The sequence below is a fragment of the Fringilla coelebs genome (genome assembly GCF_963513975.1).
Source record: "Fringilla coelebs genome assembly, chromosome: 1".
Lineage (NCBI taxonomy): Eukaryota > Metazoa > Chordata > Aves > Passeriformes > Fringillidae > Fringilla > Fringilla coelebs.
In genome coordinates, this window is record NC_140028.1 from 5,714,784 (window position 1) to 6,003,141 (window position 288,358).

A 288,358-nucleotide genomic window follows, 5' to 3' on the forward strand; every position below is an offset into this window, starting at 1 on the left:
CAAAGACCTCATATTGAAGATAACCCTGAGCTTTTGTACATCTTTAAGCTAAATAGTTTTGAAAACTGTTGAGTTTACTCCTACAGAGAAGGACTGATGGCAACAGATACGTACATGAAACCGTGGTGTATTTTTAGCATTTGTCATTTTTGGGGCTCCAGAACTGAAAGCAGCGATGGGTGAAGTGGCAACGGGTTGTGTGTGTGATTTGTAGTGGTTTGTATCTGGGCTCTGTGTTGTGTATCTCCTAATGATGAATGCATGGGAGGGCCAGGTCAGGAATGGTTTCCACTCCAGTGCGCTGATTGTGTAGTTGGCAGTGGGCTCAATTAAAGTATAATAATCTGGTAATCTCTCTCCTGTTTCCATTCAGCTGCTTCACAGTGAATAGAGCCAGTGAACGAGTATAGCTTTTGAAAAGTAGGTGAACTCCTGCCTCTTTGTCTGAGCAGTTTATGTCTAGTCAAGTAAAATGACAGGCAGAAGAGGCCACTCTCCAAAACGTTGCTCTCATGCCTTGCATCATTACTGCCGTTGGTGCTGCTGTGAGATAACACTCGCTCTTTATTTCCCTTTCCAGGCTGCGGGTTGGATTTCCAGCAAGCTTCGCACCCCGGAGAAAAGAGGAGCTGATGTGAGAAAGGAGATATGGATACGTCCGTGGTGGGAAGGTGCCGCGTGCCCCAGCTCCTGGTTCTTCTGACGCTGGCGCTGAGCGGGGACAGAGCCGCGGCACAGCGAGCAGGTACGCGCCCCGCAGCTGCTGGGCTCCCCCGCGATGGGAGCCATCAGTTCTAGGAGGAAATTTTGAACTATCCAAGATATTTACTGCTGGAAATACACAAAACAGAGCTGAGGGATGGAGAAAGCTCAGGGGTCAAGGCTGTGACTTACCTGGGGTCTTTGGTTCTGCTGCAGGCTTAGAAAGTTCAGCTCAGCTGCCCGCAGCAAGAGGAGCAGCTCACCACAGTTTGCTCTGGATGTGCTCCATCTACCCCAAACTGGCTGGCAGTGATGGAGATCACTTCTTCCATCGCCCCCTGTGGGTGTCAGATGAGACCTGGTGAATTTTCTGCCTGGCTGGGACTTTCTTGTGAGCTAAACAGGGCCGGGGCATTGTTCATGCCCTCCCTTGATTCAGGGTATTTGGAGGATACACCGACGTGGTGCTTAGGGACATGGTTTAGTGATGGACTCGACAATGCTGGGCTAATGGTTGAACTTCATGGTCTTAAAGGCCATTTCCAACCTAAATGGCTCTAGGATTCTATGTTTCTCTCCTGTCTGGGTATTAGCATGGTTTCTGGCACAGCTTTTGGCCTGGGTTCATGAACCCTCTCCCCCAAATGCCACTGAGTGCAGTAGAGGATGGTGTACCCGAGGGACTGTTCTTACAGTCCTTGATAGGGACACGTTGGTTTTTGTGTGGCAATAAGAAGAGTTATCTGACATCAGTGATGGCACACCTCAAATGAGAAATGGTTGTAGGCCCACACAATTTTTTTATAAGAGTCCAAAGGAATTTGGAGATGGAGGTTTTCTGTCTCTTTTTCTAGGAAAGCTGCTATTCTGTGGGCTTGGGTAATTTATAAGGAAAGGCTTTTTTAGACCTTTTTCAGTTTAAGGAATAGCTGGTTTATAGCTTTCCTATGTGATCTCTCTATGTTTTTTTTGGGTGAAGTTTACCAGAAATAAATACTTAGTAACCAAACAAAGTGAAATCTCACTTTTTTTTCTGCTTCTGGACCTGTCACAGGCAGAATATAGTGAAGCCATTTATATGTTCATTCTGTGCTTACTTTAAATAATTTTGGGCTTATGGCTTGTTTGTGAACTATTTTTAAAGGAAATATTACAAAACAGTTGGTTCAGTGTCTGCGTAGATGAACACAACTTCTTGAATCATGCTCTCAGAGAACATTTCTGCAATTATAAAACTGAAATTTTGCTTTCTTTGAGTTATCTCCCATTTTTCCTTAACATGAATGGAATTGTTTCTGTCAGTAAAAAGTACTGGTATGGCATTCTTGGAAAACAATTGATTTTGTCCAGCAAAATTGAGTGCTGAAAATGTAGATTAATATTTACTAAACGCATTTCTGCAGCATTTCATCTCACTGCCACCAGGTCTGTAAGCAAAGAATCACCAATGCCAAAAAAAAAATGATCCTGAAAGACTATGTTTTTCCTCCCTGCAATACTGCCTTGAATAGGCATCACTTTTTAAACCTTAACTCCCCCTTGTTTTAAGGCTCATTGCCCTTGAACACAGACAGGATTCATTCTGTCTGTTCTGTTTGTTTTGAAATTGCTGTTGTCTCACCTGCTGAGAGTCATTAAAATAAGTAACAGGAAGGTCTTGTGGGTGTTGCTCTCTAGTTAGTCTCACCTAATTAACATTCTTTCAGCCAGAATAGATTAATATAATAATGAATTTAGGAAGGAGGCAAGGTGGGAAGTGTAAGCTTCTTTCTTACCTTTTACTCTTAATATTTTTACTTTTTACAGTCTCCAAAAATCAAGCAGAACCACAGCTGAGAGCCCAGCTGATATTCACAGCTGTAATGTAACTTGCATGCCATAACATAAAATGGTATAAACCATCATCTCCACTCTCAGACTGCCTTCAAGAGAGTTTTCCCAGACAGATTTTTCTTGCTCTGGAGTTAGAGACAAGCACTCCCTCACTCACAAAATGCCATCACAGAACACAGTCCCACATGCAGGTTTTGGCTGGGACACAGTTAATTCTCCTCACAGTAGCTGCTCTGGGGCTGTGCTTTGGATTTGTGCTGGAAACAGTGTGGATGACACAGGGATGTTTTTGTTACTCTGAGCAGAGCTCACACCGAGCCAAGGCCTTTTTTATTCATCTTCCCACCAGCCAAGAGGCTGGGGAGCACAAGAAACTGGGGGGGGACAAAGCTGGGACAGCTGTCCCCAACTGACCAAAGGGATATCCCAAACCATATCATGCTCAGAAATAAAACTCTGGGGGTAACAGAATTCTTCCATTCCAGGCAGGGTGACAACCCTGGGATGAGCAAAAGAGCTAGAGCTAATTTGTGTCAAAATCTGAGTGTGAGAGAAGATTTTGTGACCTTCCTGTACGTTCAAATGCTGGAATTCAGTAGGAAATGTGTAATTTTACCACTGGTCAAACATGCAGTTGTACTTTTTGAGACAAGGTGAGACAAGAACTTCTGGAGAAGCAAACTGACTTTGTGGAACAGCTTTCAGTCTTAAAACTCTATGGTCTATAATACTGGCTTAAATAAATACAAGCATATATATATATATATATTTATATATACACATTTTGTCCAGTTAGGGCATTATATTGATAACTCCTGGGCATCAGTGGCACTTTTTTGGATCTTTTACATGTATCCAGAAACAGCTACAAAGCATCTCCCGAGAGATCTACTTTTTTTTTGGCAAGTGTCTGACAAATATTCAACCAGTCTGGATTGATATAGGGCAAGCAAGTTGCAATTAAAATAGCATTTTGTTTTGGATTATACAGGCCTCACATTGCAAATATCATGGCTGGAGGCAAAGGGATGGTTGTGGGGGTAAGTGAACTTTTCCCCTACAAGGCAGCTGCACTTTGTTGTTGAGGAATGCATTCCAAAATTCAGTAAGTCATCCTTTAGTCAATAGGCAGTGGAAGAAAGCCTCAAATTGGAAATAATCTTGTTATAGACCTGCTACATCAACATATCATGCTGGGGAAAAGAACTTCTTCTAGCTAAGCATAAATGCATCATAACATTCATGCAAGAGGGGACGTGAAAGCTTCATTACTCAGGGTCAGGATTGGCATAGGCAAGGTCAGGACAGGGCTTTTGATCTGTCCAGGTCATTTCAGATCACTGCCTGAGCAAAGGCACTGCAATGAAGTCAGAGAAAAATATCTTCATGCAGGGGGTGTAGCTGAAGGATTGAGCAGAAATAGTCAGAAGAAGTGGAATGGAAAGGGTTTGCATTTCAAAGCCAAGTCTGTGCTGCTCTGTAGATGTTCTGAAACACCTGATGAGGTGAATCACAAGGGAGAAGGGCTGGGAATCTGCTCTTCCTCTGCAGGATAGGGAGAGGGTTAGCTGCCTCCTCCAAGTTGCTCCCTAGGGAGCTGTGTCAGCTGTGTCGAGGGAAGATTTGGTAAGTCTGGTCCTCTGCATTCATCTTCCCTTAACACTGTCTTCTGCCTCTCTTGCAGGTTGCAAGAGCGTCCACTACGACCTTGTCTTCCTCTTGGACGCCTCCTCCAGCGTTGGAAAAGAAGATTTTGAGAAAGTTCGTCAGTGGGTGTCCAATTTGGTGGAGACCTTTGAGATTGGCCCCGACAAGAGCCGAGTAGGGGTGGTGCGGTACAGCGATCGGCCGACCACCGAGTTCAACCTGGGCAAGTACAAAACCCGCGAGGAGATCAAAGAGGCTGCACGACAGATCCAGTACTATGGGGGCAACACCAACACTGGGGATGCTCTCAGGTACATCACCACCTACAGTTTTTCCAAAGAAGCTGGTGGGAGACTTAGCGATCGAACTGTTAAAAAGGTGGCTATCCTTTTGACTGATGGAAGGAGCCAGGATTTTGTCTTGGATCCAGCCACTGCAGCCCATCAGGCTGGGATTAGGATTTTTGCTGTGGGTGTTGGAGAAGCCTTAAAAGAGGAACTTGATGAGATTGCTTCAGAGCCCAAGTCTGCTCACGTGTTTCACGTCTCTGATTACAACGCCATCGATAAAATTCGGGGGAAGCTGAGGAGGCGTCTCTGTGAGAGTAAGTAGAGCTTTCCTTTCTGCAGAATTAGAACAGGTTCAGTTAGCATAGATATGAATATTAGATATCCTAATTTCATGTAGATATGAAAAGTTATGATTGTTTCCTTTCATGCTTATACTTTATTTTCACGTCTTCTACCCAGTTCCACTCTGTAAGAGATCACTGTTCAAGGCCAGGTTGGGTGCAGCTTTGAGCAGCCTGATCTAGTGGGGTATTGCTTATGGCAGGGATTTGGAATTAGGTGATCTTTAAGGTCCCTTCCAACCCAAAGTGTTCTCTGATGTTGTGATTCTATGATTTTACTACAGGAGATGTGATGGGTTTTCCTGGCAAGTCAGTATGAATTATAGGTCAGCTTCCACAGTAAACCATGAATTCCCTTTTGGCTCTGATATATTTGAATTACTTTATAATAACTTGGACTACTGAGTATGAATAGTGATGTCTTATTTACACCCAGATTTTGGTTTACTTTGTATAGGACCCTTTTCCCCCTTATTTTCTGGCACTGTACTGTGAAGAGAATGCTCTGGGTGCTGCTGGGGGTGATCCTTAAGGAAGCAAAGGGATGTTTGTGCTTTTCTGCCTTTCAGCATCTCAACTCTACTGACAACTGGTGTTCTCTAGTGCTCTGGCTGCCAACAGCATAAGCACTGGTGGTGTTTGAATGACTTTTAATGGAGAAAAGTGTGGGGGATTTGCACTGCATAAATGACCCTGATTTTCCAGCTCCTTGATGAAGAGGATGGGGATGGCATTGTGGCTGCTATCTCCCAGCACTTTAATAGGAGCAGCAATCACACAGCCTGTTCTTCCACCACTAATAAATCACTCTCTTGTTCTTAGTGACTACATGAAAGCTGCCTGGTTTTGTTGCTTTTGCAGTTGTGCTGTGATTACTGTGAACAGGCCTCACAGCTGATGTTGTGAAGATCTGTTATTGCTTTCTGCAACTTCCCTTTGTAAAAAAAAGCTCTGGACTTATGTACGGTCCTTAAAGAGTGACAAATGCAAATAGGCAGAGTCTAGTTGGCATTACCCAGCAATATCAAGATATTTCTGCTTTTTTAGCCTAAACATAAATGGGTAATGGAGGGTGTAATCCCAATACAAATGGAAGTCATGGGGAATAATAACTGTAAGCTATGCAGACTGAAGGAGCTTGGTTTCTTTCTGTGAAAATCTTATGTAATCATGCACACAACTGGGCTCTAGTAGAAAATGGCAAACCCTTCCAGTTGGCACACTTGACAAACTCAACTTCCTGTTGCGGCTGCTGAACACCAAAAATGTGATTTCCTTTGCAATTCTGTTACTTTCCTTTTCCAAAGCAAGTGTTTACTCTGTTTTGTACCTGGGAAATCCTTTGTTGCCTTCTCAAAAATTATACTTTTACCTGCATGTCAGAGTATAATACCTTCTGTGTGTGGCTTTCTGAGCCCATCCACACAGGCCAGCCTAACACTTTTCCTTCTATTGCAAAGGATCACTGGGAGCATCCTTGATCCTGGATGACAGTCACTCCCCAAGGTGTTTGCTTCTACCTGCACTGGTGAGCTCAGTGAGAAATGGGGCTGTGCTCAGTTCAGCACACATCCCTGCTGCTCCTTCCTCCTGGGGGGAGGACTCCTCACACTCTTCCTCTGCTCTGGAATCAGTTCTTTCCTCCACGTGTCCACAGGTCCTGCCAGGAGTTTTCTGCAGCATGGGCTGGGTCACAACCTCCTTCAGGCATCCCCCTGCTCCTGTGTGGGATCCTGCAGGGGCTGCAGGGGGATCTCTGCTCTGGCACCTGGAGCATCTCCTGAGCCTCCTTCTGGACTGGTGTCTGAAGGGCTACTCCTCTCTAATGGTCTCACTTCTCACCTCTGACTGCAATTTCTCCTGCATTGTAACTTTTCACCCTCAAAAACTCAATCCCAGAGTCTTCCCTGAATTTTTTTCTTCCTGTGTTTAAGACAGGGAAGGTACTCTTTAACAGAATCAGTGTTATCATGCTTATTTAATTTATTGATTTGCATGCAGAAAGCTTTCAAGAGGCATGATGTTTAGATCAGGTCTAAAAAACCATGAAAATATTGGTGGAACAGAGGATGAGATAATGAGAGCACCTCCAGCAGAAATATTCTGTTAGAGATCAGTTAACTTTTTGTTACCTCCATGTGTGAGGTAGAAATGTTTTGGGGGGTGAGAGAATGGAGATGGAGAACAGGACCGGGTGATTTCTTGTGCATGTACCACTTTTAAATTCCATGTTAATGCAGTAGGAGCAGGAAAGGAGTTCACTGTGATGCCTAGGTCTTCTACATGTTTAGAAGATCAAACTTTTAACAGCTGCTGCAACTACCTTCCAGTGGTTTTAATGACAGCTCTGCATAAGACACAAACATACAAACCATGGGGTGGGTGGAAAACGTGACCAGGGCTCGTGCCAAGCTGCCTTTTATTTTGTGCACATTCTGAGACAAAAGCATATATTGCCACAGCCAGGCTCTGGTTTTAATAGACATAATCCTGTGTAAGCTCCAGGGAGACACATGAATCAAAGGGTGGAAATGGGAGGAAGATTTTTTTGTACTGACCATTGATGAGTCCTCCAGCCCTGGTGCTGCTACTGAAATGTGAAGGGTTGTGAAGTGCTGTAAATGCTGGATTTCATGCCAGCAGCTGTTCAGAATTGCTTGTCTCAGGTCTCCCTGGACATCTGGCCTAGACTTTGTCATTCCATCTTGCTATATTTGCCTGAATTTATTGCTAAGAAGATGTCCTCTAGGGCATTAATAGCATTTTAGCTCTCTTTTGATCTTGTGGCAGTAAGCATAGCATAATCAAAAACCCCCATGTCTGCTCAGTAGGACATTGTGGCAGGGGGAGATATTTTTGCCACACATCTCCATTACATTCTGGACTATAGCTGGCTGGCAAGGATGGGTGATGGTTTCACAGGAAAGCAGGAGAAAAATTCCTCTGCTAAAAATTCCAGAGATGCTACATGTTTCCTAAATACAGTTCGTGCTTATATGTTGTAGGGATAACAACAGGCAGCTATGGAATATTTAAAAATATACTAGACCAAAGGACTGTGATCACATGAATCTCAGATACTTTGCAAACAGGAAGAGATGAGTCTGAATTGTTTCAATAATGGGTTGGTACCAATGGTTTGTCATTGATTTCTCTTGATTTAGTGAGGTCTGTGATAAGATATCAAAAGCAGTCACATGTCCAGATGATTCACAACATTTATATTTCTATTTTTACATGTCTTTGTTGACTTTGGGTAGTATATGAAGTGCATAAAATATGAGACATATGCTACCCCTATTCTGTTACTGATGATGAAGGACTTCCAGCCTTCAAAGCAACACCTTGAACATCCATCAAAAGAGTAGTCTGAAAGCTTCAGAAATGTCTTTTATTGAGGTTGTCTTTGCCCAGCTTCATGATATATTCACAGAAGAACAGCAAGCTGTTTCTTTTTGGCCTTTAGTGCTAAAAATACCTTAGGCACAGAGACCATGACAAAAGGTAGGCATCTGCCATATCTTGATTGACAGTTCCTAACAGACTTATCAGTACAGTCAAATCTCACAAAAGTACTGAAATATTGGAACATACCAACACCTAAGGATATAATCCACATTTTGCTGCTTAAGAAGATGCCCAGATTAAGTGAAGATATTAAGAATTTGACCATCACTTGAAAATCTAGTGGCTTTCAGATGGCTTTGGAAGTCTGGTAAAAGCTCAGCAAACCACTGCTCCTTTTTAAAAAGCTGCATCTGGGCAGTGACCCAGCTGATGTCACCTTTGATATGTCCTCCTGCTTCTTGATGCTGCACTCCCACAGCTGTCCTGGTGCCTTTCTCAAGCTCTGTAACATCTCCTTCTTCCAGCAATCACTCATGATACAGACCACAGGATCACTCATCCTTTCATCCCCACATTTGCTAGCTAATTGCAGTTTCCTGTGAAGGCATGAAAGGTCTGTGACAGAATTTCCAACTGATTTATCCTTTACTTGAAAATAAAGAAAAAAAAAGACTTTTCATGGATGTCAGGAGACAAAATGTTTGTTTAGTGGTGATCTTCTGCCATTTAGTTGAGGAACTGTCTGGTATCTTTTGGCTCCTGGAAGTGCACCACAGATATTCAGATATTCTTTTTTCTCTTACAGAACCTTTTATTTTCAAATCAAATGTCTGAAACTCTCAGATCTAATTTTCCACTTGGTCCAGTCATCACCAGCTTAGAGAGAAATGGTTCCAGAGCTGGTGTCTGGCAGGCAGCTTTGAACTCTGAGGATGAGCTGTGGCTGCTGGCTGTCCCTCACTTTCTCCACAGATCATGCAGAAGTGATTGTTCTCCCAGATCATAACTGCAGCTCTGTTCTGGCACTGGGTAATCTCCACATCATTTAAATGTTGCAAGTCCAAAGAAGAGCATCAAGGCTGGTCAAGGGTCTTTATCATGAGCCTTTCTCACCACCTTTGAGTGGTGCCTGAGGGAGCTGGAAGTGTTTAGCCTGGAGGAGAGCAGCTGAGTTGGAGTCTTCTTTTTCTCTACAGTTCCCTGGAAGGATGACACCTTAAGTTTCCAGCTTTTATATTTTTCAGATCCTGTACTGCATTAGTGTAGGACTGAACTGCATTTAGGGTGTTGGTAGCCTCTCTTCACATTTTGGTCAGACAAAATAAATGATCCCTCCAGGCCTGACAGCCAAGGACAGCCTCAGACTCCAAAAAGGATAAACAAAAGTGAATTGGGGGAAGCAAACTGGGGGAATATGACTTCATCACCTGAGGCTGTAACTGGATAATTAACTCCTCATATGCTAATAGACCAAATTTATATCTCTGAAAATCTCGTGACCATTGTCCCTCTTGGGTGTGGTCTCTGTGAGGCTTTTGAACTGCCCAAGGTCTATCTATTGAGGACCTTTAACAAATATATACTTTATTTTCTGAGGTGTATTGAGGTCCTTTAATAAATACCTACTTTATTTTCTAACACTGTCTAGCCTCTGTTCTAGGCAGCCATTCCAAGGCATCATGGCCAGGTGGGGATTTGTCTCTTCTCCCAGGTAACAAGCAAGAGGACAAAAGGAAACGACCTCAAGTTTCACCAGGGGAGGTTCAGATTGGATGTTAAGAAAAATTTTTTCACTGAAAGGATTGTCAAGCAGTGGAAGAGGCTCTCCAGGGAAGTGGTGGAGTCACCATCCCTGGAGGTATTTAAAAGATGTGTAGGTGTAACACTTGTGGACATGGTTTATTGATGGACCTGGCAGTGCTGGGTTCATGGTTGGGCTTAATGTTCTTAAGGGTTTTTTCCCACCTCAACAATTCCATGATTCTAAATAAATTCTTATTTTGCTTGGGGCTCTGAAATGAATAGGCTTGTTCTGTGAATTACAACAGTGCTGTTTATGACCAGCCCCACTTCTAAAAAAGAAAATCTTATTCTTCCCAACTTCCTTCTCCCATCTGCCAGCAGATGCATCTATGTGGCCCCACCATGAACTATAGCAGGAAGCCAATGAATATTTTTGTTTCCTTTCCCAGATTACTTTTTACTCTGATTTATTTCACCATGCTGACCCAGGGGAGGAATTGGCCCCAGGTGAGAGCAGCTAATAGGAGCAGAAGTCCTGGATTGTGTCCTTTGGTACAGTGATAGCTCATATCAGCTTGATGAACTTTAGTTAAGGACTTCAGAAAACAAAAAAATCCTTTGTGTGCTCCCAAAGCAGACCTGAGCCTGTGATCTGCTGCACTCTGGTTTATGCTGTGCATAAAGTGGATTTCTGGGTGGGTTTTACCCATTCAAACTCCACTTCTAGGCTTCAGCACAACTTGCTTGCCTTGAATAAACATCTTGCCTAACAAAAATATCGCACTGCAGATGGATCTCTTCAGGATCCTGTCCCATTTTCCTTAGAGAGGCTTTCCAGTACACACAACTGTTGCTGTTTTACTGCTGCCTCAGCTCCTGTTGGTTCAGGGAGGGATGGCAGAGCTCTCCTCCCCAGACAGGCTGTGTCTGGCTGGGAGCATCTTGCTGGGGGCTGTTGGTGGGAGGGATGAGCAAGCTGCCACCACCTTCACTTAGACACAGACTGTCTGTCAGTGCCTCCAGGCAGCACTTTGATATTTCTGTGCACTTGGGTAGCTTTTCTCCTCCAGAATGGATGTTAGCCCTGTTAGAGTTTCAGAGAGTGATTTATTGATTTATTTTCATTCCCTTGTATGTTGGAAAAAGCAATGTCTTAGACATTGCCTTCAGGTGATGAGGGTATTTCAGCATCTGTGGCCTGATTTCTTCGTTTTACTGAAGGAGAAAAGAGATGAATCCAAAAGTCATCCAAAATTCAGAGTTTTAGAAATAAGTCTGTGACAGAAAATGGTTTTATTTCTTTTCTTTGATGCAGTTTGTGAGAAAAGGAGTCTGTTCCATACCTGCAACTCCATACAGACCAGTTGGAAAATTATGGGACTCTGAAGATAGGAATATAATAAAATGAGATCAATTAAACCTTTTGCACTTGCCTTTCTTATCTCTAGCTTCTATCTTTAGCAGTTACAGACAAATAGCAGCATCATAAACCACAGGCAATCACTTTATGTAAAACAGTGAATCTCTGGACTGCCAACAACATCTTGTCTGAAATCACAAAGTCTGTCTGGATGATAACATCTCCCCTAAATTGTAATAGGTTTTCTTGCATTTCAGACAAAAAAGCTCTCTGAACAATGTTTGATGTACAGTAAAAGTAATTGTAAAGACAAAGACTCAGATTAAAGTAAGTCCCAGATTTAGAAAGAAATATTGAGGCAATCAGGAGAGGCATGGGTCTCAAAGCCCTATGAAAAAATAATGTGCTGCTTGGAGGAAAAAAAAGGGGGGAATGTGGTGACTATGGAAGCCATTTCTAAATAATGTAGAAGTGAAGGAGAAATACAGAAATAGGAACAGGCAAAAAGCTGGAACATATTCTTATATGCTGGAAGTATCTTGTTTTTCAAGCTTGTCTGCAGCCCACATTGATTTTGCAGGAGCTGTGGATGCTCAGCACTTTCAATATTCAGCTGTGGAGCCCAGCACTTCTCCAGCTGCAGTCAGAAGGAGACTTTCTGTCTGCTCCAGTGGAGCCCAAATGATGGGGTAAAAGAGACAGCTCATCCTTGGGGCAGCACTGTCTCTCTTGGGGAGTCCTCTCTGAGGCAGTGCTGAGGAATGCTCAGCAGAAAGAATAACCTGAAGATGGCCAGATGCTCAGCAGGAGACTTGGGCAAGGCACTCAAAAACCTCTGAGGTTTTAGGTTTAGTTACAGGCTTTTCTGTCCAAGAAAAACAAAGCAATGAGGAGAAAACCCTTGGCATGTGGCCTTCACAAATCTTAAATACTTTAAATTTCAGCAGATTTTACAGTCAGGCCTTTCTTCCTCCTTCATTTACAACCCCTAAACTGACCTCACACTGAAAGGACACCAGTTACTTAAAGGCTTAGTGTTCTAAGCTGGCTCTGTGGTTAATTTTATGCTTTATGTGACTATTCACATCAAAATCTAATGGCAACTCCCAGCACAACATATAAATGGAATAGACCATTGCCTGCTGTGGTTAGGTGCACCTGCAAATTAAAGATTTTCCCTGCTCTCCCTTGATTTGGGGATGTAGTTCTTTTTAGGATAGGGAAAGTCTGGGGAGGTGCTATGGAGATTTATTCCCAGTTCTTCTGATGAACCTGGTAGAATTTATGAAAAATTATAGAAAAGGGTGAATCAGAGCATGCAATGTAATAAAGTCATAGGATTTTATACTTCTAAAACCCAGTGGGTCTCCTGAAATTCCCAGACCCTTATAAAATGAATATTTCTGTAAACCCACTATAGCAGTGGTGAGCTTGGGCTCTCAGGGTTGGGTTTTTTTTTTTTTTCTTTTGCTTCTGGCTCCATAAATTCCAGCCTCAAAGTCTTGTGAGCAGAAACTGCAATGGGAGCTGCAGATCCTGTGATTCAGCCTGATGAGGGAGTCTGGAGGTGCCATGGCAGGAACTGGATTTCATTGGAGGATGAAATGTTTGTTGGAAATGGGCTGCCTGTGTCACCTGGGAAAAGGTTTGGCACAAAAACTCATCTTTCTCTTCAAATAGATTAACCAGAAAATTTGTGACCTTTCAAGGTGTTGAATCAAGTGCATCCCCTGATAATTGAAATGATTTTGGAAACAATTTCACAGGCAGAACAGAACTATAAGACAAACTATAACACAAAACTGTGTTCAAAGCTGGATAAGCTGTCACATTAACACCTGGAACAAAATGGGCAGGACCACCTATTTTTAAGATCTGGGATGAAACCATTACTTCCAGTTCTGTGTTCAGCTGGTCTGTCTCTAGAAGCCTGTGTTATTTATTTCTGTGAGCAAAGCAAGGCTGGGCATTTAAGTTTTAATGGCTCATTTTGAAGCTGTAGGTAGATCATAAAATCACAGAATGGCCTGGGTTGGAAGGCATCATCTCATTCCAATCCCCTTGTCATGGACAAGGACACCTCCCACTAGACCAGGTTGCTCAGCACTCCATCCAGCCTGGCCTTGAGCACTTCCAGGGATGGGGCATTGGCTGAACAGATCTGTGATCCCTGTAATCCTTGAAACCTTGCATGGTGTCTCTGCAACAGAGAGATTCATGTTATTACTAGAGTTCAAACTCAAGTGATGGAATGATTTCCTTTCTTATCCTTTGGCAATATGAAGTGGTGTGTCATTTTTCCTGTGGAAGTTTGTAAATGCCACTGAATTTCAACTTTTTTTTTCTTTTTTCTTTAAATAAACTAAGCCAACAAACAGAATTGAATTCTAACGTACCAGTCTGTTGAGAATATTTCTTGCTCAGTGGTAGAGCTGCAGTGTGGTTTAACTGGTGGGCTATTTTTGTTAGTAAATTGTAGGGTTAGTGATTCAATCCCATCAAGTTCCCTACAAGTTATACCCAAATACCAAACTCCTTTTCAAATCAGTAAGCTTGTTTATGATGCAAAACAAAAGCAGTGGGAGTGCTCTGACACCTTGGAGAACTGCTTTTTTGATAAAGTGCTAATTAAGTTCTTTAAAATGCAATTAAGAAATTGTTGCAAGCTCTGCTGTATTTGTGTACTTTAAAATGGTGAAGAATAGTTCTAAGTTCTGCATAAAATGGTTTTTGGCAGGCTGTATGCTTTGGGAACTGTGAGTACTGCTGCTAATCCTGGCCAGAAGTAGGGAAGGTACCTTTCAAGTGAGGCAGCTCTGTTGGATAAGGTGATTTTTGTCACTTGCTGTCCTTGTCTGTTGAACAGCAGGGTCATGGGGCATCAGATTCCCATACTCCATTAATTTCCTTATGGACTAGTCAGTTTGGCTATAACTTCATCTGTACTCTAGGAAACAAAGGAATTTATATATAAAATGCACATGTATGCATATATGTTTGGGTATGTGCATAAGACATATGTTTGTTTCTATATGTATAAACTCTGAAAAAGAAACCCGTGTCCTTTCAGCCTGAAGTATCAATCTTTTTTCACAGTGAGGTAGATGAAGCTATAACATGTTAAAGCTCTAGGGAGGATGAAATACAGGACTTTCTTACTTCAGACTACACAAAATCAACCCAATCCACCACCCCTGGGTGAGACTTCATTTAGCTACCCTACCATAGGAATCACTGTGCTTTGTTCCTCCAGGGTTTTACAGCAAGATGGAAAGCATATATTAGTTCTATCTACATATTAGTTCTAAATCTACTGTAAAAATCTCTCTGATTGGGCACTGAAGATGCAACAGCTCTGTCAGAGGCTGCAACACTAATAAGACACAGGTGGGATGGTGCAGCAGAATTTTATTCAGTAGTGCTAAAGCTTTGTGGCAAATTAATGGCTTAGATCAAAGGGTGTTCCTGAGCTGAAGACTGAGATTGGATCAGAACTGAAAACCATAAATAGAATTAAACAATTTTGCATCTTGATATTCAGGTATCTTTGGTAGGATTCATATCATCCTACTGCAGCAGCCTGAAAGTTCTTTGTCCATGCACTTTTGATAGTCAGTGGAAAGGAACAGACATCTCAAGAGAATGTTTCATCTCCTTGAGGATGACTGTTTGAGACAGGTGACATGATTCAACCTCTGAGTGCCTCTTTCTTTTCACTCACTTTTGAGAGAGCTTATATAACTTTCTCATTGGATTCTTCACTTTGACAGCCAACAGCAAAAGAGTTGAACCTTTCACTGCCATGTTCTGGGAATACAATAACATTTGTTTCCTGATGCCAGTCAATTCAGTCTGCTGGAATTTATATTACTGATGGATATTCAGGCCAGTGTTGCAAGCTGAGTTGGGCATGCTGCAATTCTCACCCAGCTCCCTGATCCTGCAGAGGTTGTGCAGTTGAAGGAGACAATGTCAGTTTAGAGAGCTGTTACCAAGTATTACCACATGTTTAGGGTCAAACACTGTACTGCCAAATGTATTTAATCCCTAAGGGTCTCCTCCTGTGAGAAGAATGGTTCCCTCTCCCTCATCAGTGGCTTCTGCCTAAATCTTGTGATAAATTGGTCCTTGATCTTAACTGTGCTGTGATATTACCTGCTGCAGTCTGTTGAGTCATTTATAGCAAGGAGATAATGCTTTAAAAAACAAAAAAATGGCTGCAATACAATTAAGAGTAACAGAGACAGCTTTTTAAATTGCTATTATTGAAAGATACCTTTGTTGCTAATGGCTTTGTTGTTGTTGTTGTTAATTGAAGAGTGAATCCACTCGTGCTTAATGATCTTTCCAGTTCTCACTGTAACAAAGTCAGACCCCAAACCAGACTGTACTTTACTGGAACAAAAATGGGAAGGATGCCAGCTCAGACCAGCTTGAATGTAAACCAAACCCATGTTGCTGGTGCATCCTGGTTGTCTTCCCATAGAGATAAGCTAAAAATTCACTTGGAGGACCTGGTGAACAAACCCAGTGGGAGAACTGCTGTGATAAATTCATCCTGCTATGAATGGCTTTGAAAAGCTGACTTTGAGCCAGTGGAGTTCTGAGTATGGGTTATGGTAATTAAACAATCTTTCTTATCTGATTATTATCTGGTAGAAAAAAACAGAAATGGCTTTAAACTGAAAAAGATTAAATCTGGATTAGATAGTAGGAAGAAATATTTTGAGGGTGGTGAGGCAGTGGAACAAGTTCCAAGGGACCAGGAACTGGTGTAGCAGAAGGCGTCCCTGCCCATGGCAGGTTTGAAGCTGAATGATCATTTAAGTTCCTTCCAAACCAAACCATTCTCTGACTCCATGATTTATTCCAACTTTCACTCTGAGTACCTTTTGCAGAAGTGCCCATATAATGGCACCTCTGCAGTAGAGTTTGGCTGGTTTTGGCTGGGATCTAGTTAATTTTTTTCACAGAGGCTGTTATGGAGATATGTTTTACATTTCTACTGAACACAGCACTGAAAATGTAGAGATGTTTTTAGTATTGTTGAGCAGGGCTTGTCTGATGGAGTAACAGCATGCCTTGTCTCAAATATTTTGACTTGTATATAAACATAACACATATAAAAAGGATCATGTTAGAGAAAGGATGTGCTCAGGACTAACAATCCCTCAGGGACTGAAATGATCCAGAGCAGTCTTTGAGTCAGAGATTCCTGAAAGTCTCCGTGCTCTCTGGTGCAGCACGCTGATCAGGGACTTTGGAAAGGTCACTTTTGGTGACCAAAGGTCATTGGGTGTCTAGACTGGGAAACTGGATGTCCTTTTTTTTTTTTTCAGTTCCTGACACCATATTTCCCTATATATTTTGGCAGTGTCCAGCCCCAAAAGTTTTGCAAGGGGGCAGATGTTGGCCATAATGTTCCTTCCCTAGTCGAGTTTATTGACAATCTTCAATCACCACTCCCACTGCAGAGAAATGACCCCACTTCTACACCTGTGCATCTATTGGAGCTCATGGCTCTACTGAAAAGGGCAAGAGAGTATCAAAATAGAAGGAAATCTTCATTACTCTTGCTTGTAATGAATAGGATAGGAGTCTTATTTGAATTGTGAGTGTGTAATACTCACGAAATAAAACAAAATGTATTGGAAAATTTACTGTGTTAGTTTATTCAGGGATGTATCTGCTAACTATTCCTCCCAGCTATCAGAGCTCTGTGCTGGAATAGTGAATCATGCATGTTGATTTTTAACAAAGTTGTTTAAGGACAAGTGTAACATTTACAGAGCTGCAAATCTTTCAAAATTCAACATAATTTACACTGGCTGTTCTGATTTCTATTAGCAAGCATAGAAGCAGATGCCTGCCTAATTTACCTGCCTGATAAACTGTTCTTTGTAGTGACCTTAATAATATCATGAAGAATTAATTTCCTGGGCTAATATTATATTTATAATTTATTTATCACCAGCTGAGTATTTACGTGCTCACAGCTTTACAAGCTGTAAGACACTGTGGCTTCACACAGTGTAAGATGGTACACAGGAATGTCTTTAATGTATGACTGGCTCAGAATCAAGGATTTTTATCATCTATAATTAGGAGTTTATCCCAGTGGGTGGGATGTTTTTTCATCGTAAATCCTTTTGCATACTATTATTTAGTTAAAAATACTGTCCTGTGTGCTTGCTGACAGCACAAGAAAGCAGAATAGGAACTCTAAATAAATGGAATTAGTGGATGGGTTGCTACACCCTCCCACCACATTCACCTCTGCAAACTATTTTTGAGTTGATTATAAGTAATTTGGCTTTGGAGGTCAATATTTTTATTTGCTTTAGGGGGCCTGTAATATCGAAAAGAGTCTCAGCTTTTTGCTTTGATTTCTGTGGGGACATTCATTGACCATAAAATGTTAGGTGCTACTGAAATGTTGAAAAATATCTCTCACTCTCACAGGGTCAAGAAAATTCTTCCTTGTTCAGATCCTAGAGAATGTTTTTTCTTTTCTTTTTTTTTTTTTTTTTTAAGCTTCTTTAGTTGGTCTTATAGCTAAAGCATTCATTTCTATTTTGGAGCATAGACTAGTTTCACTCCTCTGTATTTGTGCTCAGAAATATATTACTGCTCATCATTTTCCACAAACTAGTAGTGTGCAAGATAATAAATGTTTAATTAACCAAATATATGAGAAAGTATTAGACTGGTTTGTCACGACTTTGTACAGCTATTTGCATACACTCTGAGTTATTTCCAGTGGATCCAATGGTCTTCTTAAGCTTACACAGCAGGGCACAAAAAGACCCCAGAAATAAACCTTGGCTGAACAGATTTACACGTGGTGCAAATCCTCTCCTTGTGGGGTGCTCTGAAGATTTTCCATGAGAGGTTTGATGCACTCAAGCCTGCTGAAGATGCCCATTGGGTCACAGAGATCCAACCCTCAGTCCTGGAAGCATTCCTGTCCTCCCAGCAGGGAAGGCATGCGAGGCAACTGCAGAAACTCCCAGCAGAGGGTTCCTCACTGCTGGCTGTATGCAGAGGTTTTACCTGGGGGCAGGGGGGGTTTGGGGGTGTCCCTACACCTTTTTCCTGTGCTCAGCACAGCCCAGCTCTCAGGATGGACCTGGCCTGGCCCTGCAGGGTTCTGGATGGTGTTTCTGCTCATGTGTGTTCCACCGCTCCCCGACAGGCACCTCCAGCGTGGGGCCAGGCTGAGGCTGCGCTGCTGCAGCTCAGGAACGGTGCAGGAGCACTTGAGGCTGTAATTGTGCAAGGCTGACCCTTTCATCTGCTGTTCTTTCCTTTTTTCCTCTCAATAATTGTCTCCCCTTCACCACAAAATGCGCAGGAGAAGAACAGCTTGTCAGGAAAAGTGTTTTCTACCCGTAACTCTGCGGTGGGGTGAGAGGGAGAAATGCCAAGGGGAGGAAGTAAATTGATGTCAGCAAGTTCATAGGCACAGAGGTTGTTTTGTCTGTGCTTTCTCTTGCCCCAGCACCCCTCATTACAGAATAAGCTCCCAAGTAACCTGCTATCACCAGAACACAGGGGACTGAAGGCACCAAGGGCCCCCTCCCCTCCATCTGCTTTGTCCCAGGGGAGTGTGACTTTTCTGATGTGGGGGGTGGATGTGGGTTCAGACTGAGCAGGGGATGAAGTGCTGATCAAGTCACTAAGTGGAAGGGGCTGGCTGCTCTTCTTTTTGTGGATTTCTGGTGAAGAATGGTCACTGATGACAATGTCCATGGATTCCAGCATCCCCCACAATCTATCCTTTAAATAAGCCTCTTTTGGAGTACAGACATCCTTTATTTTCTTCTCTTTTGGACTCAGTTCTTTTTAAAGCATCCACCTTTTTTTTTTTTTTTTTTTGATGTATGTGTATGCACACACATCCATATATATCACTGGACATGAATGGAGTGATTTTCTCTCAGTTAACACAACTAAAATCTAGGGAATGGAAACCACAGGGGAGGATAAACATGCTATTCATGCTGGGTGGATCTGTGCTCCCACGGGGGGAGGTAAATGTCCTAATTTCAGAATAGCACAGACTGAGTTTTCATTAAATCAGTACATGTTTAATTATATAATTTTGAATGGGAAAGTGGACAGTAAAGACATATATCTGCAATGAATCTATACTCATATAGTAATTTCTGTAGTTTTTTTGGGGTTTTGGTAGTTTGGGGTTTTTTTTTTTTTTGACATGTTGGTGATTTTCCTTGGGTTGGTGGGACCCATGAAAGAGCAGCTGAAGCCATATAGAGAAAACATTGCCTGTGTGTTTTCCTGCTCTTGGGCTGAGCTTTTAATTTTACTTTCATCTGGAATTCCAGGCTGCATGCTGGATTTGATTCTCCCTACGCTTCTGGGATTGTAGGTGAGGAGGAGCTCTGCTAGGGTGATAGCGTGAAGAATTGTTTAATGTTGACTTTCACCAAGGAAAACAGTATAGTGCTTACTCCCCTGTGAGTCTGCCAAGCAGCATTTAACCTTCCCTGCTGCATTGACTCATTCTGCTATGGCAGCTCTTTTAATGAAGGTGAGAAATAATGTGATGAATTCCAGCTGTTGGATCCTCTCTGGGTTAAAATGGGTCAGCTCAGGTGTGGTTCTAGTAGGGTACACCATGGCAACATTAACTCAGAAGCAATTACATTTAAAAGTTTATTATACAAATATAGAATGATTGGAAGGGACATTAAAGATCATCTATTTCCAACTTCCTGCTGTGGACAAGGATACCTTTCACTGGATCAGGTTCTTGGAGCTCCATCTAGCCTGGCCTTGAACTCTGAGAGGGATGGGGCATCCAAAACCTCTCTGGTCAGTCCCAGGGCTTCACCACCTTTTGAGTAAAAAAATAATTTTTCTAATATCTAACCTAACCTACTGTCTTTCAGTTTGAAGCCATTCCCCCTTGTTCTGTCACTCAAGGTTCTTGTAAAAAGTCTTTGTCCATCTCTCAGTTGTTGGAAGGCTGCAGTCAGGTCACCCCAAAGCTTTCTCTTTACCTCCTGAAAAATCGAAATTCTCTCCACCTTTCTGCATAGGAGAGATGTTCCATCCTTCCAATCAATTTGGTGGCTTCCTCTGGACTTGCTCCCACTGGCTGATGTCCTATCTACATATATAAAGAGGTTAATGCAATTAATAGATTGGATGTACAGGTGCAGCTTTATTTTTGTCTGGGCAGGTGAGTGATGGAAGCTTGGCTTGCTCAGTATTTGTGCAAGATGTCAAGAGAACCATGACACTGAATCTTATCTTTAAATTACTCTTTTATTTGGACCTGTACATAACCCTGCACCGACTATGAAAATTTATGTCATAATAAATTCTGACAGTGGTAATGATCAAAATTCCCAAACCATGTGTGGAAGAAAATATGATGAGATACAACCATCAGTACTCATCTTGCCTTTGGAAAGTATGGAAACATGGAAATAGAGGGCACATCATCAGTGTTAAAATTTGTTGCACTGATTGTCTGAATCCCATCAGCAAGACAAAAGTGGAAACTAGAAGCTGCTTCTTAAGGGATGTGCAAGATTCATTTTTTTCTAACTGAGCATAGTTAATGCCTGAAAAAAGATCACCTATGGGGCTGGTAGAGTGTGCTCTGGCTTCTTTAAAATGCAGGCTGATGCCTTTTTAAGAGATGAGGTCTTGTTCATCTCGACCTCAAACTGCTGTCTTTAACAGCATTTTCTTCTGAGAAAGGAAAGATTATTTTCCAAAAGAGCAGATATTGCTGTGGAATATGAGATGTCTGATGTCGTGTGCAAGAGGCCTTGACGCTGGTTATAGTTTTCTGTAGATGAAAAATTTGTGAGTCTGGCAGACAGATGGAAAGCAAGCTTTGTTGAGAGATCACCAATATATTTTCCTTGTGCTCTCTCCCAGCAGAAAACCCACCAGAACCTCTCTGTTAGACTGAGCTTTCAGACCTTGGAGGAAGGATATTTTAATCTCTAAGTGTCTACATATACACGAATGTTTGCAGCATCTTGGTCCTGGCATGGGTGGAAGATGGGAAGAAAAATAAAATGGCAAATGTGGCCTTTGATTAGAAGGCAAACTGTGCTCTAATGGAGGTGATTAGAGACAAACTGTAAACTTTGTCTGGCCATAAGGCAATAGAGTGATTTTCCTATGTGGTGGCCTGGAAGGCTGCCAAGCTGTTTCTCAGTAACTAATCCCGAGTCAGTTATGGGCACAGAAAACAACACCACATATCCAACACTTTCCAGGGAAAGGGGTCAGACACTGATGGTGGTGATCACTGCAGGGAACAAGTTTTCAATTTCCCAGCAGGAACACCAGGTCTGTGTCACTCTCCCCAACCCCTCTGCTTCCCAGAGAGGCAGTGGGGGAGCAATTCAAGAGAAGCTGGCCTTGGATCATTATGGAGACAGTCAGTTCTTTGAGAAGCTAATGATGTGATGGCTTGTGAAGGGCTGGGAAGAAACAGATCCAAGATGGATCAAGTCTAACTATTAAAAGGGCTCAGGGTTTCTTTGTCTTACTTCTTGGCTCATGTGAGAATTCCTTCTTTCTGCACACTGTATAAAAACATGTCCTGCCCAAAGAATGCACCTGTGAGGGCCTTTTTAAGGTGGAGTCACTGTCTCATGGAAGGCATTCTGGCCACCACTATGAGTTTAAGGCAGCTTAAGGCAACATCTGTGGAGCTGAAACCATCAGTGTTACGAGTGACCACTGGTACATTCTCGTCTCCTTTGTGCTCCGCTGTTGTCATGGAATCACAAAGTTATTAAAGTGAGAAAAGACCCCCTGAGATCATTGAGTTCAACTCTTAACCTATCACTGCCACAGCCACCACCAGACCTTGTCCCTCTGTGCCACACCTACACATTTTTGTGTGCTTCCAGGGATGATGATTGCACCATTTCCCTTGGCAGCTTGTTCCAATGCTTGACCACCCCTTCAGTGAAGAATTTGTTCAGACTATCCAATCCCTGGTGCAACTTGAGCCCATTTCCTCTTGTCCTCTTTCCTTGTTACTTGGGAGAAGAGGTCCACCCCCACCTGGCTACAGCCTCCTTTCAGGGAGTTGTAGACAGTGATAAGATCTCCCTGAGCCTCCTTTTCTCCAGGCTGAACACCCCAGCTCCCTCAGCTGCTTTTTTATCAGACTTGTGCTCCAGACCCTTCCCCAGCTTCTTTGGACATGCTCCAGCAACTCTGTAATCAATACTTGAGTAACTCCACCAAATATCTGCTGGTTCTGGGTATGTCCATGTGAGCTCTGGGATGGAGGGAGCCCCTTTGAACACCCCAACTATCTCTGTGGATGCTTGTGCTGAGCAGCAGTGATGGAGGGCCCGACTCTTCATGTGCACACACAGTGCAGCCCGGAGAAATGCCACCCAGAGGGATGTCCTGTGTCAGCACAGGCCCTTGGAAGCCACACCACTGCCAGTAAAAGTCCTGGGCGCTGGCACTGTCCCTCCACAGCCCATGGGACACTCGGAGGGATGGGTTCACTCTGTGCTAATGAGCTCTTTCTGAACAATGACCTGACATGGTTCAGGGAATAGCAGAGTCCCAGGCCAGGAGCCTTTCCCTAATGGGCAGTGGGAATGTGGCATCCCAGTTTTGGGTGGATGGGAGTAGGGAGCATACTTTGGCTCTGCCTTCCTGCCCTCCTGGCCAAAGAATGAGTTTGGTTTGTATAGAGATGTGGAAGTGCTGAGCATTGTAAAGCAGACAGGATGTTTGAATGGGGAAGCATTGGTCCATACTACACTACTTTGGGGTGGGTGGGAGTTTCCTCAGCTGGTCATAAATGCTGTTGCCAGTTTTTGTGTAGTGGCACAGCTGTCAGGTTTGTAAGTAGTTCTTAGGCAAATCACATTCTTCATGGTGTTTTTTTTTCCTGAGTGAATTTGGGGTTTGGTACAGTGACCTATGAAATCTCATCTGAGATGTTGCTGGGATGAGAAGCTCTGTGAAATAAGTTCTGACCTCATAGCCAAAGCCAAGAATGTGATCACAGAGTCAGAGAATCACGGAATTCTTTGGGTTGGAGGGGAAATTATAAGATCATCTAGTTCTAACCCCCTGCTAGGGCCAGAGACACCTTTGAGTCAATCAGGTGGCTCGAAGCCCCATCCCACCTGGCCTTGAACACTTCCAGGGATGGGGCGGCCACAGGTTTTCTGGGCAGCCTGTACTAATGCCTCATCACCTTTATAATAAAAAGTTTCTTCCTAATCCTCATATCTAATCTAAATTTCAGTTTGAAGCCTTCTCCCCTTGGCCTGTCACTACCTGCTCATGTAAAGGGTTCCTCTTCAGATTTCTTGTATTATGTGAAGGTTTCTCTCTGCTTACCAAGACAAGGCTGTCCTTGACCTCTCCACATAGAGAACTTGAGACAGCCTCCTTTCCTGCTTTCTGCTTTTACTTCTGTGTGATTTATCTGGATTTATCTCTGTTCACCTGAATGGCTTCACATCCTCAGATTGAGTTTTGGGGGTTGGTTTGTCGCAGCTGTAGCAGGACACATTTGTTTGATAGCAGGCCTTGGTCATCAGGGATAGAGCTGGCTTTGAGGTGTCCTGTGCTGTGCTTTTAGCTTTGTTTCTTTGTGATCAGCAACAGCAGCAAATGGGCGCACACAAAACAAAACAGCCAGCTACATTCCTCACTCATTTACATTGATCTAAAACCAGATTGATTTCACTTTAATGAATGAGCAACTAAGCAAGAGAGTTGGCCTAACACCATACTTTGTACTAATTAGTATTTTTCTTACCAGTGCCTGCAGAAAAGCCAATCTGTTTTGTATTCTGAGCTGAAAAACACCCTCCATGGTAATTTTCATCGCCGGCATGTATGTCATGCCTCTGGGCTTCCGCAGCCCCTTAGAAAAACCTGTCGCAGAGCAGAATAATTTCACCAAGCTTCTGGTGCTCAGCAAGCGTGGGGCACGGAGGGCTGGACATGCTCTCTGCCGTGGGGACTTTCCTGGAATTTAGCTGGCCCCCATTTGCTCATGGCAGGGTTTTGTGGTAGCTGCTTTCCATGCAGAATAGCTCGGCTTTTGTGGCATCCCAGCGCAGAGCGGCAGCTGCGCTCCGCGGCGAGGGGAGCTCTGCCTTTGTTGGAGGGGGGGACACTTGCTCCCAGTTATTCAGAGCCTCAATTAAAGGAGGCAAACTGCGGTTATTAGTTGTGCTCACTGGGGCAGAGCACAATGAGGTCGGCTCAGTGTGCAAGGGAACCCCCTGGATGGCTCAGGCAGCCCAGGGCTCCCAAAGACCCAGGGGGAAATAGGGAGGGGAAAAGGACAAAGCTTGGGGTGCTGGTGCCAGGCAGGGACACTGGGGCTAGAAGTGTCAAAGGCAGCCCTGCTCCCTGGAGGGGATGGGGGCGATGCGTGGGAATGGCACCGGTGCCAGCAGATCCTGGCAGTGGGGCCTTTGTTCACCGGCGGGATTTGCTGGGCTGATGGATCCCATTTCCACTGCCCCAGAGGAGAAGGTGGCAAGGGGCCAACTGGTTCACACTGGGACTTGTGCAGTGTGTTTTGGAGTTATTAAAAGGTTTTTTTAAGAAATGGATTTACTTCCCCAGCTCTGTTTTTCTATCTTCTGCTTTCCCCTTTCATGTGTGTTCTGCATAATTTTTATAATGACCTTGCAGTCTTGCCACTTCAGGATTTTGGACTGGCAATTATACAGAATATTTATAATCTTATCAGAAATTGCTAATGAAAAGCTTTAATGTGTCTAGCTGTTTTCTTGCAGCAGAGTTCACTGCTCCCTCCTTCACACAGAAAGTCCCAGCCCAGCATGTGCCATGACACAGTTCTGCAAGCAAAAACTCTTTCTCCCCTGATCCTCACCTAGAAACAATTTCTTCTTCAGGTCACCCCCTACAATATCCACTCCCAGAGTCAGTACCTCAGCAAGCCATGTCAGATAAACTTCCACAAGCCTTCACCACGTTTACTTAAAGGCTCAAGGCTCTCTTTATGAGGGGAAGAATCCCACCTGCAAAAGGCAGCTGGGAACTTCCTCAGGATTCCAGTTCCTATGATAACATTAGCTCCTCTTCCAGTTCTCCCTCTGCATGGATAACATATAACTGCAAGACAAACCTTGTTGGATAGGCAACTCCCCCAGGAAGTAAAGCTGAAATGTCAGTTTTCCATCTTCCCTGAGGGGCAGAATCTGTGATCCAGGTGAAATAACAGCTCTGGTAGCTCAGGAGTTGCACAGATGTCTAACTCCTCTGGAGCACGCACCCACACTTTCTCCATTGCCTCTGGATCTTATGGGCACCTGGAAATGACCCTGCAGGGTTGATTTTCTCTATTTCTCCTTGATTAAAAACCAGAGCTGGTTGCTCTGTCCTTTACTGGGTGTTTGTGAGCCCTCCTGGCTGTTCTCTCTCTCTCTGCAGAGACACATTGGATATCCCAACCAAGCTCTGGCCCAGATTTTATTTTGCTTTGTGCCCAACACACTCCCTTATAAAGCCTGGGAAATAACTGTTAAAAAGCTCCAAGAATTACTTTTTGAGTCATCAACCATACAGGTTATAATCTACCTTTCTACCAATGCAGAAAGGGGGAGGATTACCTAAGAAAATAGGTTGGATATTAGGAAAACATTATCCACTGACTGTTTAAGAATTGGAACAGACTTCCCAGGGATGGATGTTGTGGAGTCACCATTCCTGTAAATTAAAAAAAAAAAATTGAGTGGACTCTGTGATATGGTTTAATGGACATGGTGGTTAAAATGTTGGAGTCAATGATCTTGGAGTTCTTTAACCATCTTAATGATTCTCTGATTCAGTTCTTCTATGGAACAGGGTTAAAAAAATATTAAAGGAGTAGAGTCTGGCTGGTTCTCAGTGCCTGTGTGTCTCTGGTGCAATGAGAGCATCTTCACTTCAGCACTGAACAAAGGTGAAACCCCCAAAGTGCTGTGCTGGAGAGAATCCTTGTGGATCCCCACACCAAGTGACTGTGAAATTCCACTTCCCATCTGTGCAGCCCCACCTGATGCAGAAATTCCCAGCATATCCTCTGCAAAAGCATCACTTAGAGAGGGGAAAAAAAACCTCCAAGAGGAAAGAAATGAATTGGTCTTTGGCCTAAATTTGAAAGGTGGGTTTCAGAGATCCATGGAAAAATTTAGGGATGTGTAAATAAAGAAAAATTTTAAAACCCCAAGCTTGTTGGACATGCTTTAAAATGTTTAGTGACCTTGCGAAAACACTTTGTGGGGATCAGTTTTACTACAGAAAGCTTGCTGAGCTGCTGCTGAGGCATTTGATACAATACAGTAACTCTCCTTTCCTGAGGCCACAAGGATTTTCTGAAACCCCTTTCCTTCTCAGGTGTGAGAGGAGCATGCAGAATGAGCACCATGCTGAATGTTGTCCTCCAGAAATCATCATAATCTCTTGAGCTAATACATTGTACTTCTGCCTGCAATTTCATTTTATTTCAGATTGAAATCTCAATTCCAAATCTCTCATTCCTAGCTGACAGCAGGTAAAATTATCCCACTCCCACACCACATACCCCTAGGTGCATGGGCTAGCAGATACCGTGTTTTGTAGGAAAAGAAACCTCTCAGAATTGATTTGGGATCTCTTAATTAAATGCCTGTCATAGGGAAAACACTAATTTATCAAGATCAAAACTTCTGGGCAAAACCAATTTAGATGAGTTTTTGATACTGGAGGATTGGGAAAAATCTTTGAAGCTATTAAAATGCTTTATTTTAAACTTGGGTTTTTTTGAAGTGGAGAACTTCTGGTTTTGGTTCAAAATATCAATTACCTAGTATGTTTTAAAAAATCAGTGCAAACCATGTTCCCCTTTGGAGAGTCAGTGTGCTCAGCTCTCTGGAGAGGGACAGTGGGGACAGGTACCACTGGGCAGGTGCTCTGGAAACACAGATCCTCTCATGCTGGGACGTCCCTTTTGTGGCTGTGCAGCTGAAAGTTTTACAGCATTAACTCATCCTGGCATGTCTGTGGGGAGGCTCGGGCTGTGCTGCTGGCAGACTGGCACAACAGCAGCACAATTTGATTCCAGGTACAGGAATAAGACAGCACAGGTGTATCACACAGTGTGGCAGCCCTGTATTAATGCAGAGGGCTTGAAAAATGGTTTTTTTCCTGGCACAGATAAGTTTTAGTGAGGATTGAAGATCTCAGTACTCAGAGGTGGCAGGGCTATAGATGCTGATTGATACCCATGTGCTTTCTCCCTCTTGACTCCTTTCTTTTTTGTGCTTTGGTTTGATTCTTTCCCTTTTCCCTTCTTGCACAATTGTCTTGTCTAAAATATCTTCTTAGACCTCCTTAAAAATGAGTGGTTGATATTTTTGAGCAGGGAAACCTGTTGGGGAAATCAGCCTTTGAACTATGTGCACCTGGCTTGAGTAACATAGCCCTGGTTGTGCCTGCTCTTATTTATTGCTCACAAATCCTTGCTTTCCAGGCTCCCCTTGCCACATCCTTTGTTTAGCACAGTGTGGAGGGGGCAGATGCCCTCAAAATCATTTCTGGTTAAGTTGCTTTTCTTTTGGCTACTTTTAGGCTTCCGAAGAGAGATTGCTGAAGTGCCCATGGAAGGAAGCACCCAGATCTTATGCAAACCTCCTTAGAAAGTTTGGGCCTTGTGGCATGTTTGGAACTGGCAGGTGAATCAAGCTGTTTGGATAAAATCAATACAGGACTGAAGTTATCTTTTAAAATTTAAGTCAGAAGTGAACCCAGTGCTTTCAACCTGGCTGGTTTTGAGTGTCTGAAAGCTGAAAAACCCAGGCTCCTAAAAGTCTCTAAATCTGTTAAGACCTTTGAAGATATCAATGGTCTGTTTAAACCCTTTGGAGGTAAAGAAGGGAACAGTGGGCTTGCTCCTGCCATCCTTCACTCATTTTGAGTAATTTCTTTTTCCTGATGGACTCTGTAGCATCCTGGAAGGCAGAGAGGAAGCTCTGAGACCCAGCAGCTTTTGGTGGCATCTGATCTTGGACAAGTCCTTTTTCCCACATGATCAATCATCCTCAAGCTGTTTCCATTGGTGTCCCCAAGGTTTAACCCCATGGAGATTATCAGATGGATGTCTTCCTCTTAAAGGATCTCTTCTGAAGAGCTGTACCACCACAGAAGTGTCCCACTGCTTTCTCTGGCTGCTCTTGGGGCTGGCACATGCCTGCCACCACCTTCTGCCTCTGTGTGGCCAGTTCCATGCCCTGCCCAGGAAAGGCCAAATTCAGCAGGATGTGGACAGCAACCAGACAAAATTCTGAGTTTGCTGAGGTGCATCCATAAAATAGCATCCTTCAGCCAGGGTGTGATTTTAACCTGGCTTCTTCTAAGAGGAAACTAAAGTCACTTACTTTTCTTAAACCCTCTCCATTTTGCAAAGGCAATGCTACAATTCTTTACAAAACAAAACAAAACTCTTAGCCAGAGTCATGTCTTGTATTTAAACAGAAATTTCTTTGCTTTCCTCTTATGATATATTTATACTGCTGCTGGTCAGAGTCCCAAAGCCACAGTTACAGTAGCCCCCAGAAATACCCACAAGGAAGAAGATACTGTTCAATTTGCAGTTGTATAATTACACCAGAAGAGTAATGGCAGTCAGAGACCTCTTAAACTCATCCTTGAGCTATATTTCTCTCTTGGAAGTTATTTGAGAACAGCTAGTGTATATTTATTGATCAGCTGAAAAGCCATGAGCTTTGAAACAAGTTACTTCTAATTAATTCACTTTTGGAACTACTGTGAAGGAACAGAATGCCTTACTTGGATTTCTCATTATTATTCTGGACAAGTAATTGCTTTTACAGAAATTTAACAAATAAAATAACATTTGTGGTCTGCTGAGGATTTGCTTTTTTTAAAAAAATAAATCAATTATAAACTGTGACTTGGCATCTCATCTTTCTGGCAGTGCTCAGATGAGGGGAGCCCATGCTCCTGTCTCCGTGTTGTGGCACATGGGAGGATAAAGGACAGACTGTCTTGTCCCTCCAGCCAGCAGTGGGAACTGATGGCTTCAGCAGATCTGTAGCTGCCCTGCTCCATTGGGCTCATCTGGGGAATGTGCCTTTGGTGAATGCCCAGTGCAAGTGAGATTGATGGGGTTTTATAGCAGAAATTCTGTATTGTTCCTATTCAGTGAGAACCAACCTACCGGAGCTTCACACCAGGTTTATTTTTAATCATCCCAGTCGTTTCAATTACAGGACTAACACAGAATTGCTATTTAAAAAAAACAAATAAAAAACCCCACCCATCATATGTTGATGGCATTTTACAACGTTTGAGTCCATCCTAAAATCAGTCATTGCTGTAAGAGATTTTGCATTTTTTGATACTGCTGCTACCAGCTCCCTGTTGTGAAATTTGCTGCTGGCAGAATTTTGCTTCCATAATACTTAGCACAGGAGAAAAAAAATAAGAGAGATCTGCTTGAGTTTGTGAAATGCTTCTCCTGTTTCTACAACCAGCATTTGCTTGTGTGGTACTGATCTTTATAAGTTTTTAAAGGAGTGTAAAGCACAGATGTTTTACCTTGGGTCTTCTTACACGCCATAGAAATCTCATTGTTCATTACACAGGTGAATATTGGAACTGATCCATGTCCAATGATGCAAAATCCAAGAATATAAAAACTTTATTTTCTAAACCTTAATGAGTTAGAAGGGGAGAGAGAATGATGTAATTTTTTATGCTTGGCAGTTCTGTGGCTGTGAGATGGTGGGCAGGTGAGACAATCTACCTGGAGTGCTTTCTGTTCCATCCACAGGCTGCTCATTTCCACCTGTACCCCTAGAGGGGCCCTTTGTGCTGATCTCTTCTTTTTGCACTCTCGACATCCTCACTTTGGTGGGTGGGGTGGCTTTGTCTCCCCACAGCCAGGTGAGCAGCACCTTTGTACCTCTGATCTTTGCTCTTCACCTGGGACACAAGGCCAAGCAGGAAACCCTTCTAGCCTTGCAGCACCCTGTCCTCTCCAGCCTCTGAGTACACATAAATTGTGCCAAAGAGCCCAGCAGCTGCATCAGGAGTGATGTGTTCCATCTGTGCCAACAGAGCAGCCACTGGGGCAGGGCTTGCTGCTGTGGCTGCTGGCTGCTGGAGGGTGTGCTCCAGTTCAACTCCACACTGTCAGCCTGTTAAATATTTTATGGGCCATTAGCATGAAGACATGCTCGTGGCACTTCATCTGCTAAGGCAATGCTTGGCCACTCAGGAGAATTGGTGGCTCACTCCAGCCAAGGACACTTAGCATGGTGAATCTTCACCTCTTTCCCAAAATGAGAGAAGGAGGTGGACTCCTGTCCCAGAGCAGCAATCAGCTCCTGGTCTGGATGGAGAGCAGCTGCTAATTGCTTTCCTCAAAACCTTGTGCTGTTTGCTGACAAGCTCCTTGGCACACAGTCTCTGTGTTTGTTTAGGGGCAGACACAAGCAAATTAGCTTGGAAGTGCCAAGGCCTGATGCTATTTTCATAGTTCCCAGAGTGCCACTTATTCCCTGTGGGAGCATGTGCAAATTAATTCTGTATGCTGCTCACTTAAATGGTGCTAATTGCATCAGTCCCCTTGACAATATACTTCTGCTGCCAGTCATACTACGAGTTTCTAGCATTTGTGTGGGTGCATCAGAGAGGGAGAGGTTCTCTGAGCACCCTGCAGTGCAGGTATCCTTTGGACAGATGAGTCCTCACCAAGATGCAGGAACTTCTCTAGAAAATTTTAAAGAGCATCTGAAACTGAGTTTATGGTTGGATTATGGGGTCAGCCTAGAGATGGGGCTGTAAAGGATTCCCTGTGCTGGTGGAGGTGTGTAGTTGTCACTTCTTGTGTGATGTTGGAGTGGGAGCACCTCTAGAAGCATTGTCTCTTTGGGATCAAGTTCCAGAGCACAGGAAAGAGAAAGGAAAAATAAGAAAGGCAATTGAGAGTAACAAAAGGAGAAGAGAGAGATGTTTGGATCCAGGGTGAGAAGATGGTATAAATGCACAGTGCAGCCTGCCACGTTGTGGGGAAAACAGTATTTTTCACATCTCTCCAATGTGAAACTCCAGTGTGAGGCAGGACAGGAACAAAACTGTAGCAGAATTTAACCTTTTTTTAAAATTTACATTTTCACCTTCAAAACTACTTCAAGTTTGCAAATGCCAGAACTCCCTGCCTTCCTGCTGTGCCTATTTAAACAGGACACAGTGCTGCTTTGCTGTGCATGCAGCCCCTTCCCACCTTCCCATTTGCACTGAATGCATTTAGGGACTGGTGGCCTGTGACCACAAAATCAATTAGCATTCTTGCTTTTGGCCTGTACCAGTGAACTCTTAGCAAAGGATGATATTTGTGGGCAGTATCTGAACTAGAAACTGTAAATGTGGCCAGAAGCATTCCAGGGCAGTGGAAGGCACTCCTCTGCCCCGGGGTCTGGCACCTTTCACCCCAGGCAAGCTGACACTCCACTGGAACATGTCTGGGGCCCAGATGGGTCCTTCCAACATTCCAGGGAGTGTTCCTGGTCAGCAGGCCTCTGGTTTTGGAGGCTGAGACCATTTGCTAGCAGAGATATGGGCTTGAACATGCCTTGGCCTCAGTGCCCAGGAATGCACCCAACCATGCTTGTTTTAATTGGATGGATGTAACTCTGGTGCCTTTGATACATGTCTAATTTGGGAACTGTGTGTTCCTAGATTTCCCCTAGAAACAATGGGAAGAAAGTGGCTTTTTCAGGGCTACATCAGGGCACCTAAATTGGGTTTCTGCTCTGAATTGCTCTTTGAAAGAGCCCTGCTTCTCCATCCTGTAGAAAGAGAGCCTTTCAAAGAAGAGTGTCCTCTTGCCTGGGACCTTAAATGAGTGCTGCAGGGGAGCTCTCTGGGTATAACACCCTGCAGTAATTTTGCTTACTCTCTGTGTGGAACACACCATCTGCTGAGCAGTGCCAGCACTGAATGGATGGTCACACAGAAATTCACTTTTTCTGGCTCTTGTGCTGGAAAAGGGGAGGGAGGCCTGTGGACACAGATCCCCAGAGTCCCACTGAAGTCACCTGGGACTTTCTCAGCACACAGGGGAGCCTGGGGAGCAGCTCAGCTGGGCACTGGTGCATTTTCAGAACAATGTTTTAGTGAAAATATATGACAGCTTTATGAGGAGTAGGAGGGGCTGTGGCTGTGCTTTCTCCACCTGAAAGCTGTGTTGTGGTGAGGGTTTGCTATTCCCTTTTCATTTCACCATCAGCATTTATGAGCTCTACAAGAGAGCTGGAGAGGGATTTTTGGCAAGGGTTTGTAGTGATAGAAAAAGGGTAATGGTTTTAAATTGGAGGAGGGCAGATTTATATTAGATATCATGAAGAAATTCTTTACTGTGAGGCTGGTGAGGTACTGGGACATGTTGGCCAGAGAAGCTGTGGATGCTGGATCCCTGGAAGTGTTCAAGGCCAGGCTGGATGGGGCCCTGTGAAACTTGGTGCAGTGAAAGGTGTCCTTGCCCATGGCAGAGGGGTTGGAAACAGAGGATGTAGTGACAGAGAGCCTTTGTGTGAGAGCAAATATGGAAACCTCATCCAGCATCACTGTAGGCATTATTTGAAGGAAAAAAGACAGAAGCAACCTTGGCTTCAGCAGCCACAAACAAGTGATTTTCCTGGCACTGATGGACTTCAAACCCCATGGTGTGAAGATTCAGTGTGATTTCAGAAATGCACAAGGCATTAAACTGCAAGGTGTAATCATATAATTGCTGTGATGCTCTGTTGTACCTACACCTTGCTACAAATTATAATGTTAGTACAGACACTATTGCAGTATCATTACACTGTCAGGGCTTCTTGCCACTGTAGCTGAAAAAAAATGCCACATTTTTCTTTATAAATTTGTTTCCATGGTGGGTGGCACTTTATGGATTGTGTTATTTTCAGGGAAAGAATATCTGACAACAAACATTTGCCAAAAAATATTCAGTTAATATGGGCACAGAGTGGAGGCATTCTTTCAAAAAGACGCATTTTTAAAAGAGTGAGGGGAAAAAAACCCCTTAAATTTGGAAGCTATAAAATGGTCTATGTGTGATGTTTTAGAAAAGAAAAGAACAAATAAAGGTGGTACTATATATAGGAGCCATCAACTGACTGCAGGGAATTAAATGTGCTGGAGGAACTGCTGCACAGAGAACCGCCTGCGTAATTAAAGAACAGAGCTAATGGGCTCTGGGAAAGCTCCTCTGAGAAACTACTTTCATGAAATATTCTTGACTTTAGGAAAAAATTTTCTCACTAGGCCCCTTCCCCTTTAACGTAAAGAAATCTTCAGTGGGAAAATTATTTCAATGCAGAAAAAAAGTGCATTACTATCTACATTGCATAAGAGTATGAAACCCACCCACTCCTTAACCCAAATTCCTCTTGCTTACCAGGTTGTCTGCCTGTAAAGTTTTCTGCCTGTAAAGTTTTGGGAGACAACTTTTAGGGAAGCCTGCATTTGCCCTGCAGTGCCTTATTCATGGGCAGGATTACAAGGGGATAAACTTCAATGTCAGGGCATGAGACATCTCAAATATTTGGATTGGGAGTATCACACCTTTGAGAGAAACTGGAGAATTTCTCTTGTGGGAATGGAATAATGATGGAGATTCAGTGTCTGAGTGTCTGCCAATGCACTGGGTGCTGCTGGAATCCTGAAATTCTCAGTCTGGAAAGGAAAAAAAATAAAAGAAACGTGATAATAAATAATGTTTGCTTTAACCTTCTTGTGTTTCCATTCTCACCTCTCTACTTTATTCTTGTGGAACTTGACAGCTACACATGTTCAGCATTCATTATACACCAGTCCCCAGAGGAGCCCTTGGCAGCTGAGGACTTGCTTATCCTTGAAAGAATTAAAATGAAAAGCAAGAAACTGTTTCAGCAGAGTCCTATGGACACAAGGATGGAAAGCTGGCAATGGGGATTTGTGTTTCCACTTTACAGAGAAGGTTTGTCTATAGAAATCCCTAAGGGACAGCAGAATCACACCATTCCTGGCCAGGAATTGCTATAACATACACAATACTGCCCCTTCCTTCCTTTCCTTCCTTCCCCACCTGCTTTTGTCTCCATTCCTTTCCCATTCTCTTTTGTTTTCCCTTTGTTTTCTATCCCATTTCCTTGAATTTCTTTTGAAATGGCTTGGAGGCAAACTCAAACAATCAGATGACTTTTCCAAACTTGCAGCCCAATTGTTACATTTTAATTGCAATAGGTTATTTAATGTTATTTTAGTGTTAGTGAATGTTCCTGAGCCAACACATTCTTCAGACATGTCTCTTTGCAGAACATGTACTCTGCAGCACATATTGTCTCTTGCTTTTAAAATATTTGAGAGCTTTGGGATTTATTTTTTTTTCATAGGGAAGGTTCTAAAAAAATGATGATTGAAAGCAAGGCCTAAGTCCCTCCTCATCAAACATATCTCAGTGTGATTTGCTTACAGAAAAGGGGGGGATCTGTAGTAAAATTACTCTCAGAAATGCTTCCTTCAGCAAGAAGCTCTTACAAACCAAGGACACAGGGGGTTCCTGGGCTGCCAGTGCCCATGGGCAGCTCCTGCCCAGCCTCTCACCCACCTGCACCCCCAGGTCCCTCTGGGCAGGGCTGCTCTCAGTCCCTTCCCTCCCCAGCCTGGATGGACACCAGGGGTTGCCCCGACCCAAGTGCAGCACTGTGGCATTCACATTCTCTGAAATAATCCCTTCCCCCAGGGTCTTATTCTTGGGAAGCTGAGAAGCTTCAGAGAAAAAGGAAAACAATTCTTATCTCATTTGCTTCTCCTGTGTTTTGCTCATGTGGAATGTGTTTGGGGATTGTTCACCCACAGGTGATTGTTCCATTGGGCTCTGGTGTGAGTTGTTTCTCTGGCCAACTGGGGCCAAGCTGTCGGGACTCTGAGAAGGAGTCACAAGTTTTCATTATGAGCTTTTTAGCATTAAGTATCCTTTCTGTACTCTTTAGAATAATTCAGTATAGTATTCTTTAATATAATAATATAGTATCATAAAGTAATAAATTAGCCTTCTGAGAGCATGGAGTCAGATTCATCATTCCTGCCTGCCACAAGGGTCCCTGCAAATACAATACAGCACCAGCACCTGCTCTGGTTAAACCTGATGAGATTTCCATGAGCCACTTCTGCAGCTTGTCCAGGTCCCTCTGGATGGTCCCATCCTTCAGGTGTGTCAACAGCATGGCTCAGCTTGGTGTCATCTGCAAATTTACATTCACAGAGCTTACTAGTCCCTCTAATTATGGGCCCTTGAAATGTCGATAATGTAAGGCTATTAGAAGTTGAAGAATGGTCCATATGTATAGGTATAGAGCAATTTTCCTGATCTCACTCACAAAAAAGTAATGTTTGATATTGAAGCCAGTGAATAAAGTATTGCAGAGAAGGAATTATTATGTATTCGTATTCAAGAATTATAATTTTATGAGAAAGAGGTCATTACTAACAAAAATAATTTTCTTCTGCAGAGTTACAGTTTGGTTGATATGGCAACTACCTTGATAAAATAAATTTGTTCTTTAATAAAGTACATTTTTTCTTAGGCATGGTTACTATGTATTGAATTGCATTTGCATTAAAAAGTACCACTCTACAATGGATTAAAAGCTGACTGATCTCATGTAGCAGGTGTCAGTGGAAAGTCATCATTCCTGGTGCAACTGTAAAAGAATATTTAGCACTTCTGGTGCTATTAAAAATTTCCATGAACCCCATGGATATAAATGCAAAATTTTTGCTGATAAAAATTTTGGATAAAGCAAATGATTGACAGAATATTATATAAGGTTGCAGACAAGAAGTTTTAAACAATACCTATTTAAAGGCAACTGTGAGCAGAGGAAGTAACAGGGAGCAGAGGCTGAAAGCTCAGGTCAGTCAGCTGTGCTTTCTCTTCTGTAAATCTGTAAAGATTTTCAAATTAGCAGACCCTTATCTGCAGTGCAGATTTTTTACTGTCTCTGCCATTTTCAGTGGGTGCTCATTGCTGCAAATCCTCTGAGCATCACAAGTGTTTACTCAGAGTTTTGCCTGGCAGTAGTAGAAAAAATGGGCATAAATGCTCTTTGACTCTAAAATGTTCACCTGTGTCAGGGGTTTCATAGAAAGGCTCCAACAGAGGGAGGGCAGCTTTGTCTTGCCTTCACAACAATGCAGCCCTGGGTGTGGCAATGAGACCTGCTGGCTCCTTGGGGCTGATGGATGTGCTGTCAGTCCAGCACTCTGCTCCTTTGGACATACAGAGATGTGCTGCTAACTGGGATGGGAAAGTACCAACCTAGTTCGAGCCTCTGGGAATCATTTTGTGGCTGGAAAGACACTGGAGAGTGAGCATTGCAATAAACTTCTTTCCCTTGCCAACTATTTTTGCTCATTCCTTAGATGCAGGCAGGAGGGGAGGAGTTAAAAGGAGCACAGGACGTTTGTAAAATACCGGCAAAAGTGAGGCTACAGTTCTTTAAGAGCTAATAAAAGGTTTTTCCTGTCACTATCTGCCCATGTGAAAGGTCCCTTCCACACTTTTTGAAAGCCCCTTTTAATCAGTGGAAGGTGCTGTAAGGTCTTCCTGGAACTTTCCCTTCTTCAGGCTGAACAACCCAAGCTCTCTCAGCCTGTTTTCATAGGAGAGGTGCTCCAGGCCTCAGATCATCTTTATGGCCCTCTAATAAGTCCAGTGTTATACACATAATTATATATATTTGTTATTGTTATTGTTACTGTTACTATTGTTATGGTTGTTTTGTTATTGTTATAATATTGAATATATACAGACCTGATATCTCCACCAGCTCTTCTCATTAAAATGATCCCTTGAGCTACCTGTCCCCCTTGTTTACAAGTGTACAATAGCCTGTTGATCTGGGAAAAGAAAGCATATATAAAAGTTATTTCAAAGATTTGGAAGGAAAGGTGTGGATAGGTAGACAGTTCTCTGTAGAAAAGCATTTATCTGCAATTGTGTTGACACTAATTGGGAGCATGAGAAATGGCTGACAAAGACTGGGTATTTTCATGACTTTTTAAAACCTGTGTGTAGGGGTGAATGCTCTGTAAATATTTAGTCATTTAACTCCAAATTCTGCTTTAACAAAGGGAGGTTTTCCAGAAAAAGTTTGAAAAGCAGGGCAGTTTGGGCAAAAAAAGTTTGGGCAGCACCCTAATGTCAGCTGGCCTTTCAGAACTTCCCTTCCTGCTAAGCTGAGAGTGGAAGCACATTCTGTATTTTCTTAAGTTTTTTTGTGACTTTCATGCAGATTTACAGACTGGAGAAAGACACAAACCCTGAGTGTTGTCCCAGCTGATGGAAAGGCTCAGTTCATCTATTCCACCCTCCTGTCTGGTCAGGCAGAAAAAAGTGGCTCAGAACCAGACATAGGGTACTGGGTTTCTTGTCCATCATGAAATCAGGCTACAGGGGAGAGGAAGGGCATTTAGGATGTGCAGACGGGATAGAATTATTGCTGAGGCCCCACATGCAAGTTCTGAACAAGACCCAGAAGATGAGATCAGCCTTGCTTAGTTCTGCAGCTTCCACAATGATGTGTTTCCTTGGGATAACTTTGTCCTGGTTCTTTTGCCTTTCAGATGTCCTGTGTCCAAATGTCCACGTGGAAGGAGACCGGTTCAAACACACCAATGGGGGCACTGATGAGATCCCAGGTAAACAGACCCTCATCCTGCTGTCCCTCTGGGAACTGAAACAGCACAACTGCACATGTGATGCTCTGATTCATTGCACCTTTCCTAGACGGAATTTTCTTATTCCAACACATGTTCAGTGGTGAAAAAGTGTATTAGAAACTGTGAGGCTCCAAATGAGTTATCTGTTGACAGACAACACCACAGTAATCACAAACTTTCTTTTGATATGGCATCAAATTAAAAAGCCAGTGGAGCTTAGTGGAGTGCAATAAGTCTTGGAGATCACTTTTTTTCTCACCACTGCACATTTAGTGAGTTTTAATGTCCATTTATTTGATCTGTGATTGTTGTGGAAATCCAAGCACAGTGGTAATTACCACTGGAGAAAGGTTTATGTGTGCATTTATATAAATAAAAGATTTTCTGAAGCACTGGTGAGAGATCAAGGGGAAATGCAGCCTGGTGATAGCTCTGTTTTTTTGTGAGCTCTGATATATCTTTTCAGCCAGCTGAAGGACTTAATGTCAGATATTTGCATGGGCTGTGCCTCTTTTCTAGCCTCCCAAGACTGCTTGAGCTGCTGGCAGAGAAAAGGTGCCCATCAAGATTGCATTGGGAATAATTGTGACTGACCCAAAGACATAAGTCACTGCAGTGGGAGGCTGAAGGTTCTTCTGCAGCTTGATTATGAGTAGAAATGCTCAGTGTTTGACAGCTTTGCTACTCATTCAGAATTTTTTCCTTGGAGGATTTTCACTGCCTGCACAAAATACCAGCTCCAACTGTGCTGTCTGTGGGCAGCTTATTTTGGCTGCATTCTGATTAGATCTGAGCCTGTGATAATGTTGGATGGTAACATTTTTTGTGACCATTAGACCCAAGCAAACACCTATTTTGAACTGCTGTCTGTTGCTGGGTCTTGCATTAACCTGTCCTGAGAATCCTTCTGTCTCTGGGCTGGCAAAATTTGGAGCAACTCAGCCCTCCTGATTCTGATTGAACCTATCTGCAGTGGAAGCTGCTGCTCAGAATGAGTAGGAGAATTGTGTTCCTTCTCAGATGATCAGCTTCTATGTGATTCTTTCCAGGAGAATGGAGCTACAAGTGGATTTCTATTTCCAGTTCATGTTTATCTGAATTTTGATTCAAGTGTTAACTAGTAGACTCTATGCTTTTATTTGACTTCTAAAACATATCTTTTTTGAGCAATGTATAGGACAGGAATCCCACTTCAGGTCTGGCTCCAAAGTTTTGGGTAGAATGAGGTGTACATGCCTATATGTATTAATATTTACATATGTGTATGTGTGTGTATATATATATATATATATATATATATAATATATATAGACTCTTAGGCTCTTCTGTAATATTTTGGAGGTATTTTTTCCTATTATCTTCGAGTCCCTCTACCCTCCTAGGAAAGAAGTAAATATTCAGAATGCTGAGATGCTTTTTTATGTTCAGAACATAAAAGATGGCTTTGCTGTCTTAGATCTGTATGTTAGTTCAGGTTGGAAGGATCCTATGGAAATCATCTAGTTCAAACTCTCATTGAAAATGGGCTTTCCTTCAAAATTTGGCCCATTTTAAAATTATATCAGATGTCTGAGGACCTTGTAGAATTGAGTTTTCAGTTTCTCTAAAGATGGACACTTCACAGATCCTCTGGGCACTCTTCCAGTTTGGTCAGTATCACAGAGATTTTTCTTTTCCCCACTGTGTTAGGGAGTTCCATAGCAGAAATTAATTTTTTTGCAACATCTGGTCAGGCTGATTATTCGGGGCTGTCATTTATTTGACCTAAGGGATATCTGTTCACTGTAAATGTTTACTGTTGCATTCAGTGTCTTAACAACATATTAGTTACAGCATTTAATTAAAAGTGACAACTTCAGTCCCTCACCACCAATACAGAGGATTGTAGAAGGCTCCTGAGTGCTCCAATAAGGCTCCTGAGTTTCAGAGCTATATCTTGCACAGATTTGTTTATAGATGGACACAAAGTGCAGTCTCATGGAATAAAAGTTGCAGTAAATCTCATTTTGGGGACAGAGAAAAAAGATTTAGCATCGTAAATTTAACACCTTTTTCTCTCTCAGAGAGGGACAAGACCTCAGAACCGAGGGTCAGAGTGCCAAAAATCTTTCTGGGGATTTAAAAATTTTTTTTCTTTTATTTTTATTGGGTGAAATGCAGCAGCAGAAGGCGCAGACAATTGTTTCACACAAGGCATCACCAGTTCCAGCCCATTCTTGCCTACCCTACCTGCATACAAGTTATATCATGACCTGCTACATTTAGTTCTGTGTTTGCATTTAAGTGGATGAATTGAGTCACTCTGTATCAGCAGAAGTAAAAATAGAAGTTAAACACAAAATGAGCTATAAAAGGAGGAACTCTGTGAGATAAAGGGAAACAATGGTGTGGCTGAGGTGGAAAATTCATGGGATTTCATTAAACCAGAGGCTGAGAATAGGAGTGAGGGTAGTGAGGGTGGCTCCATGCAGAATCAAATAACTGCATCAAAAAACCCCATTGTGATCTGGAGAAGAGCCATAGCTCTAACCTGGTATTTTCCTTTTAAAAGACAGATGATGATTTCAGTTTTTTTAAACAAACTGAGCTAAGTAAGTCTCATCTGTCTGTTTTTGTTGAGTACTGCATTGAAAAGCACTGCTAAAGTGAAAAAATATAGGTAAATAAATGTAAAGTGAGCCAGAAACTACCTGGCAGGGAGACAATCATGAAGTTTCTAGGGAAGGGAATAATGAGTTAGAGTGTGTGCAGTGATGAAAGCCTTCAGGGTCCAGTTTTGGGTCTAATCTCCCCTGTGAGTTTCCACTCTATGGCTTGGGATCAATGGCTCCAAAACCCAGGGATTTTTTCCAACTAACTTGGTCAGTTTAAAGGCCTGATTTGGTAGGTGTGGCTCAGTATCAGGACTATAAACTATACACTCCTCCTGTGTGAACTGATGATGCCTTGGTCAGCAGCTGTTTGTACATCAGTCCTGCAGAGCTGGGGAAATACAAAGGTTGTTACTGGACAGGTAGGGAAGGGAAGAATTCCTGAGACTGGACAGGGCTTTTGGTTACTGCTCATCTAGAAAAGTTTGCTCAGACCTCCTTAGTTCAGGAAAGATGGGTTCAGCCTTGAGGAGCTCTTAGTGTGTTCAGGAGCCAGAGAGAGGCAATTAAAATCCTGGGTTTGGTTAATCTTGCAGTGTGCAGGTGGAAAGGGGAGATAATATTGCTCTCTGCTAATAAATCAGAACAGCAGGAGGGAGATAGGGGAGCCACTCAAGCTGAAGGACAAAGGCAGCAATAGGAAATGACTCTCAGCTGTTTAAGACATACATTCAAGACATTAGAAGAAGGCTGAAGCTGTCAGAGATATGAAGCACAGGGACAAGAGGTGAAGTAGTACTGATGGAGACAAGCAATCAGTGATGGATAGTCCTGAGTCCTCTCAGAGCAGAGGTTTGTACTCTCTGACCCTCTGGTCTCAAAGCATTTAAATAAGAAATCTCCAGCTGTGGCATCCAGGAGGGGCTGTCACAGGGAAATGGGGTTGCATGAGCAAGAATATACAGGCAGCTTCACTCTACTGCTGAGAAAATTTTGTCAGTGAAGTGAAGCAGAATCTGTTTAACAGTACATAACATGTGAATTCAGAATATAGCACTGAATATGTTGCTGAATGCATTAGAGATCAACAGGGAATTTTGAAGGAAAGGAAGGAATTTACTTAGAATATCACTTTATCATCCAGGAAGTCTGATATTTTAAACAAATGCTTAATAATGGTTTAAACAAAGTCCTTAGAGCATTCTTGTGGGCACTGTTTTGAATAGGTTTTTTTAAAGAGAAATAACGACAAAAGAAGATTTAACTTATCTACCCTAAAATGCTCAATAACACCTCCCTCCCCCTCCTCATTCTATTTAATACTCATTATTATGCTGAATTGTCATTTTCATTCCATCACCATTTAAGAAAGGGTTATGACCAAGCAGGAAAACACAATGATAATATTTTGCATCCTGCAGATGTGACCTCTGTGTACTTTTAGGAGCCATACTATTGCATCAAAGCTACATCTGAATGTTATTTACCATGAATTATACTTGAGGTTTTAAGACTTCACATTTGAATTATTTGTATTTTAGACTAGACCTGCGGGATATGGGATTTGGTTGCAGAAATCTGGATGATCCCTAGAATTAAGAATGAGCTGAGCTCTAGTCCTGAACATTACTAGAGGAGATAACACTCCTCAACAGATACTGGCTGCTGCTTTCAGGGGGCTCTGACATGGAAGTAAAGAAAGGCCTGAAGTGATTTCCTCAGAGGGCTAAGAAAAATAAACCCTGGGGAAGGACAATTCCAACCAACACATGGCATCAAACATCCCACACTGGAAGGTGTTAATGGGGCAAGGGAGGAACAGGAAAGCCCTGACTTTAACTCCTAAGGAGCCACACAGGCTGTGTGTGTGAACAGCAGCAGAAACTGCACTATGGGCTCTACCACAGACTGCCCTCAGCCTCCAACTCTTCCCTGTCTCCAAAACCTCCATGTGAAAATGACCAAAATTCCAACACATCTATGACCTGTGTGTTTCTCTGTGATTCTCTAAAGGGTGTTTGGGCATTCTACAAGGAAGGCACTGCTTGTAAAACCGGTCCCCTACAATTACAGGCTGCAGTGGCTGTGTTTAGCTGTCAGTGTGTCTCCAGCTCCTGGGGTTTGCAGCACAGGGTTCACATTCCAGAGATGCCAGTGACTCTCTAGCTAATTACAATATCCCTGGCACTATTTATATTTGGCCACTAAAGCACGTGGTAATATGAGAAAACTGGAGTGTCCAGGCTGCTGCACCTGCAGAACGAGCGCATTTGACCAATGTCCTTCGGGGGAAAAAGTGTATTTGTGGTGCCTGTGTGACAGGATTGTGCCCTCCCTTCACACTTGGCAGTCTCCTTGGGAAGCCCCCAAGGTGTCAGTGAATAGCCCATGAAGAGCTGCAGAGATTTGTGAGGGATCACTGCCTTGGGACAGAGGATGCAGAGACACAGCGGTCACCAGCAGAGACTGCCTGTGTGCAGTGCTGGCGGAGCAGGTTGGTGCAGACACCACCACCCTCCTCTCCATCCTCAGGGTTGTGCTTCCAGTCCAGGCAGGAGTGGAAGCAGCTGTGACATTTGTGGGAAATGGGGCAGAAGGATGAAACTTTGCTGTGCTGTGGCACAGGCACTCTGCTCTTGTGTTTTTCAGTGGCCCATCACTAGGCAGTGCTATTGGGACTGGGCTCAGGGCTTCCTATTTCCTTCTCTCCCCACACTTTCTCTAGGAAGTCCCTCAGAAAATGTGAAACTGTTCTGAGCTGAATTTGAAACTGAGTTCCTGACATGCAGACATCTGGCAATAGCGACTGTAAGTGATGAGAAGCAAACAGGGAAAGGGACAGCTGTAACTGACCTGTCCCAGGAGTTATGTCAGTCTCCTGTGAGCTGGAGAAGATGCCTGGACTTGTGCTGTGAGGTGGATTTGTCCTCTGGGCTGGTAGATGAGTTACCTGCAGTGCAGGTGACCTTACTGAGGTCCTGCTGGCTCATTTTTTAGGAGTCTCTGTACAAGTCTTACGAAGAGCAGCAGAGGGAACTGGGGGTGTTTAGCCTGGAGAAAAGGAGGCTCAGGAGGGACCTTATTGCTCTCCACAACTCCCTGAGAGGAGGATGTAGTGAGCTGGGGCTCAGTCTCTCATGCCAGGTAACAAGAGACCAGAGGAAATGGCCTCAGGTTGTGCCAGGGGAAGTTTTGTTTGGATATTAGGGAAATATCTTCACTGATAGGATGATCAAGAACTGGAACAGGCTGATCAGGGAACTGGTGGAATCATCACCCCTGGAAGGATTTTAAAGGCAGGTAGATGTGGCACTTGGGGACATGGCTTAGTGATGAACCTGGCAGTGTTAGGTTAATGGCTGGACTCAATCTTAGAGAACTTTTCAACCTTAATAATTCTGTGATTCTACCATTCTGCTGTGCCATAGTTAATCTTAACACTATAGCCTAGATCAGTGCACTTGAAAGGTCTTTGAAGTTTTTCAGAGGTTGACAAATGGTTCACTTGTGTTCAAAGGCATTTTAATATCCAGTAACTCTTAAAAAGCACAGCAGGTCAAGCAGGCCAATAATTACCAATAAATCCTTTGTGGTTTCTAAGCATGGCCACTGCAGGCCTGTGGGCTGGCTGTAAACTCTGCATGCCCAGTGTCCAGACCCACCAGTGACCCAGCATGGGCACCTTGGTTTCTCTAGGATTTGTGGTCAGCCAAGGAATTTCCCTTCCAAAGGAAACTGAAGAATTGGTGAGTGAAAATGCACAGTCACCCCAAGAGGGAGTAGGGAGTCACCAAATTGTGCACTGGGATTAGGAGCATGGAAATACTGCAGCCTCCTGTAAAGCATGCACAACCAGGGTGACACCAACAGAGCTGGGATGAGTTCTTTGAATTAACAAACACCATGTTTAAAATTATTCTTTTTTCTTAATGTGGTCAGAGATGTAGCTGTTACACAAGGCCATGGATCTCAATGGATTCCTGACACAGTGAATGACCTGACAACATCAGGGCTGTGCTGGAGCAGGTAGCCTGGCTGAGCTTCTCAAAAATGTCAGGAAATATGGAGATGGAAAGCTGAATTTACTTTAAAATGTGCTTCTGCAGTAAGTAAACTGGGAACAGCAGAGCAGTCCCTGTGAAAGTCTTTCTCTGGTCTGAGAAAGGCTTTCTCTGAATTTGTCACTGCTGGTCTGAGTCCCAGCAGTGACAAATTCTGACACCTGCATTCACAAAGAAGGTTTAGCAAGAGTTAATCATGCACATGGAAGTGATTCTTTGACTGGTAGTATTTGCTTTCTCCCAAGAGTTCAACAATCCAAGTAGTTTTCTTATTCCAGTGCATTTGAGATTGATGAAAAGGAAGTAAATTCAATTTTGACTGTCCATAGCCCAAGAAGCAACTAATCCTTTGGCTATAAAAAGAATAATAGGTTGTCTAACTGTGACATACTTTAAGATATTTTTCAGTCCAAATATTTTATATTAATTCTCCTTCAGGAACATCCCATGGATTTTTCATCAGTGCAAGCTTTCTGGTTATTGTGGGCACATGAGGGGAAGAAGGCATATATAGAATCTGAACAAAATACTTCTAATTCTTGGAGTTGAATTAGTCTGTCTGATGAGAATTCTCTCTGATGACAGCAGTGGACAGGTTTTGGAGTACTAGTAAGTCTAATCTGTTTTGAACTGGTCACCTGGCATAAGCAACCTTGACAGTCTCCTAAGGAGTAGTCCCTACCTACTTTCATGTTACTCCTTGTTCATCACACCTAAAATTAATGGAAATATTTTTATTTTCATGAACAGCTTATTGGTTGAGTTTTCTTACAGCCCAGGCAGCATTACAAGGAGAATCTAGCAGGTCTTTGTAAGATGATTTTCCTTAAATGTATTTTCTTACCTTAAAAGTAATACTAAAAACAAAAAGTAATTGCTTGTACTGAGGTCGTCCCTTCCCCACTGCTATCCCAAGGGATGACTTTCCAGATGTGCCATTTTATGGTTTTCTGGAGGAACACAGAGCACCTTGACACCTGAGAAACTCAACAGAGGCTTTCAAAATAGAGGAACTAATTAAAACCAGAACCTAATACAAACAGTCTCAGGTAATTCTGCTGGTACAAGCCTATCTGGCACACAAAGGACATCAAAGGAGTAATGAACTCCTGTTTAATCTTGTAAATCACTGGAGCAGGAAGGAGCTGAAAGAGGGGCTGTGGCACCAAGCCGAGTGTCCATTACTGAGAAAATGGAGATGACTTCAACACAAGAAAAGCCTTCAGTAATGAGCCAAAGAGTTCAGTGTCAAAACCAGCTTTCAGTGTTGCTCAATATGCCAGCTTGAAAACTGAAGAGGCAGAAGGGTAAGAGAGAAGCAGGGGACAGAGGCAGATAAACAGAACAACGTGCCACATAAAGTGTTGTGTTATTAACATGGGATCAGGTGTTAAAAGGTGCTGCCTCAGAGGCAGCTGCTGTATACATGAATTTATTTCCTGTTTTTACAGCAGGCTGGGGGTTAGATTACAACAGCCTTTACACAAGGTGGCGTGGCCTAGGATTGTGTATTCACTTACTTGCTTCTTTTTTTCAATTCTCTCTTCTATCTTTGGCATAATTTTCTTACTGGTTTATATTTGTTTTATCTTTCCTGAAGTGTTAACTTTTCTTTCTTGTGTTAAGATACCAAATACTGTATTTTTCCCCCTCTGTTTTGGCTGAAACTTTAGACTGATGTTTTTGAAAGAGTGGCCCCATATTTCAGTTCAGTGACTGCCTGTTCACCTGCCTCAGTGCCTCTGGAAGATTGCTGCTTTTTGAAGTATAACTCCATTGTACACCTCAAGTAAGGTCTCTGCTCCTCATAATCCCAAATGTGGGGACTGGTGCTTGAGCTGAGATCAAACTCCTTTTTGTGGTCTGCATGGGACTCTTGTGGCTTGTTCCTTTCCTGGGGCCAAGGAAAAGCAGAAATTGTGTTTTCCAGTGCTGGGAAGGAGAGTAAGAAAACCAGGAACAGTAAACCAACGGCCTGAGTGATGGCAGCAGGTACCAGGGGTAAATCTGATATATAAATTTTATAAAACTGAGAACATCTAAAATGTGCTCTAAGCCTTATTGAGGCTTGCTGGAAGATACCTCTTTCATGCTGGCTTAAGACCTGTTCCATCTGCTTTAGCAAAACCTCATCATTAGCTTAAGCTCTTAGCTGCTCTCCCTTCTGGAATATGGGGATCTGGTGAGAAGAAAGTTGGGTCAGCATGAAGTGCTGCTTGAATCCCAGCTGGAACATCAGTGGAAAAAAAGACAGCAAGAATCTCTTTAAAGCACTCTTGAGACCCTTAATCTAAAGAGTCTGGAAAGTTCTATAGTTCCAAAATTCCCTTGCAAGCTTCTTGTCAAATTTAGCTAACAAATTTTTTAAGTGACCCGTTCAACCCATTTAGTCATCACTGCAGTGCTTCATGCAGGGCTTGTGGGCAGCCAATAAATCTCTGATTTGGTCCTCCAGAGGTGCTGTCCTTAATGTTTTGGGGGTAAGTCAGGGAACCACTGCTGACTGATGATGATGAATCAAACCTCTGGGAGAGCTGAATGTGGTGTGAATTACCCATGCAAAAATTAACTGCTTCTTTTCCCATTTTTTCTGGAGAGGTAGAATACAGTGAAATAAACAGGGCAAGAAACAGAACTCTTATCCTTTGTAAGTCTTTGGAAGTAATTTCTTCTGACAGCCAGAGATAGTTGGAAAAAAAATTTTACAAACATATGTAATAGCAGAGGTCTGAACAGTGTGAGCTTCAAGACTCATGCACCTGCTCTTGTGCAGTGCCTTTGACACTGTGCTGCATGACAGGCTTGTCTCTAAACTGGAGAGATATGGACTGGACAGATGGAATTGGATGGACTGGAATGCAAACTGGCCAATGGCTTAATGTCCAAGTGGAAACTAGTGGTGAGTGGTGTTCCTTGGGTTGGTATTGGGGCTGACACTGTTTGCTGTTTTTTTAGTGACATGGACAATGGGATTGAGGCACCCTCAGCTTTGTTTGCTGAGCACACCAAGCTGTGATTGCAATCACACCATGGAAGGAAGGGATGGCATCCAGAGGGACCAGGAGAGGCTGGAGAGGGGGGGCTGAACCTCATGAAGTTCAGCAAGCCAAGTACAAGGTCCTACATGTGAATCAGAGCAATCTCAAGACCAAATCCAGGCAGAGAATGTATTGATTGCAGCCCTTGAGGAGAAGGACTTGGGGGGGCTGGTGGATGAGAAGCTCAACGTGTCTCAGCCATGAGCACTTGCAGCCCAAAAAGCCTGAAGTGTCCTGGGCTGCATCCAAAGCCCTGTGGGCAGCAGGCTGAGGGAGGGGGTTCTGCTCCTCGATTCTATCCTTGTGAGACCCCACCTGGAGTGCTGCATCCAGCTCTGGGGTACCCAGCATAAGAAGGATGTGGAACTGTTGGAGAAAGTCCAGAGGAGGCCACAGAGATGCTCAGAGGGCTAGAACACCTCTGCTGTGAAGACAGGATGAGAGATCTGGGGATGCTCAGCCAGGAGAAGGGACAGGGACAGGGAGACCTTCTTGCAACCTTCAGTACTTAAAAGAGGGCTGAGAGGAAAGCTGGGGAGAGACATTTTAAAAATGCGTGTGGCAATCAGACAGGGGTAAATGGCTTCAAGCAGGAAGAAAGTAGGCTTGTATTAGATGTGGTCAAAGATCCTTTGAGATGGACACTTCAATGAGATCTTAAAATGTGGTACTCGCTCAGCTCTTGACAGGAGGAAGAAATGTCAGGAACAGCAAAAATACTGTAGCAGATAATGGCTACAATAACAATAACAGCAACAATAACATTCTGAATAAAGTAAACGGTCTCTCCTTTGGGATTTGGAAACTGCTACTCCAGTCCTGAATTGAACCACATCTTGGCTGTCCAGAAATAGCTGCTTTCAGCATAAAGCACTGTGGAAGACAAGGATGCCAAATGTTTAGATACAGGAGAAAAAAAAAAAAAATTACCTCATCTACACTCTACTGTGACATAACTGATTGCTAGACCTATCTCATTAAATACACCATATAACCTTATTTTTTATGGCATGACAGCATATTTTTCCTCTTTTTTTAGAGAATATATTAGCACAGAAATTAATTAAGATAACAAAAATGAGAGCTCCTTACTGTGGCAATAACCTTGCAGACCATACTGGAGCAGTTAAAAGGGACACTGAGGGCATACAGGCTCTTCCCTGTGGGCACAGGAAATCTATGAAAACTTCAGGAGTGCAGAGATGTCAGACAAGTTCATGTATTTGCTGAAAGCCTCCCAGGTGTTACTGTTTTTCATAGGAATTCGCACACTGAAGAAAGTTCAGTGCCATTGACCACCCTCCAGTAAAAGCAGCACGAGCTATTTTATCACAGGCTGTACAGACTGCTGTTTCCAGAAGCCTCAGTGAAGCAGCAGGTGATGACAACTCCCCTGATCAGGGCCATTGGTGACACTTCTTCAATGCATTGACAAGGTTGATAATTCAGCTGGGAGTGTGAGCAAGAGCAGAAGATGGAGCATTTCCTGCAAAAGCTGCTTGGTTTGACATTAGTGCTCGTGGCTGGCAATCCACTGGAGTAAATACACTGCAGACACCACACTCGAGGCTGTGATGTCCAGTGCCTTTCCTGATCCCTTTCTCACTTTCCATGTTCCTCTCCAGGCTGTTGTCTCATGAAAAACTTTCACAATTAGAAGTAGCCCAGTTGTTCCCCCTGAGAGTGTTATTTTGGGATCCTTGGAGACACAAAGCAAGAGACTTTTTTTCAGAAAGCTGCTTTGGGTGAAACAAGAAGTCATTGACTCTGTCCTGCTTTGAGAAGCTTTTCCAAATGTGCTCCCTGCTGTGTTTTCTGGCTATTAAAACTTACATTTTTTGCTCTCTTTTTCTGTTTTTTGTGGGTTTTTTGCCCTGAAGACAGGAGAGTCAGGAAAATCTCAACCTGCACAACAGCTTCTACCATGCTGCCAATATCAGATCCCTAATGGAGCCAGGCAGAAATACAGCTCATATTCAGAGCAACCAACCATGGCCCCTTTAGTCAGGTCTTCAGATAAAAATCTTGAAAAAATGTTGTAGGATCACAGAATCCTACAGAGCTGTTGGATCACCCTCTGGCCATGCTTTGAGGTGCTGGGTGCACTGTGCACATTTGTCCTGTAAAAGAGAACCTGGCTGCATGTTGCAGTTAGATGATGTATAAATTGTCCAGTGCGAAGTTTTGCCCTCTTCTCCCTGCAGCAGAAAGATCTGGGTGTGTTTTCTGATTCTGGAAAACAGGCTGCTTCCTGTAAGGGGGTTATAACTCTCAGGCAGTGAGACATTCGGCTGATTTGATCAGCAGAGCAGTGCATAAGAAATTACTTTTCAAGCCAAGTATGCTGTTACAAATCTGAGCTTCTCTTTCAGCTCACTATTTTAATTTTAATATGGACTAGGGTCTGCTGGCTTTCAGGAGATGTAATCATGTTAGAGGGTTTCAGGGGCCACATATTGTTTTAGAAGCTCTAATGAAGTAAGAGGCTTAAGATCAAAGAGCATTTTATTAAATGCCATGTTTATGGCATTACTGATTAAGCAGTTTATGAGCCCTTTGGGAAACCACACCTGCCCTGCTGTACAAAAAGACACCTTTTAAATCAAAGCAGCTGAGAACAGGAAAATCCTATCTTTCACCCTGTGCTCAGGCATGGTGCAAGAGGTAACTGCATCCTAGCCCTTGCTAATTTAGGCAGGTCTGTTCTTTCCCATTCACTCGAAGAGAAGACTGGGAAGTTACATGTGGCATTTCATTTTCCATATGCTACTGACAATGTGGTGCCTCCTTGGTGGTAGGAAAACCAAAGAACAGACTATTTCTGCTGTAACTCCAGCACAGAAGTGCTGTGTGACACATTTAACTCTTTGGGGAAAGATCTCACTGAGCACTTTTTACTGCACTGTTAGTGAACAAACACTGCAGGGTGAAATGTCCTGGTCAGGTGTTGCAGAAATGACCACAGCACTGCTTATTTTTTACATTAATATTGTAATTCGAGGCTAAAAAATCAAAATTAAAACTTCCATGCTGTCTCCCTCACAATCCCAGTTCCTTTCCTAAAGTCAAGGGAAGATAATCCATGCAAAGGGCTTCCAGGCACACAAAGTAAGCAAAATAACAGTAATAATTGTAGTAATATAGTACTAACAGTAGTAATACTACTAGTAGTTGTAATAGTGATGATAATAATAATATATTTGCTTTCCTTCAGCTGAAACAATCTTAGAGGTTCCCTTAATTCAAAAATTCATTTGAAGGTTTTCCAAGCTGTGTGTGTTTCTTTGTGTGTTCCACTTGGGTAATCTGCCTTGAGTACTTTCTCAGCTCAAATAATAATATTTTAGGTTTGTTTCTTTCTTTGTTCTTCAGAAGAGATTTTGAAAATCATAGCTGGGTAATCAAGCTGAATCTAAAAATCTGAAACCTTTATGCAATTCTGATGGCAAATAAAGCAATGTGAATGTGAGTCATGTGGGATTTGTTAATGTTTTTGTCCTCTTTACCTCTGCTTTACTCCCTGCACAAAATGGATATAATTCCCTGTAAGCAGGGAAGCATCTCAGACAACTTCAGTAAAAATTCCTGTCTGTTTGAGCTCCCTTTCTGCTGAAAGGAAGGAGGCACTCCAGGTGGGGGTTCAGCCTGTCTTCAAGATGAGTTGTCTTAATTACTCCTAAATTTCTCTGCTGACTCACAAGGAAACTGAGGAAACCTGCATCCATCATGTCTCCTTTTTAGACAGCTAAAATTAGGTGAGATACATCTCATTCTTGGCAGAGTTATTAATTTTTTAGTGTATGGCCTGATGACAAATTTTCTGTAATTCTACTGAAATTCTTCAGCAACCAAAGTGTCCCTCACCTTTAAGGGCTTTGGTTGTAAATAGAGTATCCAAGAGTGGAGGTTATCTCACCAGCTGGGCAATATTTAGATTTGGCACAGAATAAATTAATAGTGTGATTAAAGTAAAAAAACCTTTGCTTTTGAGTGTGGCCTCTGACACACCTAAGGACTTAACTTTTCCTCGGATCTGCATTTAATTTTCCAAAGAGCTATCCTTATTCATCAATTAATTAAAAATAGAGAAAGCATTTTTGATTTTCCAATCATAGTCTGAATAAAAGGTAAAAATCCTATTATGATTTACTTTCATGCTTTATCCAATCCTAAATGTAAATGGGATTTTGCTGTAAGTGCATGACTTATTTTCATTACACCAAATTCTGTTTGCAAAGTAGTTTTGATAGCCATGGGGTTTTTTTTATGGTTTTATTCAGCCTTTTAAAAGTGCATCTTGATAGGAAATTCAGGAAGAAAAAGAAGAAGAGATTGAATCTGATGCTTGCTTCCACTGGACAAACACACCAGTGCCCACAGCTTCAGAGCTGCTCATGATGTGAATGCTCATTTGAGTTGTTAGAGATAAGAAGAGCAGCTTTGGGTCTGAGCTAATGATGGGAAAACTTGGCAGGAGCTTCTTGTCGCTGTATCTTGTGCTTTTTTAGCATGGGAGCTTTACAAGACTTGTGAAATGAGCAGGATTTCACAGCTTGGGGCCCCTGGTGAGTGGACATTAGGATGTCACCTGGGCAGCATTTCAGCCTTCTCCATCCACAGCTCCTCTCCTGTGAATAGTCAACAATTTCCTTGCCCAGTCAGAGCAGTCTCTCCCTGCCAGCAGCACCCAATTTCTCCCCTCAGCTCCTGTGGCAGTGTGGGTGAGGGACATGTACTGTGGGGGAATGAGTGTTGTCTCGGTTTAGAAAGACAGGTGCCTGTTAAAGGAGACAGGAGCCTCCCCTGAAATGGAGAATGCAAACCCTCCTCACCCCTCCAAATTGGTATGAATAAGGGGCTCTTAGGCAAAAATATGGGAGCAGGAAATAACAGTTCTTTAATAGGGAAGGGAAAAAATTATAAAAGAAAAAAAATAAAATAAAACAATGCAATACACCAGAACAACACTGTCAGAGTCAGAACACGACCTGACACCCTGTGGGTCAGGGTGTTGGTAGCAGTCCAGTTGGAAAAGGGGCTGCAGTCCTCCTGGAGTGTCAGGCGTGGTTCTGTTGGAGCAGGGGGGTCCTGTAGGAAAGGGGTGTCTTCTTCCTCCACAGATCCATGGAAGTAGAAGCAGCTGCTGTTCCTCTGGGGAGTCCAGTGGAGCAAAGGCTGTGCTGGTGTCAGAACCTTGCAGGTTATATCTGCATGGCACTGCTGGGCTCCTCCCTCTGGGCGGAGCATCTCACAATGGGATGCTATAGTTCTTATCAGTCATGTGGTGACATTCAATAGTCCCTTATCAGCAGATGTCCCCCTGTTGATTATGATCACTCAGGAAGAGAGATAAGGAGCAATGCCTGCTTGACACCAGACAACTGCCATACAGATGGCAATAGAATTCATCTTGCCTTGCAATCTGGAACAAGTGTATGGACAAGTCATGGTGTTGTTTGTGACAGCCAGGAGGGAGCTCTCCTGTTCTGGTGGGGTCTGTTTACCCTGATTTACAGCTGCAGTCGTGGCTGATTGCAGTGTGTCAGAGGGGTGTATCACTGGAGCTGCTGCAGAGGTGATTATCAGGTGCACCATGAGGCTCTGCAGCACTTTAACTGCTTTATTTGCCCTCCCAAATGCCCAGTAATAGCTGAAAATAGAGTGGACAAAAAGGAAAAGATGTTGACAGCCAGGAAAGTTACTGTAGTACTAAAGGGCTCAACTTGGCACCAGACAGCCATTTCTGTCTTTGCAAACAATTAAGATTATATTTCCTCAGAAGAAGCAATTTCTTCAGAAAAAAGGTCCAGAAAATGATGGAAGCTTTCCATTTTATTTGCTTTTTGCTATTTTGATTTGCCTAGATACTGGCCCACACAGGTTTTTGCACCTATTTATTCATATAAGTGTGAAGAATAATATCATTAAGTTGGTGCCTTTTCCTCTTGAAGCTGTTTTCAAGCTCTGCAGTGCCTTTCAGTCTGAAAGGTTGAGGAGGACGACTAAGAAACCCAAGAATCTTCAGTCTTAATTTCATCACATAAAAATGTTTATCTATCCTAGAAAAGTTTCAAGAGCTAACTAACTGAAAAAAGTTGAAAGAACTGCCATAGTTTAAAAGCAATTTATCCAAATAAGCTACACTAATGTCACCAGGTTTGTGTGGTGGAATTACAAAACCAGGAGTTAATGTGTGTAATTGTGCATGTGTGAGGGGGAGATAATGTTGGAATAGCCTGAATAAAATTAAAACATATATTCTCTGCTCAGTTGCTCACAACCTGCCTTTTCAGCACCTTTGCCTCTAACTCCACGGTGTGTTTGGGTCTGGGAGTGGATGACACTTTGGATTTGCACCCTGTGGAGCCAGTTTGGAGCTAAAAGCAGGATGTTTGCATCCACACAGATCTGCACCTCCAGGAACTGGATGCATTTGTGGCACCATTGTACCCCCACTGTCCCTCTCAGGATTTAGCACCTGGGACTTCATGTCACAAAACTGTGTTCCTTGTGCCTGGGACCATGATGCTGGAGCTGCATAAACTCACTTGTGAGTTAAGCTTTAAGCTTAAGATTGAGCTAAATCTTTAGCTTAAGATTGAGATAAAAATACATTGTTAGAACGAAGTCAGAAACTTTATGCAACTGTCTCCCACCAAGATTAATAGCTCATGATAATGATAAATTGATTGGACTAAGTTGTATTAAAATTTTATGAAAAACATATGTGGTTAAGTTTCCTGGACAAGGAGTTTTCAGTAAAGGCCTGGACCATTGGAGTAGATACACAGTGGAGGTCCATGAAAATAATGAGAGGGCTGGAACACCTCTGCTGTGAAGAAATTTGGACAAAGTTGGGGATGTTCAGCCTGGAGAAGCAAAGGCTCCAGGGCGACTTTCTCATGGCCTTTCAATATATGAAAGGGTCTTTCAAGAAAGAAAAAGACTTTTTATCAAGGTCCATAGAGAGGGGACAAGGGGCAACAGCTTAAAACTAAAAGAGCATAGATTTGAACTGGAGATAAAGAATTAAATTTTACAGGGGAGGTGGGGAGACACAAGGGCAGGTTGCCCAGAGAAGCTGTGGATGCCTCATTCCTGGAAGTTTTCAAGACCAGGCTGGATGGAGCCGTAAGAAACCTGATTAGGGGAAGGTGTCCCTGCCTGTTGGTGATATCTGACCTGGCCAGCAGTGGAGCAGCTAGGGATGGGTCAGAACAACACCCTGGGGGATCCGCGGGGCGCGCGGGGAAACGCTCCAGTCTCAGGAGCACCACGGGGTGCGGCCGCGTGGATCAGCAACAGGGCAGAGACAGTGCCACTGAAGGGCCAGAACTGAAGATATTTATTAGATACATAAAGGGGGCAAAACCAAAAGATTTCAGAACATTCTGAAACATTCTGCTTCAGAAGACCCCGCAGCAATGGGGTTGACACAGATATGTATGTGTGTGTGTATATATATACATATATATAAAAATAATCTCTCAGAGAAGGTTCTGGAAACCTTCTGGCCAATCATAGGCTGTTGATCTGCATGGCCACTCCCAGTCAGTCCCAGAATCCTTTGTTCTTCATGATGTTATTCTTTGTGACTTCTCCCAAGACTTGGTGTTGGTATTGGGACATCGAAGCACCAACTGTCTGCTGTGTGGTCAGCTCTCAGCCCATCCTCTCCAGGACAAGCTCCCACACCTGCCCATGGCAGAGGGGTTGGAACAAGATGATCTTTGAGGGTCCCTTCCCACCCAAAACATTCCGTGTTTTCCCTTATTCTGTGAAGAAATGTTTTGGTCTGCACCTCTGCATTTTTCTGCATGGGAGTTAATGAACTATGCAGCATCTTCAGGATGCTGTGGCAATGCAAAAATTAGCTACTGATTTCTGGAAAACTCTGTTCAAGCTTGTGACAGATTGAATTTAAGCCTGGTTTTTAGTTTTTGGGCTGAGAGGATTAGATCATATCAGAATTTTGTTTGGCTTTTCCCAACAAGAACAAGGCTCATTTCTGAAGTGCTGTTTGTAGGCTAAGAGATCCATGTAAGCACAATTGGAGGCATGTCCCACTAGCTGATTAATGTCTTTTATTTCTATTTCTTTAACACATAGGATTGATTAATGTCTTTTATTTCTATTTCTGTAACACATAGGATTTGACCTGATGGATTCATTCAGTGTGAAGCAGATTTTTGGAATGAAAGAAGATGGGATTCAGAGCGCTTATGTACGGCTTGGAAGCTTTCCTGTTGTTCAGAAGACTGAGTGAGTACTCTGGGGTTTCACTTTATTTCCATCTGAAACTCTGCCTTACATTATTTGGCTCCTCTAGGTTGACTTTGTAGTGGTTATCTGGTACCTTAAGGTATATTTCTGCTTTGATCAGTTGTTTCAGTTCAGCTGGCACAGAATAAGCCCAGTGTGGTCAGGAGTCTCAGCAGTAACTACAGGCTCCATCCTGGCAGAATATGAGTTGTGTTTGGTGTAGCTCAGTCGTTCTGAGAAGCAGATTCCAGACATTCACAAAAGAACTTAGGGCTACATAAATAGCTTCTAAAAGGAATATTGAATATCTCACTCCCATTGAGGTAGAAATTTGCTAAGAGATGCTGTGACCAGTTAGCAAATATGGATTCTGGCCTTGTAGAAGAATGAGCAGTTTTTAATCCTGTGTCAATGTGGAGTCAGTCCTCAGAGTCTTTTAGGACCTAAGGCTGCCTGTTGTGTCACAGTTTATTCCCAAATGTTTCTTTGGGTTGTCACTCGAGCCCTGCTAGCATTAGCCTTGAAAAGAGTGAGCGCATAATTTCACTGTGTAACTATGAGCCATAGATTAAATTGTCATCATTAACATTTTTGCAGTAAATTTCTCAGTGCTGGTTTGAACTTCAGCTTTAAAAAAAACAATAATACTTCTTTTCTTTCTTATGGATGAGGGATGTTATTTTTTATTCTGTTTTTAGCTCTTTTTCTCAGCTCACTGCATTTTTGAGATTGTCCTGTGAATTACATTTGCTTGATTTCACAGGTTTTTTTTTCATCCTCCAACCAACAGGATTGATGCACTCTTTTTCCCTCCCCCCTCTTTCTCCATGTTAATACAATTAAAATAAAAAAAGATATACTGAGAGGAAAACTGTTTTCTCTAGAGTCCATAAATGATATCAAGTCTAAGGGTAAATAGAATCATGATCAGTGATCTGATTCAACACAACCAGCTAAAGACATCTGAGGTTTGGCATATGTATAACTGGTCTGAGTGTGGATGGAAATAAACCACAAACCTATTTCACTTGGATGGTAAGAAATCTATTTCATCTGTCTCACTGTGATCTCTGGGTTCTGGGTGATACTATGAAAAATTGAGCAATTCTTGGAGTATAAGAGGAACTGTCAAGTATGAGCTGATAATCTTCATATCACACAGCTCAGTCTCCACTGCTGCTGTGTCCAGCCTTTTTTTCCATAATTCAGTCGGTAGAAATGGAGTGGATGACAGTTTGAAGATGTGTGAAGCAAGTGTGATGGTGAGAAATCCAAGAACTGCAGTGTAAACAGGTAAAATCAAGAAGCAGCCAACAGCTGAAGGGATCATTCTCTGTAGGAACCTCTGGGAAATCAAAGCTTGGTAAAGGGTCACGGTAGGCTGAAAGGCAGTGGCTACTTGGCATCAAAAACCAGCATGGAAGAAGGACATGCTTTTAAGGATGAATCTAATTAACCACTGGAGAAAGCACAGATTACAGAGAGTTGTCCATTTGAATTCCTTTTTCAAAGTAAGGGTTGAAGAATTTTTTTGTTGTTGCTGTTTCTGTTGTTATTTTCTCAGAAAGACTGAGGGAGTGAAGCCAGACCAACCAGCCATGACAGCTTTCCATCTGCTCAGATTACACCCATTGATTTGTTGTTGCTGTTGCCCTTAAAATAAGTAGAATATTTTATGACCCAGGACAATTAGAAGTAAAACATCCCAAATTTGTAGATTGAAATGAATAAAATTCCTTTTGAATGATTCTGAAACATGGAATTCGAGGAGGATTTTCACATTTTCAGCCTTTTGTATTGTAACTTTCACACTCCTGTGGTTTGGGAATGAACCCAAATGGATATAAGGCCATGGAAGGTGTTTGCATATTTGGTTCATTTTAGCATTTGTATGCCAGGAGTCTGAGATGCTGCATATAGGGTCATTGCTCACAGAAAATGAAATCTTGTAAAGCTGCTCAAAACCGATAACTGGAATAATAAACCAAACAGAAACATCTGTCGTGGCTCACAGATAACCTCCAGCAATGTTTAGCAACTGATAGCAACAACTCATAATTAGATACAAAATCATTGACTGAGTAATATATGTAATTCACTTTATTATCTGCTTAAAGGATTTGTATTCTTTTATACAAGCAATAGTACTTTTACAAAGTGCCAGATTAGCTGTGTGGGAAATGTGCCTACTCATCTTCTGAGCTGTGACCTACAACTATGAACTTTCTTCCTCTTTGTGGTGAGGCATCATCTGTGAGCAAACAAACTCAGCAGCCAGAGCTTGCCTTCAGTCAAGGACCTGATCACGGAGGGACTCACAGGGCTCTGCAGCTGTCTGAGGACTGGCCCCAGAAACTGGCTGGTGGTTTTTCCCACTTCTCATCTAACTGAGGCTGTCCTACTGCTTGTTCATGGCTTCTCAGTAGATCTGCTGGCCAAAACTGTGCTGCAGACTTCTGTTTTTGGATGCTCAGGTTTGTTCCTCATTACTGGTGTCTTGCCTAATGCCAAGATTTTGGCTCATCCTTTTGTTCTGTATCTCCTAGTTGCGACTCCAGGGCCTTCCTGCTGGCCACGTCCATCCTCAGGTCTCTCTTGCCTAGTCTGGTTCTGCCTGACTTGACCATGATCTTGGCTACCACCTCACAGAATTACCTGGTGCTTGGCCAAGCCTCTGGTCATGATCTATTTGCTCTTTATATTGGCACAGTGTTGTAGCAATACAGAGTCTTGGGTTGTGTAGGGCATGATACCTTGGTGTGGTTTTCTGTGTCTCCTGATGTCAGCTTTGACTTCAGTCACCTGCCTTAGGTTTTTCCATGAGCTCCTGCCCTGGTCTGATCATTTGTCCCCTTCCAAGAGAAGGAGTTGTACAAAAAGCCACCAAAAACTCCCACACTGAACATGGAAACTGTTGAAAGCTTCCTTTTTTCTTACCTTTCCCAGGCAAATATTGCATATTAAGAAGAGCAGAGGAAAAACCTTGTTCAGCTTAGAGAAGGGAAGACTCAGTGAGGGATGATCTTACCCATAAATATCTGATGGGGAGGGAGCAAAGAAGACAGAGCCAGAATCTTCTTAGTCATATTCATTGACAGGACAAGAAGGAATGGGAACAAGTTCAATCAATGAAATCTAAACACAAGAAAAACTTTCTTTAGATGAGATAATCTTAAGAGGTCCCTCAGTGTCTCCTATTTCTAACAAGGTAAAGGAGATAAAGCATGGTGGAGGTGGAATGACTGAAGGCTTTTTTGGTCTTGTAGAGAGTAAAGGACTCTAGGGAGAGCTGAGAAACACAGAAAATACTGCAGCAAGCAGAGGAGAACAAGTTGTTCACATGGCTTCTTATGGAAAAAAGTTGTTTTGGGAAAATGAAACAACACCAAGTGAGATTTAGGACAGATTTGTATTTTTTTTACAGCATGTAGGACAGAGAAAGAGAGTAAGAAATTACCTAGAGAGGATGTATCTATTCCATCACTGAGGTTTCTAAGTAGAAGTCAAAAAGATGTCTGCCAAGGATGTATGAGACACAAACTTATATAACTTTTCCTTTTCCTTTTCCTTTTCCTTTTCCTTTTCCTTTTCCTTTTCCTTTTCCTTTTCCTTTTCCTTTTCCTTTTCCTTTTCCTTTTCCTTTTCCTTTTCCTTTTCCTTTTCCTTTTCCTTTTCCTTTTCCTTTTCCTTTTCCTTTTCCTTTTCCTTGTGTTTTTTTTTCCTTCTGTCATTCTAAGAGCCTCTGGTGATGTGAAGCATGTTTACATGAACTGGCTTCCTCCAACTTGCAGATCTTATGGGTTACATTTCATATTAACAGGCTAAGCTATTGTAAAATTGGTCGAGTTGCTCAAGTACATTAAATACACTCTTCCTCACCAATTAAAATGTTGTTGCATTCAGTGTCTGAAATGAGAACTGATAATATAATTTTTTCCATCGTGTTATTATAGATGTAGGATCTCATGCTTATTGTCACAGATGAAAGCTCTTATTGTAAATTAAAGCATGTGAGAAGGGTGCCATGTATTGAAAACCAGCAATGGTTAAAAGAATTTTCTGCCTTCTTACTATTTTTTTTTCTTGTAAAAGTTGTGATTCACCTGACCTTGTAGTTGAGTTAATTGACTCTTGGACTAACCTGCAGCACTGGGGGATTCTTTTGTCTTGGAGTTTTATAAGTGCCTTTTATGCAATCTATCCTGTTGTCAGAATTATAGACCAAGGAGCTGGCAGAATGCTCCCTGTAGGTACCAGGCATCCAGCAAAGTTCCACAATATCGATCATCAGTTCAATTCAGCCTTGTGTGAAAGAAGAACATAAAACATTTCTGGGGACAGCAGCTCCTGCTCTTGGATCCCCAAGTAAAACTGAACTTCTAGATGCAGATAATTTTTAAGTGAGGAAATAAGTTAAAACTGCTAACAAAGTTTTTGTTATTTATGTAGCAATGCAGTTCTGTGAAAGATACAGGGACCAATGGCTTCAGAAACAGCTTTTATCACATCTTCAAAGCAATGAGAGTGTCTTCAGATTTGCTTTTGGCATGAAACCTTTCTCTGCTGGGAACTTGCAGCTGGTTCCTCGGCAGCTTTAAAAATCAGTTGAGGATGGCAGGTAATGGGTCATTATGGCTTTCTGTCAGTTTAAATCTGCCTGATGGGCTGTTTGTCAGCCTTGTGTGATGAGGTGTGGCCAGACTCACTGGGATGTTTAGGTACCTAACTCCCAGTTATTTCTCTGGGTATTAAACATCTGAAAACCCTTTTTGAAATCAAGCTTGCATAATGATATTCCTGTTCCCAGCTCAGAGCTGTCAAGAACCATAAACTCCTTAAGTCTGGGAAAGCCCTATAAGATCACTGAGTCCAATTGTTATGCTACACTTCCATGTTCACCACTAAACCATGTGCCACATCCACACTTTTCTGTGAACATTTCCAGGGATGGAAAATCCACCACTTCCCTAAGTAGATTGTTCCAATGCTTGACCACCTTTACAGTAAAGAATTTTTTCCTAACATCTAGTTTAAGGCAACCCTCCTTCCAGATCCTTCTTCTGTTCACTTCCAGGTCCTCCTTTGGCCCTTCTTGTAGATTTGCTAACTTCCAAGCAACTGAGACCTCCCTGGTTAAAAAATCTAGTACCAAGAAGTGAGACAGCCTTTTCTGCTCTCCTAAAGGAAGGATTTCTTAAGGGAGCTAGTGGGACCCTGGTTCAGTTTTCTTTTGTGTTGGAAGAATTCAGAGAGTCTCTGTCTCCCCAGAGAGAAAATCAACTTATAATGGTGCATTCCTGCAGGGGCACTTTATACAGCAAAAGCTACATTTGTGGATGAAACAAGAGTGCTCTGAATTTATAACTTGGCTGAAAAGATGGGAGATTCAAAGCACAGATTAAAATATGATCGAATATTTTGGCATTAGGAAAGACTGGATCTCAACATTTGCTGCAACTGCAAAACAGTATTCTGGACATTTAGAGGACTTTTTGCTTTTAATGCAATTAAAGGCTTCTAGTTTTATGTGCCTTGGACTGTGCCAGTTTTTGCATAGTGATGGATTATGTTAACTATTCATTAGGATCACGTTCCATAGTTTGTTCTTCATTAATTGCTACCATTATGTTTTGTTTTGTATCAAGTGCTTATGCCTGACTGCTCAGATGTCCTGAAGCAAAGACATGATATTTATGAAGGGTTTATTTGGGAATGATCATAGGAGCAGGTTGGCATGGGCATGAAGGACAATGCTAACTGTGACTCTTCAGGTGGGAAAAGAGATGGCTTAGAGGCATTACAAGCAAAATTTGAAAAATCATAGATGGCATAAAAGAGAGAAAAAGAATAGGTTCATTGTGTTTTCCCTGATAAGAACTGAGTTAGGTCCTAAACAAAGAGGAGGAGGCTCATTATGCAATGAGCAGCAGTGGGTGATTCCTAGTCAAAGGCATGTTGTGAATAAGTTTACCTGAGTTCAAGGGAAGGGTGCAGAAGTCTATATGAGATAAATCTATAAAAAGCTATTGATATAGAAATTGCATTTGTCTCTGAATTAGACACCTGGATTCCAAAGATCCAGAGGTATGAGAAAGATGTTTTTTGTGTTCATTCTTCTTCTTAGGCATCCAGTAATGGCTAGTAACAAAAAAAATAGTGATACTGGAAGTGATACTGGATTAGTTATCCCTTGTGTCCCACCCTGCATCCCCATGTTATGACAGGTTTTATGATGGAGTAGAGAAAAAGAGTGTTGGATTTTTGGTTATTTGATGTGTTTGCTTACGTGCAGGGGTTGTGGTGTCACACTGAGTAAATCTCTGCCTGATATGAGATTTGAGAAACTTCTGTTATCTGGGGCTGCCAGCTAAGCAACTAAGACACGAGCTGTAGTGCCTGTTTTGGGGCAGACATTTTAATATTTGTTGCTATAATTTGGTACATTTTGAGGGTCTTGCATGTTTCTGGCCATTCTGTGAAGTCACAGGTCTCCAGTGCATCTGTAACAGAACAGAATTATTTACAGGTTTCATGAACAGAAGCATGAAGTGAAAAACAACCTTTTTAACATGATGGATACTCAACTGCAGATTTCCATTATATTTTAGCCAATTTGAAAGCTTCACTATTGGAATGATGAAAGGGCCCCATAGAGACAGAACCTGGAGGGCACAAGCTCATGTTCATCTCTCTTCAGACTTCCAAATAAAGCAGATTTTTTAGGAACTGTAATGATACTTTTTGAAAGCATTGCTGGGACACAGAAAGAGTTTTAGAAGTTCTGCTCTTCACTGCTAAGCCTGATACATTGTCCTCTTTCCCCTCCCCGTGCCAGGGATGTATTTCCACAAGGCCTGCCTGATGAATATGCCTTTGTAACTACCTTCAAATTCCGGAAGGCTTCCAGGAAGGAAGACTGGTATATCTGGCAGATTATTGACAAGTATGGCATACCACAGGTAAGAGGTTCTTTTACAGCCAGCAGGAACAGCCTTTTTTTTTTGTTTGTTTGTTTTTTGCCATGAGCCAGTTTTCTCGCCTTAATCCCCACTCCTTTTTCTTGTGATCTAGTAAAAATCCCATTACTTTTTCAGTGGATTTTGCTGCAAATATTTTACCTTTAATTCAAACCCCAAATAAATGTTTGCATATACCTTGGTTGTTATTAGGATGCAGATAAATGTGTTGGAAAGAGGGACCAAAAAATACCATCCTTGCTCTTGAAACTACTGTTGGGTTCTCAGTTGTTTTGTTCAGATAGTTCTGCTTAGGGAAAATATTTTGCCTTTTTGGAAAAAGGTTGTCATAGGAATGTACTACAGAGCAGTGAGTTATGTCAGGTTTTGCACAGCCTTCCAGGTGACTTGTAAATGCATTATGGGTTCCTGTTCTGGGTGTGGGTGTGACATCTGTTATAGTTCCAAAACTCTGAGTCCTGGCTGCTGCACAATTTGATCTAATAACTTTCTTTCAAGTACTCTCAGTTCCTCAGAAAAAAAAATACAAGCATGTACTAAAGGGCTGTCTGTCCCTACACAACAAGTTTTTAGCAGCTTGGTAGAGTTTAGGTTTTTGAGGGTGCTTGAGGAGGGAGTGATTTGGATGGGCTGTACATTCTTCTGCTCAGTATCAAATATAGTGGTGATGGCATTACCCAGGACTCTAAAGTGGGCTGTCAGCATGGGCTCACATAGCTGTGTAATTCAGTATTGCTGTTTAGTACTGGTGTTTAATAGGATTTTGGGAACTATCAGTGAAGAATAGGTGCAGTTTGAAGAATTAGATAACTGGGCTTGAGACCATGGTAACTTTCACTTTATATGAAAGTTATTATCAGCTGCAGCTTCCTTAAATGAAATGTGATTTACTGTGCCACATTCATTCCTAGTTGCTGCAGAGTGAGAATGTGTCTATGACTTCATATTTCTTGCAGGAAGTTAAAAAGTTGAACTGCTTAGGTGTGAAGAGAGAAAAACACTCAATATTTCCAGAAACAATTTCAAAAGTGCCTTAAATGATGGTGCCAGAAGTGTCTTAGAGCCCCATGAGCCTCGTTTCATATGGAGTTGGTTGTGGTTTGGCCACTCCCTTGCAGACCAGCACAGCTCACAGATGCAGAAACTCCTGAGCCAACATGGATCCAAACTGGCATTCCCAGCCAGCACAACACTCAGTTGCATGGAGAAGTTGGGTCAGATGTGGAGTCAGCCTACCCTGGGCTGCTCACATCACTCACAGCTCAGTGCCAAGGTGGCCCTGTAGCTCATGGACACACCATTCCTGGCTCTGCCTGCTCCATTCCCTGCTGCTTGCTGCTAACTGCCTGACTTTGGTAAAAGAAGATACCAATTTGTAAATTAACTCAAAGTTGCATGTCTTCAAAACCTTATTTTTATCTGCTCTGTAGCTTGCAGGTACGAGAGAGATGTTTTTTCGGTTCATTCTCATCCTTAGGTATCCAGTAATGGCTAGTAACAAAAAAAAATAGTGATACTGGATTAGTTATCCCTTCTGTCCCACCCTGCGTCCCCATGTTATGACAGGTTTTATGATGGAGTAGAGAAAAAGAGTGTTGGATTTTTGGTTACTTCATGTAAAACTACACCCCAGAGGATGGGGTGGAGTTTTCTGTTCAAAACACCTGAAGTAAAGTGTTGGCATTGCTACAGCTCAGCAGACTGGTTTCATATGAGGTATTTTTCCATGTCCCATGGGACAACTGAGGATATGTGATAGGAGTAAAGAGCCTGCTGGGAAGCAGTGGAGGAGAACATGGGGTAGAAGGATCCAAACCGGGTTCAGCTTTGGGGAGATGCCTTTGGGGAGGTGCCCAGGACCTGCACCATGACCCAGCCATGGCAGCAAGGCAGCCTGTGCTGAAACCATGCCAAGGGTTGTACTCACAGGAGGAGGCTTTAGCTGGTTGTGTGAAACAGGAGTCTCTTTGAAATGGGTCTCATAAGCTCTTGGAGATCTATTTCACACCCAAGACAGCTCAGCTACCTTAGAAGGCACAAAATCAGCAGGATGGCTTTTGTGGCAGTGTTGGAAACAAAAAATATTTTAATAAAAGGCAAAATAAAAAACTCTTTACAGAGAAAAAACAATTTAGGCGCAAGAGGCCCTCCTGCCCCTGGTGAAATACCTCACAAAAGCAATTAGTTTCTTTGTTCTCTTCATTTTCTAGTAAATTGCCCAGGTGGGACTTTCTGGCTCTTGTCCAATTAGGAATCCTTAAGTTTGAGGTGAAGTCCCTTAGGCCTTATGGGATGCCTTTTCACTTAATCAAGGAGAGAAACTCCTAAGCTTATTTCCTTTTTAAGGGGACAAAGGATAGTTTTGTCATTTTGTCAACAGAGGGCACATTCCTATAGTCATGGGTCTGCCCCGAAGCCATCTTATTTACCAGCACAAGTGTAGGCTCCCTTTCCATGCCTCCTACAAAATTCCATCCGCTGCTCTTCGCTTTCCATCCGCAGCCTGTGCCATCCCTGGCTTTGGGCTGTGGGTGAGGATGCAAAGCAGTCAGGAGGAAGGAGAAGGCTTCGTTGCTCAGCAGACCCTCCCTGTTTGCTTGCAGGTGTCCATCAGGCTGGATGGGGAGAACAAGGCTGTGGAGTACAACGCCGTGGGGCTGACCAGGGACGCCGTCCGCGTGGTGTTCCGAAACGCGCGCGTCAGCGACCTGTTCGACCGCAGCTGGCACAAAATCGCCCTCAGCATCCAGGCCAAGGCTGTCTCGCTGTACATAGACTGCAAGCTGGTGCAGGTGCTGCCCATTGAAGACAGGGAAAACATTGACATTCAAGGGAAGACTGTGATCGGCAAACGCTTGTATGACAGTGTCCCCATTGACGTGAGTACTGCGCCTGCTGGTTAGAGCTGGGTAAAGGTTCAGCTTTGGGTTTGCAGCCGGTGAATGAGGGGGGTGATGTTGTAATTGACCCTTTTCCTGAGGCAGCATTGCTGAAATGTTACATAGCCAAGACAGACTGGCACCTTATGATGTGCAGGACTTGCTGTATTTTTATGTGAGACTGTATCTCCACAATAGGGATTACAAATGAGAAATTTATTTCATATTTCTGTGTAGTCGCAGGATGTGCTACAGTTAGAAGCAAAGACAAAATTGTACACAAATATCATCAAACTGGGTGCTGACCTACACAGAAAAGTCTTCATCTGATCTTGGCATTATGAATGTTTCCACAGGTTATAAAAAGAGATGGAGGAAAAAAGAAAACTCGTTAACTCAAAAGAGTTGTGATATATTCTCCATTCCTCAGCTATTAAATGACCCTTAGTACAAATGAACCAAAGTCAAGACACACAGGCTGATTGTCCAGCAGCAGTGTTACCCTAGTATACTTTATGTGTGATAGTTTGGTGTTTCAGACTTGTATAATCTTTCTTGGCTGTGCAAAACGGATGAGATGTGCATATCAAATGTGTTCATAACATTTCTCACGCAGGAATAAATGGTCAGAAGATTCAAGGCACAGCAGGAGGAAAACAGACCTTGTGTCTAGATGAAATTCTAGGAAGGATAGATGTGGCCAGGATATGTCTTAGACAGAAGTTTGGCCAGAACATGAGGATTAGCATGAAAACCTGGACCAGAATTTGAATAGGCATTTTCAAGGTCTTTTTATCTCAGCTCTTGTAGCATGCTGAGGTATTGGTCTATTATTGATAGGGAGAGATAGAGATTGACTACAGGATCCATAGAACCACTCTGAAGTTTGCACCATCTGGTTTTTGTTTGTGTTTGCCTGCCCTGTTTGTGCCCAAGCAAAAGGGCACAGGGTCTTTAATAATTCACTGTGTCTGAGAGTGCTGCCTCCCTTTGTCTCCCAGTTTGATCTTCAGAGGATGGTGATTTACTGTGACTCCCGGCACGCCGAGCTGGAGACCTGCTGCGACATTCCCTCTGGACCAGTAAGCTCCTTTTTGTCATTTATTCATTTTCACATGAACACTTCACTGAAATCTATTACATAAACCAGGGAGTATGTGGCAGCGTGGGATTATAATTTTTGTTTAATAAGGGTGATTGAAACCTCACTGTGTAATTGGCAGGGTAGCAGCTCCAGAGGAGGGCCACTGCAGAGGGTTGAGTATGAGGAATTTGAAGTTTCCAAGTTCCTCTTTCCTTGTCAAACTGTCAGGGGAAACAAAACCCCGAAGTGATGATAGAACAACAGAAATGCAGCATGAAATATTCAACATGTTTCCCACTGGTTTTACTTGGAAACATCTAAAAACAGTGCCAGTTGCAGCTTATTTTCCTGTGCCCAACTCTCACTAGAAACTTCCACCCTCCTTTCACTCGTCTCCCCTCAGTCCTGGTTAAAGAGGTTCATTGTTCATTTTGCCACATTTTCCCCTATTGCTTGGATGAATGGCTTTTGTGGGATTTCATTCCTCATGAGGACACATTTGGCTGGGTGTTACACAGTGGTGCCTACGGGATTTGTCTAAAGTGGGAATCTTTCCAGCATGAAAGGCTTTGTCCTGACCTTGGGTGTCTGGGTGCAGTGCCAGGTCACGGTCCTGACGGAAGCACCTCCCCTGGAAGTGAGGCCCACTGTTGGCAGTGAGCAAGTTGGACATCTCAAGATTTTCAACTGCTCCTGTCCTCCTGGACAAAAGGTGAGTGCTGAGATGAGTGTGGTTCATTTGGGATGTCTATAGAGGTAAAGGAAGTTTCCCCTGGTGTTTTCTCTTTGCCTAATTCAGTGATTCTGGTCATGCTGGTAGTCCTGGTTACAGCACTGAAACAAAGTGATTATTCTTACCTAGCTCAGTTATGTGTATCCTTCTTCAAATAAAATAAAATAAAATAAAATAGATTATGAAGGTAAATCGGCCACATTGAAAAGAATCTCATGGCCTTTAAAAGCAATGTGCTTGCTTTCTCTGGCTCTGACCAGGACCTCTGAGAAACCAGCTTCATTGTCATTTGCTCCTGAGGGCATGTCAGCTTTATTATATTCTCTGCTTTAACCTGAAAACATTTTTGTTGTCCTCTTGTCCTCCTAGGATCAGGCCCCTTGCTTGAATACAAAATGAGAAGATAAGTTTGATTAATCATGTCTTTTTTGTCTTAGGGGGAGAGGGGTCCACTTGGCTTTGAAGGTCCCAAAGGTCAAAAGGTCAGTAATACATGCTAGTTCATTTGGTTAATAAAAACAGCAACAGTAAAATAATTTCAGAGTAAATTGAGGATTTGAAGATTGCAAGAAATGAGAGTCAGTTTAGTATATGATTAAGTTCAGACAGTTTTGGATGAGCCTGGAAACTGCAGAAGTTTTTTGTGATCTTTTATCTTTAATTTATGCTTGCATTTAGGCTTCTCTTTTGCTGCTTTACAATATTCTTAGAGTAAATGTGTTGACAAAATCCTTTCCTCCTTCTAAACAGGCATTTTTGCAAGTTACTGTTATTCACTAGGTCATGCACAGCTTCCATGGCAGGTCACCTGGAAACAGAGGTGCTGCTGCCATGCTGTGCCTTTCTCAGCAGTAATACACGTGCATAGTTTAGGTAGCAGCCTTCCAGTCACACTTCAGAAAGTTTTCTTGAGACTAGGATCAGTCTCAATCTTTTATCCTTAGCAAGACTGTCTGAGTCATGATGTTAAATATAGGCCACTTCCCTCAGTACTCTTCTCCCAAGATAAAAGGGTAGGAGAGTTGTTGTGATGTCTGCTTCAAGTTTCACAGTGCAGCCTTTGTACTACCCTGCCTGTTCTGCAAGCCTCTCTGATATACACGTGTGTGCATTCAGCACAAACACATTTTCTTTCTGTGCCTGGTTACAGAGAGAGCTGTGAGGCAATAGACTCAAAAGAAGGACTTGTACAGGAAGAAAACAGAGAGTCACAACATGGCTGGAGATGTGAAAGTTGGTGGTGTTGGTGGTTCCCAGTTTTACTGTCTGTGAAAAGATGTTTGGGGGAAAAGTTATATTCAAAACTATTTCCATCTGAATCACTTCTGCAAACTGAGTCTCTGAATTTATACCTGTTTGGTGAATAACTGAGTTGCATCCCACCAAAAGTCACTCAGCTATTGTGAAAGCTGTGGGAGGGGAAGGGAATAATCTCTGGGTTTTGGAGGGTCAAACATCTTCAGAGATGTGCTGTCTTTTGGCAAAGCTTGGTCTGCTGTCTGCAGAGAGAAGTTCTGGAGATAAGAATAGCCTTTCTTAATAAGAATAAACCTTTTGAAGGCTGGGATGAAATAACATGGGCTCATTACTGCTCAAATGTGCCTGTGCAGACAAAGGTTCCTTATGCCTCCATGTGTGTGTATATATATATATATAGGAGCTTTCTATTTTAATCCATGACAGCTTAAATAGTGATGGGCTATTTTAAGGAACAGCAAAGCCATGACTGTTGTGAGGAGGCTGCAGAAAAGACAATGGTGATAATGACAAAAGGGCCCTGCAGCAAGATCCCATTGTCTTCCCCTGCTTTGCCAAGGTCTGTGTGCTGCTGAGGGTGTCTCAGTGTGCCACATGGGTCAGTTCTGGGGTGCAGGACACAGTGGTGGAATACAGAGAAGTGTGTCTACAAGCACAGCATCAGAGATTTCTGGAACAGACCCCAAAAGGACTGCCCCACTCCTGCAGATGTGTGACTTTTCCCTGGCTGTAGTGGTTTGAGACTTGTACACAGACAAGGCAGGACTGTGTCACTGTCTCAAGGACCTGGGGATGATGCCATTTCAATATAGAATCTGACGACAATTTAGTATAAATGTGATGATTTGAGACAAATTATTTATCTTCTCTATCTGCTCAATAAGGCAAGTTGTAGGTTTTTCTCCCAGCTTGCAAAGATGTTATGATTCAATGACAAACACCACTCTTGACAGCAGTTCTTACATTGCTATTTCCAAGGACCAGCTTGTCACAGTCCTTGCTCCATGTTCAAGAATGAATTTTAGCTCTCCTCCTCTCTCCCTGCAACATTACTGAGCTACCTGGGCTAAAATCCTGCTCTTGGCAAGGAATTCAGTGCTTATTTGCAGCTTGCCAACATTACCACCTGGTATTTATTAGAGAAAGATGAGGATAATGTGATCTGATCTTCTCTAAGCTTTCAAAGGCAGGGAGAAACAGGAGAGCTTGCAGTTATCAAAAAAGTGGAAAAAATTTCTGGGAGATAAACACCTCTCCCTCAATGACCTACACTGCCAAAGTGAGGGTAATGCATGGAGACACAGCTGATGTGTTTTGGAATGAGATGCAGTAAAGAATTGTATTGGGAAACAGCTAGGCAGGAAATAGCTGTGGCAGAACTGGCTAATATGTCTGAGGCTGGGTCCTCTTGGTAAATTTTAGGTGCTAATGACAACCCAGTCTGATTTATTTTCCTTCCCCAGTCCCTCTGCAGGCTGTGTTGTTTGCAGGCAGCCAGGATGGCTGGTTGGGGCACTGGGCTGATGATCAACAGGCTGCTTCTCTTTTCCAGCACTGCTATTGATCCAAGTGTAGACAAAATCCTTGCTCTGTGAAATGTGTTTTTGTTCACAAAGAAATTACAAGTCTTACCTGCCATTGGGAAATTTGTGAAGTCCAGTGTATGAGACAAGTTCTAGCAGGATGTATATTTTCCTCCAAATTTGAAAGGCTTTGTACTTTCAGTGACTTAAAAGAGATGGCCACATAAAAAATTTTGTGAATTTTACCACAGCTTTCTTAATTGACCATGACATAATTTCTGTATATATGCTACTTGCTCTGTGAGTTTTCTTTCTTTCAGCAAAAAACAAAGCAGAAAGGTTAAAGAAAGAAACTTTCATATTTCCTGTGCTTTCAAAAGCATTTCTTCACCTAGGGAAAATAAAAAATGATCCTGGCAAATGTTTTCAGTTACTGGTGCTGCTAAGCACTTTTTTTTTTTTTTTTGAGGGGGCATAGATCAGGATAAATTTGATAGAGACACAAAATTAAATCCTGCTGTGGTCCATGTGGGGAGATTTGGGGAGAGCAGGGGTTATCAGACTTATTGATGCTGTGGTACTGGAGGGTCCTGCTCCAGGTCTGAGACTTTTTCAGCTTGATTTTATATCTGCACTGAAGTCAGAGCGCACAAATAGGTGAGCACATTGCATTTGTAAGTGAGAGATGGGGTGCTCAGCACAGCACGTTTCTGGTTTGTACATTTTGGGTGAGAATCAGGGAGGAGCTGGGCAGAGGTGTGTGGGCAGAGCCCTCTGCTCCCCAGCAGCTCCCAGTGCTGGAGGAATTGAAGGAACTGGTGGCAGCACAGCACATAGCCATAAACCAGTCCAAGCAGTGACTATATCCTCCACTGGTCTCCTTCCTCTAGTTTTGAGAGTGCAGAGCAGTGTGTGAAAATGATTTACAAGTATTTTTTTCTGCACTTTCTGGGTTTGGCACCACTTTAAGTTCTGTATCTGATAAATATTTATGAAATTTTGGATCTTCTTTGATCCTTTGTCCCCTTTACTCCTGTCCTTTTTAGAAGAAAAATTAAGAAAAAGTTTTGCTTGGTTTTTGATTGACCATTTTCCCCTTTTCCTCTCTATGTATGTCCTTCTCCAGTTATAACTTTTCCAACCATCATAAGTTGTATCTTTCCAATTGTCTCTTTTCTATGTTACTTTCCCTTTCTCCCATTGGAACAAGTAGAAATAATGACTGTGTGTGCTACACACTTGTGGGAGGGAAGGGAAAGGTTAGCTGATTCTGAAAATTTATTGTGACTGAAAACAAGGGGTTTGGATTTCACAAAAAAAAGCTCTAAAATCTTACCAATATTTTCAGATTAGTTTTTGCACATTTTTGGCATGTACCCTCTATGTCTTCTGCAAAGCACCTTTGCAAATATTTCCTCTCTTAATAAAAAATAAGGGCTTTTGAAGTACTTCACAGGAGAAAACTCTCTGCCTTGCCAGTGCACTCTAAAGGCTTCTACCAGTATTTTCATATGAAAAATAAAAGGGAAAATCAATCTGAAAACTTGGATGTTTTCAAGACATGCAATTAGGTACACCCAGTCCTTAGGGAAGGAGCTGAAATCTTGGCTGTAGAGACTGGTAGGACCAAAAGTGTCCATTATTTCAGTCAAACCCTTTTTGCATCACTTTCCTTCTATGTCTAAAAAATGAAAGAATTAACTATGTGATATTAACACATTTTCTATTTCAAGGGAGAAAGAGGCATCCCAGGGCTTCCTGGACTCCGAGGAGAAAAAGGAGAGTCAGTAAGTAAGAGATACCCAATGACTTTGCTAAAGGAGATGAAAATGTAAGTTGTTGTTTTCCTCCTTCACGGTGAGAAGCTGCTCACAGCGTTGTGTGCCATGGTCAAAGCTGTTCCCTCTGCTGGACCTGAATCCCAGGAGGAAGCTGATCTTCCTGGCACTCACTGACCTCTCCTGGAGAGGGGCAAATTGTGGTTTCACCCCTGGGTACAGCTGATAACTGACTTAATATTGACCTTCTAATTAAATATGTAACTTGGATGCACTAGATTACCACAGCTGTACATCTGCTAGGGGACAATATGAGGCAACTGAACACAAAGAAGATGCAAATCTCTCTTGACTTTTTACATTCAGATGACCAAGACACACCAGCTATAATTAATGCAAATGCCAGGCTGAGATTTTAGGCAAAAAAATCTTTAACCCTATGTAAAATTCATTCCAATAAGTGCTGTTGGCAACTTTGCTTTTGGAAATGTAACATCATGCTCTTCCATGAATAAAAAATAAGATGTTTTTCTGGCTGCAGTAGGAGAATTTGGGAAAAGTTTTCAGTTTAATTTGTCACTGAATTATTATCAAGGAATTATGCCCAAAGAAAATTGCTTTCCCCATAGTAGTTTTGAAGTGACTTGTATGTCTATATATAAAGAGAGATAGATCTTGGATGCATAACAAGGAAAACATGAAATATGTATTTGTAGTGTTGTTTTATACCCTTGTTCTCAAATTTACATTTTCCTCTCTTTTTTTTTCATTTCTAGGGCAAAGCCTATGGCATAGGAGAAAAAGGAGAAAAGGTAAGCTCTAATCCTTCACTGGTCCAACAAATGAGTTGCTTGCTGTTGACTGCTGTAGTTCAGAGGTTGCTTTTGGAGTGCCTAGGATACAAAAGATGTTACACAGTTGGATCTTTTTAGGGAACCTTTATGCCTCCTTCTGCAGACAAGCGTTCATTGCTTTCTCCCCTTCGTGTTCTTTGAGTTTCTTTGTGCACTGAGCATGGAAAATTTGATCAAATTGAAATCATAATCTTTGCTTTGAGTAAGCAGCAGTGAGTTTGTGGAGAATAATACACAAAAGAAATTGGCCAGAAGGATGAAAAACAGAAAGAAAGCATAATTTTGAGTTTATTGAATTTTTCAGAAGGATTAAATTTGGCTTATGAGAAGTCTGTCATAGTCTTTCTTCCAATTGGATCTTTTCATTAATAAACTGAATGAAAAAAGATGAATATTTTTTTACTTCAAACATTAGGCAGGACAGAGTAATAAGACTTGGAAGTTAAAACTGAGGATACGGAATAACCACTGAAAATTTCCGTATTATCTGTCTTGGAAAACTCTTTCATTGGTGATCAACAGTAGGAAACAAGTAGCAAGACTGGATTGATTTGCATTTTAAAACGATGGTGATTTCAAGGCAATTTTGGCTACAAAAACTTTCCATTCTGCCCAAAAAAAAAAAAAAGTCTTGATGCCTAGACATCAGAAGAGAATTAGCTCTTTGTGTCTGTAGCTCTGTCACACCTGGTAGAGGGTGTTTTCCTTATGATCAAAATGAAATTTCAAGTTGCAGGGAGCAATGGAAAAAGATTGGCAGGATAGGAGACTAACGTATTAAGGAAGAAGTCAAGGTTCATATTGAAAATAAGATTAAGAATCTGTTGAGATGTTTTTCAGGGAATCTGTGGCTACTCAATTGCTCAGAGAATTTCAAACAATATTGGATTGTGATTGGAAAGGAAGAATGCTGCACTAGAGAGAACATGGCATTTATGCCCATTGCAGCTTCTCATTTGCTCTTTCTATGGTTATGATATATTGATTGTATATAGTGGTAATTCATCATGTGAAATTACAATCGAAATGCCAGTTGCTCATGGCAGGAAATTTTATTGAGCCAGGCTAGAAACATGGGGGCCATAAAAACCACATCTCTGCATTCATTTTCCTGCAGTCCTCCCACTGACAGACACTATTTAGCCTTTGAGACTCAGGAGTCAGCCTTTGGAAACCAGCTCGTGTTTGTCAGGTGGTGAGAGCCAGCAGTGTGGTGGGAAACATAATGTTTATAGTATTAGTTGTGCTGTAGTTGAAGCAAGTTCTTGCTTTCATATGTTTTGAACTCTGCAAGAAAATGTCAGAAAATATAATTCCATCTGTATTATTTTCATGCATAGACAAATAGGTTTTCAGCTCTGAAGGGGGAAAAATAGAGAGATGTCACAGTATGAGCAGAACTTCTTCAGCTGGAGTAGCCAAACAGCACTGAGTGCCCAAAGAAATGTGTAGGCTTGGAGGATGCTGAGTTTATGGTCAGTTTGTTGTGTTTATCTGGTACCTCTGCCAGCTGAGGCAGCTTGTTCTCATCTATGCAGGGAGGGTTTATGGGACCCAGGGTGTTTGTGCCCCATGTGCACCCAATGGCACAGTGTCAGTGCTGTTCCTGATGCAGGGCAAAGATTTATCAGCTGTATGTTGCTGCTTGATTAAAAAGAGAGCCTCAGGATATAGAATCATAAAATCATAAACTATCTCAGGTTGGAAGGAATCCATATGGATCCTCTAATTCAACTCACTGCTCCTTCCAGGATTACTTAAACTAAACTGTGTAAGTGAGAGCACAATCCAGATACTTCTTGAGCTCTGACAGGCTTGGTGCCGTGACCACGTCCCTGCACAGTCTGTTCCAGTGCCCAAGAAATAGCCAGAACCACAGGGAGCAGGGCTGCAAGGGCCTGTGATGCCATATACCATCAAAGTAGAATAACCTATGAAATTAAAACCTTCCCAGAGAGGAGAACACCTGGAAGAAGAGGAGGATTCAAGTGTTTCCTTTGTTTGCCTGCTGCTCCACAATGGCTGCACGAGCAGTAATTCTTGTTTCTTTCTCACTTTGGCTGTTGCAGGTTTGTTTCCTTGATTTATATGGGTATGATCCAGTGCTGGAAAGCTGGATCAGAGATGCTGGACTTTACTATCTGCTGCAGTCTGTGTGGTTGTTGCCATGCATGTGCTGTGGGATCTTTTAAAAGAACGAGGCTCACCTCCTAAATGTTGGCGGAACAAAGTGGTCTCACCTTTGAAAAGACAGAGATGACAAGATTAAAATCACTCTCTTATTATAGTCTTGCTCTCCAGCTGTGCCAGTGCCAAACACCTGCCAGACCATGCTGTTGCCAAGTACTGTTTGTATGGCATTTATGTGAGGTCTGAGGCATTTGTCAGAGGGAAAATGCAGTGCTTTTCCAGAAGGACAGGAGAGGTACTGGCCTTGCTTCCCCGGGTCATCACCTTGGTTATATCACCAAGTTAAAGCCAAAAGGATGCTTGTATTAGCATATATAACATGTCAAACACATCATTAGTGGCAAACCCCAAGATAATAGCAGCTGTGGCTAAAAACCTAATTCATGTTGACATGAGGGCTTCTGTAACTTTTAAACCCAGGAAACTCACTGTGATGGTTCAAGCAGCAGCCTGGCATGTTCTGCCAGGCCTAAATAGATCAGAATGATGGAGGATGCTTTTTTTTTTTTTTTTTTTGTACAGAAACATGCACATGCAGCCAAGTTATTATGTACAGATCTAGAAAAAAGAAAATACCATAATGCATCTACAGGTGCCCTTGTAAATCACTCTCAAGTGGACTTCCTGGAGAGGTGGTATTCACCTATTGCCTGCTCTGTATTGGATCTTAAATTTCCATTGTTGGCTGTCATCTTTCAGCCCTTGGAGTTGTTAATCCCTTTCACATTAGATGTAGTCTGTCATATTTCTGCTCATAAATCTATGTCTATTTACTGTGCATTCATTCACTTTTGTAAATGCTTCTGTTGTTGAACTGATGATTATAAGTGGCTCAATATTCAATTCTGTAACCTCATCACCATGAAAGGGAATGCTTTAGCTTTATTCTGGAGGTTATTGAAGTGGCTATCTGCTAAACCAGATGGCCTGATTCTGTAAGGGTTATAACTCACATCTCAAATCCCTATTGATTCAAGAGGAGCAGGGGCAGGAGAGAGCGAGGGCATCAGGAGCAGCTGGAGAGCATTTCTGAGGACCACTCAAGCAAAAGGGGGTTTCAGTAACTCGATCAAAGTCAGAGAATTCATGTCTGACAAGGGAAGTTCTGTAGAGCATGAGGTCTGCATTCCTGGGGCACAGCCATCCACATCATGAGCCAGCCCTCCTAATGTCTCAGTGCAAAATTTAACTGGGAGGCTCTCAAAAACTTCTGCCTTTGTCTTGCAAAGGACTGAGCATTATGCAGTGGTGTTGAGACACCCTTCCAGCATCCCAAAGGCCAAGAGCAGTGAAGAGGTTCTGCAGGCAGGAAGGTGCTTAGAAATGTGATGACTTTAGTGGAAGTAAAACACAACTCTGTCAAACTTTGAGTGGTATGGAGATATTAGTGGGAAATTATTTTTCACTCTTTCTTGTGTTGTAAAACTGAAGGGAAGGCAAACTAAGCAACCTTTCTAGCAAGTTTAAAATGAACAAAATGAAGTTGCTTTTCATGCAGCAGGTATTGAAACACCTCTTTGCAGACTGTTCTGGAGGTTAAAATTTTGTGTTTGAAACAGTGCATATGAGTTAATTAGAGAGAGACATCTGTAAACCTCTAGTGAGTACAAAGACATTCTCTGCTTCAGGATGTCAGTGGATTTCTGCAAAATGTAATTGGTGACAGGACAGGTTTGAGAAGTCTCCCATGAGGAGAACTGAGGCAGATGGGCCACTGCACCTTTGTTTTGACTGCTGATAGTTATTCTTAGACTTTTGTACAACTCTTCAATATTCCTAACACCTTCATTGCCCAGAAAGGGACAGAAATTTCTGTAGCTTGTTCAGGGCTTAGACCAACACTATTCACACCTGTTGAAGAAGCCTGGGAAGCATGAAAAAGGTGTCATCAAACAAATGGATCAAGTGATCACTGCCATGGTTTTTCCACAGGAAACCAATTCATCAGAGGAAAAACTCTAACTACGAGCACCCATCTTTTGCAGAGGTGGTGGATGAAGGTTTCCTTATGTTTTGCACTTGGACTTCCCTCACTAATGACTTTCCAAGAGTATCCAGGCTTTCCTTTTGTGCTTTATCTGTTTTCCTTCATGCTAATAATCACACAGGCAGCAATGAATACAAGAAATAACTTTAGCAGATAAAGTCTATATTCTCCTAGCAATTTTTTTTTCATGTTAATGACTCTGATAAAAACGCAGAAGGACTATTATAGTATTTCTAAGGAGAATAAAATCTCCAAAGTGGCTTGGCTTATTAGAGATGCAGTGACTGCAAGGCCAATCATAGAAAAGAAAAGCAGGCAGATAGTTCAGGCTCTGGGCTAGACTGTGGGACATCCAGTCTTGGATCTTGGCTCTAATGACCTTGAGCAGAGCAGCTAGTCTTTGTTCCCCCAAAATTAAGCTGAAGAGTTTCTTTCCCTCCAGGTCTGTATCTCTTTCCCACTAAATCCTTCTAACAGAGGCTTTGCTTCCCCTTCCCTTCTCTTCCAAAGTGGAGTTATTGCCATTTTTAGGGCTTTTGGAAAAGCTGTGGAAATCTGCTCTGTTAGATACAGCCCTGTGCTCCGTCTGCCTGGAGGCAGCTGAATGTACCAAAGGCCTGACCTGAAAGCCCTGTTGCTTTTTTACCCCTATGCTGTGCTGTCAGCAGGACTTACCAGATTAGCACGAGCACTGTGCCTTTAGATCAGGGCTGGCCAGCATCCAGCAACCTGGGACACAAGAAAATGAGTGCAGTTCTGCCTGCAAAAAATGCTGCAGGCTGGTTCAATGGAGAAAGAGAGCTTTCATCTGTGTATTTTTAAGGGATGCATTTTGGAACCAGAAGGATGGTGTGTGTGATTTACTGGCAGGTAAAGCTCACACTGGCAGGTAAGGCTCAGGCTGGCAATGATAATTCAGATCCAAGGGCCAGAGGTGAAAACTTGAAAACAGCTTCAGTACAAAGAAGGGGAAGCAACCAGCTTTTACTTCTAATAGCAGGAGATGTTGTCTGAGCTCTTAAATGATGTAGGGGCTAAGCTTACATGAACCAAGAAATAGTCTTTATTCCTGCAACTTCCAAATAAAGCTGATTATCACTTCAAGAGATCTGTGTCCTTTTCATTGCTGAAATGGTGAACCCAGTGCAGGGAAGATGCTCCAGTGAGGTTACAGACCTTGCTTGGGCTGCTGTGGTGTTCAGGTAGTGTCACCAAGTCCCCAAACTCACAAATGCCACCCAGTTTACTCAGGACTGGAGAGCTGAAGGGTTTCTCCAGAGAGGCTAAGGCAGAAGCACACTGCAGGAACCTTGGTGCATCAGGATCCATGCTGGCTCCTTCAGTGAGCACTTCTTGACAGTAACAAAATGGGAAAACCTCTCCAAGTTTAGAGGTAATATTGAGATGAAATTTGAAGACAAAAAAAAACCCCAATGCCCTGTCACTGATGTTTCCTGGAGACAGTGGCTATGGAAACGTTGCCTTCTCAGGGTTGAGTTCTCATGTTCTTACTGCTCAGGTCTTTTATTTTATTGCAGAATAAAAGGTAATGTGAGTAAAACTGACCTGTTAAAGGCAAAGTGAAAGCACAATCTGCAGGGATTTTTTTATACATATGTTTTGGGTTTGGTTTTGGTTTGTTTTTTTTGGTGCTGGAACTGGTCTTTGGCTCAGGAACTATTCTTAGCTAGAGTGCTGGTTAAGAGCACTTAACCTCTCAGTCCAGCACTTAAACATCTGTATAATAATACCTCATCTACTTCATAAGGCTGTCATGCAGTTCACTGGAGTTTTTCATATTTGTGATTTCTTCTCAGAATCCTCATATTAAAAGATGAGTTCTAGTAAAGTTACTATCTGCCATACTCAGTATGTTCTGAATCCTCTTGTGTATGTGGCCAATTCTGGTCTGCATGCTGAGTATTTTTGTGTCCCCTTAACTGTAGTTAAAGCACATTCTGCAGAGCTAAATAACCATGGTTTGATGGAGTTCTTTTTCTTAACCATAATTAGAGGGTTTTAGATAAATTCTGTGGGTTTCTGTGACCCAGAATAACAGCTGCAGATTGCAATAAACAACTCAAAGTCAGCTCACATACTTATTGTGACTGTGACAGCTTAATTCTCAGCAGTGTAAGAGTGCTAGTAACTTGGTTCCCTTTTTTTTCCTTTACATAAACTTAGAAAACATGTATTTCTTTTCAGCATTGCCCCCTGGCTGGCTGGTACATTGCTGGTATGCAATGACATCTACTGGCAGCCAGAAGTTTGCAAAGTCTCCAGCACTTGTTTCTTTAGAGGATTTCTCTGCCAAGATCCACTGGCAGTGAGAAAGGAAGCATGTGAGAGAGATTTGCCAGCTCCACGTTTCTTCTGAAAATAAACTCTGAGAGTCTTGATTCTGTAATTGATAAATCTTATTGGAATGGAGGATGCTCCTGAGAGTGATATTATAGTGGATAGGTATGGGTTACCTGCCTGTTAGGTGGGAATAAAACAGCTTTCCCAGCAGTCCAGAGCACACCCTCTGAAGTAGGGTGTTAGAGCTTGTAGCCTAAAAAATCACAGAGAGCTAAAGCCTCACACAAAGCAAGTTGCTACCACTGGTCCATCAAAGGCATCCTGAGCATTCCCTGCCCTTCTCCCTGCTGGTTAATCTCTCTACTTAAGCAAATGGGTTTTCCCCTTTCCACTGATCAAAGCTCTTGCTGGGCTGCTCTTGGTTTTGTGATGGCTGAGAAGGTGCAGGTGCCTTGGTCATGGGTTCCCTGAAGGGACAGGTAAGGGCAGCTGAGGCAGGGCAGCACTGGATTTTATGCTGTTCTTCACTTGCCCAAGTGCAACTCTGGACACCTTTAATTCCCTGTTCTGGGCCTCTCTCTCTTTTTCTTAAGCACTACCTTGAGATTTTGTCTCCCAAAGCCCACAAGCCCTTCTCTCCCTGCCATTGGCAGGAAGATGGTGTTTTGGGTCTCAGACCCTGCTGAGTAATAAATGTACTCATAGTACTAAGTGCTGAATGAGGAAAACGTGAGGATTTTTCATGATAAAAGTTTGTTTTGCTGCTGAAGCAGTGTGTGGACCCTTAGTGGTTATTATTTCAAGGATATCTGATACATTTGGTGTTGGGAGTAGGTTTGAGTCTCTGGAGACTAGGTTTTTTTCTGTCCTTGTCAGTGGCTCTGAAGAATATCTAGACCAGAGCTTTTTCCCTTCCTGTATCTCAGTGTCCAAGTTAAATGGGAAGAAGGATCATGACCTTTGTCGTAACCTCTGAGATGAAAAAAGACCTAGGGAGCAGCCCTACTTCATAAAGAAAAAGCGAAAAATAAAAAAAAAGTAGTTTGGGTTGGAAGGGACTTTAAAGATCATCTAGTTCCAACCTCTGTGTCTGGCTAGATCAAAGAGATTTACAGCTTTGGCAAAGACTTGACTGAGCAGCCTCAGGTGTGTTTGGCAGTGAACAGCAGTGCATCACTGCAAGTTATAAGTAGGTGGTGATAAGACTTTAGGCAAAGGTTCTCTTCAGTTTGGGTGTGACATTTAAGGAGAGGTGTGGAGAAATATTGCTCTAAAAGAGCAGTGAGAAGAATGATCAGTGATTTGGCAAATTTAATAAGCAGGGAGAGATTTAAAGGGAGGGACTCTGCAAGGAGGAGAGGAATCATGGACTAGATGCAGTTAATCCTGAGGAAAAGCTTTGTACATATTTCAGGGAGGTACCAGAAGATAGACTAAGGGGTGAATGTGGAATATCAGTAGCAGAAGATGGATAAGAGCAGATCAACACCAGAGTTTGGAGTGCTGTGATGCATTACTCCTCTGCCCTAACGAGCTCTTCTTGGAGCTACTGAAATTGTTAAGGGATATGTGGAGATCTGAAGCATCAGAAACTTCCCAGAAGCAGAGCAAATGGATTTTATAGATTATTCTTGCAAGAAAAAGTATAAACCAGTATGTGTCAAATCATCCAAAAGACTAGAACCATTTTCTGTGTACTTTTTATAGATGAAAGAACTTTAATTTGTCAATGCCATGATACATGACTGGAATATTTTTCTGTTTCAATGAACACTTCCCTCTGGTACTTGGCAAGCTGTTTGTCTGGTCTTGAGTAATGTCAGGTGCTGGTAAGGAGCATCAGCTTGTGCTTCAAGGCAAAGAAGTTTCTGGAGCAGAGTTATGTTTTTCATATTTTCAGGTTTCTAGGAAATGTGTTTTCAATTGAAGACCCTCTTGCCCCAACCATGCAAACAAGTAAAAATAAACTTTTGGGCTCTCTTAGTCCTACTTCTGCTAACTCAATTTATTGTAGTCCAGTATATTTGTCAGGTTATTCCTCTGTGCAGTGGGATTATAATATTGATTGTTTCCAATTATATTTTACCTCCTATTCATTATGTTTAATCATAAATAGCTCTGCAAACTCTTGACTGTTTCTTAATTTGAACATTTCAGCAATTGTTGAACTGGAGTATTTCAAACAGAGATACTCCCTCTTGTACTCCCCTGTGCTCTCTGCTGCAGAGTTGCTTCCTTTAGTTACATTCTCCACTTGGCTCAGCCTGGGTTGGAGATGAAGCAGAAGTTCAGGAGCTGTCAGAGGTGTCTGACCACCCCAGTCTCTCAACAATCACCTACTTAGGGAGTGAAGCAGCGTCATGGTGGGAAATCAAATAATATGAAGCTGATAGACAGGATTCCAGGCACCGGTGTAAACTTTGATGTCTTTAGGATGTTTCTGTGTCATTCTGAACTCTACACTGACCCTGATGACTGTAGAGCTGTGCCACATGAGTGAGCTGTGATGCATCTTTTCTCTTGCAGTACCAAGCTTATAGGTGACCCTGTGTCAAAGTAGCTACAAGCCAGCTACAACCCAGTAGCTACAACTCCAAAATTTGGAGTATCAGGTTTCTTGAGAGAAAGATATCTGTTGGAATCTCTGAAAAATGGGGCATCTGCTCTCTCCAGAAGAACTGTGATCATAAAATGGAGAGTCAGAAGGACCCTTCTGGTCTCATGGCAGGGCATTTATGACACTCATGATAAGATGCAAGGGGTTACAGAGCCTTTGAAAATGAATATCTCCTGGGAAAGTACCATTTGGGAACAACTGAATTCTATGTAATGGATTAAATAAGATCTCTTATACATTTGAAATATAAAATCCACAGATAGTTATCATTTAAACAGTTGTTTGCACTGGGCTGGATTTCCTGATAGTCCTGCAGAACCTATGACTTCTACTGACCCCTGTGTGTCATGTCACATTAACGTTCTGTTTATTATATCAGAATATAATATGAAGACCCAGAAGAGATTTCCTTCATTTCTTTCTTCTTCTTTACTTCAGCAAAGTCCAAGTTGAGATGAATGTCTTATTTTATGTGGAAGCAGAAGATTAGGCCACTTTGGTGTCAAATTTGCCAAGATATTAACAGGGCTTTAGGATTATTAAGTGAATAGAATCCTGCATCTGGGGACTGAAGAATGGCAGTCATTTGTGCTGCCTGTCTGGTCAGCAGCTTTTGAAAATGGAGCTAGGTGACATATATCCACTGCAGCTCTGCCTCTCAGCTGATCTGCAGATCATCCCTGGCTTTTAATGAAGCCCTGATCTTTGCCTTGCCTCTCTAAGAAAAAACCCTCAAAACCATCCCCCCCCCCCCCCCCCTAAATTTACAGTATATTTCAATAAAACAATTATTATGTCATTGGTTTGCTCCCTTGGAATGAAGAAACCCTGAAGAGAAAGATATTGCATTCTTCCAGACCGTGGGGTCTCTTGGAAGTGTTCTGAGACATTTGAACCTGAAGAGCCCACTCAACATCTCTTCTATCCTCCCATTTCATGTGACTCATCAAACACTGCTAACAGTTCAGTGTGTAACCATGGATCAGCAGTAGGACAGCTACTCATCATCTCCTCATTTATTCTTCATGAACATCAAGCTGCCAAGGTAGATACAGGCCAAAGAGCCAGGAGAAATAATACATGTATGGTTAAGGCACTGACCTGGCTCACAGGAAATCTGGAGTCAGTTTCTGTCTTTGCCCCAGACTCTGGGACCTTTTGTCTGTCCTCTGCTTTGTTGACAGCAATATTACAGTTGCTGTAACCCCCTTCTCATTTCACAGGAATGCTATGAAGTTAATTAACAAAGGAGAGAAGTGTTGAAGTTGGTGAAGTGCTACCACTCCACAGTTCAATTTTACTTCTGTTTCCACTTCATCTTACCCAGTTGTTTTGTTTCTCTTCAAGTCTTGATATTTTTCCTCCTACTTTGGCTCTAGACCCCCCCCCTCCCCCCAGTTTTTGCAGCTGCCAACATGCTGAGTGTGTGATTCCTGGGGTTCTGCTTGGCAGATTTTTTGCAGGTCTCCCAATAACACCTCCATTGACATTGTGTGACAGGGTTAGAGATTTTAATTTCATACCAGGATTAGAAAAGTGTCACTTTTCTAATGAAAAAGTAAGATGTAGACCAGTTTGGAAAATAAATAAAATGTATGGAATTGACCTTAGAATGATCTGTCTTCTGTTGTCTGGTCTGTATGCTGAAGGAAGAGACTGGTGATTTATTTGAATTTGACAGGCAAATGAGAATCTAACCATGTGTTTTGGACTGACTTTTCCCCATTTTATTTTTTTGTTTAGCTTGCTCTATTTTCATTAACATAGGCCACAACCCAGAGTTGCAAATAAAATATGTGATTATAGGCCACAGCTGTTCTCAAGTTAGAAGAAATATTTGTAAACTTGGCAGCTGCTTGAGGAGCTGCAAATAGAGGAAAGAAAACCATTTAAATTTGAGTAGATTGCTTAAAAACATCACTGAGGAATTTTTCCTTTATGTGCTTCTGATGTCTCTCTAGGATCAGGTAATAGTGAATTGTTCTACCTCTACATCTCTCCTTGTACCTGCAGATTCCTTCCTTCTCTGTTTTAGGTCTCTTCAGAAAAAAATTATTATGAGGTTGGATATGGCAAAATCTGTGAACTAGTTTTGCCCATTCTGATGAAATAAATCATCTATCAATTAAGATTTTTTTTTTTCTGTAATTTCATCATTATCTCCACTCAGACATAGCAGGATCAAAATGGGATCTTGTACCCAAAACCATGAGTTTTTGGCTGGGGTGGAGTTAATTTTCTTCATGGTGGCTGGTATGGGGCTGTGTTTTGGATTTGTTCTGATAATACAGAGATGCTTTTGTTATTGCTGAGCAGGGCCCACACAGAGCCAAGGCCTTTTCTGCTTTTTGTATGGCCACGTTGGGGAGGAAACTGGGGGTGCAGGGGAGCTTGGGAAGAGACACAGCCAGAACAGGTGACCCAAACTGACCAAAGGGACATTCCAGACCATGTGACATCATGCTCAGTGTGCAAAGTGAGGGGAGGAAGGAGAAAGGGGGACATTTGCAGTGATGGTGTTTGTCTTCCCAAGTAACCATTACCTGTGATGGGGTCCTGCTCTCCTGGAGATGGCAGAACTTCTGCCATGACAACTCCCATGCCTGCCCATGGGAAGCAGGGAATTTTCCCCTTGATTTGGTTGTGTGCTTGGCTTTTGCTTTCCCCTATTAAGCTGTCTTTATCTCTTCCCATGGGTTTTCCAGCTTTTACCCTTCTGATTCTCTCCCCAGTCCCTCTGGTGGGGGAGTGAGTGAGCAGCTGTGTGGGGCTTGGCTGCTGGCTGGGATTAAACCATGGCAAACGTGGATGTAATTTGGTCACTGACCATAAACATAGGCTATTCCATAAACTGTGGGGTAGCGGGGCTCACTGTAACCCAAGTGAGGTGAATTTTTGCATGACCCACAACAAATTAAGGTACATGTGCATATGGTGAGTATGGAGGGATCACTAACCTGGTAAATCCACAGCATGCTGGTGTACCAGGAAGACATCCTTCTTCAAACACAGCAATGGAATAATTCAGTTGATGCACACAAACTAAGGAACCTCTCTGAGTGTGTCTGTCCTTACCCAGATCACCTTTTTTTTTTTTTTGGCTGAAGCTGAGAGGAGTATTTTTATTCTTTATCACCCCAATATTCTGTCTGCAGCAGCTGAGAGTTGCCTGTGCTTTGAAGTTCCTCATGATGTGGCATTTCCTTCAGTCCATTGAGTCTGGACAACCCATGTGCCCACGTGAGCCCTGCTCTGAGAGTCCCTGGAAGAACAGAGGCAGTGGTCACCCCTTGCTTTGTATCCATTGTGGGGCTCTGAATGCTTCCATTTAAAAGCAAATACAAAGAAATTCAAAATTCTATCCTTTTTACTGAGTTCTGGTTAAACTTTTCGTTTTCAGTATGGCTCAGAAAGCCTTCTTAATTTTCTTTCTTGCAGAATTGTTATCAATTCTTTGAGGAATGAAGGATGGAGTTTTCAGAGTGACTTTTCTAGTGCTGTATCCTCAGAGCTTGCAGTATTTAATTTTTTAAGAACTTCCTAAGCTAAGCTTGTTTGTTACTGCAAATGCCATATTTGTTACTGCAAAATACCTCACAGGTACCACTACCTGCATATTCAAATTTTTCTCCACAAAACTATTGACCAAAAAAGCAAAAGGCCACCCCATCTAAAACTACTCCAGAAAGTACAGGCTAAACCTAAGGCAAGATGCCTTAAAAGCTATAATCAGTTCCCCTCTTTATCAGTAGCCTCTTCTTTTGCTGGTGCTTCTCATTTCCCAAGTCCTTGTTACCTTCCTATTGTGGTCCTGGTGCTTCTCCACAGAAGGACAGCCTTTGAATTTCAGATATTCACAAAATAGATGGGTGACAATAGGATTGCAGGGCATAAACAGCTACGTGTGGTTTACATGTCACCACCTGATTCACAATGTGTTGAAGTTGGGAGTGCAGCCAGCCTGAGGGAATGCAGGATTATTTAAATCCCTCTCAGTGGCACAACCACGTTTAGGCTTTGTGCAAAGAATGTGATGGACTTTTGTTCCCCAGGGCTGAGTTCCCCAGAGCTGCCAGAGCCTACCTGTTGTCCCAGGGTGCTTCATCCCAGAGCATTTGCAGACAGTGTCTGCCTGGCAGTTATTCCACTGCCCTGTGCTCCCTGCCTCTGCTTTTTCTTTTCCATATTTACACAATGCTTGCAATTTTAAATGGTCAAGCCAGTGGAACAGGCTGCCTAGTGAAGTTAAGGAATCACCATCCCTGGAAGTGTTGAAAAAACATGCAGAAGTCGTTTAGTGGTGGACTTGACCATGCTGGGTAAATGGTTGGACTCGACCTGAGAGGGGTTTTCTGCCCTTAATGATTCTACTAGAAGTCAGCAGAAGGGGCAGAAGTAGGAGCTCTTCCCACTCTGTAGCATTTCCAGTGGTGGTTCCCCAGGGGATGTTAAACCTCTCTCTAGAGTCTGGGTTCTGTGCAATTTTCTCCTTGGAGAAAAACTGGAAAAGCTGGTGGATACTCTCCTGTCCTGCATGAATATTTCTGTGAGCACTGTGCTTCAAACTTATTGACTGCTCCCAGGATTAATTTGTTCAGCTTTGCCAAGCAGTTGCTATTTCATGGCAGGAAAAGAAAAAAAAAAGGCAAGAGAAGAAGCTAATTAACTGGACCTTATGCAAACTCCTTTTACTTTGCATAGAAAAGACACAAATTGCTCTCCTACCTGTGTGACACACTAGGCCATGGAACAACAGTTCCTTCAACTTCTATTGACCTCTTAGAGCAAATTACTTCTTCAAAAACCACGTTTTCTATTTGATGGGTTTTCTACCTCACTAGAGAGCCATTCCAACAGAGCAGAGATTATTTTTACCACCAGCTGCATTGCAAATTCTGGAGTGCTTCATGAAGGTTCAGTTAGCAAGAAATGTGATTGTAAAGACTTTGATTTGCATATATAGGATGGATACTTTTAAGATACTATCTTTTGTCTACCTTTAAGTGCTAAATACACCTATAAATAAATAAGGCTGCATTTTGACGCTGTCGATTGTCAAAATAGGGAACCTTGCCCTAGGAATAAATCCATCTAAGTCTGCTAGACTAGACTTATGGAATCAAAGATTGCATGTGGTAGAATTTGGCCTGAATTCATCTACATATTAAGTAGTCTTATGTGTATGCAGACAATTTGGAAATATATGCATCAACTTCTTAGTCAGTTTAATGCTCTTGCAAAAGGATTTTTCTGTGCTAGTGAGTTTTTACAAAAGCAGATGGGGGAAAAGCTCCCAGTCTTTTGTCCTAATGAGAGTAGCTAGAGGGAAAAAAAATTCCTGCATTTGAATTTTTCCAAAATTTTCCATGTCAATTTCCATGCCATTTATTTTAATTAAAAAAAAAAAAAATCCATGGCAAACTGCAGTAAGTTGGCCATGCCAGACTTCAAGTTCTTATGCCTTGGAATATGGCAACAGGAAGGTTTCTCAAGGAAGAAATGCTTCAAATACTTTTTTTTAACAAGGGTAAATCTCTAATCTTTTCTTAGAAAACTGCTGGTTCTGGATGGTAATTACAAAAAGGAAGGGAAGGAATGCACTGGATTAGAAAACTGAAAGTGAACCTGTTCAAATATGGCCAAGTTACAGGTGACTGGGCACAGCATTGTTACAGTGAAGGTGAAAAGCTGACTCAGTTCTCAAGAGATGACAACTGCACTGTCTAAAGTACACAGAGATACCACAGAATGGCATGGCATTTGATATGAGGTATTTCTTCCATTGGTGTTGTAGGGTGAAGAAGGCTTTCCTGGCTTTCCTGGACTGAAAGGGGACAAAGGAGAAAAAGTAAGTCAAAGTCTTTATTAATTATATTCTGAAAAGTTTAAGAGTTTATAAAGCTGCTGTGGAAGTCTAATGAAAATTGACCCTACTTTAAGTCTTTTGTTCTACCTCTGTATTATATTTTGTTTCATTTTGAGTAAGCAAGGTGCTCAGGAAAGGAGATTGTAATGTTGTACTGTTTTTCATCAAAGTGCAGCCTAACGTTTTTAAGTTTTAAAGTTTTATTGATGATGCTCAGCCATGTTTGACAAATGCGCAGAGAGCTCAAAGGCATGAGCTTTGACTAAAAGTCCAAAATACATAAATGCAATAGAACATAACTCAGTGCTAATACACACAGGAACACTACAGTCTCTTCAATATGAGACATGTAATGCCTTTACTTGCATTGAACATAAATAACTTTTGGACTGTGGTGACCTTTAGCTGCTTACTGTGTCATCATTTTTAAAAAAAACACAAAAATTAAATCCAGTACTGAGCTAATTCTGTTGACTAGTATTGACTTTAGACACATTTGTTGGAAATCCCTTAATCAAATCCTTGTTTTCTGGAGGAATTTTAGGAAATTAAACTTTTTTCCACCTCTTATAAAACAGCAAATGTTCCGGACCACAGGAAAGATGCCTCTCCAAGTAACATACAACAAACCAGCCTGTACAATCACAGCCTGCAGTGCCCATGTCTGTTTCTCACTTGAGCCTTTTTTTTATAACACACCTAAGACAAAACTGCTGCAGTGCCTAGAAATGAAAGCACTAAGCCAGTTCCTCATTGTGTTTTGACTTGTCTACTTGTCTGTTGTTTGTTCCACTCTCCATTTATTCTTTAAATTGCCAGCTGCTAGCAGAAAACTTGCTTTTTCTCCACATTTGCTGCTGTTCCTGTTATCTGGGGAGCTACCAATCTCAGCATATTTAGTTTCATTCATCCTGGTGCATAGGAAGATTTTTAAATGGTAAAATTTTGAATTTAAGTGGTATTTGGCTTTCTGTTTCTTTGTTTTCTACACCTTTGCATATTCACAGCTCTGGGACTCACTTTCCAGTGGCCAGAGTCATTCCTGAGGATGGCTTGAGTATATCAACGCTTCTTTTCTGTCTGCTTTTAGGCTTACTACTTATGCATATTATACCTTTGCCTAGAGGCTTCTGAGCTTTGGGATGAATGCTGTATAATCAAGGAGGAAAAAAAAATTAAAAATGCAATTTTTGAGACAATGGAATGGTGAAGAGAGAAGCTAAGAGAAGATTATATGATAATATTAAGATGACTCAGTTGTTATGTGTCTAATTAGCTCCAGAGCTTTTATATTAATTTATTCTGAAATGAGTTAAGTGGACTAGAGTGCCTAGTTCCTCATTAGCAGCTCATCAATCATCCCTAGTGTGTTAATGTCAGTAGCAGCTCCTCCAGGAGCTGTAAATAATAAATATTTGTGTTCAAATGTTTCTCCTCATTTCTTATTCTTCTCTGGATGTGCTGCTTGTGTCACTGCACTTACAGCAGATGTTAATGCTGTGCTGATGATACCTCTGTTATTGTTACAGGGTTCCCTGGGCTCACCTGGCCCCCCTGGGAGGGATGGAGCAAAAGGAGAAGCTGTAAGCCTTTTTGTTCCTCCCATGTAATCCTGCTTTTCAGCGCAAGGCAGGCAGTGGGCATCAATCTGCCTGCAGTGGAACACATCTGGGGGATTTGTGTGGCCGTTTTAGGAGCAGCAGAAACAAATGGCAGGAGGTTAATAGCCCCAAAACTCTCTCTCCCTCACATGTTTGCAGCCAAGGCAGGTGTCCTATGGATTAACCATGGCTGGAGGCTCCAGGGCAGTTCTGGTATCATTCGTTAAGGAGGGAGAGGGAGCAGCCTGGGGTTTGGGACCTGCTGGTAAAGAGCTGCAGCTGCAGAGCCTGGCCATGAGTTTTGTGGCTGGCAAGAAGTCCTTGGCTAGTAGACTCAGCAAAGGTGCAAGGGACCATGCTGCTTTCCACAGCAGCCACGGGCTGGAGAAATTGGAGTCTTGTTCATTGAAGAAAAGACCTCAAGTCCTTTTGTGCACTGATAAATACTAAGAGAAGAGGAGGAGGAGGAGGGCATGGTTAGTTCAAGGAAGGATACAGTGTACCAAATGCTTCCTGTGAGAGGACTACAGTTGAGACACAAAACCACAAATATGTTTTTCAGTATCTCATAGAAGTATGTTTTAGAGCCTTACATCCTTTCCCCTGCTTAACCACCATCCCTTAGAAATGTCTACTGTTGAACCGTCACCATGTCATTCACTGTCCCTTTGTGGCTGTCACTTGGTGGCAACTGAAGCACTTGGGAAAGGATTCTCTGGAAGGCAGGTATACACAAAAGGAGAGACACACAGCAAAAACTTTTTTTTTTCCTTACATTCCTTTTCTTCTTTGTTCTGTGATTGTCTGGCTTTGGAAAAACTGTGAAAATTTTTCAATATTGCTTCCAGAACTGATGCAACTTCATCACATCACACATGGCATAGGATTGGACAGTGTTGTACTTGCAGAATTCCTTATAAGATGTGTTTATACACTGAAAGGTGACAATTCAAGAACAAATGCATTATGCTGACTCCAAGGAATCCATCTTTGCACACTGTAATTAGTGCAAGCTGCTCACAACTTAGGGAACTCATGTTTTACTACTTGATTGTGTTTTGAGAGTAGATAAAGAGCTGCTCCACTTTTAATTTTCTTTCTGCTTTCATTTTTTGTGAGAAAAACACACTGTAATCTTTCAGATCTCTGTATAATGGCACTCAGGACTGTCACTATTTCTAACTGCATGCACTGACTAGTTTGAGCTATCCTAGCCTTTATATATAAAACATTTGTGTTTACCAGTGATATTTATACCAGTGATTTATTTGCAGGGTCAACCAGGACAGCCAGGAGCATTTGGACTGCCTGGGCCAGCAGGTCCAAAGGTAAGCCTTCCTTTCTTCTTTGCATGGGTAGGCATATTTTTTCACTGATTTTTTATGTTTACATGGCTTGAATTAGTCATTGTTGATGACATTTGATATTCATTAAGAAACTCAAAATGCTCATTTTCATCAGGGGTCTGCTAAGGTATCAACAATTATGCAAAGTGTGTAAGAAGAAGAATTAACTTTTGTTCAATCAAGAGTGTAGCTGGAGAAGGTGAAGAAAACATGTTTTGGGGCACATAAGCCTTGTGTCATATCTTCTGTAGCTTTTCCAACTCTAACTAAGATACTGATGAGAATTATTACCCCTACTCTATGACTTGACAAAAAGATCATGTAGGGATCCTATCCTGAACATTTCTGTTTACTTTGGGAGCTTCAGTTTTGCACTAGTAAACAGTGCCTGAATGATTTGATCCAGAACTTGAGACAATGCTTATATCACTGGGTTTGCTTCAAACAAGGTGCTTCTGAATGCAGATCTGGTGGGACTTAACTGAGCATCAGAAATGCAATTTTTGAAGCAGCAATTCTTTATCCTCTTCTCAAATCTCAGCTCTCCTTGCCTTGTTCCCAGATTACTGTTAGGGGGATAAATACCCCTCAGGTAGTTTCGGCCTTGTTGTTATAATACAAAAAGTAGATGGTGCCTTGTGACAAGTGTGTTTTTAGGGGTATCACACACAGTTCAGGTCATCCTGTGAAAGGTGCTGCAAGGACAACAACTTGATTGCCTGAATTAAGTTCACTCAGTTCTGTTCCTGTACAAGCCAAGACCTTTGAATGTCTCATCTTTCTGGCCATTTCTAGTCACCTAAATCTCGCACTGAGTTCACTGATGCATTATGCTCAGATAGGAGTTCAGTACCTCAGCACCTTTCCTGATGGAGCCTTGGCTGTCCCTTGGCTCTGTCTGAGAGGACTTAATGAAGCAGGTCATGTACAGGTCCTCTGTGCTCCTCAGCTATGCAGAACCCTGTCTCCAAAAGGTGTTTTTGCATAGAGGGAAATTTGCCCTCTCCCAAAGTCCCATCAGGAGAGAATCAGAACTCATGAGGAGTTTGTAGATTAGCAGAAATGCTTGGCAGCCATCCCAGGGTTCTCTGTGGAAACCACACTGGCTTCAGCTGGGGATAAATGACACATGCAAAGCAGGGCTGGGCTGAGCTGAGTGGAGGCACACTGAATATTTTGCCCGTAGTAGGATTTGGATCTTGGATGAAATGAACTGAATTTATCACTCACAAATGCTTTTTATTTGCATCTCTCATATAAAGTAAATAAATACATATTTTCTCTCTGTCCAGCATGTCTCATGTAGTAGAGTTACAAACCAGCAGGCTATATGATGCTCTTTGTGGTATGAACTCCCTCACATTTGCTTCGCAAAGCTTTTACAAACCAAGCTAAACTGAGGCACCTACATTTTCCTCAAAGTGGAATTGATCCTGCTCCATATTTCCCACCAGGTTCTTCAGGAACATGCAGTTCAGCCAATTAATGGCAATGCAGAATAGAAGGAGTTCAGATCTATGGGCTGGGCAGGAAAGGTGTGGTTCTGGCTGGACCTAAAGATATCAGACTGGACAGTGCCAGGTGCTCCCAGGGAAGACATGAGCTTGGCCAACCCCAGCCTCTCACAGGGCCTAAACATAAAATTAGTATGTGTTTTCACAGTGACTTTCATTTACCTCAATGAAGCATTGGCTGTGAGCAGTGTCCTTGAGCTGGATTCTGGCCTGAGCTATTTTAAGAAATAACCCTGAGTTGCTGACAGGGCTTTAACGTCTAAAACAGGAATCCACATTACTCCTCAGTGTAAAGCCTGAGCACCTCATCAATGTGGAACAAGGTGTATAAGGATGGGTGGAGCTGGCAATTAGAGAGGTCACATCTCCAATTACTGGTGTAATGATTATTTAGAGGTTTTTTGCCAGATCACTTATTTTTGGCATCAATATAGCAGCTCTGGGCTCTACCCCAGGCTCCGTGGAGAGCGATGCTGCAGTTTGTCTGGTTGGTTGCACTGCGATCCTTCCTCTCTCAATCCATCTTCATTAGCATTGAGCCAGGCAAGCCCAGTGTGTGCTCAGCAACGACACCAGTGCCCCAGGAAATTCAGCCCCTTGTTTATCTCCTTGGCTGAGGAGCCTTTTGCTTCAGTGGGAATTGCCAGCACTTTCCTTTAAGAAGTTGTCTTGTACTTTTTACTCGACCTTGTACTTTTTACTAGACCTCATTAATTGTGTGAAGCTTCCAGTAGCACAGATAAGAGTCTTCCACACTTCTGGTAATGGAATTTCATCCAAAGAGTAACAGAAGTGGTTGTTGAGCCCATTAGGGTCCATGTATAGCTTACAGGAATGAAATGGCCTTGGTGTCATCCCTGGTTTTACTGGTTTTTCTTCTCAGTGATGTCTCTGGGGGAGATTGTTCCTAGCTCAGTGTCTTCAGCATAAACCTGTAAGGTCTGGAGTGGGCTTTTTCATTAAACTTGGAGGGTAAACTTCTTTGTTCCCCAAGAAGGATGTGTGATCTTGCTGGCTACAAGCTGGATACAAAGAAGAGTTATCAGAGTCAGCCTTGTGCTGATGTGTTAGAGCTTCTGGTTACAGATGTCATGGTAATCTGAGATGGCAAGAAATATTCACTGGTCAGTGGGGAAAACTCCCACATAAATATGTGGGACCTCACAGGTTAATTTAAATGGAATAAGTGGGTCCAGAGAAAAAGGGCCGTATCACAGATTGTTCATTGTACAATGTTATAGCAGAGAAATAAAGCTTGGATTTTTGAGATCAGACCCTTTAGCCTGCAATATCCTGCAGCAAATATTCAACCTTTTCCTTCGTTTTTCTGCCCTGCATCTCTAATAAAAGGATAAAGAGGTTTTTTGTGGTTGTCATTGCTGTGGCACAGACATAGCTATAGCATTCCCATCTGAACTGACAGTTATCTGCACTTAATAGAAAAAGCAGAGGGAGAGGGGGGAAAAAAAAATCAATCCTTTGAAATAAAAAGTATTAGGTAAGAGTTTCATTTTGACAAATTTCCTTCTTGCTTGCTCGAGCTGTCGAAGGTCTCACGCTTCTCTGGTTTACCAGACATGATCTCAGCACAGGCCTTGAGTGGGTTCAGCACATCTCATCCAGACAAACCCAGTTTCTCTGTAACTTCTGCTGAGTGTTACAACCACGTTTTATGTAACCAGACTGAGTTAGACTTCTGCAATTTGGATGACTTGGAGCAGGACTCTGTTTCTCTTGGGGTTTTGCCTAGACTTTGGTAGCAGTATTTTTCTGCAGGCTGAAGGAGAGATTTAGGTGCATGCCTGCTATTAGAGGACTTGCAATGCTTCCTGACCTTGCAGAGGTCTGATCCCAGAGCTATCTTTGCTTGTGCTTGAACCCTATTCTTGTTAATGTATCCTGGGGAAAAAAAAAGCCTCACTTCTGCTACTAACTAACTGCAAACACATCTTGCATTTTTAATTTTATTATCTTTTTACCAAAAAACTTCTATTATACAAAATGTAGTAATTATTTTTAAATTATTTAACAATAATATCTCTATCTGTTTTGAAGCCTTATCCAATTCAGTCACCCAATTAGTGTTAGACAGGAGTTAAACAAATGAGAGTGGTGGGATGGGGAAGTGATGTAAGCAAGAAAATTATCAGTCAATAGGTGATATAAGATGCCAAACCAGTTCTCTAGGTCAACTTGCCAGGCCCAGGCTGTCTCCATGGGACAGTTCTGAGGGCTGAGCCTGTTCAGGTGGGGATCCAGATAATTTTCAGGCATTGTAAGACACATAAAGGCACACTGTGAGTACTCTCCATTACGACACACATTCTCCAGGGTGAGTCAGTGCAGAACCAGCTGAAAGACTGAAAAAATGCACCTGATCCTCTTGCATTTTTTCTTATCAGTAAAAATAAACATTGGAAAATTTACTTCCGATCTGTTTACTCTTTTGACTCTTCAAAACATACAACATTTTGAAGACTGTGGTCACTTTTGCTTTGTTCCATTAACACTATGTTAAGGACCCCAACAGGTGTTGAGTGCAACAGCTGACATTGCTAAACCTTCTGAAATAACCTGTAGAGAAATCTGTATGGGACAGTTTTTCTTCGTAGGTTAAGTCTGAAAGCAGAAGGATAAAACTTGCTGATTTCTGAGGGGACAGAGGAAAATATTGGAGTGTCAGTTTGGATAAATAGTTGGAAAGTAAGACATGACTCCTGTATTACCACCAAGAGAGTCAAGAAGCCTCAATGTGAGCCTGGAAGAGCAACTTTCATTTCTAACTAACTAATTTTATTCTTGGTCTTTTATGTGAAAGAATTTCTGGTGGCTTACTGTATCTCAATTCCTTGCCAGGGTTCCGAGGGAAAACAGGGTCCTCCAGGCATCAAAGGCTACGTAGGAGCACCGGTAAGTCATGGCTCTTGTTCAATTTCTAATGCTCTAGAACTTTCTCTACTTTTTCAGTGTGTTCTGCCCAGATATATTTTTTCATTATTAAGCAGTCTATAGTCTGTCTGACCACTTATCTGCACTATGTCCAAGTGGTGAAATTGTCTTGACTTCACTGAGTTTCTTCTGTCTTCTTCAATTGTGAACAGATCTGTAGTCAGTAGAGAGGTGTCAGCAGAAATGATTTGATTATGGCTGGTGATCTTGTGATGCTCCCACTGTAATGCAATTGCTTTGGTCTGTGATGATGCACCATTTATATGGTGCTTTAAAACTTCATCAGAACCCCAAGAAAAAATACCACCTCTCAGCAAGTTTGCAGTCATGTTTTCCAAGCTCTTTCTTGTGGCCCCAGCTTGGTAAACAGCCTTTAAGCTGGTGTTGGAAAGGCTGACTGGATTTTCTGAGATTTGCTTACCCAGATGGGGGTCATCTCCCACAGGCTGGGGGATGAAAGGATTGTGAGCTGCCAAGAAGTACTTGGGGTGCTGGGGGCTGAAAAGCTGGATGTGAGCTGTCAGTGTTCACTTAGAGCCCAAAAGCACCACAGGCAGCAGGTGAGGGAAATGATTCTGCTCCTCTGCTCTGCTTGGGTGAGACCCCACCAGCAGTGCTGCATCTATCACTGGGGTCCCAGCACAGGAAAGATTCATGGACCTCTGAGAGCAGGTCCTGAACAGGGCCATGGAAGTGGTAGGAAGGCTGTAGCACCTCTCCTGTGAGATAAGGCTGAGAGTTTAGGTTGCTCAGTCTGGAGAAGGCTCTGAGGAGACGGTATTGTGGTCTTTCAATATTTAAAAGATGGCAAATTTTTAATAAGACCTGTTGTGATAGGACAAGGGACAATGGTTTTAATGTAAAAGGGGTGAGATTTAGATTGGATATAAGGCAGCAAGTTTTTACTACAAGGATGGTGAGACTCTGGAACAGGTTTTCTGGTGAGATGGTGGATGCTCCATTCTTGGAAACATTGAAGGCCAACTTGGACTGGACTCTAAACAACCTGCTCTAGTATAAAATAGCCCTGCTCATTTAGATGATTATGTAAATCAACCTGAGGGCCAAATATACCCAGACATGGAGCTCTCATTAGCTTGGAGGTAAGACTCCACTATAGTGTAAAGTAAACTGAAGTTTAAATTATTACAGCAAGAAGCACTATAAATTTTGACAGATCTAGAGAGGTCACTACTGTCTGAGCATATTTGTGTCTCTATGGCTATTAGTTGACTGCTCAGTTTCTACAATAAAGATAAAAGACAAGGTATTTGCTGAGCTAAAGAAAGGCGAAATCCTTTTGTGCCCATTGAGTCAATTGTCTGTGCTAGTGCCACATCAAACTGAGCACCAGCAATGTTTCTGGTGTAGCTGGGAGGAGATGAATTATGCAGTCCTGAGGAACACTGGCATTGCATTCACAGCACAAAAATGTGCTTGGCCCCCAGGACAGAGTGCATCTAACCTTTGCCAGTTCTCAAAGCTACCTGCTGTCTGTCTGGCTACCACATCCAAACCCACCAGGAACAGGAGTTCTCGCTTGTTTATGTGATAGGTTTTCTCATCAGTATTGTCCTTTACCAAAGTTCTCATTGTTTACAAGAAACTTGAAAAATGTAGAGCATTGGTTGTTTTCCAGACCATCTGCAGCTGTGGTGTGTTCCCTGTCCCTCCAGTCTGCTGTTGGCAGGAGGGTCATGTGTCTGCAGGCAATATAATATTACAGATGTTCTTGGGCTCACAAGCAGTCCCTGCTCTGTGAGTCTGCTTAGATCATGCCTGCAGCCAACTTTGAGGACTGGCAACACAGAAAATGTCTTTGAGATTCACTTGAATTGATTGTGCAGATGTGCACACTGATTTGGTGACTAATTAGAGGAGATAACTGTGCCTCTACTTGGACTTAGCTTTATAATTGTTTTTTTGTTGTTGTTGTTGTTTTTTTTTAGGGTCTACAAGGAGAAAGAGGAGAAAAGGGAACACGAGGAGACAAGGTATTCCTGCTGCATGCTAGGAAAAACCAGGCTTTTCCTTTGCCCATTAGTTGAGGTGGACTACCAGGCCAGCAGCTCTGGAGAGGGATGAGTTTCCTCGCTGCACTGCTCTTCAAAGTGCTCCCCACCTCCCATGGGTGTTTGGGAGGGTTTTTGGGATCTGTGCTGTCTACAAAGCACACGTTTAGGGACTTATTGTGTGTGTGTGGCTAGAGATGGAGGAGCGTGAGGAGGAGAGGAGTGGAGGTTGCCAGTGTGGAGATCTAAACAGGTCTTCACATTGTGTGCACAACCTGAGAACTGAGAATGGTCACTGACTGCCACTGACTATGTCTGCATCTAGAATTTTCCCATCTCATTCCAGTTTTTCACATCATCAACTTCCTATGTTTCTTTTTTCTCCCATCCCCATAAACTCAATAGTAGTAAGTACCAAGTAATTTGTACTATGTCAAAGGCTTCAACCAAATGGAATTGCTTCCCAGTTTCATGTTCTCTCCTGACTGTGAAGAGCTGTTTCACAGGTCACTCTGGGATTTGAACCATTTTTGTGGCTCAAGGAAAAGACCAAATGCTTATTATACCTGAAATGGGCATTTAAAAGGAGAGCTCGGCAGGCACAAAGCCTTAGTCACTTCTGTTTGCTCACTGCATTCAGAGAGACCTCAGATGTGCACCCACTTCTGCTGTAGACCTGCCTGGCAGTGCTCAGGACCCCTCAGAAATGTTCTGTCTTGCTTATGACTTGAGCCAGTCCTGACACAGGTTTATCTCAGGGAGGGTATGGCAGCTTTGCCTCTGTTTGTGTAAAGGAGGGAGTCATCATCTTGCTGGCATAGCTCTGTTCCCATTTTTCAGTCTCTACCTTCTTCTGGAGAGGAAACCCAGCAATTAACACCAAATTTTGCCTACTGGGAAAAGTTATCAGTAGACCCTTATTGAAGATATTGCATTTCTCTTTACGAACAACCTTCTGCTGTTTATGTTAAAGTAGCCATGATCATATTTTGTATTACCTATCCTCATTATTGCAGCTAGAGCACATGGCTGGACTGTACTTTATCTTTGTCATGCTTCTCCTTCAGCCCTTTGCAGAACTGCATAGGTGTCCTGTGTCTAGCCAGTGCCTCTGCTGCTTTTCCAGAGGCTACATTGTCTAATCTGCTGGAATTATTTGGCTCCTGGAAGAAAATCCATCTTTCTGACATCACTGTGATGGGAGAGGAAGCTGGAACTGTGTGTGGGAAGGCAACTGACTAAGCAAAGGAAGATCAGAGTGGGGAAGAAATGAATTCCATTTTGTTTCATTAGAAAGATCTGCCCAATTAGACGTGCCCCCCATACTTTTTTTTTTTTTTCCCTGAAGCAGCCAAATCTCTGCTACAACAATTGTGCTTCAATTTTTTCCCAGGTTTTAATGATGGTCTCAGTGCACCCACTGCCAGTGCATTAACTTTTACCAGTCAGCACTACTGTGAAAACAGTGGGCGTAAACTCAGTGGGCCAAATATTTTCTTGTCTGCTCTTCAGTCTGTAACCTCAATACTGACACCTACGCAACCTGGGTTTCTTTGTGCCTGAAAAGTGGTTATAATATCAGATGGGAGCACTAGTTCATGCACTGAGTATTGTTTGATCAAGTCTTCCCCTTACTACCAAAAAAGCCCTAAGTATGCCATCCATCTTGCTGCATTATTCACATATCCTGGGACCTCGCATGTAAATGTTGAGATTTTATAGTGAGGTTCCCAAATCCAGCAGCACAAGTTACACCTGCACTTTAGGAAAAGCACTGCCCCATATGAGGGATATCCCATGCCCTTTTGCATCCAAGAGCCCATTGCAGACCCCAGGACAGACTCCAGACAGATAATTGATGCACTGCCCTGCTAACATGAGCCATATCTGTAAGTGATACTTGGCTTTCTAATTTAGGCATGCCCAGCAGTTCAGCATGACAAAGGGCATAGCTTTTGCTGCATAATCCTCTGTCCATCCTGCAAAACCCTGTCTGTTTTATTGAGAAGGGATTGTGTAAGTAGGCAGCAGGACTGGTCTGCTGCTGCCAGATCCCTCTGCAGTGGGCTTTTTTCTCCTTCAGCCTTTCCAGGGCCCTACAGACTCCTGGGTAATCATTTTTCCAACAAATCATTAAATTTTCTACATGGTAGAGGTCAGAGAGCAGCACTGAAGTTTTGGCAGAATTGTCATTTCCCCTAGTTGCTTGTGAATCTTCACCATTTTGTTCTAGTGGTTAAAAGAAGAAAAAACAGTAGAACACAAGTGAAAGAAATGAAATCTTAAAGTGAAAATTTGAGAATGAAACTTTAATGTGTTTGCTCTCTCTGTTGGAAGAAAAATACCTTTTACTGAGTAGCCTTATTTAAAGAATGGAAAAATAATAAAAAATATTTATAATGACAGATTTTTCTGAAGAAACAGCAGAAAACACAATTGTTTGGAGTGTTTTCAAATAGCTTTTTTTGTATTTGCTTGTATAAATAATACATTTGTCTTTTCCAGCCCCCATTGGTAGCAGTAAGAACATCGACACTTTTTTGTTTTGGCAGCTAAAGCAGCGTGTGTGAAGTGCTCATTGCTGCAGTGTATTGATGTTAAAAATTCTCCTGGGAACACACTGCACATTTTGTCAGCAATACACCAAGCTGTTGCTTGCTGAAAGTCTTAAATTCAGGATATTTGTAGTTCAGGCAGTGCAAAGGAAAGCATTAATGTGGAAACTATACCGCCAAAGCAAGTGGATCTGGGTGTCTGACACTGGTTTTCAGCTGCTTTCTGGAGGATATGGGTCTCTCTGATTTCATTCCTTGAATACATAATTTGAAATAACATTTATGTTGGAAGATTGATTGACTTTCTAAGGAGGAAAAATAAATAGTGATTAGCAAATCCATTTCTGACTTGGCAAATCAATGCAGTTTACCAAATAAGTGAATTAAATCCAATGCTGTAAGTGTGGGTTTGCAGGTAATAACAGTGATCTAACAGAGTTTAAGATACATAAAACCACTAAAAAAACAGCATAAAACTGTAAGTTTTCTGTCACTGCTTGTACTTGCATAATGTTTTTACATGCACATTCATGTTCACATTGGTGTGTGTGTTTGATAGTTTAGATTCAGCTGTGTGTGAAGGATCCAAACAAAATCTGTATTTCATTTTTCAAAGGCTTAAGGATTTTAGAGAGTACAAGTCCCTGTCTCTAGGAATTTTAAAACTAAAGAGATTGAATGGTCAAAGGCCTCAATCAGTAAGAGAAAAGTGAAGTTCACCAGAAGTATGTAATTAATCCAGTTATCTCTATGAAAAACCTTGATTATAAAATATGAAATACACTGAACTTGAATATGGAAGAACAGTAGAGATCAGGGTCAGAATTAAAAATTATCCTGTAAACACAATCTCCCAAAGCAGAAGATGACATTGAGAAGGGGCAGCTGCAGGATGTCTCATACACAAAGGACAACAAATTGCAGTTATGGATTGGGAACAATGGATCAAGGAGCTATCTTGTGGAAGGGGGTTTGGTGGAAAGTAAACATTATCCTGAGATTTAAACAGAAAAATAGCCTATAAAGCATGAAAATATATTCCCACTAAAAGTTAGCCTCAGGTGTATTGAGTTTCATGCACCTAGCTACGATGAAGAAGTGCAAAAATTGGACACTGCACAAAGGGGAGCAATAAAAATGATCAGAGAACTGACAAACATGCCCATGAAGAAAAGTTGAAAGTATTATGGTAGTTTAGTCTAGAGAAGGTTGAAAGGGGAGTTTTGTAAATCTTCAAATACAAAACAGGTCATTGTAAATATGAAGGAAACACCTCCTCTGTAGTGGGTTAGGGAAAGATTTACTGGTCTGGAACTACAGCAAAAAAAAAAATCAGGTTTAGGTTCAGGTTTAGGGAAAAACCCAAGTCTTCAAGAAATAAGACTTTGTGGGCTGTCCAACTCTAGAGACATATAGGAACAAATTAATTGTTCCTCCAGGTTACAGAAAGGAAAGGTGAAAAATGAAAGATTTTTCTTTACTGGGTAAAACCGACCTATTGCTGGATTGCTTCATTAGTTTTGTAAGAGCTGTTCTGGGCTGACATTCTCCTGGAGCACATAGTCCAGTTTACACAAACCCACCTCAGCAGGCAGGGGAAGGATGCCAACATAGAAAGCTAGCACACACATACTTCTGGTTGCAGCAACTTTTCATGGTACAGATGTAGGAATTTCAGCTATTTTCTCTATAGGACTAGCTGGAATTTCTGTCCTTACTCATTACTCTTGGAGCAGGCAGTATGGGCATCACCTTCAGGGCAGTGACCTAAACAGCAAAGATTTAAGTTATAGTGGTCCTTTCTCTTCTTCTTCCAGGGAGACAGAGGCCTGGATGGATTCCCTGGAAAGCCAGGTGTGGAGGGGAAACAGGTATGTGGCAAATACTCAAAAAGTGTGTGTGAAAGTTGACCCTAAAACTGAGACTTATCCTGAGTGGTTGCTGAATCATGGCAGTACCCAATCATGTCCCTATTCTGAGGATCTTTGGTACAGTTGTCTTTTTTTGTTTGTTTGCTTTTAGAATTAAACTAGAATGCAACTTACACTCACAGGAAATGCCAGTCCTTTAAACATGATAGTCTAAATGCTAGTCTTAATTTTCATTAGATACATAAGAAAGCACTCAGAAAAATTCAGTTGTTTAAGGAAGAGAACTGGATTTAATATATTGCATTTGTTTTCAATTAAAAAAAAAGGCTTGGAACTATTTACATTTTTAAAACAAAAAGAAAACAGAAAATGGCCTGGAAGATCAGTACATTTCTGCTGATTAGACACACACTGCTTTGTCTAAAAACACTATCTTTAGATTCCATAAGACTGTTTTCATTACCCAGAGAATGATACCTAATGAGAAGCATCCTTTTCTTCCAAGGACCTTCTGGTCTAAAAAGCAAAGGACAAAATAAGAAGCAGAGGACAGAAGTGATTTGCCAAAAGCCATGCAGCTAATCATTGCCACCCTTGAGCCTGATACCTCCAGGGTGCAGCATCTGCATCCTGCTCTGTTCCTCAGCTGCAGTTTACCTTGTACCAAGAAGTGTGTATCTAGTTAGTGTTTATCACCATCCTTGCAAAATGGAAATGTTTTCCGGTGTTACAGATGGATAAAGAACTGGTTTATACTTGCAGCAAATGTAGATGAAGTAGGAAATTGCAGAGGGATGTCAAAATGGATCCTTTTTGTTTAGTACTTCAAAGGAACAATTTCTCCAAGTGAAACCCTGTTACAGAAATTGGGTTTTCTGAAGCTTTTCTTCCTTTTTCATAGGAGACACTTAGAAGGGGGTAAATATTCATGCCTGAATTTTATATTAAATTTTGTGTTTGACACTGATATACTCACTGAACTGCAATTCTTCTGAATCAGCTGAAATTGGATTGGTGTTATTGTGGTTGCTGTGGCATCTCCATTGTTATTCTCTTTCCCCTCTGTGCAGCAGAGTCAAAGCAGCCTCATGTGTTCTATTAGTTCCTTCCCAGTGCAATAGGACATCACTGTTTGTGCTACCAATACCTCCAGCCTTATGTTTCTCCTGCACTTTGAAAACAAAGAATTTTCTCTCAATTTTACCTCATTATAGGGCCCTCCTGGCAGCCCTGGCCCTCCGGGCATTAGTGGGACCAAAGGAGACAAGGTAAGTTGGGATGGGATGCACAAAGTAGATTTAGAAACATTTGTTAATTCTCCCTTGGGCCCTCAGTGCTGTTGGACTAATATTTATCTCATTTGTATATAACAAAAGTTTATATATATTTAAACGTTTCACTTTTCTGACATGGCTTCAGTCTGAAATGGGTGTGAGCGAGTGTTAAAATGTATCTGTTTATGACTCCTCTGCTCTTAGTTTAATGCTGGTAGTGAGAATAGTAGGAAATAGAGTGTAGTGCAGGTCAGGAATCTTCCTCATCTAAGACATGTGGGTAGAAATGTCAATATGTTTGTGTAGAAGCTGTGTTTCTCAGACAGGAGATGTAGAATTGACTCAGAAAGTGACAACAAAATGCCTCTGAGCCTCCTACCTGCAAAATAATTATTCACTTCTCTCAGCAGCAATTTTGACCTTGTTATTTTTCAGAGTTGTTCAAATATTCAGGGCAGCCTTATGTTTTCCTCTGTTAGAGATGATGCTGTGGTTTTGGTATGTCCGACCCAGCTCTTCAGCAGGAATGGAAAGGCAAGGCCAGTTCTGGATTTCTTTATCTTTTTCTCCTCTGGATTAAGTCAGTGACACTTATCCAAGAATGCAGAGATTGGAAGCAATTCCCACTATTTTCTTCCTGCAGTAGTGATGAGTCCTGATCACTTCACTCATATTTTTGAACCAGCTGCAACTGGTGCTTCCAAAAGATGTTTGTCTCCTCTGTCTGGTATTTTCAGAGTGACTGGGGTGTATTCCTTCACTACTTCTCACATAACACAAGCTCTTTTTAGAACAGGCCTGTTTGGATGGGGCCCTGGGCAACCTGATCTAGTGGGTGGCATGTCTGCTTGAGGCACAGGGATAGAACCAGATATTTTGGATTGATGGGCTAAGGCAAATAGTATCAGGTTCAACAAAGCAAAGTTCTGGGTTGTAAATTTTGGCCACAACAAAGCCCTGCAGTGACCCAGGCTATGGTAGGGCTGCTGGAAAGCTGCCCACTGGGAAAGACTCTGGAGTGCTGGCTGATAGTGGCCAAACATGAGCTGGCAAATGCCTAGGTGGGCAAGAAGCCCAGTGGTCTCCTGGCCTTCTGTGTCAGCACTAGTGTGGCCAGCAGGACCAGGGCGGTGACTGTCCCTCTGTGCTGGGCACTGGGGAGGCCACACCTCAAGTGCTGCGTGCAGATGTGTGGCCCTGTTGAGACTGAGATTAGTGAGAGATGCCTCTGCCCAAATTAAGGTGCCAACAAGATCATCTACCAAAGTTAACAACTGGGATTTCATTTAACAATAAATGGGAAGAAGACAGAGAGAAAGGAATAGAGAAGAGAAGGGTGAGAAATGAAGTGGGAGCAGAGGGAGTTGGCGGAAAAATGAAGCAGAAAACAGTCGAAGACACTTGGTTCCAGTAGCATCACATCAGTCCTACCTCACCACGTGTTCGTCCTTACTCACAACGTCTGAGCTGGGGGTCTCTGTGGTTCTTGCTGGGGGTCTCTGTGGTTTTTGTGGAGGGGAGGGATCCAGGTCTTTCTTTCAGGGTCACACCTTTCTCCAGTCCTTGTTGTGGGTATCATCCAGGGAGGTTTTTTCCTATTTACCATGTGAAAGCAGAATGCCTTCCTTTGGCTGCAATGCTAATGCCCAGGCACGTTTCTCAGCTCTGATTGCAACCTTGGGAGCAGGGTAGGGATGTAAGGGATGTAAGGGATGTAAGGGATGTACCCCCCCCCTCCCCCCCCAATGCAGACCAGGCCTAAAATAAATTTCTGTTGGGTTCTAAAGACGGTGCCTCCCTCAGCAGGCTCTCCCTGACCATGCTGCCTTGCTAATTTCTTGTGGATGCCGGGCTGGGGCTGGCAGCAGGAGCTACCTTAGCAAATGGTTGCCTAAGGGTGAGCAGTCATCTTTGGGAATCCCCCTGGTGCTGGCCCCGGGCTCACTCCTCTGGCTGCCCCCTGAGGCAGCTGAAGGAGAAAAGGAGGCACAGAGCCCGCCGGGCCCTCTTGGCCATGGAGTGCCATGGCCGTGGGGCCGGGGGCTGCGGGACGGCTGCGCTGCCAGCGGGGCAAGCAGGAACGCTGCGGGCCAGGGGCTGGGCAGCCACCGGGCAAGCTCCTGCCGGCGGCTCATCCCTGCAGAGCTTTTCCTGGGGAGGGGCGGCCTGGGCACAGCCAGCCTCCATGCCTGCTTCGTCAGCCTCGTCCGAGGGATGGGCAGTCGCGACACAAAGCGCAAATATATTTGTGTCCCCGGGCAGTGCCATGGGGAAAGGCTCACTGTGCCCCTCGTCACAGGGATCGCTGTCCGGGCGAGAGGCTGCTGGTTCTGCTCCCTCTTCCTGCAGTGGGAGGGACAACTCGCTTTCTGGCTCACTGTCCCCCTTCTCCTGCAGTGTCTCTTTCCCGGAGCTCTCCTTCCTCCCACTTTGCCAGTACCTGGTCCAGCCAAGTGTCCCTGGACGGTGCATCCTTGTTGTTAAAGAGGGACCACAGCTCTTCAAACAGGTCGGGAGGCACGAGCTGTGCGGAGTTTTCGGTCTCTCCTGTACAGTCTATGGTCCAGCTGCAAAGGCTGTGCTGGACCAAGGGGCATTCTGCATACAGGGAGGGGAGAATGTCTTCCTCCAACTTCTCCAGCTCCTCTGCCTCAATATTCAGAAGATGGTTTGAAGCATCCTCAGGCCCCGTGTACAGCAGCTTGCCACATGCAAATTGCTCGGGCAGCTGATGAGTTTTCCTGTCCTCACAGGGGCTTCCAGATGAGGGAGAAGCTGAGAAGTCTGAGCATTCCTCAGGCTCTGGTGTGAGCAAAAGCCCACAGCACCCCTCCTCCCAGGGACTTTGGTTGAGGACAGAAGCTCCTGCCTCTCCCTCTTTCTCTTTCAAGAGGGCAAGGGATGTGCTCTGAGGATTGCTGTCGCTGTCTCCTGCAGCCTCTGTTTCTGGAGTTCTTCCTCCTCCCACTTCTCCTCTGGCTCTTTTGGAAAACTGTCCCAGGGCTGCAAGTTGTCAGAGACAGACTGCTGCTCTGCCAACTGAGCAGGAGACAGGAGCTCAGAACAGTTTCCCATCTCTTCTGTCACGTCTTTGGTCAAGCCAAGAGTGCTGGGCATCACCTGGGACTCTGCATTTGCCTCTTGGCAGACACTTGACTGCTCCTGGGTCCAGGGGGATGTGATCTACCTGTCTTCCCACAGGCACAGGGCAAAACCTCTGAATGGGTCTCCATAGGTTTGACCACCGTGCTCTTCCTGCACCTCAGTGAGCTCCTCCATCTTGGTGTGCTCCAGGTGTTTCCAGGCAGGCTGGGTCCCTGTGCGGAGCAGCGTGCCACCTGCATGTCACAGGGGTAGCAGGCGATGGCCCTGCCTTGCTGCTGATCCTCGCCAGAGCCTTTCAGCTGAGCTGTCGGGGGAAGGTGTTTTCCTGGCCCTGTCAGCAGCCATAGTGCCCCATGGAGAAGGTGGCACTAGGTCCTGGTGGCTGCTGCCTACGTGGCCTGCGGACCGTGCTCAGCCTCTGGGAGAAGACCCAGAGGCTGCTGGGGCTGCTGGCAGACGGAGCATTTTGATCTGTGCCGAGGCTGCTCTTGGCAGCTGAGGGCTGAGTTGGCACGGAGGTGTCACTGTCAACAGAGGACCATGGAGAGACGGCAAGTCTGACACAGACAATCTTTGTGGCTGTGTGACTGCCGCTCAGGGGTACTGAGGGCCCTCCTCCCAGACTGTCCTCCTGTGTGTAATATGCTGGGAGGCTCCCTGAGGTGACTGATCTCGGGAGCAATTTGTCCCCATGGAGGGGTGTGATGCTTGTCCAGGTGACCTGAAGAGCTGCCTGTGGCTGCCTGTGAGTCTCCTATGGGAAGCAGAAGGAGTTGTCTGATGGAGACAACTGTGCTCCCTGCATAGTCACAAGCTTGGCCCCGGCCCCAAGGGCAGCGCTGGCCACAGTAGCCAGGCCGGGCTGGGTTCCCAGCTGCGCTCGCTGTCTCTGGGCCATTCCCTCACCCAGGCCATCCTGGCACCAGCTCCTCCCCAAAGCAAGGCTTGGAGCCAGGCCTGGCTGCTGGTCTCTGCCCCCCCCAACCCTCCCCCTTCCTATGAATTTGAACAAGGCCAGATTTTGAGAAGGAAAAAGGCTCTCGTTTATTAAACTACTGAGAACGAGGAGTTTGAGATAAGTCCAAACTCCTATACTAACACCCAAAGATAATGTGCCCCAAACACACATAACCCTCCCCCAAAATACAGGCCCCCCAGAAGGAAAAGAGTCCTAAATTCCCTGAAACCCTCCTTTTATAACCCCTCTCAGGTCCAGGATTGGTGGGTTTTGGATCTGCGCGTTGATTGGTCATTTTCTGGTGTTCTCATTGGTCCTTATCGATATTCATTCTGGACCAATCATTTTCTCAAGGCGTCGAATGATTGGTCAAGTCCCTTGTCCAATCATCTCCTGCCCTGTTCGACTATCGCCCCCACCAAGCCCTGGGCCTTCCCAGGACCCGTGACAAACACCCATCAACTCACCCCAAAACAACAATTCCCAACCCAGCCCCAATTCAACACAAATTGAACCCCATTTATAACACCCTGGTCTCACTGCTGCCTTTCCCTCCACTCCCGTCCCTCACCTGTCACCGCTTGGACAGCAGTGGCTGCCCGTCACGGGACTGGCAGTGGGCGTTTGCCTCCTGTCTCTTGGACATCTTGGATGTGCTCTGACGAACACTGGCCAAGGGCACCCAGGAGAGCTGCTTCTTTCTGAGGAGCTGCTGCCTCCTCAGAGAGCTGCTGCCTCGTGAGAGAACTGCTATCTTCTCAGAGAGCTGCTCTCTTGAGGGTGACAACACGAGGGGTTTTGCCCTTCAAAAGCCTTCTGGGTCACGGCATGGACCCGTGTCACAATGGCCTGTGGGCACGACTGGTGGGCTCAGCCACCCCTTGTCTCAGAGGCCTGGAAGTTTCCATCGAGATGTTGCTTTATTAGGCCTTTGCCCCTCTACTTTGACTATGCTTGTTTGTCTCTCAGTGATTTGTAGCACTCCTTTGTCCCCCCCCTTGGGTTTGTCTTCTAAACATCCCCAAAAAAGCCCTCTGCCCTGCCAAACTGCTTTTCCCACCCAGCCCACCATGTGTTCCACCCCTTGGCCCCACCTCATGTAGAAAGATAATCAGGAAGGCAAAAGTTCCAATAGCACTTCATCTGGCCACTACTGTAAAAGACAATAAAAAGTGTTTGTCTACAAAGATCAACAAAAAAGGAGGGCCAATTAAGCTTTCTGGTCCTAGCCCTGACAGCTGACCAGTGGCTTCCCTGAGAACTGGCCCTGGCGACTGATGAGAGAGTCTCCTTGATCCAGTTGTTCGGAGAAGCAACTTTAATGTAACAACAAAGCAACAAACTAAACAGCGTGCATAGCACCAGAAATGAACCAGAAAAAGCCAGGGTTCACGGTCTGCAAGGATACTTAGATGTTTCAGAAATGGGAGGGGTTAAGGCGGGGTCTGAGCAAAGAATCCAACAGGAAAGAGTGATTTGGAAGATTACAATTAATGCACCAAAAATTATCCAATGACAACACAGGGAACTTAGGATTTTCTAGTAGTAATTTGAATAGCTGAACTGGAGGATCATGGGTGAGAGCTTGTGCTCACCCTAAATTGCAGAGAGATTTCCCATGGCCTCAAACTGAAGTTTTCTTCATTATTTAAACTACCCTCAACAGGCTAAGTAAAATCTCCATTCTTTATTTGATGCAGAGGGGAATATGGTCATGAAGAATGAGAAAAAGTTTTTCCAACCTAATGCCTTCTTTGCCTCAACCTTTAACAGCAGACTAGCTATGCTGAAGACAAGCAACCCCCTGAGCCGGCAGACAAGACACAGGGAGCAGACCAGACCACTTGTAATTCTACAGGAAGTCTTAAATTATCTCTACAGCCACTCAGACACTGACATGTCTATGGGGCTGGCTCTGAGTCCCCCAAGGGTGCTCAGGGAGCTGCAGATGAGGTCACTAAGCTGCTCTCCATCCTTTATTATCAATCCTGAGCAGTCGCCAGGGTCCCACTTGACTGGAGGTGCCAATGTGACATCCGTGCCCAAGAAGGTCCACAGGAGGATGTGGGGAGCTGCTGACCTGTCAGCCTGACCTCGGGCCCAGCATGGTTCTGGTGCAGGTCATTGTGAGGGGGATCATGCCACCCAGAGAGGACAACCAAGAGATCAGGACCAGTCAGTGTGGGTTTAGAAAAGGCAGGTCCTGCCTGAGCAGCATGATGTCCTTTGGGGAGCAAGTGACCTGCCTCAGGGCTGAGGGAAAAGCTGTGCATGGAGTCTCCCTGGACTCAAGCAAAGCCTTTGACTCCATCTCCCCCAGCAGAGTCCTGCAAAAACCATCAGGCCAGGACTTGGCCAGGGGCACTCTTTGCTGGGTTAAGAACTGTCAGGATGGCTGGGTCCAGAGAGTGGCTGTGAATAGAGCTGCATCGAGTTTCCTACAGTCACTAGTGGTGTCCCCTGAGCCCAGTCCTGTTCAGTGTCTGTCCTTCTGATGTGGACAAGGGCATTGAGGGTACCTTCAGTAGTAAATTTGTGACAACAGCAAGCTGGGTGGGAGTGTCAACATGCTGGAGGGTAGGAAGGCTTGGGGGGGGGGGGGGGGGGGGGAATGTGGACAAGCAGGATAGATGATGTGATGCTGAGTTTCCAGAAGAGCCAGGCCTGGGTCCTGCCTTCATGTCCCAAGAAGCCCCTGTGGTGCCCCAGGCTGTGGACAGAGTGGCTGGAAATCTGCCCAGTGGGAAAGACCCTGGGGATGCTGGCTGACAGCAGCTGGACTTGAGCCAGCAAGTGCAAAGATGGACAGGAAGCCCAGTGGTCTCCTGGCCTTCTGTGTCAGCACCAGTGTGGCCAGCAGGACCAGGGCAGTGACTGTCCCTCTGTGCTGGGCACTGGGGAGGCCACACCTCAAGTGCTGTGTACAGATGTGTGTCCTTATTGAGATGCAATTAGGGAAAGATCCTTATGTTCGAATTAAGGTGCCAGTGAGACCATCTACTGAAGTCAACAACAGGGATTTTATTTAATAAATAGGAGGAAGACAGAGAGAAAGGAATAGAGAAGAGGAGGGTGAGAAATGAAGTGGGGGCAGAGGGCATTGGGAGAAAGATGAACCAGAAGACAGTCCAAGATGCTTGGTTCCAGTGGCGTCACGTCAGTCCTACCTCACCATGTGCTTGCCTGCACTGGGGGTCTCTCTGGTTCTTGTGGAGGGGAGGGATCCACGTTGTTCTTTCAGAGTTCACACCTTTCTCCAGTCCTTGTTGTGGGTATCCAGGGAGGTGTTTTCCTATTTGCCATGTGAAAGGAGGATGGGAGTGGTTTCCTTTGCCAGCAAAGCTGAGGCCCACAGAGCATTTCTCAGCTCTGAATGCAGGCTTGCATTCGGATGGGGATACCCCCAGGCCCTAAAGACAGCTCCTGTGGGATTCTACAAAGCAGCACTTCCATCCTTCCTCAGCTGGCTCTCCTCGACCAGGCTGCCTTGCTGCTGGCTGGGGGCTGGCCTCAGGACCTATCTTTGGCAAGTGGTTGCCTAAGGGTGAGCAGTCATCTTTGGGAATCCCCCTGCTGCTGGCCCCGGGCTCACTCCTCTGGCTGCCCCCTGAGGCAGCTGAAGAAGAAAAGGCGGCGCAGAGCCCGCCGGGCCCTCTTGGCCATGGAGCGCCATGGCCGTGGGGCCGGGGGCTGCGGGACGGCTGCGCTGCCAGCGGGGCAAGCAGGAACGCTGGGGGCCAGGGGCTGGGCAGGCACCGGGCAAGCTCCTGCCGGCGGCTCATCCCCGCAGGGCTTTTCCTGGGGAGGGGCGGCCTGGGCACGGCCAGCCTCCATGCCTGCTTCGTCAGCCTCGTCGGAGGGATCGGCAGTCGCGACACAAAGCGCAAATATATTTGTGTCCCCGGGCAGTGCCATGGGGAAAGGCTCACTGTGCCCCTCGTCACAGGGATCGCTGTCCGGGCGAGAGGCTGCTGGTTCTGCTCCCTCTTCCTGCAGTGGGAGGGACAACTCGCTCTCTGGCTCACTGTCCCCCTCTCCTTCACTGTCTCTTTCACGGAGCTCTTCTTCCTCCCACTTTGCCAGTACCTGGTCCAGCCAAGTGTCCCTGGACGGTGCATCCTTGTTGTTAAAGAGAGACCACAGCTCTTCAAACAGGTCGGGAGGCACGAGCTGTGCGGAGTTTTCGGTCACTTCTGTACAGTCTATGGTCCAGCTGCAAAGGCTGTGCTGGACCAAGGGGCATTCTGCATACAGGGAGGGGAGAATGTCTTCCTCCAACTTCTCCAGCTCCTCTGCCTCGATATTCAGAAGATGGTTTGAAGCATCCTCAGGCCCCGTGCACAGCAGCTTGCCACATGCACATTGTTTGGGCAGCTGATGAGTTTTCCTGTCCTCACAGGGGCTTCCAGATGAGGGAGAAGCTGAGAAGTCTGAGCATTCCTCAGGCTCTGGTGTGAGCAAAAGCCCACAGCACCCCTCCTCCCAGGGACCTTTGTTGACTGCAGAATCTCCTGCCTCTCCCTCTTTCTCTTTCAAGAGGGCAAGGGATGTGCTCTGAGGATTGCTGTCGCTGTGTCCTGCAGCCTCTGTTTCTGGAGTTCTTCCTCCTCCCACTTCTCCTCTGGCTCTTTTGGAAAACTGTCCCAGGGCTGCAAGTTGTCAGAGACAGACTGCTGCTCTGCCAACTGGGCAGGAGACAGGAGCTCAGAACAGTTTCCCATCTCTTCTGTCACGTCTTTGGTCAAGCCAAGAGTGCTGGGCATCACCTGGGACTCTGCATTTGCCTCTTGGCAGACAGTTGACTGCTCCTGGGTCCAGGGGGATGTGATGTACCTGTCTTCCCACACGCACGGGGCAAAGCCTCTAAATGGGTCTCCATAGGTTTGACCACCGTGCTCTTCCTGCACCTCAGTGAGCTCCTCTGTCTCGGTGTGCTCCAGGTGTTTCCAGGCAGGCTGGGTCCCCGTGCAGAGCAGCGTGCCGCCCGCACATTGCAGGGGTGGCAGGCAATGGCCCTGCCTTGCTGCTGACCCTCGCCAGAGCCTTTCAGCTGAGCTGTCTGGGGAAGGTGTTTCCTGGGCCCTGTCAGCAGCCATAGTGCTCCATGGAGAAGGTGGCACTAGGTCCTGGTGGCTGCTGCCTACGTGGCCTGTGGACCGTGCTCTGCCTCTGGGAGAAGACCCAGAAGCTGCTGCTGCTGGCAGAGGGGGCAGGTTGACGCTTGTCAAGGCTGCTCTTGGCGTGTGCTCTTGGAATGGAGATGCGCCAGTCAATGGAGGGCCATGGAGAGATGGCAAGTCTGACATGGACAATCTTTGTGGCTGTGTGACTGTGCCACTGAGGGGCACTGAGTGCCCTCCCTCCAGGCTGTCCTCTTGTTTTGCATGTCCTGGGAGGCTCCCTGAGGTGACTGGTCTGGGGAGCAGTTTATCCCCATGGAGGGGTGTGATGCTTGTCCAGGTGACCTGCAGAGCTGCTTGTGGGTGCCTGTGAGTCACCTATGGGAAGCAGGAGGAGTTGTCTGATGGAGGTGGCTATGTAGGCACTCTGTTCCCCCACATGCTTTCATGGCCCTTGTCTCAAGGCAGGTGCTGACTACAGCAGCCAGGTCAGGCTGGGTTCCCAGCTGCGCTCGCTGTCTCTGGGCCATTCCCTCATCCCGGCCATCCTGGCACCGGCTCCTCCCCAGAGCAAGGCCTGCAGCCAGCCTGGCTGCTGGTCTCTGCCCCCAGCCCTCCCCCAGGTCCCACTGCCGCCTTTCCCTCCATTCCTGTCCCTCACCTGTTGCCACTTGGACAGTGGGCGTTTGCCTCCTGTCTCTTGGACATCTTGGCAGGGCTCTGATGAACACTGGCCAAGGGTACCCGGGAGAGCTGCTTCCTCCTGAGGAGCCCAAGTTTGCTGATGGAGTTGGCAGAAGATCTCGCTAAGCCACTCTCCATCCTTTTTTATTATGCATCCTGGCCACTCGTGAGGTCCCACATGGCTGGACGTGCCCGTGTGACATCCATGCCCAAGAAGGACTTGCAGGGAGGTTGAGGGGAACTCCAGTCCTGCCAGCCAAGGCAAGGTTCTGGAGCAGATCACTGTGCGGGGGATCACACAGCCCAGAGAGGACGACTGAGGGATCAGGCCCAGCCAGCATGGGTTTAGAAAAGGCAGGTCCTGCCTGAGCGTCGTGATGTCCTTTGAGGAGCAAGTGACCCACTTCAGTGCTGAGGGAAATGCTCTGCATGGAGTCTGCCTGGACTTGAGCAAAGCCTTTGACTCCACTCCCCCAGCAGAGTCCTACAAAAGCTGTCCAGGGCTTGGGCAGGGGCACTCTTAGCTGGGTTAAGAACTGTCAGGATGGCTGGGCCCAGAGAGTGACTGTGAACAGTGCCACATTTGGGTGGTTTTTGGTCACTTCTGGTGTCCCCTGGGCCCAGTCCTGTTCAGTGTCTCTCCTTATGTGGACAAGGGCATTGAGGGTACCTTCAGTAGTAAATTTGTGAAAACACCAAGCTGGGTGGGATTGTCAATGTACTGGAGGTTTGGAGGGCTGTGTTGAGGGGATGTTCACAGGCTGGGTGGATGGTGTGAGGGTAGCAGTTTCGAGATGAGCCAGGCCTGGGTCCTACCCTTGTAGGGCCCCTGCAGTGCCCCAGGTTAGGGCAGAGTGGCTAGAGATCTGCCCAGTGGGAAAGGCCCTGGAGGTGCTGCTGACAGAGGCTGACTCTGAGCCAGCAAGTGCCCGTGTGGGCAAGGAGGCCGGTGGCCTTCTGGCCTTCTGTGTCAGCACAAGTGTGGCCAGCAGGACCAGGGCAGTGACTGTCCCTCTGTGCTGGGCATTGGGTAGAAGTCTTCATTCAGTTCTGGGCATCTCATGGACAAAAAGGGTTTGAGGTGCCAAGACTGTTGCCAGAGAAGGGCAGTGCAGTTGAGGAAGGGTCTGAAGGGTAAATCCTATGAAGAGTTGGTGTGGGAGTTGGGTGTATTCTGGGGAAAAGAAGACTCAGGGGGGACTTAACTGCTCTTAACAACTCCCTGGCAAGTGGATGTAGCCAGGTTGGGATTGGTCTCTATTCCCACAAAACCAGTGACAGGACAAGAGAAAATTGCCTCAAGATATGCCAGGGAACATTCATGTTGGACAGCAGGAAGACTGAAAAGTTTGTCAGGAATTGCAAGGTTCTGCCCAGGCAAGTGGTGGAGTCAGCATCTCTGGAAGTGTTCCGTGAACACCTGGATGTGGCACTCAGTGCTCTGGTCTTGTTGCCATGGTAGTGTTCAGTCAAAGGTTAGGCTCAAAGTCTTTTCAACCTTGATGCTTCAGTGATTCTATCTTTAAGATCCCTTCCAACCCAAACCTTTCTATGATGCTCTGAATAAATAACAAAGAGTAATTAAACTTAAGAGAAAAAATATGAAAGACATACTGAGTCATTCAGAGACCTACATGAGTAATGAATAAATAGCATATTGAGGGAAGCTGTGTGATAAACCTAACACCAGTCTCTGCCCCTGAAGTAAAGGATAAACCTTCTATATGCACAGTCTAAAAACATAATAAATGGTCGACATTGCTGGAGAAAAATGAACTGGAAGAAATTAATAGCCTAGATGGCAATAAATCACGGGAAGAGGGTGTAGCATCCCAATGTCCCACAACCACTACGGCATGAATTGCTCTAGAAAATGACTTGGGGAAAACAGTACCATTTCTCACTTTTTTGCAGTTAATTTGGGTACTAAAAAATAAAAGTGTTTTGACCTCCTTAATATCTGTCTCTTGGGGGTCTGTTAGGGATCTAAGCATCAAACAGTTTGTTTGTGTGGTAAGTGTACAGAGCAAATACAAGATTTTTTTTAAGCACAAATCTAATGCTATTGTGCATCCAATGCATCTCTTATTTTAAGTCACTGAATGTCATTAAAATGTATGTAAAACATCACAGTAACACAGATCACAACCAGTTTCTGCATGTGTTCATCTGCAAAGCAGAGAAAACAGAGTTAATTGAGATTGGATGTCCAGATCTATTAATTATGAGATGGTATTGGAAATTAGAATGTACAACAACAGTTAGAAAATATGCTCAGGATGTTGCTTTTACTTTGCACTGTTGTGTATTGTGCCCTGTTGTGTTCTACGTATGTTTTTCATTTCTTTCATGTTTCCCTGCAGGGTGAACCAGGACTTCCAGGATTGCCTGGCACTTCAGTAAGAATTGTTTTTTAGCTTTCCCAGACTTTGTAGCATTATTGCATGAGATGTAGAAATGCAGGTTGGGAGGATCTCACTGAGAGATGTTCATAAATACTTTTTTTTTTAAGAAGTTTTTTAAAGCGAAGATTTTTGAAGAAGGCATGTGACAGGTTCCAATGAGGAGATGCTCTGGAGAGATCTGGGAGATTGTGAAGTGTGAAGACCAGGACTTGAGGCGATGAAAGCATTGCCTCAAGTGCATCAGAGAGAGCAATACAGTGACAAGACTGTGTGGTTTCTGACAGTTGTTGATTCCAAGTGGCCTTTGGTACATAGAGCCTGAACATATAAAAGCAAATGAACTTTCAGTATTGAGTAGCTGAGTGTCTTCGACATGGACTGAGTGTATGAATTGGTGCAGGAGAAGAAAAAGGCAGTTTCTGATGAGAAGGAATGATCTTTCCTTAGCTTGTATCTGGAAAAGTCCTGGTGGAATATTAAGACAACTAGGACTTGATGTGCTGAAATCAGCAAAGCACTCATGAAAAAATTAAACAGAAAAAAGAAGAGTGGGGTTTATCTTTATTGTGGCACTACATTAACATCCTTTGTGCATCCCTCTGCCTTCAGCAGAGCCTTTACTGATGCCAGAGACATCTCTGGGAAGGATGTAAGGTTGTCTAGAGACTAGTATTGTCTGTATGAAAAGGTTATCTCTGAGTGAATGGATAAAAATTTACCACTAAGTATGCAGAGGAGAGGTCTAGGACTGTGTTCAGTATGGGCTGGTAACAAAGCAGCTAGGGAATTTAACTTTCAAAAAAAAAAAAAAATAGGCTCCCTGGTAGTTGTGTGAAAATCAGTAGGCAATTCCCTTACTCAGAATGGGGTAGAAAGTAAAGGAATTAGAAAACTATGAAAAAAATCAAGGTATTTGGGTAAGAACATTTTGCTGTCCTGTTCAAATGTGATATTAATGATGGGACAGCAATTACCAAGAAATTTTGAAAGATATGTATAACATCTGAAAATGAATTTAACTGATCCCAAGCCAGTCTGCTTGTTATGTGATTTCTTCTGCACTCAGTAGATCTTTGCGATTTAGAATAAAACAAGGTCTGGTGAATTTACTAACTTATTTATATAATGAGATAATTAATTAAGTTCTTACTGTTTATACAGACACCCAAATCACTTTACAGGTGAGAGAAAACCTTCTGTTAGTCTGAGCTCTTTAAATAGAAAGCATCTCCCAGCCTGCAACAGGATTTGAGGAGCTGTAGGAGTTATCATTCAACTTGAAGGAACAGCAAGGGCAGAAAAATACCCTGTGGGGCCCATGATACCTCTGGCACCTTCTGCCTTGTATTTACTGTTTCCATCCTTTATGACTCTGCATTTCTATTGCAGGTGCATACTGAAGGCCTAAAAGGAGAGGAAGTAAGAGAGACTCAATATCTCTTCTTTCATTCCAAGCATGTTTTAATGTAATTCTGTTGCCTGTTAGGTTAGATTTTGCTGTAAAATAGTACTTTAAAGGGAAGGTGGATGGAAGCATTATCAAGACATCGAGAAATAAATTTTCCTATTTACAGTGGAGAAAATAATGAAGAAAGGAAAAAGGGCAATGTCATTCTCAGATGTGAATCTTACATCAATGAGAAATATGAATTGCAGAGTCAGCTATGCAATTATCTAAGGACAGGGATGTACTAACAGTAATGTTAACCTGTATTTGAGTTTTATGCCTAGTTTGTCTCTGAACCTGGGCACTCAAATGGGGGGACATACCCATTTTGTCAGTCTGTTAGTCCAATGTATAAAATATACATATATTTAAATTTTGATTTTTTGTTGGTGGATCTGTAATTTGCATTTAGCTGTTACTTGATACAATTGTATGCATCATGTAAATGATACCTTAAAGCCCTTCAGAGCTCTGTAGGCTTGGGGAAAATGCTGGTGGAAGCTACTTATGCAAGAACTATTCTTCTCCACCCCCAACACAGAGTGTTCTAGTGGAATATCCAGGATTTCCCAGCCTCTTCTGTAGAGTCACTACCTTTGGAAAACAGAGAACCAGATATGGATAAGTGCCTGTTGAGTGTGGGTAGATCAGTCTGTCTTCAGCCTAGTGAGTGTTGATAATTCGAGTAGCCAGAGATTAAGGAGAAAAACAGCTGGTCTCTGCACTGGTTCTTCAGGACTGGTGGGGAAAGTGGTGGCATATGTCCTGTAAAGACAGACAACATGTCTAATGTGCCCATGCACATTTTCATAAAGATACTTTAACACTTTTTTTAAAAAAATCCCCAAACATTCCTGTAGGGAAAGCCTGGGCCACGAGGACCACAAGGCCACCCTGGACTTCCTGGACCTCCAGTAAGTTGTTTCTCTCACTACTTGTGATTTCAGAAGCTGAAACTCAGGCTGGAGTGAGGCATATGAAAATCTTATACATTATTCAGGCTCTAAAATATTTAAATAGTGCCCAGAGCCTCCAGTTTTTTTCATTGCTGAGAGGAGGTGTCGTGCTGTGGATGGCTTGTTTGAACACAGGGAAATGACAACCAGGACATGGGCAGACTTTGCCTTAAGGCTGTTGTCATACAGAACCTGATCATTTTTCTATTTCTAATGTCCTGAAGAGCTGTATAGGCATTCAGCACATCTCAGAGAGGCACTGACTGATAATTTGTGAGCTGTCATGTCATGAAGGTCGGGAGTAGTTGTTGTCAAAGGGATTGGTGTTATGCCACAAGGTTGTGGCTGAAATACTTTCTGGAGGAAAACTAAGAATTGAGTGTGTGTGTTTATATTTCAATACAATTTTTACAACAGTTTGTACATGCAAACATTCTTACTTCTGACTTAAATTGTACCCTATTCTAGTTCTATTTTATGACCCAGCTCTGCAGGATGTCTCAGTTCAGACTGTCACTGCTGCCTCATTTGTAAACACTGTGTTTCCTCTCTTTTGAATTGCTTGTTGTGTTTCACTGTTGATTGGCTTTTGTAAAATTGATGGCATTGTGAAGGTGTGTTGCTTAGGTAAATCTACTTTGAATTATGTAATTTAAATATAGTTGTGTGCTCTGTATTTAATCAGGGCATTGTCACTTTTATCTTGTTTACTCGTTCTCTTCTGCTCACAGGACAACATAATCATCAGGTAAGAGTTGTCTAGGTAGCCATGCAGTAATGGTAGCACAAAAGAGCTAGGAAATCATGTGTAGTTCACTAGTTTTTCTTATTCTGTTAACTTTCTAAATCTTCTCAATTTTCAAGGGAGAGCCTGGTCTGGAAGGCAAGCCTGGAGTCCCTGGTTTGCCAGGTCAAAGGGTGAGTTGTTTCTTTTATTTATCTGAGTCTCAGGAGGCTTGGGACAGCTTTGTTCAATAAGGTTTGCTACTTTCACCCACCTTACATATACTTGGCTACTTATATAAGAATCCTGAGGCCCAGATCCTTTCCTTATTCATTGTCCAGGAACTTTCAGTACCTCTTGGAGTTGACAGGTTGAATGCAGTGTAGGTTCTTTCTTGCCATGTGCTCTCTTGTATTTATATCTGCTCCTTACTGCTAAGGGGCTGCTTCTGAGTGTGCAGAACCACTACTAATGCAGTCAGTTTAAAATCTCAGAGAAATTCTGTTGTCCTGGAAGTCAAATGAGTGGAAAGATTCTTGCAATAATTATTATTTTCTGTTCTGTTTGGTCTGTACTCAAAAAGAGGGTCCCCAAAAATGGTAGCTGGTGTACCATTCTTTCGGGAGCTTAGTTTTCCTATGTATGAAAAAATCTTGGATTTTTTTTGACATGGAATTATGTCTTCATATATTTAACTACTGCTAAAAGGTAAACTTCAGAGTGGGCCTGATATTATTATGCTCATACTCTGAACCTGCTTTTCCTTGCTTGAACCTGTTCCTATGAAGGACATTTCACTAGACAACACAGAATCAGAATATCCTGAGTTGAAAGGCACCGATCAGGATCATCGAGTCCAAATCCCAGCCCTGCACAGAGCATCCCCAAGAATCCCACCATGTTCCTGAGAGTATTGTTCAAATGCTTCTTGAACTCTGGCAGGCTTGGTGCTGTAATCACTGCCCTGGGGAGCCTGTTCTAGTGCTCAGCCACACTCTGCATGAAAAACCTTTTCCTGATATCCAGCCTAAATCTCCCCCAATTCAGCTTCATGCCGTTTCTGTCACTGGTCACCAGAGAGAAGAGATCCGTACCTGCCCCTCCTCTTCCCCTCACAAAGAAGCTATAACTGCAATGAGGTCTCTCCTCAGTCTCCTCCAGGCTGAACAGACCAGGTGTCCTCAGTCACTCCTCATAAGTCCATTCTCGTTGCCTTCCTCTGGACACTCTCTAATACCTTTATATGTTTCTTATATTGTGGCACCCAAAACTGCCCCTAGGACTCAAGGGGAGGCCACCTCAGTGCAGAGCAGAGTGGGACAATCCCTTCCCTGGCCCAGCTGGTGATGCTGTGCCTGATGCCCCCAGGACAGGGTTGACCCTCCTGGCTGCCAGAGCCCTGCTGAATCCAGCTTTCCACAGACAGGACCCCCAGGTCCTGTCCCACAGCTGCTTTCCAACCTCATTCCCCATCCAGGCTTGCCCCACCCCAGGTGCAGGATCTGGAGCTATGGATTCACACCAATGACCATACAATTGGTGATTGCCCAGTCTATTTGTCAAGGTCTTTCTTCAGGGCCTCTCTGCCCTCAAGGGAGTTGACAAATAAGAGTGGAAGTGAGATACCTGCTTAACACTTTGGAGGCAGTCACTTGGGTCTCAGTACTGCTGTTTAATGAGTCACTTTTAAAAGTAGTCACAGAGACTTGATGATAGCTCACTCCTTAAAGGAGATCATGGAGTTCGCCTGCAGTGCTTAGAGTCAGCACCAGGGCTGTTTTCAGCCTGAGTGAGAACCTATGAGCATAGGAGGGTGATGAGCAAACATTACAGGGAAAAATATATACCTTGCTAAGAGGTTTTCTACAGACTGCCCGTTGGATTGTGTGCTATTAAATTTAGCTGTAAGCATGAATTCTAGGAATTTTCTCCTTGGGAAGATAGTGCAAGCAGCCTTTAGTCAATGCCTAAGTGGAAAAGGGCATTTACTTGCTTTTTTATAATTTCCTAAACATTAGAAAATATCACTTTAGCAAATAACTCTGCAGTGCTTTGTCCCTAAATTGGTAAGTTAGGAATTATCCTGGTTTTAAAGCCTGCTGTGAAACATTGTTTCTTGAATAAGATTAATAGAGCTTATTAGCTGGGTAAAGGACAGTGATCCGTCAGGATTTGCAACAGGACAGAAAATGCTCCTGTTAATGATCATTTGATTATGGATGTCATTTGATCTGTTCTGTCTTTGAATTTTTCCCTAGACTCTGTTGTGTCTAGCTAGTCAGACTTCTCCTAAGGGTCTTTATTAGTCATCAAGCATCTTAGATGAACAGATATATTTTTTTAATTAAAGGCCATTATTCAATGACTGAATTCATGAGATGAATCAAAGTACTGGGTTTGTAGATCTACACAGATCCCATCTGGGGACAGGAGGTAACAATTCCAACCTGAACCAAGCAACTGGCTTGTGTTCTTTTTATTAGTCAAAAGTGCCTGGCAGCTGATGTCTGCATTTTGACAATGATAACCTCACATCAGGAGCACACTGTGTGAAGAAGAGTGCTCTGCTATTCTCCTGTGACCTGCAAGACCTTTGAGTGACAGACAATACTGTCCTGATTTTATTAAAACTGCCTGAAAAAGAAGAACTCTGAGAGTCTGCTTTCACTTTTAGGGTGGTTTTGTGGTTTTCTTCCGTCTTCCCGTCCTTCTTTTTCTTCTGTCAAATTGAAGAAAATTGAAGTGCTTTGGTTCTGCTCTTAAGTCTTTGATACCTGATCTACTGAAATATTTGTTGGAAATCAAACCAAATTTTTTTTCTTGATAGGTACAAAAGGCGCAGGCTTATGACACGCTCCTAGAAAACATGCGGATCTGTGGCCAGTACAGACTAAACATAGGGTTCCTCTTAAGTGTACTCAATAATTTGGATTTCAAGAATTTGCCTCTTTTTTTTAAATGCTACAATTTCATTCAAGTGATTGAAATTTCAGAAAGAGACCAAGAGAAAACATTTGTCCTGCAGCAGTCATGAGGTAGGAGCTGTTTAGACCATTTTGAGTGTGCTATGCTGGACTGCAGCTTAGTTTTATAAAATTACTTTGATAAAATCTGTCCAAGTTCAAGGTACAATCAGTGCAAAACAAAAACTAATACAGGAGTCTCATGGGGTAATAAGAATAAACTTATGAAAAGAAAATAAATGGAAAATATAATTATAATATAGTAACATTTAATGAATGCACTTCTCCATGTTTAAGACTCAATGTACACAAGTCAGGCAGATAAGTTACAACCACAACAACAACAAAACCAATAATAATAATAATAATAATGATAATCATAATAATAAAATAATAATATTAAAAGTTTAAACTGCGAACTCCTGGGTTCAGGGTGCACTCTCCACCCAGAGGAGCAGTGTTCAGATCACCTGTAAATGCAGGAAAGGTTTGTCCCTCTCAGCTGTCCTGGGAGATATAAAGTTAACAAATCTGTGGAGGGCTGCTGGGTTCTTCCTGCATTTGATGGTGGAAGAAATACAGGTATTTGACTTTCCATTCTTGACCCATCTCTCACCTGACTGGATTGTAGGATATGATTTTCCTGTTCATGCCAGTCACAACTTGAATTTGGAAGTCAAGAATATTTCAACTCTTACTTCTCTGTGCATGAACTGCCCTGGATTTGAACCATCTTAGTCTCCCAGGATGCAAGGGATGGAGAGAGCTGACTGGTAATTTCAGGGTGAAATGGATAAAGAACCAGGAGAGAGGAGAATAAGTTTGCCTAGCAAATTAAATAGGCATTTTGGAAGGAGCCAGTCTCAAGGTGCAGTCTCTCTCAATGTCCAGAAGTCCTTGTAACCCTTTACTTTGCCACAACTGCCCCAATAATCACTCATGATCTGGCCAATCTTGGTGGTATTTTCATCCTCAAGCTGCAGAGATGCTCTCACTTCAAAATTTACTGGTGTTATCTAATGCATATGGAGACTGCAAAAGGCTGGATCCTTCAGGGAGCTCAAACACTGGTTAACATTGCTGGATTTCCTCTGGTTTCTCTACTAATGCAGCAGTAAAGAGACCAGATGAAATGGGTAATCCTAGTATCCCATCCAGGTTACAGGGGAAACAAAATTGGCATTTATGCTAGCAGCTATATTCATTTACAACTAAAGATGTTTTCTGCGTACTTTGTACCAAATCCACCTGTGTTCCTGGGCCAAACCTCAGAGAAAAACATGCTAAGAAAACATATGTGTATTCTGGCTATTGGACAGCTAGATGGGAAACAGTCTTGGGCTGAGGTACCTTTCAGAATTTCCCCTCCAGCAGAGTGGAAATGACATTTTTCCTCGGTTTCCTGTCCTCTGTATAGTAGATACATTTCTGATGGATGGTTGTGTTCATATTTATTTGTGGGTGTTTGAAATGTTCAGATGACTTTGCCTGCCCTAGCAAACTTCAGCCATGCAGAAATCAGACTGCAAGCAAGTTAAAAAAAAAGGAAAAGAGATTGATGCCATAGACTAAATTCAGAGTGAAACTGTAATTGCCAGTGTGGTAAATATATGAATTTCCAATAAAACACACATTTTTAACTGTGCTTTTGTTCAAATTGCTGATAAAGGCAAAAAGGATATATTTTATATTGTCAAAAGATACACAACCTTACAGATTTGCCTGATTCTTACTGTAGGAAACAGAGCATAATTTCTGGGTTTCTCTGTCATATTATTAGGCAGTGTGACATTTCACTGAGTTTTGCTCTCATAGGTATAATTTCTCCCAGCAAGTATTTCTGTCCTTCACAGACAGACTATGATGTTTTGGAGCAAATCTGTTGTAGCTGGATTTCAGCTAACCTCCAAGTGGCCCACAAGTTCCCTTCAGAATAGGAAACCTCTCTCAGTCTCTCTGTCTGTACAATTATATGTTGCTTTAGAGATTTCTTAATGTTTTGAAAAGACCTGGAGCTTCTCAACATTATACCCAAGGAAAGAATAAACAGCTGCTCTTGCATCTCTTCTGGAGACGGAACAGTTGGTTGGTGGGACATAAAGGCATCAGTGACACTGTCTTGTTTTGATGGACACAATTAAGGATGCTTCCTATGTGCCTGGTGCCAAATCCACCTCTGTTCCTGGGACCAAGCTTCAGAGAAGGACACTGCACCATCTCTCTTATGAGGAGATAGAGAGCTGGGCCTGTTCAGCCTGCAGAAGTGATGACTGAGGGGGGACCTCATCCCTGTCTGTCAGTGTCTGCAGGGAGAGGTCAGAGCAGGGCCAGGCTCTGCTCAGGTGCCCAGCATGGGACAAGAGGAACAGGCAGGGACTGATGCACAGGAAGTTCCACCTGACTGTGAGGAAGAACTTTTTTACTGTGAAGTGACTGATCACTGGAGTCTCCCTCACTGGAGATATTCTAGAATTGTCTGGACACAATCCTGTGCCTGTGCTCTGGGATGGTCCTGCCTGAGCAGGGAGTTTGCAACAGATGACTTGCTGAGGTGCCTTCCAACCTGACCCATTCTGTAATTCCATGATTCTGTGATTCTCTGTTCTGGCCTCAGTGTTGTAACTCTGGAAGTAGCCACCTTGGCATGGAGCTCCCACATGGATAGGAAGCTGGAGGCGGCTCATCTCCTGTGTCTGGCCCCCCACACCACATCCTGTATGCTTTATTCATAAGCTGACATATATATTTAAATGAGTATTTTAACAGTGCCATTTGCATGGTCACTTGGGCAGTGGGCAAAAATATCATCTTTAACTGGAAAACATATGTTAAATTATGTGGTGACATGAGTCCTTCAAATTAAAAATGAGATCTTGTTGGCTTTGACAAGAAAAGAAATGATGGATGTTGGAAAAGTAAAAGGAACATTTATGAACAGTGGGTGTGCTGGAGTATATAATTCAATTTTTTATTGATATTGAGTCCTGCAAATGATTACAAATTCCTTCAGATACCTGAGGATCCTATAATCACTCCTTTAATATTCTTCTTAAATTCTTCTGTATATCACCGCTGATTTTCATTGTTTTAGGGTGGAGGGTTGCTGGGAATTTTTTAAAGAAAAGAATAATTAAAATTACTGATTCTGACACATTAGATAATAAATCTCAGTCACAGCTGAGAAAAATATGATGAAAACTTGCTTTGTTTTTGATGGTTTAGATTTTTCATTAATTTAAGTCAGCAAAAAACTGCTGTTAATAGATGCTGTTTCTGCACATCTTTCAATGGAGAAAAATAAAGGGAAGATTTTGTATCTGACCCTTCACATTATCAGGGACATTAAACTTTGTTAATTATATTTTTCTTCTGAAAAGAAAATCAGTGGATGAGAAGCAGAAATGAGGGAGGAAAAATTCTGTCTTTCAGATATTTACATGACTCCTCTTGTACTTTCCCACTATATTACTAGCAGCCTTAGAAATATTTATGACTGAGTGTCGGTTACATATGAGGGAAGAAGTGAGCATTTTTATAAAACATGTGACTTACCTAAAGTAACACAGCAAGTCACCTGAGTTAAGAAACAAATCCAACCTCTGCCCTAACTCCAGTGCTTACTCCATCCCTTCTTCCTCATTTTTCTCATGTGGGATGTTTTCCTTTTGAATTATTTGAGATCAAACCCATGGGGACACAGAGGTCCAGCATCCATACAGGTGATCTTGTCTTAGGCTTGTACTCCAGCTCTTGGCTTGTCCTTGCCTTGCACCAGTGGAGCTCTCTGGTTCCTTTGAAGGGATATTTTTTACTTGCAGAGGAGTCCACGAGCTCTGCCTTTTGGTGCTAATGCTACCTTTACTAGAAATGCCTCATGGATTCCTGTTTCCCAGCTTAGAGATTGTGGATCTTTTCTATACACCCATGCACCAGAGTTCTTAATTATTTTATTTCTTTATCACAAAGCAGTGCAAGGGACCAGAGATACACTGCTTTACCTCTCAGACCATGTTTACACTTGGCACTTGCCTTGGCTGCATCTCAGCACCATGACTTCCTTACCCCCCTGTAGGGGGAAGCCAGGTGGGATTGCAGAGTGTAGGAGATGCTACAATGTGTGTGAGAACAGCTCTGAACTTTACAGCTATTGTCACAATTTGGGAGATACAGGATTGTTAAAGACAACTGGGGCTTCATTTCCAAATGGTGTCTGTTGTCTTCATTTCTAGCCTTTGTGTTTTGTGTAGCCACGTTACATTGTTTTACCAATTTGGTGGTGAAAGACTTTGGAAAATCAATAGCAGTCTTTGGTCGGCTCTCTAATATGTGCTTCTCTGTTGATCATGCAGGGTAAAAAGGGAGAACCAGGCTTCCCAGGAATCAATGGTCTGATTGGACCTCAGGTAAGTGATGATTTCTTCATTTTCTTTAACATCCTTATAATATGTGTTAAAACCAGATTTGGTGGCAACAGAGGACATGGAACTACACAATGCAGCGTATGCGATCTTCCTCTTTATACTGTGTTTGAAGTTCATGTTTTTCCTTTTAAGATGCAAATAATTTATCTTGTTGAGATTGAGAGATGTCTCTCTGTCTGACAGCAATTTCATTTACCTTCCACAGTTCTTCAGCATCTTGGAACCAGGACAGCTGTGTTGTATGGGATTTCCCCATTGCTTGTGCTTAGAGCAGCATCATCCCAGAGGGAAACAATGATTTGTGTTTAGTGAGGAAGGGAGATGTCTTAACTTAATGACCCCTTAACTCCTTCTTTTTAAAGCTTTTGGCAAATTAGAGCTCCAGACTGCACCACAGCATCATAAGGGCTGCACAGAGTAGTTTATGTTAAGAATTGCCAGAGAGCATTCAGCTCCATCATGGATCAGCCTGTTTGGTCCTGTGTTATAGTAACACTGACACCTCTGACAGTTTCTTGCTAACTTTGGAGACAAATTCAGCAGACTTGAATCACTTTGTAGGATCACCCCTGCAATAAGAAAAATATCCAAGGGAATGTCCTAAAGCAGGAAAGGCACAACCTCACATTGAGCTGACCACTCAGAATAAAAATGAGCATTTCATTTGTTCCTTTCAATAGTAAATTAACAACTGGACTTTGGCTTTAGGATTGTGTTTCAATAATTGCTAAAGTTTGGGGAAGTATGATGAGCTTCCACTGCTAGAGCTGTTGGTGATGTACTGCAACTGCTGTAGCAGCGGGGATTTACATGGTGGTTGCTGCTACTGGTTCCCCAATAAGCATCTCCTATGGAAAAGCTGCTTGGATAAGCATTCAGGGAAAGCAGTCAAGTCCACTCACCACACTCACGGCTTAGCTCAGCAAAGAGAGACAGAAGTGCCTTTTATATGGCCAGTTCCTGTGAGGTTTTTTTCAGCACACTGAAGGGAAACCAGAGACAAAAGACAAGACCATGTGCTCTGCACAAGCTTTAAGTAGAGAAGAGCGTAGGGGCGGTACAAAGGACATTGGCTTTCAGGAAAATGGGGCTGGCTACCAAGGATACCACAACCAATGAGGGAAGAGGGAAGGGAGAAGCCAGGGGAAGTTGGGACGTGTAGGGAAAAGAGCTGGGATGGGTCAGTGTTAAACAAAAGTCCCTGAGGAAGTCCCTTCTGTCTGCCCAGGTGAGGTAAACGCTTTGGTAAGTCTCTCCAAGGCAGTGCTCTGGGGATTTCCCTAAGGGGGAAGGAATCACACTGCTAGACAGCAGATACTGATTGCTCATTTATTTGCTCTGGCAATTTATGTCCTTGTAAGCAGGAGGAATGATCTAGAAGTGTGACAGGAGTTTTGTAAAGAGCTGTTCACCTGTCTGTGGGGAATGTCAGAGAGGTAATCCAAGACCTTGAGGCCCCATGCAGGTGAAATCCCTTGTGCCCAACAGGGAACTGTGCCCTGCAAAACATCATTTGATACTGGTTTTCATGTTCTAAGACTTTTTTCTTTTGGTACATCATCTAATCTGCAAGTATTTCAGCAGCAGCCTGAAGAATGTAGACAAGATTTTAGAATCATAGAATAGTCTGAGTTTGAAGGAACTCAGAAGGATTGTCAAATCCAACTTGTGACCCTTGACAGGACACCTCAAGAATCCCTTCCTATGCCTAGAGCATACAGGAACGCTTCTTGAATTCTTGAATTGTTGAGTCCAACACCCTGCTTTTGTTGTGTTATTTTTTTTAGCTTGGGTTGTTGGGGATTTTTTAGTTTTGTTTTGTTTTTTCTTATTTTCCTTCATTTTGGAGGAAGACTTTTTTATCCATGTATTATTTTTAAGATACCTGACAGTATCCATCCAAACAATGTCGCACTTATTTAGCTCAAGTTCCCTGCAAATTAAACATATATATGCATAAGTTAGCAATTTTATAAATGTATCTGTGAAAATTGCTGACATAGGATTAAGTAATTTTCCTTTTTGCACAAGCTAAATAATGTTAGCAAATTTTATGTTAATTAAAACTGCACAAAATGCTTGCCCCATCAAGGGATACTTAAATTGATTCTTCCTCCAAGCTAACTGCATGAAAGGTAAAATATTGTTCCTATTCCTGCAGTGGCACTCTGTTCTAGACATATTACTGCAGATTTCAATGTTTCTCTTTAATGAAAATGCTTACATTCACTTTGTGACAAAACTATTCAGCTTAACAGCACTTTTTGTGGCCTTAGATTTTTAAAACATTTTATCAGCATTTTCTTTTCTTTTCTTTTTTTTTTTTTTTTTCATAATTAGACTATGCCCCAAAAATGCTCAGGAAGAAAAGTGGTTTTCTTATACTGTAGTTACATGGATATTCATTCAAGTTATGTATGGAAGCCTGTGTCAGCTCTTCCTGTGCTGTTCCCATGGTGTTGAGGGACAACTGATTTGAGTTGGCTGCCCATAAACTAGATTAGAACACAAAAACAGTCTCCCTTTCCTCTGCAATTTTAAATTTATGTTTTCTGACCTGATTCCCCCCATTGATACCTGTATGGACAAGAGGAAGAGGTTGATACAGGAGCTTTAGAAGCCTCATTGTTACTGAAGGACACAGGAAAGATCTTCTGAAGTTATTATTGGGCTTTGCCAAGGAAAATCGTTGCTGTCATGTACAGTCCAACTGAGAAGCCTCAGATCAGGCAAATGTGCAAGGGAACTGACTTAGGGGCTGCTCTTGTGGGTCCCTTCCAGCTCAGGATATTCTGTGATTCTATGGTCCAGTGGTGAACTGCAGGTGAGATGAGTCAGTCTAAGTCTCAAGGACCATCTGAGAGATTATTTGTCAGACCCTGTAGCAGCACCTAGGAGGCAACTTTCCAGCTAGACTGGGGATGTTTTGTGGCAATAGGGTAGATTTGTTTCTCTTTGCGCACACCAACTCTAACCAAATTATAAAATAAAAATATTAAAAATATTTTTAAATACTTCTTTTCCTTCCAGATCAGTTGTGGTGGTGAACCTGTCCATCTGCTTATTTGTTTCATGTTGTCTGATCAGCACCTTTAAAAATGAGCATTTATTTTCCAGTCATCTTCACAAATGGTGCATCTTGCAACATCATTAAGCCATGGAATAGAAACTCTGGATATTTTTTCCCGTCTGGACTTGAGCAATTTTCTGGCAGCAAGGACACAGACACCTGAACTTAATAACGTGTTTGTGTTATTATTTATTTGTACTATTTTAGTGTCTAGGAACCTTAATCATAGGCCCAACTTTTATTGCAGTAGGATGTTCAAATGCAGACTGAAAAATGAGCATTTCTGTAAAGAACTTTAGGCTGAAATAATTGGCTCAGGCACTCTGAGCTGTATCACTGAGTTACCAGGGCTGCGGTTTTGCTCCAAATGCAAGCACTTTTTGGGTTGAGAATGGGTGTGCAGGTGCCTCCTCCTGTTGATGAAGATCCAGTTAATGTAATCAGTGGATCCTGAAGCTCTCTTAAAACAGGCACCTACAAATGGGCCACTGAGCCACTGTTGAGGCTCCCCAAGCTGAGTCGGTACTTGCTGGCCACCTGTGAGACACCAAAACACATCAAAAGTCTTGGAAATTTAAAGAAAAATGCCATAGCTCTGCCTTGCAGTACCTCTGGGCTGTTACTGAGGCTTGCCTTGTGCTACATAACCTGGTGGTGTAAGTCAGACCTGAGAGGGAGACCAGTACAAGCTGTACCTGATATGGTCCAGGCTGGCAGTGATTTAATTAGTATAGACTTGTTTGTAGGGTGTGAGCTCAAGCCCAGCTTTTCTTAAGTAATTCAGGAAATAAATGATCTCCTCTGAAACACACAGTATCCTTCATGTCCTTTTTATAATGCAAGTTAATACTGCAAAATGTAAGAAAAGGATGTGGGCCTCAGCTGCAAAGCTCAGATTGAATTCAAACTTTGCCAGTGCTGCTTGGAATTGGAAGATATTGCTCAGAGCAATCTTTAATAAGATCTATACCTTTAAAAAAATAAAGTAAAAAGTCTTCACCTGTGAAGATTGCTAATAGTGCTGAAACAAAAGACATTAAAGGAGGTTTTTTAGTTGTTTTTTCTCATTTGCTGCACTGACTCAGTAAACCAACTCCAAGCAAACACATGGGGAAATAAATCTTCCTCTGTGGACAAAAGAGATCATGTCCATTGCTTACAGTGATTAAATTAAACAAACACTGCCTTTCACTGGAAGCAGGAAATTCTCCTAGAAAGACTGCTATGTACAAAGTCAACTTTATTCCGTACTTTTAAAGAGCTGCAAAGACAGTTTGGAGAATTTTTTGTTGACAGAACTTTTATTTTAAATTTAATGTTGGTACTCCAGTTCCAATGCCACTTGATGAAGTGACTGGAGACTGGATCCATGTATGAATTATGGCACTGTCACTGATGCTGAGTATAGGACATATATTGTAGACAAATGCTCACATCTGTTGGCTCTTCAGGCTTTTGATTTCTAGTGCCATCAGCAGCAGCTTTTTTTATAAGTTCTCTTACCTTTCTATTGATTTGTAAGGCAGGTTTTAAGCAGAGAGAGAAACACAGTGCTCTAATGCAGCATTACAGAAAATATCTCAGTAATAAGTTCCATTTCAGATTGGATATAAGGAAAATTTTCTTCACGGAAATGGTGGTCAAACACTCGATCAGATTGCCCAGGGAAAAGTAGAATCACTGTCCCTGGAGGTATTTTAAAGAGGTGGCACTTAGAGATGTGGTTTGGCAGTGACTTTGGCAGCCCTGGGCTGATGGTTGGACTCAAGGGTCTTAAAGGTCTTTTCCAACCACAATGATTCTCTGATTGTATAAATCCAATTCACAGCAGAAGTGCCTGGGGTGAGAAATGAAGAGCAGATTTGAGGAGCTGATCCTGGAATCCACTCAGATGCCATGGAGGAGAAGTGGAGTTCTGGCATAGCAAAGGACATAGTGAGACATGTGGGCTGCTTCACAAAACTGTCTGCAACAGCTTCATTTTTGTTGGGAAGGGAATGTAAATAAAGGAAAGACAGCCCAAAGGCAACAGGAGGGTATGTGGGGTCTTTCCAACAGGTGAAATTGTGGGGAATGTCTTGAAGAGGAGACAAGAAGAGAGAGTGGAAGGGGAAAGGCTGTCAGTGCCTCAGTTACTCATTTTGCTCTCAGTTTGGCAGCAGACAGAATGCTCCTGTGTGTGCCTTCTTGTTTGTGAAGTGCTACACTGCATTAACAGCCCAGACCAGAAACTGTTTTAATATGAGTTAAGGGTTTATCTAAACCTTTGTCATTGTGTAAGAGAATCCAGACAACAGCATGGAATAATACACAGATAATATGTCTGCTTAGGCTTTGCCTTCAGGTGTCTGGCAAAGCCATCAGACTTCAGTTTTCATTGTGGAATGTCATTTGTTCACCTCCCTTTAAGGCTTAATCATCCCTTCTTTCATGGAAAAGAGATTTAGGCCCAGCTGCCTACTGTTGGAGTCACAGACAAAAGTTTCTGTTCCTTCTCAGAGCCTCCTTAGGGAGTCCACAACCTAAATCTTAAAATCCCTGCCTTTCCCAGCCCATCTGCCAGCAAGGTACACACTGGAAGAGGAGAGCACTGGAGAGTGGATTCTGTAGGACAGACACAGCTGTGTCTCCAGTATGAATAGTGTCAGATTTCCTTCCTGAGCACTGTCACTGCATTACATTGTCTAAGGAATGAGCTGGATGAAACACAAGCCTGAAAAAAATCCACCCTCTACAATGTTTTTAAAGATATCCTATCCCAAAACAGACATGCCTCTACACAATATTTAGATTTTAGATTTTAATGAACATTTGAAATATTTTTGTTTCAGAACAGCAGTTTGAAAATATTCTGGTCTAAACATTTTATTAACAAATTCCATGTTTTGAATTTGTTTGGTGAGTTTGTGTTGATCTGTTCTAAAATCAAGTTTTCATGTATCACTTCTTGCTTCAACACTTAAAAACCAAATGTCAGAGTGTTTACCAGCCGGAGAAAAAATACACCCTGTGATTATTTTCTTCTGGTTCAAGGTTTTAACAGGACAACACTGTGCTCTGGATTTGGGATAGGGACTCTCATCTGTATAATTCATCAAATAATCTTTGAAAAAGGTGGTTGTATAAATCAGGTGCTTTAATCTGGATTCACTTAAAAATGGAAGCAAAGAAAACAGATGGTGTGAGATTTTTGGGGTAAACATTACACACAGTCCTGCTGCTGTAGTTTTATCATGTTTGGTTTTTTAAAACATAAATAGATTCTGTCAGTTTGATGAATTCTAATATTGTAAAAAACATTACTTCCTCTGGGTTATACTCAGAAATCAGGAGAAGGGCTAAAATATGAGATGTTGATATACAAGTGAAACAGAAATTCTCTGCACAGTAGCAAAAGGGAGTGCTTTATAAAGGGTATTTATGATGCATTTCCGCCATTTTATTTCACTTTATCCCAGCACTTGCTGTAACCAGGCTGCAGAAAGCAGGAAACCCAGTAGGGCAGTTGATGACTGCTGTGTGCAGTCAGCTGCAGCAGGCTGCCAGCACCCTGTGCATCTCCAAGGGATAATGCTGGCCATTCCATAAAACTGTTCTTTCTGTGTCCACCTCAGAGAAGATTTTATCAGAAGGGCTTCCCATTAGTGGGTGTAGCATTTGTTGGTACAACACATGGTGAGGCTACCTGTAAACCAGTTTGGGTATGATATCCTAGGTAGTTATCTCTTGGAGGACAATGAAATTGAATTATTAGTGGCAATTTAGGAAAAGGATCAGATCAATTTCAGGACTTACAGTTGCATAAGGTTATCGTGATCCTGTATAGGGAAAGTTTTAGAGAGTAATTTGAAATTGTCTTGGATAGTGAGAATACCAAGACTTACTGGGAGCAAGAGCTGGGATGAGGAGGATTTGGCACTTCACATTTTAGGGATTATACTGGTTGCTGGTAGATGCTGGACTAAGACTTTGCTTTTAGATCAGATTGACCCTTGCCAATTCACTGTGTGGGGTAACACAGCATATTGGGGATTGCTTGGGCTGAGGCTGGGTCCTGACTGGGGTTTTTCACCTCCTGATAGAAATTCCCTGGTGTAGAGCTAGGAAGGATGTATTTCCTGGTGGGAAACAGTTCACTTACTAACACAGAGAGAATAAAATTAAATTATTAGGAAGGAGCTGATGGGATTGTCAAGGAAATTCTGCAAATTTACACTTAGTCCAGTCTGAATCAGTTTGTAGTTTTTCTGAAGTTTTACCTTTTTTCCCAGTGCTGCCCCCATTTCTCATGGAAGCCCCCTCTAGGAGCCCATACCTTCTGTCAGGCGTCCCAGCAGTGCCTTGTGGAGGTGGAGCAGGGCTAAGCAGAATTTCCGTGTCCTTGGTGTGTGTTTGCTCCATCCAGCTCTGCCTGCACAAAGTTGTGTCTGTGTGTAGTATGTTCTCTTGTGCTGAGCTTGTCTGGACTGTTGAGATATTCACACATCCCTTGAACGGTGAAGCCTTTTTAAGTGAAGGGCAGTCTTGACCAGGTGTCTCCTGCTGGGTGTAGAATCTTTAACTGCAGGATCCAACTGCAGGGCTCCCCAGGAATTAAATCATCAGCATCAGTCTGAAGGTGCATCTTTTTGGGGATGTTTTGCTTCGTTCACATTTGAGGCACTCTACAAGTGGGAGTGTTGATGACAGAACTCCATGTCTGTTCCGAGTTGCAATGAGGCAAGTGCAGCTACAGTTTCCTTTTCTGGTCTCTTTGCCCCATCTATTGGTGAGAGACTGTCTTAGCTCCTGGCTGAAGTTTGTGAATGCATTTTGTAAGATCACTTATCTGCCATCTCTGCCAAACCATGCCTCAAATAGATCCTTCTCCTCACTTTTTTACATAATTTTCTTCTCGTCATCTCCATTTTCCATTAAAAATAAGTGCTAATATTGATCTATGATTTGTAATACCTTAATATTGAACGATGACAGGGAAAATGCTGTCTGGCCAATTTCTGTCTTGTATCAGTTGCTCAGTTTCAAATCCTTACAGAGGTTTTCGGTGGGATGGTTTGTTGCTTTTTAAGTAGAATCACACCAGAACTCCCCTTATGCTGGAAACTGAAAAGTAGTAAGACTGTCATGTTAGAAAGACAGAAAGAAGCATCCAGGTAAAAGTTCAGCTCGGTCACATATCCATTTCTCACCGTTTGCTCAGGTCCTGATCCAAAAAATGCATGAACACATTTCATTCTGAGCATAGGAGAAATCCTGTCTTGTCTACAGGGGAAGCTGGCAGTAACAAACACCTTTGTATCTCAAGCAACATACTAAGATTTGTCAAGGCTGGAAACAAATCTCTCATAGGAAGCCAAATTTAACAATTTGCTTGATGCATAAAAATAGATCCCTCTTTAAACAAGGTGGCTATTGAGAGATGCACTTAAGATATTTCCAACTGAGTGTGTTCATCAAACTATGAGACTGTGAGAATCTTACTACCTACCAGGTTGATGTCAGGAAACAAAATGGTGGCAAATTTTAAGACATTTGAGTCATTGCAGCATTACTCTTGGACTCATATTTTTAACCCTACCCTTCCAAAAAAAGCAAGCTCAAACCACAAGCCTCTTAATTCATTAGTTGCTTTCAGCAATTTTTTTTTTCTTTTTTGCAGAGGTAAATTATTCACTTTGAAACAGCATGAATCAAGGTTAACTTTGGATGCTCCAGGGAATCCCACTGGTCAAGCTTTGTGTTGTGGGTTACCCCTGATGGCCTTCCACTCCTCCTTCTCTTGTACTGGAGTGGAGGATGGAGCTCTCCTTGTAGCAATGGCAGCCGTGGCTTAAGCAGAAGAAAATGTTCAACCTGTGTTCATGGTCCCTTGCTTTGGCATCTTGCACTTTTTGGGTAGAAGTTAAGCAAACAAAGCTCAGTGCTTTTGCCTGTTTCCTATAGGGCCCCCATTACACAGGGAGGACCTGAGGCTTTCAGCTACTACCAGCAAATTTGATAAATTTGTTTTGTTTTCTCTCTTGCAGGGACCTCCAGGGCCCCCAGGCACTGCTGGACCCCCGGGACCACCTGGGCCACCGGTAAGAAACCCTGGGGGGTTTTGTTTTATATCAAGGAGAAGAAAAAACAGCTGGAGAAAGTTTTAGGTCATGGATTTCAGAGGGAGCAGAGTTAAGGCCTCTGGCAATGTGGGTTTTCTCCTATATTTTCTCTACTGCAAAGCTACAGCTGGTCCTAGAGCACAGCTTCTCCCTGCTGAGCCTTGGAACCACATTGATGCTTCCTGGGGATAATTCAGGGTCTCCAGGGCTCCCCACAGCAGTGACCTGACTGCAGTGGAAGGGAAAAACATTCTTGAAGCGAAAGCAGCAATCTCCAGTGAGATTCCTGCAGAGAACAGAAATACTGATTTATTTTTTCTCCTGATTTCATTTCTCAGGGACTGCCAGGAGAGATTGGAGTTTCTGGTAAAACTGGACCGCCTGGACCAGCTGTAAGTGTTGAGGAACTGTTTTCACCTCAAAGTTCTTAATTACTTCAGATAATTTAATTCTGAAGTCTGCTTTATTTCTCACATCTTTTTTGCACACAAGGTTTTAACATGGGCTCCAATACTGTCACTTTTAATCCAGAAATTATTCTCAGATACCTTTTGTGAAAAATAATTTTACCAGGTGCAGCCCCACTATTCCTATGTAATTGGATCATGATATTTTCCCTTTCAAAATTCCTTTTGCATTTGGCACAATGTTGTTTCTTCAAAACTGGAATTTCCTGAATCTTGCCAAATTACTCATGATTAAAACCTCAGAATTAGCAGAGTGTAGCAATTTCTGTTGTTCTTAAGTCATAAAAACTGAATAATTAAATACTTAGTACAGAATTGCCACCTACAGTCTGCAGTATGTGTGGTTTGATTGACACTTGGAAAAGGGAAGACTTTTTTTTTTTTTGCCATTTTAAATGCATGACAAGAAGTAATTTTAATTCTTATCTTGCTGAACCACTCTGCTACTATGTGCTATAGAATTCAATTTTAGGTGTCTATCTACTGTATAAGAAATTACCAAGATTTAAAAGGAGAAACAGATGTAAAAAATAAAATATATATATAGCTACAGGTAATAGGGACTTATAGAGAATAAGCTAAGATGTAAGTAAGGTAAGCTAAGGTGTAAGTAAGGTAAATAAAAAATGTAAAGATCCTCAGTACATAAAAGGTCCATACTGGAGTTTCTCTGTAACAATGCTGACATCCAGTGGTCGTTCACTGAAACTGGGATACTGGAAGAAAAGACAGAGCAAATATATACAGTGTGAGGATTTTTGTGTCTTTTAAGACAAAATAGGAAAAAATAATCAAACCAAAATGCATCAGGGAGTTTTTCTTCTCTTAAACTTATGTGGGTGGCAGGAGAGGTGAGCTGAGCATATTTATGCTGAGTTTGCTGGTAACAATTTAAGGAATTGGCACTTATAGCTTATGTTTTCCTCTGGTTTAGGGGCTGCCTGGCAAAGATGGACTCAGTGGGCTTCCTGGGCTTCCAGGGCAAAAGGCAAGTGACACCACAGGCACTGGGATTAAGCTCCTTTCCTGGGTAGATCATTGGGGTGAGCAAGCAAAGGAGGCAGGGAAAACACAGCTGGGCATTGCAAACAGTCAGTCAGTGAATCCAGTGACTCTGGCAAGCCAAGGCATAAACCCAAGGCACAAAGAAGAAGAACAAAGAAATGTAGTAGGCTCCAAAGGTGTTCCTTTCTTTCCTCCCTGAAGGGCTGGAAAGAAGAGATGCCATCCTCCTGAGCCTTCTCTAGGTCTGTGGGGCAGAAAGTTGGTTCTTTATTATTTCCTACTTCTTATGCCCCATTTGAAATCTTTTCCAAATTATGGCTTGGGGAGTTGTCTCCTCCATTCTCTATGCGTTGGGAAAAGGGAGATAGTACATGTAGTGACAGGAGACACTTGACTTCTCATCCCCCTGCAAATAAGGGACAAAGAAATGTACCATGTTTTGACTACAAAGGCCAAACCAGGTTTTGGGGATGATGATTATATTAAAGATTATTATATTAAAGAAAACAATTCTTTACCATCTATTGACTTGGATTGCATTGACAGAAGTTTTCTTGCTTCTGATACTTGATCTCAGGTCTAGCAGAGTCCCCAGCTCCCATTTATTGATGAATAAAGGGGAGGAATTTGCAGTCCATAATGTATTTCTGATGTTAAGCAAAGTTTGGATTTTATCCACACATCTGTGTAGCCCTTACTGCACTTTCCAGCTGTGTAGCCACATTTCAACCACTGCAGCCTCTGCTGTCCATGCTGATGCCACCCACATTGGAAGATCATTTTAAAGTATTTACACAATGGATCCAATGACCAAGGCTCCAGTCCCAAAATTTTATGTTTTTTTAAAACATTTTCTAACCACATGCAATTTGAAGAAACTGAGTGGAGGTGTTTTTTCCCAGATAATTCACTATGGACATCTTTAATGTAACAGTGATTGTGTTTTTCCAGAAATTCTCCAGTAGGGTGCTGCAGATGTGATTGCAAATGGCCCTAGAATGGAAAAACATTTCAGGAAGCATATTCTCATATGGCTCCATTTACACCCTCCAGGTGATTCTGAGGAACTGAGTTAAAATATTCCTCACCATTTATTCTGGCTTCCTGCTGGGCTGGTTTTCCCCGAGCTGGCAGCACGGGCCAGATTGCTCAGTCCTTGGGGGCCAGACTGTCCGAGTACCCAAGCTGCTCTTAGCTGCAGGCAACTTTAGCAAGCTTAAGGGATATCAGCTCTTTAGTGATTTATCAGCTCTTTTGTGATTTCAGCTCTTTGCTTGCTAAGGCTCCTTGCAGGCTGGAAGGCAGATGCCAGGGAGGAGAAGAGTCATCCTGGCGTTCCACAGCAATGGTTTTATCAGGGGGCCTGTGAAGGGTTCCAGGACGGCTCTTCTCACCAGAATGGGCTAAAGCAGCCCATGATATAGGGCTAGAGGGGATCAGAAATTGTCCAATAGCAGGGGTTAAGGAGAAGTGACCTATGGGGTCACAGAGAGATAAACTGGGGTCCGAAAGGCAGAAGAGAGGGGATTCTGGCCTTTTTACCATGACTTGGTACTTCCTCTCTCTAGGCCTCTCCTCCACAGAGCTTTAGCAGGCCCTGTGCCTGCTACAACCATTGACTGCCAAACTGCTGCACAAACACCAGAGGAGTTTGTGTATTGACCTCTTGTGTTCCCTGCAGGGAGAACGAGGGGAAAAGGGTGAGGAAGGCTTTCCTGGAAAAGCTGGCCCTAAGGTAAGGGATTGTACTTCGTAGTCTGCTGAGTATCCACTGAGTCAACCAAGGTGTGATTTTGGAAGTTCTTATATTGAAGTCAGGAGAAGAAGATGCCTCTGAAGTTGGAGACATGAAGGGATGAGCAGATGGGCTTCACTGACTTTCATGGTGTTCCAAAATATCAACCCTTGTTTGATGCTCCTCTCTCAAGCCTAGGTGTGCAGGCAGATCTAACCTGGACCTTGCATTGGCTCCCTGCAGGCTGTTCCCAAGCCATCAAAAAGGCAATTTCAAAAGGGATGTAGGCAGTACAACATGGACCAGTAGGGACCACATTTTCCTAATGAGGAAGTGTTCTTACCAAAGGGTCAAGTCTTTACAATGTTACAGATTTGCTTTTGTTTTTCCAGGGTGAACCAGGGAGCCGTGGCCAGCCTGGTGAGCAGGTGAGCAGAAAAACAGTCTTACCAGCAAACCTGACCTGTCAAAACAAGAGCAAGTGGCTGCATGAGATAACAAATCCATTTGCCAATGACAAGATCTGTGCATATCACTTGCATCTGTGGTTGAAGGTGCAACAGTTGTATGGGTGAGACTTGTGGTTGATTTTAGAGGTCTTTTCCAACCTTAATATTTCTATGATTGATGGAATAAGGCTACAAGTACAAGGCACAAATTGAGGCTTATTGGGATAAGGCACTCATTAAGTTAATAACAGTTACTCCACCCTGTGAGTCTGGACTGTACTACTGCAATTCCAAAAGACCTTACAATCTGCCTGATAGGTATCACTCAGTTCCCAGAAAGTATCCTTATCTGGTGTGCCAGGCAAGGGGAAATCACCACAGCATGAGCAAATAATTCCTCAGGAAAGTTTTCATCAGGCTCCAAGGGAGGAGTGGTTTCTGTGCCCTTCCTTGATGTCATTTCACTGTAGCTACCAGGCTTAAAGATTCCAGGCAGGCTTGGTCCAAGTGCAGCAAGGGGCCAGACCCCAACCAGAGCACTGTCTCTTGGTCTGAATCATCTCCCCACACAGGGCTGTTTTGAATGTTAAGACCACTTTCCAAGGCACTTGTTCCTCTCTCCACAATGTGGTGTTCTCCACATATTTCATAAATGTTCTCTTTCCTGTTGTAAGTTGAACAGTGCTGTCCCTGGAGAACTTCACTTTATTTATCCTCTGAATTTTGACAGTATGTTGCTAATAGCAGATATATGAATGCTGTTTCTTCATCAGTTGTACACCACCCTCCAGATACCATTCTACGCTAAATTTATGTGGTTACAGATCAGAATATCATGTTGACCTGTGCCAGATATTTTAGTAAAGTCAAGATACATCAGAAAACTTTCTTCTTTTCTGCTTAGTTTTCATGTCTAAAGAGGGAACTGGATGGATTTGATACAATTAGTTTTTAACAAATCCACATTGGTTGCTTTGTATTATCTTTCTGTCCTTGAACTCATACAAACTCAATGATATTTTGCTTTAGGACCTTTTCGGAAGCCAAATTTACACCGTGTTTTTATTTTCCCTCTAAATTCTCCTCTGTCTCCTTCAATGTTAGATGCTCTGATTACTCTCTGAATCTCTGGAATTGCTGGGATCTCATTGTCATTTCCATTCCTGGAAGTGTCCAAGGCCAGATTGGAGCAATCTGGTTGAAGGTGTCCTTGCCCATGGCATGGGACTGGAACTAGAAGATCTTTAGGTTCCCTTCCAACTCAAACCGTTCTATGATTCCAGGATCCCCCAGTGGCTCTGAGAAAGCACCATTCCATCTGCCACCAAATGCCACTTTCAAATTCTCTCAGCATCGCCTGGATGTTCATAGTCATCCTCAGTTACTACAGTATCTTGCTCCTCACCTGATTTTGTCAACAGACCATTGTACCTCTACCATAATAATCTCTTGTTCTCCCTATACTTAAGATAATCTCTTTAGAGCAAGGCTTGCCTTTTCTTAGTTCAGTATTTGTTTAAGACTTAGTGAATTTGGGTCTTGTCCATGACTGATCTACTTTGTGATATTGCACTATAAATTCAGATAGAAAACAATTATAAATAGGAAACCACATGGTTATTTTCAGATTACAAACTGGGTCAACTGGGAGCTAAATTTGAGAGTACTTGATATATTTAGGAGAAACCACATGGCACAGAGATCATAGTTACTCCAATAACAAGTATTATAAAGCAGAAACTCAAAGGTAATGTTCAAACAGAAGTAAATCCAAACGTGCAATAGATAATTCTAGATCTGTTCTTCAGGTGACATCTGTACTGTTCAGGTGAATACACTGCAGTTTTTGCATTTCCAGACTATACCAGATCATTATGATGAAAATAAAAGTCAGATTGTATTTCTTTTTCTGCTTCCATTTGCTTGCTTGGTCCTGCGACAGAGCAGCATGAAGGAAATACATCCTAAATTTTGTGGCATCAGTTAACAGGCAAAAACCAGAGAGAAGTCTTACTTGCTGCTTTAGGTAAATGTTTAAAAAAACTAAGAAATTATTTGATAATCAAACTAATTTTATTCTCTCTCAGCAAACTGCATCTATAATCGGTCTCATGAAAAAACTCAGGCAGGGTTTGTCTTAACAGCATTCAGATTTCACACACTTTGTCTTATTTTCAGGGTGAAGCAGGTTTTCCTGGTCCTAGGGGCTTACCTGGACCGAGAGGAGAAAAAGGAGACCAGGTGAGTGACTTGGAGCCACAAATTGATCTTCTCTTGGCCATTTAGCATCAGGAGGACTTAAGATATCTTGAGTGTCCCTAGATGATGTTGTCCCTTGGTGTGATGGCTGGGGTGAGCAGCTGATTGGCAAGCAGCAAGGTTACCAAGTACCCAAAAAGGCATTCCCTGCCTAGTGACTGTTCCAAATTTACACAGAGGTGCTAATGAACACTATCTATCCCAAATGGGAAGAGTTGTGCCATGCTGCTTGTGAGGCAGTGGAAAAGATTAGGGCTCTAGAGGTCAGATTGTACTTTAGAACTCACTTTCAGAATTACTTGCCTGATTTAAGGACATGTAAAATTCTTCATAACACCACAAAAATTACTAATCCACCTTGTCACTGAGCCCTGGTGAATGCTTCAGATGGCTGAATTATTTTCTGATGGCTTAACTTCTACTCAAGTCCTGGTGTCTACTGCTTCCTCTGGGTAGCTTTGGAACTCTGGAGATCTCTTCGTGCCAAGAAATATTTGGGTCAAGGGCCTGACAGTAAATTTAGCCACATCATTGAGGTCTGTAGTCCTGAAAACTGATGACATGCTTGAATGTGATAAAGAAGGATCTGAAATCAACTGAGGTTTTGCCCTGCAGATAGATCCATTTTATGCCTTGTTGAGCACAGGATACAGACTATATTCATGGTAAATAAATGGTCTTTAAGGTACCTTCCAACCCAAACCAAAAGCAGTAATATGAATATTCACTCTGGGTCATAACTGCTGCCTCTCTTTTCCAATTGGAAAAAAACCTCTGCTTTTTATAACTGCATCAGGCAGTAGGATCTTCTACAAGCAAGTTATTTTAGGATTGCTGCTTTCCTTTCTGTGAAGTCAATTGATATTCATTGGTTTTGAAAATATAGTGGATTTTTGAAGCCATCTTCCAAGTGTTACATTTTTAATTGCTTGCTCTACATATTGGAAGACATAACTGAGAGTGTAAAATGTTTTAGTCAGGCTGTTGCATTAAAATCAAAATGTGCCTGTTTCTTGCTTTCCTTTTCCTACTTTTTAGGGAGAAAAAGGAAGAGATGGTCTCCCAGCAATGAAAGGTGAAAGAGGAGAAAAAGTAAGTCATTAAATGACCATGATATTCCTTAGACAAGAGAGGAAAACAGACAAAGGGGCAGAGACAAGGAGATAGAGGAGGCTGAGGAAGACTAGAAAATTTGGAAGACTTTTAGCTGAACTTTACAGAGAAGCATCAGAAATACCTATGTGTGGGATGGAGACAATAAGTTATTGAGCAATTAAATCTGATTAAATAAAGCGAAATTTCATTAATTCAAGGAAAACTTATTTAAATTTTATTTTGTTAAAATTTTCTCCTTTTTTTCAGTTTTATAATTGGGTGATATAAATGAGCCTAGAACTAAAATCTAAAAAGTTTTCTATATCTGTCTGTGGCAGATGGAATTATAGCTTAAGGAACAATTTGGGCTTCTGCCATCACAACACCATTAATTTTAGTGAAAGTGAGAGAAGTAGACAAAGGTAATGTCCACCAAAATTTACATTCAACCCTTGTGAACATGAGGGTGATGAAGAAACACTGACTTTTGCAGATGCTTGTGGGAGTATAGTGGAAAAACTGCCCCCATTACAGAGGCAGTGGCATTCAGGATGTGGGTTCTTCCATCAGTCCTCAGTTTATCAGTGACTTTCACCACCTGTGGAGGTGGGAATTCTTTCATGGATGCTCCACTGACATCAATAAGGCACCTAAACCTCCTTTACCTGTGAGGTTAACAAGTGTTGTTGGTAGTTCTTGGCTTTCAAGTGTCAGGGGACTGATGTTTGTGGAGCACAGCCCACAGGAAGGTCAGTGCCAGGGCTCAGGAGATCCTCCAGCAAGAGCATAATTTTAACTCAAATTAGGGGAAAACTGGATTTAGCAACTTAAATATTTGATGAAAAACAGATTTATCTTTTTTTATCAATGAAAGAAGTTTAGCTAAAACCTGTTGTTCAATCAAGACTTTGGTCAACTTTAATTTACAAAGCAAATTAAACTCCATATTCTAAATTGGATGGGGCAACTTTAGAAATTCATCAACTTGTGAAGTCAGGTTGATGATAAAATCATAGAGGCATGAAGACAACAGACTGAGAATCCTGCATGCAACAAAGCAAGGACAGCAAAAATTCAGTCCAGAAGTGTCACTGAGCTGGGGGGGTGGGTTATATCTCATCTGGTATTGCTGCAACTTCTAAATGATAATGTTGAGTTTTATTTAAGAGTCTTTTTATGTAATTAGTTACATTTTTTTCCGCTCTCCAGGGTGACACAGGTTCCCCTGGACCCCCAGGCTTACCTGGAACAGTAAGTAGGATTGTGTTTGGTGCTGTAAAAATATTCAAGGTGTCATTCCTCCACATAAATTCCTCAGCAGCAATTTTCAAGTTTCTTACTTCTTTGCAGAAACTTTGGGACTTATTTACTCTGAGATTATCTCCTTTTGTTTCAGAGAAGCAATATCAAACTTTATTTGGTCTTTTTATTTTTTTGGTGAGGTTCCTCTGCCTCTTTGCAAAAACAGACCAAGAATACATAAATGTATTGCTTTCAAAATGAAGACGCAAAGTTACTTTGGGAAGCCTGAATGTAATTACAGTGAAGTTCACTGGTGATTAAATCAGCACCCACTGAATGTAAATACACAAACCTCTGAGTTCCCTCTAAGAAAACCTGAGTAAGCAGCTTGGAATGAGCACCATCATTTCAACTAGAGGATTTATGCCAGTCACAGATCCTCCAAGACATCTTCTCATCAGCTCTGCTCACCACAGCTGGACACAGCTGCCTCATTCACAGATTATTCAGAAAATTTGAATCAAGGTTGGTGAAAATCGAGTGCCTAAAGACCTTGACACAGTAATGGAGTGTTGGAATATGAAATGCAGGGAATTCTCAGAACTCTGGGGCTGTAAGCCAAAGCTTAGAGTTAAACATTGGATTTGATCTGAGACATTGGGAAAGGCTTCCAAACGTAGGTGATAGAAGCGAGAATGTGGATTTATAGTTTAAAGCAGAGATTTTAAGAAGAGGAAAGTTTAGAATTTAAGATATAGAAAAAATAAAAGTAGTTACAAAGGTAAGCAAGAAGTTTAGAATACAGTGCTGTAGGTTTGTGTGTCATAACGTGATTGGCTAAGAAAGCTTACACTGTAACATGAGTCCATAAGACAAAATATTTAAGGATTGGGTCAAAAACATAAATATCCTTGTTGGCAGTGTTTTATTCGTCAATAAAGCTTTAAAAGGTCCTGTAACTAGAGGTCTTGTGACCTTCTGAACCATTCTGTGAAGATGTGAGCCAAGCTCACCCTTCCTGCCTGTGTAGAAGATAAAAATAAATCGCGTCGTCTAAAAACTCAGAGGTCCCGTCTCTAACTCATTCAAAATTCCTTCCAAAATCCCCATAATGGAGAAGGTGGTTCAGTTTATTCTCTGCCATTAGCTGGGCCTCAGTCTATGCCAGAGCACTTCATGGTGCTTTGAGTAGAAAGATTCCACATGTATCAGACAGGAATGACCCAGTCACAACAGCAAAGATGAATCTGTGTTGGTAAAGGCAGAAAAGGCAGCTCACAAATACAACGTGGCTGGACATGGAAATGTGTGCCACTGCTCAAGCTTGCTGTGTTTGTAGAGAGAATATATTTCCATTTGTCATGGTTCAGGAATGGTAGTCCCCAGTTTAGCACCCCTGATCTCCCAAGATCCCAAAACCACCCTCTGGTCACTCACTTCCACTTCTCCCCTCTTCCACCCACATGTGCCAAGAGAGGAGAACTGGAGGCACAAAGGGCAAAGATTGAGGGTTGGGATAAGAACAATTTATGGAAACAACAATAAGAAAACAAACAATAGCAAAACAAACAATATTAATAACAAAAGTGGACAAAAGAGGGAATGTGGAGCTTGCCCTGACTGCAGCCATGCCACCCAGAACACTTCCTCTGGTCAGGACCAGCCTTGTCCCACTTCTCCATCTGCCTTGCTCACTCCAGCAGAAAGGAATGTCCTTCCCTTCTCCAAAGTGAGAGAAAGAAGCCCTTTCCTCCCCCCCTGGCAGTGGCATAAGGTGGTATTGAACAACATAATGTTTTGGCCATGCTGCCTCCCACTGATCTAGGCTGGAACCAGGGCACTGTTTCAGCTGTTAAAAGTAGGTAATGCTTTTGACAAGTCTGCATGTCATCAAGGTCTATTTTTTCCTTCAGTATTTTTCTCAGCTTTGAGGAAAGATACTGTCTCTTTCTACAAAACTTTATCATTTCTTTTTGTGGCTATTCCTTCAGAGTGGCTATGTATTCCCATTGAGATTTCATGTGCATGGTACAAAGCAGAGGGAGAACACACCAAGCTGATTCATGGTATCAGGAAATTTAATAATACAGAAGATGGCTCTAAATGGAAAAGTGAGCTGGAGATTTTGCTAGCAGTAAAATTGCTATAAAGTCTAAAGATTGATTGTTTTTTCATCATGGTAGGACACACAGGATAGTCGAGTTTATATTTCAAATATTCTGGGAGATTTAAGATGTTTGTGGGCTTCTTTCCAAACAGCCAGATGTTACAATGGGTTGCTCTTTTATAAACCTATTTATGGAATGTATGGAATGTGCAATCTGTAATGACAGCAGTATATGTAAACTATTGCATTTTAAGGAAAATAGGCTATCCTGGTTTTAATACTCTGGTTTCTGTTCCAGCCAGCCTTCTTCACCCCACACCCCAGGATTCCTGTAAGTAAATATGGCCTCTGGCTTATCGCTTCTTGAATCTGATAGACACACCCAGTAGGGATTTCTGTGTTATTGAAATGTTTCCAGTAAAGAGCCCAGAGTGAGTCTGGTTCTGGGCATCCTCATCACTGTAACCAGCTATGATGAGAAATCCAAAGCTGTGCTGGTAAGATCAGCAGTCAAACCAGCTGTGGCTGGGACAGAGCTGTGTGCTATCCCAGCCTCTAAAAGCAAGTGTAAAATGAGGATTTTGTTCCCATTTTTAGCACCTAGTGGGAAATAAATAACATAACATGATCTGTGAATAAGTTTGTTATGGATCTGGAGGTTTCATGGGTGGCAGAGGTAGGCTGTAGGAGTGCCATTAGAAAGAGAACATATGTGCCAGGTTCTTCAGAGGCTGAGGAAGAAAATCAGGATGTGAAGTATTACTGGAAAAAGAGACAGGATTTCTTTGGCTTGCTCTTCCCCTTTGCTCAAAGGTTATACTATATATATATATATATATATATATATATATATATATATATATATACACATATATACATGCACACTCTAAGGAAACATACAGAACAATGACATCTTATATGGCCTTTGTAGTGCTACAGTCACAGAAAGAGTTTTTCCTTTTGCTTTGAGTACATTGCTCTGGTAAATGAGCTGCAAGACAGTAAGAAATAAAAGGCTTTAAGCGTGTCAGCTGTTCCATTTGCTGGGATTTCTCCTTGTGCAAGACAACTGTGGTGACACCTGCCACAGCACAGCCCTGCACATGGCAGTGTGAGGGAGGAGAAGGTAAGAACAGTTGGATGTACAGGTGTACACATTAAAGTGTCAGAAGGAGGTGATGAGCCTTAGGAGAGTGTCATGGGTAATGTTACAGAGGTGGCAGGACCAGCAGGGTGCTGACAGGTGTCATGTGCTCTCCAAAACCAATCCTTGCCACTGCTTCCCATTGAGTGTGTGTTGTATTGTACCAGGGAGCTATTTCCTATATCTTTAGGCTAGTCAGGAAGGATCATGGAATATTCTTGGAGATGGGGTGAGAGAACCACAGTGGTGATCAGGTATAATGACTGGAAAGAGGCAAAAGCAGTAAAAAAAAAGAGGTGGCTTCTCACTTTTCCTTCTGTCTCCCGCTGTGGCCATGCACAGCTGAACCCCCACTTCTCTTGCTTTCCTTTCAGTAGCACAGGAATTACTGAGGGATAATTGAGACTACAGAAGGACACTGCTGAGAGCAGGTCATGGGAGCTGTAAGTCCTCTTCTGGGCCAGGCTGGTGGCAGCTGGCAGCTGTCACTCTGTCTTTTCTGTGCACTGAGGTGTAGGTAAGAAGTGGGTGGCAGTGGATTAGGAGCAGCTGCCAGTGGGCAGCACCAGCAGGCAGTATTAACAGCCTTGGCAGAGTCATGGATTTGGCAAACTGGAAAAGACTCACAGGCAGATTTTCTGGTGGGCTGTGTTAACAAAAGGCAGTTGTGTCCTGGGCTGCAGCAATGGCCAGCAGGTCGAGGGAGGTGATTCTACACCTCTGTTCTGGTGAAACCCCTCCTGGCATGCTGCATCCAGCTCTGGAGCCCCCAAAACAAGGACCTCTTGTTAGATCTCTTGGAGCAAATACAGAGGAGGCCACAAAGATGATCAGAGGATTAAAACTGTCAGAGGGCAGGTTTAGGTTAGTAGTTAGAAATAGTTCTTTTCTAGGAGGGTACTGAGACACTGGCACAGGTTGTCCAGAGAAGCTGTGGATGCTCCATCCCTGGAAATGTTCAAGGCCAGGTTGGATGGGGCTTTGAGCAGCCTGGTCTAGTGGGTAGCATCCTTTCCAATGGCAGAGGGGTTTCAATTAGATGATTTTAAGGTCCCTTTCCTCCCCAAGCCATTGTATAAATCTGGAAAGAAATCCTTCCTCTGCCCACGTCTGTGGCTGTTAAATTTTGCACTGCTGTGCAAGTCAAGTATCAAGGAAAAAGTGGAGGAAAGAAAAATCTTAAAAGCTTTCCCCATTTACCTCTTGCATTACTTCTTTGCAATTTTGTTTTCCCTGGTAATGTACATCCTTATTCCCACTCAGTAACACCATCCCTGCCTACAAATGTACTGACCTGTGTCTGTGCTTTGTCATTGTGCTCTCTCAAAAGAGTTTCAGAATTTGAAATGTCATTACACAAAACAGCTTCCAAGCACAAACTATACAGGTTTGCAGCTTTAGCCCCTTTGCTTGAGCTGCTTTAAGTGATCCTGATGTTTTTCTGAAGGACACTAGATGGCATCAGGGACTGCCTGGTAAAAAGTCGATCTAATGGGATGCTGTTTGTAGAGTAAAATTCCTCCCATTATTTACCACAGATTATAATATTTATTCATAATGCATAATTAATACAAGAATAAGTAATATTTATGCAACTACACTTATTTTGTCTGTTAGCGAATCATTTGAAAATGGACTGTGAATTCCCAGGTGTTGCATAAGTGATTGGCAAATAGCAGACGTAAATAAAATTCAAGCTGATTTGTTGGGCTCTGCATTTTGGCTGATCACTATTCCTTGCTTGTGTGTGTAGCTTAAATCACTGATGTTCTTACTCTTCCTTGATTGCATAATTGAAACACTTGGTATGATAAATAATGAATACGTAATGATTGCTGGTGCCTGAATACATACGTTCATAACAATATACAGACGTGAGTATTTCTGTAGTGCCTTGTTTATTCCACCTAGTTCCATAATAGTGTGCTTTCCTTTTCAATTTATAAAAAGCAGATATATGGATTTATTGATTATTGTTCTAGACCACAGGACAAAGCTGATGAACTTCTGTCTGAATGTGTATTCAATTTACTGTAAGGAGGAAGAACAGGAATAAATTAATCTTATTAGGCAGTGATGGTGGTGCATGAAAAAATGTACTGACATGCAGGAGGGAGAGGAAGCTGCATGGATGTATGGTAATAGAACTAGAGATCAGGAATTGCTGTGCAGTGCCCACCTCTGGAAATGCTCCAGATGATCACTGAACACTTCTCTTTTACAGTGGAATAGGGAACTGTGTCTGGGATCACTGTAGGATGACATCAGGGCTGTGGAGAGGTAGTGCAGTGGCAGTTGTTCACATCATGTGGCCTTTTAAAACATTAGAGATTAATTTTTTGATTTTGGGTACATTCGTAGCTACTCTTCTGCATGAGGGCAAAATGTTCTCCTTTTAAGCTGAGTATTTTTTCACTTAGTTTCAGAACAGACCAAGAAGTCTAGACAGTGATCTCCATGTCTTAGTGTGGCCTTCAGTTTTGACTCATTGACCTCAAGGTCTTTGAAGAAGCTACTTTGTGTCAGAAATGGGTAATTGATTGAAAGAGCCCACTTACTGAACAGGACTAGTGTGAGTTCCAGCCCTGGAAATAGCTTTTATTTCTCTCTTTGTCTTATTGTTTTATATCAGGGTGAACCTGGACCAAAAGGGGACAAAGGAGATCGAGGAATGACTGGAGAACCTGTAAGTACAGCCAAGTACTTCAAGAGAGGACATGAGTTTAGGAGGGAGAGGGTAGAACATGCTCCTTCTGTAGCTGGGATGCTTCTCTCATCAGAAATAGCCACAGTGGTGCTTATCTTTGTACTGCCTGTAGAGGAAGCTACATGACTACTGGAGTTTAAGCACCTAATCTGTAGTTCTGGGCCTTAGTAGCTGAAAAAAGGACTGTGGGATTTGCTAGGCAGAGCTTGGCTGGCAGTAATTTATGTGCAGGATTTATTAAGGGATTTTGAAGTGGTATGGCCCAGCTAAATTGTGCATTTGGTACTGCATTTGTATTCTGGACTTTCTTGTTCTGGATGGAGCTCCCAGAAGAGACAGAGCCCTGTGCAGTGATAGCCTCTGTAAAAATCATACTTCTCTCAGTGGAAAGAGCTCCTTTACCTCTCCCTCTGTTTTGCAGGGATTACCTGGGGTCCCAGGTGAGCAAGGTGTGCCAGGACCTACAGGAGTACAGGTAAGGGGGACCTTGAAGGAAATCTTTGAAATGAGTGGAGTGCCCTCAAGGTCTGCTTCACTGTAAATAATCCTTCCTGTACACCCCAGCAGCCCATTTCTTTTTTCTCACTGTCATAAGTTTGGGGAGTTCTGTACAGGTTTTTACTTCTGTTGAACTGCAGGACAACAGGAGGAAAATCAGCTCAGAGATAGATTATCTCTGTAGCATGGTCAGTATAGTCTGAGAGACTTCTTCCAGCTTCATGGTCCTCCAAGAGGGCATCTTGTACTGCTGCTACCAAACCACAGTCTTGCAGATAAATCACATTTCTAAAACATTGCAGAGCAGTCAGATTCAACCCTAGCTCATCTGACCTGGAATGAGCAGTGGCTCATATGAAATGATTCTATGGTCTCAATCATCTTCAGAAAATTTATTGTGTCACACAAAACTCTTTCCACTCAGCACTGAGGTGTTTCCTTTCATCATGGGTAGGTGTTCACTCTGCCATCATATCTGCTGTGCTCAACTTGTGTAATCAGTAATACTTGGGCATCAACACCAAACCAAACCAAAAAAACCCAAAACAAAAACCAATAAAAGCCAAAAATGTTTCCCAGGGAGGGAAACCACCATGTAAAGATAAAAGTATTAGTAATGATTCAATTACCAGGAATGTCTCAACAAAAACCAAACGAAACGAATCCCCCAAAAACCCAAGAAAAAACACAGTAATGCCATGCAACTTTTAACTAACATCTGCTAAATGGGGGACAGTTCAGTGAGTAGACTTTGTCCTGCAAAAATTCTTTAGAAAGGGCTCTCTGATATGTATGATCAGGACAAACCCTCTGCATGGGGATTTCTTATTACCATTTCTAGATGGCTGATGTTTATATTTCAGAGCTGTAGGTAAGCCTTCTGTGAAGGGAGACCATCAAAGTTCAGCTGGAAATTAAGTAGTTGGTAGGCCTGAGGATAGGAAGGAGTTCTACCCAGATGAATACCTGCAGGTTTCAGCATCCTGTGCTGAGAAACAGTATCTGAGCTGATCAGTCATTAGTAACTCTCCTAAGTCTCAGGGTTTTATTTTTATAGTTCGCTTTCTTGCTGCATGGAGAACTGGGAACTGTTTGCTCAGCCATTAACTCCTCTGTGAATTGGTTAACAAAACCAATTCCTAGTACACATTCAGGCATCTTGAAGCCTTTTTGTCTGGCAGGAGGTCTCCTTCCATGTCTAATCAGCTGGTATCTCTCCTTTCTGCTCAGGGTGCAAAGGGGGAGAAAGGAGCCCGAGGAGAGGCTGGAGCCCCTGGAGAGACTGTGAGTAACTGCTTCCCTTGCAGCATTTTCCCCTGGCAGTAACACACCTGAAGGGACACTGACGTCAACATCTTGTGGATTTGCAGTCCCAGGCTGCTTGATCACAGAGCCCATCCTCATCCACAGCTGGAAGAGGCTGTTTGTGGGCAAACAGGACCATCTGCACCAAACAGATCAATGTCCCATTCAGCCCAGCTCAAGGTTGTGCATCTTTTCCTGCTCAGATCTCTCCCTGCCTAACAAAACAGCCTTTTGTGAGTGACTGTGACTGCACTGCACTGTCAGCCCAGCTCACTGCTCAGCAGCAGCAGCAATTGGTTTGTGATCATGGGTGCTTTTAGGCTTCACTGTCAATTCTGCTGGTTTTTTTTTAATACTGGCTCATCCAGAAGACTCATCCCACACCCCTTTTTGAGGCATTTGTTGTAGGGAGTGCTGTTCTTGTCTGTGTGCTTAGGAACAGCAAAGGATTCCAGTCCGGTTTTATTATTGTAAGAGCACATAAACCTTTGCAGCTGAATAAAAGACCTCAGATTTTCTGTGCAAGCCAAGAAGGAAGAAACACTGAAGAAGTGTTTGAAATCATGATTGAGAGAGGGGACAACTGATCAGGAGAAGGAAGGAATAGGAAATCCAAATCATGCATCCTAGTGCACTGAAATTTCTTCTTCCACCTTTGTGTTCATGGTTTTCTTTCTTGGGCTTGTGCTTAGGTATTGTCCCTAAGGAGTGCTTTGACCCTAAACCCTGAACTGCCTATTTTCAGGAGTCTTTCACTCTTGGTTGAAGGACCCTTTAGTATTTTGGAGAGGAGGAAAATAAATTGTCAAAAACTATTCCACAAAAACCTATTCCTTCATTTTATTTCTTTGTATATCCTGGTGGTTCACAGGATGTTTATGATATGTAAATGCAGATATTTGCAGGCACCTTTTCTTTTATTGCCATCCTTTCACAGACTGCTGCTGCTCTGAGTGTTTCTGTTGGCTCATAGACCAGTGACTGTAAATAACACAGAAATGAGGAAACCTTTAAACCCCTGCTATGAGCAAAGGCTGAGAGGATTGGGATTGTTCAGCCTGAAGAAGAGAAGGCTCCAGGGTGATCTGAGGGCCCCTTTCAGTGCCTAAAGAGGAAATACAACAGAGCTGGAGAGGGACTTTCTACAAGGGCATGGAGAGATAGGACAAGGAGGAATGGCTTCAAACTGAGAGTAGGTTTAGATTGGTATTAGGAGGAAATTATTTCCTTTGAAGGGGATCAAGCACTGGCACAGGCTGCCCAGCACCAGCTGGTCTAGAGGAAGGTGTCCCTGTTTGTGACAGGGACATTATTATCTGATTTATGGAACCAGATGATGTTTAAGGTCCCTTCCAACCCAAATCTATGGTTCCATGAAACCTCTAAATACAGCCTGACAACCCCAAACATACATCTCTGTTGGGACATAAATCCCCAAATATATGTCCTCTAAAGTCTCCCACAAAATTCTGGAGACACACGTGGGCTTTTTCATGCTACAAAGCTTTGACCTGCAAATGGATAAAGACCTGCAATTCAAAACTATGCACTCTGGATGGTTTAGGCTATTTCACCTGTTTAGTGCTAAAGAATGTCTTCAGGTTTTGTTCCCCACAGCAGAGAAAGGTAGAATTGTCAACAAAGCATATTTGGTTGACCTACATTTTTTTATGATAAATCAACATTCTTTACTCTGTTCTTCTCATTTTTCTGGCCCAGACTTTCCTTCCTGTATCTGAGCTAGATTTAGGATTTCTTTTGGTAGAAGGTAGCTTTAAGCTCCCAAAGAGAGCCTTCATCCATTTTGCATTGTTTCATTACTCTTTACACTAAAAAGTTTCAAACAAACGTGCTGTTTTTTGCCATCTTGATGTACAACACCTTGTCTGACATGAAATCCAATCTCACTTGGAACATCTTGTTCCTATGGTGATACAACTTGTGATATGCACACACACACACACTTCATTTTTCTTAAAACAGGGTTTGAGTGGACCAGCAGGACCCCCAGGTCCAAGAGGCTTGCCAGGAAATGTGGTAAGTATGCACCAGTGTATTTCTTTCCCCATCTGTGCCCTGATTTCTTTATTTAATGTGTTTAGATTTCCCTTCCATGGGGATTACTATGAAGTTCAAAAGGCAGTGTTTCATTAAACTTGTTTCTTATGGCTGAATTGAAAGATCTGGAGGCACCTGGGAATGGTGTATCCATTACCTATCTTCTGATATTCATTTTATCAAGGGGAGGAGCAGAGCTGCTTCTTCACCAGATTGTTAAAAGCAATTTTTGCTGCCAACTCTTCAATGTTTATTGTGTCTTTGGTTTTGTTTTCTTTGCCTTTTTTTCATTTGTCCTCTCCTTTTGTAAACAAGAGTTCTTGGTATAAAAATAACATAGTAAACTCCCACTTTTATTATGGAAGCATGTAGGCATTTGAACCTAAAGACCCTTGAAATCAATGCAGTGTCCCCTTACCTGGGGGTTCATCACCACTATTAATTTGTGCATGACAAAATTTTTCATATTTGCTAAAAAAAAATCTTACCCAAACTCTACTCCCAGCTCCACTAGGGTAATTATCTTTCTAGTTCCTGGGGTTTCACTGGGCTTAGACTGGAGTAGGTGAAAAACAGCATTTAGACCTCAGGATATGATGTATTCAGGCACAGGGGTTAGATCACAGCACTGTTAGAACCAGAGTTTATTACCTGGGCAATCCAAGAAAACTTACATTGCCCTTCAACTAATTGTTAAGATGCATTTGATTTAATTGTATTAATGTAGTGATTTAATTTCAAACTGAAAGGTGATATTGAAAATTAAGAACTTTTCAATTTCATATTCCATTAAGCAAACTTCTTTACCAGTAATACCAATATATTACCTATAAAAGCCAATATAGTTGGAAATAATTTTTACTGGTGCAGAAAGGAAAATAATTATCACATCCATTCTGAGGTCAATCCAATCTTAATGGTGCCAAGACATGATTTCACATCTTAAAATGGAGTACCATTCTAAAATATGTTTTGGTGGGTTAGGAAGTTACAGTACTTAATTTAGAGCTCTAAATCATCTATATTTTGACACAGAATCCTTTGAGACCTGCCAAGATGTTAAAAGGATTGAAAACTGCAATAGAGGAAGAAATGAACACAGCTACATTTCCCAGTGTTGGGAGGCTTTTGGCTTCTCTCATACAGGGGTGGTGATCGGGGGTTGTTGGCAGCATATTAGGAGCTACTGAGAATTTCACAAAACAGAAGAAATAGTTACTGGTACAATGCACAAATCTGGTACAAGCTCAGTTTCTGCTTTTTCTGTTCAGCTTTTTTTTTATATTGTAAAAGAAATTCCTCCTTTAAGGATCTGTTATACACCTTCTGTGATATTCTCTGGGTTACAGGTTTTCTGTACTGGGAAATGTAGAGCTGATACTGACCCTTGAGATAAACTATACTGAACCCACAGGTCTGTCCCTTTGTTTTAAATCAAATACTGCCTACAAAAAAACTTCTAAGCTTTAAAGTTCTTTTCTCTCCAGGGTGTGCCTGGAGGCCCTGGACTCCCAGGAAAGGCAGGAGAAAAAGGGGAAAAGGTGAGTTGGTTCTTTGATGGGTTTGTTTCTTTTTTTTCTTGAACATTTTAAGTAATAGGGACAGATGCTGTGTGAACTGGGAAATTGTTTCGTAGGTTCATGGATGGTTAAGACACATGGGTTCATGAATTCATCTTGTCTGAGCTCCTCTATTACATGTGCTGTAAGGTTTTCACCCAGTTTCAACTTTAGAATTTACCTAATAAAGCATTGAGATATGAGTGGATGTAGTGAAGTCACTGCTACACAATTATGGTCTTCATTACCTGACAAGAGTGGGCATTTGGTGTTTTAAGAAACTCCTATTCATCACAGAAAATCCAAAGCTGGAAGAAAAACTGGCTTTCTGTCCTCTTTCATGAGCTTTCTGAATTCAGGGGCTTGTGTTTGGTCATGTACCCCAGAGCGCTCAGCATGCCCCCCCATCTGGGGTCCTGATCTTTATTTTCAGTAGTAGGAATGATTAATTAGAAACTTGATTATCTATATCCGTGTTTTTGGGGCTTAAAAGGGAATGAATCCCAGCTCCTTCAGTAAAATCTTCTTCCAAGTTCCTGAGCTCTGCCTCCCAGTGTTGCAGAAAGAGTGATGCACTTCACCCACAAGAAAGAAGAACAGTATATTTTATTGATGTAAGACATCAAGTTAATAAAGTTCAGTGGTAAATGCCACAGTGATTTAACAAGATTCAATGCAAGGTACACTTGATTATTTACTGCATTGAGGGCAGGGACAGACAAAACTGTCAGGGAGACCCTTCCATTGAGTCATGAGGTTCAGAAAGGGTCCCTTTGTGTTCTAAACTCCTTCTCAGAGAGGAATTTAGGTGTGGCCGCATCCAAAGTTAGTCCCAAACTTGATCAATATTTTGTCTAAAGCATTATATGTGTGCAACCAATCCTTTATATCACTTAGCTAAGGTTTCAGAGTTTCAAATGCATTTATTCCCCTTTTGTTTGCTGAGTATCTGTTGTGATAAGGTGATAATTTGAGGGGTTGCCTTGAGAGGCATCTGTGCTCAAGGGGAGATCTGGACATGCAGCCCAGTGCAAGCCCTGGGCTGTGCACTGGGGTTTTTTTGGGGGTGGGGGTGGTTAAGATGGTTGGCTCATGTTTTCATGCTGGCTGTAAATGTTAGTTGCTCCCAATTTTGTGAAGACATTGACCAGCACTGTGGTTAGGAGAGCACATTGCCCAAGCCAGCCCTCACCTGCAGGGTTGTTGTCTGCCTCCCCAGAACCCACTGTGAGTCAGGAGCAGCCATCACAACCAGAGGCATCCAGTGCTGCTGCTGCTGCTGCTGCTGGGTGTCACTTGGGCAGGGTTATGGGAAGCAAAGATCAGGTTGGGATCAGGGCACATTCCAGCACTATCCATGTCACAGCAGGGATAACCAGTTTTGATGAGTTCAGGTTGGGGTGTGCTCCATGGAGAGAGCACACCACCACATATAGCTGCTTCCCAAAGCATTTTGAAGTCTTCTTTTACTTTCCTTAATGGAAATTACAAGTGCCTTGAGATACTGAGGGAAAAGAATTTCCATTAACGGGGTTTTCCTCTGATACCAAAAGAAATCCAGATGAGACAGCTAGGAAAATAAATATCCATGTCTTTTAGTTCCAGTGAAAGATCTGAGGTGGTAATTGTCTAGTATTTTAATGATTCTGATGGCTTCTCTTCTACAGGGTGATCCTGGAAAAGAAGGAAAAGTGGGTTTACCTGGGCCCCCTGGTGAGCCAGGGCGTGCTGGAGAGCCAGGCTTGCCTGGGAAGGGCAAAGATGGAGAAAGGGTAAGTGCTGCTGGCAAGCTTTGTGCTTCACTCGTTCAATATGAAACAGGCAACCATGACTCCTGCAGGAGAGCATGGATTTACCTGAATCCATGGAAGGCCTGCCTGTGGAAAATGCTCCAGATCTCATCTGTGCATAAAAAAAAGTCAGAGAGACCTGAAGATTTACATTTCTGAAGTTTACATTGAAAACAGAGACCTCCACAAGGATTAACCATTGTCCTTGTGACTAGTACAGAAATTATTAGCTTGATGGAAGTTTCCTAAAAGCTTTTAATTCTTGCCCAATTAGCAGATTGTTTAATTTGGTTACATGTTGTCAGTAAAATATTGCCAGGACGGTGTGAGCTCAGGAGGACAGTGATGGGAGAATTGCTGCCTTGTCTATAGCAAAGCCCAGGCTCTTGTTTGGCTGGGTGGTGACTGTTTTCTTGGTTTGCTTTTGTCACTTTAGGGGGAAAGAGGACCACCAGGCTTGCCAGGACCCTTTGGACATAAGGTGAGCCTGGACTTCATTGTGGACTGCTCATCTTAATCACTTGAACTGGAGAAAAGAGCATGGTGCAAACATGGGGTGTGTGCCACTGCAAAATACAGTTTGCAAAGCTCTGACACAAAAATTCATTTCTTGCCTTGTAGAGGGTTCCTTTCTTTATTATTCCAGCATGTCTGTGGATGTAAATACTCAGCTATGAATTAGCTGTGTTCACATTCAACATTTAAAGTACCTTCCAGCACCATAAGAATTCAGCACAGATGGATGTCTCAGTGCACACTTTTTCAGGGAAACTGGGACTGGGACCTTTTAATCCCCACAACCAGGGAGACTCTGCATGGCTCAGGGGTGATCTGCTCTCAGGACCACCTGCCAGCCCTCAAAGAGAGCTTTTCCTTCACATTCACTCCCTTCACCTCTCTGCAAGGAGGATGTGAATTATTTTTCAGTAGAACCAGGTAGTCCTGGTTTCCCCTCCTGTATTGAAGGAAAGACTGGCTAGTTGAAGTGGTTGATGACACTAACTTCTGCTGAAAGGAATAAAACAGCAAAACTCTTTGATTTTGGGAGGATCTGGATTGTGCTTGAAGGTTTATTCAGACATTTCAGAAATTGTCCTTTTCAAAATGACCACTTTCTGATGTGGACTGGAAGAAGAATCAAATGTTGAAACAGATTCTGTAAATGATAAAAGCAGGATTATAGGAGTATGAGACCCAATCCATTTACGTCCCATATTTTTGAAATAACCAAACTGCTATGATTTTTTTTTTTTTAGTTTTGATGCATTTTGTACAAATGCATTGTAGTCTTTTCTATATATCTTTGACAGTTCAGAACACAGACCTACACCCACACAGACACACACTAATAGACTGAGAATTAATATAAAAGCCAGAAAAAAAACCACTAAAAGAAATCTCATTAAGTATTCTATTCAACAGCAACAGAAGATGATAAAAGTCTTAATTGTATGTGGGAAAATACTATTGAAATTTTTGTATTAAAATTATCTTTCTGAATAAAATAACTGATAAGGGATGTGTGGAGTGTTTGAACTAATCAGAATGCATTTTTCCTCACTGGCCTTGCAGTATTATTTCTTTGTAGTAAAAGATTAGCTTAAGAAGAAAGCAAGAAAGGGGACAAATAGGAGATATTGCAGATTTAATTTTGAGTGGGCAGAATCCACAGGTAACAATTTTTCTATCATGCTTCTATATAGCTAGAAATAATGTCATAATAAATAGCATAAATAAGATTGGTTGTTATAAATCTACTGCCAACGTCAGACCAAATCTCCCAACTGCAATGCAATCCATAAAAATCCTATTGATTTCTCCCTATAACGAGAAAACAGATGTTAAATTAAAGTCTTACAGCTGAATTCTTTCTTAGCCCTCTGTCTGCAGTGTACATTGAACAATGTCAAGCTGTTTTCTGTGCTGTTCGGGTTTTACTTTGAAAATCTGTTTTTTAGAAGGGAAGGCTCTCCTTTTCTAGTACAGTGCTCGAGAGAGGGTGGTAGAAGTGTTGACTTATATTTTACCAAAATAATTTCTGTGAGTAAAGGTTGGTAAAGGACAGGAGAATATTAAGATGCAGCAAAAACTTCCCTAATCCTATCTTCCCCAGATAAATGATCTGTGTTCAGCACTTCTTGTGCCTTAGCCTTCTACCACAGAAGCACAGAGAGAGAAAAGTGATTTATGGTGCTTAGTGCTCAGCAAAGTGCCTGCTACCCTGGTGAAGTCCCTGATTCTGGAAGTGTTCTGGATGTGGCTCTTGGGGGGATGGTTTGGTGTGATTGAGGTGCTGCTGGGCTGGTGGTTGGACTAGCTGGTCTTGAAGGTCTCTTCCCGCCTTGGTGATTCTGTGAAATACTGGAAATTTGATGCAGTGCACTAAAATAAATGAACACACGCGCAGAGATTGTGTTTGCACTCAGCTCTGTGATGTGATGTGGCACACTGAGCCTGCAGAGGTGGGCTGGGGCCCCTGTGGTGGAAAAGGACACTCATGGCATGATGAGACAGTAACTGTGCCATGTCCCCATGCTGCCACAAGCAGACTCTGTCCCTCTGTGGGCAGGATCAGGACCAGATGTACTCATGTGACATTCTGGTGTACCACCTGCTTGCATTTCAGCACATTTTCCCATCAGTGCACAAAGCTTTTAACTCTTTCCTTTATTTCAGGGTGAGAGGGGAGCTCCTGGCCTCCCTGGACAGCCAGGAGACAGAGGAGTGCCAGGAATTGGCCTGCCTGGACCCCCTGTAAGTAGCAGGTCCTGCTGCAACCTGTAGTGAGGTAGAAAATCAGGTATTGCCACCTGGGAAATGCTTTGCCTGGGCTCACCTGTGCCTGTGCCTGTGGGACATTTTGCCTTCTAAAGATTCAGATCCCAGAAGAGTCCAGAGGCTGCCATTTGAAGCCCACGTGTCACATGTCTGCTGTGAGGGTTAAAAGTGCTGTGGGATTGATTGGTGTCACTCCTGAATTTTGACTGGACTGTCACTCCTGAATTTAGTGCATCATCCTGGCTGTGGATGTGAGAGGAGATCTGTGCCAAGGCAGCAGCTCTGGTCTCCTGGACAGACACAGCCCTGCTGTGCTATAACTCCTGTTGGAAGGGATGAGTGTGGCACACATTGCCTCATCAGTGACACAGTGACACTCCAATAGCAAAATACAAAATCAGATTGCTTAAACTGCTGTGTTCCATGAGGGGCCTCCTGCCCTTGATTTCCCACAAATATTTGGTAGGTTTGACCTCATCCAGCTCTGCTCTCATGACTGTCAGTTGGTCGTGTGGTGTATACAGGAGTCTGCTCAGAAAATCTGGATTTTTCTGTTGCTGGGCTTTGATCACTCCAGTGCTTGTCATGTACAACTCCTCAAGGAATGAGGGGGATTTGGCAGAGCTCTGGCAGTAGTCCTGCTCAGAGACCTCCAGCTATGCACTGAATTTGCTAGTGAAATATATTTAGAAGGAAGCAATTGCTATTTGTGTCTGTAATTGCAAGAGGACATCTGAGCCCTGCCATTCTTTTGCAATACCTTATGCATGCCATGATCCTGGACCAATCCTCAGTGTTTGGTTGTTAGTGCTCTGTTTATCTAGATATAAATGTCCCAATTAGTACAGGAAGTTGCCTTGAAATGATAAGTCATATTGCTGGGTAATGAGTTGAAAAATCTGGCCTTCTGAGGTGTATGTCCACTTAATATTTGCTTTTACCATGCTGAATTCTGAGTCAGAACAGACAGGATTGGTCCTGTTTCACACTGTGACTGTATCATGGCTTTTATGGTCCTCACAGGGTTACCAGTGACTGCAGGTTTCCTGGGTGTCCTTTGATTTACCTAAGGATCTATAGATTTATCTATGATTTATCTAAGGAACAGTGGTGTTCTTGCACTTCTCAATGTTCAGCCATTAATTAAATTAAAATGAAATTAACAAATGAGTATCTGGCTTGTTTGAAAATCACGAACTAGTGGATAGTCATTAATTACAGATTTTTAGATTCAGTCCAGGGCTAGATGAGTTCATGTCTGCATCCTGATGTACACAGGATGACAAAGTTGTTCTTCTTTGGGAATTAGCATCCTCATCTCCATAAACACAAATGACTAAGGACCTGACTCCAAATGCAGACATCTCTTGTCTCACACCAGAAGATTGGTTTTTTCGGTGTCTTCATTATTTGCCCACTGTCAGGATGTGTAGCCACCTACACACCACACTGTTCTTAAATGATATGTTTTATTTATTTAATTTGCTTTACTAAATGCTTCTTTAAAAAAAGAAAAAAAAACAACAACAAAACAGCAACCATACCATTATTATGATGGGGTTTTTTCCACTGTAGATTCATCATAACCTCAGCTCCAGTGCAAAGACTGGAATTGGAAAAAAAACCCAACTCTGTATAACCTTGAATCTAGCAGACTGTCACAAAGACTGAATCCCACAGTAAAAAAAAAAAAAAAGCAGAATAAAATCAGTGGAGTTGCTTCAGTGCATATTACATGCTGAATTAAAGACGTCAGCCTTTACTCTTTTTAGCAATGTGACAAAATTGTGTTTATAATACTTCAGCTTCAGAGCTGAGAGCCAACAACTCTTTTTAATTGGAATCCTCACCCTGTTTCCTCCTGTGCCCTTAACCTCTCTCAGGCTTTGCTCCCTGCACAAAAAGTATATATAGATGAGGATTTTTTTTTACCATATCTGCTGAAGTATTGAGTTACAATTTACATAACACCGAGCCATAAACTTGAACATTAGCAGAGTGTGTTATTTCCAACAGAGCAGGGGACAACTTGGACAATTGGGGTGAATTCACATGTTTATGCTGAAGCTGCCTAAAGCATGGATGCACAGTATAAGTAGAAAGGTTTCAATTTTGCCTTGCCTTGTGGGTATTAATTAAATTATGCATTAAGCCATTTCTTTAACATGCACTAAGGTGTCTTCTTTCATGGAGACATTGCGAGGATTAATGAGTTGCTGTGCCTGAAACAGAAAGCAGAAAGAGAGAGGAGTTATAGTGCTAGCCAGTTTATTCAAGCCTTGTTTTGGGTGTGTTTGGAATACCAGATTGAGTCACCCATGATGGATATGGCACTGCATCACTTCTGTGATGTTCCTGTAGAAGTGGGCACCTGCCAGTGGCTCCCTCTACTCAGCTGCACATTTTAAGTTGCATCCCCAAACAAACAGCATGCATGATCCCACTGCCCTCCCCCTGCTTTGACCTAAATTAAAGAGCACAGAGTTCCTGTGGGATGTTTTTCCTTGTGTAAGAGGTAGCTGACTGTAGTGGTCCTCAGAACCTGGGGGAGTTGTCCTGTCCCAGCCCAAGGGATGTGTGGGTGCTGTGGTTCTGTGTCTCCAGACCCAGCCAGGAGCATGGATTGTTCGTGGGCACAGTGCACACACACCCACACTCATGAGTGCAGCACACAGCCCAGAGCAGAGAATAATGCTTAATGCAGGACCCACCCTGCTGAATGAGAGTTTTAAGTGTCTTGATTGCTGTGTCTTTTCTGTTTGTAGGGCCCTGCAGGACCCCCAGGAGACAAAGGGTCACTGGTACAGTATGTCTTTCTAGCTATACCAAATTTCTCTGGGGAGGGGACAACCACACTAATTATGTTTTTGCCAGTCATTTCATGAGGGCAGATGTAATTACTTTGGTTTTGCTCCAGGAATGGTCACAGGGTGGCTGATCCACCAGAACCTCTGTGTATTACCAGGTACTTTTTTGCTATATTGAGTTGTGAGAAAGAGTTGATCAAGAGCCTTGGCCTGGTGGAAATGTTTCCTTATGTGTCAGTAGTCCTAAAAGAGAAATAATGAGTGACTTCCTTCACCCTTCTTTCAAAAATAATTTTTAAGGCACATAATTAAAGGCATATTTCTTATAGCCAAGGCCCCAAAGGTTTAAAAGAAACCATTTTAGAACATTTTTCTTACTTAAATCTTACAGATTTCAGTATTCACCAAATACACTTCAGTCCCTCAAGATTCAGTTTTTCAAGGATGCAATCAATTGATGTGGCACAAACAGCTGTGTACCATGGTCTCAGTAGGCACTGGCCTGAATCTCCAGCACAGCAGCCAGTCGTAGCAGTGTGATAGCCTGGAACTGAGGAGATGGACCTTCTTTTCTCCTCTACTGTCCTGTGCTCAGTCATATTTTCTCTCTGTTCAAAAACCCACCTGCTGTAAAGAGTCATTATTACCTCTCCAATCAATGTATGGGAAGCTTGACTTCAGTGATGCACATGAAGTCCCTTGAGGCACAGAATTGACTGATACCAGGATAGTGCAGTGTGAGCTGTAATTATATTTTTTCTTAAACTCTCTCATAGTTGTGTAGGTGCTGGTTAATTTTTTCCACCAATTACTGTTAAGGTAAGGATTTCTCCTCAGCTAAGAAGCACCTCATAAATACTACTCACATTACTGGGTTTGTCTGTTCTCTCCCTCTCAGGGTCCCCGTGGTGTGCCTGGGATCCCTGGACCACAGGGGCCTCCTGGCCAGGATGTAAGTAAAACTGAAGTGCAAGTGCTCAAGAAATTGGTCAGTGCTTGCATCTAATTTCCTTCAAAATTTGTGCTGATAATCAGCTGCAGTCTCTGAGTGTTACTAGGATTGTCCAAGGGACGTGATTTGCAGAAGTGGAGCTCTTACAACTCAGGATGTCAAAGGGGAAAATAGTTGAAGTAAGGAGGATTGCTTCAAGGAAAGTGGGCTCATCACTGAACCATTTTAAAATGACACTGGAGAAGGGACTTGGCAGCATACACTGGGGAAAGATCCCCCACTGGAAAAGGATGGTGGTTAGGCTGTCTAGGAACTTCTTAGAATCCACTGAGATAAGTACCCTTTCTGTTAAAACAGGGCCACAGCTGTTCTCTGTGAGTTCATTTTGCTGCTGCTGTTGTTCATGTTTGAGGACGTTTTAACCTCTTGGTGCATTGTCCTCCCACTGTCTCAGTGGTGAGTCATGGAACTGAGGAACAGAGAGGAACGTGGCAGACTCCCAGCTGGAAAGCTGGCCCCTCTCTCTGCCTGCTTCCACTTCAGTGCTGCAGCAGGAAGAGGAGAATTTTTTTTCTCTCTATGATGTGGGAACCAGTCCTCTGAAGGAAGCTCTGAAGATTTGGAAGGGCTTGATCTCTGGGTTTAAGGGAACACTGTAGGGAGAGGGAAGTGCCCTCCTGGAACTGTCCTTCTCAGTGCTGCTCTGTGATGCTGTCATGTCTGAAACGGGTGCCAGCTCTCACCAGCTCCACAGCAAGCACTTTCCAACCCTAGTGTGGCTTTACTGACATCCATCAGGTGGCCTAAAGGGGGTACTTCCCTGTGGAAAGAAGGTCACATTTCCTTCCCACCTACTTATTCCTAGAGGTTTGTGGATGCCCCATCCCTGGAAGTGTTCAGGGCCAGGCTGGATGGGGCTCTGAGCAGCCAGGTCTAGTGGAAGGTGTCCCTGCCCATGGCACAAGTTTGGAACTGGATGATTTTTATGGTCCCTTTCAACCCAAAGCATTCAAAGATTCTCTGACTCTGTACTTTGTCACAAGACAAATGATTGAGCCAGGGTAACTTCCAGAGCTCATGATAGCTGAAAGGGTCCCTTGTGTCCCTGGGCAGCCAGAGATTTGGGATTGATTGTGTCCTGCTGCCTGTCTCTAGATCTCATCCCCTTGCCTCAGATGCTTGAAATTTTTAATTAAGATGTTTTGAAGAGGAGATAGGATAGATGGGTTTGTTAGAGCTGTACTGTGTGAGGAGAGTGCCTGAGACAGCTTTTTGGAGTCTCTTTCTGGCTCTGCTCAGATCAGCATTGGCTGGTCAACTCTTGGAGATGCAGCACTGAGGTCTTTACATTTTTCTTTTCTGTGCAGAAAATAAATCCAAACACAAACATTCCTCAGGCTGCTTATAAAACACATTCTTTGTTACACTCACTGCTTTAATTGCAATCAATATGTCTTTTAGAACCTGTCTGTGTAGTGTGTTCACTTGTTAAACCATTCTGTCTGTGTTTCAGGAGGTATAATTGGAGGTACAGGGCACATTCCAATATTTCTTGGTGTGTCAGCAGGGATAACCTATTTTGACAAGATCATGCATTTGCAGTTCCCTGATCTCTATCTTTATTTAACTAGCATAAGGAACTTTTTGTTCTGCTTCTGCACTCTTGTGTGCCAATGCAGTGTTCCTGTATCCTCTGAAACATGTCCATTTTTGTACTCTGCTGTGTTCAAACAGGATGTCATTGGATAGGAAAGCTCCAATTTGAATTGCTAATATGAATTTGCTGTGCAACTCCCAAGCCATGCAGTGTCAATTGCCTGAATGACTTGCCTCAGTGTCTTGTACTTTGCTGTGGCCTTTGTAAATGTATTCCATGTTTTTTATCTGAGACTGTAAAATTCTTTTAAATCACATTTACATACATCAAGTTACTCTCTGAATTATTTTTCCAGTTGCAAACTCATCAGATGCTTGTGGAAGTGCCTGCTATCAGTTGCATTCTCTGATATGGCAAATCAGATTCACAACTTCATTTGGGGAGATGAAAGAGTCAATGCTATTTTTGCAATAGCTTTGGCCAGAATTGTCTCCCACTGGTGAATAAATTGGAGTTTTTACATTACTACCTTCTAGATTTTTTCTAATCCCCTAAAAGCTTGTGTCATATTTTTTTGGAATAGCCCAAAGTCACCTTTTGAAACATCTGTTGGCTACTCAATCTAATAACAAGAGTTCTCAGGACAGTGTCTTTTCTTATTAAAATTTAGGTTTTGAAAGTACTTGCCTAGTTTTACAGTACAATTGTGCTGCTTTGGCCTTGTGCTGTTCTTCTTAGAAAAAGCCTTGCTATTTGTTTGTCCTCTAGAGTTCATTATGTCCATAAATCCCTGTGAATTATCTTTTTCTGAGACAAAGCTGGGACATGTTGTCTTCTTCCATATACATCATTTTCTTGTCTTTAAATTTGCATTTTTTTTCTGATTAATCAAAGCTCCAATTCCTAAAGCCTGAAAAGTGTGCTTTTTTTAGGTCTTTTTTCCCCTAATAAAATGACTAATTTTTTCCATAACAGAACTACTACACATTGTGCCTACTTTAAGGACCTCAGTCACTTAAAAAATTTACTTTCTCTTGCTTTTAAAAAAGAAAAATCCAAATCACATTTTAATCTGTTGGTATTCCTGTATCAAGCATTAAAATAGTATAGCCTTAAGTACCTTCTGTTGGAGAAGTTGGCCAATCTCCTAGTCTGAGAATTATAAAAAAGTATTTCTACATGTTCAGTGATGTTATATGCGGTGATGTCTCCTCCAGCTGCTGCAGAGCAGGTCCCTCCTGCCTGGTTAAATTAGATCTATGGAAGAAATTCTTAATTGAATATAGTGAAGCAGTGGAGCAGAATGCCCAGAGAAGCTGTGGCTGCCCCATCCCTGGAAGTGCTCAAGACCCTGTTGGATGGGGCTTGGAGCAACCTGGTCCAGTGGAAAGTGTCCTGCCCATGGCAGGGGCTTGGAATGAGATGGGATTTCAGGTCCCTTGCAACCCAAGCCATCTCATGATTCTATGAAAAGGTTTATTAGAAGATGTAAGATGACAGGACAAGCCATGGTGGGCAGGTGCAGGGCTCAGCCAAACAAGTGCTCAGCCAGCTCTGGTTTACCAGCCCCTTTTATACCCTTTTGTGTCTTCCCCCTGTTTGTTCCTCTCTCTTCCCCTGCACAGCCCCTCATGCACTCCTGGGCCCTCCCAGTTCATGGTGCCCCAGTTTACAGTCTGATCACTTGCAAGGTCCAGATTGCTCTCCCAGCAAGTGCAGTCTGTGGTTTTTGATAGCCCATCAGGTACTGCCAGTGACAAGATCTACTTCTTCTTAGGTCTGTGTGTCTTGGAAAATTTAGTTTCTGATTTCCTCCTTTTCCCTTAATTTCCCAGTTGACAAGGTCCTGGATGAGGTAACCTTGCTGCAATAAGCCTCCTCATATTTCCACATGCCTTGATCAATTAATGTGAATGTCCAGGTTTGCTTCCCATCACTGCCATCCTTTTTTGTTCATCAGGTTTTTGTCCTTGACATTCTAATTTATGACTTTCTCCTTCTCTTCCTTTGTTGAATTCAAAAAGGTTCTTGACCAGATATCCCTAAAGGAGAACACTCTCTGGCCAGCCACTCTTACACTTCGTGTTGTGGGAATCATCTCTGTCTTCTGGGAGATAAATGTTTCTGTTCAACACACCTATTTAGTGTCTTTAGATTAGGAAACAATCTGAATGAGATATTTTCTTCTCTTCCTATTAACAGTGAGGGCACCTGTTTAATAGGATCTTTCTGTATTTTGATTATGATAATTTGAATTAACATAAACACTGAATTAATCACTTTTTAATTAGGTTAATTATTTATGGTAACTAAGTTCCAGCATTACTGAGAAGTTCATCTTCCCCCTGTGTTTGCTTTCATAATTCCAAAACCTTGTGGATGCATAAATTACTGCCAATGGACTTGAAAAGCAGAGTTTGCTGTTCTGAGGTTGATTTTCTCAACCAGTTAAAAGAACAGATCCAAGGAGCTTTCATGTTTGTTTTACTTACACCCCAAACCAGGGTACACTTATTAGCCCACCTATTGTCTCTTTATTGCTGTGACATATAACTGATTTAAGATACTGCATTTCAAGTTTAATTTTCAGTCTTATAATAGAACTATCCCACCATATGCCTGTGTGACTGACACACTTCCCCTATACACTTATATTTCCTTACAGACTTTCTTTGACTATTTTACACAAGCACCATTGACCTGAGCATCATTTTCCCCATCATGGGATTTTGCCTGTTAACTGCACCAGCCTTTAATTTCCTCTTAGTTACAGATTCACAGAATATTCTGAATTGGAAGGGATCCACAAGGCTCAGCGAGTCCAAGTCTGAAGTGAATGGGCCATGAGGGGATCAAACCCACAACCTTGGAATAATTAGCACCATTTGCCAACCAACTAGGCTAAATATTGTTTTTTAGCATCATCAGCAGCACAGTTTCCATCAGTTCCCATTTAAAGACCATTCCTGTGTGTCAGATTTTGCAGACTGATGCTCTGGATGCTGTCTGTCACACCTCCTCATGGCTGACACACTGTACCGGTGTGCTGTACCACTCTTGGATGTGCTGCTTTGTGCTGGCCACTCTTGGCTGCAATCTCCTGAAAGTGTTCAGACTCTTGGAGTTTTCCAACACTGGCTGTTATTTGGGTCTGTGCATTTTCCCACACCGTGTTAGCAAGCATTTATTTTCTGTGCCATGCAGTTTTTTGGGTCAGACTCATTTCCTTTTTTCTGAATTTTCTGGCTTTCTATTTTCCAGTTCCCTCCCCTATTAGCTTGTCAGATGCAGTTTTAATTTCTATGTCTTAATTCTAACATTTCATTCTGCTCTGAGCAATGTGAAGCTGCATCAGGGAGGTTTAGGTTGGATATTAGGAAAAGGTTCTTCATCCAGATAGTGGCCAGACACTGGAACAGGATCCCCAGACAAGTGGTCACAGCACCAAGACTGACAGACTTCAAGGAGCATTTGGACAGTGCTCTCAGGCACCTGATGTGATTCTTGTGATTGTCCTGTGCAAGACCAGGAGCTGGACTTCCTTTACAACCCAGGATATTCTGTAATTCTGTATTTGCAGCTTGTCTGTTTTTGTCAGCCTTTTCTAACTCCAGGCCTCCACAGACCAGCAATACTTCCCCTGCTTTTGACTCTGCTTCCATTGGCCCGTTCCCTGATAATGCATCATGCTGAAGTGCCATCACCTACATCTGGTTTGTTCCATTTGGCTCACAGAAGCATTCTTCAATGGACATTCTCTGTTTGCAATCTTGTGCCTTTCAATTTTTCTGGAAAACTTTTCCTGGGGATTCAGGGTTTTTTTCAGGTTTTTCAGCCATGGCACACAGCTTAATCTCTTTTCCTCTCTCATTTCCACCCTTTTAGAAACATCACCAGCTCCACATCATACAGCATGCAAGAAAATGGGTTAATCCCTTTTTGTCTCAAGGCACTCTGATACCATGTGGACATCCATATCTGTGCTTAATCCTTTCCAAGGATTTCCATTTTATTCACTCTCTTCTTGTGTGTCTTTTCACATAACTAAGAAGTATTTTCCTATGTTCTTTTTTTAAAAGATCTTTAAATACTCAGATTACACCGCTAGTGTCATGTTCATATTTCAGATCCCAAAGCAGAAGGCTGTCAGTGAGCCCTATGGCATATATTTATAGCTGTGCTGCTAGTCAGCATGAAAGACATTTCTGAACTGTCTTTTCTGTCTTGCTTTCTGATCCAGGATTATTCTCATGGCTCAAGTTTTTGCTTTGCATCACACTTCTTAGAGCAAGTTCTATGTGAATCTTCCTGAACAAAGTAGGTCTGGGAATATAAGATCTGTGTAATTGTTATTTAGCCATCCCTCTTCCCATTTGCAGAAGTGGCTGAGAATACAGTGGAGAGGATGACCTGACAGCATCTGTGAAAGGGAAGGGACTTTGGGAACAATGCACAGTTCTCTGGATTCACCTTGAAATTCTGTGGAAGAAGGAAGGCTATAAATGACTAAAATGATTACTTTATATTTACTCAGTTCCCCAGAAGGAGTTCTGGGGAGAAATGTGAGCTAAACATCTTCTTCAGACATTATCTTCTCTTTGTTCTCACCTGCAGAAGGTTTAGTTCCTCAGGAAACAAGAGTTCATCCATGAACTTCAACACTACTTCAGCTTCACTTTAGGTCAATTTCAGTGTGTATTTAATTTTTGTCTGTTAGAATGCCAAGGTAATTGAAGGGTTGTTGCTCATCCAGAAGTATTTAATGTGGACATAGAAAAAGAAAATCGATATATTTTCCCATTTTTTCTCTCCTCTAGCAAGACATACAGGATTTAAGTACTAAGTGAGACTCAAGGATGAAATTCAAGTTTGCCCTGTAGCTACAATTGTGGTGTATCATGACACAGAGTGCTCTTCAGTCATGAATCCCCATGTCCCCATCTGGTTGTCTGTGTAAATAATGCAATGAACTGATTGGCAAAATGGAATAACCTGAGACAAGGTGGCAGAAAGATCACCCAGTGCCTTCCTGGCTAAGCATTTGACCAGATTTTAAAGGAACTTTCCATATGGAAATACTAGATAGTTTCATAGAGTAGCTCCTGCTGAGCCTAGACTGACTGAAAGCCACTACTTGTACCTTGATCATCATCCAGATGTTGATGTAACTCAAAAAGCCAATCAAGTCCTGGGCTGTATCAAAACCAGCACGGCCAGGAGGTCAAGGGAGGGGATTCTGCCTCTCTACTCCGCTCTAGTGAGACCCCACCTGCAGTGCTGTGTCCAGCTCTGGGGTCCCACAGCACAGGAACTGTGAAACTGTTAGAGAGAGTCCAGAGGAGGCCACCAAGGCAAGTGAAGGGATAGAGCAACTCTCTTACAAGGAAAGGGAGAGAATTGGGATTGTTGAGCCTGGAAAAGAGAAGGCTTCAGAGTGACCTGTTTGTGGCCCTCCAGTACCTGAAGGGAGGCTTGAAGAAAGATGTAGAGGGACTTTTGACAAAGTTTGAGAACTATAGGTAACCAAGAGAGCCAAAATCCAGAGCTGAAGTGTAAGGAAGAGATTTATTTCATTACCCCTCTGGCAGAATGGGGACACATACACTGCTAAGTTTTTTCCATCTTAGCAGGGGCAAAAAGTGCTCAGGGTAACCTCAAAGCTCCTTATCTCTCCTTCTCCAGCAGGGAGGCCCAAGCCTGTGAGGAATGCCTTTTAAGTTTTTTACAGCATTCTGTTATCTTCTATAAAACCTCCACTTCTCAGGACATACTGAAAACAACCCAAAGAAAACACAACTTGTGAAATTTTCCACACTGAATATTCTTAGCATCCTCCAGCTGCAAGGTCATCTTTAGTGAAAACAACTCTGTTTTTCCCTTCTCATCAGATCTTCCACTTTCAACCTTTTTCTTGCCACACAAGGGGAGTGGCAGTAAAAGGGATAATGGCTTCAAACTGGAAGAAAGTAGGTTCAGATTAGATATGTGGAAGAAGTTCTTTCTGTGAGGTGGGTGAAACACTGGCACAGGTTGCCCAGAGAAGCTTTGGCTGCTCCATCCCTGGAAGTGTTCAAGGCCAGGTTGGAAGGGGCTTGGAGCAACCTGGTCTAGTGGAAGGTGTCCCTGCCCATTGCAGGGGGTTGAATTTAGATGGTCTTGAAGATCCCTTCCAACCCAAACCCTTCTGTGGTTCTGTGAACATCCTGGGTGCCAAATCTGGAGCCATCCCAGAGAAAACCCCATGTGGGACCTCTGCAAAATCAACAAAGCTGAACACAAATAGGATCTTTTTAGATGGTCAGAAGAAACTGTTCCTTTAGAAAAAAAAAATGATCAGGAAGAACAGCTTTTGTATGTGGTAAATTTTGTATGCTCTTTAAGGTTCTCAGTATGAATAGAACATGCACTTGCTTGAGTGATGACACAGGGTGATGGACCAGGTGGATACAGGAATTCAGCAGAAAATGGTTTGGGGAAATGTCACAAGTGTCCTTAAAACTGCAAGGATCCTCACAATGCAGATTATTGTCACCATCTGAGACCAGCTGTCTTGTTTAAAATACTTGGTTTCCCAAGTGAGCATTACTTTATGCAAAGATTTTACAAAAATTCTTAAACATGGATTTTGCTTTTAGCAAACTTAATTCCTTGTAAACGACATGTAAGAGATGCACACTGAGGGGTGGAGGTTGTCCCTTTTCCTAATTCTGCCTTTCTGGGAATGCTGTTAACTTCTATGCTTTCATCTAACGAAACTTGATACCACTACACCTCAACGAACAAAAAACCAACCAACCAAACCAACCAACCAAACAAATTGATTTTGCTTGTTAACAGGTGCCTTCAGAGATTTAAAGCTTCATCCTTCACACCAGTAAAGTTCATAGTGTTTCCTATCACCAGAAGTCAAGCTAAAGCAATTCCAGTCTCTGCGTGACTCAAATGAATTTAGCAAGGGTTTGAGAGGATGTTCAAGTTGCAGATATTTGGAGGAGTTTGCTGTCTGTCACATGCAAGGAGTAGTGCTGCTCAGCAGAAGAAAGTAACATGTGTGCTAGTCCAGATCAGTCTGCAGAGTGCAAGAGCAACCAGGGGGTTATTGTATAATAATTTCACAATTTTTTTCTTTTTCTTATCTGTAGGGTGTACCTGGAAATCCAGGGGAAAGAGGACCTCCTGGAAAACCTGTATGTAACTTCAGTTCTGTGTTGCATCTCTTTCTTTTAACTCAGTTTCCACCTGTACACCTCACCTCAGAAGTACACTTTGGTGCTTTCCCACTGTTGTTTTTTCCCAGCAGAGCAGTAGGAAAAAGACTAAAACCCCCTAAAGGTTTAGTGAAGGCTTTGGAATGGTATGAGAACAACTGGATATTCTGCATGTAAATAAAAGCCAAAATTTTAAAGGCACTTCCTTAGCACCACTGTACAGTACCCTCAGCAAGAACTCATCATGGATTCCAATGAAAAGCATTGGTAGGGTAGGGTGGGAAGCACAGGTTTGACCCAGTGAATCCTAGACAGGATAAGGAAAACCAGTGAGAATCCAAGAACATGTTCAGGAAAAATTCTCATGTCTTGATGCCTCTTAAAATTGCATGAAATAATGAATTTCTCATTCCACAGGGCTCCCCACCCCTGCTCACTCCAGAGGACATAAATCTCCTGGTAAAGGTAATCTGCTTTTAATGAAGGTGGGAGTTTATATCTCTGTTTGATTCAGATCTAACACTGTGATGGGAGAGTGTCTGAACTACAAGTGTAAAAGGTGTCTTTAAACACTCTTTCAAAGCTCAAAACTTACAAGTCTCCTGCTTGCATGAGCTCACAGTGGAGATGAAAATCCCTTCCCCAGCAGTGAAGTGACCTACAAAGTTCTCTATAACATCTCTAAGACTTTCTCAGCTCTTTCTGAGGCATGCATTTCAAGGAGAGATAAGCATTATCTAGTAAAATTATCTAAACCAGAAAATGGAAACCATTTTAATAAAATGCTGGATTTTTTCACGTACACCTTCAACAGTGACTGGAGTAATTTTGGGTAATTGTGGGTGCAAATTTAATTTGCATTGTGAGTCTAAAAGGATGCAGGTAATTAAACCCAGAAGTACTTGTGATTCAAAAGTGATAATCTGTCTGCCTTTACTCTCCATGTAGAGAATTTTGTGAGAATTTAGTCAGTCTTTGATAGGTGTTGACTGAAAAATCTCTATAGATTTACATGGGCTGAGTTGTGAGTTTTTTAAGCTGTCTTAAACCTGGCAAGAAATCTTTTCTTATTGATAAAATAAACTAAAAATTACCTTCTCTTACCAACCACGTTAACCAAAGGGCCCTTTTAAGATTGCTGCTATGAGATTACTCTTTACTGAAGAGCTGTCTTTGTTTTGTGGACCTCAGTATTGTTCTGGAGGTTTCACTGTAAGGTGTTGCTTGGGACTTCTGATCTGGCCAAGAGCAAGAGACTCATTCTTGGGTACGGGATGTCCCTTTGACGTTCTTTCATTTCCTTCCTTTGCTTCTATTTTGGTTAAACACATTTGTGCATTTTTTCTGCTTGGTATTTTTTCACTCCACACTTGGTAGAGAAAGCAGCACCTCTGGGTGTTTCTCAAGCACTTACATTGTAAGTAGATAAATGTGGGTGTAGGCACAGAAGGACAATTTACCTCACAGTTTTGCAACAGATTATTGACAGATTTGGGTGTTGTAGCAGGGGCTCCTGACTCTCCTCCTGATGTTTTGTATTATGCTCTTATGGTCAGGATTCCCTCCTTTTTTACTGAAGGGAGTCTGCCTTTGAAATGGAATTGTCATAGATAGATTCAATTTCCTGAGGATAGCTGGAATGTAAAGGATACTGAGAACATGCTTCAGAGATGTTTGAAAGAGGGAGGTGGTGATTCTCCATGATAAAATTTGGCCAGGACACTGTGACATTCACTTGGTCTTCACAAACTCCATTGGATGAGTTGTCCTTAGCCAAACTGGCTGCTGAATAATTCTCCTGCAGAACCCTTTCTGACATTGTGTTGCACCTGATTTTTCCCTAGAAACCTTCCCTCTAAGCAGTAACACAGATCTTTCAGCCTGGAGCAAAGGCTTCTATTGGTCTTGTAGATTCAAACCAATGTTTTTCTTGATAGTCTTTCTAGTCTCCCTGACTTCCCCATCAGGAAGAGTTTTTCCTTGGTTTCCTGGTCCTGGGTGACCAATTAGGACCTAGAACTGATAGGAAACTTCCCATGGGAGCAGGTGTGAGCTCAGCTGCTGACCCTCACTCTGCTTCACACTGCCCTCATTGGTTCTTTAAGGCAAATTCACCCCAATCCTGAGGTAAAACACCAAAGATTTAAGAGTTATACCAGCACCACAGTGCTGCATTCATAGTGGGTATCCATAGGGTCTGCCAAGTGCCTGTAGCTCATTGCTGACATGTTTTCCCATGTTCTCTCCCAGGATGTGTGCAGTGAGTGCCCTCCTGGCCCACCAGGACTGCCAGGCATCCCAGGTTTCAAAGGGGATAAAGGTCTCCGAGGACCACCAGGGAGAGATGGCCAGGATGGGAAAACGGTAAGAGAGCTGAGGGAGTCACCGTGCCTGGATCTGCTGGGACCTTGTTTTTCTATTAATATGGTTGATGGTGTCTCTATGAGATGATTAATTTATTTTTCATCAACAACCTGCTGAATGCTTTTTAGAGGCCTGTGGAGTCAATGAACTAAACTAGTGTTTACCTCTGCCTCTTGTGCATTGCAGGGGATTGCTGGTCCCAGAGGTCCTCCAGGCCCACCTGGGCTTGATGGCCCAAAGGTTGGTTGGTTTTCTTCACTTGTCTCATGAAAGCTCATTTGTGACTAATTAGTCACACTAACTCTTTTGGGAGCAGGTTACCCAAAGAAGTTGTGAATGCCCCATCTCTGAAAATGTTAAAGGCTAAGTTGGATGGGGTTTTGAACAGCTTGGTTTACTGGAAGGTGTCCTTGCCCATGGCATGAGGGATTGTTTCACTTTAATAGTGTCTTCTACCATCCCTTTGTTCACACACAGACAGGCAGACACATCTAAAGGGCCTTGATTCTTGGTGTTGAATTTCATTACATTGATGGATAGACTTGAGAGTAAGTTTCAACTCAAATTAGGTGAGAAAGAAATTAAAGCTTCAACAGTAGCCACCATGCATGTTCCTCTCCTTTTTGAATCTTATGTCCTGGAATCACTTAAATTAAGGCTGCAATGGGCTGCTGGGCTCCAAACACACCATCTGCCCTGGTGATCTTACCCAACAACTCCAAATATTTCCTGAAACATGATACAGGAAACACTTCTTTTAGCTATATGGTGCTGCTTCATGGTCTAGGACATTGGTGAACATAAAACTTCCGTTGTTTGAAGTATCCCAATATTGTCACATTTCAAGCATTTCTCATCAAGAGAGCTGTCACCAGTCTGCTCACAATGTCAGTGCCTGGCCACAGTTAAAACCTTTACAACTGCCTAATGTGAAATAAATCAAAACAAATCAATGAGGGAGAGGTAAGGTGATTTAATGATCGGCCATGGTTTCCTCCAGACATCCTTTCACTACTGACTTACTGTCTAAAATAGCCCCTGCTATTTTAACATCTTTGTATTTGCACTTGTTAGAGTGCAGGACAAGCTAATAGAGTTTCATGAATTAATTTCTATCTTGCAATTAAAAGTGTGGTGGGGAGAGCAGCACAGTCTTGAAAGTAAACATAGAGTTGATCAAAATGAAAGTATGTTCCAGGATAAAATTTACAAGAGAATTAGTAACCCATAAAGCAAATAACTGGCAGAAATGCCAAGCAATCTGAGACATACCACATCTGCTGCTTTCTTATACTTCATAAGAAAGCAGAGATTTAGGCAGAAAAATTAATAGTTAGGTGAAATAACAGCATAAATTTAAAACTGTACATGTGCATAAAGTCAAATCAAGTAATTGATAAGTAGTCTAACTTGAATTCAATAAAAACAGTTCTCAAAAAAAATAGTGGAAAAAAAAAAAGTACTTGATGACCCCTGGGAAGGAGCAAACACAAGGTCAGTCTTTGTGACTCTTTTCTGCATATCTTAGGAGGATCCTTACAGTGGAAGACCCTAATTGCTCTGCACTTTTGACTCTGTGGTGTATTGTCCTTACCAGCATCATCCAAGCTGTTAGGTCCTGCTCTGAAAGAAGAGCAGTAGAACTACAGATCTTTGCTCATGAGCAGCTTCAGTCCTTCTGGCCATATGAATTAGAGCTCTTTTATTAATAAATAGCAACCCTCTTTATCCCTTTTTTCTCCTTGCTCTCATGTAGCCAGCCAGTGTATTGTTTCCATGGCCAGCATTTCATTATTGCTCTGTGCATTGTTCACACCTTGTTTACCTTTACCTCAGAAATTTTCACTGTCTTGTCTCACTGTGAGCACTGGTAATGCAGACATGCACATTTGAGTCAGTTGTCTCTGCCAGTGTCTCTAGAACAGAAAGAGAAAGAGGGGAGCACTTTCTGGGTGTGAATTTTCTGGCTGCCCCTTAGAAATGCTGGTTTTATTGCTGTTGTCCCTGAAGGGTGTGGGCACCTTTGTTGGACCAGATGATTCTTTATCAAGATGTGATTTAGTGAAGTGCCTAATAACCTGCCTGGTCTTTAAGGATGTGTAATTCCTCTTTATGCCTATAATAATAAAACATTAAAAACTAGCTATGCTGGCTCTGCTCAGAGGCCATTTTCCACATATATTCCTGGCTCCAGCACTGGTAGTGAAAGTCTAGAGAAGAATTTAAGAGGAGGGCAAGGAGGGCTCAGTCCTGCTTCTTGAGTTTTATTCTTGAATGTCCAAGTGCTTTATGAGAGAGGTCAAAAAGCTGTCGCAACACTGAATCTCATTGACTTTCATTGGCTCATTTTTTATTACCAGGGTGCTAAAGGAGACCGTGGCATGACTGGGGAAGTAGGAGAAAAAGGTGAACAGGTAAAAACAGAGTGTGCTTTCCAGCAGTGCTGTCACTGTGATTGGTCCTTCATCAGTAACTCCTGTGATGCCTGTACAAGAGCACCCTTTTCAGAGGCAGAGGAGGAAGATGGGAGCTCTTCATCACTGACAAACCACAAATGGGCTCTTTCAAAGAGTGGAACCATAGCCATCCTCCACAGATTCCATCCTCATCTCCAATAAAAACCTCCCAGTACCATGTTTCCTCACCTCTGGACTGAATGCATTAAATTCTCTACATTACCTAACCCTTACTCATTTCCTTGGATAATCCCTAGATGATTTCCAGTTCAGGTGTCTTTGGGTTGAAAAAGCCAGTGTGTCTATTTGTCTTAGATGATAAATGTAAGGAGGAGCTCTTTTAGGAGGGACTGAAATGCCATGGGAAAGATGAGAATGGTTTAAATTAGAGTAAACTTTCGTAGTTAATTTTGCCAAGAGCTGAGTCACTGGTTTAAGGTGCAAATCAGCACCTCTTCAATGTCATTTTTAGGACATTTTAAACAGGCTTGGTTTTTCAACTGACCTCCTGTCTTATGCAATTCCACAATATCTGCTCTCATCTGACATTAGCACAGACTAAAATATTCATGGGAAGAAGTGCACCTGAAATTTAACGATGTTATTTTTTGAAAAACAAGGTTTCACTTTAAAAAGCCTTTATTTCCTTATAACCAGCTCTCTGTGAATTGAACTCATTTTGATGTTACTTCACAAAAACCACCAGTTAACTTTTATAAAAGTAGATATGTGACTTGTGCATAAAGAAAGTCTCTGATTTTGTTCTGCAGGGCCACCCTGGAATGCCTGGTTTTTCAGGGGCTCCTGGAAACCCTGGTCCACCTGTAAGTTCCTCTGTTGCAAAGATGGTCCCATAGTTTCTTGCTGATAATGGGTGTTGCAAGCTCCATGTGGTGGAAAGGACCATTCCCATCTGTCAGGGCTGTGAATTTACACTTTCCAGTAGGTTCCTAATGATCCCCTGAGTGTGATAGAGTTCCCCACTCATGGTAATTGCTATTTAATACATTGGCCACTTTCCACTGATTGCTTCAACTCATTTTGTAAATTGTTGCTAAGCTTCAGTTACTCTCTTTATACAACACAAAGATGATGATGAAAACTCTTCCACAGGGACTATTTAGTACATATATAGGTGCTTTCCTGTATGTGGGGTAAGTTGTTAGTCTAGAACTAGCAGATCTAAGATCTCAATTTTGCACAGTGGTATGAGACTGGATTTTCTCCAATTTTCATGTTGTGTGAGTTACTTTTGAATTAAAAGGCCTTTTACGTGTCCCTCTCCATCACAGTCCTCATTCTTAGATTCTGCTCTCTCCATGAATAAAATTCTTTGTATTTAAAAAGGGATGATAGTGCAGGATGAGGGCTGAGATCACTCAGTTGTCCTGCTGGCTCTCCTGCCTTACTCCCTTCAAGTTTGGGGATTTTTTTCTGAGTCAAGGACTTTTCTCTCCAAACCACCTTTCATTGCCCAGAGTCATCACAGCTCATATTGCTGCTTACAGTGCAGTTTGGCTCTGCTGTGCTGAGGGTGTGCCACCTTCATCTGTTCTGGGGATCAGCACAGCCTGAATTCACATTGCACTGACTAAATGACAGGACATAGCCAGAAAGCTGGGATTAGATTAAAATTCTATATTCAGTGCCTAAAGGATGCTGGGTGCTTTGCTGCTGTGACAGCACATGAACTTGCTTTGTGGGTGATTTAAGCTCCCATGAGAATTATTTTAGGAGAAGTTAATAACAGACACATTTGCTGTGTCTCTATTAACCTAATACTGCTACAACTCCAGAGCTGAACCAGTGGGATTAAAACACTTTAAATTGTCCTATGAGACCTCCTGAACAGACTCACAGCCAAAGGAAAAGTAAAACAGCCTGTCAAAACAGAGCAAAATGTGATGTCCCCTATGCAATTTTTTTTTTTCAGCTTTTGCTGACTTTCCCCTCTGTCTGCATTGACTTGTGGCTCCAGGAGTTTGCCTGCCACAGTGTATGCTTCATAATTTCTGTTCTAGCATAATTGCTGTTCTTTAGAGTTATTTTTGTCATGATTGGCTTTTTCCTATTTGTCCCCTGTTTTCAGAAGGAAGAGCCAAGACCAAACTCAAATATCTGACTGTTTCTGGCTTTGGAGGCTGATTGAGTGCAGAGGTTGGCACTGCTTTTCAGTGATGAATGAAGAAATGGAATGAAATGTTAAGCTGAGTGATTAAAGAAAGCTCCAGGGTTGTCAGCTATGGTAGGGAATGTGTTGACAAACATATAAAATGCATTAATCATTCACGTTGTTTCTGCTTTATTTTGTTTAGGGATCAGATGGGGCACCAGGACCAATAGGACCAGCAGGAAACCCAGGAGACATGGTAAGCTCTAAGCTCTGTGCTTGACTGCTGGCTTCACCTGGGTTTAGGTCTGTGAAGTAAAGCTGAGCTGGCATCCATGTAATGTCCTTTGAAAAGTCCCTAAAATAGGGAGCCTGCAAGTAGAACCTCTACATATAACCACAGGTTACTGTTTTAGCCCTTTTTTTACTCACCAAATGACATTCCAGTTTACCCAGAGGATAGTCCAGGCCATGAGACCTCTGTGGAGGTTTTTGTACCTCTTGTCTGTCTGTCCTTGCTATTAGCTGCCAGAACAGGATTCCTAAATCTGTTAAATGCTTCATGACCTAAGGCTAACACCTGAACTCTGTGTGGGGATTATCAACATATAACCAGCAACCTGTTAAAGGATGTCACAGCACAGACTGCTGAGGTGCTGCAGCCTGGCACATTTACTGGCACCACAAAAAATACCAGTACAGGTATAACTTTTGAGAAGCCCATGAAGAATTTTGGCATTGCTGTTTCATTTTAAGGGTTTTCAGATGCTACTTTACTTTATGGCAATGCATCAGAAAACCCTGGGAGACACAGGTAATCTGATTGATGATAACTTCAGTTTGAAAAGTTAAAAATGAATCCTCCCTAAAGAATACTCCCTATTGAGTTGGAACAGTTTAAAGCTGTGTAATTCCATTGTGAATTTCTAGAGCAAGGTTTCTTAAGGGACAAGGTGCCTTTTGCAGAGCCATTTCACAACCTGAGCTTCATCATAAGTAAACAGTGATGGTCCTTCTGATGGCTGTTATGAAATCAGTGAGCATTCTCAGAGAGGCCAGAGACTAAATGAACAGGCTGGCTGAAATTCCATTTCAAATGGATGATAAGATTGTGACCATGTGAAAGACCTGGAGTGGTATTGTCCAATCCTGTGGGGTTAGGGGATTTTTTGGGATGGTCAGCAAGGTACTTCTGGTAACTACTCATTTGAAAGGTATAAAATACACATCTGCTTCCTGGCAGGCCACCTCATCCAGGAAGTTAAGGATGAAATATTAAATATAATTAAGCTTCATAAAAAAAATATTTTGAGTGATTTCATAGGTTTCTCAATTTGTAAGAACTCAATGATAATAGTGACTTTTCAATGTGAAAAGAGAGCCATCCATTCTAAGCTAGAAGGAGTTCAGGAAAACCTCATAGACTGTGTGACATGGGCTACAAGACCACCTTCTCACAGTTGTGCCCTGTCAGACTCTATATGTGATAAATCTTCATCTGATAGAAGCCTCTGAAGAGCTTGCCTGACCCTCAGGGTTTGTTCTTTCTTTCCAGGGTAAAGATGGTCCCCCAGGTCCACAGGGCCCACCAGGGCTGCCTGGACTTCCAGTGAGTGTGATTAAGCTCCTTCTAATTCAATACATTAAATTTTTAATGCACACATAGGTATGTAAAACAAAGAGGTGACACTTCTGAGGTGCTTGGAGAGCCATGTGTGGTCTGTAGCAGTGTCTGTCATGCTGATGCAATGCCCTTGTTCCAGGACAGTATTTGTTTTGTTCCAGGATCTTGTATTTGATCACTTTAAAGCAAAGTATTAATAACAATGTGAATCAGGACTGTTCATTGCCTGTCTTCTCACTGGAAGAAATACTCTTATACAGAGCACAGAAATCAAGTTATAACTCCAGTGTTAGGGCACAGGGATTCAGAGACTGGGACATTGCCTTTATCTGAATCCATTCAAAATGATTTCTTTGCACTGACTCAGGTTCAAGTGCACCCTGGGCATAGACTCCTCACTTCTGGAAAATCTAAGAGTACAACATTTGGGGATTTTTTTAATCTGTCATAAGGATAGAGGCAGAGATAGTTCCACTGTAAAGTAGTCTACCTGAAGATAATGGCATTATAATGATTTATAACAGCTGGTTTTAGAATCCTGATTAAAGATTGTTGGTGTACTCACCTTGCTGGAAAGAGACATATTGCCATATTGGAAAGGGAAAGAGGCTACAGGGGTGGCAGGGAGAGGTTTATGACTGAGCTATAGAAGTAGGGAGGGTTTTGGAGATTTAGACAAACATAAGCATGTCATGATGAGCAGACTTCTGACATTGACAAAACCCCCACCAATCATCCTTGTCAATTTTACCCTGTTTTGCATTTCATTTTACAGGGCATTGCTGGGAATGATGGCAAAGATGGCAAACCAGGATCTCTGGGGGAGCCGGTAATGTAATTTAAAAACGTTTTGCTCAGTCAATCAGAAGCTGCATCCAGTTGTTGTTTTTGAAGCTGCCTATCTATGCACTCCTTAGAGGGAACAAGGAGCCTGTTTGCACATCTGTTTTTAACACCAGAAGACCTGTATTGTCTTGAGCGATTTATAGGCACAACACATGAGCAATCTTGAGAAGAAACTGTGTTCTTTTACTTTTACAACTACCATAAATACACTAAAACTTAGTGACTCCACTTTTACAGCTGTCTTAAACACTGCAGAGAAAGAAGGTTGTCTTGTAACATTAAGCCTAGTGATCCATCCTTTTGATAGAAGTTTATGGGGCATTAAAAGTTTAGAGGAGGAGTCTTTAAAGAAGCTTTTTTTCTAGATTGCTCTGAGACAGTTCTGTTGCCCAGAATTAAAGGATTTATATTTGATTTTCTCTACTTAGTCTATTCTTGCATTTGCTGAGAGAAAAAAGCTGAGCCACAAAGTTGTCAGCTGAAAGGCAATGTTAGTAAATTTGGCAGTGAATGTTATTTCTTGCAACTGTGTGTGTTACATGAAGAATGTCCTTCAAGTATCAGGCATTGCCAGCCTCTTCCTGTGACTTGCTTGATGGGACTTAGTGGTTCTGGAAACAGCCAAGTTCCCAGGCATTAGGACAACTGCTAAGTAGCGGAATGCTTGTCACAGAAGCTGCAGATAGCTTGTGTTTGCACCAAACCATCCCATTTCTATGTGCAGATGGTGATTTTGCATGTGCTGATTAGGTATTGGTGCAGCCCTGGCACTGCAAACGTGCACCAGTCCAGAGCTGTAAGATGCCTCAGGACCTCGGAGTGCAGGTGACAGTGCAGCCCGAGGTGTGTTTGGGAATGTCTGTCCCTGCTGTTCTCCCTGCAAACTCAGACTCTGCTGGACAAACCCTGGGCACCCAGTTCTCAGTGATGCTATGTCTAAGGGAGGGGACTGGGAGGTTTCCAACAGCAGTGAGATGGACCAGGGTATCTCTCTAACATGAGCATTATTGTTTCCCACAGGGAAAGCCTGGAGAACAAGGGCTCCCAGGCCGGGAGGGTGCCAGAGGACTGCCGGTGGGTGCTGCTCTGAAGGGTTCCACCCACTCAACCCCCTGTACTGTGGCCAGGGAGCATTTCCTGGGCACATGAGGTTCTTCACTGATGCGAACATATAACCAGTCCCACCAAAAATAAGCAACCAAAATAGAATACAGACATTTCCAAATCCTTCACACATGGAGAAGAGTGAATCCCTTAGCTAGAAGTTAAAGCATGTGACCTCATGACACCTCTCCAGCAGAAGTCACAGCTGTAGCCCTTGTGTTCTGTTACAGGTCCTCTGAAAGAGTGGGGACAGTAAAGTTTAGGGTTAAATAATATATTGGCTGGACACACCAGGGATACACAGAGCACAGCCTTGGTTTTACAGCTTAAGGAGCTATGGAAAACTTTTCCTGTGATGTGGCCCTGCCTAATTACTCCCTGGGACACAGCTGCTCTGTGCTGATCAGTCCCCAGAAACTTTTGGCAAAACTGGAAAGGTTATTAAATGAACATTCAAGCTAGAGTTTTCTTAGTCTTTCCTGCATCAGGGTGATGGATAATTTCTGATTTCATTCCCTTGTGTAGGGTTTCAAAGGACAGAGAGGAGATACAGGTCCCCCGGGTCCCCGGGTAAGTAACAGGTACCTCATGCACAATCCTTTGGAGAAAGATTGTGGGAATTGAAATTGCCTTTTCTGAGGCAGTAGGTAAAAATAATGACAGTGTTTCATGTGGCTGATGACAGTGTTTTCAACTATGGGCCACATCTATGGCACAGAAGTGACAGCAGCTGTCTTCATTCCCTCTGCTAAACTTCTGATTCCAGGGAAGGTGAGGCAGCTGGTAGAGCTGAATCCTCTCATGCTCCCTTTGAGATACTCCTTTGTGAATAAGTCTCAAGGATGCCTCCATACCACATCCTTCTGGTAAAAATGCTGGCAAAGTGAGGACCCCTACTGCACTTGTTGGACAAGTGCTAGCTCTCCTCCACAAATACTGAAGAAGTGCAAAATAAGTTCAAGTACAAAACTTAGAGAGAAGTGAATAGAAATGTCCCTTTGACTTAGTTTCCTGTGGGTCATAAAACCCAGACCCAGACCTGCATGAAAAGTTGTTCTCCACTCTGTTTGGAGCTCCTTGGTGTAAAAGGGGGAATACAAATGGTGGATGTTCTTCTACCTAATTCTGCCTTTTTTACAGGGAAATAAAATTCTCTGCTTTCAGAAGCTTATGTGAAAAATCCAGTGCTGGAGATCCACATCTCTTCCTCATTACAATAGCTTCTGTATCACGAATGTGTTGGTGGTTTTCAGTGCCTGCAGTAGCAGTAGCAAATAATTTGCTGGAAAGCAGAGCACTGCCTTGTGCATCACTTACAGGAGATGTTTCTGAGTTATTTTTATAAGCTGCATGTCATATAAGATGAACGAGGCACTTGCTGGCTTTAAAAAATTTTTCACTGAGCTCAGTCACATATTGTAGAAACCCCATACCACTTACAGTGGTGATACTCGTCTGAATTTGACCTTGAGCTGATCTCTTCCTTTTTTGCTGAATTGCAGGGGGAGCCAGGTGTGATGGGTCCTGCTGGTCGTGAGGGGCCACCAGGGAAGGATGTAAGTGCACCATTTTGAGCAGAAATGAATCTCCTTCTCCCTGACAAATGAAAATTTTAATTCACAGTGACCCTGACCTAAAACAGCTGCACAAGCTCCAATAAAGGGTGAATTACTGCAGGGAATGATTTGTGCAAAGATCATTAGGGGAAACAAAGAATTAGAGGGCCTTTGTCACTGTTCAGCTGCTGGCACTAAGATGTCAGATATATCTTTGGATAAGCAGAGAAAGCAGCATTGTGTGAAACCCAGGCTGTGCTTGGTAGCCATGGACCTGTCTTCTGGCACCCATCTCTGAGCAGAGCTTTGCTCTGCAGGTCCCACCAGGCCAGGCTCTGTCACGCTTCCACTGTCACAGCTGTACCTGACTGACTGTGTCGCTCCACTGGAGTCTGGGAAATACCTATGGAATAAGTTGCTGCTGCTCAGAGGAAAGAAAGATGGTACAAACAGTTCCTCTAGCATGACTAGTGTCAAGTGCAGTCACATAACAGAATCCTGGGAGGGAGCAGTTGACATGGGATTGCAGCTGCCAAGCAATATTCTGAGCAGCTGATGTGCCACTGCCGTGGGACCTGGAGAAGTGGCTTCTCATTTGCACCCCTTTGTGTCACTGGAAGCTGGTGTGCTGAAAATGGTACCCTACAAAGCAAAATGTAGGGCAGACCAAAAGGAACCCCTCTGAGGAGATGGAGGGAGCTCTGAAGCCTCCCTGCAGAGAGAATAGTCTTGCCAATTCTTGAGAAATTTCCAAGAATCTCTGTCCCTAAGAAATACAGCTTTAAGATAATCTGATAATAACCTGACAGAAATGGTTTCTGCTTGTAATCAAGTTGCATTTAGTGGTAGGTGTTTAAATTTCAAAAGGCTGATCTTCCTCATAAATAACTGAAAGGGGGCAGTGAGATTCCTTTAATCCTGTTTTCCCTAATTTGTGAACAGTGTAATTTAGCAGGAAAATTTTAAAATGTTTGTTCACTTGCCTCTGTGTCAGATCTTTCTCACTCACCTGAATACTTTTCTTCCTTTCAGGGTGATCCTGGTCCCATAGGACCACAGGGCCCTCGAGGACTCCGAGGGCAGCCGGTGAGTTCTCTCTCCTCACAAGCCATTTCTAGAGGTCCATAATAGTTTACAGAATGGTTTGGATTGGAAGGAACATTAAAGATAATGTAGTTCTAACCCCTTCCCCTGGAAAGGGATGCCACCCACTAGACCAGCTTGCTCAGAGCCCCATCCAGCCTGGCTTTGAAAACTTCCAGGGATGGGGCATTGTGTGTGGTTGGAATGTTCTGCAGTCCAGAACTCTGGCTTGAAATAAGAGAGTTTAGGAAGATTCAGACAATGTTTGATTAAAACACTTTGCCTTTCAGAAAGACAAATAAGAATAATATTGCTAGAAACTGATGAAGACTTATAATAGTGCAAGGGACTGATGGTTGCTGACTGTCATGGTTTGACACTGGCACGATGCCAGTGCCCCCATGAAAATACATTCTCCCTAGTGTCTACTGTGAGATGTGACCAGGAATAGAGCAAAGCAGGCTCCAACTTAGGAATAAAGGGGGGAAAACTTTATTAACCTACAACTATATTTAAAAAGAAACACACAGAACTCAGAATGAAAACCTTCCAAAAACATTCCTCCTCCTCTCACCAAATTCCCAATACATCACAGTAGGACAAAACCTTCTATTCTCAATTCAGTTACCACCTCTCTGATCACTAACTTTCAGTCCATCACCACCCTTCAGATAATCAATTCTCAGTTCATCAACAAGAGTCCCTCTTGCACCATGGGCTTCCTGGAAACACAGTTGAAACCTCGTGTGTTTCCATGCCACACGTGGCACCGCCCAGAGAGCATTTGCCATTGCGACAGCTTCCTTCCTTGCCCAGTGCTCTCACCACTGCGCATGGACCAGCGCTGAATCTAGGATTTTTCTTTTAAGGGTGCTTTGCCCAGTTCCAAAAAGAGCACAGTCTCTCCCTTTGGGGACACTTGTCCCCCCCAAATTTCACCCCCTGGGGCCGAGGGGTCTTGAGAACAGAGATCTTCCTCTCCTTCACCGAAGATCGAGGGCACCATCACCCTCCTCACCCGTCGTCTCTGTTCACGTACTCCTTCACATCACATCACTGCACTCTCTTGGATCTGAGCCATTGCCTCCCCGCTAAATTCAGTCTCTGTGTCACAGGAAAAATGGTTCTGTCCATGGCTATACAAGAAAAGTCCAGCCAAAGGCCACTCCATCACCTCCTCCCAACTAGGATTCTTCTCCACTTCTCTCGGACATCTTTCACTTGCACGGACTTGCATCACACTTGCCCATTTCCTGCTATTGCATCTCTATCTCTCTCCTCATTCAGCTCCAGGAGTATCAGCATTTGTAAGGTTTCCATCATCCAAGAAAAGGGTTAAAATATCAGGCTCTGCCTGTCCAGAACTCCCATGCTGCCCTGACGGGCCCCTTCTCGCCGCTCCCCTTCTCTTTCCTGGCCAGCCGTGCTGCCAGCACATGATATTGAATTCCAAGGTGGCACAAGCTCTCAATCTCTCTCTCCTGGGTGGGGGTGTGGCTGCCTGACGTCTCTCAGAGCTCCTCCACCCTTCCATCCTGCAGGGCCTTTTCCTCCCTCTCTCTCCAGGCCCCATCCTACCTGACTGAGGCCTCCCCTGGGCTTCCCCTCCCCGCCCAGCCCGCAGCTGGGCAGGGCAGCTCTGAGCTCTTTCACTGATGGAACCCAAGAGAGCTTCTCCCTGGGAGTTCTCTGCTTTTAACCTCCCTGTGTTCTCAGAGGCATATCCATGTCCTCAGTGGCCACACCAGGTGCCAATATTCAAATCTGAGCACCTGTCGGTTTGAACACAGCATCCCAAAAAACTCACTTCTTCTCAAACCCGAACACTGACTCAATGGGAAGAACAGTTCAATGGATTCTGTCAGGATGCTGAGTCAGAAATACTCATGTTTCAGTCCTGTCTCTGGGATCCTACACACTTCTTACATGATCTCAGCTTTCAAAGGTGGACACTCACTGTGGGTGCCCAGGCTGAGTTTTGTGGGGTCCAGTTGTGATACTATTCACCGATACTATTTTATTACAGCTTCAGTGGAGAAATAGAAATCTAGCTGTCATTTCAAAAAGTCTCATTTGGTATGGCTCAGAAATTACTTTTTATTAATTTCACAGGGTTAAAAATTCTGTCTTAGAAATTAATCCTTATCAAATCTGAATTGATATCTCTGTTGCTGAACCAAGGCACATCTTTAGTGTGTTGCAATCAGTGAGTTCCTTTCCTTCTAGGAAGACCTGGTAATGAAACAGATTCCACAGCATGATCAGGGGAGAAAATGCTGACTCAGCAATGCCAGGAGTTGGAGCAGCAGGTCCCTCCAAGCTGGGGAGTTGGGGTTTAGATTAGACTGCAAGAACATAAGGAGACCTCCTGTGTCTACCTCTTAATGTATCTCATTACTCCTGTACTGCTGGCATCACTCGCTGTCATGTCATGCCCCTGCACAACACTGGCAGTGAGTAAAAATATTTGAAGAGATAGAAATTATCATAACTCCAGGCCACATTCTTCTTTGCAGAAGAATTACTTGTATGTTGGAGGGCAAAGTACCATTTTCTCATGTTCTTCCTTTTCTTTGTTATTTATCTAAAAAGGAGTGTGAGGCATGGGTTTGAGTATTGACATTACAAGGGCTGGTCTTTATGGTCAACTCAAATGAAGGGAGAGACTCTGAATGTTGAGCTGAGAGAAAAGGGGTGTAAGACTTAATCTCACCAAACTTTGTGTATGATTATCTAAGCTGCTTTCTTAAGGAACAGTGAGAAAAGGGTCCTTTTAAAGGTTGATTTGGCTCATTCTGAATTGTCTGGTGTCAGGTAATTACCACATGTTAAAACAAGTGTTTCTTTTCATTCCCCAAAAAAGGGGAAGCCTGAGATGGTTTAAAAGAGTCTGGTCTGAACTGTGGTGACCTGGTGTAGCCAGAGGAGGTGGCTCCATCCTCCCAGAAGGATGCTGTGTATGATAAGGACAGGGGTGCAGGGAAGGAGAAGGAGAAGTGCTGGTTTGGATCCTCCTCAGACCTGCTGATTTGGGTTTACATACTGATTTTCTTCCTGAAATCAGCCATGCTATCAGGGATGCAGAAACTGTGAGGTCAGTTGGAAATAAGATACTTCACAGTCTGTCAGGAGAGGAGACTGAACAATGCTAAAGAAATCCCTGCTGGTGTAGGTGTAGCTGAATATTTCTAGTTTTAGTATGCATTACATCACTAACCTTCTTTCTTTTGACACAGGGCAAAAATGGAGTGCCTGGATCTGCAGGAGAACCTGGCCCAGCTGGTATCCCAGTAAGTACCACAAAGGGAGACTGCTGCAGCCAGGAGAGGTGGCTGGTGAAGTGTAGGTGGAGTGCATTAGTGTAGCTGGTTACCATCCCTGAGGTTCCTATGTCTGAAGATGGGTGATCTGAAAATCAGTAGCTGGCCACAATTTTGAAGGCTGTTTGGCTACGCTCCTGGAATTGAGATGCTAGCTGGGTCATCACTTTTCCCAGTGAAAGTAAAGTGTTCACAGCAAATGGAAATGATTGATTGCCTACATGGAAAAAAAGATTGGCATGCCTCATCTTCACCAGTAGATTTAATTTTGCCAAGCAGAGAGCATGCAGCCAGCAGAGAGTTGTCACAAGGAAGGAGAGGGCCTCGGGGAGTTGGCAGGCTGCCATTGAGGAATAGTGGCAGCAGAAAAATCCTCGCAGGCACTTGAGGGAAAAGCAGACAGTGGGCAGTAAAGCAGGATCAGGAAGCATAATGAAACTCCCCTGAGGCCATCCGTGAGGAAGAACAGCTTGGAAATGAAGAGCTGTAAGAAGGACGATGGTTTGTTGGGTGTTTTTTTTGTGTGTTTTGTTCCTCTGTTCTGCTGCTGAAAATTGTCCAGAATTCAGCAAATCCATGCAAACATTCCTTTGTGCCCAGTAGCATCTATCACAATGCAGAGCTCTTCCTTCTCTTTGCCCATGGAGGCAGTACAGCTTGCTGGACTGTGGAATTAACAGGAAAACAAAGGCAGAGCAGAGGAATGTGAAAAGCTGCAGCAGGACTCGACTCTTTGTGACCCTTGCAAAGTCATAAAGCCACCCCAGCCTTGCCACAGACTTGTACCCTGATCAAGCATCTACAGGGATGTCTCAATAGAGCAAATACCACAGAATCACAGAATCACCAGGTTGGAAGAGATATACAAGATCATTGACTCCAACCCATGCCCTGACACCTCAACTAAACCATGGCACCAAGTGCCACATCCAGTCTTTTTTTAAACACATCCAGGGATGGTGACTCCAACCCCTCTCTGGGCAGACAATTCTAGTACTTTATCACTCCTTCCATAAAATAATTTTTCCTAATATCCAACCTATATTTATTTCCCTTGACTTTATTTATTTATTTTTCTTTCTTTATTTATTTTATTTATTTATTTTTATTTATTTCCCTTCCCACAGCTTAAGACTGTGTCCTCTGGTTCTGTCAGTTGCTGCCTGGAGAAAGAGACCAACCCCTTTTCAGGAAACTGGTTTCAGACTAGAACCACCTTTCAGGAAGTTGTAGAGAGTGATAAGGTCACCTCTGAGTCTCCTTTTCTCCAGGCTAAACTCCCCCGGCTCCCTCAGTTGTTCCTCACAGGATTTGTGTTCCAAGCCCCTCACCAGCCATGTCACCCTTCTCTAGATGTGCTCAAGCATCTCAACATCCTTCCTAAACTGAGGGACCAGAACTGGACACCCCCTTTCTGTGTGGTGAGGTGGGACAGGGTGCTGCAGTTTGAGAGCCCTTCTGCATCAAAAAACAAGTGCAGCAGGCTTTTTGTCCTTGACATTAGCTCTTCTTACCTTCCTGAGACTGCTGCCATTGTTTCTTGCCCTGTGGATCCTTGCTCTTGCCTTTTCAAACTTATTTTCTTCTTTTTGTTACACCTACCCCTGTTCCCAATTCCTATCACTGCTTTTTTACCTTCTGGGTCTTTATCAGGTCACTGTGGCTTTGGGATGCCAAGTGAATGCCAAGTGGGGATTATTATTATTTTAATCATCATAATGTTATCACAGTACCTATATGATGTGACCCAGGGACTCACAGGCAGCTTCCTGCACAAACAGCACCACAGCAGCCTTTGCTCCAGAGGATTTAGAGTCCAAAAATAACATAGGAGATTGAAAAAGGATAAAGTCAGATGGATGAGGAAGGGGAAACGATGAGACAGTGTTGGTCAGCAGAACAGACAGTCATCTCATCATTATCATTCTCTGTCATTAAAATGAATCCTTCCTTTTCATAAAGGGCATTATGGGAAGTGTTTCCTTGTGCTGTACATTAATCCATTTATTTTGAAATACACTAATTTCCTACACAGTGTGGTGTGACAAGCCAATATTTTATATTTCTATTTTGAAAAAAAGGAAGGTAAGGAAGGTTATCATGGCAATAAAGATTTTTTTTCCCACCTTCACCATTGCTGACTTGAAATCACAAGGTAAAACCTGCCAGGAGCCTTCTCCTTTTGCATTTGCTGTTTGACAGTGCCCATCACAGTTCACGCTTGCTCATGCTTAAGCCCACACACAGCAACACAATCCAGCCTCTGAAATCTTCAGGGCAAGTTACACACCCCAAATCCATGTGCTTTGTGCCTGATAGGCTCATTGGTGCCCACTTGGCATGAGTTTTACTCTAAGAAGAAAAAGGGCTGTGTTCTGAACCAAAAAAGTAGGGGACAAAGTTCTGGAAGTAAAGGTTAAACTAAGAGTTAAAACCACATCAGAAGTGTGCATGAGACAGTTCTGTATCATGAACTGTCATTTCAACTGCCCTGATCTGCAAGGAAAAAGGGATAGCTTGACAGAATATCACAAGAGATAAGTGAAAGAGACATAAATTGTACCTGGAAATAAAGGCAAAGGAGAAGCCCTGTAGCTGTTGGTTGTATTCTTGGATTTGAGCAGTATGACCACCTGCAATGTTTCCCAGTCATCACCCATCACAGCATTTCCCCTCTCAACACCCCCTTATAAACCATGTGACACCACAACACCCCTGGAACACACCTCCTGCCCCTGCCATAATTGTCCCTTTTCATCTTCTCCCAGGGGCCCTGCAGAGCTTATTAGTAAGCAACCACAGCGCCTACAACCTGCTTCTTTAAAATACTTTGTTCTTCCTTGTCAGTTTAGGGAGTCCTGCTGCTAAAATGAAATTTCCCAGTTCCAGTGTATCTGTAAATGAATGCTCTGGGAAAGAGGTGTTGGGGTAAGGTGTGCTAGTGTCTGTCTCATTTCTGTCCTAAGGGTCCCAAAGGAAATAAAGGAGAAACAGGCAGCCCAGGACTCCCTGGCTTTATAGGACCCCGAGGACCACCTGTAAGTATGTCTGGGGATGAATTAGATCCTCTCTTTACCTGCCTTTAAAGGTTAGACAGGAAGATGGGACATGGTCACCTTCAGTTAGGCAAAAAAAAAAAGTATAAGCAGGATATCTAACAAATCCAGAAGCCATATAATTTTACTTCCAAAGGAAACTGGACTGCAAAAATAGCATTTTTCATATGGATGAGCAACCATAATTTCATGTATGGGGATGGTACCTGCCAGTCAGCCCTGATAATGTGTGCATTAATCAGACTGTTTCAGTAGTCTTCTTACTATGGGGTATTTAAGTTCTCAGACTACACCTCTGCATGAACCTTAGATGGACTAAATGGGGAAATTGTGAGTGCTGATAATAATACAGGTATTTATGATATTTGCTATTCTGAGGGAAATTCCTTTGTTGCCAGCAACAGAGGTACATTGCAATTAAAGCATTCATATGTCTCCCAGAGTGATCTAAAATAATAAATAATAAACCTGTACCCATGACAATATCACAGCCTCAGAATCCAATATCTTTAGACCTTGCAAAGTGAGTAAAAGATGTTAAATTCCACTAGAAGGATGGAAAAAGTGGATGCTAGGTAATTTTTTTTTTATTTCTAGATTTGTTGTGACAAAAAATGATGATTTAAAAGATTTTTGTGTGTCTCTAGCCCAGCTGAATCTTCCACAGGATGGTTCTTTTTTCCTTCTGTATATTTAATATTTAATTTTATAATTTGAAAGGGAGCTTTTGGATGCAAAGAGAAGAAAGAAATACTTCTCTGGACAATTAATTTTAAGCAGCAAACACAGTGGCCATTTAAAACTAAAGTGGGCCTAAGGAAAACTCAAGTGAGTTTAATGCAGTCTAATTAGGATCACAAGTCTTTGATTAGTTCCATTCCTCATGGAGAATGTATGGATGCTGATATAGCTGAAGATATTATGTTTCCAGAGGAAAATATCGTGTTATAGATATGATCATGTGTGTTGGCTGCAAACAAACTTAGAAGGATTATTTTCTCTGTACATGACACAGGAAAGAGGCCAGAATTTCAGCAACAATTAGTTTAATGTTCATTTTGCTTTACCTGCAGTTCAGGACTGCAGTGATTATTTTTTCATTGAAATACTAAAGTGGAAACTATATTGTCTAATTATGAGCTTATAAATGCAAAAAAAAAAAGAAAAATGTATAATTTTTCAAGGGTACTTATTCAAATTAAGATTATTTAATATAGTTCTGAAAGACAGGTGAGCACTTAAGCTTAAAATTCCTTAAACCTCTGCATGTGTTTTTCCAGCTGGTTTAATACAAGATGATACTTCTACTGACAAAATATACTTCACTTACATCTTCAGACACTTATGGGTATAATGCTGGTGCTCCTTAAGTTAGACAAGACCATATAATGTGTATGAAGCTTTGGGATTTGTTGGTAAGAAAAAGGAACAAAATGTGTCAAAAGCAGGAACATACTACCAGTGAAACATCTGCTCTCAGCTGGTTTGTTAGAAATTACTTCCTGTTATTTATGTTTACATGGGATGCAAATTCACTAAAAAATGCTTTCCAAATAGCAGTATGTGTCTATCCAGAAATGACCAATAGCAGTAGGATAAGGATAAATCATGCAAACCTGCTACTGTGTAGAAGAAAACTTGTGTTGTTAACCAAAGCAACACTTATGGTTGTTATGTGGAGTCTTTCTTCCAGCTCCTCCAGTGTGATGCTAAATCCACTTTCTGTGTGTTTTAGGGAGAACCAGGAGAGAAGGGTCCTCCTGGAAAAGAGGTAATTTAAATTCACAGTTGTTTCAATATAAGACTGATGTCGCAGAGAAAAAATCATCAAGGGTATTACCAGGGTTGCAGCAAATTGGGTTTTTTTCATAGCATGATTTGGGTTGGAAGGGATCTTAAATATCATCTATTTCCACCCACCCTGACAGGGGCAGGGACACCTTCCACTAGACCAGGTTGCTCAGAACCCCATTCAACCTGATTTTGAACTGTTCCAGGGATGGGAGATTCACAACTTCTCTGGACAACCTGTTCCAGTGCTTCACCATCGTCACAGTGAAAAACTTCTACCAAATATCACCCTCTCTGATTGTGAAGCCATTTACCCCTTGTCCTATCACTACAGTCCCTGACAAAAAAGTTTGTTTTTCTTATAAACCTCTTATTAGTACTGCAAGGGACTCAAAGGTTCCTCCAGAACCTTCTCTTCTTCAGGCTGAACAACCCCAGCCCTCTCAGCCTGAATCCACAGGAGAGGTGCTCCAGCCCTCTGGGCATCTTTGTGGCCTCATTTGAGCTTGCTCTAACAGGTTCATGGCCTTGCTTATATTCTGGCACCACAGCTGAACACAGCACTCCAGGTGGGGTCTCACCGAAGGGGAATGAAGGGAGAGAGAGAATCACCCTCCTCGACCTGCTTGTCATGTGTTTGGGGGGCGGGGAGTGTTGTTTTTTTGTTTGTTTGGCGTTTTTTTTGTTTGGTTGGGTTTTTTTGTTTTGATTTGGTTTATTTTTCCTTTAATTGTTGATAACTGAGAGCAAAAGAAAAAGCTCTCAGGAAACTGTGGGGTTATCATGGAAATAAATTTTCCTGGGGTCACAGGAATCATTACAAAGGCATATGTGTCTTTATTTACTCTTATTATGGATGGTTCTTTTATGCTTACCTTTATTTTGTTGCAGGGCACACCAGGGAAACAGGGTGCAATTGGTTCCAAAGGAGAGAGGGTAGGTTGGACAACATTACCAATTATTTCATCATGATGAAATAAAGAGAGCTATTCTGAGTTAGGGCCTGGGGGCAGAGGTCATTCAAAAGTGAAGCCAGTGCTTCCCAGTCTTCCAGGTCTCTCTTTAATCATTCTCCATCAGAACAATTTGTGGTTCATTTGCAGTGCACCAGATGTTGCACTCAGCAATTTTGCCAGCTCGGCTGTGTTTCTCTGTGTTTGGAAATCAGAAGTTTGCTTCTTATTTTGTGGTGGTAATGTCCTTCTCTTCACTTAGGGTGAACCAGGCATCAAAGGTGAAAAAGGCCTTCGAGGAGAAAAGGGTCCTCCAGGTGATCCCGGGATACCTGGTCATAAGGGCCATCCGGGACTGATGGGTCCCCACGGACCTCCAGGAGACACTGGGCAAGTTGGACCTCCCGGTCCTCCGGGGCAGCCAGGATTTCCAGGACCAAGGGTAAGGTTGCCAGAGAAAGGCTTTGTACAGTAATTTTGCTGCCACAGGGATCAGAAGAGTACCTCAGAGTACATTGAGGATGACAGAAACTGGAGCAGGAGCGTGTTTTAATGGGGAGGCAATGCTTTTAGCACTTAATACCCATAAAGGGGAGCTCTAGCCCATTTCAGGGAATCACGGAATCATAGAGCGTTTGGGTTAGAAGAAACCTTGAAGACCATCTAGTTCCACCCCCCTGCCATGGATGGGGACACCCACTAGACCAGGTTGCTCCAAGCTGTGTCCAACCCAGCCTCGGACACTTCCATGGATGGAAGTTGGGAAAGGCTTGCGTGGGTGTTGACTTGCACTTCAGGGGAGCTAAATAATCCAGACTCATAGTCAGTGAGGCCAGTTGCTGACACCTTTTACCCCTAAATGTCTAAATCGGGTCCTGTGATGTTGGCCGTGGCACTGGAGTGTAAAAAAAGATTTTTTCTATAAGGGCAATAATGTGTAGCACTTCATACAGAGGACTAACACCTTCCTCTGCTGCTGGTTGTTATGAGAGAAAAAATGCTGAGCTGTGGAAAGGTCACTGCTCTATTCCTGGAAGTCCTGTAGTCAGCTCATCAAAATTCATGAAATACTATTTTTGTTTAATATTCTCCCTCTTTTTTTTTTTACTCTCCCCTGTTGGGAAACAATCTCACTACTGAGAATGCCTTAGGGTGGTTTATGTTGCAGAATGAGAAAAACTGCCAACAGCAGTGAAGCCACTGTGCCCATCCTGAGAATGAATTGGAGATCATCTCCGAGGAGAATAAACAGAGAATAATATCTGATGTAAAAAGTGACTAAATTTTAGACAAAGCATTTCTTTGTGTTTGAAATCAAGTGATGATTATAGAAACTTAATTTAACTAATGGGGATAAAACTTGAAAAGATAATTTGTAAGCCTTTAAAGTATGCTCTGCAATTATGTTTACTTAGTGGCATATACACTAAGAGCCATCAAAAATCTTAGTACTTAATGATAAAATTGTGTCTTTTGTCACCAGTGACACATCTTTTTCTCATGCAAAATTTGTGTCAGGAAGGAGGCAGTAAATGGACCAGCTCTGTATTTATCAGCAATGCTATTGATTAAAATTGAAATGTCACTTAGCTATTTAATAAGATATTTTTTAATGAAGAATAATTTCTGATTCAGAAGAGCTCACTAGGTTTTCATAAATATAGAGAACACAAACTGCATCCTTGTATGTTAAAAGAGTAAGTGTGTGGGAAAAGCAACACTTTTGCAAGCAGTTGATACACAAAAGAATGCAGTCTTTAGGTTGACCAGAAGTATTTTCAAAACTGACAGAAATGCAAAGGATTATTTCCTATCAAAGGAATGAAAATGTATTTCAAGTGGAACATCTCACTTTCTGATTTGTGAAAGAAAATACCTGATCCTTCTGCTTGAAAATGGTTTATTGTTTAAGCGTAGCTACAATTTTCTTTGGAGTTGTTGCAAAGGCAAGAGCCTGGCAACCCTAAAACTTGTTTTTTATTATTATTTACTTGGAAAGCCACAATCTAAAAAATTCTTCCACCTATCAAAAATGCTTTCATAATTTTTTTAGTTGCATCATCCGGAGTTGTAGTTCATATTACTTTGAGTTTTTACAGCTATTACAGCTGTACAACAGCAGCAGCACAAAAGAATTAAGAGAAAGGATGACAGATGCTGTGCCTTGGGAGCTGGGTAGGGGGCCAAGGCCAGACAGCCACATGCCCTGTCTCCATTCAACAGCCTGAAATCAGACAAAACCTTGTGCTGATTTGGAAGAATAGGTATCATATGCATAAACTGGCTTCTGTGTCCTGAGATAAGGCCTGTTGGCAGGAGATACATCCAATATGAGTGTTTTCAGGAAGTCCAGATAGCCAGCATTAGAGCCTTTGGGGCACATGTACTTTCTGCAAGGAAACATGCCATGATGTAAAAGAACATAGTATCTCCAGTGATCTGGTAGGGGAGAGATGTTTTCTCGGGTGACTTCTACAACTTCTCCTATGACTGCATAGGAAGGAGATTTTCTTAAGGATGGTGATGGAAACAGTGTTGCAACTAGTGCCCTCAGACCAGGCTCCCTGCTTAAACCATTGACCCATGGTTTGCCAGAAGGCTGGAAACTGAGAATGCCTTTTGACTCAGTCCTGAGCACATTCCTGGAAAGGCTGTCAGCCCAGGGCTTGGGCAGGGGCACTCTTGGCTGGCTTAGGAGCTGTCAGGATGTCTGCGTCCAGAGAGTGGAGGGGAATGGAGCTGCAATGAGTCGGTGTCCCGTCACTATTGGTGTCCCCTGTGCCCTGTCCTGTTCAGTGTCTGTCCTGCTGATGTGGGCAAGGGCATCGAGTGTACCCTCAGTAGTAAATTTGTGATGACACCAAAGTGGATGGAGTATCTGGAGGGTAGGAAGGCTCTGCTGGGGGGATGTAGACAGGCTGGATGGATGGTGTAAGGCCAGTGGAATGAGGTTCAAGAAGAGCCAGACCTGGGTTCTGCCCTTGTGTCCCCACAAGGCCCTGCAGTGCCCCAGGCTGGGGGCAGAGTGGCTGGAGGGCTGCCCAGTGGGAAAGGCCCTGGGGCTGACAGTGGCCAAACATGAGCTGGCATGTGCCCAGCTGGCCAAGGAGGCCAGTAGTCTTCTGGCATGCTCTGACAGCATTGTGTCAGTAGGACCAGGGTGCTGACTGTCCCTCTGTGCTGGACACAGGGGAGGCCACACCTCAAGTGCTGTGTGCAGATGTGTGACACTGTAAAGACGCCATTAGTGAGACATGCTGATGCGCTAATTAAGGTGCCAATATGATCATCTACCAAAGTTAACAATGGGGATTTTATTTAACTATGAATGTGGGGTCGAGAGATAGACAGGAATAGGAAAGAGGAGGGTGAGATGGAAAGAAGGGGAAAACAGAGGGGAAGGGAGAGACAAAGCAGAAGACAGTCTGAGACACTTGGCTCCAGCAGTGTCCTGTCAGTCCTTCCTCAGGCTGTGCTTCTCTGTTCTGGGCCTCCCAGTTGTTTTTTTGGAGGTGTTGGTGTTCCAGGGTCAGCACCTTTCTCCATTCCATATAGGGGTATCCAGGAAGGTGTTTTCCTATTTTCCATATGAAAGGCAACTGGGCATGCCTTCCTTTGCCTTCAATGCCGAGGCCCAAGCAGCCTCAGAAATAGGAGCATTTTCTGGCTCCTAATGCAGCCTGAGGGATGCAGCCCTCAATGCAGACTGGGCCTGGAGTCAGCTTCTGTGGGATTCTACAGGGCAGTGCTTTCATCCTTCTTCAGCCAGATCTCTTCAACCTTGCTGCTGCCTACTGCTGGCTTGGGGGTGAGGGATTAGGGCTGGAAGCAGGACCTGCCTTTGGAAAGTGGTGACCCAAGGGTGAGCAGTCATCTTTGGTGACCGTTCTGCTGCTGGCCCCGGGCTCACTCCTCTGGCTGCCCCCTGAGGCAGCTGAAGGAGAAAAGCCGTCGCAGAGCCCGCCGGGCCCTCTTGGCCATGGAGCGCCATGGCCGTGGGGCTGGGGGCTGTGGGACTGTGGCTATGCCAGCAGTGGAAGCAGGGACCTGGTGCTCAAGGGGCTGGGCAGGCAGCGGGCAAGCACCAGCCATCACACCAGCACCACAGAGCTTTTCCTGGAAAGGGGTGGACTGGACACAGCCAGCATCCATGCCTGCAGCATCGACCTCCTCCGTGCTATCAGCAGGTGAGGCACAAACCACAGACATCTTTGACTCTTCTGGCAGTGCCATGGGGAAAGGCTCACTGTGCCCCTCATCACAGGGATCGCTGTCCAGAGGAGAAGCTGCTGGTTCTGCTCCTTCCTCTTGCAGTGGGAGGGACAACTCGCTCTCTGGCTCACTGTCCCCCTCTCCTTCACTGTCTCTTTCAGGGAGCTCTTCTTCCTCCCACTTTTCCAGTAGCTGGTCTAGCTGAGTGTCCCTGGACGGTGAATCCTTGTTGTTAAAGAGAGACCACAGCTCTTCAAACAGGTCGGGAGGCAGGAGCTGTGCATAGTTTTCGCTCTCTCCTGAGCAGTCTGTGGTCCAGCTACAAAGGCTTTCTGCATCCAGGGAAGCAAGGATGTCTTCTTCCAACTTCTTCTGCTCCCTTTCCTCGATGTTCAGGAAATGCTTTGATGTATCTTCAGGCTCTGTGCACATCAGCTTGCCGTGTGTGGTTTGCTCAGGCAGCTGATGAGTTCCCCTCTCCTCACAGGAACTACCAAGGGAGGGAGAAGCTGAGAAGCATGAGATTTCCTCAGCCCCCATCATGGGGGAAGTCTCATTGTGCCACTCATCCCATGGATCTTTGTCCAGGGCAGAAGTTGCTGCCTCTGACTCTTCCTCATGGAGAGGGAGAAGTGATGCACTTTGTCGGTCGCTGTCCCTGTTTCCTGCAATCTCTGTTTCTGGGAGTTCTGTCCCCTCCCACTTCTCCCCTGGCTCCTTTGGAGAAATCTCCAAGCCCTGTGAATTGTCAGAGCCAGACTGCTGCTCTGGCAACCGGGCAGGAGACAGGAGCACAGAGGAGTTTCCAATGTCTGTGTTGGAGTCTTTGTTGAAGCTGGGAGCTCTGTTCATCACCTGAGTCTCTGCATCTGTCTCTTGGCAGAGAATTGACCACTCCTGAGGGCATGTGGACTTGGTGGACCTTTCCTCATTCAGGCATGGGGCAAGGCCTCTAAATGGATCTCTGTAGTTGTTGCCACCGTGCTCTTCCTGCACATCGGTGAGCTCCTCTGTCTCGGTGTGCTCCAGGTGTTTCCAGGCAGGCTGGGTCCCCGTGCGGAGCAGCGTGCCGCCCGCACGTCGCAGGGGTGGCAGGCGATGGCCCTGCCTTGCTGCTGACCCTCGCCAGAGCCTTTCAGCTGAGCTGTCTGGGGAAGGTGTTTCCCTGGCCCTGTCAGCAGCCATAGTGCCCCATGGAGAAGGTGGCACTAGGTCTCGGTGGCTCCTGCCTACATGGCCTGCGGGACATGCTCTGCCTCTGGGAGAAGACCCAGAAGCTGCCAGGGCTGCTGGCACAGGGAGCAGCGTGATCTGTGCCGAGGCTGCTCTTGGCGTTTTAGGGCTGAGCTGGTGTGGAGATGCGCCAGTCAATGGAGGGCCGTGGAGAGGCGGCAAGTCTGACACAGACAATCTTTGTGTCCGTGTGACTGTGCCACTGAGGGGCACTGAGTGCCTTCCCTCCAGGCTGTCCTCCTGTGTTCCATGTCCTGTGTGTGTCCATGCAATGTCTTGTAGAGGGAAGAGTCTGTGCCGGTGGAGGGGCACGATAGTCGCCCATGTGACCTCCGCTGCTGCCTGCGGGGTGGGCAAGAGATGGAGGCGGCTGTGCAGGCACACTGTCCCTCCTTGTTCTGGCAAGCCTGGCCCTGGCCCTAAGGCACGCGCCGACCACAGCAGCCAGGTCAGGCTGGGTTCCCAGCTGCGCTCGCTCTCTCTGGGCCATTCCCTCATCCCGGCCATCCTGGCACCGCCTCCTCCCCAGAGCATGGCCTGGAGCCAGGTTTGGCTGCCGCTCTCTGCCCCCAGCCCTCCCCCAGGTCCCACTGCTGCCTTTCCCTCCATTCCCGTCCCTCACCTGTCGCCGCTTGGACAGCAGCGGCTGTCCCTCACGGGACTGACAGTGGGAGTTCCCTTCCTTTCTCTTTGACATCTTGTCAGGGTCTTGACAAACACTGGCCAATTTCACCCGGGAGAGCTGCTTCCTCCTGAGGAGCTGCTTCCTCCTGAGGAGCTGCTTCCTCCTGAGGAGCTGCTGCCTCCTCAGAGAGCTGCTCTCCTGAGAGTGACAACACGAGGGCTTTGGCCCTACAAGAGCCCTGCGTGTCACCGCATGGACTCGTGTCACAATGAGCCCTGGGCACGATGTAACCGTGGGTCACAAAGGCCTGGTGGGCACGGACACCCCTTGTCATGGAGAGACATGGAGACATCCTTGGGCACAAAGGCCTGCTTTAGGCCTTTGCCCCTCAATTTTTCCTCTGCTTGTTCCTCTCCCAATGACCTGCTGCTCTCTGTCTTCCCACTTTGTGTGTTCCTCTCCTAAACATCCTCAGAGAACCCCTTGGCTCTGACAGACAGCTTTTCACACCCAGACCACCATGTATTCCGCTCCTTAGCTCCCCCTCATTTAGAAAGACAAATCAGGAAGGCAATAATCCATTAGCACTTCATCTGGCCACTACTGTAAAAGACAATAAATGTGTTTGTTTACAAAGATTAACAACAAAGGAAGGGCAAGGAAAATTTTCACTCTATATTGGATATGCAGCAGGCATACAGCTCTGAAGGATGAGGAAAAGGCTGAGCTACTGAATGCCTTCTTTGCCTCCGTCTTCAACAGACAGATCCATTCTCCAGAGCATAAGCAGTCCCCTGACCTGGCAGACAGTGACCAGGAGCAGACCAGCAGTCCTAGGGGAAATCATTAGTGACCTGCAGAGCCACTGAGACCCTGACAAGTCTGTGGAGCTGGCTGGGAGACCTTCAAGGGCGCTCAGGGAGCTGGCAAAGAGCTCACTAAGCTGCTCTCCATCCTTTGTTATCAGTGCTGGACTGCTGGGGAGGTCCCACGTGGCTGGAGGTGGCAATGTGCCTTGTATGGCCAAGAAAGGCCACAGGAGGATGTGGGGAACTGCAGGCCTGTCAGCCTGACCTCAGGGCCCAGCAAGGTTCTCGTGCAGATCATCCTGAGGGGGATCACAGGGCAAGAGAGGGCAGCTGAGGGATCAGGCCCCACCAATGTCAGCTTAGGAAAGACAGGTCCTGCCTGAGCAATAGGATGTCCTTTGAGGACCAAGGGACCTGCCTCAGGGATGAGCAAAAAGCTCTGCATGGAGTCTCTCTGGACTTGAGCAAAGCCTTTGACTCCATCTCCCACAGCAGAGTCCTGCAAAAGCCGTCAGCCCAGGGCTTGTGCAGGGGCACTCTTGGCCGAATTAAGAACTGTCAGGATGGCTGGGACCAGAGAGTGGTGGGGAATGGTGCCACGTAGAGTTGGCATCCAGTCACCAGTGGTGTCCCCTGGGCCCTGTCCTGTTCAGTGTCTGTCCTGCAGATGTGGACAAGGGCATTGAGGGTCCCCTCGGTCATAAATTTGTGGTGACACCAAGGTGGGTAGGAGTGTCAATGTGATGGAGGGTAGGAAGGCTCTGCAGGGAGATGTGGCCAAGCAGCATTGATGATGTGAGGCCAGCAGGATGAGGGTCAGGAAGATCCAGGACTGGGTCCTGCCCTTGTGTCCCCACAAGGCCCTGCCGTGCCCCAGGCTGGGAGCAGAGTGGCTGCAAAGCTGCCCAGCAGGAAAGGCCCTGGCGCTTCTGACCGACAGAGGCTGACTGTGAGGTGGCATTTTCCAAGCTGGGCAAGAAGCCCAGTGGCCTTCCTGGCATTCTGTGTCAGCACTAGTGTGGCCAGCAGGACCAGGGTGGTGATTGTGCTGTGTGCAGAAGTGTGCCCTGGTTAAGATGCAATCAGTGAGAAAAGCCTCTGCCTGAATTAAGGTGCCAAGAGGACTATCTGCCAAAGTTAACAATGTTGATTTTATTTAACTATGAATGTGGGGGAGAGAGATAGAAAGGGATAGGAAAGATGAGGATGACACAAAAAGAAGGGGAAAACACGGAGGGAAGGAGCACGAGTTGTGCGTAGTTTTTGGTCTCTCCTGTACAGTCTGTGGTCCAGCTACAAAGGCTCTGCTGGACCCAGGGGCATTCTGTATCCAGGGAGGAGAGGATGTCTTCTTCCAACTTCTCTAGCTCTTCTGCCTTGATATTTAGGAAATGCTTTGATGTATCATCAGGCCCTGTGCACATCAGCTTGCCATGTGTGGTTTGCTCAGACAGCTGATGAGCTCCCCTCTCCTCACATGAGCGTCCAGGTGTGGGAGAAGCTGAGAAGCATGAGGTTTCCTCAGCCTCTGACATGGGGAAAAGCTCGCTGTGCCCATCATCCCATGGATCTTTGTCCAGGGCAGAAGTTGCTGCCTCTGACTCTTCCTCATTCACAGGGGGAAGCGATGTACCCTGTGGGTCACTGTCCCTGTTTTCTGCAATCTCTGTTTCTGGGAGTTCTGTCGCCTCCCACTTTCCCCCTGGCTTCTTTGGATGAATCTCCAAGCACTGTGAGTTGTCAGAGCCAGACTGCTGCTCTGGCAAGCGGGCAGGAGACAGGAGCTCAGAGGAGTTTCCAATGTCTGTGTTGGAGTCTTCGTTGAAGCCGAGAGCTCTGTCTGCATCTGTCTCTTGGCAGAGACTTGACTTCTCCTGAGTGCATGTGGACTTGGTGGACCTTTCTTCACACAGGCATGGCGCAAGGCCTCTAAATGGATCTGCAGAGGTTTTGCCACCATGCTCTTCCTGCAACTCGGTGAGCTCCTCTGTCTCGGTGTGCTCCAGGTGTTTCCAGGCAGGCTGGGTCCCCGTGCGGAGCAGCGTGCCGCCCGCACGTCGCAGGGGTGGCAGGCGATGGCCCTGCCTTGCTGCTGACCCTCGCCAGAGCCTTTCAGCTGAGCTGTCTGGGGAAGGTGTTTCCCTGGCCCTGTCAGCAGCCATAGTGCCCCCTGGAGAAGGTGGCACTAGGTCTCCGTGGCTGCTGCCAGGGCCGGCGGGACATGCTCTCCCCAGAAGCTGCTGGGGCTGCTGGCAGAGGGGGCAGCTTGTTCCGTGCCGAGGCTGCTCTTGGCAGCTGAGGGCTGAGTTGCCACGGAGGAATCACTGTCAAAGGAGGGCCGTGGAGAGGCGGCAAGTCTGACACGGACAATCTTTGTGTCCGTGTCACTGTGCCGCTGCGGGGCACTGAGTGCCCTCCCTCCAGGCTGTCCTCCTGTGTTCCATGTCCTGTGCGTGTCCATGAAATGTCCTGTCTAGGGTTGAGTCTTTCCCCATGGAGCGGCACGATGGTCACCCATGTGACCTCGGCTGCTGCCTGTGGTGGCCTCTGGGGCACCTGTGGGAAGTAGCGGGAGGTGAGAAATGGAGGCGGCTGTGGATTGAGGCGGCTGTGCAGGCACACTGTCCCTCCTCATTCTGGCAAGCCTGGCCCTGGCCCCAAGGCAGTTGCTGACGACAGCAGCCAGGTCAGGCTGGGTTCCCAGCTGCGCTCGCTCTCTCTGGGCCATTCCCTCATCCCGGCCATCCTGGCACCGCCTCCTCCCCAGAGCGTGGCCTGGAGCCAGGTTTGGCTGCCGCTCTCTGCCCCCAGCCCTCCCCCAGGTCCCACTGCCGCCTTTCCCTCCATTCCCGTCCCTCACCTGTCGCCGCTTGGACAGCAGTGGCTGTCCCTCACGGGACTGGCTGTGGGCCTTTGCCTCCTTTCTCTTTGACATCTTGGCAGGGCTCTGACGAACACTGGCCAAGGGCACCCGGGAGAGCTGCTTCCTCCTGAGGAGCTGCTGCCTCCTCAGATAGCTGCTCTCCTGAGAGTGACAACACGAGGGCTTTGGCCCTCCAAGAACCCTGCGTGTCACCGCATGGAGCCGTGTCACAATGGCCTCTGGCCATGATGTAACCGTGGGTCACAAAGGCCTGGTGGGCACGGCCACCCCTTGTCATGGAGAGACATGGCGACGTCCTTAGTCCATAGTAAAGGCTTTTTTTAGGCCTTTGCCCCTCAATTTTTCCTCTGCTTGTTCCTCTCCCAATGACCTGCTGCTCTCCCTTTTCCCACCTTTTGTGTCCCTCACTTATCCCCAAAGAACCCCTTGGCTCTGACAGACAGCTTTTCACACCCAGCCCTCCATGTGTCTCAACCCTTAGCTCCCACCTCATGTACAAAGATAATCAGGAAGGCAAATGCTTTGGCAGGGCTTCATCTGACCACTACTGTAAAAGACAATAAAATGTGTTTGTTTACAAAGATTAACAACAAAGGAGGGCCAAGGAAAATCTTCACTCTATATTGGATATGCAGCAGTCATACAGCTCTGAAGGATGAGGGAAAGGCTGAGCTACTGAATGCCTTCTTTGCCTCCGTCTTCAACAGACAGATCCATTCTCCAGAGCATAAGCAGTCCCCTGACCTGGCAGACAGTGACCAGGAGCAGACCAGCAGTCCTAGGGGAAATCATTAGTGACCTGCAGAGCCACTGAGACCCTGACAAGTCTGTGGAGCTGGCTGGGAGACCTCCAAGGGCGCTCAGGGAGCTGGCAAAGAGCTCACTAAGCTGCTCTCCATCCTTTGTTATCAGTGCTGGACTGCTGGGGAGGTCCCACGTGGCTGGAGGTGGCAATGTGCCTTGTATGGCCAAGAAAGGCCACAGGAGGATGTGGGGAACTGCAGGCCTGTCAGCCTGACCTCAGGGCCCAGCAAGGTTCTCGTGCAGATCATCCTGAGGGGGATCACAGGGCAAGAGAGGGCAGCTGAGGGATCAGGCCCCACCAATGTCAGCTTAGGAAAGACAGGTCCTGCCTGAGCAACAGGATGTCCTTTGAGGACCAAGGGACCTGCCTCAGGGATGAGCAAAAAGCTCTGCATGGAGTCTCTCTGGACTTGAGCAAAGCCTTTGACTCCATCTCCCACAGCAGAGTCCTGCAAAAGCCGTCAGCCCAGGGCTTGTGCAGGGGCACTCTTGGCCGAATTAAGAACTGTCAGGATGGCTGGGACCAGAGAGTGGTGGGGAATGGTGCCACGTAGAGTTGGCATCCAGTCACCAGTGGTGTCCCCTGGGCCCTGTCCTGTTCAGTGTCTGTCCTGCAGATGTGGACAAGGGCATTGAGGGTCCCCTCGGTCATAAATTTGTGGTGACACCAAGGTGGGTAGGAGTGTCAATGTGATGGAGGGTAGGAAGGCTCTGCAGGGAGATGTGGCCAAGCAGCATTGATGATGTGAGGCCAGCAGGATGAGGGTCAGGAAGATCCAGGACTGGGTCCTGCCCTTGTGTCCCCACAAGGCCCTGCCGTGCCCCAGGCTGGGGGCAGAGTGGCTGCAAAGCTGCCCAGCAGGAAAGGCCCTGGCGCTTCTGACCGACAGAGGCTGACTGTGAGCTGGCATTTTCCAAGCTGGGCAAGAAGCCCAGTGGCCTTCCTGGCATTCTGTGTCAGCACTAGTGTGGCCAGCAGGACCAGGGTGGTGATTGTGCTGTGTGCAGAAGTGTGCCCTGGTTAAGATGCAATCAGTGAGAAAAGCCTCTGCCTGAATTAAGGTGCCAAGAGGACCATCTGCCAAAGTTAACAATGTTGATTTTATTTAACTATGAATGTGGGGGAGAGAGATAGAAAGGGATAGGAAAGATGAGGATGACACAAAAAGAAGGGGAAAACACGGAGGGAAGGAGCACGAGTTGTGCGTAGTTTTTGGTCTCTCCTGTACAGTCTGTGGTCCAGCTACAAAGGCTCTGCTGGACCCAGGGGCATTCTGTATCCAGGGAGGAGAGGATGTCTTCTTCCAACTTCTCTAGCTCTTCTGCCTTGATATTTAGGAAATGCTTTGATGTATCATCAGGCCCTGTGCACATCAGCTTGCCATGTGTGGTTTGCTCAGGCAGCTGATGAGCTCCCCTCTCCTCACATGAGCGTCCAGGTGTGGGAGAAGCTGAGAAGCATGAGGTTTCCTCAGCCTCTGACATGGGGAAAAGCTCGCTGTGCCCATCATCCCATGGATCTTTGTCCAGGGCAGAAGTTGCTGCCTCTGACTCTTCCTCATTCACAGGGGGAAGCGATGTACCCTGTGGGTCACTGTCCCTGTTTTCTGCAATCTCTGTTTCTGGGAGTTCTGTCGCCTCCCACTTTCCCCCTGGCTTCTTTGGATGAATCTCCAAGCACTGTGAGTTGTCAGAGCCAGACTGCTGCTCTGGCAAGCGGGCAGGAGACAGGAGCTCAGAGGAGTTTCCAATGTCTGTGTTGGAGTCTTCGTTGAAGCCGAGAGCTCTGTCTGCATCTGTCTCTTGGCAGAGACTTGACTTCTCCTGAGTGCATGTGGACTTGGTGGACCTTTCTTCACACAGGCATGGCGCAAGGCCTCTAAATGGATCTGCAGAGGTTTTGCCACCATGCTCTTCCTGCAACTCGGTGAGCTCCTCTGTCTCGGTGTGCTCCAGGTGTTTCCAGGCAGGCTGGGTCCCCGTGCGGAGCAGCGTGCCGCCCGCACGTCGCAGGGGTGGCAGGCGATGGCCCTGCCTTGCTGCTGACCCTCGCCAGAGCCTTTCAGCTGAGCTGTCTGGGGAAGGTGTTTCCCTGGCCCTGTCAGCAGCCATAGTGCCCCCTGGAGAAGGTGGCACTAGGTCTCCGTGGCTGCTGCCAGGGCCGGCGGGACATGCTCTCCCCAGAAGCTGCTGGGGCTGCTGGCAGAGGGGGCAGCTTGTTCCGTGCCGAGGCTGCTCTTGGCAGCTGAGGGCTGAGTTGCCACGGAGGAATCACTGTCAAAGGAGGGCCGTGGAGAGGCGGCAAGTCTGACACGGACAATCTTTGTGTCCGTGTCACTGTGCCGCTGCGGGGCACTGAGTGCCCTCCCTCCAGGCTGTCCTCCTGTGTTCCATGTCCTGTGCGTGTCCATGAAATGTCCTGTCTAGGGTTGAGTCTTTCCCCATGGAGCGGCACGATGGTCACCCATGTGACCTCGGCTGCTGCCTGTGGTGGCCTCTGGGGCACCTGTGGGAAGTAGCGGGAGGTGAGAAATGGAGGCGGCTGTGGATTGAGGCGGCTGTGCAGGCACACTGTCCCTCCTCATTCTGGCAAGCCTGGCCCTGGCCCCAAGGCAGTTGCTGACGACAGCAGCCAGGTCAGGCTGGGTTCCCAGCTGCGCTCGCTCTCTCTGGGCCATTCCCTCATCCCGGCCATCCTGGCACCGCCTCCTCCCCAGAGCGTGGCCTGGAGCCAGGTTTGGCTGCCGCTCTCTGCCCCCAGCCCTCCCCCAGGTCCCACTGCCGCCTTTCCCTCCATTCCCGTCCCTCACCTGTCGCCGCTTGGACAGCAGTGGCTGTCCCTCACGGGACTGGCTGTGGGCCTTTGCCTCCTTTCTCTTTGACATCTTGGCAGGGCTCTGACGAACACTGGCCAAGGGCACCCGGGAGAGCTGCTTCCTCCTGAGGAGCTGCTGCCTCCTCAGAGAGCTGCTCTCCTGAGAGTGACAACACGAGGGCTTTGGCCCTCCAAGAACCCTGCGTGTCACCGCATGGAGCCGTGTCACAATGGCCTCTGGCCATGATGTAACCGTGGGTCACAAAGGCCTGGTGGGCACGGCCACCCCTTGTCATGGAGAGACATGGCGACGTCCTTAGTCCATAGTAAAGGCTTTTTTTAGGCCTTTGCCCCTCAATTTTTCCTCTGCTTGTTCCTCTCCCAATGACCTGCTGCTCTCCCTTTTCCCACCTTTTGTGTCCCTCACTTATCCCCAAAGAACCCCTTGGCTCTGACAGACAGCTTTTCACACCCAGCCCTCCATGTGTCTCAACCCTTAGCTCCCACCTCATGTACAAAGATAATCAGGAAGGCAAATGCTTTGGCAGGGCTTCATCTGACCACTACTGTAAAAGACAATAAAATGTGTTTGTTTACAAAGATTAACAACAAAGGAGGGCCAAGGAAAATCTTCACTCTATATTGGATATGCAGCAGTCATACAGCTCTGAAGGATGAGGGAAAGGCTGAGCTACTGAATGCCTTCTTTGCCTCCGTCTTCAACAGACAGATCCATTCTCCAGAGCATAAGCAGTCCCCTGACCTGGCAGACAGTGACCAGGAGCAGACCAGCAGTCCTAGGGGAAATCATTAGTGACCTGCAGAGCCACTGAGACCCTGACAAGTCTGTGGAGCTGGCTGGGAGACCTCCAAGGGCGCTCAGGGAGCTGGCAAAGAGCTCACTAAGCTGCTCTCCATCCTTTGTTATCAGTGCTGGACTGCTGGGGAGGTCCCACGTGGCTGGAGGTGGCAATGTGCCTTGTATGGCCAAGAAAGGCCACAGGAGGATGTGGGGAACTGCAGGCCTGTCAGCCTGACCTCAGGGCCCAGCAAGGTTCTCGTGCAGATCATCCTGAGGGGGATCACAGGGCAAGAGAGGGCAGCTGAGGGATCAGGCCCCACCAATGTCAGCTTAGGAAAGACAGGTCCTGCCTGAGCAACAGGATGTCCTTTGAGGACCAAGGGACCTGCCTCAGGGATGAGCAAAAAGCTCTGCATGGAGTCTCTCTGGACTTGAGCAAAGCCTTTGACTCCATCTCCCACAGCAGAGTCCTGCAAAAGCCGTCAGCCCAGGGCTTGTGCAGGGGCACTCTTGGCCGAATTAAGAACTGTCAGGATGGCTGGGACCAGAGAGTGGTGGGGAATGGTGCCACGTAGAGTTGGCATCCAGTCACCAGTGGTGTCCCCTGGGCCCTGTCCTGTTCAGTGTCTGTCCTGCAGATGTGGACAAGGGCATTGAGGGTCCCCTCGGTCATAAATTTGTGGTGACACCAAGGTGGGTAGGAGTGTCAATGTGATGGAGGGTAGGAAGGCTCTGCAGGGAGATGTGGCCAAGCAGCATTGATGATGTGAGGCCAGCAGGATGAGGGTCAGGAAGATCCAGGACTGGGTCCTGCCCTTGTGTCCCCACAAGGCCCTGCCGTGCCCCAGGCTGGGAGCAGAGTGGCTGCAAAGCTGCCCAGCAGGAAAGGCCCTGGCGCTTCTGACCGACAGAGGCTGACTGTGAGCTGGCATTTTCCAAGCTGGGCAAGAAGCCCAGTGGCCTTCCTGGCATTCTGTGTCAGCACTAGTGTGGCCAGCAGGACCAGGGTGGTGATTGTGCTGTGTGCAGAAGTGTGCCCTGGTTAAGATGCAATCAGTGAGAAAAGCCTCTGCCTGAATTAAGGTGCCAAGAGGACCATCTGCCAAAGTTAACAATGTTGATTTTATTTAACTATGAATGTGGGGGAGAGAGATAGAAAGGGATAGGAAAGATGAGGATGACACAAAAAGAAGGGGAAAACACGGAGGGAAGGAGCACGAGTTGTGCGTAGTTTTTGGTCTCTCCTGTACAGTCTGTGGTCCAGCTACAAAGGCTCTGCTGGACCCAGGGGCATTCTGTATCCAGGGAGGAGAGGATGTCTTCTTCCAACTTCTCTAGCTCTTCTGCCTTGATATTTAGGAAATGCTTTGATGTATCATCAGGCCCTGTGCACATCAGCTTGCCATGTGTGGTTTGCTCAGGCAGCTGATGAGCTCCCCTCTCCTCACATGAGCGTCCAGGTGTGGGAGAAGCTGAGAAGCATGAGGTTTCCTCAGCCTCTGACATGGGGAAAAGCTCGCTGTGCCCATCATCCCATGGATCTTTGTCCAGGGCAGAAGTTGCTGCCTCTGACTCTTCCTCATTCACAGGGGGAAGCGATGTACCCTGTGGGTCACTGTCCCTGTTTTCTGCAATCTCTGTTTCTGGGAGTTCTGTCGCCTCCCACTTTCCCCCTGGCTTCTTTGGATGAATCTCCAAGCACTGTGAGTTGTCAGAGCCAGACTGCTGCTCTGGCAAGCGGGCAGGAGACAGGAGCTCAGAGGAGTTTCCAATGTCTGTGTTGGAGTCTTCGTTGAAGCCGAGAGCTCTGTCTGCATCTGTCTCTTGGCAGAGACTTGACTTCTCCTGAGTGCATGTGGACTTGGTGGACCTTTCTTCACACAGGCATGGCGCAAGGCCTCTAAATGGATCTGCAGAGGTTTTGCCACCATGCTCTTCCTGCAACTCGGTGAGCTCCTCTGTCTCGGTGTGCTCCAGGTGTTTCCAGGCAGGCTGGGTCCCTGTGCGGAGCAGCGGGCCGCCCGCACGTCGCAGGGGTGGCAGGCGATGGCCCTGCCTTGCCGCTGATCCTCGCCAGAGCCTTTCAGCTGAGCTGTCTGGGGAAGGTGTTTCCCTGGCCCTGTCAGCAGCCATAGTGCCCCCTGGAGAAGGGGGCACTAGGTCTCCGTGGCTGCTGCCTACATGGCCGGCGGGACATGCTCTCCCCAGAAGCTGCTGGGGCTGCTGGCAGAGGGGGCAGCTTGTTCCGTGCCGAGGCTGCTCTTGGCAGCTGAGGGCTGAGTTGCCACGGAGGAATCACTGTCAAAGGAGGGCCGTGGAGAGGCGGCAAGTCTGACACGGACAATCTTTGTGTCCGTGTCACTGTGCCGCTGCGGGGCACTGAGTGCCCTCCCTCCAGGCTGTCCTCCTGTGTTCCATGTCCTGTGCGTGTCCATGAAATGTCCTGTCTAGGGTTGAGTCTTTCCCCATGGAGGGGCACGATGGTCACCCATGTGACCTCGGCTGCTGCCTGCGGCTGCCTCTGGGGCACCTGTGGGAAGTAGCGGGAGGTGAGAAATGGAGGCGGCTGTGGATTGAGGCGGCTGTGCAGGCACACTGTCCCTCCTCATTCTGGCAAGCCTGGCCCTGGCCCCAAGGCAGTTGCTGACGACAGCAGCCAGGTCAGGCTGGGTTCCCAGCTGCGCTCGCTCTCTCTGGGCCATTCCCTCATCCCGGCCATCCTGGCACCGCCTCCTCCCCAGAGCGTGGCCTGGAGCCAGGTTTGGCTGCTGCTCTCTGCCCCCAGCCCTCCCCCAGGTCCCACTGCTGCCTTTCCCTCCATTCCCGTCCCTCACCTGTCGCCGCTTGGACAGCAGTGGCTGTCCCTCACGGGACTGGCTGTGGGCCTTTGCCTCCTTTCTCTTTGACATCTTGGCAGGGCTCTGACGAACACTGGCCAAGGGCACCCGGGAGAGCTGCTTCCTCCTGAGGAGCTGCTGCCTCCTCAGATAGCTGCTCTCCTGAGAGTGACAACACGAGGGCTTTGGCCCTACAAGAACCCTGCGTGTCACCGCATGGAGCCGTGTCACAATGGCCTCTGGCCATGATGTAACCGTGGGTCACAAAGGCCTGGTGGGCACGGCCACCCCTTGTCATGGAGAGACATGGCGACGTCCTTAGTCCATAGTAAAGGCTTTTTTTAGGCCTTTGCCCCTCAATTTTTCCTCTGCTTGTTCCTCTCCCAATGACCTGTTGCTCTCCCTTTTCCCACCTTTTGTGTCCCTCACTTATCCCCAAAGAACCCCTTGGCTCTGACAGACAGCTTTTCCCACCTAGCCCTCCATGTGTCTCAACCCTTAGCTCCCATCTCATGTACAAAGATAATCAGGAAGGCAAATGCTTGGCAGGGCTTCATCAGGCCACTACTGTAAAAGACAATAAAATGTGTTTGTTTACAAAGATTAACAACAAAGGAGGGGCAAGGAAAATCTCCGTTTTTAATTGGATTTGTGGCTAGAATACAGCTCTGAAGGATGAGGAAAAGGCTGAGCTACTGAATGCCTTCTTTGCCTCCGTCTTCAACAGACAGATTCATTCTCCAGAGGATAAGCAGTCTCCTGAGCTTGCAGACAGTGACCAGGAGCAGACCAGACCCTCTGCAATCCTGGAGGAAATCATTAGTGACTAGTGACCTGCAGAGCCACTGAGACCCTGACAAGTCTGTGGAGCTGGCTGGGAGCACCCCAAGGGCCCTCAGGGAGCTGGAAGAGCTCACTAAGCTGCTCTCCATCCTTTGTTATCAGTTCCAGACAGACATGAGGTCCCACCTGGCTGGGATTGCCAGTGTGACACACATGCCCATAAAGGCCACAGGGAGTATGCAGGGAGCTGCAGGCCTGTCAGCCTTACCTTGAGGCCAGTCAAGGTTCTGGAACAGATCATCGGGAGGGACAGGGGGGAATCACATGGCCCAGAGAGGACAACCAAGGGATCAGGCCCAGCCAGTATGAGTTTAGGAAAGGCAGGTCCTGCCTGAGCAATGGGATGTTCTTTGAGGACCAAGTGACCCTCCTTAGGGCTGACAGAAAAGCTGGGGATGGAGTCTCTCTGGACTTGAGCAAAGCTTTTGACTCCCATCTCCCACAGCACAGTCCTGCAAAAGCCATCAGCCCAGGGCTTGTGTGGGGGCACTCTTGGCTGGGTTAACTGTCAGGATGGCCGTGTGCAGACAACGGCTGGAAATGGAGCTGCAGTGATTTGGTGTTCGGTCACTAGCAGTGTCCTCTGTGCCCTGTCCTGTTCAAAGTCCCAACAAGGTCCTGCAGTGCCCCAGGCTGGGAGCAGAGTGGGTGGAAATGTGCCCAGTGGAAAAGTCCCTGTGGTTGCTGGCCGACATCAGCCGAATGTGAGTCAGCATATGTCCAGGTGGGCAAGGAGCAGGGTGGCCTCCTGGCCTTCTGTGTCTGCACTAGTGTGGCAGCAGGACAAGGGAGGTGATTGTTGCTCTCTGCTGTGTACTGGGGAAGCTGCACGTTATATTCGATGTCCAGTTCTGGGCCCATAAATTCAGGAAGGACATTGAGGTTCTGGAGCAGTTCCAGAGAAGGGAACAGAGATGGTGAAAAGGTTGGAGCCCAACTCCTGTGAAGACTGAGGGTGCTGGTGTTGTTCTGCTTGGAGAAAGGGAGGCTCAGGGGAGATTTTATTGCTCTCTAGCTGCCTAAGTGGAGGATCTATCCACATGGGGTTTAGTCTCTTCTTCCAGACAGCTAGTGATAGGAGAAGAGAACATAGTCTCAAACTGTGTCAGGGAGGTTTATTTTGGACACTATGAAGAATTTCTTCACAGAAGAGATAATTAGATACTGGAATGGGCTGCCCACAGACGTGGTGGAGTCACTGTCCCTGGAGACATTTAAGGAAAGACTGGATGTGCCACTCAGTGCCATGGTTTACTTGACATGGTGGTGTTCAGTCAAGGGCTAGACTTTATGATCTCAGAGGTCTTTTCCAGCCCATTTGATTCTGTGATTGTTTTGAGTCCTTTTACATTCCTCTTTTAGGCAGACACTGCAGCCGTGTGTGTGCTGTGGGTGATGACGTGGCACCTGCTGAGCCCTTTGTGGAGGTCTTAGTTTGCACATCATAGAACCACAGTGTGTTTTGGGTTGAAGGGATCTTAAAGATCATCTACTTCTATGCCACCCACTTAGTGAGGTTGCTCCAAAGCCCACCTGACTTGCCTTGAACACTTCCAGGCATGGGGCATCTGCAGTTTCTCAGGGCAACCCATTCCAGGCCTCACCACTCTCACAGTAAAGAATTTCTTCCTAACATCTAATCTAAATTTTTTCTCTTTTAGTTTAAAACTGTTCCCCCTTGTCCTATAACTATCTGATCCCTTTACTGTGGTTATCTAATCTCATCACTGTGATTCTGACTCTTCAGGGAGAGCCCCCTTCTCTAGAGACTTTGAGGAGACTCATCCAAGAGGAGTTATCCAAGCAGCTAGATGGTAAGTATTCAGTACCAGGAAGCCAGAAGATGGATCTGAGAGTATGAAAGATGCTTTCCAGAGCTGTGCTGGAACCTGAACCTCTCCTCCTTAAGGAAGGTGGTATTGCAGCAAGCTTGCTTGGAAGATGTGTGAAATGAAATGTGCTTTACAGTTCCCCAGGCTTTGATTTTCCCAGCTATAGCACAGAAAGTAATCAGAGTAGATCATAAACTTTCTTTTGAGGTCCCAACTGGAGAAGAAATGTTTTTTTGCCTATGACTTTTGATACTCATCAGTATAAGAAGAAGGGCTGGCGAGGATATGGGCTGCTGTTTCTCTCAAAGTTTGAGAATTGCAGACCACTACTGATCCCATTGACGGTGAGATGCAGAGCTGTAGTCCTTCTTACACAGCTCTTGACGTAGCTGACACACAGCTGCAGGTGTTTTGTTCCATGCGCAAAGAATCACAGGTAAACGTGGTGATCATTTCACAGGTTTTATTTACACACTCTCAGTCTTCAATATCCACACCAGTCTGAAAGCATTTAAGATCAATGAAGAGAAGATAGAACACTCTTCTCCCTCTGTTCTGTAGAATGTTTATGTGATGTTGAGAGTTTTATGAGCTCTCAAGGTTGCTGTCATGGTGTAACCCCAGCCAGCAACCAAGGCCCATGCACCGCTCACTCCCTCCCCCACCAGCAGGATCAGGGAGAGAATCAGAAGAGTAAAAGCTGGAAAACTCATTGGTTGAGATAAAGACAGTTTAATAGGTAAAGCAGAAGCTGTACCCAGAAGCAAAACAAAGCAAGGAATTAACTCCCTGCTTCTATGGGCAGGCAGGTGTTCTGCCATCTCCCGGAGAGCAGGGCCGCATCACAGGTAATGGTTACTTGGGAAGAAAAACACCATCACTGCAAATGTCCTTCCCTTCTCCTTCCTCCCCTCACTTTGCACACTGAGCTTGATGTCACATGGTCTGGAATATCCCTTTGGTGAGTTTGGATCACCTGTTCTTCCCAAAACCCCAAATGTCCTCCCCAGAGTGGCCATACAAAAAGCAGAAAAGGCCTTGGCTCTGTGTGGGCCCTGCTCAGCAATAACAAAAGTATCTCTGTATTATCAACACCAACCCAAAACACAGCCCCATACCAGCCACCATGAAGAAAATTAACTCCACCCCAGCCAAAACCAGCATGATTTTTCAGGGTCTTAGCACTGAAATGGCAGGCAGTGTGTGCCGGTCTGGAACAGCCTGGAGCAAGAAAAGCTTTCTCCCTACAGACCAGCCATATAGCATCTCTGCATCACTGAAGCAGTAGGGAAAGGCTCTCCTTTTCAGAGCAGCAGTGGTCCCAGGGGTCCACCATCTGCACAACTAAAGGAAGGGACATTTCAATTCCTTGGAGGACAAGGAGCAGAGGATGAGAGAAAGGTTTATGATAAAGTATGGAATTTAGAAGAAATTTAAGGCTACTAAAAATGAGATTTAAACAATTTAGAGAGGATCAGGGAGTCATAATCATGGATAATGGGGGGACAGAAAATGGGTGGCCCTGGAAGATTGATCTGTACAGTACTTGGGACTTTACTGGGCCCCTGGTTCTGGCTTTCCATCTCTTGGAGCATAGTCCTTCTAGTCTAACAAACCCATTTCCCTCTCTTCGCAGCAAAGTTACCCTACATCCTGGCTCACATACAGCCTGCACAGGTAAAAGCATCCCATGGCAGACCAGGACCTCCTGGTCCCCCTGGGAAGGAAGGACTCCCAGGAAGAACTGGCCCTCCAGGAGAGCCTGGCCGGCCTGGACAGATTGGGTCTGAAGGGCCACCTGGACCAATTGGGCCCAAAGGTAAGTGAAACTTGGTGTGTTGAGGCAGTCCAATAAAAGGATGTGTCCACTCGACTTTGGCATCCACCTTTCCTTTGAGTAGCTTATAAATTGTCCTCAAAATGCAGGTGTTGGAAGCAACCTCAGTCTGTTGCACCAGAGGTGTTGAATATGACCAGCAATTGCTGGTGTATTGCACCTCTGGCCAGAACTAGAGTAGGGAAAGTCTTCATTCCCACCTAATGTCCTCTCTCAGAGGATTGGCCACAATTAGGAACTGTTTTTACCAAATATATTGGCTTCAGCATGGATGGAAGACCTATACTAGTGCTTAGCTCTGTAGACCATGCTCATCAGTTCATATTTTGTCTTTTCCTCTCTACAGGAGAAAGAGGAGCAAAGGGTGAGAAAGGAGACACTGGCATTGGTCAACGAGGGGAAATGGGTCCCCCAGGAATTCCAGGTGTGTTATTCAGAACACCCCACAAAACACATCACTTAGAACCACTGCCAGGACATAGGTCTCTGCTGTACTAGAGAGATGATCAGGATAACATAAAAACAGCAGACATGATTGCTGTAGGATGTGGCGCAAAGGGAAGAACTGTATCATTAACATCGCATCTGGCCACCTTTATTTTCTCAGCCTGATGAATGAGTACAATGAACTATCTCAGTTACAGCTAACTGACCTTTGGGTCAAATCCAAAGTGAAGTTTTAATTATAAGATGTACTGTCAAGTGTTTTCTCTGTCCTTGGCAGAGTCTTCCTGTGACCAGTCTGAACCCAGAGGTTCAGGCAGTTTCAGATATTATAAAAGGTCATATTGAACACCTGTGCCTTGGGGATAGAACTTCTGCTTTGCTATTACTGACAAAGCAGCAGCAAATACAGTTTGTCGGCAGTCTGAAATTAGGCACCATAGATAATTTTTGCCTTCACTGCTTTCTTGGGAAAGGAACTATGGGAAGCCCTCATAACCCCATTGTCTGCATCTGGCAGATTGGCCTTGCATTGCCTTCAAATAACAATGTGCCCACTATTCTCTGCACCAGTGAATTATCTCCCCAGGCTGGCTCTTGCCTCCACTTTCCCATTCTCAACTCCTCTCTGAGGACTGTATGTCATTAGTTGTCTTGTGCATCTCCGCAACTTCAGCATGGAGGTAGAAGAAGAGCAGCCATATTGGAGCTGAGCATCCCAAGGTCGCCATAGGGAGTGGAAATCTTTATTTCAGAGGAGACACTCTGGTTGTATCCTTGAGATACATCCTAGCCAAATCCAAACCTATGGAAGCTGCTATCTGCATCCCAGTTGGGCAGCAAAGCCATCTCCTGTGATGTTACACTGCTGAGTACTGCACTCTGGGCGTGTCACTCTGGTGCCACTCACCAGGGCATTTTGTTTCTCTTTCAGGCCTCCCAGGGGAGCCTGGTTATGCCAAAGATGGGATGCCAGGACCTCCTGGCCCTCAAGGTGAAGCTGGTGTGCCAGGTCTGGCAGGTCCCCAGGGACCCCCGGGAGCCAATGGACAGTGTGACCCCTCTCAGTGTGCTTACTATGCAAGCCTGGCTGCCCGGCCCTCCAATGTCAAAGGGCCATAGTGAGCAGAGAGCACCCCCAGACTTGTTTTGAAAACTTGAATTCCTCACACCTGCCAAGAGCTCTCCAATGTCTTCAGCTGCGTTTCTTTCGTGGGAGGCCTTCTAAAGCCAACAAATGCTGCCGGTCGGTCAGATTATTTTTATGAATTATAATTATTATTATTATTATCTTTGATGTGATATGTGAACTTATTTTTTTGTTTGTTTTCTCTAACATCAGGGCATATTAAAATGCTAAAAATAAGTGGGTTTTTTTCTCTTTTGAAAAGCGTATAATAGCAATGTGTTGTGTGACTGTTTATGCAAAACCATTCCAATGCCAAATTTTTTATCTGTTATCTGATTAATTTTTTCCAAAGCTTTATCCCTCACCCTTTCAGCTCAAATCAAATCCTGCAGCCTGGAGCATTAACTGTGACACACAGGCACAGGATTGTTGGTGCTATTTGCCATCCACATGGCAGGGAGGAAGATAAAGTCATACCAAAGCTGGAAAAGGTGTCTCCAGTACATCCAACTCTCCCAGTGGACAATTTTGAACAGCTAGTGTGTGCTTTCCAGAAGATCCCTGTTAAATTTAATATTATTCTGCTGATAAATGAATCAATATTCTATAGGAGCTACTTTTTCATGGAGTCATGTGGGATTTCTTTATAAAGGCCTTTATGGATGACACAGAAGATTTAAACCTCTCTGTACTGGAGAGTTTTTTTCCAAGAAGTGGAGCTTTCTTACCTCTGTCAGGGAGATGCATATGCAAGGTTATCCTCTGTCAGGTTAAGGATGCCAAATCCCTTGTGCAATGTCAGCACAATCACAGCTCCCTGCCACTGCTTCACCCAAAAATCAGCCAGAGCAGCATAGAAAGCCCCCTGGTATTAAAAACTCAGGAAGCCAACTGTGACCCAATTCACTGTTTTGGTTGATCCATTATGACAATAACTTGGCAAGTTGTGTTACTTAGAGGGCTGGTGCATAGTGCAGCCTGGTCTAGGAGGTTGTTGATCTTTGATGAAAGGATCAGAGCAAAGAGATGTTCAGAAACATGGGGGAAATTGTGTTTGAGGGTGAAAGCAACAAGCCAGACAGTGGCCATTTCTCTCTATCAGCTAATTGCCAAAATCAGCCTGAGAATGCAGACAAAATAAAAAGGGGATGGAGTCTGAAAAGACCTTCAGAATAGGTCATTAATGAGCTCTGACCAAGCCATGCCCACCCACTAAGTGCAGATCTGAGAAGTGACCAGGCCTCGGATATGTGCCAGCCAGCAAAGCAGCTGCGTTTTCAAACCTCTTCTGCACAAAGCAGTTTGGAGTGAGAGATGGGAGTAATGGACCTGACACAGGCACTAAGTGCTGAATGTGTTTGGGAATCTGGTCTGCTCTTCTGAAGACAGAAAAGAGGCACCCTGCCCTGCTAACACATTCTCCATATGGCATAGTGCTTCCAAACTGGCCAGCCCAAGCAGAAGCCACAGCTGTTGATAACCAGCCCAGAATCATACCCTGAGGCTAAAGTGCAGAGATAAGCTTTTGCCGGTCTTGGAGTCTTTTCTCACCCAGTAGCAGATAAAATTTACCTCTGCTTTACTGAAAAATGAAATTAAATAACAAGTACAAATGCCAGGGTTAAACAAAGTCTTTACTGTGTAGCTCTTAATGGTGCTATTTTTGCTATTTCCTATGCAAATAAACTCTTTGATTTGATTTTACTGTGTTTCTTGCTATGGAAAGACCAATTAAAGTGAAAATACCATGAAGTAAAAGCTTACCACTTTTAAGTAACTCTCGATGGTATATCTGTTACTGTACTGCATTTGGGTTAGCTTGCTGGATTTTAGTATTAAGCAAACATGTTGATCACCTATTTAACAGAAGCATTTTTCTTAGTCCAGGCTGAGATTTCCTCCCTCCAGTGGTGAGGCAGAACAGGGTCCCTGTTTGAGAGCACCTCCTAACATGGGAAGAGACATTGTTTTGGGTAAATGTGGTGGCAATGAACAAGTGCTATGGAGCCATGCAAATGTGTCATTTAATTCCTGTCATTATGATGACACCTTCATCTCTACAGGCTCTCAACATGTTTGTCTGATGTGCCATGCATGCCATAGAATTCAGTACATTCTAGTGCACCATGAGAAGGGAATCTACATAATAATGTTCTGTTAAACAAATTTCAGCATCTTTAACTCCTGTGAGGTCATAGAATCATAGAATAATTTGGGTTGGAAGGGAACTCTAAGGGTCATCTAGTGCAATCCACAGTAGGTGAGATGGTGCAGGGGCATCCAGTTGAAGGAGATGGATAACCTGTTTCATTTGATAACCTGTTTCATTGGAACATTTGTGGGAGCCATTTCCAAGAGTCTGTGTTGGGAACACAAGGGAAGCACTTGCATCTTTAATAGCAATTGAAAAATCTGCATGAGCTAGACACAGACTACATCTCTGAGCATTTTCCACCCATAAAAGGGGACACAGCCTAATTCCCTTTGCTTCAGCATATTCCCTAGCATATGGCTATCTGCTCAGTCTGTTCCCAGAGACACCCCAGACTGTCTCTGTGCCCTGAATTCAGTGGGTGCCATTTCCCTGCTTTTTCTTAAACCTTGTTTTCTCTCCAGCCCGTTAAATGACATTTACCAGGCAGAATCTGTCACTAGTGAGCAGAGTACATGAGCTGCAGACCCAGATCAAGACCCGTGTTTGTACTCACCCAGATTTTAGTCATCAAAGGGAGGTTTCTGTAGCTGCCACCTCTTGCAGAAGGAAGCCCTACAGGAATGTGCCTGAAAGGACACCTGCAATAACAGGTAAGAAAGGAGGGTGTATTTGGAGGATTTAAAAAACTGCCACAGTTTTTGCTTCAGTCTGTGTGTATTTGCAGTCTTTGGAAAGGTGGCCTGAGATTATTTTTCAAAGTAGGTCTGCCATCTGGGAAGGCAGTAAACCTACAAGTACAGCCTTGGGCATGGTCAGAAGCTGCTCTCCAGAAAATGCAGGTGCCTCTCTGCCTGAGCAGGTGACCGTGTGGTATTGTCTGTCCAGCACTGTGCCAGCTGAACACACAGCCAGGAGGTGGCAGGTAGGACAGGGACAGTGCTGGTGGCTCTCTCCTAACCACCCCTGAGTAAGGGAAAGTTGTGGCTTTGGCATCTCAGTGTTCCTGTGTCTGCAACCAAGTGTGTGGTAAATCACCATACAGTCTGTTCACTGAGTCTGAGGTTTAAACCTGGGAACAGACTGATTTTTTTCATTGGATTTTGTTTTGGCCCTGTGGCAATATACTGCTAAAATTGCATTAGAGAGCCAGACAATATATTATTCAGATTTTTAAAAGGAGCACATGGGATTTATGGCACCACTGTCAGTTGCTCTTTTTTTTCCCTTTTTTAAAATCATGTGTAAATTACAGTAATTATAGCAAACAGACCATTATTTCATTCAATTTTTTGCCTGTCAAATAAACAAATTACAAAGACAGAACAAAGCAACAGGATCATTTGGGAAAAATATTTTTTTTTGTGTTAAATTATTTAACAAGTTCTAAACAGTTTTGAATTAGCTGCTTTTTGGAAGCTGTATCAAATGCCAGTGGGCTTTTTTTTCTTTCCATAGAGACAATAAAAATACTGTGTCAGCTAAGCCCAAACTCTGTGCTCTGGCCACAGAACTGCTTAGGAGACCAACACAGATTTTACATTCTAAGCAATTATTAAAAAAAAAAAAATTAACAATTATAGTTAAAAAAAAAACAACTAAAATAGAGTCTTCTGTTAGTTCAGCATTTTAAAGTGGAAACTGTTCAAGCTCTGCCCTGTGAAAGATTGCATTTGACAGCTTCTGGAGCAGGACTTGTTGCCTAGGAATGAGTGTCACCATGCACAATACATGGGGCCAGAGACACTGACAGGGACTGACTGGCAGGTGTGATGTAGGACTTAGGGGAACCTTCCCAGAGCTTCAGTGGGTGACCCCAGGGGAGAGCACATCAAATAATGTAAAATGTCTGTGTCTGGGTACCTCAATCCCATGCTCAGTCTCTCACAGTGAGATTCTGAGACACAGAACATAGAACCATAGGATATCCATAGTTGGAAGTGACCCACAAGGATCATCAAAGTCCAGCTCCTTGACTTTAAGGAGTCAAGCTGTGGTTTGACCTCCACTTTGGTGGCTCCAGTGAGAGCTCTAGAACCTGGAGATCCATTCAGCTTATCCTAAAGTATTCAGCTGCAGCACTCAGAGCTGTGTTGCCTACATTAACTACATCTCCATGGAAAAGAGATCTTCTGGGACCTGTCTTTATCTTCCACCCTCAGAAACTCACATCCCCCCTGAGCTGGTGTGGGGATATTCATGTTACAGGTGATGGCAGGTTGGGTGCTCTGTGACCAGCAGCCAGGCTGCTCACAGGGAGAGGGGCAAGGTTATGGCAGGACCTTGTACTGTCCTTGGGTAATGAAAACTTCCTGCAAATTACTGCACTCACTCAATAGTTAAAACATAAACTGAAAATAAATCTACTTTCAGCCTCTGTGAGCTGGAGCCCAGTGCTGATGAGGGTTAAAGTGGCTTCTCCATGGCATGGCAGGAAGAGCAGCATAAGGATGAAGCCAGTCTGGAGTTGAAGGCAAGCTCCTGCCCCAGTCTGCAGCTCTGTGCAGGGGTGAGCATCCATCAGAGACCACCAGGAGTCCTCCTTGCTGCTGCTTCTGTAGAACTGCTGGAGGAAGAGTCTCTTTATCAGCCACCCAGTTGCCTCCTACATACTCAATTTGGTAGCTGAGGCCTTTAGGGCAATATGGGTCCATCAGAGTTTGAATTTTTCTTTCAACACCTTTGTAAATGGTAAAGCTGAATCAAGAAAAAGCCTGTTTAATTTTCTTGATTTGGTTTAAACCTGGAAATCACATCCATAGTAGATACTTGTCTTCTGACTTGTGAAATGGGAACAACTGCTTAGAAAAGCATGAAGATGTGATGAAGAGGAGACTGCTTTTGGTAGTTGCTTTACAAAGCAGATTTTTGTTCTAAGGGTAAACATCTAAATACCTCAGAGGGCTTGGCTCCACAATATTCATGTTAGCAACGTTATTGAAGTTTGTCTGAACTGAGAATGAGACCATCATGTTGGGTCTCTAGGGGATTATAAGTTGAAAATGCAGGCTCTTTCTTGGTAATTTACATTTTGTGACATGAGCTTTATGTAGAAAGCATAAGGGGACAATTAGGAACATTAATCATACTCCCAACATTCCTATCAGCATCAAGAAGATGGATGTCCTGCAAGGAGCAGAGCAGAACCTGCCACCTTCATAAAGGAAAGCATCAGCTCAATCTCCAGGTTTGAAAAAGTACAGCAAGAGAATGGTGCCAAAGCCCTCAGAAACTTCTTTCTGACAATACCTTTGTCTCTGCATGACATGATGTCTGAAAGACTCGGGTTTGGATTTGAAGAGAAAAGCATGTTCAAACAGAAGGCAGCATATAAGCAATTTGGTTTATTTCACAGGACAGATGTATTTGACAATGTGTTCTTAGAGACACATTTTTCCCCTTAGCAATGTGGGGGATGGTTTCCAGCCAAGTCTGAAATTATTGTCAGTGCAATAACTTCTTCAGCACCTTTTTGATGGGAGTTGAGTCTTATTTTCACAGTTATTTGTGAGGTCTGTTGGAAAACAACGTTCTGCAAGTGAAAATCTCACTTCTCCTTGGCTGCTGCATTTGTGTCTGATGTACAGATATTTCTAAGTTACTGTACCCATCCATGCTTATGAAACATTATTAGACTCTCTCAAGTTCTGCTGAATTTTTTTCATGTAAAATCCATCCCTGGAAGGTTTCAAGGCCTGGTTGGATGGGGACCTAAGCAGCCTGGTCTAGTGGATGGCATCCCTACCCATGGCAAAGGGGTTGGAACTAGATTGTATTTAAGTTTCCTTCCAATACAAAGAATTCTGTGATTCCATCCCAGGAGCCTAAAATGGCTAAGCAGCCTCACAGGCAAAGTGACACTGTTTTCTCTTACAGATGCTGAAAATTTATCTGGAAGAAATCCAGGGCTTGATTTCAAAATGATTATGGTATTTGTACTCTGAATCCAAGTCAAGGGTGACAGCTGGTTTATGCCAGGCCTTAAAATGTGTATTTCAGGTGAAAACCAATTAAAAAGCACTAGAATCTAGAAAGTAAGAGAAAGAGCTGAACAAGAATCCCTGAATCCTCTTGCCAGCATTGTCTGAATAGACAGCTACTATCACTCACTCACCTGTGCAGCCACAACTCCCCTGGTGCTGGAACACAGGTTCCAGCAAATTCAGGAACATCCTCACCTGAGATGATCAGAACTGAGGAGGCTGGTAAAGCAAAGCTGATGTGCAAGACCTGACCTTGACAAGACCTGACGTGGTAGACCTGCTTAGACTACACCTCTAACACATTGTCTTCTACCACTAATGGCTTGTGGGTCTCCATCTCAAGGAGACCTCTTTCCTTGAGAAGCATTTGAAATGGCTGTCTTAAGAAGTTTTTTAGCTGAAAGGCTTAAGGATTAGAGGATGAAGTAAAAGAGGGCGGCTTTCTCAGCCTGAGGCTTCAAACCCACAATTTTCTCCTTCCAGAAAAATGCCTTGCTCTCAACATCACATGCTGTGCTGAGTGGCTTGGGATAAACCTGGCATTTTACACATCTACAAAACCTTTGACAGCAAGGAAAAAAAATTTGCTTTTAAATATGCCAGAGGAAGTACAACACAAGAAAAATGGTATCTCCATGGTGTAGGGGTTTACACACTTAGCAGGAGGGAGGAGGACCTCCAGGTTTCAAAACTGATCTTTTATTGTGTTTGCTGAATGTTAAAGGCACAAACTGACCTGAGGACAAGATATGTTAATGGTTCCCAGTTCCCAGGCCACCAGCTGCTACTCTGTCTTCTCCTTCTCCCATTTATCATGTTTTTGTCCCATTTACCATATGCCTTATCTACTCTGCCTTGCTGCTTCCATTACAATCCCATGCAATGTGAATTCTTCAGGTAAAGGCACCCTTGATGCTTCCAGGAGAGAGCTACACACAAGCAGAGATTTGAGCATACCTGCTGAGAGGCAGTTTTCCCTGTCTGACCACTGCTTACTGGTTGCAGCTGTGAGAAGCCACGTCACAGCCCAGGAGCTGGGTTTGTGGGCTCTGCAGAGCAGGAGGGGGAACATCTGATCCTGTGAAAATACCAAATGTTTACTCACAGGGATGTATCTGGGCAACTCAAACACTCTGTGTATTGGTAATGTGCCCAGCAGAGCACAAAGCTGACAGAGAACCTTGATCCACCAAAAACCTCAGAGGTTGCCTGTGGAGCATGCAAGTTATTGTGACTGACAGTGTCCATTCAACCAGCTACTGTTCTGGTGGGTAAGGATGCAGTCACCTCTCCCAGATGTGCCTGTCCAGGTCCTGATCCACTCTGGAGGTACCTTACAGAGCACGATCCGAAATATGAAGGGAAAAAGAAACTCAAGATCTCTGGCAGAGAGCTGCTGTCAGTTCCCACACAGGTCTTTGGCTTGGAGCAGCTGCAGGTGCTGGAGATGAGCCCAGAACAAGAGAGCTGCCTGAGGTACAGGATGGAGCTGCTTCCCCAGGAGATCAGCTGTCTGAGGAACCTCACCTTCCTCTATGTGAACTCCAACAACTTGAAGAAAATCCCTGCTGAAATTGGCATTTTGAGCTGCTTGGAGAGGCTCACTCTGAGCAACAACAGCCTGAGCTCACTGCCCACAGAGCTGCAGGCACTCCAAAGGCTGCAGAGCCTCCACCTTGCCAACAAAAGCCTCACTGAGTTGCCTGCACCCCTCTGCCACCCGGGGAGCCTCACCTTTCTGGATGTGAGTGACAACAAAACAGATATCATCCCTTCTAGCATTCGGCATCTGGAGAAACTGGAGATGTTGCTATTGCTCTTTAACTCACTAGAGAGCCTACCTGAGGATGTCTGGTTTCTAAAGAATCTGCACACACTTTGGTTGGGAAACAACCATCTACAGTCCCTTCTGGCAGCCTTTGGGGAGCTGGTGAACCTGGACTGGGGCTACAACTACTGCTCATGCAATTTGAGGGGAATCCACTGGAGAGTCCTCCCCCTGAAGTCTGCAGCAGAGGCCCTGAAGGGATCAGAGACTATTTCTCATCACTTCGTAGGATTTGGAAAGACTAAGCCACTGGTGTCAGTCCTCTTGAAGTGACTGTGATGGATTTATCCTGTGCAAATCATCTGCACAAGCAAAATGTGTTTCAGACAGAAAGGTCTGGTGAAATCATTCTATGGAGCTCAAAAGCTTCCTCTCTGTTGTAATGTGATTTTTCTGACAGTCTTTTTTTTTTTTCCTTAAACAAGTATTGAACAGTGGTATACACCTTTCAAAAACTCATCTAGGGACAACTGTAAGATTTTTTTGTATTTATAGTGTCATAGACTTATCTCAAGAAATGTTGCAGACAGTCATGCAGTCTGAGAAAATAGGCAAGTCTGAAAGGATAGAGTCAGGTAAACAAGTGGTATGTAAATAGGAATAATCTCTACTCTTTGCACACTGGGTTGGGGCTTGAGTCTGGACTGGAAGTATAAGCTGAGATTTCTGGAAGCTTTTAAGGTCATACTAACTTGTGAATTTGGCTTTGCTTCAGGTAGCCCAGAATCTCATCATTTTCCCTGGTATTTTGCATTAAGCACAGATTGAATCAGCTCAGGCTTGAGTCTGGCTCTTGATAAAAACAACCTGTATCTGTGTCCCACAAGATATTGTGCAAACAATGTCTCCATTCCTTCAGCAGTGTTTTCCTCCTGAAGAGCAGCATCAGCTGGCTCTGCAGAGTACAGTCAGGGCTCTCACACTCTCTGGAGACAGCATGTACATGGGTTTGATGTGCCAGCCCATCCAGAGCAGACCTCAGAGATACAGTTCCTTGGAGCTTGGTGATGCACAGGGGTAGCCCAGATTTAGAGCAGGCAGCACTAGCAGAAAAAGTTTCCACTTTCACTGAGTTTGGGAAAGTGTTCAGAGCTATTGAAGTATGAGTATGCAAACTTCCTGCAAGGGAACATTCTGAAAATCCCTGTCATAATCATAAAAGGCTTCATCAGTGTTACATTATGGAAATTTGCTGAGACTCCTTTCTGCTTCATTTTGCTCTCTCTTCCCCCTATCATCAACGTTTTCCTCCCACCTCTCTTTAACTTTGCTCTTCGTGGGTGTTTTCTCTGTGGCTACGCCCTCTGACATTTATGTTTCATTATTTTCTCATCATCAAAAGCCTCTCATTCCCTTATAAATCCTTTTCTTTGCCCTCTGTCTCCTTTGTTTCCTAGGTCTCCTTTGGCCAACACACAGAAAGATGCAGTTTTGTGTCTTTTCTGGAAGGAAGGGCTGAGTCAGGTCTGGTGGGAGCTCAGCATGTTCTTACAGCATTCAGAGAAAAAGGGAGAAAGGCAGAGAGATTGATACACAGGCCATTAATTCTCTTGTTCAGTGTCCTGTCATTTTCTTCTCCTTATAGCAAAGATCAGCACAAGGATATCTGAATCGGTGCTGAAATTTTTCTGGGTGACAGAAGCACAACTCCAGATATGCTTAACACAAACTGATTTTTACATTGCTCTGCCCCTGACCTCTGTGAATTTTTCAAACCAGCTGTGACTTCTTGGTGTCATGGTAACCAGATTCATTATATCAGTGGGCTATCACACACAGATAAATGACTGCATGGCAGTAACAGGCACACAATTACATCACACCAGGTCATTCAATTTTCCTGCAACTGATTATTTCTAAGACATGTGACATGGGAAAGAAAGGAGTAAAGGGACTGCAGTGCCTTGCTCAGTTGGCTCTTTCTGTGGCAGCATGAAGAACTGGAGATGAAAGAGCAGGAGAATGAACTTCAAGGCTTTTGCCATTCAGGGTTTTTTCAGAGGAGATTTGGGACAGTGTGTGAAATAGCTCCTGAAGCTGATGCCAACTCAGGCAGAGGCTGTATCAAGGTGGCAACACTGAAGATGTTGAATGACTGTGGTCTCGCTCCTGTTCCTGTCATTGATGCATTCTCCAGACTCATACAGGTCTTATTTCCCCACTATTTCTGCTATTTCCCCATTTCTATCACCCCGTTCAATAATTGCAGGCATTGGGCCTTCCTAAAGCTTGCCTGGTACAGGACATGAGGTAAAAGGTAGTATGGGCAGGGGGGCCCAAGTAAAGACAAGGTTATCCCCCTGGTTTTGGAGATGTGTGAGAATTAAATTCTAGTAACTGTGGTCTTTTTAGAGGATTGAGCCTAACACACAAAATCCTTCCAGGGCATCATCTTACACAGGTGATAAGAGGGACAAATTTCTCATGTCCCATGTCAAGCCCTTCAGATTCAATGCTGCTTTGGGCTTGAGGTTCCATTTCCAATTTTGACTGCCTTTCCCTTCTGCATCTTGATCAGTGATTTCTGAAAGAGAAGCTGACTTCAGCTTCTTTGGGGACTGCACAGCAATTCGAAGCTTTGACTTTTGGTTTTAGCCAATGAGGATTCACACATTTTGTTTAACTAATCCTCCCTTCAAAACCCACAAATACAATTTGTGAAGCCTGATTGTGTCTGTTAATAATACACCTGTCATAGCTGACAGTGAATGGAGCTAAAAGGTGAGTTAAAAAAAAAATCTTTAAAAAACCGTAGCAATATTGCCATTATAATTCTCTAGTCTGTTGGGAACAAGAGAAATTCTGGGAAACTAATGCAAGTGAGGGCAATTTGACCATGCCATCAAGCTGCTTGAGGAGATTGAATATGTTACTGAGATATATCCTGACACCTTGCTGTCTGTTGCCTCTTCCTTTCCCTTTGTCCTGATTGCTTCCAAAATCCCACTTCCCAAAGTGGAAAACCCAGTAGTTCATATTCTTTGCAGTATTCTGGCATCTGTGTTAATAACATAGTTATGCAGAGCACTAAGTAGATCCCGGTGTTCTCATAAGGATGGCATTAAAATCTAATCTCAAACTGCTTATCCTGTACTTGTTGTACTTTATGTATTGTTTCTTAGCATCCTCCTTTGCTTGTGTTCATTACAACTTCAAGTGTTAATTATCAGAGAATGGTAAACTGCTAGGATATAGGCCCCTGGTGAAGAGACATGGATATAATCCTTACTCAGGGGCTGGGGGGAGGAGGGAGAAGGGGAATTGTTAAACCTGACATTCAGTGTTGATGGGAGTTGTGCTTGCATTTCCCTTTACCCTGTGCTGCACTGCAAATAGCCTGGCCTAGGAAAGCATCATCCCCTGGAACCACAGAAGGCTTCCACTGGAAAACTTTGAACTCTTGCAGCAGAGCAGTAATGAAATGTAAAAGCAGCAAGTGGAAATAGCTCCAAATAGAAATTCGGGGAAATATTATATATAAGGGCAGAGGGCTTTTTAATTTAACATACAAGTACATAACACTTCACAGGCTGGTAGCTCAAGCTGGACAAGTTCTGACTACAGATAAGCTGCATATTTTTAATGCTGGAGAGTTCACCTCAGGATACAGCAGATTCTCTACCCCCTGAATCTGAAAACCCCATAGTCTCACTCACCTGAAGGTATGACTGAATAACACTTGCCTTGTTTTATGCAAAGTCAAATTTACAAAGGCTCCTTCTATCTTAAAAGTATATGTTTAAAGTCTATGGCTACTATAAATGTAAAATATTAGATCCCAGCATTTACTTATTTCTCCCTCAATTTGCCTTTACAGGAAATCCAGCTTTTTAGTTTTTAATGGCTATGAACAGTAAAAATTCAAAGGTTCCTAAGTTTTATGAACAGGGCTCTTGTGGCTAGTGATGTAGTCTCTGAGTTGGCAAAACAAAATGAAAAAGCAGTTGCTGTTTTCCTCATGCCTGTTGGAGTCAGCAGAAGATTTCCCAGCTCCCAAATGGAAGGCTAATCCTAAATTCACCTTCAGTGGACTTTGACACCAACCAGTTTTCCACTTCTGTTAAAGATCTTGAGGTTGATCAATTGGACATATTGCATAGTAGGAGACTTCAAAGGAAAGGTGATTTTGCAGACTGCCAGAAAACAAAGGACACTGCACAACTGTCCTACATGAATGACGAACATATTTAGTATCAAGCTTGTCAATGTGCTGTTGGGAAAAAGGCCATCCCCATCAAGAGAAGCCACTGTCCCTGCTGGCTGCATGGACTGCCAACACCACCTGCCCTTCTGTCTTCCTCTGGACTTCCTCTGGGCTCTGCAGCCTCATCTCAGAACTCAAGAGTCCAACTTCAGCAATGACAATCCTCAGGTGATGCAGCACTGAGTCAGTGCAAGAGGCTCAGGTCTGACAGGAATGCAGAGGATCAACAGGTTTAGAAATCAATGAATGCAAATGATTCCTCACTGCCACAGGAAGCACATTCAATTGGAACATGTTTCCCTACACCTGGGCAATGGTGTAGGGAAACATGTTTAGGGTTAGGGAAATAGTTAGGCAAACAAAGCAATCTATCTTGGACAACTGCCATATCCTTCAGCACATTAAACTGCAATGAAAGCCTAAGTAGCATATCTAATGAAGATCACTCTAAGCCATACAACGAGTGGGTTTTGACTCCCCAGAGTGTTCTGCCCACAAACCAAGAGACAGTGGTGCTCAAATAAATGTGATATCCCAGCCATTGATTTCTTATGTTCAATAAAGATCTCAGCATTCATCAATAAGCTTTTTATTTTTCTGCCACCCTATGGAAATTATAAAATGTGTTGCCATTCTCACTTCCATACAAACAACTTTCTTTGAACAGTTCAGGCAGCAAGAGGGGGAGAAACTGATGCCACAAGCAAAGCCCAGATGGAGTAAGATCTCCCACACTGAGATTTTGTACTGAAACTCAGTGGGTATTGCCAGACTTGAGACAGAGCCAGTCTGGAGCTCACTGCTGCTGAGATTCCCAACGAGATCCCACTTCCAGTCCTTTGGTGCGTGAAATTTATGAGGATTTGCTTTCAGCAGGATGCACTGACTCCTGCATCAAAGGTATTGATCCAGCTGAGGTCAGGCCATTAGCACAAAACTGTGTCTAAGAAGAAATCTTCCAAGTGCTTTGTAAGTCTCACTGTTAAAAAATTCAAACTGAAACTTCTAATTATAAAGAAAGCTGCTTTTTGTTTTTGTTTTGTTTCATATTCCCTGGAGACTTAGAAAACAGATTATTGTACTTTTGTTTACAGCAAGCCCTTTAAATACATGAAGCTTGTTGAAGAGCTTCTTGTAGATTTATTGAAGTTATATAAACACAGAGCCTGCAAGTCTTTCTGCTCTGGCCATGTTTCTTTACATCTCAGGTAGTCCTCCTCTCCTCTGGACTGTTGCTGCACACCTTTTTATTGAGCTGACACATTCAAAACAATATAATATGGTATCTGAAGTCTTTCTAGTGACAAAGGAAGGACTGTTGCACATCTTTAATGTTATAACCCTGTTTGTTCACTCCTGCATGGTGGCAGTTTCTTTTTTCCTTTTTTGTTTTTTTTTTTTAACAATGAATTTACCTTGTCATCTACCGCAATTCCACACTTTGCTATAGAGCTGCTATGGCAAATTTTTTTATTTGTGTATAGTGTAAGCTGAAGTCTGTGGCCTTGCACTTGTCCCTGCTGAACTTCACTTCCCCTTTCCCACCCCAGACATGTTATACAATTCTTCCAAATCATTCCGAATTCAAACCCTGTCCTCCTGCACTTACGATGTCTCTGAGCGTTATGCCATCTGAAAATTTAATAACCATACTTTCTTTTCTATCATCTAATTCATTAATGAAAGCATATGCCAGGACTGTATCCAGAAGAGACCTGGCTGAACTCCATTTCTTCATCCTTCCACTCTGACAAAGCACCATTGATAACCTTTCTGATATGTTATCAAACCAGCTTTGCATCCAATCGATCACAGTCTCATCTAGACCAGGCTGCCGGGGCTCACTTATGAGAATGCCACATGCATGCCTTTTGAAAACCTTAGTAAGGGGTAAGATTTGTGACAGCTACTTCTCCTTTATTCTTAAGGCCTGTTACATTGCTAAAAGTGGATGTTAGATCAGTTCAACACAATTTATTCTTGACAAAGCCACGCGGGCTACTTGTCCTTGCTGCTACATGAAGCAGCTGTTTCACATTTCAAGCTGTGACTTATCTTCCAACAGCTTATGAAATGTGCATTTGTTCCAGAATCTGTGCAAGTCTCAAAGGCAGGTGAGGATCATTTCCCATCCCTATCGCCCAACAAGAAATTAATGCAACAGGCACTTGCTGTTTCAACCTCAGGGGGAAAATTCAGGGCTGGTAGGAGACCAGGACTGCAGCAAAGCTCAGTAAAGCACAAGCACATCCAGACTGGAGGGATTTGGTAGGGTCTGTTCCATGTCATGGCCAGTCCAGATATGCTCTGGGTGGCCCCAGAGTGGGAGTGGAGGCTGCTCTTGCAGTTTGGGGAATGCAGCTGAGAAACATGTGGGGTAACACTAATTTCCATTTGCCTACTTGGCTGCTGTGCAGAGGACTTCAGTCTGGTCATGACTCAGGGAAAAGGCAGGGAATGGGGAGTGGGGAAAGACACAAGTCTCGAGGTACCTAACCCGTTTTGGTCTTGTCCTGTTAGCTGGGAGCTCTCCTTGACTTTTTTTCCTGTGTCCTATTTTCAAATGGATGCCCTTAATCCTATTTCTCAGACTCAGAATGGGCCTGAGCAGCATGAAATTTCTCAGAAGGCAGCAGGAAACTGAGAGTTTTGATCCTGAAGTAACTATCTTCAGTAGCTCACAGCATGTGTCTGTGTGTGTTCCCTGGGCAGCTGTGTCAACTGGATGATATCTGCACCCTTCCACTTGTAAAAAGGCTGTGGCTCAGACGTCTTTTGATGTAGTTGAAAGGAGGATTCTTTTTTGTTCTCAACACTAGTGCTGCCTGTTAGGAGGATGTCCCTTTGAATTGGGTCTGTATGTTCAGAAAGAATAAGGGGAAAAAAAAAATATCTCACATGGTTTAAATATATGCCAGACTGATTGCTCCTGCATAATTTTCACACATAAAATACTGTTGCACTTCATCTATTTCTAAACATCCACACAGTGATAACAGCAGGGTTCTGTGTCTATATTATTCTATGTCTAAACTTTGCTATTGGCAAAGTTTCCTTTTCAGGTCTAAAGTAGGCCTTGCTCAGATTGAATAACTGATTTGTTCCTAGAGCACTAATGAACCTAAATTATTCTTTTTTTTTTTTTTTTTTCAACTACAAGGTTCAAGCACTTTGGGCATGCCATTGATTCACTCTTCTGTTTGGTGGTGTCTGGGTTTGCACAGCTGTGAAGGGAATATGGGACTGAGAAGGCAGAGCTTCTCTGAAGACTCTTTTTGAGCTAATGACTCTCAGAAAGCTGCCTGCTCTTCCAAGGACTTAGACTTGATGACCCTGCTTATTATTTCCAGTTCTGTGTTCCCAGTTGTCTCTTTGTTTATTAGATTATATTGCTTGTTGGGAACATGCTAAACTGCTGCTCTGTATATCTTTTTCTGTTTGAAATGTTATTTTTCTTTAGCTTTTTGTTCTGTTCTTTATTTTTCTGTTCTGTATTTTACAGGCTGACTAGTTCTGCACAGTTCTGCCACATTCTGCAGTCATACACACTGGAATTTTTTGTTTGTTTCCTAGAAAACTTTTGATGATCTGACCGAATGAAACTATTAAATAAAATGAGTTATATGATTCCACATGGATGTTTATATTAGGATTCTGCATCCTCATTCAGCAGAGCCATTAGGCAGATGCCCTGTACAGATCCCAGTCCTTTGCCCTGTTTTAATATTCAAAGCACTTTATAGACTCTTCTGGATGTCATTGTGTTCATGCCAGACCTTCAGAGAGAAAGGATAATAATGGTCTGACATTATACAGGAAAAATACCATTTGCTTTATTTGAATTAGGTAGATTGTCACTGGAAATGTCTTGCATTTCAGACTGGTAGAAGAAGCATAAGCCAAAATGATTTTTCTGTCTAGAGAACACCACATAGGGTATTCTGCAATTTTCTAAATCAAATGTGCTTTTCAGCTTAAAAATCTTCCCTTGCCCCCTCTCAAATAAATTTAAATAAGAACAGTGCTTTATTTCAGAATTATCAAACATTTGTCAGTAACCCAAAGCATTCTATGATTCTTCAATTTTACATGGGCACCTTCTACCTCCTGTCCAGGCTGCAGCTCCCTCCTAGCCAAGTTTCTTCTCTGCCCATTCCATGTCATCTTGAAAACTTTGCTCTTCCAGGCATGTTTAGTTATTCTAAGGAAGGTACAAGCTTTTCCCTTCTTGGTGCTTTTACCTGGCCAGGTGGTTGCACCCACAGCAAAAGAAAATCAGCAGGGCTGACTTTCTCACCACAGCCTGTGAAACAAAAACACATAAATGACGTGAGTTTTTCTCTCAGTGAGCAATTCTGAATTCCTTCCCTTTTTCACAGCTCCCTCCACTCCAGCAGTTCTTCCTCTAAAAATAATGTTTGTTTTTCAATAAAATCAACTAATTTTTAAGCTAATATATTAATTAAAACTAAACATGTTTGGGTCTGAACTAAAAGTCTCTGTGGGGTAAAGGACCCCAGTACTAAAAGGGAAAGATGCAAAGTCATTGAGTATGAAAGAGCAAGTTTGATCTATAGTGAAGTCTGCTTTTGTTCCACTTGCTTCTGTACAACTGCAGCAATTTAGTGCACTTGACCTTTACTGTGAGATTTAGAAAGGAAATGTTTGATATTCTGTTCTATTTTCAAGAAACCTATGAGGCAGATAAGTAATACTTCTGCCTTTTCCAGATTGTTCTCTGAATAATTTCTTTGATACACAGTCAGAATTCAGACCTTGATTTCTTGCTCAACAAACTCTTAGGACGTACCAAGCTGGCACTGAACACAGTGAATTTTGACATCACAAGGCCCTACACTCCAGTAGGTTCAAATCTGCCTACCCTGAGTGTTAGCATTCTGACTTTGTTTCCTCTGTAGTTTGTATGACTTGGGAACCAGTTTTAATTTTCACATGAAATTACCTCTACGGGAATCCCATCAAAAACCCACACAGAGTCTGCAGCACAGAAATTAATCTTTTCTGCCCTGTTCACTGGTGAGCTGTACTGGCTGTTATATGAGGTGGATGAATCATGGATGAGAAAGACATTGATTTAATTCTTTCCATGTTTATTTTACTCTTGAATTTCAATACACATCTCTAAATACCTGCACAGAGCATTCCTTTTTAAAAGATAGAGTTCTAATGTTATTTCCAATTTCCTTTAAAGCTTTACATCCTGAGCTTTGCAGGACCATCACTATATTAGAGCACTATAAAATATCTACACAATATCTATCCATAAACAATTGGATGAAGCTCATATACTGGGAGATGCACTAAGAAAGTGCTGCAAAGCTGCACATACATGTTTTAGGCCATGATTCAGAACCAGATGGTGATGGTGAACACTCAGAAGATGTGTTCAACTTGATGGTGAACACCAAGGGGAAAGGACTAGTTTTTAGGAAGGAGCCTTTTGAGGGTAGCATCCAGGCCTTTAAGAAGCTGAGTTCCATCCATGCAGTGAAGTATGTAATTCCAGAATCCAGTCTGTGGAACTGGCCCCTTTGTGTGGTCAAGACTGATCTTTCTCACAGAATAGCATCTCTCAATATTAATGAAGAACACAGGCTTTCTCTTTAGCCCTCCCACTCACTTAATTTTCAGTTATGTTTACTGAGTAAATCCCAGGTGCATTTTTTTTTCCATTATTATTTTGTATCTTCTCTCCTTCCTACTTTCCCACTAAGTGAGTCCATGAGGCAAAGTGCAACCAACAGCAACACAGGCAGTGGAGTTTCAGACTGGATTCTGTTGCACCTATTGAAGGCTGCTTAACTTCTGTACACAGATAGCTTTTCCAAAATGGTTTCCAAAATGAAAATGAGATTTCACAACAGCAGGTGTTCTTGTGTCTCTGTATTACTGCTTTTTTTTTTCCTGATACAAGAGAATTTTATGCAGTGTTCAGTATATATTATATTGTGGATTCATAAACCCCCCACAAATAACAATGCTAGAGATAGCAGCAGGGATCAAGAGCCACAGCATATTTATGTGGAGAAATTCTATAAATGAAAAAATGCCATGAAAATGCAAGGCATGAATACATTGCAGCCTCCTCAGCTTACAGACCTGTCAAAGGTCTCAGTAAATGTAATTACATCAGTCACATGCTTTCTTCATGCTATGTTAACAGAACAGAAGGAAGACACAGAGTGGCTGTTAAACTCCTTGATCCAGACTTAATTCAGTCATTCACATGTGGAAAATAAACTACATACAGAAGTATTTTTTGCTGCCTTTGTGGTGAATTATCACAACAGTAAGTATTCTGGGCCATTTTGTATCTGCTTCAATAACTGAACAGAAAAGCACACCCTTGCCTCCAGAAATTAAAATCAACTTAGTACAAGACTATGGTCAATAAGCATTCATGTTCACACTTGTCTGCCTGGGCTAATGCCAAGGGATTTGAGAAAACAGCAAGTGGAGAAAAGATATCAAATTGCAGGGATTGCTGTTAAATCTCTGCTTACTGGACCAAGGCCTGAAAAGTCATCAGGTAACATGGTGAAGAACAAGTCCTGCACAGCAAGGGTCACAGGATGCTTGTCTTTACTAAGGGAGAGGAGTGATGTGCTGAATTAGGTACAGAGGAAGACAAGGCAATGACATTACACAGGCTGCTTGATTTAGCTGCTGCTCACTCGCCCATCAAATGAGTCTCAGGGTAGACTTGATTCTGTATGCTGGCCCACAGCAGCATCTCATTTTATACAGATTTTTCTGGCTGCTGACTGTTTTTATCAACATCTCTAGAACAACAACAAAAAAGAGCCAAGTCAGTAAGACGGTGTGCAAGTTATTGAAGAAGCTTAAATCCTTTGGTTAGCAGCAGTAGTTTCTATCCATTTTTTATATAATGACTGTGGAAGTTGTCCGTGAGCAGCAGAAAGTGTTTTCAGAAAAGATTGCTTTTATCTGGTTGACAGTCTTCTATTTATAGTTGGCAAATATATCATGGTTCAGGTTTATGAACACACTGTAAACTTTGGTATCATGACTTTAGCTTAAGCCACTTACAGCCATGCAGCAGGTTGCACATGAGGCTTTTTGCTGGGGGGAGCAATAGAGGATGCAGCACTTACCACCTTTTCAAAAATTCAGAGCTGCTAGCCACAAAGCCCAATAATGAAGAAAAAAAATGTGTAATGCCTCAGAAAGTTAAGCTTAATATTTTGCTTTGTCAATGAATAACGAAAAAATTTAAAAGTAAGGTACCCAAAAGCTGTGAGTCCCTTTGCTTGCATGCATTCAAGTATAATGCTGAGGGGAAGGATCCCAAGCAGAATGGCAACAGTCTGCATCTCAGACTGTGGGTCCTGCCTGACTCTAATCAGTGATAAAGATGCATTGTGCTCTGTCCCATGGGATGTCTTACCCAGACTACCCAAATACCTTAACCCTAACCCCAACTCTTTTCCCCCACCCCCTTCCCCCCCTGTTGGACAGGTCTGGAGAACAATGACATTACAACCCTGTGTTCTTCCCTGGGTGCAAAGCAATACTGCACTTGTGTGCCAGTCAGACTGCTAGGGGAAAAGGATTTTTTAAAAGTGCCCTAAAACTTGAGCAATGAGGAAGGGATCTTTTTCAAAGCTGAGGCAAGAATAAGGATGTGAGTTTTCAGTGTTTCCCACTCAGAATTGCAGGGTTTGCCTGCTATCCTTAGTAGTGCAGGGAATACCTTTTCCCAAAGAGATTAAGCTGTGCCAGCATCTGTCATTCAGATCAGTCCATTATTTATGACATGGGAGCTGTCAGGTTAGATCCTAGACATGTTCCCTGCAGGCTTAAGCCTTGTACCCCAGGCAAGCACACACACAGAGTGTCACTGACATCCCACAGGAGTCCAGATCTGCCAGAGATGGATTACAAGATCCTTTTAGAATAGACAGTGAGGGATAATAAGGAGAATCATCATGGCAATGTTTGGAATGTGCATCTTTCACATGCCTTGCACTCTATCTAATATGTCCTTCTTTGGGAAGCTTTCTTTGGGCTATTAATTCCTGTTGAAATAATCCCAAATATAGAGCCATAGTAACATTTTTAGGGGTGGATATATGAAGCTTGTGAGAGTTTGCCAAGGGTAAGATGAAGTGTTCTATAACCTGTAGTGTCTTTTGTTGCTGGAGTCTATTTAAGAGCCATGGAGACAGGAATTTTTACCCTACTTCATTATCCCGGACTCACACATGCACTTGGCCACACAGTGCTTGCATTCATCAGGATTCATCTTCTCTTCCCTGGAGGGAGGTTGCTGCTGGTCTGGGATATTTGGGAAGGAAGTCATGTCAGTCTGCACTGAGCTGGTGCTCACATGTACAGCCCTTGGGAGTTAGTGGTGAGGTCCCTGACTGTCCCCCTGGACTTGGCCTCATGCATCTGTCCCACTTCCAAGGGCTCTCTCCATTCTCAGGGTCTTTTCTCCAGTCAGGATCTTCACCTTCTGCTTTCCAGGTCTCCAACTTCTTCTCAAAACCACTTACTGTTAGGTTTAAGTCTCCTCTTCTTTCCAGACTGGGAGCCCTGTTTTCCCTAGAATGGCCTAGGTACAAAACTGCAGAAGGTGATCAGCCTCCTCTCTGGTGGTCCTTTTTCATTTCCCTTTACTGACAGGAGGATTCAGGATGTGCCATTTCTGTTTAGACCAGAACTTATAAAAATTTACAGCCAGCCTCTACTGTTGCAGCAAACAAGTTTTTGCTTGAGAATTCAGTCTGATCTCAGACATTTCCCAAAAACATAGGATCATGGAATGGTTTGGATTGGAAGTGACTAGAATCACTAGATGAGAAGTGTGGTCACTTAGGATATTTAAGCAGTCTTTAAAATGTCATCTCCACAAAGTATCAGTGCTACTCCAGAAAGAACACCATTTTTGAAATGTCTGCGTATGATTTAATAATAAAGTTCATCAATTTCTCTAATCTCAAAAGCTGCTTAAATTTGATACTTCCATAAATCTACGAGAAATAAATCAAAACCAAACAGCCCTTACTCTTCTTTACTCCAGCATGTTTTTCTCCCTTTTTCTCCCTTTTTGTTGGAGACACAAATAATGACAGTCACTGTTTTGCCCCATATTTTCTATTTTTAGCTACAGGGGAGGTCTCTGACCATAAATCACTCACTTGTTGCTAGAAGGTTTAGCCCAGAGCAGGTCCTGTCCCACACACACTTGGAGAGCAGAAAACTGAGGCAAAAGCAGAAATCTTTGCTGATTTTCACTTTGATTATAAGCTCCTATAGGCAGAGCAGAGTAGCCTATCTTCATTTATTTCCACATATAGGAGCCTTGAAAATCGTTAATTAATAATGGTTTTCAAAAACTTTAAAATGGTTTTAACTGTCAGATTGTTGTGATGTTTGAGGGTGAGATTTCTGGCACGGAGTGGTTGGTCTCTCTGTCTTGTCCTCACTCTTCCTTTGTAACAGAGGCCAAAATGTTCAGTGTGAAAGTAAACATTTCAAAGTTCATAGCTCAGCAGCTGGTGAGTCACTCCTGAGCCAAGGGGAATGCCAATGAGAAGAGATGCTCTGTGAGAGGTGATTAGTTTCTGCAGAGAGACCCAGTGATTCATTATCAGGTCTGGCTGCATTTTAATTGTAAAGGTTAGGAAACTGTGTTTTGACCTAGGGATTAATAGGAAGAATAACACATTTTTGATGGCTGGAATGTCTTAGCTGAAACTTTTGCTAAGATCTGTTTGTAGCCATTAGTTGTACATGTCTTTCTTGTCTTTTATTGGTATCTGTGCACTGGCATTTAGAAGACGGGTCTTGTGCAGGGATTGCATTGGAAAGCTGTGGGAACAGAACAAAACAGTGGTTGCTGACCTAAAAAGATATTATCAGTGTAGAGCATGAAAAAAAATCTAGATAAATACATATGTACAGGTGATGGGGAAGTACAAGCAGAAAAGAAACCAATACAGATCCATGTAAATCTCTGAAAGAGGTGAGGATTTGAGAAGTCATGTGGGTCACACAAGGGTAACCTAAGAGGAGGTCAGATGGAATAAGTGGAATTACACTGGCAGAGCAGAGAGAAGATTGACATTTCATTTATTTAGGCAAGAAAAGACATTTTTTGCTTTTAACAGTAAGGGATAAGAACAAAGACCTTTCTCCTTGAGAAGTCAGTGAAAACATAGAGGAGGAGAAAGAACTGTGTGTCCTTGATAGAAGGAAAGTTTTTATCATCATAACTGAGCTAGTCAAGCCAGATAGGGTTAAGATTATGCAAGACTTGTCCTCATTTCTGTTACTTGTAACTTTGCCAAAGTTTAATTATCCTGGCTGAATTTTTATGCTGGGTGTGTGCCTAAAACTGAAGGGTGTGTATGTGTCTCTGTGTGTTTTACTATTTCAGTCATTCTGAAACCTGAGAAGAGAAGAAATATTTTTTTTTCTATGTGAAACAAAGATGCCAACCTATTTCATTTCCTCAAGAGGCTCTAATGCACAGAGAACCTGAAAATCCAGTTGTTAATATTAATTATAGACACAGATGTGTCTTTTGGCTGGCTGGAAACAGATACCAAAGTTTGCAAATTTTGTAAAACATGGTAGAAGAAAAAAGCTCCCAAGACATGGGAGCTCACCATAATCAGGGGTAGCACCTGCAGCTCCCACACACTGAGCAGGTCCTTCTGACCCTCTCACAGGACTATCACAGGACTCAAGGTCTTCCTGAGTGCCACCATCCACATCAGTTGGGTGAAGCTCCATCAGGTAAGTGTTAACATGCACAGAGAGACCTAGAAGAGAGATGAACTTTTCTCTAGGCTTGATTGACTGATTGGCCAAATCTCTGCTGACTCCAGGGAAAGTTGGACACCTACATGCTGACATCTATATGTAGGTGCTTGAATCTGGAATTCAATCCCGTCCCTCCTATCTCTGGAAAACTGGAGAAAAAGGGTGTTGACAGCAGAAGGTGTTGACAGAGAATGAGTGATGACAACAGAAAGCCTGTGGCTGGTTTCAGGGCTGCTTTTTGTGCAGGGACCACAATGAAGGAAAGGAGATTCTGGCTAAAGCCAACAAGTGGAGGGTTGCAAGCCAATAAATCTGAGGGCAAAGTCCAAGGACCCCAGATACCAAGAGACATCAGAGTGAAAGGAAAGAGTTGGAGTGGGCAGACAACAAAGCAGATTAAAACAGAGCCTGTAGTAGAGGATATTTTTTACTGAAAGAAATTACTTTCTGGATAGAAGGATAGGAGCAGCTTTTTTTTTTTTGTTTTTTCCCACAAGAAAAGCAGAATAAAGCTCAAAGGATCCCCTTGTATAACATGCAACTGAAACAAATTCCTAAACTTGAGAATATCTATGTCATAACCTCATTTCTTCATAAAATAAGGGACAGATGGAGGAGAAAATAACTTTCAGAATTGTGGTTTTCATTAAAAGCAAAACAGAAAAAAGATCATCAACAACAAAACATTCAAAGTCCTGACAAAACCTCTTGCACACTCTCCATAGCCACACAACACATGGTGCTCCCAGCTGGCAAGGATCCTATGCAGGGTCTTGTATCAGATCAGAGGCTGGGAAAAAGCACAGCTCTGAGCAACTCATCCACTCATCTCTCCATCATGTTTACACTCAGAGTGAATCTTTGGCTAATCTTCATTTCTTTCTTAGTCTTTTGAAAAGAAATAAGTTAATTTTATTAACTACTTGTTACAACACAGCAAAGCATAATTAATTATTTTGCTGAATTACAACAAATCTTACCTAATATTTCTGCAAGTCCTGTAGCACTTACCCAAAACTTGACTTCAGATACCTTTGTAGGACCTTTACAATTTTCTGTTTCAGACCTTCTGTGGTTTGTTTCAAATGTGAGAAAGTTACTGAGAGGGCTTCAGCTTGTGTTTTAGACTTGTATTGTCACATTGATGAATTTTATAATTAGTATTTTGTAATGCCCAGGAGCTCTGGTCATGGATCAGGAACCCTCTTGCCTTAAGAGCTGTACAAACACAGGCACAGTGAGCTCTCCCTCCTTGTGAATAGCATCCCTTCCCCTTTAATAAGATGAAGTTTTGTTAAAGTCAGGTCAAACTCTCTTGTCAGCTACCCTGGAGTATATCTAAAGCCACTTTGTTGTTATTTCAACAAAAACACAGAGCACACAGCAAGGTTTTTGCTTCAAAGTAAATGCCCTTCATCGGTGTGAAACTGCCTCCCACAGCAGAAACCAATCTCTGAGCTCTGCTGCTTAATCCGCCGGGCGCAGTTAATGCCCTGAGCGCCAGCAGTGCCAACTGGCAGAGAGTCCTTGGCTGGATTAAACCCATTATTGCTGCTCTCTGTCTTCCTGCTTCATGCCCTCCCCTGACTTCCCAGGTCTTTCTGTTTACACATGATTTTATATGAATGCTGCAGAGTTTTGTTTTCTCAGTGGAAGGATGTTCACTGTGGCTCAGTGCCCTGCACGTGCTGTTGGTGTTGTGCAGACTGACCAGCCAGAAGTTCTGGTGCACTGCAGGATACCCTGTGTGTGGCTTTCTGCTTCCCTTCCTCTTTAAAAACCTGATGTTAGATTGTTTTTCTGGTTCTGAAGGCTGAACCACCCAACCATTACCCTCATTTCGATTTTTCTGCCTCTCTGTGTGTTCCCAGAATCAGGTCCATGGTGGTGCTGCTCAATGGGTGTCTGGAGGCATAAAAGGAGGTTGATTTCTGGCAATGTTTTAGGTCTTCTTTTCACCTCTGGTGTAGAAAAAGGAGTGTTTCCTAGTGAGGGATTGGGGAGGGTGATGCAGCCTGCAGTGGTGTGTGCACAGCACAGTGTAGCCTCTCCATCTCCTCCTCCTTAGGACCCATTCACTGTAGACCTTCAGTGGGCAGAAAAATCTTCCCAGTGACACTTAGAGATGGTTTAAATATTTTAACATCTGAACAAAACCTATGCTAACAGAAGTATTTTGAAGACTGAAAAATTATCTGTTTGATATGGTAATTTCTATTGAATGGTACAGGGGCTGTTCTTCTCACAAATGAATGAACAATGATGATGCCAGGACTGTGCTCTGCTTTTAATGAACATTTTTGCACTGGACTGTGCATAGCTAGTTAAAAAAAATAAAATCCAGTATTCCATTGTATGTTCACTTCCTATCTTCAAGACATTTATTCTGCAAGCACTCAGTTACACAACCTGTGGCTGAACTAGAGAGCATTTTTAGTGCAACTCCAATCTGATGTCTCTAGGCCTTGAGCAAATAGATTTAATCATGCTTGTAGGTGCACTTAGCCGAAGAGACCAAGAAAGTTACTCCTCCAGGTCTCCAGCATGACAGTCTTTCAGAGCTCCTTGCCAAATGGACCATTTTAGCATTGATGAATCCTTGTGATTTAACATGAGCCATACCAGGTCTTCCAGAAGCAAAAACATATTCCTGAAAAACCAGAACATCCATGGATATTCCACCTACACATATCCTGTGTCTCTTTGCCATGCAAATAAAAACTAACAGGTCATACTAGACACAAGTCCTACAGCAACCTGAGAAACGAATATTTGACGCTTATGATTTTTTTTTTCAAAGCCAAATTATTTTATCAAATATTCTCCAGTGGATAAATCAAAGATTGGAGGGTTGGTTTAGAACTGATTCTGTACCATCAGTGCTACAGCACTGACCTCAGGATATGTCTTCATCCTAGCTCCTCCTTTTCCCAGATCAAAGTCAGTCAGCATATACTGCACTGAGTCAATAGGCCCTGCTGTGATTTCATATCTTTCATACATGTGGCAGCAAAATGGGTGAAAAACTGCCTGATTCAGGATTTTTCATCAAACATTAAGACTTCTCAAGAGAATGTCCCACCTGCAACTGCTATGTCTCACACATTTGTAGTATCTTGTAGTCTTGTTAATGGGAGTAAAAACTGAGCGACAAAGCTCCCATGGCAGAGAGCCAGGGGTCAGGATTCACACTGTGCACTTAAACTTTGCAGTTTCTACTTGTCTGGCTCCACCTTAACCCAAATGATCACCTCTGTGGGAGAGGTGCCAGACCAGGTGATGTCCCAGCTGAAGGCACAAATTCAGCTGTTTCCATTTCAGCTCATGCTCAGTGTATCCCCACGGAACCATAGAGGGGCCTGGGTTGGAAGGGACCACAAAGATCGCCTTGTTCCAACCCCCTGCCATGGGCAGGGACAACTTCCAGTAGATGAGGCTGGTAAAAACCTCATCCAACCTGAACGCTTCCAGGGATGGAACATCTACAGCTTTTCCAGGCAGCCTGTGCCTCACCAGTCCTTCCCTATTTGCAGATCCCTGTATGAAGCACCTCAGTCTGCCAGAACCTCTCCTCTCAGAGGGAGATGCTGATCTAATCCTATGTCAAGACTGCACATAAACTGCAGAACAAAGAAAAGTCAATGAAGGAAACCAAGGGGCTGTTAAGGTGACAGCACTGAGCTGGCTGGTGACTTTTTCATCAGCAGCCTAATGACTGACAACAACTTGCAGCTGTTCATCAACACTTACAGGTGAGACCTCAGTGCAAAGCATCTGAAGGATTTCCTCCAGGTACAGTAATTAGAGCATAATTAGAACCATTTACAGGGGAAGCATGTTCCCTCCCTGGGAACAAGGAGATCTCTCCTCCCTATGCTGCAGCTCAGCTGCATCCATCAGTGCAGGGGCCAAGCTTCCACCGCATTTCTTTCCTATTTCTGACTAATTCTTTAAGGCCTCTGCTGCACAGAGAAAATAGAAACATTTACAAACCTGGGAACACAAGATTGGCATCTCTTAGCCACTCCCTTTGCCAGGCGCTGAGGCTTTCCCTTTGATCTGTCTCAGCAGGGAAGAGGCAGCAAGTTCTCCACCTGTTCCAGCTTGAAACCTTGTTAAATCATTTGAGTTCACTGCTTCCTGTAAATATATATATATATGAATAATAAGAGTTTCCAAAGGAAATCTCTTTAACAGTGTTAGCAGCTGAATCTAGAGGACCTCTTCCATCTCACCAAGTACAGCCTACTAAAACTTCATTTTTCCCCTCTGAAGGTGAGTTTTTCACCTTGATCTCCTTATGTACATCACAATGACTGAAGAAGACATCCTGTATGTTTTATGTATTGCTTTGGTCTTAATATTGGAGGAGATGGGTTTTTTACTAGTCCAAAACCTTCATCTTGAATCTGTTAAAGTTTCCATACATCCAGCTGTGGAAGACCAGAGATATCCCTGGTAGTGGCTACGAGTTGGATGTTTTTGATTCTCACTATAAGTACTTGCTTTCTTGAGGGTATTGATCCTACACAATTCTGTTGATGATATTTGCTAAATCCCTTTGAGTGCTCAGCAATAAGAACAGCTCACTCAGAACCAAGAGTAGCCTGGGTGTTCTGTTGGGTGCCTTTTGATGATTAAATGGCTTTCAGTGGAAAATTATCCCTTTTATCAAAGTTTCCTCACCAATATAAGGCAAAAACTTTCTGGAATATATTTCAGGGCAGCCTGGAAGAGATTTCTCTTCCCCTTATCTAATTTTCTCTTGAAAAATAGTCTCAGATTTTCATTTTCCCTCAACCTCACCTTCCCTGCATTTAAACTGTGTGAGCTAACTCTCTTTACACTTCCTCCCCATTTCATGCCTTGCAGGCCTTTTGCCACCTGTGCTATGGATGCTGCTTTGTTTCAAGCTATTTTAAAAATTTACTACTTCAATTCCTTCTACTCTGAGCAAAACACTGGCATGGCAGACATCATTAGCAAGATTAGGTGAAAACTATCCTTTCATAAACTGGATGTTGCAGACAGAAGCATTCAGCTCCCTACATTCTTCAAAACAGGTACCACTTGAACATCAGAAGAGGAAGTTAAATAAGGTGTTTTCCTTCCCAAACATGTTGCTTTTTCAAATGTATAACCCTGCCAGGCATGCTAAACAACATGCACAGAGCAGTGCTGGTTAGCATGTGCCTGGGACTGTGGGTATGCTGTGAGTAAGCCTGGGGATGCCAATGACAGCTGTGAGCAGAATGAGGATGGACCCTGCTCAAACATCCTCTCTCAGCAGTTTCATTGGAACAGTTCAGGTGCACAGCTGGCTTTAAATGGAGCCTGTACTCAATGGGACACACTCTGGCAGCCTGATTAAAACCTGTGCTGGTCTGGAGCAGCCCCACTGAATTTAATGTACATCAAATCATAGAATCATTTAGATTGAAAGGGACCTTTAAGATCATTGAGTCCAACTATTGACCCAGCAATGCCAATTCAAACACTAAATAAACCATGCCCCCAAGGACCACATCTGTACAAATTTTAAATATCTTGAGGGTTGGGGGTTCCACTGTTCCCATGTTCAGCTTGTTCCAGAGCTTGACTACTTTTTGGTGAAGAAATTTTCCCTAATACCCAATCCAAACCTCCCCTGGTGCAACTTGAAGCTGTTTCCTCTTGTCCTATTGATTGTTACTTGGGATAAGAGCCAACCTCCACCTGGTTACAGCCTCCTTTCAGGTAGTTTGAAAGAGCAAGAAAGTCCATCCTGAGCCTGTAAAATAAACACCCCCAGCTCCCTCAGCTGCTCCTCATCAGTCTTGTGCTCCAGACCCTTCCCCAGCTCTATTGGCATTCTCTGCTGTCAGCTGAGATTGTTTGATTGAAGGAGCTCTGTCCCAGTCCCACTGTCTTTCCTCTCCTCGTCCTCCCCTCTGCCTGGCTGTTGTAGGGCTCTCCCAACCAGACTGGATGCTCTACCTTCACTTCTGCTTTGAAATTTCCTGCAACAGGGAAGAGCAGAATGCTGCAGTAGATAGGACTCAGCAGAGAACATTTCTTAGGCCAGGGAATAAGGCTGTATCAAAGAAAGAGAGTGGACCTGAGAAAACAGAAATCTATTTGTTCTCCTGAGCCCAAATCCCCTTCTCAAAAGCAGCACACAGACCAAGGAGGTTAACACAGAGGAAAAAGCACAAACCAGAAAGTAACACTCCATGGAAGTAATAATTTTTGCTTTTCCATGGTAGCAACTCAAGACTGAAATATTTCAGGGATATCTACAGTGAAAATGATGGTGTTATTTCAGGTTCAGCCAAAGATGGCAACTTATTTTTTTGTGGTCTTTTGCACTAATTCTGTGGAAATTCACATTCCTGAGAGGCAATGACAAGCCCTGGTCTGTTATGGGGTGGTTACAGCACATCAGCTGTCATGACAGGGGAAATGTATGCTGAGAAGCAGCAGTCCTTCTTCCTACCTATCATTAAAAAAAAAAACCCAAAAAACATATAAACAAAAAAGGTGATAATTAGGCCTCTTTAGGAGGTCTGGGTGAACATCAGGTATCTTTTACACAGGCTGCTGGGAAGTTTTTCTTAGGAACAGATTTAGTTCATGACTAATCTGAACCATATTTAAACCATGACCTCACTTATTCATTAATTTCTATCTCAATAGGATGCACTGGAGTGAGGAAAATCATCTGTGTGCTATTTCTTCACATCACTTGTTTATATCTGCAATCATCTTTTTCACTGAAAAGTATCAGCCTGCAAACAAAAATTGCTAGTCCTGGGAAGAAAAAAATTGCTAGACCCAGCTGTAAATGCGAGTCTTGTGGGGCCAGAGCACATTGCTTCCCCTGGAAGCATTTCTTTCCCTTTTAGGTGTAATCATGCAGGAAGTTTAACATGAACACCAACAAAGGAAATCCTTATTGATTTATTCAACACTATAAAGGTGTAACAGCAAAGCAAGAAGGTATCCTTGAAGTGCCTTTTAAAGATGTGCACTGCATAGCAAATGGATTCTAAAGGGAAACTCTGGAAAAAAATAATTAATTCAAAGTTTGTTCATGATACCTGAAACAAAAATACATAAAAGAAGAGAAAGTGAGGGAAAAAAAAGTTTATGCAGGCATTCCAGTTTAAAAGCTTTCTGATGAGGAGAAAAGGAAGAAATCACAGATGGTTATATCCAAAATAGAATTTTATTATGTTTTGTGAATTTACAGAAGTTTATATCCTTGAATCTCAACTGTAAAAATTAATGACTCACTTCAAAGTCCAGAGTCATACTGCTAGATTTCAGATACTTACCTAAAACTGCACATGTCTGTTTGGTAAATGTTTCTTCTACAGAGAGACAGAACCTTCTTTAGAGGAATTCATCTCATCGTAAGGTCTGGAGGATCCTGGCTGTCCCCACTGGCTGCACAGGCTCCCTAGAGAGAGAATAAATCCATGGTTTTCTACTTGTTGGATGGAGCCTGGACCTCAGTATTACTCTGGGTAATATTTTTTCAAAGTTCACATGTTAATCCCAGATACAAAGACATTGACTGTATATTCATCTAACAAAGAAGGCAAAGTTTGTTCATTTCAAGCCTTGGTATAAAAATTACTCAAATAACTCACAGACATCCAGTCAGATTCTTAAAATCACATATTTTCCAATGCAAATGGAGTCACTGGAGAAACTTAAAAAGGGGAAAAAAAATCTTAATGAGACTGGCAACCTTTGAAACAAAACATTTACTATTATCCATTTGGTTGGTGGTAAGAGCAGGTGAGTTAGATAAGTTGAGATTTTCAACCCCTGTGTGATTACAACTCTGCCAGTGTTTGAATGGGATGTGATGGCACCACTGAGGAGCAGCAAAGCTGGATCCCTAATCTGGCAGCATCCTGCTCATCCTGGCAGAGGAAGAGGCGGATGCCATCACCTGCAGGAAAGCTGGGAGCAGCACTGTGCCTCAGTTAGTGCCTCAGAGCTCAGTCCAGAGGAAGGACCACAGAAACTGTTTTGGTTTTGAGATGTTAATGAGACAGTTCCATGGAGGGGGCATAAATTATCAGTCTGCTTAAAAGATCTTGTTTCTGGTGTGTAGAGGAAGATTAAATGATCAAAGGGAGCTCGATGAGAGCAATGTGCCCAGATTAGGATGTGCAAAAGGAAACCTGTGGTAGCCAAAGAACAGAAATGAGATGAAAAGAGGGAGGTTTTTTACCTGTGTGCATGGCCAAGATAGTGGAAATACCATTTGAGAGAGCTTTGTTAAAAAAAAACACATTTAGAAAGAAGAATTTCCCTCCTGGCTAAAATTAAAAGGTAACAGCCCTAAGTAACAACCAGCTGAGTGCAGTTCTGCGTCAGAGGCAGGATGGAGAGAACAATCTGATCAATGTTAGATCACAAGTTTAGCTGGGATCATTATGAAAAATGAATGATAATCAGCCTTGTGGGATAAAACCTCAGTAAAGCATACTTGCTAACACCATATCCAGCTTTTCTGGTGCACAGCTGAGAAGCTGCTTTCATTCCCACTTTCCCAGGACAGTCACATGGAATAACTAGCCAGTAAATACCACATCAAATGGGCAGTAGCATTAGTTGCTCTTCATGGTAGAACAGTATTTTCACACTCCTCAGATATAAGGCAACTAGTGCAGAGAACTATTTCTGTTAACAGCATATGGCTACTTGAAATAAACCCCAAAGGCAGAGAGACCAGCTCTGGAAAACTAATGATGAACAGAGACAAGGCAACAGAAGGACTTCGGTAAGTAAACCTTGGTACCTGCTTGCTTTGGGGGGCCTGCCCAGTAAATCTCTGCTCAGTAAATCTCTGCTCAGCTGCCTTACTCTGGAAGTACCAAGGCTGCAGACACTGAGTTTCAGGAGGTAAATTCCTAAGGCACTCACTCCTCTTCTCTTGAAGGTGTTTAGAAGTGTCCCAGTTTTGTAAATCCTAATTTACTTAAATGTTTAACCAAATCAACACTCTCTCATGGTGATCATCTCCCTGTATCTCTCAGTCTGGTAGAAAGGCTTGGAGTACCCTTTACAGATCTGTCCTAGAGCAGGACACATAGAGATGGTATAACATCCTTTCATCCAACACATCAGTAGTTAGAGGTTTGAGAGATTTAACTCTTTCTTCTGCCTAAAGGGAACAGAGAATCAGAACTCCAAATCTGAGGCAAAGAGCTTAAGCACCTGATATTGCTCAAAAAAGCACTGTGGAGTAGCTCCCCTTTTGTAGTTAATTGAAGCAGTTTCACTTTTATTTAAATAGTGATAAATTCTTAGGTTAAGAGAATGAGTGTGATCATTTTGCTTAATGGTCAATCTCCCCTTGGGACAAAGAAGGGAAAATGTTTCCATTCTTTGTTTCACTGAGCACCTAAGGGAGAAAATGCAAATTAAGGAAGTGTTGGGGGAAGACGGAGGGAGTTCTTTGTGGTCACTGGATTCACATAGTGTTTTTTAGACTCTATCTCCAAAATTCCAACTTCAAAATGAGGTGCACACCACTTCCAAAGCTGCCCTCAGTATTTCAAAACAAAAACCCTTTGGGCAGATTAAGGGAGAGGAAATGTGGGTTAAGATCAACAGAAGCAGGGCAAGGGAACTAATCTTCAGAGTCTGCCATGTGATTGTGAATAGATTATTCACTGAATTTTTGAATGAAAGGCATCACTGTGACTGCTCCAGCTGCCCTTTGTAAGGAGCCTGGATACAGAAAATACATTTTGAAGTGCTTAAGTTTCCCTTATGTTTTCTCCATGAAAACCTCTTTGGTAACACTGGAGGAATTGCTAACTTCTGTGTCCTCTCCAGGTTAGATATCATTTAGACCTTCAGCTACTCACCCCTCAAAGCAAAAACTGTACACAGGACATGAAGGATGCAGTGACTTAAGTGCCTGGAGCCACTCCTGTTATTTCTGGGGCATCATGGATAAAATGGGAGCAAAAGAAGGAATTTTCAGCTCATGGTTTTGAGGTCTCTCATCCTGAAATCCTGTTGGCTCACAGTACAGCATAGGCAAGCACAGAGCATGTTGCTGGGAATTATATGTATCTTTTGTCCAGCAAAACACTGGAATGTGTTGGTAGCTGGAAGGAAGCACCTGGTCTGTTCAGCCCAACCCAGCCCTCTGAACACCAGGAAAGAAATCAGTGCAGCTCGTAGATGAGTCTGCAGAAGGTTTCTGGCATGGGTGCAGTTGCAGTTTGTGTGTAAATACACATGGCTGCACCTGCAGTACAGAGGTAACAGTACTGCTATCCTCATGTGCAAAACAAAGGGATCAGAGATGGTTTTGGGATCCTGAGCTCCAGCAGGAGGAAGGAATTAGCTGTTGGAAAATACAGCTGGATGAGGGTAGCAACAGCTTGTGGTTAATCATGTGTTGGGCACACCTTAGCCATCAAAATGGATCCTATGTAACTGATGGTGGGTGATTCAACTGCAGGTGACAATTTTAAAGAGAAAAAACTGACAAGGTAAACAAGAGAAAGCCATGTGTGGTCCAGGAGTCATTCTGGAGCAATTCCTACTGCTGCAGTGTAACCTGCTGCATTCCCCCACACCGCAATGTCAGTAATAAATATGATTTTAGCTGTCTCTCACTTGCTTCTGCTGTAGGCTCAAATCCACAAGATATGCAGGAGAAAGTGATGAAACTAATTAACCAGACCTACTAAAAAGCATTCCACTTGAAAATAAAGTTTGATCTCTACAATGTTCAATCTAATAGCAGCCAGAAAATGAATCCACTCAAACTTCAAGAACAAAAGTTAGCTGTGTTCAAGTTTGTGCCGTTTCAATGAGGTCTAATTTTTGCAGTAACAAAGTTGCATGATTTTTTTTTTTTTTTTGGTGAGCGGGAAATGAAGCTCAGCTCTACCTTTGGGCATGCAATTGATTTCTCACCACACTGGTGTGCCTATCACCCTGTGCTAATTGGCACCCTAAGGAGTCAAATTAAAGAGGAAGGAGGTTTGTTCTGTCTTGCCTGGGAGCAGTGTCCCCAGAATCAGAGCAGCAGGATCAAGGCAGGCTGTGTACAATGCCTGTGCTGTAACCTGTTTTGAAGAGCTACAAGGTGGGTCCTCAGGGATTCAGTATATTAATTTGCCCTGCCCTAAATTGACTCCAATCTGTTTCAAGGTATTATTGATCTGAATGTTAAAGTCATTAGCCTCAGCACTTAGCTGAGGATATGAAGATGTACAGTGAAGTTAACATCACTGGTCAAAGATACATGTGAGACAGAAACCACTTCTGGAGTTCCCATGAATTGATCCAAAAAAGATAATATCTCTGCATTGAGTGCTTGGTTCCCCCACGTCACACTTGTTCTATATACAGTCATGTCTCCATGGCAAGCTGCTTTGATTTTTTTTTTTTTTTTTTAACCAAGTCAGTAGCAAGCTAATGGGAAACCAGGAAGGTGAGAAGTTTTGAAGAGAAGCTATTTTAAAGAGAAGCTAGAAATTCTTATATCTGAGAGGCCAACAGGAAATAATTGGATATAGTTCATCTTCTATTCTGGGCTTTGAGCTGACAAATAGGCATATACAATTGCTCATGGAAATGTATTTTGAAGTAATAAATAGCAATGTGACCTGAGCACCTGCAGTTCTCGGGTGCTCTGGGCACAAGGACAGTATGGGTTGGGGCTCAGAAATTCCAATTAGCCCAAGAGAAGCTGAAGCCCAGCCCTATTCATTTGAAACCATGGGGTAGGATGGAAATGTTAGAATTAACAATTGACAGATGTGAATAATCGGCTCTGTGAGCTGGGACTTGTCCAGAGCCCATAATTTGGAAATTCTCTTAAATCCTACAGTGTGAGATTTAGCCTCCTTTCTTAATATTTTTACAGGGTGAATTATTTTAATTAAAAGTTTTAATCATCAATAAAAATAACTGTGATGCTTCTGGTATCTATGTAGATGTTCTGTCCCATTTAAAATTCTGCCAGTTTTGCCCTCATCCCCATCCTACAGCAATTAATTACAGTTTAATCACATGGTTGAATTGAAAATGACATTCCTTTGATCTGCCTTTCATTCTTCACCTCTTAATTTCTTTGAACAACTATCTGGACACATGAGAAAGGAGGAATCTTCTCCAGAGCATTCATTATCCCATATTATTTTACCACATCCAGTCCCAGCCATCTGCTTTCTTAAGTACAAAATTGCAGCCTTTCAGGGGTTAGAATTCAGAGTAGTCTGCAATGTCCTTTGATAAAAATGGAGCACTTGCATGGAAAATCTTTTTCCCATGAACAGCAACTTCTGTTACATTCAGCCATGAGCCACTGCATGTGTTTGCATGCTACTTTCCTTTAATCTCCATGATTCTCTCTGGTCTGGGTCATTTGGTTGGATGTAGGGGCTGACTGACAGCAGCACTGAGGCTGAGCTGGTCTCCAATTTAGGGGTTGGCTCTCATTGCCTCATCTGCTCACTGCAGTTTGCTATACCTCCCCAAGGAGCAGAAATGGGAGCATCCTGGTTATTTGTTTTTGTGTGTAGGGGTCTTCTCTGACACAGATCTCCACTCCATAGGAGCGCCCAAACCAAATTCAACCAAAAACCTTAGGCAGAGCAGATGATTTAACTGTTTCCTTCCTTCCTGGCTCTGGTCCCACATAACTGATATAATCCATGTACAGCCAATGACACAGGAATTGCTTTTAAAGCAAGTGTTTAATCCAACACTTCAATCACACACACACCTGGAAGTTCTCAGGGCCAGGCTGGATGGAGCTCTGAGCCACCTGGTCTGTGAAAGGTGTCCCTGCCCCTGTCAGGGCATCTGAGCAAGGTGATCTTTGAGGTCCCTTCAAACCCAAAGCATTCTGTGACTCAGTCTGTCATTCAAGCTCTGTTACACTGGTGAAGGTGAAACTATGTAGGTGTATTCCCAATAAAAAGGTGCTGTTCTGGGTTGGAGTACTGAGCTGTCAGCAGCTGATTTGGGTCTGTGAGTGGAGTTACTGTGGCCCTGCAGCTGTGGCACACAGAGCACCAGTGATGTGCTTTCCTTTGGAAGCAGATATTGTGGGTCTGGGCTGTGCCTGCTGAAGGATGAAAAACATGAGAAGGAGACTGTACAGCTGCTTCCCTAAAAAGGGAGAGCTCTTCCACACTCTTCCCAGGTGTCAGGTTGGCTGGAAAGCCATGCTTCAGCCCTCAATTATGCAGCTATGAAGAATAGGATGTGCAAATACACTGAGACAATTGGGAGTCTGAGACCTTGCTTAATGAAATTAGGCTAGAGATAACTGCCTATAAATATACTTGGAAGAAAAGAAAGGTAGCACCACAGAGGGAACAGAGGTAGTTAAGCCAAGTAATAATGCACATTAGTAAATAAATGTTAGAAGTTAGAAGGATTTTTTTTTTTAACTAGTGAAAGTGCACACAGGTAACCCTCTCTGAAATTATCCAGAAGAGCACAGTAAGAAAGAAATTAAATCCTGCAGGGGGACAAAAATTGATAAATTTATCTTCTCTGTCCTTCTGTTTGTTAAAAAAAAATAAAAACCACAGAAGCAGATTGGTTTATGTGACTGAAACTTGAAAAGCTAGGAGAGGGATAATGACGAGGGGATGGGAACACTTGAAAATTGTTTCAGGAGTAAAAATAAAGAGCTAAAGGTTAAAAAAAAAACCAACAACACCAAAAAACCAAAAGTTTGAAATGCATTTCTTTGAAAATACGACCTGCCCTCACATCAGGGAGCAGAAAGGAAAAGCTCAGCACCTGAGATGGGAAAATGCAGGGGAAACAGAAGAAATGGCAAGTCCTGACATGGGGCGCTTGCGTGGTTCTGTGCAGAGAGGGCAAGAGGAAAAGTCACATTGCCCGGGAGCAGAGCAGCTGATACCATCGGTGTTTGCTCATCACCTCATTAACACCAGCAGGTTCTTGCCAGGTGCTGTCTTGTTTCAGGACTGGATGCAGCCCTGTCACCACGGTGCTATTTTTATCTCTAAACAGAAGATTTCTGAATTATAAAGAACTTCAGCTGGCGAAAGGTATCACATCCCTTTGATTTCTGGAAACACAGCATCTCTCCCAATTCAGGTGCAACAAGCAGCCCTAATGCTAATTTTATTCCCCCAAACTGCTGCATGTTGTTGAAAATGCAAAAAAAAAAAAAAAAAAAATTACAAAAGACACCAAAAGCCCGCTGTATGGTTGGTTTTGGGGAATTTTTTTTTGCCTTTCCAGAGGAATTAATCATGTACAGCTCCAACTTCAAATCTTAGACTCTCAGTTTCTCAAATATCAGGTCTGACACATAAACAGAAAGCAGACTAGTTCTGTTCCACAAAAGAGAAAGAAGAAAAAGAAAACAACAAGCACACCTGACTGCCGTTTCTCCAGATCTAACTCAGGCTGACAGTCACTGTGGTCTTTTATATGTTTTACCAGAATCTCATTATTGCAAAATGTAGTTATCTCAAAACAAAATTTTATTCAGCTGCTATCCCCATCTGATTTCAGAAGGAGAAACAAAACAAATCCAAGCTTCAAAATTATGCCCATGAACGGAATGCTTTGACGTGAGCCACCACCTGCAGCAGGACCAGTTCACCTAATGCTGCCAGGGATGCTGTGGGTGTAGATGAATATGCATGGGCATGCTTGGGATCTTAGTCCTTCCCACCACTTAACATAATCTAGATTGTGGTGGAGCTTCTCCTATAAACACTCTGCCTCCTAAGGCAGGTTTTTTTATTTTTAAGAGACACCACCCAGAAGAGCAAGCTTGCTGAAACTGGTAAGTTATTTGAACTAGGAAAGGATGAAGATAGAGAAAAACAGATTTAGAAACGAAAAAGTTATTTTGCATTTGAATAGGATAAAGGGATAAAGTAAGGCTGGGAAATAGATGTTGTAGATCAATATTGTTCTCTGTGCAAGGAGACATCTCAAATCTCCAAGCTGTCAGTCAGTCTTGACGTTGGCTCATTATTGTGCTAAATTTTGATTATTGTGTTCCTGTAATTGAAATGAGTTAAAGACTCCTCTTTGAGTGAGGTGTCAAGATCAGCTGTCAAAAGTTGACAAAAAGGTGAAATACCACATAATCTGTAACTTCATTAATGTATTGTCTTCCCTGTGATGATGGCATTGTATTCTCACCAACCTTTTGTTTCAGTTGTCTAGTTGAGACAAAGGTAACAGTGTAAGACATTTACTGATAAATAAGGGTTGTATGAAGCTTCCAAAATATTATTTCTTTTGTACTGCATGTGGAAATTGGGATGTTAACCTGTGAGCTTTCCTTGAGGACCTTGGTATATTAGTATCCATAATGAGGCGTGATGTAATAAAGCCTTGTTGAAACAAATTATTCAAACAAAATAAAAAGAGTAATCTGTTTGTTTATTTGCTGATTCCCTGCTTGACTTTCCAGCTCAGTGGCTTGTGTAAAGTTGCCCTGTAAGTTGTGGGTTTGTACACAGTTGTATTATGCTAATCATAGAAATGGAATTAGACTTTCTAATAGGAGACTGTTCAGATTTGTTTGGGGTTTTTTTCCCCCCTCTTCCTGGGAAAATTATCTGTATGTCTGCTGCTTCTGGAGTAGCAGAAGTTATTCCAGAGAGTAGCTGGAAAAGGAGGACTGCTGTAGTGGTAGATTGTTGTAGTGAAGAGCTAAGGGAGGAATAATGATGCAGCTTGTGGAAGTGTAGGTTGTTTGTCTTGGCTGTTCAGACTTTTTAAGGTGTTTTTGAATTTCCCGGAGTGATGCTGGGACAGCCATGGCAGAATCATTTCCAGAAGGAACAGAATTGTGGGCAGGTACTCAGATGGTTGCACAGCCTGGTTGTGTCAGCAGTGATCACAGAGGAACAGGATGTGGCCAGAGGGATGAGAGGGATCCACAACAGACCATTAAAATGTTTTTATTGTGGAGGGCTGTCCCACAACAGAAGGATGACCAACTCTGCTCCCAGGGAAAGCATCTGCTCACCTTCCCCTGCAGCAGAATGACTAAACTTTAAATCCTCTTTGACTCACCTGAAGTTCTGGCCTCTGTGGAGCTTTTGCATACCCTTTATCTGGCTTGGCTGGAGTTGGGAGGTTTGCTTATTCTGGGTGAGCTGCTGTGAGCTCAGGTAACTTTTCCCACATTCCCTCAATGTGCACAGCTTTTGTTTGTGGGACTGGGCAAACACCCTTCTAATCAAAGGCAATGTCAGGGAGAGCTTGGAGTGTCTGTGGTGGTTTAAACACAGTGAAATGTGTGTGAAAGGAGACACTTCAAAGCATGTTTGAACCGATGAATGTTTTGAATGCCTACTGTTGTTACACTCCATAGGAACTGCCAGAGGTGAAGGGCCATGGTAAGAGCTACTGAAGGAAGGTTGTGGGTGCCTTCCTGGGTGTTTGGGATACCCATTAGGGAACTGGGATGCTCCAGCAGTTCTAATCTTTCCTTGCTCCTTTTAACCCTCCTTTGGAGATCAGACCTTCCCTGATAAGGTATTCTTTAGCCCTGCCATCTCTCCTGCTGATATTTATTTACAGATTCATTAAGTACTATTTTCCATACTTAGTTTGATTGGGGACTGCTCAGCTCTGATACAAGATTGTATTAAAGCTCATATAATCCCTGCCTGGCTTATTTGTTTGCAGGATAATTCTCCAGTCATGTTAACTTAATAAGACATCTTTTAATATTCTGCTCCCCCTGTGTTTCTGTGATCCTAGTGAAAGGCTCTGCTGGCAAACTCAGCCAGCCTGTAGGAAAAGAGACAGCTTCAAGCCCCAAACTCTTGCACTTCTTTCAGACCCTCTGCCATTTCCCTGTAAAACTGAAATCAGCAGAATGGACCCTGGCATTGAAAGGTCCAGGAGCTTCCTAGGGATGGGATCTAAATTAGGCACTTGGATAATTTTTTAATTGCTTTTTTGTTGATTTTTTTTTTTTTTGTTCAGGATCTGCTCTAGATAAGATTTATGGGATGAAATCCTGGCATTTGAAGACTATTTATTGACTCTGGTAGTGGCAGATACCACTATTTCTCAGGCCCCTCACTTGGGTGTTGATTGTTCTGCTGTTGATTGTTCTGTTATTCATGCAGAGCTGGATTTGACACAAGACCTGTAGGTGCCCTGGTCTCCTCTGGAGTTCCAGCTGGAGGCCAGCAGGGAAGCCTGGTGCATCTTCAGTGGCATCAGACATCTTCATGTAGAAAGCTGTATCCTGCCGTGGGCCAGAGCCCCTCTGATGTAAAAGCACTCCCTGTTTTGCTGTAGAAGAGTCTTGTATTAAAGCAAATTCTATCTAAATTTGATAGCTCATATTTCAGATTGCATGCACTGTGAAGAACATGAAGAACAGCACTTCTGCTGTCCACTGCTGTGGGGACTGACAACCAACACAGCTCTTCTGGAAAAACAAAAATGAATTAAGATGTGAGGTTTTAATACCCTGACCAGAGTAAAATGTGTTGTGTTGCAGTACTAAAAGGGGCTTACAAAAAGGAAGGAGAATGATTTTTGACACAGGCAGATCGTGATAGGACAAGGGAGACTGGTTTTAAACTAGAAGAGGGCAGATTTGGGTTAGGTGTTAGGAGAATATTCTTTGCTGTCAGGATAACAAGGCACTGGCACAGGTTGTTCAGAGAAGCTGTGGATGCCCCATCTCTGGAAGTGTTCAAGGCCAGGTTGGATGGGACCCTGAACACCCTGATCTGCTGAGTGTCATCCCTGCCCCTGGCAGGGGTTTGGAACTAGATGATCCTTAAGGTTTCTTCCAACCCAAACCATTCTATGATGATTCTATTATTCAAAACATTTCTGTGCATGCTTCTTCAATTTAAAATAGCAAGCAGCCATGCAATCAGAAGACTGTGTAAAATTCCTTTCTTATCTGAAATTTCAGAAAAGAAAAAAACCACAACCCAAATACATGGAAAATAACATGAATGAGATAGGGGAAGCAGCTGAAACCCTGTGGGGTTGGTTTGTTGGAAGGCTTTCCCAGGCACTATACTTTTAGATGCTTTCTTGCATAAGCATCTTGTAATGCAAGGTTGGGCTGTGTTGTCATGGAGACTTTCAGGTTACCTCATCATTTTGCTAGAAAAGACAAATTTCAGAGTGGCTGTCATTGTACTAATTTTGTCACGAGACGTGACTTCCCACTGGTTTTATGCCTGCAGTCCTCATCCTTCTTTTCAGTAAATCTTGTTTATGCCATTGCAGGCATGAGAGTGGTTGCATGTTCTTTTACGAAGCTGTCTTCCTGTGAACTCACAGTGCACAGCACAGTAAATTAGTGTGGAGAGGGATTTATGGCCAGGCTGAGAAAAGCCTGCAGAAAGACTTCAGTTTGAGGAAGGGACAAATTTGTGCTGCCATCATCAGAAACCTGGTGGACTCTTTGCTCTGTCAGGTGGCACTGACTGCCCAGAGCCTGGGGAAGAATCATCCAGACATTGGACATGTGATGTCTGAGCTAATACCTGGAGAGCATCATTATTCCTGTCTGTGGTGATTCCAGTCCAGCACTGTGACCAAAGGATCTCCAGCTGACCACTGGAAGTGATGAATTTGAATGCATTCTGCTGCAAAGTGGCTCGTGGTTTGTGTTGGGCTTTTTCTGCTCTCTGCCTAACTCTTCTTCAGATGGGATTTGCCCTGCAGTTAAGTGGCAAAATTTTACTCTTGGTGTGTGCAGGGTTGGCCTCAGACAGCTGCCCACCGAAAAGGGTTTAAGAGAAAATCAACATCTAACTGGCACAAGCAGCTTCCAAGCATGATTTTTGCTCTGACTTGCCCTTCCAGTTTTCAACTCCCCTCACCTCAAGGTTGCTGTAACATCTACCCCAACCCTCATTTTTCTGGAACTGATCAATCCTCCCTCATTTTATCCCTGGCTTTACCTGCTCCACCTTCATACCCCCTCAAACCTTCAGGATGCTCTTGCTTCTCTCTCTGTTTTGCCTGTCATCTCCCTTCTGCAGGAAACCACAGAGGTTATCAGATGCTGCTGGTATCAGACAGTTATGAAGAATTTTCAGGGATGCCAGTCTCTATTTGTGCCCTTCCCCAGGAAGTGTGTGTAGGTGGAGGTGACAAATAACATGAAGCCCTCACAAAGCTATTTCAGACAGACAATGTGGGAAGAAAATGGACCTCTGCTTGTCTGGGTTGCTGTGTCCTGTCTGCTGTCCCTCAGATTTATTTCTCCTTTGTAGGATACAATGATTACGTGAAAACTATTTCAGGCTGATGTCCTGAAAGGGCTGTTTGTCCCTTTTGTCCCTATGACTGCCTTTTTTTTTTCCTTTGCCTTTTTGTTGTTGTTGTTGTTTCTTTGTTTCTTTTTTTCCTGTCCTCTGCTAGAGGCAAATCAAAGGATGTTTCTGGACTGTTGTAAATGGTCAAATGGTCAGTGCACATCCTCACCTCATTTTTCCAAGTCAATTCATTTCAGGGCTGCTTTAAGACACACCTCCTCTCCTGTTTCATGGAGCAAGGGGGTTACACTTTTGTAACCTACTTGATAAAAAATATCTTTGCTTTCCCCTTCAGAATGATGCTTTTTTCCGTGTTAAAAGATTGAGGGTAAACCAAAAAAAACCCCAACTGACTGTGGTGAGATGAAAGGTTCTCCAATGGCCAAAGACCCTTCCCTTCCTTTTTTGCCATCTAGTCTTCCCTTTGATGCATTTCCCCAGATTTTTAATCCTCCTTTGGATTTTTCCAGCACCCCAAACACACCATGATGTAAGAGGGAGACCCTCTCTGTTTTCTCTGTTCTTTGTGGGTTGGTTGTGATTGCTGAGGTTGGAACAACACCCAAATCTTCACTGTCCAGGGCTAAGGAAATAAAGGCAAATTTTGCCTGCTAAAGAGATGATAAATTTTGTGAGTCTCCCTGTGGTTCCTTCTTAGCTTCATCTCACAGCACTGGATGCATTGGCAATGCTGAGGGAAACATCCTCAACATAAGGATCTAGGAAGACCCTGCCATCCTTGACTCTTGGCTTGAGACTCTCCCAGGAATTGACAAATTGCTGTTAAGGCTGCTGGGATCTGCTGCTGGTATTCCCACAGATAGTTTCCCACAAGTCAGAAATGGCACCACATTCCTAGAGGAGGTCACCTCCATGGGAAGGAGAGTCAGGGCCAACCTGTCACACTGATTGCTTCTGAGATCACCTTGGCTTCTCCCAGCTCGTCAGCAGATACCTGGCAATTTGCATTCCCTGGGAATAGATCCCAGAGAATGCCATGTTCTGCTGAGCAGCCTCATCCCATTCATCTTTACATCAGTGTTCAGCTTTGAGAAATTCAATGAGGTGGGGAGGGAAGTATTTGAGATCTGTCCTGACTTGCAAGTGTGTTGTGCTCTGAGAGCTCCTACAGAGGATGGATCCCCACGTTTCTTCTCAAGGGTAACCAAAGAGCAACCCAAGTACTATGTGTTTTCTCAGTAGTAGGATGCAAAAGCTTTTATTATGCTGTTATTTTCTTCTTCTTTTGTGATATATGTGGGGATTTTCCAGCAGAAAATGTTTCAGTTGCTGCTTTGCTGTCACATGTCTAAGCTGGTCCCAAAGCCAAAGAAACAGGTATATAGCAACAAGAGAAACCATAACAACTGGTAGTGGTCTCTGCAAGATCCTAGGCAGACTGTTTGAAGCCCTTTTGACATGATACTGTTGGCAAAAGTATTCTGATTTTAAATGCTTTGAGTTTCAAATATGTTGCTAGTTCTTTGTCCCACTAAAATGCTTCTAGGTCTCAGGAAAGCTAGGCTGGGCTAAGTGCTTGATGGTTATTTTAAGCAATCTTCTGCATTTAGCAACCTGCCATAAATGTTAGGAATGCCAGCATGCACGTTTGTAAAATATGGACACGATGAAGCAGACTGCAGCTTTTAAGGAGTGACAGTGAAGCTTGCTCATGTGGCTCCTTTACCTGACCCTTGCTGGGCTTCTTCAAATGCAGCACATTAACCAAATTATTCTACTAATGCAAGGTGTACTTCTGGAGTAGGCAGAGATATTTCATAACCCCTAACACTGTTCCTCTGCAAGCAGAGATAAAAACCCCCTTCAAACGTATAAAATCCTGCAGTAATCTGTTCCTTTAAGAGATCTGTAAATCTCTTGTATACAGCTATTGACTGGAATGTCCCAATTGCTTTTGTCTGCAAAGAGCTTGGAAAGAATGAATTAAATGATTTTGTTAATTGCCCACCCTGCTTGGCTCAGATGGGTGCATATGTACCAGTTATATTTATTTGGCAGGTGTTCCTTTCCTCTCTCTCTCCTTTGGACTTGTTGTTCCCTGTTCTGTTACTCAATCAAGGCTTAAAGGAGAAAAAGGAATAAATAAAAGAAATTAGTAGCTGCTTGAGCACTCTGTACTAGCACAGCAGTGTGGAAGGCACACAAGGAGCCCTGCACATCTGACCTCTCCTTCAGATGCTTCTGTGCTCAGTGCTGGGTTGGAAAGCTGAGGTGGAGGAATTAGGGCCACAATGATTCAAGGATTATTTCACACTCAGAGATTGAAATGCAGAATTTGGGTAACATTTAGGTCATCAAAAAACCTATGCAAAACTCCTTAATCTGATATATGCTGTACTTCAGAGCATGTCTACAGGCAAGAGAAGTTCTGTTGCCACATTTTTAAAGACTGGGTGTCATAGTACGTGACTGAGAAGTGGCTCAGCTCATATGAGCAAAGAAGTCTGGCCTGGGCTGGGATTCAGAGCTGTCTCTTGAGCAGTGAGCAGGAAACTGCTACCCAGCAGATTGCCAGCTCTGACTTCATGTCATGGAATATGGCAATCAAAGCTAAAGATACCAGCCAGAGATGCTTAGAAACCCACTGTGAGCAGACACAAGTCTCATGGCTCTCTTTAAGCCAGCTCTGCAAACCAGTGAGTTACCAGAAATCTCTAGAAGAAAAAAAAATAAATAAATAAATAAAAAAAAAGGAGAGGTTCAGGCAAGATTTGAGGAGCTAACTTCAGACACAAAGATTATGATGAATGGGATGATGGGATGTGTGGATGAATCCCCAGATGAGTTCTGATTTTAATAGCCAGTGGTCTGAGACTTCACTATAGAGCATATGTAAGATCACAGTGTTTACTTCTGTCCTTTCCTTCTTTGTGCATTCCAGGGAAGAACATGTGTCTGTAATTTACTGTGACAGGTGCTGTGCTGCCATAGATTATGGCAGCCCAAGGAAAGTCTTAGAATTGCCTGTGAAATACCAGCTTCCAGCTCCACAGCCAGCTCTGCCAGCTCGTGTGGCGAGGGTTTGACCTTCTGTTTTGAGCTGCCGTTCTGGATACCAGAACAGAACACTTGGGCACTGGCATCATCCTCAGCCTCTTCTGAGATGGAGAATAATCTTATACCCTTCTGTCCTTCAGTGAATGGAGCCAAAGGCCAGACACTCTGGCTTCTGTCACCTGAAATCCTGGGAAGATTGCCATAACACACTCTGTTTCATCTTCCTTTCTAGCAGTCAGCTTTACTGCTGCCTGACATAGCACACAAGACACTTCAAAGTCAGGCAGCTCTCAGGCAGTCACTGGGAGAAGTGGCAATGACATTTCTGTGGTCCCACTGATGCCCCTAACCTAATGATCAGGTTTTTTGTGTGTCTGTGTAAGTCATTTTAAATACCTGATGCTATTATGAAACACCTACCTGCCAACCTCAATGGGACATCATAAGGCTTAATTAAATGCCTGCAGTTTATTCTGCCATGCTGAGAAGCAAGGTACTGCAGAAGGCAAAATATTATTACAATTTAAAAAGTCTATTGCAATCTGGAAAATGGGTAAAAAAAATAAACACAAAGTCTAGTACAATCACTTTCTGTAGCACTCTGCAAGCATAGTGCAACTCATGAACTCAAAGAGATTGTCCCCAAAGACAGGTCCTTCATTGACTCAAGAAGCTACCTCACACAAAGCAATTAAATTGTGAGTGTTAGGCAGATACAGAGCCATAAATTGGAAATAATTCTGCTTATCTTATTTTTTTTTTTTTTTTGTGGTTTTTGAGGTTTTTTTAGTTCAAATTAATACCTTGCCATGCTCAAGATCTGAGTGATCCACTTAACTCACTTAACTTCTCTCTCTAGCCAGGGCAGATAAATGAGTTCTTTTGCCACAATACCCCTGACTGGTTTGGACTCCTTTTTTTTTTTTGGAGCAATATGAGTTTTCACATAGTTGTAACTAGAAAAGTTTAGGTTTTCATTTGTATTTGTGTATCTGTGCTGTACAGATCTATATACAGTCTGTGTCTGGAAACATGGATTCAGTCAGCCAACATGCTGTAGAAGGATTTTGTATAATGTATCTGAAGTGCCCCAGTGTGTCAAAATATCTTCAAAAAAGGTGAAATCTGACTCATGCTGAGACCCTGAATTTGTCCTTATCTCAGCCACTGAGTCTGAAAATGGCTTGCATAGAGCTTGTCACCCAGGACATGAGGCGGACATCAGAGTGCTGCTCAGAGAGTGCTGGGTTTTTTTCCTGTAGATAGAAATCTTCAGTTGTTGTACATCATATCAGCAAAATGCTCAGCTTGCTAAGGATGAGACCCTTGGATTCTGCTTGTTCATTCACTCTCCATGCTGTGACTTGTTTTGCATTTGATATCCTTCTCTGGGTAAAGCAACTGGCACTTCTGTGTCACTAAGTGGTAGCCATAAAGAAAATCAGCTGTGCTTGTCTCTGCTGTCACCAGAGGGGAGCAATCCTGAAGGCAAAAGAAGATAGTGTGAATCATAAGAGGAAAATAAAATTCCCATCTCCTTCTGCACAGTCTCCAGACATCATTTGTACTCCAGCACAATCGCAGCCAGTGGGAAAACTCTGGATATTATTACCACTCTTGTTTTTATTAGCAACAATCTGGAATTAGAGCTGTAGGTAGTGTTGTCTGTCACAGTGCTCTCTGAGAACAGATTACAGACATCATGATGGGACACTGGGGCAGATAAAGTGAGGATCATTTGAGGCATATCTCTCTTGCTGGTACAGGAAAGCTTGTTTTGATCTTTAATAACTTTCAGTTTCAGAAGCCAACAGGTTCACGTTGCTCAGAAGGCATTAAATGAAACTTTTTCCTGTCCAAGGGGGGAGCTATGCAGTGTAAATTTTTGTTGAAAGTTACAATGGAGCTAGCAGAAGAGCTGGCAGTGGAGAAGGTGAAAGTGGTGCTGAAAGATTGGAGTTGTTACAAGCAGCAGTGGGAAGAGATAATGGCTAAACTGGTGGGGTCAGTTAGGGGGAAATAGACTTGGACCAGTTGGTGGAGTCAGAAAAAGTTTAAGATCTGATGCGTGATCAGTGGTGTTGAGCTCCTATTTGTCCAGCACAACCTTCCTGAAGGAGACTTGAATTTAATGGGGAAGCTTCCTGATGTTTACTGAAAACTGAGCTTATTAAATTAGTTCTGATTGGATTTTATTAGAACTTCAAAGCAAAACATCTGCCACTGTTGGCTCTACCAGTACTGAAGAGTTTTATAGGACAAAAAAGCTACAAAAGCAATTAATATATGCACTAATGCAGAAGCTGTAAATATTTTCAGTCCAAAGTATCTTAAATAGCACTTACAGCATTGCTCTTGGTGTTACTCCAAGAAGACAATCATAATTCATGTGAATAGGTGTTAAAAGCATCAGTGCTTCTAGAAGCATTTGGAATTATGATGATTTCTTCCTCTACCCTGGCCTTAATTCTTTGCTTTTTTCACTATATGTGTAGTCAAATCCAGAGTACCCAACCAATAAAGTAAGAGATGTTACAGGAGAAAGGTAGGCTGGGGTGTCTTGATAGCTCAGCTCACTCCTTCCTGCTGCTTCTCATGTCTTCATTTCTCCAGGGAGGAATGGGACTGGGGCTGGGAATGATGGAATGATTTGCTGTGGGAGCTGTGCCCTGTCCTGACACAGCCCCCACCTCAAACACCCAGCCCAAACCAGGTGAGAAGGAGGTACCTGCAGCTCTGTGCTTGCTGTTCCTCTGCCCTCCTCTCCCCTGACTTCCAGGATCACCTACTCCTTTTGGAGGCGAGAAGAAAACAAAGTGTGGAGAGAGTTGGTGTTCTGGGGAGAGGATGCAGATCAGGAGATGAACCTGCTGAGACAGGGATGGTGGGAGGAATTGGAATGGGTGGACCTCAAAGTGATGGGAAGAATGGACTGTCAGGGAGGTTTGCTCTAAAAAAACTGGGAACCACTTGACTAAGAGTTTCTTTTTCCCACCTGGGATGTAGAAATATTCCAGTGGTGTGCACCATCAGTTTTTACCAAGCACAGATACATCCTTTTGTGAGAAATGTGTAAATAGACTCATTTTTCTTCTGGTCTGAGTGTTTTTAGAAAGCAATCTTTTTTTGACAGATGTAATAAACCAAATTTTTAAGCCCTTTGAGTCCTTCACTTCAAACATTTATTTCTAAACCTCTTTCCTCTTTATCTTTGTGTTCAATTCAGTCTATTCACACACTAACTGAAGTATATTTTGTAAAGTGATGGATCTTATAAAACTGCATTCCACGGTGTGATGTGCATCCTGAATTTGGAATTGAACTGAAACATTTCAAGAAAAATGTGAGAGTTGTTCTTAAGAGTTCAATTAGTAACAAAGATCAGCTAGCAGAGTTGAAGACAGACACATTGAAAAGGGACAGAAATCAAGGAATGCAGAGATACCTGTGTTTGGGGGGATTTCTTTTAAAAGAAGTTATAATCAAGTGCTCTAATTTCAGAGTTGTCAATCTAAAGTGTTAAAAATTTATCAGAGCCAAATGATCCTCTAAGATTTTTCTCTAACAGTAAGTATTAAACATGCTATATGTGTAATTTTCACTTCAGATATCTGTTTCTACAGTGGGATATTTTAGGAAAAATGGCAAATAGTGTCAGATTCTAAAAAACTATAGCTGTTGTGTGACAGTAGTCATGCAGTTTGTTTGAATTTCAAGAAAATGATTGCTAACTCAAGCTAAACTATATGTTTCATCAATGCCAGCTCTTAATGGTGCAGAGGAATAGAGTACATGGATGTACAGCCACGTGCCCTGGAGAGCAGCTGTGTCACAGTAATGACCAACACACGTGCTGTGCCTGTGGTGAACTCAGCCTGCATTTAAATGGCAATAATTGCTACAGATTTATCATGGCAGAAAAGCAAGTAAAAAAAAGCTGAAAGCTTGGTTGAGCATGTGGCTATGTGAACAAGTATGTGAATGAGGAAGAGTCTTCTACACAAAGTTTGTCATTGTGATAAAGGCACCAGCTCAGAAGGTAATAAAAATTAAAATTAAAAAAAAAAAAAAGCCATGTAAACAACAGTGCTTTTTTTGATAGCTACACCTTCATGTGAGATTGATATGGCTGTCTGATCTGTTCCAGACATGCTTTTATATTAAATGTCTCAGTAATGGAAGGTGATTTCCACATTTCCATTACTGCTATGAAGATCTAGTACATAATCAATATGAAGTAAAAGCAAACCAATTCTTAATGATGATATTAATGAAAAAATAGCTAGAAAGATAGATTGCATTTTTCCATTTATTTTGTATTTAAATTCCAGTGTGCCATGTGGAGCATCCATCAGAGTCCTCTAGGAAAAAAAGAATAGGAACAAAAATTTCTGGAGAGACTTGACTATGACTTGGGAGATTTATTCTCAGTCATTCTTAACTCAAACCCAGTCTCATTTCTTGAGTGAGGAAGAGGTTTTATTGTCTTATATCTGTGAGGAGGAAAAGTGTGGACATATCAGAAACAACCCCAAAAAACTTGGTACCCTTTTCTTTGTTAAAAAGTTTTTTGGGAAGAAGTCATTATTGGAACCACAGCATTCCCCTAAACAATATTATTTTGCAAAGCTCAAAGACTAAGGAAAATGCTGACTTAATAGCTTTTTCAGAGCTAATCTGTCTCAGGAAGTTGTCTGGAACATCTTTTCCCCATGGAGTTTCTTCAGAACTGTTTTTTTGTGTTAGTTAACATATGTCTGCTCAGGATTGAACTTGGGGAAGCATCAAAAGGTCACTTGGAGCAGGAAGAACACCAGTGGAGGAGGTTGGGAGAGATGTGCTGGCTGTCCATTCTGGCTTTCACTTTGAAATAACTTTGCTGTACAGCCCAAGATCTGACCACAAGTAGGTTGTACGGGAGAAATCTGCTTTTACCATTGCCAGCAGAAGGAGGATGCAGTTTTCCTTGTCTTTTCATAGAATGGTTTGGGTTGGAAGGGACCTTAAAGGTCCCCTGCCATGAACAGGGACACCTTCCACCAGACCAGGCTGCTCAAAGCCCTGTCCAGCTTGGCCTTGAACACTTCCAGGGAGTGTTCATGACTTCTCTGGACAACAACCTGCAATCTTCTGATTCACTGCATTATGTGCTAAAGGTAGCAAGAACCACATTAATGTCTGTATTTGTCAGAACTAAAAATGGGGTTTCTGCCTTTTGGGGGCCTATTTGAAGTCATTCAGCTCTAGGTGTGTCCTTAGTAAAATAACAGTGGGTTTAACCTCACCCTCAGACTTATAGCTTGCATGTGATATACTCTTTCAGTCTGAAGAAGCATCTTTGCAGAGGGAAATCTTTTGAAAGAACTCATATTTCTTGCCCAATTTTTTCATTGTGTTATTCTGGCAGAGGTTCTTTTACTACTGTATCTCAAAGATCATGAGAAAGTTAGTTCTGGCTGTATCATGCTCAGTGCCTTGCCACAGGCAATAATCCTGTGATAGCCTGAAATTCATAAATCTGTCAGACACCAGCCTAACATATCCAAGTATCATGGGAGTTCTGAGTCTGTGTGTGGGATAAAGAGCAGATCTGGCATGGGATTGTATCATTATACATTTGTGTTGCAAGAACTCACACTAATAATCTACAGGTATCTTAGCACAAGGCTGTGTGAAAAGCAAAAACAGTTCCTGAAACTTTATTAAAGAAAAAAGAAAAAAATCCCCTCTTTTCACAAACTTACAGAATATATTAGTCACCTTGCTTTAGAGCCTACTAATCTTTTATATTGTGATTGTGAAATCAGCTCCCTCCTTGAACCAAAGCTAAAATCCTTCTCACAAGAGAGAAAGCATAAGCTTTAACAATATGAGAAAAATTCATTTTGTATTGCCATCTGCTTCTGGGATGTGAAGAGGAAGGGGGTTGGTGCTGTATGGACTCTGCCTTTGTGGTTTAGTTAATCCTGCTGTGATAAAGTCCCACATCTGAAGGAGTGATTGTCAGCAGTTCCTCTGCAATAATGCATGTTGAAAAGCAGGTGAACAAAAGAAACACAAAGCCAGAAGGAAAATGAAAATGCAGAAATTTCAGTTGTAATATTGCATGTCATGTTCATGAGAAAATTAAACCTTCTCTGTTCTCATGCCCACTGCTGATTTTCTACCTTTTGGAGACTTTCACAGGAAACACAGTCCAGTACTGTGTGGAAAAATGGGAATTTGCCTCATTTCTGTATCATGGGCTTCTCTCATGACCCCTGGCTTGTCACTCAGGCCATCTTGCTGAGGAAAAGGGTTAATTACCTTTAACCAGAATGAGATTTCAGCAGCAGATTTGTGTCACAGGCTTCTTTATCCAGCAAATAACAAGCCTGTATATCCATGTTTAACCAGGATGCCATGAGATGCATCTGCCCACCTGCTGCCAGGGGAGAGATACAGCACAAGTTCCTGTTCTGTGCACTTAAACACACCTCTGTACATTATACATCTGGATCTCTCTCTCTCTCACACACACATATATATGTACATTTATATGGCCATTAAAAAGTGTATTTTCTTCTTCCATGAAATCTGATTTCTGAGATTGCAATCCTTTGTTCTGACTGTTGTGAGAGATGCTTGGCACTGGGATTTGAAAAGTCAGAAGCTTCATTCTTCTCAAGGAAAGCAGATGGCATTTTGGTCAAAGACAGGGCAAGATCTTGTGACAATAAAGCTGAATTTTTATGCCATTACTTGAAGGTGCTGATCTTTAGTCTTCCTGAAAACTGCCACACAAGCTGAGAAGAAAAGATCACGAACATCTCTTTTAGAAAGCTCTTTGTATGAAATGCCAGATTCAGCTGGCCCAGATGAAATCTTAAATAGGGTCAGTACCATATCTCTTAGAAAATATTTGACCTAGTTCAATGACAGTTTAAAGAATTCAGAGGTAGGAACACATTAAAGAAAAAGGGTTTTCCCTGCTGCACTGGGAGAAAGGGTCTAACATCATGGAGTATCTAAGAATAGATGATTGCATTGTTCCTGCTGGTCTTACCTTGGAAACCACATATGCCTGCAGTGGGAAATCTGTGACCTTTGCTAAACTTTGTAATTCTCTCTTAAATGTAGCCTTAGACTGGCTACTACTGTGTCATATTTGTTAATATTGCACTCAATTCCCCCCAAAAAACTAAGTCTGTGTCAATGAAAAATATATTTTTAACAGATGACAGCATCCTTGTGTTAACTCTTGTAAAGGTCAAGAATGCAGTCTTTGATAATCCAAGGACACTCAACTTTTAAAGTAAATGTGAATGTTTGGATGAGTGTTGACTTTGAACTGTCTGCAAGGTTTGTGTGCTCAGCACTGAGGATGCGCTTGCCAACAAATCCAGGTTGGGAGATGGTACCTGCAGCAGGAGGTACTTTTGCCAAAACTGGAAAACATCTGAGCTTTTTGGGAATGCTGTCCCTCCTCTGGGAAGAGAGGGAGCTGGGAGCTATCCCAAAGTGCTGCTTGTCCTCATGGATTTGAGCCTCATGGCAGAAAACCTTCAGTGCCGTGTGGTTTCTAGTGGTCATGGTGACTGTGGGATAAAGCCTGGAGTGTCTCTAACTGGAGCTCAGGCACAGCTGGTAAAGGAGATTCCATATGACTGGCCCTTTTAAATTACAGACTGTGGATCCTGGATAACAGGAAACATGAAATGAAATAAAAATGAAATAGCAGTACATATTGTTAAATTGACACTAGAGTTGACTCGGTAGAATTCACAGCTGAGGGCTGTGATTTAAACATCTTCTTACTGTGCTCTCTCTGCTCAAGAGAGTGGTTCTACTTTAACCAAAAAAGAAAAAAAATAATCACAAACAAACAAACAAAAAAACCAAACCGAAATGGTTTATTATTTGTTTCTTTCACTGGAAGCACATTTCTTAATTTATTTTAACCAGTTGGTGCCAGTTATTATCCCTCTATAAGGATAGTGAAAAGCAATAAATATCTGCCATGCAGACAGCCAACTCAGCCATGGCTGCTGATTTATTTTAAACAAGTGCTTTGATTTTTTCCTTCAAGATTTACTCTGTAGTAGGAGGTGACACTGTTGTCTTGTGTCATTAATGTTCTTCTCTTCCAGTGACACAGCCTGTTAATTAGAGAACGGAGATAAATCCAGAGCCAGGTGGAAATCAATAGATCTTGATTTCAAAAGATTATTTTCTTTGTTTCAGGCTTAAGCACCTTTATTTCAGTACAAAAAAAAAAAAAAGTGTGTTTTTTATAATTTTTGATAGCCTAGTTTCAATACTACCAATGTTACAGCAGTGTTTAAACCATCTGACCTCTCAATGCCTCTCGGTCATGTTATTTTTTAGATTCTTTTTCTGACTTAGAGATTTCCGCATGTTGCTTTACTTTCTTTCACTTTTCATCACAGTGATTATTTTTCTAAAGCTGTCTGATTTTTTTTTCCCTTTTTCCTCAGGTTTTTGAGCAGCGCAGCCACAAATAATTTGATTTGACTGCAGTAGAAAACATTAAATTCTTCTGCAAGGTGCTTGAGGGTGTCTAGCTGTGTCAGAACCGAGGAATGTTATTTACTGCTCAGTGATCCTTTAGGCCAAGGGAAGATCTGTGCCTTTAAAGCTATACCTGAGCAGGAACGTGGGAGCTGTGATGGGAGGAGGAAACACAGCAGCAGTGATCCAGAAATCATTGCTGCCCTGACTCATTCCTCCCTTTGGTTTGCCTCAGAGCCAGAATTAGCTGACCTCTTGGTCAGAGCACAGAAAAGGGTGATTGCAGGTGGGAGAAGGCACAGAGAGAAGGATTCTTGACCCACTGTGAAGACTTGGTGGTGTGGATGATTTTCTTGGTGGACTGTGGCACGTTTGACAAGTTTAGTGGGCACGGAAGGAGTGCACAGCAATTCTTGGTTGGCTAATGTACTCAGCAGACCCCTGTTTAAGGAGCTGGCAGGCTGAGCATTAATATGCTCACCACAGTGCTCCTGTTGGCCAGGCACTCATCAATCAGGCGGGGAGGACTCGTCTCCTCTGCTCCCTGGAACAGCCTGGCCCCTGCTGCTGCCATCTCCTGATTGCCTGATTTTTTAATTGGAGTCTCATACCTTTTTGGTGTCAATACTTCTTCCCTCTTGAATGCTAGCACTGCTAGCTAATTAGCTACTGCTTTTCTGTCTTTGTTTTCAGCTTTCTGGTTGTGCATGGTTTTAGTTCTTGGGTGTTCTCACCACGAGGATGGACATACTCACTACCACCTCCCCAACACTTTTGTTAGGAGCACAGAACCAGGGTTATACAGCTGTTCTCCACCAGGCTGGGTCTTGGTTTACAAACAGCAGACTCCTTCAGCCAAAGGCAATCAGAGCCATCAGGAAAATAAAGGAAAATGGGACACCTATAAATTAGAATGGGTAAGCTTCTAAAAAATCTTCTATTAGCCCTCCAGACAGCAGCAGATTTTGGATAACTGAAAGAGAGTAGGTTTAGAGTACATAGTACCTCAGGGTGGAGAGGCTCTCAAACAGGTTGCTCAGAAAAGCTGCAGATTCCCCATCCCTGGAAGTGTTCAAGGCCAGAGTGGATGGGGTTCTGAGCAACCTGGCCTAGTAGAAGGTGTCCCTACCCAAGTGTCCTGACCCAGGAGTTTGGAGCTGGATGCTCTTTAAAGGCCCTTTCAACCCCAGCCATTCGGAGATTCGATGATTCTGTAATTCTATGATTTTACATTACAGTATTTAAGAATAGGTTATGGACAGATTTTATAATCTGCTACTGTTGGAGGTGGAGAAGACAATATCTGGTCAGTGAACTCTAATTTATTTTAGTCTTTTGTATGTGTACACTGCTTTATGGTCCATTCTTGCCACGATCAATTTGCTGATTTCTAATAGACTGTTTTCTGTGTACCCTGTGATCCATTTGAGCTGTTTCTGTTCACTCAGAACACTTTGAAATTGGATCTTACAGACTTGAGGACTGGTTTCCAGTTGAAAAGGTAATGTTCAACTTGCTCCTTTCTCCTATACCATCTGTCTTCTTGACAGCAATCTAAAATGCTCTGTGTGTTACACTTGGAGTAAATACTATGGATCTGATAGCTGTATGCATAAATCCCTGCTGCTTTGCTGACTTGGAATTATTGTATTGATTGCCTAAGATGACATCTGATTTGTTCTTTGAGATTATACTATAAAAAACAAACAGAACTTGTCTCCAGCTGAAGGGTGATCTCTGAATTCTGTGCCTCCCTCCTCTTCCTCTCTGTGTTTTGGTTCAACATGTATTAGGTGGCAATGGGCTCACACTGTAATGTGTTAAGCAATCATGCAGATATGATGCCTGGCAAAACAGCAGGTCCAATTGCACCCTTTTTTTAAATTTTATTTTACTTACCTTCATTCTAATCCCTGGACCCTGATGTGAACAGCAATTTAGAGCCTGATTCTTGGCTGTTCCCATGGCTATTTTAGTCTAAAAAGCTATGCCCAGTGTAGCATGAATTAAAGAGGAACAGGGTCTACACTATGATAAAATTGTTTGGATTGCAAGGGACTTCAAAAATTGTGTAATTCCAACCCCCCTGCCGTGGGTAGGGACAATTTCCATACCCATGGAATGGAGATTGGGATTAGGGTTGCTACAGTGCTGTCAGAGTGGGACTCTTGGCTTCCAGAGAGCAGCCTGTATCAGCTCCAAAGCAGGAACTCCAATGCCAAGGAACACCATTTTCACAGTGGGAAACAGATGTTTCAATACCTGCAATCCTATTTCTGCATGTCAGAATTGGATACCAAATTTTGTGGCTTTAAACGAGTCTGGTGAGTTGGCAAAAGCTTTAGAGCTACCATGCTGAGATAAAATTCAAACTTTTTCATTGCTGCCCTGAGTAAACAAGTCTTAACAGGAGTGGAGGACCCAGAGCTGTAAAATGGGAAGAGGAATTTCCACATAACAGACTCAAGATGTGATGATTTAAAATACATTGAGACTGCACAGTTTATTCCAAAGGAGTGAGGAGGATGCACTTAAACATTGAAATTCTTGATACTTTCCTGTTTATGCCCTGGTCTGACACCACACACATCTGAGGCTGTGTCAGGAGCTCCCTGCAGGAAAGCAGGAGCCTCTCTGCAGACAGAGACCTTCTGTGAAACTGATCAAGGTGAGGTAATTCACCTTTTGGCTGATTCAGGGACTGTCTTGCAGGTTCTGCTCGGGTGCAAAGAGGCAGCTGGACTTTAAGTGTGGCAAGGTAATTTGACCTTCCATTGATGAAATCTCTAAATACTCCTGAAGGCAGAATGTAGGCATGAACCAGAGCTTGGTGGAGCTGCTCTAAGACTGTTGAACAGAGTTTATGATCTCTGTGTTAGACTTTGTGAAATTGTGATATTTTGTTTGTTGAGAACAGGACACAAGGTGGTCGAAGACTGGACAAATGCAGATGAAACCAGACTTTTCTAACAGGAAAGATACATTCTGAAAGGGGTGAAAAAGGCTATTGCTGTGTGATGCACCCTGAAAAAGCACTCACAGATGGGATATTTTGATGAAGCAGCTGTCCTGTCCAAATGTAGCTGAAGCAGTTGGTTAGTTCCCACTGAGACCAGAGACACACTTGGCAGGATTCTAACAAAATGTTAATGTATTGTGAATGTATCTGCCAGCCAGCCATTTGAACTGTCACCATTCTTTGCTACAGGCTGCAGCACAGCAAGGGCAGGGCCACGGGCACTGAATTTCAAGGCATTTGTCAGAGCTGTCATCTTGGGGCTGTCTCAAAGCAGAATGCAGCCAGCAGCCAAGTTTGTTCAAAGGGAACATCCAACTGCATTAGTGTCAGCCTCTTTGCAGCATTGCAGGCTGGCTGTGCCTGTCCCTGGGTCACTCCTTGTCTGAGGAGAAGGCTTGCTCACAGGGGAGCAAGGAAACCTCATGATTCCTATTTATTTATCTGGTTTTTTTCTAAGTTTTAAGCAACTTTTCAATGAGGAAGTTGAACTTTCTGAGCAGCAGTGATTCGGGGAGAAGCAGCGCAGCGTTAGACAGACTTCACTAGTGCTGTATGGCTATTAAAAGACTGGATCCCAGCAGGAACTTGGGCATGGTGAATGGATGCATCTTGGAGGGGTGGAGGGGAGTGTGCATCCCTAAAATAGGCACAGCATTTGATGCAGCTCTTCATGACAGCCAAATTAGAATGGTGGTGGGTGTGTGCCTGACAGGTTGTCCCTGCTGAAGATGCTACTGTACCACTGTCATCCACAAAGATTGAAAATAGGTAGAAAACCTGGAGGATAATTGTATTTTTAAAAGATGGCTGGAATGGCTTAAAACCTAGGAGAAGACCACTCAGGTCAGGTGGTGCTGTGTGCTGCAAGCATCCAAATTTCCTGGCACTTCCAAAGGGTGATTCCTCTGCTGAGATTTTACACAAGCCCATGTAGATGTGTCTCCACTTGGAGTCCATTGTGTACCCTAATCCATGCTCTATCCTCCAGAGTTATACAAGGGATTTCAGGATTTAGTGTTGGTATGAACAGTTCCCTCTCTTCCCAGAAATGAGGCTAACCTTGATGCATAAATCCATGCTCATTTTATGTGAGCTCTCTCAAGCAGCATTGCTGCATGGCACCACAGCATTTTTTACCAAGAATGATTGCAGTAATGATGCTGACTGCTGCTCAGACACGTAAAGAAAGCATGTTTTGTTGCTATTATTGTGGATATTGCTTCCAAGGTAGGATGTCTAGGGTGAAGTAAATGTGGGCAGAAGAGCAGAGGCTTTGCAAAGATTGAGCAGTTGAATTTTGATAGAATAATTGCTTACCTTTTCTAAAAATGAGACTTATACATATGTATTAGGATTGAAGAATCCATTTGTTGGAAATAAAATCAGGAATCTGAAATTACTGCAATACTAAGGCTAACATATCTTCAGCAGTTAGTAGTGCCAATATAACTAACCTCTTCTTTAATTAATGTTTGAATATAATTAAACGACAGCACAATGTAAACTTAATGGTGAATTTATCATTGAGGAAATTTTCATTTCCTTGAAGGACAAGAGCAGAGATAGGAAGAATAAAAAATATATAAATCCTCTGAGATTATGTGAGTACATTAATCTGTATATGACCTACCATAACTCTTTTTCTGAAACAACAACACCAGAAGTCTGTTTTCATTTCTGTCCCTAAACACAGTGAGCATCATTAAACAGTTCAAGACACTTAATAAAGGAGGTATATTCATCTTAATCATTCTGTATCTTCACAAAAAATCCTTGCAGTGTCATATGAATTGCCAGTACAATATGGAATGAAAACCAATAGGCACAAAACATGAAAAGTTACTCCGCTTCTGGGATAGAAGTAGTAGTATAGAAGAAATAAAAGCCTGTGTTTTCAATTTTAAAAGAGCCTAGCAAATTCCTTTCTGTGAGTTTGTTGCTAATGCAGAGGAGACACTTTCCTGAAGGTCAAAATACTGTGAAATATATATAAAATACATAAACATATATTTATTTTTAAATAAAACATGGATTTTCTTTGACACAAAGTTTTCAAGCGTGCTGTGTGTTTGGATTTGATTTTCAATGGAATCAGGTTCAGTGTACAGTATAACAATGTTTATCAAGTGCGTGTTTCCATACAATGACTTGTGTTTTTAATGAAGAAGATAGATAGGTATACACTTCCAGAAAGCTCCCTGTGGTGAAACAGAATGGGATGTCATGAGAATGATTCAGGATGGAACAGAAAAGAAAGAAAGGCAGGCTCAGATCTATGGGAGCAAAAGTTTGGGGAAGAAGATTAAGAGGTGATGTAGGCAAAAGGAAGACCATAAAAGTCATTAAAGAGTTTAGGTGACAAATATTAAGCTTTGGGCAGGAGAGATGATTCTTACCTGAATGATTATTCCAAAACTAATGAGCTGAGATTTAAAACCCCAGAAAGAAGCAAAGTCTGCAGCAGCTGCAGTGATGGAGAACACCTGGATAAATGCTTAAGGTGGAAGGTCCATGTTGCCAGATACCGCAAAATAATCAGAGAATTTCTGATTGCCTCAGACAATCATATGTCTCAGACACTTGGAAGGCAACAGAGAGGATATTCTACCATGGTTGTGGAAGAAAAAGGATAACTAACAGACATTATTAGGGAAGAAGAGGCCATTAATGTATGAATGTAAATTTCATGCACAGAAATGCTTTTGATCCTAACCAATAACTTTTTTACCCAGTTCCTGTCTGAGCTGCAGGACACATCTTAGATGGAGATGTCAAGTGATGATGAAAGAAGGTTGGAAAAGTTAGTTGGAAGGCACATTTTAAATTTTTTAATGCAATCTTGTTGGAAATTTCTACTGAAAATTGTAACTGATTTCCCTGATCTTGCCACACAAGGCTGTAAATTAATCTGCCAGACATGAATGAAAAATGCACCTCTTGTTAGATTTGGCTGCTGGATAGTCCCATGGAGATGTGACAGCAAAACTGGGCAAAGGCCAGTTCAGTTTTTGGGAACTGGCAGGTTTGGGAGACAGAAACAAATGCTGAGTGGTTGCTTGTCATCAAAGGAAAGCCCAAACAGGAGTAAGGGGTGAAAGGAGGGCAGATCCTGGAGGGACACAAGCAGTGGTGATGTCCAGAGGAAGACACGGGAGTTACAACACAAACCAAATGAATGACAGCCCAGTGCAGGAGCTGAAGGAATTGTCACAACAGGGCAAAAAAGACCCATTCACCAGCATGGGACCCATCAAGATGATTGTCAATGGCAACAGAACAGCCCAGACTGCAAGGGCGCTGCTGCTTTGCTAAATGAAACAGTTTAGGCATCGATCTCCAGCCCGGAGGGCAAATGCCAAGGGGTTCCTCCTCCTCTCCTCCCCTCAGCTCACACTGCCTTCAGGGAATGGTCCCTGGCAAGTGCTTGTCCTAAACCTGCCTGGAAAGCTGCTAATTGGCATTCTAAATACACCACAGCAAGCCTGTGCTAACAATTAAGAGCCAAGAATTACAGTTAAGATTTAAGTCCCTATTTTTATGTACTAACACATCTCACCCAATGACACCGGACAGGGAGGACATTAAAAATGCAAAACAGGCTGTGCCATCAAAGTTGGAATGTGGGAAGAAGGGTTCATATATTCAAAGATGGGGGTTGAAGAGCATGTTCCTGCTGTAACTGGGAGACAGGCATGAATACCACAGGGATTGAATAAGGAGAGGAGAATTAGGCTGAAAGTGAGCAAGTGAGAAACCCTGGAGTGATGAGGTCAAGAGGGCAAGCCAGAGAGATAGAGATCAAGGGCAGGGGAGACAGCTCTGAGTCAGCAGCACTGGAAGGAAATCAAGTGAATTTCTCTCTTATGGCCTGGGGTCCATTTCTATAATTTCTCTGCAGTGCTAACAGCAGCAATATTTGCTGTAGCAGATGTGGATTTAATTAGTGTGCAGCTTATTTCTGTCTCTGGGTCACTATGAAACCTCAAATGGAGGACAAGGATGTGTATGGGGAAATGCTGGCAAATTCAGGTGGGCTAAGGGAAGACTGTAGGGTCAGTCCTGGAAGTCCTGGGGTGAAGGAAGCAGCAATTGGTGCCTCTCACCCTCATCCCTCTGCTGAAGTCAAGAGTAGGAGTGAGACATGGTTGTTTTCTTCTGAAATTGGAACTCTGGGCAGCACAGTCTTGAGGGACTCTTGCAGAAGCTCATTAATGTTCCAGACTGTCATGTTTGCATGGCTGTGTAGGTCACTACAGAATTTATTTTCCCCTCAATTTTCCTGAACCCATGGAAGTCCACTTCCTCAGGAGGTGTTTCCCTAGAGAGTGCTCTGTAATAGCAAAGAGACCTCACAGAAATGGATTGAAGGGATGGTGTCAGCAGGAAAGGTCTGCTTTATTTTCTGCACATCTCACCCTTGCCTCTTGAAGGCATTTTGACAAAACTGCCACAATTGGCACCTAAAAATATGATTTTAAAAAGTACAGAAAAGTTAAGACCCCGGGGGAAAATACTAAAATTTGTCTTTGTCAAATTTTATGGCAGTAAAAGGTAAATTTTTAGAATGATATGAAAATTCTTATTTTAACAGATAGACCTATGTCTGTTGAATGGGATTGCAACAATTTTAATGGAAAAATTCACTCTGTAGGAAAGGTTGGAGTGCATAGTGAGGTTGGAATAAGCATTTCTATTTGAATGCCATTCCCGCCGAGTCAGTGTCTGATCTCCATTGCAAAGAAATTCTGGGGGCAATTCCATTTCAGAAAGGCTGAAGCAGAGGTAGCTGGGCTTTCTCAAAAGGGGCTGAACCTTTCAGATGTGTGTTTGGCTGATGCAAGATTGATGGAGTGTGGTCAGTTCATGTGTCACAGAATGGAAAATGACAGCAGCACTGCAGAAGTGCTAAACAGTAAACAGGTTGAGAATAAACTGCTTAAGTAATACCAATAGTTGGAAACCTTGTAAAGAGGGGACAATTCAGGATGAAGGCTTCAGTGAGTCTGTAGGGGCAGTACCAGTGAAGATTCCTCTGATTCCTCTGCTGGTTACTGCCTGCATTCTTGACATCATTTTGCAGCTCATTCCCTGCTGACATTCCCCCTTCCATGACGACCCCAGACTTTGGCCAGGAGCTATGGATGTGCCTGCTAGCCCACATCTGTGGGTTCATGATCTGATGTGGTAGAAGGGAAGCTTTGCAAAGTCCATTTCCAAGCTCCCATGTGAGGCTCAGAGTGACTGATTACCTTCCATTGCCAGTAACATCATAAGGCACATTCTGCTGTTGGTGGTTGACATAGTAATTAGTTGGACTGAATTTGGCTTGGCTGATTTATAATAGGAAAAGACAATAAAGTATTTTGACTCCAGCTATAGGGTCATTAGTTTTTTTAATTCCCAAGGCAATGCAGAGCTGTCTCTGATAACTGATTTCTTGCTCCCTCTTTCTTTCTCTTTAGAAATATCTCATTTGTTAAGTGGCTGCCCCACTCTTGAAGCTCAGCCAGGTAGCAATAGAGAGATTATATTGAAGAGTTCATATTAAAAGAAAGTACTCAGAGCTAAAAGCACTGCCAAGGGCTTGTTCAAACTCAACTTTAGGAGGTTGGTTTCTCATGGAGGATGGCTTGTCTCCCATTCAGAAATCAAACATGAAGCAGCATTTATGAAACCCAAAACTGTCTAGTGTCAGAACAGAAAAAGTCAGTCCTACTTCATAGCTATAAATGAACTGTCTTCATTTGTAAAGCCTTCAGGGGCATGGTTTGATGCTGGTCTTGGCAGTTCTGGATCAACAGTTGGGCTCAATGATCTTAAAGATCTTTTCCAACCTAAATGAATATATGATTCAAAAACTAATCTTCATAATGAGGTCTTTCATTTTATATTATGGTTCTGCTATGGAAACTCCTCTCTGAGGTTGGAAAATATTTTATATAAAGAGAGAGAGATTAATTAGTATTACTTACCAAGATAGACACTGACCCTTCAGGCACAGAATTCCTTTTTAAAAAGTGACTAAACATAAATTTGTGGCAAAGAGTTTCCTGCTGAGCTGGGAGGATACAAGTGGGTAGATGGATTGGAATGGGACACTGGACTGAGCAAAAAGATGAGGCTTGTTTATGGCTCAGGAAGGACCCTTAGGAATTCTTCAGGACATCACCCACACCCTGGAAAAGGGGTCCACACCTTTCTAGTGTTGCAATATCACTAAAGTGGCCTCACAATGCACTGTACAACCTGCTTGTCTTTGACAGTACAAAGGTGCTTTACCTCCTCACTGGATAAAGTGCTGTAAGTCCTGGAGGGTCAGATCAGGGAAGATGTCACAGAGCAGAAAGGGCTGTGTCCCTTTATTCCAAAAGGCCTTTTTACACAACCAGTTGACTTAAGGGGAAGTTCAAGTACACCTTCAGTGTTCCATCCTCTTCTGTGAATGGTTCATTCAGAACGAGTGTTTTTCAGTAGGTTTATCAGCCCTGTTTTTCACTCTATGTGTTGAAGTGCCAACCATCCACTAGACCTTCATTGTCAAATTGTGCAAGACCAAAGGTTCCAGCCCTGGGTTTGAAGTGGTTATCCAAGGGAAAATGTTGTATTGCACTAAAGGGGTGAGTGTCCTTGTAAAGTTCTTCCCTAGGGTCTCTCTCCCACTGTTCTGCTACTTTCCCCTTCAGAGACTTCCTGAGTCACATTTTGTTGCTGTCCTCAGTGCATTACTCTTCAATGGACTTATCTCACTTTGACACCATGCAGACTTGTGCACTCAAAATTACTCATTCTTTCTCTGCAGTGCCCAGTCCTTATCCCAGTCCTATGCCCCTGTCCAGTCCTTATCCAACACTATCCCACAAAAAACCAAAAAAAAACCAAAAACCAAACCAAGCCCTCGAACAAACTCCTCCCAAAAAGCTACAAACCCCAAACCCCAAACCCACAATTCTTTGCACAAAGTAAAACAACATGTTTCCTAACTGAAATCTATAAAAGCCTGGATTGTTGCAACACAGGAGGGATTTTCATGGGAAAATAAATCTTGAGAGCTGTAAGTGTTCTAAGTCAACACCTTGGCAACTTCCAGGAGCTGTCTACCGAAGAGGCAGGAAGTGGTAAATTACAAAATGCCCATTGATGCTGTTCCCCCCCACCCCTCTTTGTTTCTTGGCTCCATGGCTTTTTTGACTGAAGAACTTGATTCCAGTGAAAGACATTTTTATCTTGGTGAGCCCTCAAGAAAAGTATCAAATAATCAAATGGGCTGAAACAAAATCAGCATCTCCAAAATCCTTCTCCATTTTATTTCAAAGATTTTTTATTATTATAGCATTCTAGAGAATTTTTAAATAGTTGCTTATCTTTTATTCTCTTGAGAACCCTTCTATTCCTTCTCACCATCTTTCTAAACTCAAGCCTCTGGAGTTTGGGATCCTGTGGTAGTATTTCAAAACAAAAGCATCAACAATCTGGTTTCACTCCATTAGCATGGAGATGTCTTCCACCTGCCCTGCACCTTTTCCAGCCTTACCTTCTCTTCCATACTGTGTTAGCTTGTGTGTCTCTGGGGTTGTTTTTTGTACGTTTGAAATTGATCAAACTTCCCGAGTGTTTGTTGTCACATCACAGGATGACATGAAATGCTCAAGAGACCAGCGAAGGCAGAGTGGAACCTTCACATCTCATTTGGTCACTGTTCCTTACTGAGCTGCCTGGTCCCCCAGGTTGGAGTACCCCCAGTGTGGACCAGTGACTGTTCCTTTGTGGACTCTGAAATGTAAGAGACCAACTGTATCAGCTAAATGTTCACAAGTCCATGGAGCCTGAAGGGATTCATCCCAGAGTTTTGAGAGGCTAGCAAATGTTCTGGCAGGAGCCATCTCTTTCATCTATGAAAGATCTTGGGAGTTTGGAGAGTCCCTGTTGACTGGACACTTGCCAGTACTATTCCAACTTAAAAAAAGGCATGAGGAAAGACCCAGGGAGCTACAGATGGGCTTTTCTAACCTCAGTTCCTGTAAAAAATTATGGAGAAGATGAAACTCACTACAGCTGAAAGGCATTTAAAGAATAACACAGTCATCAGGCACAGTCAGCATGGGTTCATAAAAGAAAACTTAAATTAATTTGTATTTCTCTGTTAGACTCACCCTCCAAATGGTTGAAGGGAAGGAAGTGTTTTTGGGTTTTAGTGAAGTTTTCAATACTGTGACTCACAGCATCCTTGAGGGTGAGTTTTCCAGCCGTGGGATGAGTGGGTTCATGGTGAATTGGCTGAAGGGCAGGGGTCAGAGGGTTGCAGTGAATGCGGCTACATCTGGCTGGTGACTGGACACCAGAGGTGTTTCTCTGAGTTCAAGCCTAGGTCCAGTCCTGTTCAATATATCTGCCAATATATCTGGAGTTGGATGTGCCATTAGCAAGTTTGTCTCCTCTCCCCAATTACATATAAAGGAAGAAAGTACAGGACAGTTAAGTACCTAAGGTTGGTGATACTTCAAATCTACAGGAAGCTGATGAATCATATGTTGCTCTCTTCTGACCTCAGAGGTGTCTACTGTATTGAATAAACCAATGCTTCAACTGTGCCAACATTTGATTGTCCAATCACACAGTAAATTTGAATTTGAATTACTCTCTTTCCTATCTGCTTGGCTTAATTGAATTGCTAGTGATGACATAACTGTTTGTAAAAAGTATCTCATAGAGGTGTTACTTGATTCTTTATAGTTTTCAAACTAGTGATGTATGAACCATAGCTCTGTATTCACTACACTCTCAGGAACAGGCTCTGGAAGATTTTGTGAGTCAAAGTTATTGAGGGTGAATTCAATGAGAACTGATGAGACCAGCACACATCTGAAGGTTGTGTTACAGCTGTGGGGCTGGGTTTCTTGGAGATCTGTTTCTTGATAATTTTTAAGAACACTACACCTTCAATAAGCCAAAGAGTTTGGAATGTGCCTTTAACTCTGAAAGAACAGTGACGAGTCCGCAAAAAAAAAAAAGTTGGAGTCTTTGTCTTTGAAAAAAAATGAATATGGCTTCTTGCCTTTTCTGGCAAAGACATCAAGGCAGCCTTCTATTTCTGACATCTGTATTTACTGAAGAGTAGTATGAAGCTGTAAATCTTGAATTGAGAGTTATATGTATTTTTCTTTTTCCTGTATTTTTATTTTCCTTGGTTTTCTAGAAGATATCAAATACTCTCTCAGTTTGCTAAGCCCATCATGCAGGGCTTAGCCCAGGAACTAATTTGCCTATCAGTCACTCAGCCAGCTCTATATTTGTGCTTTCAATGGAGACTTGATTGCATAGACTCAGTGTGGGGTAGATGGTGTCTGGCTCAGTGATATACTTGGAAGGATTCTGCATGTGAAAGTATATTCAGTGGGTGATGAAGTGAAAATGCATGATTTAATTCCATTTTGATTCAATGTTTGAGTAAAATGGTAGGAAGTGTTGACTGCAGATCAACATGAGCTTTGCAATCCTGGAAAATTCCATGGAGAGAGCATCCATTCGTTTGTCCTACTCTGCTTCACTGGACATAGAAAGACTTTATTACAACATTAACTGCTTTTATGTTAAAAAACCCCCATGGCTTATTCTCCTTCTCAGACAATCAATGAACAAAAATATTTTAGAGGAGAAAGTGTGGGATTGGGATTCTGCATCCAGGGTTTATTGCCTAACCAGAAACAACAGACCTTGTTAGCTTTTCCCAATGTGATGGAAATCTATCTCCTGTTGAATGCCTACTGAAGTTTAGACTGAACTTTCAGAAATGGCAGATTTTGGACATACTTGGTACTAAAACAAGATAGTGTGCTAAACTGCTGCACATTTCTTTGCTTTTAACATCATTCTGGAAATTTCTGGTTCAAATTTTTCTCTTTCCTTTTCCTCTTTTGTTTTTCAAATGACTAAAAGGGAATTCTCTAGAGAGCCAACCTCACTTACTCCACATGACTCCAATTTATCAAGAAATTAGGTGTTTTTCTATGTCCTGCAAAATAGAAATTTTCCTTGGAGGGAAAGACTTCAAGTTAATTGGAAAAACATAAAGGGTGACAATAGTCCATGTGACATGACTTGCTGGAGTAAAGACTGTCATGGCAAAGTGGATTACCCTTGTGTTTCTGTTGCTTAGGAAGGAAAAAAGTTGGGAAGAAGTGAAGCCTCTGATCCATGAACAATGGGGCTGTAAAAGTTCACTACATATTCAACCCAACCCTTTCCAAAGGGCAGATGGCAGAATTTTGCACCATATTTGTTTTAGAGTCCATTTTCCTGCAATTTTCCAAGTCTTACTTTCAGGATTCAGGTGTTGCTAAATCCTATTCTTTTTCTTCTAAACCATGCAATATTTGTGAAGTGCTTGATGGAAAAGGAGGTATTTGAAGGAAAATAATAAGGTAGCCCACTGCATGTTTCTGGAAGTTTCCTTGAAGGTAGGAACTCAATGGCGAGATAAGAAAACAACATTTGAGGAGTTTAGTAATTCTTACTTGCTCTGAATGAGGGGGGAACAGCACAAAAGGAAAGGTTAGTGTTCAAAGTGGTTTTGTCAAAGGAGGACTGGTAAGGGGTTACTGAGACAGAAAATAAGCCCATGGCAGGCCAGGAGAATGGCCTTGAAATCTCTTTCCAGGCAGGCAATGAACATGGCAGGACTGCACTCACAAGACCGGGGAAAATGCTCCTCCTAGTCAGAGACTGATAAGGGGAGACAGGGGATGAGCTTTAGGTGTGCACACATAGCAAAATTCCTGTGCAATTAACCTGCCAACATACACACTAAATGTAAGACCCAAATACTTGCATTTGATTTTAAGACCTTGCAAGATTAAACCTTGTGTCACAGGCAGAGAAATTATTAAATCCATGGTGATGAAGAAAGAAAAGAGGTCAAACTTTTAGGGGGAGTTTGTCCATAATTCAGCAGAATCTTTAGGGTTGTTGACATGTATTGTCACACTCTTAATTTAATATAAAGCAGTTCATACAGAAAAACTGTTTCTAAATGTATTTTATGATTTTCAGTTTTTGGAGGAGATTCTGGAAATAAACAAAAAAATCATTAAATGTTTGCAAACTTGAGACTTGTAACTAAAAACAGAAAAAACCAAACAACTTCCCTAATTCCAATATAATCAAACACAGCTTTTTACAATAACTGTTCTTTTCTACCAGTTTAAATCAACAGTAATTTGATTTGGGAAGAGAATGCAAAAGGAAAAGAAGAATGTTGGCTTTCACAAAACATTGTGTAGAAGTCATGGAGTTCAGGGCAAGGATCTTCTAATCAGTCAATAGAAGTGCTCTCTATATGTCAGGAAAATAAAAATACGTTGATACTTCTATTTCTTTCAAAGCTATTGGAATCAGACTACAACAAGACAAGTTATAGAAGAAAAAACTAAAAGTGATGGCGGTGGGGTTGCAAAGAATTCCTTGTAAAGATCTCATTTAGAGTCAGAAAGCCAGGATGACCTTCCCAAATAACATCCCTCTGACAGCTGAAATACCTATGTGAAGGATCCATCATGATTCTTTGAATGTAGTTTCGAGCAAGACACTGTTGTGGCATTAAGTCCCTTAAAAAGGAGCTCAGGGTTGGGGATGCAACTCAAAAAGTGTTTAATAGCTTTTTTATTATACCCCATGTGCATTGGCTGGCAGAACTCTCCTAGATGGATTACATTCAAAGCTGCCACAGGCACATTTTGCAATTTAGCAGTGGCCTGAGCTGTACTGAACAGTTTCCTCTGCAGTTGGCAGTGTTAAATGCTTTGCCATTACTCTGAAAAAGGAGCTTTTGTCTCTGAGATGATCAGGACAATCGCGTTTTTGTAATGGGAATATGTTTACAATCATTTTGTTTTCCTTATCTCTGGCTGCTGTTGTGTTGAACTGATAGTGGTGTTAGCACTGACTCGGGAAGAATGCAGAAGGATCTGGGACAAAGGCAGTCAGTTCTCTGGGTAGAGTGAGTTAGCTCAGGAAAGATAAGCCCAGGCAAAGATCCTGGTCCTGGCTCTGCTGGAAGAACTGATTATGGTTGATATTTGAAAATCAGTCCTCTGGGTGGCAAACCTTTTCAGGAAAGCATTTCCTGGCTTCCATGAGGGTGAACTCTGCTACAGATGGATAATGAGATGATTGGCTCTCACAATTAAAGGATGACTATTGTGTGAATATTAAGAAAAGCTTTAGTGATGTGTAGTTATGTTATTGTACATTAGATGTCCTCTGTTGTCCCCATATGTCTTGGTTTGGAAAGACAGGTGCCTGCTAAACAAGACAGGAGCCTCCCCTGAAATGGAGAATGCAAACCCTCCCCACCCCTCCGAATTGCTATGAATTTTAAATAAGGGGCTCTCAGGCAAAAATTATGGGAGCAGGAAATAACAGTTCTTTAATAGGGAAAAAAGAAAAAGATAAAAGGATAAAAAAACAATGCAATACACTAGAACAACACCATCAGAGTCAGAACACAACCTGACACCCTGTGGGTCAGGGTGTTGGTAGCAGTCCAGTTGGAAAAGGGGCTGCAGTCCTCCTGGAGTGTCAGGCGTGGTTCTGTTGGAGCAGGGGAGTTCTGTAGAAAAGGGGTGAATTCTTCCTCCACAGATCCGTGGAAGTAGAAGCAGCTGCTGTTCCTCTGGGGAGTCCAGTGGAGAAGAGCTGTGTTGGTGTTTCAGAACCTCCAGGTTATATCTGGGTAGAAATGCTTGGCTCCTCCCTCTGGGCGGAGCATCTCACCATGGGATGCTATAGTTCTTATCAGTCCTGTGGTGACATGCAATAGCTCCTTATCAGCAGATGTCCCCCTGTTGATTATGATCACTCAAGAAGAGAGATAAGGAGCATTGCCCACTCGACACCAGAAAACTGCCATACAGATGGCAATAGAATACATCTTGCCTTGCAATCTGGAACACCATAGTTCCCTTTTCCCCCCTGTATTGTGACCATCCGACAGCCAGGGTTGTCTAGGACAGGTGAAAAAAGATGGTGTGTGCATGTGCCCCTTGCATGGGGCAGTGGGGAATGGCAAAGCTTGGTGCTTAGGGGGTGCAGCATGGCAACACCTGACCTCCAACCAAGTTACAAGAGAGCAGTCTCCACTGGTAAATGGCAAAGAAGAGCTGACTGACAGGCTCTGGGAGGGGCCAGGGCTGGCTGATGCACCCCCAGGGGTATAAAAGACTGAGCATCCATATTGAAGAAGAACCAGGTATGTGGTACCCAGGAGAGCAGTTCCCAGCACTGTGATTTTTTCCTTATGCAGTCCTTTTGTTGTATTTTTGTTAAGGCTTAATAAACCTTTTAAAATTTTCAAAGGGAGCGGTTGTTTCTCTCAACTCCACAAGTTAGGAGTCAGCTGCTGGAGAACTTTTGTTAACAGGTGAATTTCAGCAGTTTTCCCTTTCCCTTCCTCCTTTTCCTTTGCTATTCCATAAAGATTTGCTCTGGGAAGACTGACCAGTCTCCTCCTTATGGAATTGCAGATGTGTCAATATTGGTATGTTTGGGAGACTGCACCAGAGACCCTGCTGCAGATGGGCTTTGCTTACCCAGCTCTCACTGACCTTTTGATAAGCTTGGTTCTATGCTCTCACAGCACGGTTCCAGAAATTACAAGTGCTGTAAGAAAGATCAAAATCCTTGCAAGTCTTCACTCTTAAAATGATTTCAGAATCTTTATGAGAAGAATATGTGAAGCATAATTAGTGATAAATATTTTTGCAGACAGAATGGGGGAAAAAACAGCATGGGGAAAATATTGTGGCAGTGTTTGCATTCTGTTACTGTGAAAACAAATTTTTAAATGGGAATTTTAAAATTAAGATGGTATCCTCTACCAGTTTTATTTGGAACTTTTGAAACCTCTAATTAAAAAAAATCTTAAATTTTTTGTCTTTGGTATTTCCCTGATCTGCCCTCTGCCACACAACTTTGAAACTCTAACACATATAGGTTTGTATTGAATCAAACATTTGTACTTGTGTTGATTTTGTCTCTAGAAAATAATATAAAATATAGATAGGAATTGAATGTACTTTCTGTAGTAGAGGTGCAAATGAATAACCCAGACAATCTGAGAAGTTAAAAACATTAAAATCATAGAAAGACTTGCACTGGAAGGGATCTTAAAGATGAACTTGTTCCAACCCCCCTGCAATGGACAGGGGACCTTCCACAGGACAGGCTGCTCAGAGCCTTTTCCAGCCTGGCCTGGAGCATTTCCAGGGATGGGGCATCCACAACTTCTCCTGGCAACTTCAGGAAATG

General features: G+C 43.3%; 1 protein-coding gene across 1 annotated transcript; it reads left to right on the plus strand.

Annotated features, from left to right (window-relative positions):
• Window positions 1–648: 648 nt before the first annotated feature.
• COL22A1 (collagen type XXII alpha 1 chain) lies at window positions 649–217,231 on the plus strand (the record flags this gene model as incomplete). Its single annotated transcript, XM_084212415.1, has 64 exons — window positions 649–745; window positions 4,220–4,786; window positions 37,938–38,012; window positions 55,874–55,985; window positions 62,821–62,944; window positions 65,566–65,841; window positions 66,843–66,923; window positions 67,524–67,637; window positions 68,096–68,140; window positions 72,172–72,225; window positions 72,993–73,028; window positions 87,960–88,013; window positions 89,561–89,614; window positions 90,907–90,960; window positions 95,349–95,402; window positions 97,391–97,435; window positions 101,826–101,879; window positions 103,094–103,147; window positions 115,384–115,419; window positions 116,815–116,844; window positions 117,733–117,786; window positions 118,693–118,746; window positions 125,865–125,918; window positions 135,033–135,086; window positions 135,446–135,499; window positions 136,509–136,562; window positions 138,261–138,314; window positions 138,707–138,742; window positions 140,942–141,004; window positions 142,061–142,114; window positions 143,327–143,368; window positions 145,765–145,797; window positions 149,243–149,296; window positions 149,739–149,792; window positions 151,046–151,099; window positions 153,104–153,157; window positions 154,666–154,719; window positions 156,405–156,509; window positions 156,964–157,008; window positions 159,204–159,281; window positions 162,071–162,106; window positions 163,011–163,064; window positions 171,804–171,848; window positions 172,287–172,334; window positions 174,120–174,233; window positions 174,420–174,473; window positions 176,594–176,647; window positions 177,460–177,513; window positions 179,005–179,058; window positions 180,355–180,408; window positions 181,199–181,252; window positions 182,290–182,343; window positions 182,899–182,943; window positions 183,876–183,929; window positions 184,962–185,015; window positions 188,249–188,302; window positions 191,299–191,370; window positions 193,124–193,159; window positions 194,071–194,115; window positions 194,395–194,574; window positions 213,744–213,810; window positions 215,465–215,647; window positions 216,012–216,089; window positions 217,044–217,231. 64 exons carry the CDS (start codon window positions 649–651, stop codon window positions 217,229–217,231), a joined length of 4,851 nt encoding a protein of 1,616 aa, XP_084068541.1.
• Window positions 217,232–288,358: the final 71,127 nt, after the last annotated feature.